A 288,358-nucleotide genomic window follows, 5' to 3' on the forward strand; every position below is an offset into this window, starting at 1 on the left:
TTGCACAATTTTACACAGTCAGTCGCTTCATCAATTTTCTTTATTTTTTAAAATTGATTTTAAAACTGCATAGAAACAGCAATACTGGGCAATGCATGCCGTCTATATAAAATTGTGTGGCACATACTTGTTATTTGCTACAATTCTGTGTTAAATAAGGGGGGGAAGCATTATTTTGGAAGTTAATTATGGGCAATTCTTCACCTCAGATATGATTTAAAAGGATGCAGTTGACTATATTGGAATAATTTAATTGTCCAGATTTAATTTTCATTATCTGCTTCTTCAAGCACACGTCTCCAACCTGCATAGTGTGCTCTGGACCTAAGAGGTTGATTTGCAGAGTCTTGAAAGGAAATCTTGCAGAGGACTCATGCATCGCAATACATCTGCAGACTAGAATGGGGGCAAGATCAGATCCAAAGAGACAGATTTCCCAAAGATAACACTGCGTCTCCAGCAACTTTGATGGCTTACACATTCTCCATGGTTAACGTGAAGGGTGACCTGGCTATGAGCAGCACATCACAACAATTTCTGTGATAACACTGAAGAACTCATAAAATATTTATTTTACTTTGCCTGCAGAGTTGGAAGCAGCCACAGTGGGAAGTGTTGAGACATTTGCAAATTCAGTGTCCAAAAAAACCCCTAAGGAGATTCCAAGTTAAAGCACCTGCTTATCTTCCATGTCATATAATCAGCTCCACAGTCTCTCTTATTGTGCTTTGCTTACAACAGAATCCCCATGCAGCCCACACTTTCCCCCCTCGGTCCTACAGACCTGATCTTCATTTTCAGCAGGGTGGGGACAATGCAAAGTTTTGAATCAGGAAGGAAGGAAGGAAGGAAGGAAGGAGAGTTTTTGGAGGACAAGTTGGTGCAGTTTGCTTTGGAGGGGACCAATACTGTTTTTTCAAACACTACAATTATATGTTTGGGTGCCTGAATGTGCCTCTAAGCTCAGGGTGTTCCTTTGTAAATTTATAATGGCATATACCAAAGAAAAAGAAGAGGGAGAAGGAGAAGGAGAAGGAGAAGGAGAAGGAGAAGGAGAAGAAGGGCTAATATGTGGCCAAAATTCTCAAGCCCCAGCAAAATATTTCAGTCCTCACTGAATTCCTGATCAGAGATGCTTGGAGTTCTGCTTCTCTGTGATCTGTCCTTGGTCCTGAAATCTTAACTCTATCTCCAATGTTCTTAATCCCTAACCTCTGGCTGATCTGCTCAGATGCACCTGGATTCCCATATTACATTAACAATGTTTAATGGCATTGGAGATCTTTGCAAATTGCCTTTTAGGATGCTTTGATTTACATTTTAAACTGCAGGTTTTTTATTGTTTCACCTTCTGTTTTAACTATTTGCTGGCATTTCTGTTTTTATTGTAAGCTGCTTTCTTGGGCTCCATGATCACTGCAGATGGTAACAGCAGTCACAAAATTAAAAGATGCCTGCTTCTTGGGAGAAAAGCAATGACAAACCTAGACAGCATCTTAAAAAGCAGAGACATCACCTTGCCAACAAAGGTCCATATAGTTAAAGCTATGGTTTTCCCAGTAGTGATGTATGGAAGTGAGAGCTGGACCATAAAGAAGGCTGATCGCCGAAGAATTGATGCTTTTGAATTATGGTGCTGGAGGAGACTCTTGAGAGTTCCATGGACTGCAAGAAGATCAAACCTATCCATTCTTAAAGAAATCAGCCCTGAGTGCTCACTGGAAGGACAGATCCTGAAGGCTCAAATACTTTGGCCACCTCATGAGAAGAGAAGACTCCCTGGAAAAGACGCTGGTGTTGGGCAAGATTGAGGGCACAAGGAGAAGGGGACAACAGAGGACGAGATGGTTGGACAGTGTTCTCGAAGCTATGAACATGAGTTTGACCAAACTGCGGGAGGCAGTGGAAGACAGGAGTGCCTGACGTGCTCTGGTCCATGGGGTCACGAAGAGTCGGACACAACTAAACAACAACAGCCTAGAGAATATATTGCAAAGGGCAGGACAGATACACCAACAGTATATAAATATGGCAGTCTTTCTATTATTTTGACTTGACTGGTATATTTCAGGCTCCTATGTTTCATTGGGTAGCAGCTTCTTGTGGGCTTCAGCTTCAAACAGGAGACTTGCTGAGTAAAACTGGGAAGGCATTTAAAATTTACTCTCCCACTTCCACCTCAGTCTATCAGCATTTCAGGGCATTTGCATCTAAACAGGCTTAATTCTATTACAGTAAAAAAAGCTATCATGTGCTAATGATCATTTACCTAAGAGCAATGCATTTGCACAGCATAGATTCACTGACTTGGCAACATGAGAACCAGCCAATGATTGCATGTCCAGATAGCAGTTCTCCATGCTCTTGAATTGGCATTTGCACATCAAGACAGTTTTATAATAATAAATTATAATAATACATTTTGTTTATACCCCGCCCTCCCCCGCCAGAACCAGGCTCAGGGCAGCTAACACCAGTAAAATTACAGTAAAAACATAATAGGGAAACAAAACCAATTTAAAATACAGGTTAAAATGCAATTTAAGGTATAGGTGCAATATATTCTGAACAAAGGGCCAAACTAATTGTTAATAATGTGGTGACGGAGGAATTTAAGATAGAGAAAGGGACACGACAAGGTTGCCCAATTTCCCCATTGCTTTTTATATCGGCCCTGGAGGTCCTTTTAAATATGATTAGAAGGGACCAATTGGTTAAGGGTATACAGGTCGGAGCCAAACAGTACAAATTGAAAGCATTTGCAGATGATCTAGTATTGACATTACAGAAGCCAGAATCTAGCACCAAAAGAGTATTGGAATTGATTCAAGAATTTGGTCAGGTTGCAGGATTTAAGTTGAATAAGCTAAAAACTAAGGTTTTAGAGAAAAATCTAACAGTGATTGAGAGAGAGAGGTTTCAGAAGGAGACAGGTTTAACATTGGTTAAGAAAGTGAAATACCTGGGGGTTAATATGACAGCTAAGAATGTGAATCTATTTAAAGATAACTATGAAAAGTGTTGGATGGAAGTCAAAAAAGATTTAGAAATATGGTCAAATTTGAAGCTTTCATTGCTAGGCCGCATTGCTGTGATAAAAATGAATGTATTTCCAAAAATGTTGTTTTTGTTTCAAACACTGCAAATTTTGGACAAAATGGATTGTTTCAAGAAGTGGCAGAGAGATATTTCAAGATTTGTCTGGCAGGGCAAGAAGCCCAGAATAAAATTTAAAATACTAACTGATGCAAAAGAAAGAGGTGGATTTGCCTTGCCAGACCTTAAACTTTACTATGAATCAGCTGCATTTTGCTGGCTGAAAGAATGGCTGCTTCTTGAGAACACAGACATTTTGGATTTAGAAGGTTTTAATAATGTATTTGGGTGGCATGCATATTTGTGGTATGATAAGGTCAAAGCACATAAAGCGTTTAAAAATCATATTGTCAGGAAAGCATTGTTCAATGTCTGGATAAGATATAAAGACCTACTTGAAAATAAAACCCCAAGGTGGTTGTCACCGATGGAAGCGAAGGCTCAGAAAAAGCTCAATATGGCGGCCAAATGGCCGAAATATTGGGAGATTTTGGAACAAGAAGGAGATAAATTGAAATTGCAGAGCTTTGAGAAACTAAAAGACAAAGTGCGAGATTGGCTTCATTACTATCAAATAAGGGAGGCTTACAATTTGGACAAGAAAATTGGCTTCCAGGTGGAAAAATCAAAATTGGAAACAGAACTGTTAGATCCCAAAACTAAGATATTATCAAGAATGTATAACTTGCTGTTGAAATGGAACACTCAGGATGAAACGGTGAAATCTGCTATGATTAAATGGGCGCAAGATGTCGGACATAACATTATGTTGGCTGACTGGGAACACTTATGGACCACAGGTATGAAATTTACGGCATGTAATGCCTTAAGAGAGAATATTATGAAAATGACATACAGGTGGTACATGACACCAGTCAAGCTTGCAAAAATATATCATTTGCCCGATAATAAATGTTGGAAATATAAAGAAAATGAAGGTACATTCTTTCACCTTTGGTGGACGTGCCCAAGGATTAAGGCTTTCTGGGAGATGATCTATAATGAAATGAAAAAGGTATTTAAATATACCTTTTTGAAGAAACCAGAGGCCTTTCTCCTGGGCATGGTCGGCCAACTGGTGCCAAAGAAGGATAGAACTTTATGTATGCAACAACAGCAGCAAGAATACTCATCGCAAAGTACTGGAAGACACAAGATTTACCCACCTGGGAAGAATGGCAGATGAAGTTGATGGACTACATGGAACTGGCGGAAATGACTGGCAGAATCCGAGACCAGGGAGAAGAGTCAGTAGAAGAAGATTGGAAGAAATTTAAAGACTATTTACAGAAACACTGTAAAATTAAGGAATGTTAGAAGGATGCTGGAATGAAGTTATGTGGTTTTAGCAGTAATGCTACAAAGGGGTATGTAAAAATGGATTGTTAACAGGTGAGAATGTAAAGTTACAATATATTAAGATAAATTATTAAGATAAAAGCAAAAATGGTAAGGATTTGCTGAAACAACTATTGAACTAGAATACAAAAAAGGGAGGTGTGAGGAGGTCAGGGAAATAAGTAAATGAAAGACAAGACATGGAAAGACTGATTTGTTTTTAATTGTTTCTATTTTTCTGTATTTTGTATTTTTTGTTTCTTTCTTTTTTCCTTTTTCATTATTTCATTTTTGTAACTCTTGTAACTTTTTTGAAACTTTAATAAATATTATTTTTTTAAAAAAATGCAATTTAAAATGCAGCCTCATTTTAAAAGTAGCCCATAGATCAAAACCGTAAGGGGAGGGAAACATAAGGGTCAGACTGAGTCCAAACCAAAGACCAGGTGGAACAGCTCTGTCTTGCAGGTCCTGCAGAAATATGTCAAGTCCCGCAGGGCCCTAGTCTCTTGTGACAGAGCATTCCACCAAGTCGGGGTCAGTACTGAAAAGGCCCTGGCCCTAGTTTATGGGCTTCCACTCACATTACAACAACAACAAAAAGCAGGTAACAGAGAACCAGCTCCACAGCATACTACTGGATTCAAACAGCATTCGGTGAAGACCTTCACTTTCAAAAACAGGAACACTGTCTGTAAATAACAATATAAATTTATTGGCAGAACTGTGTAGCCGAGGGTGCAGCAAGCAAACAAACAGGCAGCTACTTCCTACTGGGATTATAGGAGACTCCGTGTCTGGTGGTGGTTGTGGAATCCTTACCCTCTTGAGCTGCAGGCTGAAAGATGGGGACAGAACAGCAACTACATTTGAAAAAGGGCTGTTGAACTGCAAACTTTGATTCACATAACTGCAATCTGAAGTGGGGAGGGGAGAAAAAATTATGCATTTGAAGAAGCAGTACATATTATAGCTGCTCTAACACCAACCCCATGCCTCTGGGATTGCCTTGAGCGTTTTTAAAATGGGGGAAAATCAATCATGTTTTAAATTACATTTCTGCACATTATTTGAGTCAAGCTGTAACTCTGGAAAAGGAGTTTGAAGAAATGTACACACATTGCCAACAACAACAACAACAATAATAATACAAAATAATGTTTATATTTATGATTGGAGCAATGCAGAACAGTTTCTCCTATGGACTCAGATACAAAGACCTTGCGTTCTAAAAACAGCCCCGATGCTTGCAATAAAAGCACCATGGGAAGAGCTCCTTTGGACTGAAAATCATATGCATCATGCAGATTAATAGATATGCAATAAGTTACATAACATGTAGCAATAATTATATTGCAGAAATAATAATAAAAAACCCTCCAAACAATAAATAAGATGTCCTATGAGTCTACAAAGGATCCTTTCCTCGTACAGAAATATGCATTAAGATGAATGCAATTTCTAATTACCGGATTTGCATTTAGATAAATTGCTCATATATCACAGAGAGGGAAAAACATATTCAAGCCGGTTCAGTAATGATTAGTACTTAAAGAGCACCAAATAATATTGTAAAACATCCAAGGTTAAGGAAGAGCAGAAGGCAAAACATTACATTTACAGCATATTACCAGAGGGAGTTGCTCCCCAGGAGTCTGTGCTCCAATAGCCTCTTGACCTTTTGAGAGGTTCTCAAAAGGAGGTTCCTTCTCATTCCTGCTGTGTTTGACTCTACGGATATTACACACCCTGTATTCTTTGATGACAAGGTCAGATCCACTCCTGCAGAGACTCAGGTGATTACATTTACTAGAATAGTCCTTAGAATTTGTTCGGCTTGATTTTGATACAGAGGATTGACGCAAACCACAAGACCATGTTGAACAATGACTGGAGAAACTCGAAATTTCATTGAATGCTTCAATGAAGCACACTGTATTGATCTTTCTCTCCCACCTTGTACCTTGTCTCTTATTGAGACACATTAGGAGGTAACTGGTGACCGAGACTACTAGCCTTTCCAGTTCCCCAAAGAACTCTTTCTTAGTCCTTGCCCCCATCATTGCTGCTGAGCCCCTGTCCTTGCTACCTCGCTTCTTCATGCCCCAAGTTATTGTCAGCAATAAAAAAATATTGTTTTGATACCCTCACCTTCCATGAGATGTATTTTGCTTCCAAAGAACCCCATCGTTTATTCAGTTCACAATTTTACGTGTGTGCGTGTGCACATGTGCTTGGAACAGTAACTTGCTTGCAATAACCCAATGATCAGAAAAGCCGCATTAATAGAAGTGTTTCAGTTCCAAGAACCACCTTTTATTCTGAAGAATATATTGGCTTTTAAAGCAACATTTTTTGCAGAAGGGCCTCTTGACTTTTAAAGCCGGCAGTTCGGAATCGACACGAATTACAGTCTTACCTTTTCTTTCCTCTTGCCAAGTACTCTGCAGTTGGCACAATTGTATTCATTACAATCCCTCTCAGGTTTCATTCCCCGGTTCGTAGTCTCTCATTTATTCAACATTCTTGCATTTATTTCTTTGCAGTGCTGCACCTGTACTTTTAAACAGTATACATCTGTTCCACCCATAGCAACAAATAACATAGGTGCACAAGAGAGAGATAAAAAAGTCCACAAAGTGTGGTTTAAAGACCTTCATACACTCGCCCCCTCACTGTGGTTTGTAAACAGCTCCAAGGCTACTCAGAGTATCAAAGCTGCATATGGAATTGGGTTGTTGCCTTGGGAAGAGGGGCACATCTGTGCCATTAGAAAAGCACCAGAACCATACAGAATGCAGTTTGACCATTTTAGCTGCTAGCTAGCTAGTAGGAAGGGACGCGGGTGGCGCTGTGGGTTAAACCACAGAGCCTAGGACTTGCCAATCAGAAGGTCGGTGGTTCGAATCCCCACGACGGGGTGAGCTCCCGTTGCTCGGTCCCTGCTCCTGCCAACCTAGCAGTTCGAAAGCACGTCAAAGTGCAACTAGATAAATAGGTACCACTCTGGCGGGAAGGTAAACGGCATTTCCGTGCACTGCTCTGGTTCGCCAGAAGTGGCTCAGTCATGCTGGCCACATGACCTGGAAGCTGTATGCCGGCTCCCTCGGCCAATAAAGCGAGATGACCCCATAGTCGTTCACGACTGGACCTAACAGTCAGGGGTCCCTTTACCTTTACCTAGCTAGTGGGATGGAATCCTTGAGATTCCAAGTGTCTTCTGTGTGGATGAACAGTGCATAGTAAGAATGCATGTTGGCACGACCTCTTGACATTTGAATGATAATGTCTGGAGCCCTTTGGATTCTGAATGCTATTGTTAGGAGTACTTTGTGGTGACTGAAATGCCCTTAGGGTGGCATCTGGTTGATGACTGTTGATCACACGTTGAGAATCTTGCATGAGGAATGGTGATTAATAAATTTTATAAATCTATAAGAAAGCCACTTCCGCCTTGAGGAGGAGGTGGGGTTGTGGACTTCACGGTCCCGCCACGTGCACAGGGGGTGGGAGGCCAGCCCCTGCACGATTGGGGGATTCCCGCCTGCATCACCCCCTAGCCGGCCAATTGGGTGTGGTCTGCCCCCTAAGGTAGGACGCAGCCAGGGATCTCCCTTTGTCCGCCTGCCAGCTGCTCTGGTTTTAGCTGCTCCTGTTTTCTCTGGTTCGTCGGTTCAAGACCTTTCATCAGCGAAGGATCTCGTCTGTGGATTTATAGACCCGTAGGTGAACTTGCCCAAGCCTTATGAAGAACGGTTGAGGGAGTTGGGCATTTTTGGCCTGGGTAAGAGGAGATATGATAGCCATGTGGAGGGTGGAGCAATGCTTTTTTCTGCTGCTCCAGAGGGTAGGACTCGAACCAACGGCTTCAAATTACAAGAAAGGAGATTCCGACTAAACATCAGGAAGACCTTTCTGACATTTAAAGCGGTTTGACACCAGAACAGACTCCCTCAAAATGCGGTGGACTCTCCATCATTGAAGGTTTTTAAGCAGAGGTTGGGTGGCCATCTGCCAGGATGCTTCAGCTGTGTAGGATATAGCTATTAATGATAAATGGGCATGTGCCATTAAGGTAAGACGGGGAATATGCAGGAGAAATGGAGGTTGTCTGCAGAATTTGCGCTGTTAAAATGGAAAGGGGTCAAACCATCGCAAGAGGTGTTGAAGTTTTGGGAGGTTGGATAGTTACAATGGAATGGTCTCGGGGGTGGGGTGCACATTTTCATTCTTACTTATTTATGATTATTTGTTTGAAAAAAGAAAGGGAAAAAAATAAAAGTAGGAGAATTGTTTTCAAATATAAGTGGAGGCATACAAAAATAAACATTACTTTCTATCTTACAAAAAAAAAGGATGCTTCAGCTGAGATTCCTGCATAGCAGGGGGTTGGACTAGATGACCCTGGTGTCCCCTTCCAACTCTACAATGCTATTATCATGTTTCCCCTCCTCCTAAATTTGTGGTATACAACAGATTGCTGAAATGCTGTATTTGTGGTCAATAGTATCGCCCATTCTCCACACAGCTTTTGGGGGTTGTTTATGCTATAAAACATGTTCCAGCATAAAACTGGTAGTATGGTCACTATTATTCCATGGCATACATTTAATTAATGATGGAGTGAGTCATAGGCACTCCATGGGGCAGGTGTTCCTATTATGTGTGCTGGCGCATTGAATAAAGTGGCTGCATATTCCTTTCTGGTGCTTACATTGGTGTGTGGATGTTACAAGCTTTTTACAGCAAAAAAGCCTCTTAAACATTATGCCTGTCACACGGACCACATATGTGCATAATGGCAGCCTCATTACGCAGTCAAATATTTAAAGTGGCCCTCAACTTTAGACCGTTCCAATCTCCATTTATTTTTCAATTGCCTTTTTCCAAAAATGCTCAGAATACTGTAAGCGCGATGCCCACATGCACTCTGCTGCTCGGTGTGCATAAAAAACAAATGTGCAGAAAGCTGATAATCTGAAATGGCTTCCCACACAATTCCAGCAATTTCCCCCAATCCATTGCAATTCCCTCCTTTTTCTCCAGGTTGTGATTGCATGCTGGAAAAAATGATTTTAAAAAGGCCACTGACAGTAATGGCTTGCCAGGCGGGAGCAACCCCCAGGTCAGTTTTGGTTCCCAATTGCTTACTGCACCGCAGAGCGCTTGTGTGAATGGGCATCCCAAGTCACTTTTAGTTTAAAGGTCTGTAGGTTGGGGCTGTGTATGGAGATAAAATGGATGGAGTTCCGCCTTCCGCCTGTCTACAAAAGTAGGTCTATTATTGCTCCCACAGCAAATGAAGAAATGCACTTCCCCCTTAAGAAAACAGAAATGCTTCAGTTACGTGCTCAATGATCACAACAGGTTTGATAATACAGAGCAAGCCTTCTGAGAATGTACACAATCTAGCGGCAGAATCAATTTATCAGCAAGATGTTATATTTTCGGGGAAAGGAAGAAGCCACATAACAAAAGCAGCTCGAGTTGGTTGAAAAGAAAGCCTTTAATTAACACAATGCATTGCAATTAAATTTAGAAATTAACTTCCAAACAGCTTAAAGTGCAAACTCTTAAGATGCCCTGAACATTCTGCTCCCTTTGAAGTGAGGGGATTAGTCCTATTCAACTCCTTTAATTTATATCTATATGTTTATACTGGAGGTGAAGGTGTGGAGCATTGTTGCTGTCCATTGCGGCACGAATTGGAAAACGTTTCTTTACCCAAATATAATTCTTGGGTTGCACTGAATACACTCCAACCTGCTGATGTAGGCTATAACTTAGGAAAAGAGCTAGGGATAGGACGGGTAACACTGCAAGGAAGTATGCACACTGTCAGGATTTTATGCAATGCAAAGGAGCAATGATTATTTTGAAGGATAGCCTTTCAAGCGATGTCTCTTTGGAAACATCTTTCCACCTGAAAAGCAGTACGTAGTTCAGGCACCAAGTATAACTTTAAAGGCCTAGCCATTTAAATCCAGCGGCGAACAGCTGCGAGGGCCGTTCCAAAGGTCCGGAGTGCAGGATGTGTTCCTTTATATGCCATCAGGAGGCAACCCGCCTCTGCAACAAAACCTGCTCCTTGCAGCTGCTTTGCTATTTCTTCTATATCCCAGCGTCCTTCCTCTTGCTTGGCCAGCAAGTGATTAATCAGGTGAGGATAAAGGACAGTGGAGATGCAGTCTGCGACCAAGTTCTCATCCAGGAGCAAGGAAAGCAGTTCTGAGTCACAGTTGGAAGCATCAGCCTGTATGGGAGGGCAAAAGAACACAACACAAAGATAATCTTATCAAAAAGGACCAGTACAATTCTCCAGAACTTAATCATGCAAATAGGCAGTTGGCGTTCATGCATATTTACCAGTCAGCCCACCCCGAAATACAATTTTCTACCCTTGCACAAGGGTTGGGACCCTTAAGATCAATCCCACAAGCTGTTGTGTTTGCAAGACTGGCTCATGAGGTTGCGACCCTCAAGCTACCGCTGACTTCCAGATTAGTTGGTGGCAAAACTGGCTTCCAGCAGACTAAGCTAGTTTGAGTGCCAGTACAGCAAGCTTAAGTGATTTGTGAACAGCATGCCCTGTCCCTACAATTTATCCAAAACCTATTAGGTAAGGTGAATTGACAATAAAACTGGCCTCATGCTGATATGTGCATATCTGTATATCTTATTTAAAGGTTAGCTGATTTAGCAGGGTGCTTTCACAGAATGCCACACTTGTTTTAAACAGAACAAAGCACACTTTCAACCTCCAGGTAAAAACGAATGAAGAAGCCATTAGAAGATGCACATAAAAAGCCAATCCACCCTCTAAGATGCTGCATAAAACCTCACTCATCCACAAGCGCAACTCCAGCAGATTAAACACTAATTATCCAACTATGTTTAGTAAGAGCGAATACCTCTTTGTCTGGCATATGTTTTAAAAAGATATATAAACATATATTGTTGCTACTCAGTGTGTGGCCACTTTCTGTATTCTGATGACTGCCACAGCAGGAAGAATTATTCAGGTGGCAGCAGCCGAAATGTCCTGTGGTCCCCCACAGTTGCCAGAAATGCTTCAATGGTCCACGACAACTCCACAGTGAAAATTATTTAGATTTACAGCTTGCCTTATCTCAGTGGTTCAGTGTATAACACAGAGTGGTCTCCAGCCCAGCAGCCGGATGCCTGGGCAACACTTGCTCAGCAGGGAGGGCAGCCCCTGAATGGGAGGCAAGCAGCACCAGTCTCCCCCTTGAGCTACTCCAAAATGGCCTGAATCTCATCCTTCAAACCACAGTCATCACCAAATCAGATGGACCTCAAGGGCTGTCCTATGGAAGAGGGAACAAGCTTGTTTTCTCCTGCTCTGGAGCATAGGACTCTAACCAATGGCTTCAAGTTACAAGAAAGAAGATTCCGACTAAACATCAGGAAGAACTTTCTGACGGTAAGAGCTGTTGGACAGTGGAATGGTCTCCCTCGTGAAGTTGTGGACTCTCCTTCCTGGGAGGTTTTTAATAAGAAGTTGGATGGTCATCTCTCATGGATGCTTCAGCTGAGATTCTTGCAGTTCAGGGGTTGGATTAGATGACCCTGGGGATCACTTCCAACTCTACAATTCTATGATTCTACAAGTAAGTAAGGTTGGGTACTTCATTACGAATACTTTGTACAAAAGAAACAGGCTAATTCTACTTTAAGTACAGCATAGTAGCTGCATAGCTGCGCAGGTGGCGCTGTGGTCTGAACCACTGAACCTCTCAGACTTGTCCGATCAGAAGATTAGTGGTTTGAATCCCTGAGACGGAGTGAGTTCCTGTTGCTCTGTCCCAACTCGTCAACCTAGCAGTTCAAAAGCATACCAGTGCAAGCAGATAAATAGGTACTGCCATGGTGGGGAGGCAAATGGTGTTTCTGTGTGTTCTGGCACTTGTCACGGTCCTCCATGCACCAGAAGTGGTTTAGTCATGCTGGCCACATGACCCAGAAAGCTGTCTGTGGACAAACGCTGGCTCCCTCGGCCTGAAGCAAGATCAGCACTGTACCCCATAGTGGCCTTTGACTGGACTTATCCGTCCAGGGGTCATTTACCTTTTATTTAGCTTTTTAGTAGCTGCATAATGCCTACTGGTGCCATGGTGCCTGCAAAGTTCTTCATTGGCGCCCCCAGGCAGGGCCCCACACTCTGAGCTTTCATTTTTTTAAAGTCACATCAAAGCAAATCTCATTTTGTCCCCACTTATTTGTTTCTTGCAGTCTGAATGCCAAGGTTATTCCTTTGTTTCACTAACTTTTCATTCACTGAAAATCTGAAAGCTACATGATAGTGGAGGGGGCAGCGTTTCCCAGGTTTGCGAACTGTACCCACAAACGCTAACAGCACAAACCTAACTACGTCGACTCAGAAGGAAGCCCTGTTGAACGAAGTGATGATTACTCCTGAGTTAGTGGAGTTAGGAGTGCATTCTGATCCCTGAACACTGACTTTAAAAAATGAATAAATACAGACACTCTGAGAGAAGAGGAGCCAACGTATTTGCTTATTTGAAGGAATGATCCCAACAAACCCCTAATGTCGTATGGAATTATAGTTTCGTTTCAGGAAGGCAAAGAAAAGCAGATGAATGCCAATGTACTGGAATCCTGGATTCATGTGCTGTCTGGGCTCTGATGTTTGATAATTCTGAAGCCTGCACTATAGACAGGTGGAGAAAACCAGAGGAGTTCTCAATTAAACATGCAGGCAAGAGGAGTGTCTGGCCGATTCACTATTGGTTTTTGCCCATTTCTCTCCCCAGTGGATAATTTCTGCTTATCCATCTCTCAACTCCTAGGGGAAGATTAACTGCCAAGGAGAGAGCTAAACAATAACAGACCAGCCAGAAGCTCCTCTTTCTCTCTCTGTGACTGCAGTCCTCTCCAGCTTCCTCTGCTTTTTGTCAGCAGGGGAGCCTAAAAAATTCTCAGCAGGCAAGAGGCGGGCTGCTCTTGTCTGGCAAATGTGCAGCCTGCCTCTTAGTTGATGCAGCTACCAAAAGAAAAGAAGCAAATAGCCCTTTAAGACAAGGGAAAAGAAGCTGATCTGGCTGGAGGGCTGCAGCTGGAAAAGAGGGACCTAAGGACCCTTAGTGTCTTGCTTGGCACCTGTCGAATTAGGCACCTTTTTCTGTCATCCCAGAGCAACGAAAAAAAGGTGACCTATTAGAAACAAACACTGGATTCTACCAGTGGCTGGGAATGACGAATTGGGAGCAGACTTGTAGCGTGCTCATAATGCTTCCTTTACCATTTGGCTCTGCAGGTTTACCAGTCCCACGCCTGGTGTCGTATGACATCAGCTGATCAGCAGGTGGGTGTGGCTTGAGTCAACCAGGGAAAAAAATGCCCAGTTAAGCCCAAGAGCTAGAGGTTCCCCATTGCTGCAGAGGTAGGGAAGGCACGCTGAACAGAAATGCAAAATAAGGGACAAATGCGCAAAGGTATTTTGCCAACCTAGCAGTTCAAAAGCACGTCAAAGTGCAAGTAGATAAATAGGTACCACTCCGGCGGGAAGGTAAACGGTGTTTCCGTGCGCTGCTCTGGTTCGCCAGAAGTGGCTTAGTCATGCTGGCCACATGACGCAGAAAAACTGTCTGTAGACAAACGTCAGCTCCCTCGGCCAGTAAAGCGAGATGAGCGCCGCAACCCCAGAGTCATTTGCGACTGGACTTAACTGTCAGGGGTCCTTTATCTTTTTATGCAAAGGTATTAAAACATTATGAGTCACATGGTATTTCCCCAACTTCTTTTCAACAGGTGTCTTGAGGGCCAATCTTTTAATACTTAACTTTTAAGATTATTAATAGGAAAGCCGCTACTCACCTTAAGTTTGATTTTATAGACTTGCACAATGCAAACACTAAGGACTATAACAAGCTAAACAACAACAAAATCCCATGAAATGCTGAAAGCACACGACTGTGCTGGGAATCTGCAGTTTCAGGTGGCCTTGACCCAAGAGTACTGCACATATGGTGTGCCCACCGCAACACCACGCGAGGTATGTCTCTGCACAGCAGGAAGGAAATGTTTTGGGCTATAATTGATGCTCATTTATTTAGCCAGGTGAATGTGAAAAACTCACACAGAGCAAAATCTGTTTCCGAAGCAGCGAAAAGGCGAGGCTTAAGGACAAAGGCATTATTGAAAAATGGAAAAGCTTCCCAAAGAAAGAACTGGGCTAAAGCTGTTTGCTCCGAAACCACTGCCCATGCAGGAGAAAAAGAATTAAGTTGGAGAACTATGTAATTGTTATTTAGCTTATTAACATAGGATCAGTATAAGAAATCCGCAGCTAAAGCTCATTTTCATTTTCCAAATGTTCTCCTTTAGTGTTTTATATTTATAAATTTGATTGGAAAACAAGCCAACTGTGTCAAACGTAACCTTCAATACTCTGGCAATGAATATAAAATACTATGAGAAGTGGCCCATTGCCAGCAATGATTTTTTGTTTTGTTTTTTTGTTAGCTTGAGATGAAAAAGGGTGTTTAAAAGTTTTGTTTTTCTTTCAGATCTTTTGTGTAGAAACAGCACTCTGCAGAAGCTACAAAAGATGGGTGGAAGTAAGAGATAATGCTTAATAAAGACATAGGGCATGATCCAGCCTCCATTCACATCATCCCTCACCTCTCCTGTGTGCAATAGGCTCTGTGCATGGGGGTCTTCTGTTGCCAACGCTTCTGTGAGCAGAAAGCTCACCCCCATCTCCACTCCCATTGTTCAGCCTGGACACTGAGGTCCAGCTCTGAGGGCCTTCTGGTAGTTCCCTCACTGCAAGAAGTGAAGCTACAGGGACCCAGGCAGAGGGCCTTTTTGGTGGTGGCACCTGCCTTGTGGAACGCCCTCCGATCAGATGTCAAGGAAATAAACAACTAGCTGACTTTTAGAAGACATCTGAAGGCAGCCCTGTTTAGGGAAGTTTTTAATGTTTGATCATATTTTTAATATTCTATTGGAAGCCACCCAGAGTGGCTGGGGAAACCCAGCTAGATGGGCGGGGAATGAATGAATGAATGAATAAAATAATAATAATAATAATTATATCTCACGAGGTAAAGTTCAAGGTTCTCATTTTTTTGGGTCCAGGATACCATAAGGCGTGTCTGATGCTTATATCCCTGCCCAATCTGTAAGATCACTGGGGGAGTCTCTGTTAGGGGTCCCCCACAGCACAGGAGCATTGCTGGTAACTACCGGAAGCTGAGCATTTAGTATTGTGGGCCTGATTCTGTGAAACTCGCTCCCATTTGAGATTGGCTAGGCCTCCTCCCTATTAAACTGCAGGTGCTTGACGAAGTTTCTACTACAGCAGGTATTTTAGGTAAGTTGTATCATGATGTTTATTGACTGAACTAAACACTCCTATCTGTGGTTCTTGTTTGCTTTTAACATCATATTACAGTATTTTGATTGACGGATTGTTTTATTAATCGTACTGTAAACTGCCTAGCGGGACGCGGGTGGCGATGTGGGTTAAACCACAGAGCCTAAGGCTTGCCGATCAGAAGGTCGGCGGTTCGAATCCCCGCGATGGGGTGAGCTCCCGTTGCTCGGTCCCTGCTCCTGCCAACCTAGCAGTTCGAAAGCACGTCAAAGTGCAAGTAGATAAATAGGTACCGCTCCGGCGGGAAGTTAAACGGCGTTTCCGTGCACTGCTCTGGTTCGCCAGAAGCGGCTTAGTCATGCTGGCCACATGACCCGAAAGCTGTACGCTGGCTCCCTCGGCCAATAAAGCGAGATGAGCGCCGCAACCCCAGAGTCGGTCACGACTGGACCTAATGGTCAGGGGTCCCTTTACCTTTTAAAACTGCCTAGCGACCATCTATGGTGAAAATGATCTCATTTCCTATGAATATTTGAAACTGATAAATAGTAGTAGTAGTAGTAGTAGTAGTAGTATTGGGACAAAATGTGAAAGGTTATACTTGTCTGAAGGGTTAAATATGTAATTTGGAAGCCACACAGCATTACTCAAAGAAATATTATCAATCTTAAAACTTTTCCCATTCACACATCGAAGTTCAAAAAACAAAATAAAAAGGCAAAACCAGTATGCCTTTTCCTAGAGACAAACAATTCTTAAAAGCAAACATTAGATCCCACTACCACAAACCACTTAAACAGGCAACACTAGAGTTATTTCAATTATTCATTTGCAATATTCATTGTCGGAGAAGGCCTACTTATTTCTGATGAGGGGAAAAAGATGGAATTGGCAGTTTGCAGAAGTTTAGGCAACAACACAAGGATTCTGCAATTTCAGGCAAGCTTGGGAAAGGAGCTGGTCCTTTTATTGCAGGCAAAAGCTGTCGAATCCCTAGCATCAGCACTTTCCAGCATCATCCTTTTAAATGTAAACATCCATAAAGCTGTCAGCATCATGCAACGAATGGCTAAATAATACATTGGATCAGCAAGCGAGCACTGCATTTCCTCTCCCATAGCCATGTTTGTAAGATGTGCTAGCTCTGTGTCGGGGAAATCAATAGGCTCTGATTTGCCTTTCCAGATGCTACTTACGATTCTCCTGTTTAATGTAAACAGGGGTTGAGTTTGCGAAAGAAAACCACAGTACTGTGAAACACAAAAACGAACAAACGCTTAAATCGGCATAAGGAACCCTCCCACTTTCTTGCTCTGTGGGAAGCAGAGAGGGTTCAGCTCACCTTTCCCTAACAGCTGAGCTACCATCAATTCTCTTCCTTCGCCAAGGCCGTTTAGGGCAGGGAATCTGGTAAGATCTCTGCCTCGCAAGGTGGCGCAGGTGCCTTTGACACTTTGTGAGGCTGGGATCATTCCAGCCTCGCAAAGCAGCTCAGGGATGGTGTTGCTCTATCGGCATTGGTGGTGAGATGGTGTGTAGTGGGCTCTGTTCGCCCTCCAGGGCCCACCCCCAGCATGCACAAGTGTGCATCCTGGGCACCATGTAAACATACTATACCGCAGCGCTCAAGATTTGATGGATGATGACCTGTGCCACAAACTAGATATAATGGGCACTCGTATTGGAGTGCTCTGTAGACTGATATATTTGATCTTATATATACTAGCCTTTTGCACCCTTTCACTTTTGTCTGATGCTCCTAACCCTTCTTTTCGGCCTTCTTAGCTTCTTTTGGATTCTTATGGATATATATGTGTGTGTGTGTGTGTGTGTGTGTGTGTGTGTGTGTGTGTATTCTGTTTTAACTGATTTTAGTGTTTATTTTAAAAAGATTTTAATTTATTTTAAAGGATTGTACCCTTCCCTCCTTATGCTGCTCTACGACCGTAATAAAGTATTATTGTTGTTGATGATACTACTACCCTGCTGATCAAAGCCAAGTCTCTACCTGCCCCAAACTGCACGTTTCTACTTGAGAGTAAGAAAATGGCAAATATTCAGCACACCTTTAATAAAGATCTGATTATTTAAATTTCCAAGGGGTAACAATGCAGCAAACATAAACTTTTTTTTTTAAAAAAAGTGCAGTGATATTTTGCTATCTCAGAATTTTCTTTTCAGACAGCAGTAGCATTAACATTTGCATTAGCTGAATACTTCTGCCACATCCACAGGGAACAACAACAGACAAAACCACTATATATACTTCAAGGTATTCATGTTTATAGAGCGTTAATGGCTTACGCATAAAACAACCAAGCAACCGAAGCATGAAGCAGCCACGAAGGTCTTTTGTTATTTTGCTATATAACTGGTTGGGCAGATAACATAAAATAATAATGTTGATGATGGTGGTGACGATAAAAGATTGTTAGTTTTAATCACCTTGAGCACATAAAGAGAGCAGCCTAACCCTATGGTTCTGCAGATTGCAGACACAAAAGCTTTCGAAAGTCATAGTAACAGTAACAGACTCAAGGGGCCTGGTTTCCTGCATGAAGATAAAAGAGCTAATTTATTACCTGAAACGAGGAAGGATGGTTAATTCAGCTGTTCATACCTTAGCAATAGCCGTTATCTGCTCCAGTGCCACAGAGTGAAGATCTTGATCTCTGCTTTCCAGAAGCAGTTTCAGGGACGGCAGCAGAAGGGACTGGTCGAGGAGCAGCAAACAGAGATCTTTTATGCACTGAAAAAAGCAAAGGAAATCTTGCGTAGTCAGGCATCAGAAGGGACGGGAACAAAGGGACACAACTCGAACTCGAGTTCAAGGCAACCTTGCGTCAAGTGTAAAATGAAAGTCAAACATTTTAAAACAAACTTGGGGTTGGGGGGTGGGGGAAAGAAAGGAGGAACACCCTCCAGTGGAAATTAAGCCTGAGACGTTTAAAGAATAAATCGAGTAAAAGAGATTGCCTGCTGCACTGTAGATAAAAAGCGACCTGGGGATTCCTATTCTGTGATCTGCACAGAGAAGAATCAAATCACTTACACCGCCTGTGCACATCAAGAGAGGAGGCAGACAGACATTAAAGAGAGTTTCATAGTTTTACTAAGAGCTGCTTCTTCTTGACTTGAGTGAACATATATGCTACAGTCCAGCGTTGGGGAACTTTTGGCCTTCCAGATGTTGCTGAACTACAGATCTCGTTTGCCCTAACAAGCATGGCCAATGGCTAAGGATGGTGGAAGTTGTAGTTCAGAAACTACAGCTAGTCCAAAATTCCCCCAAACCTTCCGCAGCTAGCGGCTGGCCATTCTTTCGCCGCCATGTCCTCCTCCTGTTGGGAAATGAAGTACGCTGCAGCCTGAGATGTGAGGAGATTGTGCCGTTTCTATGTCAGGTAACTGGCTGCGGCATCCTCGCTTGCTCCCCTGCCCTGTCCCTCCCACTGAACGCCTCCTCCCTTTCCACTGGGAAAGACAAGATCCTGTGGCTTTGAGCCTCAGCAGCGCCTCCTCTGGACGCCTTGCACTGCTTTGTCTCCCCAACAAGCCAAGGGATGGCCACTGGGCTGTTGTTGTTGTTTAGTCGTGTCCGACTCTTCGTGACCCCATGGACCAGAGCACGCCAGGCGCCCCTGTCTTCCACTGCCTCCCGCAGTCTGGGCTGTAACATATGCCAAAGTTTAATTCTTCATTATGCTGTTGCAAAATGTCCTTTTATGGTGTTGTAAAGCTCTTTAGTGTACTTCTGTCATCTCACATCTGCAACCACAGGCAGGAATGCTAATGTATCTGAGAAAAAATTGCAAAACCACTAGGATTCAACCACGATTTACTGGGACATCCAAATGAAAGCTAACTTAAAAATAAAATTTTAGAAGCCCCATCTTGGCAATGAGGTCAGTTCTAGGACTACTTGCAGGTGGACAAGTCAAGAACGAGCTTAGGACCCTCGTACCTACGGGACCGCCTCTCCTGGTATGTCCCACGGAGGACCTTACGGTCTTCAAACAAAAACATCTTGGAGGTTCTGGGCCACAGAGAGGTTAGGCTGGCCTCAAACCAGAGCCAGGGCTTTTTTGGCTGTGGCTCCGATCTGGTGGAACGCTCTGTCACAAGAGACTAGGGCCCTGCGGGACTTGACATCTTTCCGCAGGGCCTGCAAGACAGCTGTTCCACCAGGCCTTTGGTCAGGGCACAGCCTGACCCCCTCCTTTGGTAATCCTCACAGAACTCTAGCCCAATAGTTGCCATTAATCTGATTTGAACTGATTTTATAATGAAATCATTTTAGAATGTTGTATCATTTTACTGTTTTGAGCCGCTCTGAGCCTGGCTTTGGCTGGGGAGGGCGGGATATAAATAAATAAATAAATAAATAATAGTAATAATAATTATTATCATGAACCAGAGCTGAGCAGCCCTACTTCTATCTACTACCAATACCTATTCACATTTAAATGGAAATGGACAGGAAGGCCAGAAACTAGACAGCATCTAAATACTTATTTCCTTGTGGGGTGAGACTGGAGTAAAAACAAGAAGTTGGCAGAAGCCAATACTGCTGTGTGACAGAGATCTGTTCTTTAGAACTTCCTGCACCCTCACTATACTGGCCTGGTTCACATGCCATGCTAAGTTGTTGAGTTTATTTGATTTAATATTTGTATTTGTGTTCAGAATGCAAATGTGAAAATGTTGAGCTCAAAGCGGCCCAAAAAAGCATTGAAAAACAATAACCATTGCAATCGCTATTAATTTAAAACATAATAGCATATAAAGCAAAGAGTGAATTAAATCCAAACAATTAATGCAATTCAATAAAGCCATAGTAACTCAATGGTATTGCCGGGATACTTCCTAATCACAAGGAGCAAAAAAATAAATAAATGGATTTAGCTGTTGGTTATCCAATGTACTGGGATCCACATTCACTATACATGAATTATAGACACTTACACAGAACTATACATTTAAAAATCATTTGGGGTGGCTGGGCAAGGTTGCTGAGTCACTGGTGGCTTCAGGCTTCAGGCCTAGATTCAAACCATGGCTTCCCAGGACTGCACAAACATGTGTGCTTCTGGAAAGCCTCTCACAACCACTTTGCTCCTGGCTTTTTTCAGTCCTGTGCTGCTATATCTCATGGTTAATCTCTCTCTCCTTGTTAAGCACATGTCCAGGTCTTGACAATACACTAACTTAAACCTTGGCTTAGCATAACATGGTGTGTGTGTGTTGGGGGGGGGGGGATAGGAAAAAAATAATAGGAAGAAGCAAAGTGGTTGGGACTCCTTTTCTGGGATCCCATACATTTGTGTGGTCCTGGTAAGCCATAGTTAGTATTACTGTGTTGTGTGAACAAGGCTATTGTTTTAGACACTTGAGGAAAGCTTTTTTTATTATTATTTCAGCAAGTTTACCTACTTACGCATACTTGCTTTTAAAGTTCTGCTGCTTTTATCTGTGCTTTTACTGATAATTATCTATGGACACGTCTTATGATGAAGTGGTTTCTACATTTTTCTAGATAAAATAATAAAAAAAGAAGTATTCATAATGCCGACTGTGTGCTTAGCTGGCTCCTGAAATGGGCAGCAGCTAAATAATGCAAATTTAGGATAATCACATTTCTTGGGTTAGTCTATATCACAGTTTAAGAGCAGCCCAAACAATCTCAGCAGCTCAACTATGAGTAAGCAGGAGGGGACTTTGCTCTGGGAAGGATGGTCCCATGTTTGGCTCCCTGTCCGTTAGCCACTGCTAAATGGGACACAGTGTTATGCCTCCACCAGTCCATAAGTCGCCACTGTTTTAGACGCATTGGTGAAACCGTTCTGAGTGTATTTCTTGTAGCTCTTTGCTACTGTGCTTTAGTTACCTATCCCCCCCCCCATGCTGGACAGGCTCTAGGAACTAGAATCTTCGGGGTTCTTTTGAAAGAAATTTTATTGTTCTGTCAAGCCTCTTATGATGATGCTTCCTCACTTAAGGTTTTGATGGGTTTGCAGATATAAAATGTTACTGACGCTATAAAACTGCTGCTTCACCCAGGCTTTGCATTCTAACAGCCATCAGCATTTATTTTTGCAAACATTGTGCCCATGGCAATAAATTGGACTTCCAAGACACGCAGAAATTGCAGTTCCAAGACATGCATTGTGTGAAAATACACATAATGCTCAGTGTTAGAGAAATACAATATTCACCGTTTCGTTGTTGCTTTTCACCAGAAATGAAGTGGGAAAGAGGCAACTTTGAAAAGACTAGAAAACCAAATTAAAATACTTTAAATTTGACTAGTACTTTCAGTCACCCTATTCACTTATTGTTCCAGTGCAGGTGTTCACCCGGGAGTACAGCTGGTGAATGAAAGATTTAGACCATTCACTTGATAAAGAAGCAACAAAACACTCATGGGACACAAACAGCCAAATCCCAAAATGTTGCAGCTCTGTTTTGCCTTCGCCACCTATGTTTGGCATAGGCTTGCTTAACTTGAAAATGGGTTGCTAAATACCTTCAACATCACAGTAGGAGACGCCATGAACAACTCTTCCTTCTAAATGTAAACTCAAAATCCTTGTGCTGGGGGAAATAAGAGTCAAAACGGGGCCACCAAGGAACAAGAGGGAGGTATTAGCAAGCAGAAGCGGTACAAAAAGAAAATCTTAGAAAGAAAACCCAAACAACGAAAAACCTCAATAAAGGAGGGACCTCGCTCTCTCAAACGGCCCATTGAGGGTTGAGTAGGCTCAGTAGTCACCAGGAACTATGTGATACTGATTGTCAGAAGGGGTGGGGGAAACAATGGGAAGAAAATTTAGCTTATACTTTCCCAAAAGGATGTATGGCTGGCTGGCGCGCACCCTGAAGGAGCTCCATCTGTTAGTGAGTGGGTTGTGTACGAGGAGCAAAGCCTGGTGAAAACGAATGGGTGTTAGAAAGCAAAAATGCCTGATGAACGGAGGAAATAGTGCTTTGCCTGCATGGAAGGAGTTTGCAGTTAAGGCAAACTTATTTCAGTACAGTGGTACCTCGGGTTACATACGCTTCAGGTTACATATGCTTCAGGTTACAGACTCTGCTAACCCAGGAATAGTACCTCAGGTTAAGAACTTTCCTTCAGGATGAGAACAGAAATCGTGCTCTGGCGGCAGTGGGAGGCCCCATAAGCTAAAGTGGTGCTTCAGATCAAGAACACTTTCAGGTTAAGAACGGACCTCTGGAACGAATTAAGTACTTAACCGGAGGTACTACTGTACTTGCTTACAAATACTTTCCTATGCCGATGAAGAAAAGAGCCCTGCTGGATCAGGTGTGCTCCCCACATTGGCCAATCAGATGCCTCTGTGATGTTTGCAAGCAGAACACTGACAGCAAACACAGCCACCGATGAATTTTCTACACATGCAAACAGGCTCATCTCTTGCTAGTACTCTTTTACGAAAACAAACTCACCTCTGTGGAGAGCATGTGCTTTGTCTCATATAAAGAGCGGCAGATTTTCAAAATTTCATTCCCTGCATTCTCTTTCTGGTCCTGCGGGCTTGTCGTAAGCATCATGGTTCCCAGTTTTACCCAAGGGTTATTACTAGGGCATGCTCTAAAATGCGAGAAAAAAGACATTTCTTGAAAGCAAACTGATCAAGCAAGCAAACATGTACGTACCACAGCCATCTGCTTAGCAATATAAACCGAGGAGCACAGTCTAACAGATCCAGAAGAAAAAGAATCAAGATCAAGTGGAAAGAATCCTTGCTCTACAGTCATCAATGGGGCCAGTTGCCACGAGGGGAAGTCTCTCCTTCCAATCTAGGACGGCAGACACCCAAATGGAAGAGAAATATATCTGTTTGACCCCATAGGGTACCACCATATTTATGTATCTCTCTCCCTCTTTCTCTCTAGAGCATCTGCTTTACATGCAAAATGTCCCAGGTTCGACCCCTGACATCTCCAGCAAGGGCTGGAAACGATCCCTCTCTGAAACCCTGGAAATCTGCTGCCAGGTGTAGTTTAATCACAGAATCATAGAGTTGGAAGGGACCCTGAGGATCATCTAGTCCAACCCCTGCAATTCAGGAATATGCAGCTGTCCCTTACGGGAATCAAACCTGCAACCTTGGCGTTATCAGCACCGTGCCTTAACCAACTGAGCTATCCACTGGCTCAGCAGAATGCAGCTTCCAGTGTCCCTCTGAAGGCTTAATCAAAAGCTCTGCGAGATCAGAATGAATAGCAATTACTGCTCTATTTTTCCAGCTAAAAGCAAAGTTTATAAACCGAGAACAAAGACTATGAATGAATGCACGCACGCACAGGAAGAGGAAGATCTTTATATGCCACATAAAAAGCGGTGGCATTCGTAGAGGCAGATCGCTGCATTATGAAGACTGAATCACACACATCTGCTTTCCTTACAATGGTAAGATGTGCTGGCTTTGTGTCTACCGAGCCACATACAGGTGAAATGGGTCCATGTGGGATCACAATACGAAAAATGAACAACATAGAATTGGATGGAAGGAATGACTAAGGAGGTACAGAGTTCTCCATCTCCAGCATTGAATCCATCGGCATCAATAAGCAATTTTTCCACAGGCAAATTACTGGTGAATGCACTCAACATAAAATGATTACTGAAGAGGAACACTTAAGTCCTCACAGAGATAAAACAAAAGCTTTCTAGATTAGTTAGCTCTGAGTAAGGCACTTAGCACAGTGGTGTTGTACTATCTAAGATGCCAACTGCTGCAGGAATTAGTTTCTTGGGCCATTTTAGTACTGTAATACATACTATTTTTTAAAAAAGAGGATTAATATTTAACTCATGGAAATCTGCGTGCCTGAATAGCTCAGTTGGTAAGAGCATGGTGCTGCTAATGCCAAGGTTGCAGGTTTGATCCCCATATGGGACAACTGCATATTCCTGCATTGCAAGGTGTTGGACTAGAATCAGTGGTGGCGAACCTATGGCATGTGTGCCAGAGTGGGCACGCAGAGCCCTCTCTCTGGGCGCGCGCGCCATTGCCCCATCAGTGCCATTTCTGGATGACCCATAGGACCCCTTCCAATACAGCGACTCGCGGCCTGCTGACCTGGAGACCAGCGTTCTCCTACTCGCAAGTAAAGCCCAGCAGCTGCGTGCTGAGGAAGGAGGGCCTGTCGGCAACCGGCCAGGAGCCTCTTCCCCACCCACTGCTGCAAGACGGCGGTAGGCTAGTCTTCACCGCAGCCTGGCCTACAAGGCAAGCGACGTCCATAACTCCTCCTCCTGCCCAGCTCATGCTTCTGACCTTCCGTTCTGAGGCGAGTTTTGCAAGAAGGGAGCCCAGGACTCCGTGGGGTTGGGCGGCAGGTCACCCTTGTCACCTTCCCAGCTGCAGGTCACCCTTGTCCGACCTCGGAGGGTTGGCAGTGGGGCCAACAAGCAACAACCTGAGGGTGGGATAAACCGAAAGCGAAGGGCTGGCTTGCACCTGGGAAGACCCGGGTTCAGTTCATGAAGCTCACCTGGGTGACCACTGCCTCTCAGCCTCACCTACCTCGAAGGCTTCTTGTGGGGACTAAGGTAAAGGTAAAGGGACCCCTGACCATTAGGTCCAGTCGTACCCGACTCTGGGGTTGCGGCTCTCATCTCGCTTTACTGGCCAAGGGAGCCGGCGTTTGTCCGCAGACAGCTTCTGGGTCATGTGGCCAGCATGACTAAGCCGCTTCTGGCGAACCAGAGCAGCGCACGGAAACACCGTTTACCTTCCCGCCGGAGGGGTACCTATTTATCTACTTGCACTTTGACGTGCTTTCGAACTGCTAGGTTGGCAGGAGCAGGGACCAAGCAACGGGAGCGCACCCCGTCGCGGGGATTCGAACCGCCAACCTAATAAACAACTGCTCCTTTTCCCTTATGGGGTACCCAAGAGCCCATATCATTATTATCCCATATTTAATTGCCTTGTTGGCACTTTGCGGTAAATTAGTGGGTTTTAGGTTGCAGTTTGGTCTCCAAAAGGTTTGCCTCAGGATCCCTTCCAACTATACAATTCTAAGGTTCTGTGAGCAAATACTTACACATTTGCATTTTTCATAGGTGGCCAGGCTTGCAGGAGCATGACTAAATGCTGGAATTCTCCATGATCCTTACTAGATCCCAAAAGTTTGAGGAAAAGGCTGTACCTCTTTTCTTCATTTTCAATATCAGTTATTTCCACCTAAGGAATTGAGAGAATGAAGCATGTTAAGTGTAGGGTTTGTTGGGGTTCAGATTAATGAGCCGACTATTTCCAGCAATAAATATAGTAATATTCCTATACGGCACTGAAGTCACATTTGAAACAATACAGAAGCAGTCGACGGGATTTTCCTAGGAAACATTTTATTCAGTCTCATCTGCAATTATGTATGCTGAACACACAGAAACACAGAGATAATACGAAATTACTAGGAGTTATGGTCTCCAAACAACATTAAACCCGTGCAAGCAGATTAATGGAATAGTACAAATGATTCCCCCACCTCCTTGAATTCCCTAGACAAACAAAATTTATTATACTTTACCAATGCAGATTACTGTATATGAAATGGAACATTTGTACTGTAACATTATATCTTAAAAGATCTTATGCTTTGATACTGAAGTACCATCTATCAGAATCAGAAGAATCTTTACTTGCATCAGCCACTAGCCATAGCTATAAAATAAAATAAAATGTACTGAAGACAGAGGTAAAAACTTAACTGTAGAAAATACATTTTGGGGGTTTATGTCAATAATCAAATGAACAACAAAACATTGGTGAAACAATTGAGAAGCAAGCCTTTTGCCCACAAGCTGTTTCTCCAAAAAAGAGGGCTACCAGAGGAATTTTTAAGTGTATAGATGCAGAGCTGCAAACTCAAGCCCCTTGGAATATGATATGGTGAGGGACAATCCAGAAAACTACGAATTCCTGGCTGAGCTATTGGAAATTAGCTCCAAATGAAATAGGTAGTCCTCTCCCGAGAATCAAAAAGTATACTAACACTGTTGAATGGGTTCCCACTGATAAGAGGAATGGAAGCATATATTTTTTTTAGAAGAAATTGGGTACGTGGAAAAGTGGAAGTGACAAGCACAGAGCCTTAAAGGAACTGGGGCTAAAACAGATGTCATGGAACATAGCAGGCTGGCGTTCAAAGCAGAATAATAAACAGCTGATGAACTATTTTGAGCAATTTGATATTATTCTGCTACAAGAAACATTGCAGAATAACTCTATAGTCCATCTATATAGAAACCCCCCAAAAGTCAAGTTGCACTAAATGAACATTAAAAAAAACCAACCCAACATCTTTAAAATAAATTGAAGTATATTTCAGTGCTAACTGTAAGACTCCTTAACTGAAGCAATCTTTTAAAAAGCAGTGCAGGGATGAGAAACTGGACACAAAATGAGGTAAAACAGAAGATGGGGGGAAACTAGGTTCGAGTTTTGAAGGAATGGGAGTTCAAAGACAGATTAATTATACAGTTTCATAATAAAGTGCTCTTTAAAAACTTATGCACCGTGCACTTTGAGAATAAATATTATAGGGGTGCAATGACCCCAAGTTTCAGTATGGACCTCAATTTGGCGCTTCAGTAAACAGGCCACCTTCTCTCTGAGGCACTATATGGGTTGCCAGACTAGTCTCGGGGGCTATCCAAAACCACTTTTTCTCTGTCTTCTTGCTTCCCTCTCCCCTTCTCTATTGGGGAATTTAAAAATGGTTATAACTTCACTTCCCTTTCTTTGGCAGAAGTGGATGAAATTAACAGGCATGCTAGCCCTTCTAGTGGAGATAAAGTCTGCCAAATTTGAGCCAAATAGATCCAGGGGATCTTGTCCTGGATAGCTCTAGAACACAACATTTTCAAAAACTATTTCCCTGGGGGGGGGGCAGAATTAAATGGCATTTGTAGACAAGCCTGCTCCTTCTGAGAAGAAGAAGAAGAAGAAGAAGAAGAAGAAGAAGAAGAAGAGGAAGAGGAGGAGGAGTTTGGATTTGATATCCCGCTTTATCACTACCCGAAGGAGTCTCAAAGTGGCTAACATTCTCCTTTCCCTTCCTCCCCCACAACAAACACTCTGTGAGGTGAGTGGGGCTGAGAGACTTCAGAGGAGTGTGACTAGCCCAAGGTCACCCAGCAGCTGCACATGGAGGAGCGGGGAAGTGAACCCGGTTCACCAGATCATGAGTCTATCGCTCTTAACCACTACACCATGCTGGCTTTCCACATGAGGGCATGAACTAGTTTCATGAGGATGGGTGCACTGTTTTCCCCACAAGGGAAGGTGTCATAGTTTTGAGTCGATAGAAAAGGAGCCATTTATCCTTTCCCAGTTTGTGGAGAATTAGTCTGAAAACTGTGTCCCCAGGTAAGTAACCTGCCAAACTGCAGACGAATGACTCCAGTTTTTTTTGTGTGTGTGTGCTAAGCACTGTTAAAAGTTGATTATTTAGGTGTGTTTGGAAATAACTAAATGGGATTCACAGTCTGGGTAAAATCATGAGAATTTTAGGGCAGTATATACATATTTTTAAATGAAATAAAATCAATTAGTCACGTAATCAATAGATTCCTACTCATTATTAAGATTCTAATGGGAAGAGCTAGCATATTCTCTTGGAAAGAGCTGGGGCATCAAGGTAAGTGGAGGGGATAATATCATTACAATGTAAATTAAATTTAAATTATAACCCAAAAGGACAAACAAATATCAAGACTAGTGAAATACAGCAAACTAGTTTGGTAATTAATTCAAATCAAGGAAAGACAGTGGGCTTTTAAAACAAATAAATAAACCATAAATCTAAATCATTCCTGTGCCAAGGCAAAACGCAACTGAAATGGTTCAACTTGTCAGGTATTTTATGACTACTGCATATCAATGAATATATACATAATACAAGCATAGTGATTATATTCTGCACCAGGCAGAAAGGAATAAATGCAATACAAAAATTAACATTGCAAAATATTAAATAAACAAGTAAGCTGGCAATTAACCTTCATTTGCATGTTTTCCTTCGTATGAAAATACAGTGTATATTCAGCACTATAGATTTCTTAACCCAACCCTGGTGGTTCAAGGTAGCAAATAAGCCAGTTTCCTTAAAATGCAGGCTTACTAGGTAATTCATATGATGTGACTAACTTACCTGATAATCTGAAGCCAACCTCCATGTAAGCAACTCAGTAGAAAGGAGATGATTCAGTAAAGGTTCAAGATTCCTACCCCACCAAATTTAGCCTTGTTCACTAGCTCACAACAATCCATATACAAATGGCGAAACTTTCTAAAAGAATTATTTTCATTAGAAGCACTGGCATTCTCAGGAATGGGCTGAAATGAGAGCTAAGAAATAATACCGATGTAGTCTAGGACTTGTAGGAACTGAGCATTTTCCTTCCATAGAATTACTGGATGTTTAGAGAAACTATGTTCCTTGGTCGAATGCTTGCAAAACTACCTGCCATTACTCACCCAGAAAGTCTCAGAGCAGAAGATTTACTAATGCCCTAGCAAAATCCATGTTAATACATGCGGCACTGTGTACAAGTAAGTGTCTCACAAATATTCTGAGGCCCTTGACTGCAAACGTGAATGTGAATTAATATATCATTAAATGCAGAATGGCAAAGAAGGCACCTGAGAGTAGTCCCTTATTGCGACAATACATTCTCAGTCGCGGTGAAGCGCTGCTAAAAAGAAACACCACATTCAGATTTATTTGCAGCGGAAGGGCTTTCAAAATAAATAAATAAAATTTGAAATGTGATATGCCCTTTACCTTAAGACGCTGTGCTGCAGTGACATGAAATAGGGATGTGAACTTGAATGCAATCTCCCACTGATTCAATTACACCTCAGTCTCCACTCGTGGCTTTATTGAGCCATGTAGGCAATTATGACGCGCATGGCAACATGAAGCTGTGGTGGAGGTTCCTTCCTCCAGAGGAGGTTAACTTCAAATGGAAGACGCTGATTGATAAATTATTATTCCAACTTCACTGAGAGGAAACGTGGTGTAGGTAAATTATTGGCTCGGCTCAGGTTCCTCTTTAGTATCTTAGATAAGTGCTAGATTTATGGAGAGGAATTAATTATTCCGAGTACCTCAGCTAGACCACAATCATTGCCCACTCAGAGACTTCAGCTTCTGCAGTGCACACAAAGTGACAATTTTTGTTCAGTGCCCATGGAATTACTTAGACAACATTTGGTATCTATCAGTGTCAGAGCTTGCAATACATACTAATGCGATTTTTGGATAGTGCAAAATTTTTTAGCTGAATGTTCTGATACTATCAGGGCGCTGTGTAAGTTATTCAGTTGTGGTGTCCACCCTGCCAAGTCTGCAGGTGCACCCCTTCATTCTAAAAAGCATTCACTACTGGAAATTCAATCTGGAAATTACCACGGTAAATATATATATCTGGCTATTTAGTTCAGGAAACTGGTGGAGCTCCTGGGTTCATTCAAATTTCCCTAAGGCAGTCATTTTTTTTTTTTTTTGCAGAAAGCTATAATCTGCAAACCTGAGGACAGAAGAGTTGAGGTCAAAGAATAGGAAAGTGTTCCAAAGTCACTAGGAAGTTGAACTGTTGGCTGAATTAGATGCTATATTGTTATTTCACGGTTCATATTTGCAGCACATCTGAAAAAACAGCAATATATATTCTCCAACACTTTGCAGATGAAAATAGAGGTGTTATTCTTGTTAAGTGAAAAATCATAGCCACCTTTTCCTCTTGCTACTACAACTTCTTAAGGGTTCTATTAGAAAGTGTGTTTGTTGGCAAGTTTACCATAACAAGTCTGTCTGTAGGTCTACATGCCCACATATTCTTAGGCATAAAGGTAAAGGTGTAATAAAATAACTCTGAGGAATGCTTTATCTCGGAATGGATCTGGTCCTACTTACTACAGAATGGCTACAAAGCCAGCCAGTTCCAAGATTTAAGCTCCAGATCAGGGAGTGGCCCTCCAGATGTTGCCAAATACCATCTCCTATCAATCCTGGCCAGCCTGGTCAATGATCAGAGGTGGTGGGTGCTGCAGACATTCAAGCAAGGAGCTGAAGCAGAACATGTACACACTATGAGTGTTTCCACCTTTCCCCCATTTGATCACTTCTTCTTAGTTCAATGCCTTCTTCGCAGATCAGTCTGTCTTATGCATAACCCCAACTAGTCCAGTGCCACAGTGCACCATCACAGATCAATTAGATTTGGTTGCAAAACGACATTACTGGGGGTAAGTAAATCAGAGTGAAAACAATGCTTGCTGATTAGGTATGTTGCCTGGTTTTGAAACTGTTCTCTTAAAAACTCCAGAGAAGTGAGTGAGAGGGAGTGGTTTTGCTGCTGCGGGAAGTGCTTGTGAGAAATGCCCCATTTTCGGCTGATTCACAACCTCCTCTTTAACGCCTGACCTTCCCAGAATGTAAACTTTGAGCCCGAGAGTGTGCTTTAAATCATCAAGTAGTTGGAAAAGAGCAACAGAGAAGTGCTGTGACAACGGCAGAAAAGGACCCATCGCATCCAGATATACTAAAGGAACAAAACAGCTCAGCTACATAGGTTTGTTCTGGAAAGAAAAGAGAGGAAATCTTCCAAACAGGCTATTTTTTCCCCTTTTAAGGAAAATGTCACCATTCTGAGGGACATTTTTAATGCTCCGTTTAACTAGAAAATTATAGACCCTGAAGACCTTAGATAAAACGCATCATGGGGATTACAAAACAATGCAACTCACCCTTGGACTCCCTAGTTACCCCTGTCACCAGACACCATTTCCCCAGTGGGGTGCCATTGGAATGTGCATTAAGGTCTCCCAAGCCTTTGAAAAATAGGGACATCTGGATTTCTTAATTTTGTTAACTAATCATTACAGAACTGGAAATAGCTGTGCTTCCGACTGTGAGATAGGTAGCTTCCTTCATAAAGCACATTTTTAATTCTGCACAAGCTGGCCTGCTTCCCAGCAGTACATTGATTTGTGGGACCACTAACTTATAGCACCTAAAGCATAATTAAATATTAAGTCCCACTTTGATGTATGCAAAGTCTGGCTAAGAGGATTACTTAGACACACCGAAGGTGGCTTTCACACACTTTCTGGTAATTGAACATTGCAATATCATTAAAATTATCTTTACACAATAAGAATCCACATCCATCACTGGCATTATCTAGAGTACCTTTAGGTGTTGGGAAGGAAATTGGGGAGGGGGGGAGTATACTGTTAAAAAGGAATACCAAAAGAAGGCAAAGAGAAGGATGGAATAATTATTTAAATATGTGTAACAGACAATGAGAATGTGTAATTATGTTACAGGCATTTCGCAAACTCAAAATAGAAAGTGCTGATTATAACAACACACAAAGTTTTATGTTCACCCTCAAACTCCAAAGAGGTGTGAAATATTTTAATTCACATGGCAAAGGCTTCAGTATATGGATAAGTACCCCCCCCCCATTATGATATTTTATGCTATTTATTTAATTTATATACTGCCCTATACCAGAGTTCTCAGGGCGGTTCACAGAATAAAATCAAAATATAAAACCACAAAATACATAATCAAAATAAAAACAACCCAATAGCATCCCCTCCCAATATATATAATTCTGATATCAATAGTTTGTTTGCCTTTCCACTGGTCATCTTTGTGGTTAATGATAAGGGTTAAATATTTTTCATTGTTTTAAAATCAAACAGATATGACATTCCAGTATTTCTGAAAGAAATGTCCTCTATAATGTATTTCTTCAAAACCTCATAATAATTCATTATTACCACAAGACAAAGCTATCTGCTGAATATCTAACTGTTGGATATTTCAGTAGAGCAATCCTTGTGTTTTCACTGACAATCAGTACAGAACAATGATTATCTGGGGGGGTTAAGCCATCAAATGTAAAATGAGGACATGAAAATCTCTAGGCCCATGAGGCAGACTGAGACAACCTGCAACAGATTTTGTTAGTTTATTATTACTGCCTTTTTACTGCCAGGGAGAGGGGTTTGTGAGATTTTCCTGTCTCGGGTACCAGAATTAGTTGGCTGGCCTTGACTTGAAGATTATTTGCTCCTCTGCCTCAGGTAGCAAAATGCTTTGGACTGCTCCTGAAAATACCACTCCCATAATCTTCGTAGTAGGATCAAAATAGACCCTGAAGGCAGGAGTTATACATACTTGAATATAAAGTACAAAGAAAAAGAAGCCGTGAGCTACAGAACCCCATTAGACTTGAAGGCTTCCAGCCCATACACCCCCAACTCCCACCAGTAATAATATGGGAGCCACAAATGGTTTTGAATATTACACAAAGTAGGGGGAGGGGACGTTCTAGTTTGGTTATTCTGAGACTTTTTGGATCTTGGGCTCTTCATCTAGACTTATTATGCAAAACACAATAGTAACGATCCACACCATATACACAACTTTTCATGATATATGACCCAGCTGCAGTTGTTCTTTCTAGTTTAATTCCCTCACCCCCATTTATAATGATTATGTTTCATTAAAATTACCAACAGTGCTGCTGGGGAACCCATTAGCAAATGAAAAAATCGCAACGTACATTGATATGGAGGTTGGGAACAACATTAAGAAGCCAATGTTGTGAACTGGGACCTGCAGATACAATTTTTATTTTTTAAAAATAAAATAATCTTTGACAAGAAAAGTATACTCATCCCCAGTATTCTGAAACTGATTCACTGACAGCCGAAGTTAGTGTTAATTTCTACACATTAAATTGTTTGTCCTTTCTTTAAAGGCAACCCAGAATCGTTTTAAAGCATCACCATTCAAGATGACCTACCTGTCTCTGGGGCCAACAGGCCTTGAGAACAGCTTGAGTTCTGAAGAGCACGAGCAGCTTGCTGTCTTCGTCACTAAGGTGAAAGGCTTGCTCCAAAATCTGCAGGACTTTAATGCGGGGCTTCACGGGCAAAGAATCATCTCCACAAAATGGTCTAAGCCAAGCCAAGAGATCATCTGAAGACACTAGGTTCTCACTGCAATCAGATCAACAGTCACATGTGTTAAATATTATTTTTATCCCATTTTATAACTCACGCATACGTGTTCTACAAGCAGTGCTTTTTTCCTAAAAAAATATTTAGGGATACTCTCGTATTGAAATACTGCCCCTCAATGAGGCCAAACTTAGATTCACAAAATGTTTAGAGGTGTGCGTACCCCTGTGTACCACCCCCCCCCCCAAAAAAATCACTGTCTACAAGTAAGGACCTGGTTCTTTTTATACTCCTAAGAATTACACTTTGTTACGTTGATGATGAATGTAACAGGAATATTTGTTATTAAAAATGAAGACTAGTAAAAATGAAGACATGCAAAGAAATACACGTTAAAGGGAAGAGTTGACAATCACTGACTGATACATTATTTTGTTCAAAAGTTAATCTTCTTAGACATAGGACTGGATGGCAGACAATGTTTCTGACACTCAGAACAGCTACAAAGATAATCCACAGTGGTTTGAAAGTGCTAAGCCAGGAAATTCCCAGGTATATCAAGAAATCAATCCATAAGCTCCATCATATGTGTTTCAATGTCTCCACAAAACGAGTAACCACACTCATCTGTGATAAAGGGAAGGGTTTGTTATTTTTTTAGTCGATAAGATGGTTGCACTTAGACTTCTAAGTGTAAAAAACCCCTCAGCTTTTCCATGCAGTAAATGTACAAGTTATTGAGAATGGATTCCAAATTAAATGTATTGGAACCATTCTGGGTACTTCATTACAACATTGCAAAAATGATTTGAAAACAAGGAACTGTCCAAAAGCAGTATGCAATATGATATGCGGTGTGGTGGAACCAAAGTCGTGTCTCTATACAGGTGACTCTCAACTTATGTGGGAGTTATGTTCCAGGGATGATGATGATGATACCTTGCAAGTATTTAAGTGTCCTGTTGGAGCTTTCTATGTCCAAAATAAAGGGATTTATGTGGGTTATGTTTAAGGGTCCTTGAAACCCACCTCTGACCCAGAATCTCCACAAAGATCTCTTTGGAGAGAATCTCACTGAGCACGTGCATCCTCTCATAATATCTTAATTTCTCAGCCCCTCGAGTGAATCTCAAAAGCTACATTTGTAGAAGTAGCATGCAGACAAGTGAAATTAATGTGCTTCACAGCACTTCGGGGGGGGGGGGGTTTGCGCACAGATACATGAGGCATGTCAGACAGCCACTTCTACAAAGAGACTGCAACTCAAGCTTCCATCAGCTCTCTAAAAACCAAAAAAGCCCTTTTAAGAAAGTCACTTGTGACCAACGAACATGCAGAGATCAAACACTCAAATATTTGATCCAAACACTCTAATCAGCAAGCAAAGATACTGATGTCTAATTTTAAATTCTTCTTATTTCATACTTTAGAAGTCACAAGATCAATAGACAAAGAAAAACACACCAGAACTTCAATGACATAATATTTCCTTGTCTAGAAACCAACTATAATGCCCAGGAGCAAAATAGTGGGGGGAAATGATTTTTTTTATATAAAAACATTTTCAACATTTCTCTTTTCCCATTACTACTAAAGGCATCTGCATAAAAGCTTCCTTGCTTCTGTGTTAGCTTTGGAGGCTCTTGCACAAATTCCTCTGTGGCAGCAAGTAATTTTGACTTTTTTCCTTATTTGCATGAGAATGAACTACTGATGCAAAAGGTTCCCTTTGATGCACTTCTCTACTTCCCAGGAAAGGTGCACAGGAAAAAGTGTCCCACAGCAACTAATTAGCACGGAACTTATTTTTTCTTTATAGGAAATTTTATGGCAACTTATCCGTTTCAGCACAAGTCTTTGCTCAACAACGGTCAGCAAAATTAAAACCTGGTTGGCAAAGGAAATGGACAGATTATAGGTTTTGAGTTCATGTCACAATACTTCTGCACAAAAATCAGCTACAGATCATCTAGCAGCAAAGCTATGGTGATCATGGGGCATCAGGATCCTAGCTTAAGCACTCAGCTTTCTTTCTGGTCCTACCAAAGCCTAGTAAGCTGAGCATTCCACTTCCAGATGGTCAGTGACGGGTCTCTGGGACATAATCAAGGCTTTAAGATCCTTCTAAGAATTTGCTGATTCTTAGAGGTTCTACAGAGGTTCTGTTTCATAGAACCATAGAATCATGTATATATATAGACACACACATACACACAGTGGTACCTCGGGTTACATATGCTTCAGGTTACATATGCTTCAGGTTACAGGCTCCGCTAACCCATAAATAGTACCTTGGATTAAGAACTTTGCTTCAGGATGAGAACAGAAATCATGCTCTGGCGGCACAGCGGCAGCAGGAGGCTCCATTAGCTAAAGTGGTGCTTCAGGTTAAGATCTGTTTAAGGTTAAGAACAGACTTCCAGAACAAATTAAGTACTTAACCCGAGGTACCACTGCATGTGTGTGTGTGTGTGTGTGTACACACACACACACCACTTAATCAGAAAGTATCTCTAAGCAGTTTACACCCCAATGTAAAATATTTAAAAAAAACAAAAAGGAATAAAAAGATTTTTAAAAGCAGACAATAACATTATTGTCAGGGAACTGCCATCGGGAGAACTGGAGAGGAAGAGACTCACAGAGGCTGGCAGAGACTTGTCAGCTGATGAGGGAACCAGCAGGGGGAGAGAGGCAGTTCCAAGGGATAGTGAGTCGGAAGGAGGACTCAGAGACAATTCCAGCGAGAACAGCGAGGAGGTTTCAGGACCTTCTATAGGGACACCCACTCCTCGCCGGAAATTGTCACGTAGAGAGTCCAGAAGACGTGTTTCCGTTAAGGAGCTTTTATGCTGGAAGAAATTCCGTAAACGTCCACTGTCGGATTCTGCCAGCGACTGACGGAGCCATGTTTATGGGGCTCCGTTACAGACAGTGGTTTGTGGACTTAGCCAAACACTGAGGGATTAGTAACTTTACGCACAAGCAGCTCAACATCCCATCACAGCAATCCGACAGACCCTGAAAGCAGCTTGTGCAGAGAAAGCATCATGAGCAACCCAGCCGGAACCGGAGCTGCAGGAGGAGCTGGAGCCAGTCCGAGCCTGGAAGAAAGGTACCGGGTGTTGGAGGTCCAGCTAGCGCTGCAAACGGCGAGGCTCGATGAGAGGAGGGCTCAGGATGCAGAAAGGGCAAAGGCCCCCCCACAAGGAAGAAAGATGCCAGGATTGGTGCAGAAGTTTGGGGGGGATCCCAGGAACTATCAAGCCTTTAGGACAGAGATGCAGTATGCTCTTAATCTGCAATTTGATGACTTTCCCGACGAGGAATCGCGAGTGGGGTTTGTGGTTAGCCATCTCGAAGGGGGGGCTAGAGACTGGGTTAGACCCCTGATGGCAAGGCATGATGAAGTCTTGAAAGACGCACGGAAGTTTTTTCGCGCCATGGACCTGATGTTTTCCAGCGAGATTGAACAGGGAGTGGTGCGCAGACAGTTGATGGCTTGTAAACAGGGGAGCCGATCTGTCCGTGAGTACTGGACTGAGTTTACTATGCTGATACACAAATTGGGGTGGGATCTGTCAGCGGAACCCATTCAAATGCTTTTTGAAGAGGGACTTTCTTCGGCTGTGAAAGATGAACTTTCCCGGGCGCCCAGGGCGGAGTCTATGGACCAGCTGACCAAATCAGCGCTGACCATTGGAGCACGCCAGGAGGCTAGAGCCTTGGAGAAGCGGGAAGGGAAAGGGGAGCGTTGGAGGGATTTCCGCATTCCAGAGATTCCGGAGCCAACTTTCCCGCCCGCAGAGCCGATGGAAGTTGGAACAGCGCGCGCGCGGGCAGTTTCAAATCCCAGTGAAGGGCGGAAGAAGGAGGGGAAGAGCCCCAAGAAATGTTATCTCTGCCAGCAGCCAGGTCATTTTGCCAGGGTCTGTCCACAAAGAAAGGAATGGCAAGGGATGGCAGGAGCTGTTGGGGGGAAGGGGGAGGAAGGGCAGGACCAAGTAAAAGCCAGTGCCTGACTGCCACCATCAGGGCACAGCAGTCAGGCGAAGGAGCAGTAAAAGTGCCCACGCCTGAACCTCCGAGACCAGCCCTAGTGATAGAGGTGTTGCTAGAGCTGCCAAACGGACATCCCTTAAAGATAAGGGCGCTATTGGACTCAGGCAGCTCCTGTAATTTTATGAGCAAGGAGTTTGCAGCAGAACACCAGATACAGACTATCCCTTTAAGCAACCCCTTGCAGGTGACCACGATCGATGGGAGAGAGCTGTTGGGAGGAGAAGTCAGCTTACAGACCGTCCCAATGGTAATGAGGGTAGCCAGGCACACCGAAAGAATAGCGTTCAATGTGGCCACCTTGGGAGGGGCTCCCATTATTTTGGGGATGAGCTGGCTAGCGTTGCATGATCCGCTAGTGGGTTGGCATCAGAGAGTGGTCTCCTTTGGGTCAGCACATTGCCTAGAACATTGCAAAGAGGGCAAGGCTCCAGAAGGGGCAAGAGCCTTTCTAGCAGGAACAGAAGTAACGGACAAAAGAAAGGTTCCCAAACAATACGCTGACCTGAGCCATGTCTTCAGCGAAAGGGAAGCAGACAAACTACCACCGCATAGACCCTTTGACTGCCAGATCAATCTAGTCCCTGGAGCCCAGCTCCCTGTGGGCAAGCTGTATGCCATGTCAGACAGGGAAATGCAGGAGTTGAGGGAGTTTATTGACAAAAACCTGAAGAGAGGTTTCATCAGAGAGTCCAGAGCGGTGGGGGGCAGCCCAGTGTTTTTTGTGGACAAAAAAAACACGGATAAACCGAGATTGGTCGTGGACAAACGGACCCTAAATGCCGTGTCGGAACCAGTGGCTTTCCCTATGCCCAGGATTGATGACATTTTGACCAGGGTGAGGAAGGGAAAGATTTTTACTAAACTGGACCTGAGGGGGGGCATACAACCTGATACGGATAAGGGAGGGGGATGAATGGAAGACAACAATGTTCACCCCTCTAGGGGCTTTCGAATATGTTGTTATGCCTTTTGGATTACAAGCAGGCTCAGCATGTTTTCAATCGTTCATGAACCACGTCCTGGGACCTCTGCTCTACAAGAATTGTGTGGCCTTCCTAGATGACGTATTAGTCTATTCAGAGAATGAGGAGCAGCATGTAAAGGACGTCAGAGAAGTGTTGAGCCGACTGCAAGCAAACCAACTGTGGGTGAAATTAGAGAAGTGTCAGTTTCACACCAAGGAGGTGGAATTCCTGGGGTACCGCTTGTCAGACAAGGGATTAGCCATGGATCCAGGCAAGGTCCAAGCAGTACTGGAATGGAAGACACCAAAAACGAAAAAGGATGTGCAAAGATTCTTAGGGTTTGGGAACTTTTATCGGAAGTTCATCAAGAACTTTGCCCACTTAACGGCTCGCATCACGGACTGTCTCAGCAGCAAGAAGAAGTTTGTTTGGACGGCGGAAGCGGAGCAAGCATTCGAAGAATTGAAAAAGGCCTTCGCTTCGGAAGAACAGCTCCTGCATGTGGATTTACAAAAACCCATGAGAGTGGAAACTGACGCATCAGACCGGGCGGTGGGGGCGGTGCTTCTTCAGCCGGGGAAGGATAAGTCGGAGTGGAGACCGTGTGCCTTCTTCTCGCGGAAGTTAAACAAATCCGAGAGGAACTACACGGTATATGACCGAGAACTACTCGCCATTCACGAAGCGTTCCGGAAATGGAGACACTTACTAATTGGTGCACAACACAAGGTGCAAGTATGCACAGACCACAAGAATTTAGAGTACTGGAGAACGGCAAGAGTGCTCAACCAACGGCAAGTGAGATGGGCACAGGAGTTCTCCAAATTTTATTTTGAAATTTGCTATGTGCCAGGCCCAGAAAACGTCAGGGCGGACGCTCTCTCACGCAAACCAGAGTATTTGGAGGGGGAGGGAGCACCCGAAGAGAGACATATCATCCCAGAGGACCGCTGGGTGTGTGGGGCGGCGTTGGTGGGGCAAAGGGAACTGGTAGAGGAGACGCAGAATGATGAATACGCCCAGAATAAGCTCCGAGGTCTAAGGAGGGAGGGAGAAAACTCCGGAGGTTTTGAAGAAAGAAACGGGGCATTGTATTACAAAGGGGGCACTATATATACCCGAAGGGGAATTGAGAGGGAGAGTACTCAAACAGCTGCACGACAACCCCACAGCAGGGCATTTTGGGCAACACAAAACCATGTGGTTGGTTACTAGGGAATTTTGGTGGCCCAGGGTGAGGGAAGATGTAAGGGAGTATGTAAGAGGGTGTGACCAATGCCAGCGAGCCAAGGGAGAAAGGCGGGCGCCGGCGGGGTTATTAGAACCGTTGCCCACACCGGAAAGGCCATGGGAGGCGGTATCGATAGATTTTATGACTGATCTGCCGAAATCCAAGGGGAAAACCGCCATACTGGTCGTAGTAGACCTGTTAACTAAGATGGGCCACTTTGTAGCGTGCTCACATGCAGTCACGGCGGAAGAGACAGCTAAATTGTTTGTAGAACATATTTTTAGACTGCATGGCGCCCCCTTGAGGTTGATCTCAGACCGGGGCAAACAATTCACGTCCAGGTTCTGGAGGAAGCTCATGAGCTTACTGCACGTGGAGGTCAATTTTTCGACTGCCCGGCACCCAGAAACCAACGGGCAGGCGGAAAGAGCAAACGGTATCCTCCAACAATACCTGAGGTGTTATGTCAATGACAGAGAGAACGATTGGGTGGAAAAGTTGGCGCTGGCGGAATTTGCCTACAATAATGCGGAGAATGTGTCCACCGGGATGAGCCCCTTTTTGGCTAATTATGGGTGCCACCCCAGGGCATTTCCAGGGGGAGGAGGGGAGAGATGGAGCGTCCCAGCCGCCGAACAGTTTGTAGAAGAAATGGAAGCGATCCATCGTCAACTCCAACTCAACTTAGAAAGGGCCAAGGAACAATATAAGAAGCAGGCAGACAAGAACAGAAGGGAAGGTGAAACCATAAGGGTGGGGGATCAGGTGTGGCTGTCAACCCAAGGATTGCCGTTCAAGGGGGGTTGTAAGAAATTGAGACCCAAAAGATTGGGACCATTTGAGGTCATTCAACAGGTTAACCCAGTGGCTTTCAGACTCCGGTTACCGAACCACATGAAACTGCACCCAGTATTCCACAGGTCATTGCTGTCACCGTATAGGGGGGGAAATGAAGGGGTTTTCCCACGGGGACCAGTCTTAGAAGAGAGGGAAAGCAGCAACCATGTGGCGGAAATCCTCGACTCCAGGTGGAAGGGTCATCAGGTGGAGTATTTGGTGGCGTGGGAAGGGGAACCGGAGTCAGAAAACACCTGGGTGACGGCAGAGGAAGTCAATGACGAGGTCTTGATTGAAGCGTTCCATCAAAGGTTCCCCAGGAAACCTCAGTCAGTAGCGAGGTTCCGGAGGGAGTACTTTGGCACCACCGACGAGGAGGAGGAATTGGAAGGATTCACGGGGTCTGAGTTGGAAGAAGGAGTAGATTCCGATGAGGATGAGTACTTAGAAACCCGAAACAGCAACCGGTGGAGGAAAATGTTCGAGACTTCGGAAGATGAGGGAAGTTCTTTCAGGGGTTTTGCTCCCTCGCCTCCCGCAGAGGAGGGGAAAGGAGGGGGTGAAGGGGGCCCTGGAGGGGAGGTGGATGTCAGGGAACTGCCATCGGGAGAACTGGAGAGGAAGAGACTCACAGAGGCTGGCAGAGACTTGTCAGCTGATGAGGGAACCAGCAGGGGGAGAGAGGCAGTTCCAAGGGATAGTGAGTCGGAAGGAGGACTCAGAGACAATTCCAGCGAGAACAGCGAGGAGGTTTCAGGACCTCCTATAGGGACACCCACTCCTCGCCGGAAATTGTCACGTAGAGAGTCCAGAAGACGTGTTTCCGTTAAGGAGCTTTTATGCTGGAAGAAATTCCGTAAACGCCCACTGTCGGATTCTGCCAGCGACTGACGGAGCCATGTTTATGGGGCTCCGTTACAGACAGTGGTTTGTGGACTTAGCCAAACACTGAGGGATTAGTAACTTTACGCACAAGCAGCTCAACATCCCATCACAATTATCGATACCAGCAGCTCCCCATTTACATGGGGGTTACGTTCTGAGGCACCGCACATCTAAGTGAAATCATGTATATTTACTGTTTCAAACCCACGTTTACCGTTTCAAGCCTGATGTGCTCTATCACAAACTTGGTTCAAATGGACACATCCCAGTAACTATTTGACCTTTTCAGGGAGAAGCTGATCCAAAGCAAAGCATTGGCAAAACTGCATACAGGGAAGAGAATTAGGAAGAAGGCAATTCGCAGTTACCCAGAAGGAATCACTGGTCTACATCGTTGGACATCTTTATGTCTAATACATAGTTTTCCACAAGGAGCAAACGGCTTCAGGTGCAACAGGAATCGTAGAATTGAAAGGGACCATGAGGATTGTCTAGTCCAATGCAGGAATCTTTTGCCTAACATGGAGCCTGAACCCACAGCCCTGAGATGAACAATCTCTTGCTCTACTGACTGAGCTAGGAGCAGTAAAGAGGAATCTCATCTTAGACACTCCCCCCTCCAACTCCCTATGCCTTTGTCCTTTTACGAGTTCCAAACGGCTATAAATAAATGCGTAAATAATGTTGTAGTATTCATTGGCGATATTTCAAACTGACACCGAGCTTTTCAAAGGAAAGAGGCTGCAGGTAGAATGTGATTTATATTGTAACTAACGGTTGCTATATTCATCCTAACAAGACAGATGGGAAAGTAATATAAGTCAGAAAACACCAATTCAACCTGTCTGGAAGTATTGAAATAATATGAGCTGACAGTTTAAGTTATCATTTTGCGAAAACTTCAGAAAAATTACTTGGCGCCTGCTATTCTCTTTATGCCCCATCTCTCGGAGAATTGGTTCTAAATTAGAAATGAGGCTTCAGAGTGAGCAGCATTCAAAACGTAAATTAAAAAGTGGAAAAATTAAAAAGGAAACTGTGGAGACCCTGGTTTCAAAAGTTACCCAGGCTCATTTTTCAAATGACAGCAACATCTGAAGGACGCAATTTATATTTGGTTCTCCACAACGAATGAAAGGCGGCGGAGGTAAATAACGTTTCATAAAATATCGATTTTGAGCGTTGTCTGTTGCTATGCTGATATATCAAAGTAGAGCTAAAAGCTGCAAAAATAACAGGAAACGAAAAAAACAAAAATAGGAATCTTTGAACAATGTTACAGGGTTACCGCAGAAACAGTGGTCAATGGTAGGAGACCTTAATGCTCATTTAACCAGACTTCTGAATGAGTAAACTAATAATAATAATAATAATAATAATAATAATAATAATAATAATAATTTATTATTTATACCCTGCCCATCTGGCTGCATTTCCCTAGCTACTCTGGGCAGCTCCCAGAAGAATATTATTATTAATATTAATAAGAATAAGAATAAGTGATAAAACATCAAACATTAAAAGCTTCCCTAAACAGGGCAGCCTTCAGATGTCTACTAAAAGTCAAACAGTTGTTTATTTCCTTGACATCTGGTGGGAGGGTGTTCCACAGGGCGGGCGCCAGTACCAAGAATGCCCTCTGCCTGGTTCCCTGTAACTTCGCTTCTCGCAGTGAGGGAACCACCAAAAGGCCTTCAGAGCTGGACCTCAGTGGGAGGGTACCACTACCGAAAAGGTCCTCTGCCCTTTAGGGGAACTCACATGCTTGGCATGACTTTGCAACTGGAGGAGTCAAGTGAAAGGTGTCAGAGGCATTCGTGCATTTCAGGTTGAATATGAGTAGACCTGCAGGACTGATGGATGGGTATGGGTCTCTCTCTTTATGTGTGTGTATGTGTGTTTGGGTTTTCACTCATGTCCCTATCACTATCTGCATTTTGAGCATAGTGGGGACTATACAAATTCCTCGGGGGGCGGGGGGAAATCAGCACCACAGTGCTTCCACTCTAACATCCAGGACAACTATAGTTTACAAAGGATTAACAAGTGTAGTTCTGTTTGCGATGCACCTACAAAGCTCTTACCCGTTTTCAGCACTCGCGTGGACCGCAGACACAATACTTTCTAATATCTGGAAAGGATCTTTTTTGAAAGGAGACTGGCCACCGCTTTCACTATTGAGGGAAAGAAACGAAAGCAATGTTGTAGAAACACACGCTTCAGAAAGAAACATTTCAGAATCCTTAATGCTTAAGAGTGTGTAATTCTATGCTATTTATCCAGCAGCAAATCACGGCAAATGGCACATTTTCCTACGCGGATGTTGCCTTTTATCACTGTCACAACAAATAAAAAAGGAAATATGAAGCTATAATGCCAGACCCCCAATTATGCCAAAGGGAGAAAGACTGGAATAATTTGTTGCCAGAGTTTTACTGTAGTTGCTTGCCGTAAGTCACCATAAAACTCACGGGTGAAGTCAGACTCTCATACCACTTTTGCTGAATGGCTTGTGTGTTGAGAAGCAGAATCTAGCGCATGAACTGGGGGCTTGCAAAAGGCTCATGAATGCTTGAGCCCTCACCAGAAATTTCACTCCCTTCTATTCCTTTGCCATGTTGCAAAAAACTTATCTTCAGGCTAGGGTAGGGTTGCCATACATCCAGGAAATCCCAGACATGTCCTCTTTTGGGGGGGCCAACATGCTCATCTGGTGGAATTCTCACAATTTAGAGCAATTGTCCAGGTTTTCAGAAAAAAAATTGTATGTGGCTCTGGTTCAGGTTCGGGTTCAGTCTTGGGCGGCCTGGGCTCTGGCTTGGTCTTGGGCTCAGCAGTGGCTCGGGCTCAACAACTTTTTGTGTCCCGCTTTTTACCTCATAAATATGGCAACCCTAGGCTAGGGAGAAGGTGGCAGCAGTGGAAATGGCAGGGGGTACCCAAGCGTGTTTCCACGCCCGGGACAAAACTACTGGTCTCATTATCCCTGGTGGAAAAATTGTCAGCCTGCACATCTCTCCCACATGTGGTTTTTCTTCATCAGGCTATGAAACTAGGTACTTGGATCAGGGGACGGGGGAAGCAGTGAGTGGGAAGAATCAAGATGAGCAGCACCTGGTTCACCCCTTTCCACAGCAGGCCCAGGAAATGCCTTGATACTTTTTTGTGCACATTTGAACTGGGGAACTGAAGTAATGTTGGTTGTGGTTTAGGGGAGGTCAAGATGGAGAGCCTTCTCTGTCTTTGACCCCACAGTGTCAAACCTAGAAATGACTACCATTCTCTGTGCAATACATGACAATTTAGGCAGGTGGTTGCTGATTAGTTTATAGGTGGGGTCCCCCCCCGTTTGTTGGATTAAATCCAGGAAGTATGTTTCAGAGCTTTTCATTAATGGAATGTGGGTTAGGTGGGCCTCATGTAAAAATTAAACCTAAGCATTCAATTAAATTCAAGAATACACTTTCAAGGGTCTGTGGGTATGCAAATTTAACTTACCTTAAAGCACCCACCACTTTATTTACCGCTGTCCTTACTATATCGCTAGGTGAGAGTCCCAGATCTCCAACAGCAACATCCAATAGTTTCTGTATCATATCCAGGGGCTGACCATCTATACACATAGTTACAGCTTGCTCATTGATTTTCTCTTTTTCTGACCGGGATAAATCATACTGGTGCCCATATTCTCTTAGTATATCCTGGAGAGAGAGAGGTATTTTAAATGCACATGGAGCAGTCAACTTTTCCTTTGCGGGATTTATGCTCAATAGGTCAACCTTAATTAAAACTTCCGCTGCTCACTGAAGACACAAGAAAAGACTTTCCCAAAACACTCGAAACAGAAAGCTCTAGACTGCACACCAATAAATTACAATTGGAGTTATTACTTCCATCACTGCACAAAGCAATTTTAGGAACTAATCAGATAGGACTAGAAACTCATAATGCTGTTTTAAAAATTTCCATGCTTACGTATTTCTGTGTAGGTTTTTACTGCTTTTAGTATAAGTGGGCTTACAGCACCCTGAAAATGGATTTAATGTGATAAGCTGTGTCCAAAGGATGTTACTGCTACCATAATATAATACAAGTATTAAGTGGTCGTGGGTTACACTCAGAATTGTAGAGTTGAAAGGGACCCCGAGGGTCATATAGCCCAACTTCCTGTAATGCTGGAATTCTGCCCACAGCCATCCCTGAGTGGGCTTGAACCTCCAACCATCTGGTTAACAGTCAGATGTACTGACCCACAGCACCACTGGAGGGATTGTATCCAGTGCTCCCAGTCCGCTAGTGCAAGGGCCTTTAAGGTAGTGGGGGTTCATTTCTCAAAGTTACACAGCAGAGACACTACTTTTTTTTTTTACTTTCCTATCCTCTACAAATTGAACATAGAAATGCAAAATTTCCACCTGTGGAACCTCTGGCCCAAGCGGATCTCCTTTTGCAAGATGCTAGCAATATAACCTCATCATCAATTCTTTATGACAATGCTATGCTGGATACAACCCCATAAAATATTAACTCAACACTGCCAACATTATTTAATGGGAGGTCAGGTGGGTCAAGGAACTCCATCTGCGGCTAAGTTCTCATGAAGTTTCAGGAGGTTCTCAGATAACTTCTTCCAGAAACATTCACGGAGAAAGGATTCCAGTTGTCTCCAATGGTGGCTTTGCCTTAGCAGAAAGTGCTTCCCTCACATAAGTCAAGGCACCTGATTTTCACGGAACCCCACCCTCAATTCAGCCCTCTACACCATATCCCATTCTGTTTCAGAAGACCCCATAGCCATCAGGAACAGTACAGGTGGTGTGGTGTTAAGTGGGTAGGAGAGAGGAAATCAAACCCAGTCACCATCAGATACAACCCTGTTAATCGAAAGAGCCATGTCAAAAAACATCCATTTTAAAAATGTACCTACCATTGGTATCTCATGTATTTGAAGAATGAAACTTTAAAGGTACATTGAAAGTTAAGTTTCTCATACCTGAGCTCCTGAGCTGTATTTTTGAGGAACTGTTTAAAGGGGTAAGGGAATGGGGGATCGGTTTTTTGATAAAATCCAGAAACACCAAGTCCAGTAAAACAACATGAATGAGACAGAACAGCTGGAGGTGGGAACGAAACAGCCACCAAGTGTTAAATTAAATAATAAAAATGGGAAATGGGTAACAAGTAGATACATATAATGCACATCCATCTATGACTTTTTTTTCTGGGTTTCTGGGGTTTTTCCTGTTGTTATTCTGTCTCTCACAGCTACAATAAACCTACCATTAAAATTATGGACTGGTCATTTCTTCGTCAGAGGGCAAACTTAGCAGGGGATCAAATACTTTCCCCCCTCACTGTATAGGCAGATGACTTATCAACCATGCAGGTATGTTACCAATTTATTTGGGCTGGGGAGTAGACTGCTAAACATTAAGTAGTATCAAGGTGGCTTGCAACAAGAAACATACAATATATAAGATATCTAAAAACTGTTCCCCAAAATGATACTGCCAGTGAGCCAACCCATTCTTCTGAAAAAGCCTATAGAAATGCACATGTGTGTGTGTGTGTGTTCAGCATCGCAAATAATTATTATGTGTAACTGATTTGGTCAGTTTTTTTCATTAAAAAAATCATTTACCTGGTCACTGTTTTTTAGGGAAGAAATAAAGCTATGGCTAAGTGTTTCCAGGTGTGCGAGAGATTGCTGTAGGTGACTCAAAGCATCTTCATAAGTGATTTGCCTGCCAGGCATGTCTTCTGCATGGTCTCCCTCAGAGGACCTTTTCCCAGCTTTTTCGGCGATGTGTTTCACTGACTTAATAGCCTTCCTCGTCATCTCTACCCGGGAATCAACCGACAGCTGAGAAAAGATAATGCACGTTTCATCATAAATTGTCACATGCAATGCAAGGTGTATCTGGATACAAATGAGTAGCTGAGCAAAACATAAACACTGATTAAGGTAATTGTCTTTGCTTCTAAAGGACAAGAATGTGTTAAACGTAACAGAAACTGTGAAAGAGAGCAGCTTTGTTACTTAAAAAGAGCCGTTCCTTTCAAGTTTCTAATCCCATGTTAGCTCGTTCTTTTGTCACGCCTACATCTTCTTGAGCGATTCCATTATCTAACTTTAAAAGTCTTCGTTTTTTAAAAAAGAACCAACACAAATAACTTCCTCTCCTAAAGCATTATAGTCTGTAACAATCTTGAGGCATAACTTTGTATATGCTTTAAATGGTTTCAAAAATTCATTTGAAGCTACCAGCTGGAAGTTTTCCACTCTCATTGGAAGATGATTTTAAAAAAATAAAAAATAAATATTCATGTTGAAAAGGGTGACTAAGCAGAAAGGCAGCAGAAGGCCTGTACAATTCCATTTTCTTCTTCTAATGAATCTACCTCAAAGGCGCACAGTGGTTTCCAGCCAATTACACAATGCGGCTTTCATTATATTCCTAGGATTGGATGCACCACATCACAAAACCACATTGTTTCAGGTGAGGTGATGGACTGCAGCGTGCCACAGGTACGTGTCCGTCGACTGTGAGCGAGAAATTGTTGCCCCAGAAAGGTACCAACATATTAAATAACATTTCTCAGCTACGACGTCAGTCCTGAACCATAAACTATCCTCAACAGCAGGGCAAGCTACTCTTGAGTATACCTCCTACAAGGTGAGCTATTTTTAATTCATTCGCAGTGTGTCCACTGGCCTGGAGAAAGAGAAATTGAGTTTTTTTCCCACTGGCCCATTTATCCTCAGGCTTTATAGTTCTTGAATGCCCAATATGCATGATAAATTCCAGTTCATGTACTTCATTGGGCTGTCTTCATCTTTTATGTGGTGTTTTTAGCACGCGGAGTGCTGTAACGCGCCTTCCATAAGCTAATGCATAACTATTTATTTAGCTTGCAAATAACTTGACTCGTTCCAAAGGCCAAGGCCAAGGAACTATGCTCGTATAACAAAGGGTCTGCAAAACACATGGAATGTGTTTATGTTTCATTCGTTCATCGCCTCGTACCAAAACATTATCACAGTAACTTAATTCGCAGAGCATACAGTACAAATGGAGCAGTTACATAAAAAATTAAAGCACAACTGTTACTGTATTCCTTTCGGCGTCTGCTAAAAGAATTCTTGTTTAGACAAGCTTACCCAGATGCTTCGGAAGTTGGCTTGAATTTTAATCTGTTTTAGTATTTTAAGTTTTTGTACGTTTTAACGTTCATCATTTTATCTTTTCGTAGACACTTTTGAGGGCTCCCCCCCTTCTTATAATCAAGCGGTGTATAATGGTTATAAAGTAAACAAACAAATAAAAATGATCATACATTAAATCTCCCAAATGAAGAACCACCCCCTGCCCCGCTGCGTATTCTCATAAAAACCCACCAAGCAGCAGAAAGTTAAGAATAAAATGTCTGGGAGAAGTGGGAAAATGTTACTGTCAGTTCCAGGCAAGACTCCTAAGTCAGGGTGGACACTACATAAAGGGTCCTCACTCTTATTTATACTGTCCACGCTTCTGCTGGAAATGGCACGCTTACTTGGGAGCAAGCCCCCTTTAAGCTCAGTGGGGCGCGTATGTTTTGAGTAGACACATATACAATTGCACTGCCCGTGTATGAACGCTTACAGACAAGCTCTCAAAAGTGCAGGAGCCATGGGAACACTTCTTGGGGGCATCTTCAGCATGGGTAGGCAAACTAAGGCCCGTGGGCCGGATCAGGCCCAATTGCCTTCTGGATCCGGCCCGTGGACTATCCAGGAATTGCCGTGTGGATCGCCAGCGTGCGTGTTCTTTCCCTCTCCCTCCCTCCGCCTCACACAGTGCCGGCGCCGGCGCCTCCTCCCTCCCTCCTCCTGGCTTCTCCCCGCCCTGCCTAGAGGAGGAAGGGGTCTGGGCTTTGTTGGTGCCAGCAGCAGCAGCACTTGAGCGGCCGCCATTTTAAGCAGCCCCTCTCTGGAGCCCTTTCGTGTGCCGCTCATCGTCCCTCTGCCACCGCCAGTCCCTGCTGCTTGCAAGACACAAGTAAGCAGCCCCCAAAAATATAGTCCGCCAAAACCCCCCAAAAATATAGTCCGGCCCCCACAAGGTCTGAGGGACAGTGGACTTCTGAAAAAGTTTGCTGACCCCTGATCTTCAGGATAAGGCGCACAGATGTAATCAAGAGGGCATTCTTGTTCCCTGGGTTCACACATGCACACATGCATTAAGTGGCACACATGCATTAAGTGGCACTGCTGAAAATCAAGCGTTGGGCTTAATACCACTCTGTGGAAATGTACATAGGAACCAACCCCTCGTCAATGCCCCAATTTGGATAGCAGGTGCTAGGTTGCGTGTTGCCCTTTAAAAAACCACACCAGCTGCTATTTTGTACTGAACACCATTTATGTGGAGGAGAAAACAGCTTTCCTGGAGTTCACATGACCTGCATCAGAGCATGGAGATAATGGAAAAGAGGCTTCCTTCCTTTCATGGAAGGAGCTGATCTCGAGGGGGAGCTCCTACTGTAGGAAATGGGACAGGTTGGGTTTTTTGCCAGTCTCCCTTTTCACCTGCAGCCGCCAAAGCAGCTCCCATGCTGTTCCAGTGGGTCAGCCCATCCTCTGGAAGATCTTTCAAGAGACACAAGGGGTAGAGAAAACTGTGGGGAGATCATGCTCTTTCCTTTAGTGGGAGCTCTTCAGGAGAAGAGTTCCAGTTATGGGATCTCTGGTTTCCAGCCCTAAAAATCCTTATTATACTTCAAGCATAAGAAACCAGATTTGGCGCTTACATATTATGCAAAATATATTTTATTAACATATCCATTATTTTTTAAGGAGAACCATTCCCAACCCTTCCCTTGTCTTCTCTGTGCATTAAAATGCTCAAAATCTGGGTAAAGTGATGCAGACGGCCGCATTATGCACACAGTTGGATTGTTCCGTTGGATGCTGAAGAATAGCGAAAGTGTTTGCCATGCTCTGAAGCCACAATGATCTTGAAAGCAGAGATTAGTCCATTTAAAAGAAGAATTCTAGGGCTTTAATTGTACATTCATTTCTGCCTAGTGATAATACGTTTTGATAATGCTACAGTTCATCATTGCCTGCATTTTGCAAAATAAGTGAAAAGCAATTTCCTTTTTTGAAAGGGTTTTGATTTTTTTGAGGAGCGTAAAGGATATCTGCTCCCACTATCCAAACTGAATAAAAAGGGTCATATGCAGCCTTCTTTTACATGAGCAGGAGGCAACTGATTTGAAACATAAATGAAATTTCACTCCTAAGCTTTATTATCAGGGACAAGCTACCAGCTTGCACACTCTTATCAGCTGCATTCAATCGGGTTCTATACTGTAGCTGAAAATGGTGCTCTTGCACAAAGGCTGTGTTTTAGATATCATACCAACCATAGTTTAGAATGATGAGAACAAGCCACAATGAGACTTAGGCTCATATTCTCCCCTCCCCTCCTTCAGTGTGGCCTTCTGGCAGTTCTCTCACTGCAAGAAGTTAGGTTACTAGGAACCAGGCAGAGGGCCTTCTCGCTAGTGGCGCCCGCCCTGTGGAACACCTTCCCATCAGACATCAAGGAAATAAACAACCACCTGACTTTTAGAAGACATCTGAAGGCAGCCCTGTTTAGGGAAGTTTTTAATGTTTGGTGTTTTATTGTGTTTTTAATATTCTGTTGGGAGCTGCCCAGAGTGGCTGGGGAGACCCAGCCAGGTGGGCGGGGTATAAGCAATTAAATTATTATTATTATTATTATGAAGAGAAACTCAGAAGCTTTTGCTTCCAGTTACCACCCAAACCCTAAACTTCATCTTATCTGAAGTGCGCTTTTTCTATTATTAGCAAACCAGCTTCATAAACCATGTTTTCAAACACACAATAGGTAGATTGATCACCATTAGTTAAGATAATATAACAAGCTGCTGCTAATCTAATTTGGAATCTTCTAAACTGCTTTTTGCTACTGCTCTCTAGAGGAGGAACAGGGAGCACACAAGTGAGAAGTTTATTCGAATTCTTGCTTAAAAAACAGGACAAATCCCCCTTGGCTATTTGCATAACCCTTTAGCTCCACAACTAACATAATGGGCTGTTAGGAATCCTCTGTGACTAATCCAAGATAGATGTTTCTATGTTATTCTGAAAGTCCAACTGAAAAATCATCTTTGAGGGGTCATAGCTGCATAATGAATTGAATGCTATTATTTAGGTTTTCGGAAGGGCTCCTGATCCCTCTGCTGACATAAGGGGAGTGATTTTATCCAATTCCTCCTTCTTCCTGCATCCAATGAAACTCTGCCACTGAGGACTGGGGGACCTCACTCTCACCCAACAGCATGAAAGTTAGTGTGGGGGATTCTTACATTCATGGACGGGTTCAATTGCATACAACCCAATATTCCAGGCATCCAGACTACATAGCGTATGATAAAAAATATTTAGAACCAGCAGAAATCTGCATGAACCTGGAGTTTGGGACGTGCCAATACATTACTTCTGTTTACCACACACACACACACACACACACACAGCCCTGTAATTTAAGTTATTAGCAAATATTCCAATTAAAAAGTTGAACTTCATACATATCCCAGTGAGAAGCAAAGCTTTTGAACGCTTCAGATGAAATATCTGAATTTACACAATGCAGCTGTAAACGTGTACTTACCTTGGTGACAGCCTTTGAGGAAAAAGTAATTTCATCTATGAAATTGATAATATCTCCTGGGTGGAGTCTATCAAAGTACTTGGCACAGATATCATATGAATGCAACCATTCAGCCATGGTTTCTGGAGCTCTTTTAATAAGATGGGGGTCCCCATCCCAGAAGAGTTTTTTGATCCAGATGGCATAGACAGAGCTTGCGGAAAGCATCCTTCCATCTTTTTCTGGGATTTTAGGAGCAAGCTTGGAAATGGATAAAATGTTTTGACTTGTGAGGACAGGATCCAAAGCTTCCAGGGGACTCACATTGTCTTCTGTAAGCTTTTTGTAATTGAGACCTAACAGTGGAAAGAGATGAGCAGAAGTCCTTAAGTTAGATCGTTAAATAAAAGCATCGCAACTAGCAAACTCTAATAACATAAGAACCACTATCTATGGGTGACAGAGACCTGCGAGCAGTGCAGGAAGATCCCTCCTTGCTAGCACTAACTCCCAGCATCTGGCAATGAAAACCTGTGTTATGCAAGGGCCACTTAAAGAACAAAACATGCATTAAAAAGGAGAAGGCAGGAATGCCAAAGACTCACAAGAATCAGCTTGATCGCTATCAACATTGCATGGATGCTCCCGTGATCACTTGCCATTTAGTCTGTTTTAGGTGGATCACAGCAGAAACCTACATACGTTTACACGGAAGTCCCACCATGTTCAACGGGTAAGCATGCACAGGACTGTAGCCTCAGGGTTTTGCTTTTTTGCATATGGTTTGGTTGGAGTTTACGGGGCAGGGAGCGTAAGAGAAGGCAGGGGAATGCTAGCAAAACCATCGATTTGATTCTAGAGCTAGTGAAGGGCAGGTAAGGAATATAACAACTGAATGCTACTCGGATCTAGGTCCCTTCCTACCCCTCCACACTTGCATATATGTAACATGTCCTCACACAGATATATATATATATGTGTGTGTGTGTGTAGCTTCTTCTTTTTTAATCCTGAACTTTCACAAATTCAGAAAATCCCCCAGGTTGTATCCAGAGGAGTTGCCTTAGCAGAAAGTGATTTGCTTGTGCAAAGGATAGCACACAATTTTCTCAAATGCCCCTGTACTCCTTCATGTCATATCTCATTTTGCTCCAGAAGGTCCACAACTTTCAGGAACAGATTTCTGGAGGGGACAAAGTAGGAGCAATTGGCAAAAACTGGGGGTCCTGATTTGAACGAGCAGAAACCCTCTCCTTTAAGGCAAAGCTGATACAGATTTAGTCTTTATTGGTGTTATCAATTCACAGTTTCCATCCAGGCTACCAATTTACAACTATTTTACGCGCTTCCACAAAGCAAAAGCCTAACATTGTTTTAGATAACTTCAGTTTTTGTTTTGTACTCATAGTAAGAGAAGAATCTTTGAATCTGTTTTCATATTTATTTTTTACACATATGTTGTCTAATAGCACATATATGTCAAAATATAAAGCCTAGTTTGACACAAACAATAGCAATAAATGTTTCTTGTTACAAAATTAAGTATTTAAAAAGGAGTCCATTCTCCAACTTCAAAATCTCACCAGATCTATTTCAAAACGACCAACCAGCAGGTAACATATGACGTTTTTGCCTTCATGAGCGCATATTGATACAGTTTCTTAGAATTTTATCACTCCACTGCCCCATAAATTTGATGCACATTAAAATATACAAAGGAGGCTGACACCTACTTACTAAGTATGATCCATAAACATCTTACACAAAAGCAAGGGAACGCAAATATTTTTTTCTGGGTAAGTTTGAAATTTATTCCTTTGTTTTATGTAGAGCAAAAGCAAGTCTTAATTCAAGTTTTAAGCATAATACAGATATAGCAAGTTTCATGTGTTTGCACATTCCCGAGAAATAAATGTTACAACTGCTATAAAATATCATATTTAGCATATACTAGATGCATGAACACCCATCTGAACGTCACATTTTGCTGTTGCAACAGAGCGCCCCTCCCTCTTGCAATGAGGTGAGGACCAACATCACATTTTGCGAATGAGAAAAAAGGAATGAGCCTAGCAGATACAAATGTAAAAAGGCAAAATGTCAACTTTGCGTACCTGGTGCAACTGCCTTGAATTTTTTCAGCAGGCGTATGTGTGTTTCGGGCTTGATAGCTAATTTCCCATGTTCAGGACAGGCACAATTTTCAAGGAGTGTGAAATAATACAGCAAACGTTGATGATCTCTGCCTTCAATAGTCGGGTATACATATTTGGCCATATGTTCATGAAAGGCTTCAGGAATTGTGTTCAAAGTCTCAAACAGGCCAAGACTTTGGGCTCGTTCTTCTATAGCAGTTGTGGATAAACTGTGTAGGGTAATGGAACAAATTTGGTCATTGCAAAGAACAGGGCACAAGTTCCTGTGTCTCCCACCTTAAGTCAATAGCTATCATGCAAATTCCACATTCAAACGTTGTAGTAAAGGCTGAGACATCAAGATTATGCATGGCAGGGTTTTCATGAAGGGTGTTACTTTGTACTGCCAGTAAAATTGCAGACTGTTGTCTACAAAGGAAGAGGTACTAAATTATGAACAGGTTTTCCCACTGACAGTTATAACAAGTATTAGTCTTAAGAGTATGTTTTTTAGTGACAAAAGCTCAAGTTTAAGTTGCTTGCTCATAATTACATTTTACCAAATCTCTCATCGAGGTGGGTATTCAAGTTCTTTCCCTGACATGATTTTTTAAGGGAAAAAATCAAGCTTTCAAGCTAACTCATAATTTGCTGGTGTTTTGCAGCCTTCTGAAATTATATATCACGCAAACGCATCTTTCCGCACACACCCTTTTAATAGTTACTCTGGCAAGTAAACCAATTTGGAACGAAAGCACCGGGAGAATAAGCACAAAACAGAAAGAAAAATCCAAAATGGAGCAGGAAAACATTCTTTAGAAATATGCATTACACAAAAACAGAAACAAACAAACAACAACACATTTTCTTAGGTGAATAGTTTTTTGCATCGAAGAGCTATAATTTCTCAAAATTAGCAGGGAGTTGATTCCTCCCCCCCTTAACAAATATGGGCTCAATCATCTGGATGATTTCACAGTTCTCACTCGGTTGTGTCTCCTTACTCTGCTTTCAGCTTTCCTTCCTTAAGCCCCCTCCTCCCTCTAGGCTTCATCTGCTGGCTGGCTGCTATCTGCCTCCAACCCCTAGGCCCTTGCCACCTCCATCACCATTCTGCGTGTCCCCTGCTCCCTCCTCCTCTTGCCGGGGTGATCACCTGGTACTGCTTCAGCTTCCCTTCCCTTCCTCACCAACTACTCCCATCTTTTGTTCCTTAGGTCGCCTGCTTTGCCCAATAGGGATTTTGTTTGTGCTATGGGCATAACAGGCTTCTGCTCCAAGGTTAAGCATTTAAATATCCATCCTATTGTCAATGCTTCTGGACAAAGTTTCATTACTGCTGCAAAATTCACTCTAATACCTAGTAAACACGTTGGGTGGTTGGTGTGTGTGTGTGTTTAATTAACCATGTGGTCACTGGACAATTTGTTGACTCCGCTAACTAGCCCACGTACTGCTGAAATCTTATTTAATAGGGATAGAATAGAATTGGCTGATGGTGTCAAAAAGGAAATGAAGCCTACATAGCCCAACCAGTTTGTCTGTAGCTTTCTACTCTATGGTTCAAGTGGGACAACAAGACATTTGAAGAGATTTCAGTGAGGTGTGGACCGAGGAAGGACCAATGGAACTTGTTCACGCCCCACTCCTCTGAACTTTTTGATGAGACCTCTTCTGCCTGGGCTAGCAAATAGGTTCCAGTGGAAAAAGGCAGACAGAGGTGCTGAAAAACTCACACATCTTGAACATTACATAGACAGGTGCTGGTTGATGGGTGATGAATATTTTTGCCAAAAGGCAAAATAACAATCAAGGTGGCTTGCAACAGAGGAATAAATTAATGCAACCCCATCACAATCCAAAACAAACTATAAAACAACGTCTAAGAACGCACTAAAATAGATTAGAACAACAGACTAAAACAAAGGTTGTATCAGGTGTTAATCCTTATTCAGGATATCATAATTATGGACCGCCAGTTATGCTTTAGCGAAGAGGGACACAAAACACCATCAGATACTGCTTAATACAATCAAGCCTAGCTAAACCCATGTTGATTACCACCAAGCCAATATTCCAGTTCAGGGTTTCCCAAATTTGGGTTTCCAGTTGTTTTTGGACTACAATTTCCATAATCCCTGACCACTGGTCCTGCTAGCTAGGGATGATGGGAGTTGTAGTTCAAAAACAGCTGGAGACCCAAGTTTGGGAAACCTTATCGTAGACTTTTAACCAAATGCTAAATAGCATTTTAGAATTCAACATGGAGAATGCCAGCACCCACCTTTGATGCAAATACATTGTTTTTACCAGCCACTAAATAGTACCTTCTATTCAAGCAATGGCTACAGGTGTTTATGATATTCATTGTCAACAACCAAATTGAATACTCAGCTGGCTCAAGAGTGTGACTTTGTATTGGCTTGAAGTAGAGAAAATACTTTTAAAACCCTGCATAGATGGTATCTGATGCTACAAAGATGCAATAAGATTAATGCGCAGGCCTCACTGTTAGGCTGGAGGGGTTGCAGATATATCGGGATTATGTGCCAGATATGGTGGATCTCTGGTGCTGGTTGCACCTTTTGGGCTGCAGTACTTCAGGAAATAGGTTTGATCACGAAGCAGACTGCACAATGCACTCCACAATTAGCTTTATTAATGATCTTCAAGGATGAAATAAAGAACCTTCAACACAAATAAATGATCACATTTCTGCTGGTTGCGACTTGACAACTGATTGCTCAAAACTGGAAAGGTTTGGATAATTTACACTTGACTATTTGGAAACAGAAGGTTTGGACAATTATTCTTAGGGGAAAGCTCACCAAACAAAAGCACTAAATCGATAGCGACAGAAAATGACTTTATGGAAATGTGGTACGCTTTAATAACATATGGAGCTGAAAATGATTTGGGTATTGCATCCTCGGGTAACATATGCCCAACTGTGTCAGGGTAGGTTTGGTTAGCCTCTGTATGTTATTTTCATGGTGGGAGGGAAGGATTTCTTCATGTCTGCTGTGGGCGTTTTCTATTTTGTTGCACTGTGTTATTTATTTATTTTTGAATTCTGCCTCGGCTAAATCCCGCTTGGGCTCTCAGCAATAATAGTAAGCAAAGTAGAATGAGTTGCTGGACTTACCCGCTGTCACTGAAAAGGAATTCCAGATGTGTCATGTAAACTTCCCAGAGCGGGACATTGTACCGTTGTGCCAAGGAAAGAGCTATCCTATACACATTTTCTTCAAGGGTTCTGTTAAGGAGAAACAATAGAATACATTATGGGGGGGGGGGAAACCTGTTTGATTAGGCTTCTAGGATATAATCAAAAGGAGAACTGTTTAAGGAAGAAAACTGATCACTTTTTGGCACGTCTTATTTCCCTAAGCAGGCCCAACAGCAATAATTTCACCATCTTTCATTTCTCCCCAAAGTATAATATATTAGAAAGTGATGAATTCACAGAGAGAGAGGTTTCAAAAACAATAAAAGGGGAAAAAGCAACACTCACTTTTCGTCAATTTCTTTATTAAGAGTAAAGGAGGCTGCTGTTTGGAACCATAGGGCATTATTTATGTAGTTGAGCATGAAAACTTCATCAGTTTAATACAGAAGAATCATGAAATTGCAACGTGAACTATTAACTGTTATCAAAGTCCCTCCAGGGCATAAACACTCATATTCCATTCCCCATCTCACAATTCCTCTTATTGAGCATGTGGTGTCAAGGAATGCTAAGCAACATGGAAGGTATCAGGTTTGACCAAGCCCCTAAACAGCCAAGCCTTTTTCAGTGGGTTTGGTGGCCTTGCTGCTAACCATTTTGTGAACAACTAAAGCTATAGTTCAGAACATTCCCCTGCTCAAAGCTGAAAACAACATGGGAACAGGCCTTTTCTGTAGTGGCTCCCCATTTGCGGGGTGCTCTCCCCAGGGAGGTTTGACTGGTGCCTTCATTATACACCTTTAGGCACCAGGCAAGACTGTTCCTCTTTAACCAGGCCTGTGGCTGATTATTATTCTACAGTCTTTTAAATGTATTTGTGGGAACGGGGGGTTGTTGTGTTGTTGTTTTATCTGTGCTTTATCTTTTATTTTATTCTGTCAATTGCCCTGAGATCTGTTGATGAAGGGTGGTATACATGTTTAAATAATAATAATAATAATATAATAAGAATAATAATAATCAACAACAAGGACAACTGTCTTTGGACTCTCTACAGTGGAACCTCGGCTTTCAAAAGTAACCCGTTCTGGAAGACCGTTTGACTTCTGAAATGTTCGAAAACCAAAGATCAATGGGCGGTTGGCAAAGTCCATTGAAAAAAATGGAAAAACACGCAACAAAAGATGTTCAACTTCTGAGGTGCATTCGAAAATGGAAGCAATGACTTCCGGGTTTTTGGCGTCCGGGTTCCGAATCATTCGTCAATGGGGACATTCAAGAACCGAGGTTCCAGAGTTGTGACCAGAAGTAGCTACCTATCTCTGAAAGGAAAACAAAACCTTCCTGGACCTGAGATAGCAGCACAAGAAAAATAGGTGAGAACAGGGGTAGCCGCCCAGATGTTGTGGACCTGCAACTTCCATCATCCCTGATCATTTGCCCTGTTAGTTGAGGGTAGTGGGAACTGCAGTCCTAAGCATCTAGAAGGCACCACTTTGACTAACACTGAATTTAAAAAATGCATAAGGATTCACAAGCACTGTAGGTTCTGAAACCAGAGCTTAAGGGACGTCAGGAGTTGATTCATCCAGAGCTCCTCCATCCCCCAACTCACTCTCTGTAAAAACATGTTTTTGAACACAAAGCTCCTGGATACACATGGCAATCCATGCTAAGAACAAGTCACCTACAGAAGAAGTTTTTACAGCCTCTATAAAATATATTCAGCAGATGAAGACAACACTACGCAAGGCAAGGAAGCAGGAAGCCATGGAACATGACAGCTGTTTTCTCAATATTATGTGTCTTTGGGTGGTCACCAAGCTTGGGCAATATCCAGTTTCCAACACTGTAATATATCACCAGCTGAACATCATGATATACCAATATATAATGATGTCTGAAATAAGGATGGAGCTATGTAAAGGCATTGGCTGGCTTCACAGGTTTTCCCACATCATGGCTTTTTGCTGCTGCCTGCTCTTGTGATTCACTGCCCCTGCAGGAGGCAAGGAAGATCTGAGCCAGCAGAGTTAACAGGAGCTGCAGGAATTGAGAGAAGCATTGGCTGGTTTCATGGGTTTTCCCACATTGTGATTTTTGCACAGCACGCATGCAGACACAAGCACACACACATCTCATGATTCGTGGCATATTTCCAGGTCAAAAATTGTGAAACTGGTATTACTATATGGCCTGTTGTCTTTGTCCATGGATGCTTTTGAATTATGGTGCTGGAGGAGACTCTTGAGAGTCCCATGGACTGCAAGAAGATCAAACCTATCCATTCTGAAGGAAATCAACCCTGAGTGCTCACTGGAAGGACAGATCCTGAAGCTGAGGCTCCAATACTTTGGCCACCTCATGAGAAGAGAAGACTCCCTGGAAAAGACCCTGATGTTGGGAAAGATGGAGGGCACAAGGAGAAGGGGACGACGGAGGACAAGATGGTTGGACAGAGTTCTTGAAGCTACTAGCACGAGTTTGACCAAACTACGGGAGGCAGTGGAAGACAGGAATGCCTGGCGTGCTCTGGTCCATGGGGTCACGAAGAGTCGGACATGACAAAACGACTAAACAACAACAACAACAACATTACTATATGGACTTCAACCCAGTTTTGGATGATATATTGATATATCGCCCAGCCCCAGTGGTCACCCTGCAATGAGATCTGCATAGGATTACAATTTTGACGACACAATGAGCGTGCATTTGACTATCCAGTTACCATGAGTTAAGGAAGCCCAGTTTTTGCATATTATACATGAAACAATCTCAAGGCAACCTGATGCAAGATGGAGCCAGTCACAAGATATGTTACATGCAGACCCTCAACTTAAAGTTACATTCCTAAACCCTGGCTTAATTTGAAATGCACAGACATTTCAATTCTCTATGCCTTTGAAAATACTTGACTTCTAGTTTAATAAAGAAGCTAAAACCCATGTAGGGAAAACCACAGGGGGACTGAAACAAACATGTAACAAAATAACCAATATATTCCTACGATATTTCTCTTGTGCCTTATGATTTTAAGCCTCTTGGGAGTCTCTCAATCTTCGTAAAGTGCTACATGCATAAATAACAATATATAAATAATATGAATGATAAGAGACACTCAAGTGAATCTATATTAATAAGACACAAGATACACACACATTTGAAGTGTGTGTGTGTTTGGGGGGGGGGAATCATTGTGTAGTTCAAAACGTGTTATTGGCCAAAGGGTCTCAAATAATGGAATACTGGCTACTAGAGCCCATGAAAGAGGGTAAAGAGGAACAATAGTCTGTTATTTATTGATCCACGCAGCTGGACAAAACATGACTATGGGTGTGGGGGGGTGAGGAATCCCATTACAAAACAACCTTGCAAACCGAGCGTTATGACGAATAAGGCTTTCTAAAGGTCAGAGCCGCTGAAAGTTCACTCTCCCAATTTGCAATTTAAATATGCCGCGTTAAAATAAATAAATAAATGGACGAGCAGATTGTACTTACTCAGCCAGACCTAAAATGGTCTCCCTCTTGTACTGACCATCTGCTGTAAACCTCTGCACATCCACCCCTTTGCCGAGGCCTTGAAGAATCTGAGCCTGAGTGAAGTCCAAGAGCCGCTCGTTGTAATACTGCAGGTGTTTAATCAGAGTGGCTATTTCCTCGGGCCAGTCTGCACGGCTGCGCTGGGTAACGTGTTCCGTGACCATCTGAATTAATTCTCTGGGGTCAGCCTGCGGAATCGGTTGAAACAAAACACATGCTGGTATTTGGAATTGTCAAACCAAGCTCATCAAATAAGCTTCATCCCGTGACATTTTCCAGTGGCCTGGTGAAACAATCTGGGAAATATCAGCAAGCTTTAGTTCAGGACTTAGGAATTCGTATGCACATCATTGCTACTCGCTAGCAAGGGGGTGCTCCTTTTTTTTGCTCCACTTTCCACTCCAGCAGGTAGAGATGAAAACCTCCCTCTCTCTACCAGGAATGGGGGAATTTCTGACTCTCCAGATGTTGCTGGACTACAACTACCAGAGCCGCCTCCCACTTGTTTGGTGGTATTTTAGGAGGAGGAGAAGTGTTTGGATTTGATATCCCGCTTTATCATTACCGGAAGGAGTCTCAAAGCAGCTAACATTCTCCTTTCCCTTCCTCCCCCACAACAAACACTGTGTGAGGTGAGTGAGGCTGAGAGACTTCAGAGAAGGATGACTAGCCCAAGGTCACCCAGCAGCTGCATGTGGAGGAGCGGGGAATCAAACCCGGTTCACCAGATTACAAGTCCACTGCTCTTAACCACTACACCACACTGGCTCTCCAAGGTCCAACATTCACATTACTCCACTGTGATGCAGGCAGAGGCGCGGAGTTCCACGCACCAATGGGGAGGCTCACTGCATTGCATGCGTGTTGAGAGAAGGCTGTGAGGCCCTACGGGGCCCTCCACCGCCACGGGGAGGCCTGGTGGGATCTGGACCCTCAAGATTGGAGGTCCACATACTTGGGGGGAATGGTGTATATGTGCTCAAGCCACATGTACACAGAAATGCCCTCTCTTTTTAAAGCAGTAGAACAGTAATTCCTAAACTGCGTTGCAGGGTACACTACAGTGCTTAGAAGAGGGGGAAGCAACTAAAGGCTCCTGTGAGGCAAATCTCCATGGAGAGATGATGAACTATTCCTCTGCACAATTTACTGTCTTGCCCTGCCTCTTCTCCCTCTGCCAGAAGTGGCTAATCTTGGTGCATCTGCATTGAGCATGACTGAATTTTTCATTCATTCCTAGTGCAGCTCTTCTCAGGGAGAATATAGCTCTGACTTTTACGCATGCTAAAAATTGACAAAAGGTCCTCTCCTGCTAGGGAGCTCAGTTGTGGTTGGCTGAATGGTGTGGGGCTGGTAGGTGGGTGAGACCCTTGCATGCCCTCCAACATTTCTCCGATAAAAATAAGGATGTCCTATTCAATAATAATAATAATAGTAATAATAATAATAATTTTACTATTTATACCCCAACCATCCGATTGGGTTGCCCCAGCCGCTCTGGGTGGCTTCCAACATGGATAAAAACACAATAAAACATTAAAAAACCTTCCCTATACAAGGCTGCCTTCAGGTGGCTCAGGGGCTGGATAACTCCACTCTCTCCAAAATAGGGACACCCCTATTGTGGGACATTCCGGGATCAAATTAGAAACCAGGAAGGCTTCTGTAAATCCGGGACTGTCCCTGGAACATAGGAGCACATGGAGAGTCTGCACTTGTGGGCTACAACCAAGCAACGGTCTGCCTTGGGGGCTCAGTCTAGACAGGGTAGAGCCCAGGCTTCACTGTGGAAGCCAACCTACTAGCTGCTTGGTGGCCTGGGGGCTTGGCTTGGGAGTGAGAACACCTCTTCCCTTTGGTTTGCTCTTAGGCTATAAAAGAGTGTCTTAGATTGGGCTCTAGGATTCCTTTTACATATGTTAAAAGAAGGCCCTTTTGCGTGTGTAAGCATGTCGTGTTTCCAATTTTTTAAAAGTGTGCATCAGCTAGCAGAAGGCGTGGCAAGCCCTGCAGGAGAATATTGGAAGGGTAAACATTTAATCACAAACGGCGTTGCAAGATAACAAGTTTATACAACAGAGGCTAATCAAATCAGGGCACCAATGCAATATCTACTTGCGCTGAAAGATATTTGTCAACATTAACAAAAGGCAACATATTTCTTCATTATTAGCAAAAGTAGTTTAAGTGAACATTTGCTTTGCATTGCACATTTTGATAGAAAGTAAAGAGATTAACAGATCCCCAAGGTAACTGTTAAAAATGGAGAGATTGCTAATTTGTGATCAAGTATTCCCTACTTTATATTCTAAATAGATAGGTAAGGAAGAACTCAAATATTAGTGTGCTTCCTTCCACTCCCTCTAAATAACGTCTGGAGGTGTCTTGTTTTTTCTCAGGGGCAACTTGTAACTTAATTGCTTTGAGTTTTGAAAAAATCCATTGTAGGCAATTGAAGAAAAATAAATGGCAAGGACAAGTAAGATATACATATTGCAGCAAGATGGAGAAAGGAAAGTAAATACCTAGCCGTGTACTAAAATAGTTCCTTTGGAAATAGGTGTTTTAAAAATTTACTTACTTTGCAACCATATACCTGTCTACTCAGGAGTAAGTTTCATTAGAACAAAATTGCTGTCTTACCCATGGTCTAAACCTCCTACAGGAATAGACTGTGTAGTTTTCATTTTTTTTAAGTGACTTTTTTAAAAAAGGAACTTCTTTTTGGTCTTCCTAACACTTGCTCCTATTTCTAAAAAAGTCTTTCCCAAAGCGTTTATAACAGTGCACCATAGTTCAACGTTATGCGTCCAACTTTCCTTTCAAGGGAGACAGGAAAATGGCACACACAAACCAACACAATAACTGCATTCAGATGATGATATCTAAACTTAATAAACCAAATAGGATGAAAAATGAAGCTGACTTAGACCATGGCTCATTATCCTGGCTTCTTCCAAAAGTGGCAACCGTAGTTCCCAAGTTCAGATGAAACAGGAAACAATATCTAATGGGAGACACCTTGGTTTGTTTATTAGCTCATGCTCAGCATATGCACACCTACAAGACCAAAAGGCTCATTCACATCTTGATTTATTAAGCCATGACATTATAATCTAAACTCTCCCAATCAATTTATTACATAATCTTGTCTTAACAACTGGGAGTGAGAATGCAATGGGGTTTTTTTGCAGTTGAAAGCAATCGTCAGCAGTACACATAGCGATGTGTAGCGATCATCTATTCCTCCTCCCATGTTATAGTCCTCCTAAAATGCAGGGGGCGTGTGTGATGAATCACTTGAAAGATGCTTCCCTCCCCGGTCTAGGAACAGGTGCCATCCACTAGCAGATCAACACACACTGCAGTCTACCCTGAGTCATGAACCACGGTATGTATATTTATGGTAAATTGCTGTGTTCAGTCTTCCAAAAACTCCTCCTCCCTTACATTCTAAATGGACAAGGAAAACTTTGAAATATGCCGGATGAGTTACAAACACATTTGGCATCACGAAAGCTTCTTTATTTACAGCAGATCAAAACAACAAACATAGCTAGTGTGAGCAGCAGCTTCACACGTCCTCTCTGTCCGAAAGCAGAGAACAAAGAGAGAAAGTACAAAAGCACACAGAACGGAAGTAAAGTGTCTGGTATCCGTTCCCACACTCCAAACACTATGGAATGTAAACAGTGGATCCCGAGATCCAACAGCAATGAGAGAATGAAATTACTAACAATAACATCACCTATGGCAGCAGGTGAAAGTATCACAGGCCAGCCGGGAATTATTGTCTCCAAGTGCATTACCGTCTTGTTTATCAAACCAAGGTTGTAACTCAAGGTTGTTTAACATTTTTGGGCCAAAGAGCGTCTCCATCCCCATTGTTCCGCTCGGACACTGAGGTCCGGCTCTGAAGGCCTTCTGGCGGTTCCCTCACTGCAAGAAGTAAAGTTACAGGGAAGAGGGCCTTCTCGGTGGTGGCGCCCTCCCTGTGGAACACCCTCCCATCAGATGTTGAGGAGATAAAGAACTACACAACTTTTGGAAGACATCTGCAGGCAGCCCTGTATCAGGAAGTTTTTAATGTTCGATGTTTTATTATGTTTTTATATGAGCTGGAAGCTGCCCAGAGTGGCTGGTGAAACCCAGCCAGATGGGTGGGGTATAAAGTCAAGTCAAGCCAAGTCACACTTATTGTTGGCCAACCCTCCCAAGGGTCACATGCAGGTAGTGGGGGGTGCCTAGACATTGTGCATGCATGCATGCAGATGGGCAGGTATATGACCAATTCCCCTACTGTTTTGCCAAGTTGTGCTGAACAAAACAGGATATTTTCCCTCCACATCACAGCATTGGGCTGGTAGAGGAAGCTCTGCTTCCAGCACAGTGTTGAGATGGAAAAGCATAGCACTCTCTCTGCTCTTCTCCTCTGAAAAGCAGACAGAGTGGGAGTTCCTACAGCTCTTCAGGGTTTCTTTCTCCATTGTAGCGCTGCATTAGGAAGAGGGGAACATATCTTCCTGGGGCACCGTGTGATGGGAAAGAACATCCACTGTTTACTTTGCAAAAGCACCTCTCTTCCCTCTTGCATCCTGCCACTGCTGGGAAGTTGGAGCACTTGAGAACAAGAAGGAATGCTTTTTCCTCTTTCCTGAGCATGATGACCATGGTGGCAGTGTGGGAGAGGGAGGAGAGGTGCCTTTGCAAGAGGAAGAGGCACTTTTGAGTTTGCCAGGGACTGGAGGGCAGTTTCAGAAGGCCTGAGCGCTTGCAGCCTTAAATGTTATGTCAGCAGACCCACGTTTTAGAACGCAGGTCACTAGTCACTGATCAGGTATATAAAGCAGGGGCGTATTGCAAAGTCCTTCCCCTGGCCACGCTTTCTTCTCCAAACACCCACCCCAGAGCTGCAAATTTAAATGTTATATGGGCTGTACTACATCTTTCTACAGTAATATTTTGTTAATGTATAAGGGGGCTTGTGGACGCAGAGAAAAAGGATAAGAAAGGATTATTTTCGGCATGCTGTTTAATTTGGGTGTGTTTTGTCCTGCACCTGCAGCTAGTTAAGCATGTGAGAATGAGGCAGGGAGCATGTGAGAATGACTCAGCACAATCTACAGTATAAATGCTGTTGTGTTTAAGGCAAGTTTGTTCTTGGGCCCTGACCTTGGCCAGAACATACTCTGTAAGAAGACTGCATGCTGCTGGAAAGACTGTATCTACAACTGAATGTAACTGAAACTGCATTATACAGTGGTACCTCGGTTTAAGAGCAGCCCTGTTTATGAACTGTTCAGTTTACGAACTCCGCAAAACGGAAGGAGTGTCCTGGTTTGCGAACTTTGCCTCAGTCTAAGAACGGAAGCCGAACGGTGGAAGGGCACCAGCAGCGAGAGGCCTCATTAGGAAAAGCACGTCTCGGTTTAAGAATGGTTTTGGTTTAAGAACGGACTTCAGGAACAGATTAAGTTTGTAAACCGAGGTACCACTGTACAGTCCAAGTACAGCAACTGACACTTCCTAGCACTATTTGGTGTTTCTCTGTACTTTTGGCATGCTCCGCTGTGCATGAGGATGGGCACTCTGCATATGCCCCAAAGTATTTCATTTATGGGAGTATGCTTATGTTGCAGTTCACAAAAATCCTAAGAGAGAACAAGCCAGCTCTTCTCATGAGCTCAGTATGGAATCAAGTGTTGAGCAAAACGCTTTTAGCCTTTCATTGGCAAGAAGGTGCGCCATTCCCTTAATCCAGTTTAGCTGTTCTCTTCTGTATTCTCTTGTTCTAGTTAGGGTACCATTCTGTTTTGAAATGGGGCTTTCAGAACTGCACACAGTTGCTGCATGCAATAAATGTGCTGATCCTTCGCCATCAAGGTCTGTGCTTCTACACCTGTAACAATTCCAGCTTTACTCATTTCCTACCAATTTCCAGGAAACTGGAAAGTTACTATTATTTATTAGATTTCTTTTTTTCCCAAAGGAGCCCAGGGTAGCAACAGTAGGTTGACAAGACTGCGATTTCCTGGATTGTCTCTGGTAATTTTCTGAGAATAGATACTCCGACTACATTCCAATCCACAGGTTAAAAGGTTGATTTTAAAACATTGCATAGTAAAGTAATGCATCGCTCATGATCATCCTTTTTTAAAAAATATAACTGCTAGGTAATATTAATTAAGAAGCACATAACCCATTCTGGCAAACATTGTATTAAGCAGTTCTTTGTTTATAGAACACTAGCTAAAATGGCGATAGGCAACTTGGCTGGAATAAAACAGGTCTGATCCTGATCTGGGCTTGACTTACACACCAGATTTATAGCACATTAAAAAAAATATTGTATGCTAATGGGCAAAAGAAATTCCTGAAAACTGACCCTGTAGAGGGGATGGCACTTGTCCCTGAAACATGGTGCCAAATGAGCGTAGATCTGCAGGCTGTAGTAATAACTTGCCAGCTGGAGAGATAAAGCAGAAGGAGATTGCTTTTCAAAGCACTTGTTGGCATCCACCACCTGGGAAGGAAAAAAAGGAGAGAGTTAACTTGGCTAAAACAACATCACAATGGCAAGCTCAACAAACTCTTTCGTAGTTGCTCTTCAATGCTCAGCCGGTAGAGCATGTGACTCTTAATTTCAGGGTTGTGGGTTCGAGCCACACGTTGGGCAAAAGATTCCTGCATTGCAGGGGGCTGGACTGGATGACCCTCGTGGTCCCTTCCAACTCTACCATTCTATGTTTTTATGAATGATGAGATAGAGACACCAGTGTCAAAGAAGGTACTCTGGGAAGAAGAGAAGGGGATGTGGCATGTCAAGTTGTTATTTTTTAAGCATCTATTTAGAAGACCTATATATATATATTCTTTCCCTTCAAAGAGCCCCAGGGGTTTCTCCTCATCTCCACCCCAACTTCTCCATGTCTGGGAAGGCTTCCCTGAACAAAAGCATTTTTAGCGGGTGTGGAAAAGAATATAGTGAACTGAGAGCTCTCAAGCAGAACCAACCCCAGACAGCATTGCATTTGGCACCAAGGAATAACTGGGAGTGCATTTTATGGCTCCTGATCACAACCTTTGCAGCTGTGTCTTTACTTGGTAAATGTTGAATGCGCAGTGGGTGGCAGGGCTTTGGGAAAGCTGCCTAACAGGCCAAATTGGGATCCTTGCCAGGTCTAACTGGGGGGAGGGGGGGAACCAAAGGTACTTCACCACTTTCAAAGTGTTTTATAGGGTATAAATTTTATAAGGTATAAATAAAGCAACAACAACAATAATAATAATGAAATAGGATGCCCCTAGTTTCATTGGAGAAATGTTGGAGGGTATGAACTTCTGGATTCAGACTGAAGCCAAGCAAATATGTGAAATATTAGAGCTGTCAAGTTTGACTGTAAGACTGAAGACATCTCAGCTGTGAACATACCTGAGGTAATGCAAGTAAGTATGCAAGGGATAGGGTCATGTCATTTGGCAAAGCTTCACTGGCCAGCTGCAACAGCACTGCAAGAGAGGAAATAAAAAAATAAAAGCTTTCAACTACTGATCCCACTCTGCCCTTCCCACATACCAAGAGTGGAAATTTCCTCACTTGCTATATTTCTGAAGATTCTAGATTTGTGTTTTAGTTACAGGTTGGTAGCCGTGTTGGTCTGCCATAGTCAAAACAAAATAAAAAAATTCCTTCCAGTAGTACCTTAGAGACCAACTAAGTTTGTTCTTGGTATGAGCTTTCGCGTGCATGCACACTTTTCATGTGCATGCACATTTCTTCAGATACTTCTTCGTACACACGAAGCTCATACCAAGAACAAACTTAGTTGGTCTCTAAGGTGCTACTGGAAGGATTTTTTTTATTTTGTCTAGATTCATGTGTCCTGCATGCATTCAATTAAGCACTGATCAGTGGGGCCAAAAACAGATAATGTGTAATTAAAACTGCAAGCCCGCTTTAGCTTAACTCCCAGCCAAAGTGTTTACGCGTTATCAGAACAAGATGAAATAGTGCCGTGGCAGATGTTAAAACAGAATGGCTGGAACATCTCTCATGCTGATTTACAGCACCAAAATCGGCTGGCTGTAAAACCACAGCCACAACGTAAGTTATGAACGTTTAGGAAAACAGGCAGCAGAATAGCGTGAAATATGTTGTTTCCTACAGCCTGAACATCTGTATTTCTTATCACCTGCTTTTTATGTGCCACGAGACTCAATTATTAATCAACTTTTTATCACGAGGAAGAAAGCAGCAAGCATTTTGCCGTTTTACAAATCATTACAATGGAAGAGTTATGGGTGTACCTGGAAATATATGGTTATACACAGCAGCAGGCTGGGTTGCTAAATATTCCTAAGCTAATGAAAGGAATTAAGTAGCATTGGCAATTATTCCTAAGACATGCTGATCACAGGAAGCTGACTTATACCATGCCAGATCACTGGTCCCTCTAGTTCAGGGGTGGCAATGTGAGGCCTCCGAGATGCTGTTGGACTACACCAAAGACCTCAATTCAAATATAATATTGTATCTATTCATAACCAAGAGTGCAATCTTATGCATCTCAATGCTAGTTGTCTCCAGATCAGAATTCAGTAACACAATTCAAGACTTCCATGACAGAATTATTCTGTCATGTTTCTGTGGTTATCCAAAGGCCTCCATGGATACCATAATGGTAGGGAAATGGAGTTTCTCTCTCATAAGGCTTTTGCAATACTTCATCTGCAGAACTTTTCTTAAGAATAGCCATTACATTATTTCTTCTGTACAGTACAGAATTGATTTCTGGATTGGGCCCTTTTCTGGTGAATTATTGCACTCAATGGATCACACAATGGCATCTTATACACATAAATACACCAGTTTGCTCGCGTGCTTTGTCAATGGTGATTGATTTTCCTGGAGAGCCAATGCTCTCAGAACTGCAAGTAGCATTTATCTGCACGACATCAAGTCAGTTATAAATGAGTGGCTTGTATAAATGTCCATACAGGTACAATTGTGTTTAGCAGAATTAATTGGTGTGATTTTTCTCTTTTAGTAACCATGGCGGAATAAACACCCCTTTGAAAATTGCTCGCCAGTACAACTGAAGTGAGTGTTTTTTGTTTGTTTCATTTATCTCATCATATTTCCAAGTTTTATTAGGATGTTCTGGATCTACTGAATCCTGAAGACTTTTTTCTCATACTCCTCCTAAGATCCATGGACATCTCGATCAACTTAGACAGGACTATTAAGCTGTGCAGGTATAGATGTGATCATGTCTCCTTCGATGAAGGTGCCATGGTCTGATCACTACGCTCTGAAAGCCAGGATTGACTTTCCACCCCCACCCTGCTTAGGTGCCGAGCCGATTTGGGCTCGCCCGCAGAGGCTGATGGACCCCGATAGATTCCGCCAAGCCTTGCGGGACCTTGCTCCCCCTGGCGACTCATTGACTGAGCTTGTTGAGGGCTGGAATATCCAGCTCCTGGCAGCCATCGATGAGATCGCACCGAAGCGCCCTCTGCGACCCCGCAGAAACCGGGCTCCCTGGTTTACCGAGGAGCTCCGGAAAATGAAGCGGGACCTCAGACGGCTAGAGCGAGTATGGCGGGGTGCCCGTGACGGAGCCTCAAGAACATCTTATAGGGCTTTTATGAAAACCTATGAGATGGCGGTGAAGGCTGCTAAGAAGTCTTACTTCTCGGCCTCCATTGCATCCGCTAGCTCTCGCCCGGCGCAATTATTTAGTATAATCAGGTCTTTAACGTCCCTTGAAGGACAGCCAAATTTAAATAACAATTTGACACACGGCTGTGAGGCATTTGCGAGCTTTTTTGCGGAGAAGGTCTTGTTGCTCCGCCATGACCTCCCTGCCAATTTGGATACAATAAAGGAACTGGAGGCCCCTCGACTGTCCTCGGGTCCAGTATTGGACCACTTTGACCGGATATCCCCAGCCGATGTAGACAGACTCCTCCGAGCTGGAAAGCCCACCACCTGTCCTCTCGACCCGTGCCCGTCTTGGCTGATTAGAGCGTGTCCAGACGAGGTGCGGGCCCTCCTGGGGGATATCATCAATTTGTCCCTTGGCACGGGGACATTCCCAGGGGAACTGAAGGAGGCAGTGGTGCGCCCGCTCTTAAAGAAAACATCATTAGATCATTTAGATCTATCCAATTACCGCCCGGTTTCGAATCTTCCGTTCCTGGGTAAGGTGATTGAGAGAGCGGTTGCTGAACAGCTTGGTGGGTTTCTGGATGAAACATCGGCTCTGGATCCATTCCAGTCTGGCTTCCGCGCTGGTCATGGGACCGAGACAGCTCTGGTTGCCCTAACAGATGATCTTCGTAGACAGCTGGATCGAGGCGGGTCGGGGCTGCTGATTCTTCTAGATCTGTCAGCAGCTTTCGACATGGTCGATCATGAACTTCTGGACCACCGCCTTGCCGACGTGGGGATCCAGGGCACAGTCCTTCAATGGCTGCGCTCGTTTCTCTCTGGTCGGGGACAGAGGGTGGCGCTTGGGGGGGAATTGTCATCGCGCCACTCCTTGGTGTGTGGAGTACCTCAGGGTGCGATACTCTCCCCAATGCTTTTCAACATCTTTATGCGCCCCCTCGCCCAGCTTGTCCGGAGTTTTGGGCTGGGTTGCCATCAGTATGCCGATGACACCCAACTCTATCTGTTGATGGATGGCCATCCTGACTCGGCCCCAGACACACTGACCAGATGTCTGGAAGCTGTGGCTGGATGGTTACGTGGGAGCCGGTTGAAGCTAAATCCTTCGAAGACAGAGGTCCTGTGGCTGGGACGGGACGATATGGGATTGGGGGGGCAACTCCCATCTCTTGCGGGGGCGCAGTTAGTGCCAGCACCGTCCGTTAAGAGTTTGGGTGTAATCTTCGACACCTCCCTTTCCATGGAGGCGCAGATTGCAGCTATAACAAAGGCGGCATTTTTCCATCTCCGCCAAGCTAAGCAGTTGGCTCCTTACCTCTCTCGCCCTGACCTAGCCACTGTGATCCACGCGACGGTCACCTCCAGACTGGATTATTGTAACTCGCTCTACGTGGGGCTGCCCTTAAGACTGACCCAGAAACTCCAGCGGGTGCAGAATGCTGCAGCGAGACTCCTTACGGGGTCTTCGCTACGAGATCATATTCATCCGGTGCTATATCAACTGCACTGGCTCCCGGTGGAGTACAGGATCAGGTTTAAGGTGCTGGTTTTAACCTTTAAAGCCCTATACGGCCTTGGACCCTCGTACCTACGGGACCGCCTCTCCTGGTATGCCCCACAGAGAAACTTACGGTCTTCAAATAAAAATATCTTGAAGGTCCCAGGCCACAGAGAAGTTAGGCTGGCCTCAACTAGAGCCAGGGCTTTTTCGGCTGTGGCTCCGACCTGGTGGAACACTCTGTCACAAGAGACTAGGGCCCTGCAGGACTTGACATCTTTCCGCAGGGCCTGCAAGACAGAGCTGTTCCGCCAGGCCTTTGGCCAGGGCACAGCCTGACTCCCTCCCTCGGCAATCTTCGTGGAGCTCTGGCCCAATAGTGGCCAGTGGCTTGAACTTAATTAATTTTATAATGAATGATTTTAGAGCGTTGTCTGTGTTGTACTTTTGTATTGTTTTATTGTTGTTAGCCGCCCTGAGCCCAGCTTCGGCTGGGGAGGGCGGGATATAAATAAAATTTATTATTATTATTATTATTGTTAAAAAAACTAGTTTTTGTGGGGTGGAGTTAATTTCTCATAATCAAGCTGCCCTCATTTTTCATGGCAAAACTTCCACGGCAAGTAGCATTGGAATATTTCCAATTTGGATGCACATATTTCAGCTTCTGAAGATGAGGGATGCATACCACAACTGAAGACTTCCTCGGTTAGTTGACCATAGTTTCCCTTTACAGTCAAACCAGGAAACTATGATTACCACATTGGGAATAAGCTAGGATCTAAACCCAACCTATGACTATGATTCCCTATCCCGATTTGTTCAGCTAATGGTAATCATTGTTTCCCAGTTTGGATGTAGTGAGAAATATGGAAAATGAATCCAAGAAGAGAGGAGGAGACAGGCAATATGAAGACAGAACAGGCAAACATAAGTCTCGTGCATATTTCACCTTCTTGAGACAATACGAGCATCCAAACTGAGGCATCCTTTTTCAAAGGATACTTACAAAACACAAATACTTGTAACAGTTTAATTTTCAACTGGGAAAGAAGGTCGTTAAGAGCCCCCTCTCCACTTCCTCCCTCCCACTCAATGAAGCACAAAGGAGAACAGTGTTCGTTTTATGAATCACCAAGTGCAATCTTCATATAAAATACTTACTCAATTGTAATGAAAAGATCTATGCATTAAAAAAAAAGTGTGAATGCGAGGAGTGAATCTGAAGTCAAGTCAATTATAATTTTGGCAAGAAAAAGAAAGGAATAGTCAATATGGGTAGTGATTGCAAAAGTGGACTGTTCTCTGCTGAGAGAGAGCAACAGCAAAATTACACATCACTGCTCATCAAGCTGAGGCTGTGTATCACATAACTTAAAAGAAAGCACCAAAAATATCAAGTTCCAAGCATGACTGCATTATTAGGAACGCATCTCATTCACTCAACTCTCGCTCAGTCACACATACAAAGTTGCCAAGACACATGTCAAGCTATCAAATTAATAACGGAAGTAGATTTATTTGCCCATATTACCTGTATACTGAATAAGGAGGATGCTTGGATGAGCAACCTGTATCACATAGCCACAGTTCTCCGACAAGTCAGTAAAATTAATGAACATGTGTCTTCTAACAATCAGAGCACCATCAAACATTTGGGATTCTCCCTGGGTTGCAGAACATTCTCTCCAAAAGTCCCTGATTTCTGATCTCCATTGTTAATTATTCAAAGACCACAAAGACCCATTAAAACAGACATTGCGACAAAACAGATATTGCAATGCAAGTCACGTCGGATGAAGAAGCAAGGGGGTGGAGAGGGATGTTCAATCAGCACTGACAATGAAAGCAATAATCTAGAAGAATTCCTCCCCCAGAAAACTGTGCTCTGAAGAATGCAGGGGTCCCATAGAAGCTTACAAGGGATTCCTCAAATGAGAAACTCAATAATGGTGGAGCAGCTTCTTAAAACTGCTGGCCACACCAATTTTCTCCCATAACCTTTGGGAGGGTGGTTTCTGTGTTCATCTACAATTCGAACAGCATGGGTGTGAAACTCAATGTGACTGCCCAATGCCCATCATCCTATGTGACCCCCACACTTGATTTCCTTGGCAGATATGCAAGGCTCCCTCCCTGGACCAGCTCTCAGTTTCAAGGTAGAAATTTCAAAATAAGTGATCTCGACATAAGTTAGAACACCACCCTGTGACAAATATATACCATCCACCCACCCATGAAGAAAGCAAATAAGCACACACTGTACCTTCTGTGGCAGGAAAGAGATAATGCCCTTCACTTTTAGTCTCCGCAAGCTTCCCAGTTCTCAGCAATACTTCTGCAAAACTTTCCAAAGGACTGTGCTGATACGTGGTATAAGTAACTTCATTCTACAGAACACAAATTTTAAGCACAAATTATAACCAGCGTTCGCTGCGTGTTTGATTTCTCTACTCTTTCCCATTATTGCAATTAGGTGCCGTTTACACCAACCACTCTCTCGCCCTTGATGCTAATCAGATCTGATTAACTGACTAGCCAGTAATTTATTTTTTATCCACGGGTCTCAAGTCTAAACACTCAGACTCGAAGTGTTTCATTGCCATTTGGTGAGGGAGCTTTGCATGCCCTCTCAACATGCTGGAAGAGGGTGTGAAGGGGGTTGTGCATAAATTCTGCCCTCTGCCTGTCCTCTTCTGACATTTGTGCATTCAAACTCTATCAGAAGAAGGACTTTCGTACCAATGTATCCAGCTAGGGCTTCTCCACGCAAGGTGGGAAGCTTGCTGTAACAGTCCTCTCTGCACCTCCTTTTAATACGTGGAGGGTGGGTCGTGTGGATAGGCATTTATTTATTTATTTACCAACTATTTAACAGGTCGTAAACTTACATCTGCAAGGTATGGATCATCTATCAGAGATTCATAAAATGGATGGCAGCCTTGCTTTTCTACTGCTTTATTTGCTCCAGTGCTGCCTTTTAATGCATCTCCAAACTCTTGACCCTGTTTAGGGGAGGGAAAGACGGAGAAGCCCAAATATTAAGACATCGTAAGCTCTTACCTGGAAAAGTCCTCACATTTCAACAAATGTTAAAAGACAAGATATCCTAACAGATGAGTGAACATGTTTAAGTAGTGATGATAAAAGCCTCTTACAGTCGTACCTTGGATCCTCAACGCCTTGAGACTAAAACATTTTGGCTCCCGAACGCAGCAAACCCAGAAGTGAGTGTTCCGGTTTGAGAGTGTTCTTTGGAACCCGAACGTCCGACGCGCCTTCCACGGCCTCCGATTGGCTGCAGGAGCTTACTGCAGCCAATCAGAAGCTGAGCTTTGGTTTCCGAATGTTTTGGAAGCCAAACGGACTTCCGGAACGGATTCCGTTCGACTTCCTAGGAACCACTGTATTTGCAACACTCAAATTAAAATACATGTCTAGGACCAGGGCTTTTTGCAGCTGGAACTCACTGGAATTCAGTTTTGGCACCTCTCAGGTGGGCGCCATTGCCATTCTAAGAGAATGAGGGAAGTGTTCATGGTGAGTTCTGGCACCTCTTTTTCTAGAAAAACAGCACTGTCTAGGGTCCACATGAATAACATGTCTTTGTACTTCTGATTCCTCTACCCAGGTCCCTTTAAGTAAATCAGTGTTAAGGGTTGCAGTAGAAAGCTAAACGTGAAGAACGAAGCAACAGTAAATTGCCATGGTCAAACAGCTGAAAGATAAGGGTATGGTTACTTCTTACATGTAATGGCCGAAGATAGGTCAGTGACTTCTTCCACCACTGTCGATCACTGACGGCATGCAGCATAGCTTTTGTGGTCAGAGTTGTATTAGAAAGGACCTTCATGGTTTTAGCTGTGGTCCACTGCAGTAGGTCAGCAGACTGACCAGAGGAAATGCTGGTGCCAACCTATGAGTTTATGCAACACACAATCCTTAGTACAAAGCTGCCAAACAGGTTACTTTTTTATTATAACTTGTGCAAAAACATGCATCAAAAGTCTTTCAAAGGTTGTAGCTGGGGCAATTTCAACCACCACACTCCTTGTAAGTGGCAGGATTTGATATAACACAAGCGCAGTAAACACACAGACACTGAATTTAGTACTGGAAGTATTTTTAGCACTGCATTTTCTACTCTTGAATAATAATAATAATTAATAATAATAATAATAATAATAATAGCCTTGCAGTTAATAGCCATTTATGTTTCACACTGTTATGAAAGTTTGTTCAGATTGTGCACTAGCGCTAGAAGATAGCAAACCGCTGATTACAACAGACTAATGAAACTAGCAACAGATGATATTATGGGCGCTCTGCCCAGTTACCAGTGATTGGGGAAAAGAGTGAGGACATAAAAGAGCAGATTGCTCAGAGCAGAAATGTTTCGTTCTCAACTCCTTGAGTTTGTTGCAGCTATAGCGTCCAAAGAGGTTCAGCAGTAAATCAGGTGGACTGAAGTTTCACTCAAAGGTTTATAGAAAATGGCATACTTGTCCATACAAAAGGCAATACTTTCCAGTCACTTTGAAAAAGGATATTTGAGTACTTCATGAAAGGCTGGATGCCACTCTGGAATGAGGACATTTTCCCCAATGGCAGGTTGAGTAGTACACTGAATATGTTTCTGGTTACTTAAGAATAATATATTCTGAGGAAGTAAATTAATAATAAAGAATACTACTTGTAAGTGTATGTAGAGTATGCCACTTCTTTGAGAACCCTTTGTCATTCTCCTCTTCAAACACACGCTTGCCAATGTGTGCCACTTTTTTTGGCAGAGAAACGCCTCAACAGCACCTCCAAAAGTATATCAGCCAAATCAGCACACCCTCAGCAAATAAAGATCAAGGAAAAGGCCAGTGGGGGGCTTGGCCCCTCGCCCCCCAGTGGCACCCCTGACAGAACCCACGCACCCATATTCCTCCTGCACATATTGGCCAGATTGGGATGCAAATCAAGATTATGTTGAATGGAAGATCATGTGAGGAGGAAGGAAAGTCTCTGGAAAGCACAGAAATACACCTATTGGTACCAACTAAGTATATATTAAATGACATCTCCTGGGAAGTAAATGCATGAACATCATATCACATTTCAGCTAGCATTCTATCTTTAATTCCGCTAATTTGGATGGAAAAGTTATGTGTTAAATGCTAAAATGTGTTAAATTTTAAAAAACCCATAATTGTGATGATGATTTGAAAAGCTGAAAGTATAGGGTAAAAAAAGATATCAAAAGAAGTATTGTGGCGAGGGTTTTTTTAAGGGGGGCTGGGGAGAGAATAACATTTCTATATGCAACAGAATGCCTAAGTGTGAAGCTTTCCATTATTAATAGTGGTAAAAAGATATAAAGAGGAGGCCTCCTGCCAACCACTGAATAATCAGTTGGAATTTTCGGTTCTTGCTTCTCTAACTGAAGGGACCCCATGCTGAGCAAAATATGGCAAAAATTCCACTCTGCTTAGAAAATAAATGGCAAAAGATGCACTGAGCTGTATTTAAAGACAGAACAAAGAAGCTACCCCTTGGAGCTAATTTTATATACTTTTTTAAAAAAGGGTGAGAAAATGAACAGTTGCTAAAGAGGAAATCTATGATCTTCTGCTGGACTTTAGACTGCTTGACCACCAAGTGCAAGCCAAGGCAGGGAGGGGGGCGGAATGCAAACAGTAATATCTGCTGGGTCAAAAAAGTCCTCTTTAATTCGTCATTTGGCTTTCTGTAGCCCTCTTTTTTCCAATCTAGATCAAAGAACTTTCAAGTTAGCTCTGAAAAGAGGAGGCAGAGGGCATAAGCAGTTGTCCCTTAGGGAGAGAGCTGGGCTACAAACCACGCTTGCAACTGGTGTGATATTCAGCAGGCTGCCCTTGTGAACGACCATACTGCGTAAGTTAAGCCTTTGTAGTATTCCTGCAGTTTTAGGTCTTTCTGTTTTTCTAGAGCACAGCTTTCCAAACTGTGTGTCGCGACACATTAGCATGTCAGCTGCAGCGTATAGGTGTGTCATGTGAATGCTCATCACGCTCCTCCCGGGGCTGGAAAGGGGTTAGTTTAACCTCCGGTTTGCTAGTAAAACTGCGTCACAAAATGATGCACGTCTAAAAAGTGTGCTGCCAACATGAGAAGTTTGGAAAACTCTGTTCTAGAGTGACGCTTTCCTGATTGACAAGGAGGAGTGTTCAAATTTGAGAGGAATCAAATGACTCAACTTATATATATGCATGCATCCATAAACACTTCTGATGCATATAACACAATAGTTTGGAACCAAGACTAAATTAGGTATGCTTTGTTCCCAATGAAATCAGTACTTAGTCACGAGTAACTTGTCCCACTGATTCCTGTGGAGCTTGTTGAACTAACTTACCCCGAATCCAACCTTATATTTGTGCAAAACACAATGACTCTCCTGACTTCATCTCTGAGGCATCCTGCCTGTGGATACTGGACAGGTCATCAGTAAAAAATATTTGAGAAAATGTAGTCAGATGTCCACATGGTTAAGACTGAACTCCTACCTAAACTTTTCCGGGAGTAACTTCCACTGAACTCAGGAGGCTTGCACAGGCTTGTGCTTGTTAGCCCATTGCAATTTGCTGGCTAGTTGGAAGTTTATATTAACTAAATCACTAATTTCCATTGAATTCAAAGACTCCTGCTATTATGCCTGAAGTTTGGACCACGCAACTCATAAAGCTGCAGTGAGTCCGCAAACTGCTCACAATCACTGCTTGGAGACCATGCCCAGTGTCGATTTAGATATGCGACGCTTGTATCATGAAATCTGGGGTTTGATCTTTGAAATTGGCACTGCCAAAGCATTGGCTGGGCTAAAGCAACAGCAAGCTGGGCTCATATTGAAGTTCAAAAAAGATAAGATGGGAAGACCATACAAGAGAGGGAGAGAGTGGTGTACAAACCATCTACATGCTACTTCTACGCAGGAGTTAGAAGAGACGACCCCTTTAAAGACCAAGCTTGGCTCAAAGAGTTCTAGCTAACACAAGTAATAGACTCTTACCCAGTGATCACTGCCATGCAATGCAGTTCACGGAATGCAGTGCAGCTGGGCAAGATCACCAGAACATCCCTCTCTCAACCCACCTCCAAATTCTCATCTTTCTCTCCTCCACAGCACCCATCACCACCACAGCTTCTTTCTTTTCCTTTGCCCTACCCCTCCCTCAAATGAAAATGACAAATTTTGGTGTTTGCATACAAAGGGGATTCTGGTCTTCCCGGCAGTTGTCAGGGTCAACCCGTATTAATCCAATGTCAGGGAACAGTGCCATTTATTAATGAAACAGTATTTTGCATCCTCAGTGGTGCCCTGTTTTAAGCTCAAGTAACACCTGTCTTTAGAGGGATGCGGGTGGCGCTGTGGGTTAAACCACAGAGCCTAGGACTTGTCGATCAGAAGGTCAGTGGTTCGAATTCCCACGACGGGGTGAGCTCCCGTTGCTCGATCCCTGCTCCTGCCAACCTACCAGTTCGAAAGCACGTCAAAGTGCAAGTAGATAAATAGGTACCACTCCGGCGGGAAGGTAAACGGCATTTCCGTGCACTGCTCTAGTTCGCCAGAAGTGGCTCAGTCATGCTGGCCACATGACCTGGAAGCTGTATGCCGGCTCCCTCGGCCAATAAAGCGAGATGAGCGCTGCAACCCCAGAGTTGGCCACAACTGGACCTAATGGTCAGGGGTCCCTTTACCTTTAACACCTGTCTTTATAAAGATGCACATGAGCCACTATAAACCCACGAGACTACGGACCAAAACAATAAATTTAAAAAATCCATGCATACTCCTTCTCCATCACCAACCCCCCCCCCCAAGTTATTTATCCGCACATGTGAATAATTCCATTTGTAGCTCTATCATTACAGATGAATTCCTAAAGAAAGCAAGTTGCAATTTTTACAAGTATTTGCAGTGAAGCATTTATAAAAAGCAAATAAAACGGCATTTAAGGGCTGGAGCAATACACGGCCACTTGTAAGCACCTTCCCGTGTTAATAAGACCGTGCTCAGTAATTATACTTTCATATTACCATGACATATAAATAAAATACTTGTCTCTACAAAAAGATACATTAGTATTAAGTGGCTTATGTGTAAAGTTGCCCCCCATTTACTTGTCGTGATTTACTGTAATTGTTACTTTAACCATTAATGACTAACACACACCATTTTACGGCTAAACACCATCTTTTAAATAATCCTGTAATGGTGGCTATAATATTCTAAAATACTTTTGACTAATCAAGGCCTTAAACTGCTTATAATGAGGGTTATTTTTGGGTTTGTCTGAGTACTTCTAAAGTAGACGAAGAAATTATTTCCATGTGTAACTGCAGCTGAAGGAAGAAAAGGAAGAAAAGAGGCAATTACAGAGGCGTTCTCTGTATCTTGCTGAAAGATCTCTTCAAAACGAAGTCTTAAATACATGACAAACCACACAGCAAAGACAGCATACCCATTTTCCCATTTTGCCAGTTGCGCATGGTCACACAGAAGGCTTATCTCTCTTAATTTTGTAACCCGAGTGTAATGAAATGGGTGATTTAGCCATCTCAGTCTAACTTCAGCAAATATTTGGGTAAAATCCTATCCAAACAATAATAAATCAGGTGACATTAGGTGACATAGATCCTCATGATGCAGCTCCTCTGTTCAAAGCAGAGCCATTTAGAAAATAAAAATAAAAATACATAGGCACATATAAGGATTTCAAGTTGGCTCCAACCTAAGGAAGCTGGCCTTTTCACTGCACAGGACTTAGCTGCCATTATGAAGCCAACAAGGAGCTTGTATACACAAGCACACACACACACCTGTCGGCTTCTCTTTTATCTCTCTTCCAGGACAACAGATTTGCCTCAAATTTGCCACCCCAGCCAACCGCCCCATTTGTCCTCCCGTAAATACGACTCTGGTTATAGTTACTGCGTGGTCTAAACAGAAGAAAACATGATTATATATTTTACACAGTGGCATACCCAGTCCTCACCACCCCATTTTATCCTTACAATAACCCTGTGAGGTAGCTTAGGCTGGGACACAGCAACTTGGCCCAAGGTTACCCGGTGAGATTCATGGCTGAGTGGGGATTCAAACCCTGGTCTCCCAGGTCATAGTCCAGAATTCTAACCACTACACCACGCTGGCGCTCTCAATTGAGTACCGGAATGCATTTAGTACATTTAGAATGCACTCCGATTTAGCACTGAATGCATTTTACGAACAAGCTCTTTGGCTCTTGTCTGCCCCAAAAGTTTAGTTGTGTGTCCCCCACCCACCCACATAAACACGCTAACCACTGCGAGTGGCAAACTGGCATTTTATTTTATTTATTTTTTGTCAGTTTGGATTGAATTTCTGCCTGAAGGCAGCCCTGTTTAGGGAAGTTTTAAATGTTTGATGTTTTATTATGTTTTTCATCTGTTGGGAGCCGCCCAGAGTGGCTGGGGAAACCCAGCCGGATGGGTGGGCTATAAATATTATTAATTATTATTATTATTATTATTATTATCCATCCCAATTGCAGCTGTGTGACCCCAAAGCCCCAAGTAGTGCTGAGGACAACATAGGTTGTGAGCCAAGGTGGGGAGACTCTACATAATTGTGATGCCCATTGGCTATAAACAATATTGACTGATTGACTTTGCATAAAAGGGCTTTGAAGACAGAAAAGCTAAAGAGACAGGGACTGCAGAAGGTCAATGAAATGCAGATATAAAGCTGGTAATGTGCTGAGAAGCAAAAAACTGAAAATCAAGGGAAAGAGGCAAAGGCCTGATGAAAGGGGAACAGAGGAAAGAAACCAGGAGCTTCTAAGCTCACCTTGTTTCCATCGCTAGACCAGTGATCAGGCTAAAAGATCCAAATGAATTTTAAAAATCCACAGTGCTTTAAAAAACAAACACACACACGCAATTTACCTCTACAGAAGACTCTGTTTTCATTCCACTTGCAGGTCTGGAGGTATTTATGTTTTCCCATTTTTCTGGAGGCCGGATCTGGTAGTTGACTGTGTGATAAAGAATCTAAGGAAAAGCAAATAACCTGTTAAATTGTTTATTATAATTTATAAGTTATAAAGTGTGGTGAGCCACTTCCCTTCTGAAGATTGCTTATTTAAAGCCCAGCCAGCTCTGTCTTATGTGCAGAGGGTGGTCTACCCCAGGGTTTTGTGTGTGTGCATACACAAACACAGTATCAAGTTCCAAACAAATTTTTTAAAAGAGCCAGATTTCTGATCCCGGAGGATCCACAAACCTCATCTACCTGTTCATCTAAATCTAAAGAAAGATGTAGCATTGGCTGTCCCTAAATAGATGACAAGTCAGATATCAAACAGCACTTACAATGATGAATAAATAAATGAAAGAACCTGGCTGGGATGGGTGAAGGTACACTGTTAAACGCATTTTATGTATTTCATGAGAATAGTGGCAAAGTATGACATCGTCATAGAACTAGTAATAATACACCATGAAGGATTATGATGGATGTGATTCTTGATAGCAAGAAACTTGGGGCCCCACCTGGAGGAAACATTTAAATTGGTATCATAACCACTTTATGCAGTCATGGCTTCTTGCAAAGGATCCTGGGAATTGCAGTTTGGGAACCGTGGTGGGAGTTGTTAAAGGTAAAGGTAAAGGTACCCCTGACCATTAGGTCCAGTCGTGACCGACTCTGGGGTTGCGGCACTCATCTTGTTTTACTGGCCAAGGGAGCTGGCGTACAGCTTCCGGGTCATGTGGCCAGCATGACTAAGCCGCTTCTGGCGAACCAGAGCAGCGCACGGAAACGCCGTTTACCTTCCCCCCAGAGCGGTCCCTATTTATCTACTTGCACTTTGATGTGCTTTCGAACTGCTAGGTTGGCAGGAGCAGGGACCGAGCAACAGGAGCTCACCCTGTCACAGGGATTCGAACCGCCGACCTTCTGATCAGCAAGTCCTAGGCTCTGTGGTTTAACCCACAGCGCCACCCGCGTCCCTTGGTGGGAGTTGTTAGCAGGCCCCTATTCCCCTCACAGAATGGCAGTTCCCATTCCTCTGGGAGAAGAGTGATGTGCTGTTAAACCACTCTGGCAATTGTCTAACCCTGCCAGGATGCCTCCAAGGGTCTAATGATACTTAAGCTGCTCCCCTGACGCTAACCCTTTGGGTCCCAATAAGGAGATTTCTGGTAACAAATCCCGTTGTCCCAGAGAGAAAGAATCGCCTGTGAGGGCATACCTTTCACTGACACCTGACACAACGAGAACCTAGTTACAAGACTTGTTTAATAACAGCTACGCTATAAATTAAAATGAGCTTGAAACTCCTGTTTTACATTTTTCAACCGGCGCAGGCTCACTCTGATCAGCGTTGTAACTCAAGGACTTGGGACTCTAGAACTAACAACAATTTTGAGAAAGCTGTGGAAGCCACATGTTGAAAATGGAACTTCATTCAAAAACAAAACCATATACCGTATTTTTCCATCTATAAGACACCCCCTATTTTCTGGGACTCTGATTTAAGAAAATGGGGGGAGATTTATCCGTGTATAAGAAGCCCCCAATTTTTTGACATTATTTTTTAGGAAAAAAACCTAGCCTTATACATGAAAAAATACAGTATATATAAAGAACAAGATTTCAACCCAGGTATTTGTTAAAAGCAGTATTTCAGTCCAATAGCAACAAAGCGTAGGAGATATGACTTCAGAACAGATTTATTTTTGTTTTGTTTGCATTTTAAACAAGGCTTCTAGAGAATCTAGACAGACCTCAGTTTGCAGAGCACTGCTCGCTGCCAGAAGCGGTTCAATGGCATTTGGGGGACAATGTGTCAAAGCATAGGCTATGAGCTCCTGTCGGACGGCCATGTCTTGGTAACCTTCGGCTTGTCCTAACTGGCTGCAAACCTCCCAGCTGTTAGAGTACCCTGATACGGATGAAACAAAACAAAACAATTACAAAACTGAAATTAAGATCAAAGATTGAGAAAACTCAAATTAAGGACTGAGATCACAATCAATCAATCAATAAGAAATTGAAATTACACCAGCATTTCAAATTTGAAGAGTACCACAATTCAGTTTTCAATGGAATGGTTATGAAAGCCTGACCTCATTCCATATCAGATACACTGATTCTGTACCCTGCACATGAATTTTAACAGCTCAGAAACATGATCATGTCTGTACATTAGCTATCAGAGACACCATCCTGCCTTCAATTTATTCTTTCTGTATAGAACCCAACTACATTTCATTACTACACAACTTCCATCACCCTACAGCAGACATCACCATGAAATGCTTCAAAAAATAGAAAGAGGAACCTCATGTATCCAACTTTGTGGCTGATGCATTCAAAAAACAGTAATTTGCCAGCTTGCATAAGGATAAAGAGTTTTATTCATCCAATTTATATTCTACAGTAAATGCGCTGAAATAGACTGTTTAAATTAATCGTTTCTCAAGTCCCTTGGATTCAGTGGCTCTACTCTGATAATGACTTCATCAGGCTCCTCTCAAAATATTTGCCATTTCATACAATGTCAGAAAATCCACAAGATAATTTTTTGGGGGCGGAAGGTTGGGGAGTGGGGGAGAAGAGGAAATTCATTCCCACCTGAAGCCATAAGCTCCTGGCAATGCATATTTGCTGCTTTGTAATCCTGAAATTGAAGAGCTTGTTCGACTAACAGAATCAAAACTTGTCCTTTTCTCTCCATCTGGTCATCACCTACAAAAGTTAGAAGAATTATTGTTGAACGATTAGAAAATTAACATCGGATTAGTAATAATAAATAAGTAACGAAGAATGTGACGGGCGGCCCACACAATTATGTGTGAACACAATGCAAAGGATGGGAATAGCAAGGAAGAGGAAGAGGTGCCACAAAGCAAATTGACCAAAATAGTTCATTTTAAAGCTCCAACCAGAGCCTATTTAGACCCTGAATCTCCCACTACAGTGGTACCTCGGGATGCGAACGGGATCTGTTCTGGAGCCCCGTTTGCATCCTGAAGCGAACGCAACCTGCGTCTGCGCGTGCCGCATTTCGCTGCTTCCGCACATGCGCATGGAGTCATTTTGACCCCAAAATACTTAACTTGAAGCACATTTATCCCGAGGTATGACTGTATTGTGTCTTCACAAAACCAAAAAGGTAGACGCAAGCCTTAGGCCACACTCCAAGACTGCTATATGCAAGTATAGTACATATAGTAAATATAGTACAAAACTTGGGTCTTCAAGCTGTTTTTGGACTACAACTCCCTTCATCCCTAGCTAGCAGGGCCAGTGGTCAGGGATTATGGAAACTGTAGTCCCAAAACAGCTGGAGACCCAAGTTCGGGAAACTGTTCTAGAAGGTGAGGAACCTGTGGCCTTCCATGTGTTGTTGACTTGAATGCCATCATCCCTGACCAATGGCCATGTTGGCTGGAGCTGGCAGTCCTAGGCTGCACACACAGTAGACATTTAAAGCACATTCATCCTACAAATAATCCCAGGAACTGTAGTTTGCCCCTCGCAGTGCTGCGATTCACAGCATCCTGAACAAATCACAGCTCCTGGGATTCTTTGGGGTAGGGGAATGTGCTTTAAATGTGTGGTGTACAACATCTGGTGCACCACAGGTTCCCCGTTCTAAAATAAGGGATAACTTCAAAATTAGGACTATCTAGCAATCGTGACCTTTAAAACCAATGCAGCTGAGGTGAAATGCCTGTGGCTTCCATGGGGTCCTACACTTTTCCTAATAGATTTAAAACCCAACTGGGAGAAGAGCCTCTCAACCGCCATGAGAGAATGGAAGGAGCTATAGCCCAATGTGAGTGCTTAATGTAAGTTTCTTAAATTGTTCCTCAGGTATCTGCTAAGGCAATAAATAAAGAATGATTTGTTTCTGTTTGAAAGGAATGTGGACATACTTAGATGTGGGGGAGAAATGACTTTTCCTTAATTGAGCCTGAGTGGTTTGCCGAAGCTAAGTTAGCATGAACAACAACTGTAGCCTCTTTCTTGCTCCACGTATTTTTACAAGAGTTATCAAAAACGCAGGAATTATCCTGTGACAGTCTCCTTTTCCCTGACAGTTTCCTCTCGTTTCTGCTCCTTGCTGGTACAGTGGTACATCACGTTAGACGCTTCAGGTTACAGACGCTTCAGGTTACAGACTCTGCTAACCCAGGAATAGTACCTCAGGTTAAGAACTTTGTTTCAGGATAAGAACAGAAATCGTGTGGCGGCAGGCCCCATTAGCTAAAGTGGTACATCAGGTTAAGAACAGTTTCAGGTTAAGAACAGACCTCTGAAACGAATTAAGTTCTTAACCCGAGGTACCACTGTATACTAAAAGCATCATGACTGGAGCTCCTGAAACATGCAGTTTGAATTGTTCAATTTAATTTAATGAGATTTTCCTGCAGGCTTCACAATGGCGTCGCTTGAAGCCATACCCCGCTGAAGATTTTTCAAGTATCTCCCTTTCATTCTTCCAATCAAACCAGCCCTGTGACAGCCTCATGGAATCCTGCATTGGAAAGTGTGCGTATGTACATATCGTTAAGGACTATAAAAGCAAAATTGTTTCCTAATGACAGTTTTATGCTTGAACGCCTGACAGGTACAATTTAAAAAGTCAAACTGCCACTTTAAAAGGACGCAATGAGGCCTTAACAATCTTCTCCCTCCTGAATCGCCTTTGCTGTTTAAACACTGATCAAGTGCTATGTCTTAAGACAGGGAACATCCAGAACCGGGCAGGCGGTCCTGTCTGCTGTTCTGAGGAAGACTGCATGCATCTGCAGGAAGAGTTTAAATAATTTGCAAAGGACGCACAAAGACTCTGCTCATCCTCCCTGATTTCTCAAATGCTAACATAGGAAGAACACTAAAACAGAAACAGGAGTCTAAGGGCATAATTCCCCTCTGGACCATATTTCAATGGTAGGTGAGGTGAAAGTGGATGGAGCAATGCATGCAAATTTTACCTTTTCACACACACACACACACACACACACACACATACACACATATACATACAATCTTCCATCCAGGAAAGAAAGAGGCATTATCAGAGTGTGAAGACACATGACAGCCAGGCAAAAAAACACACACTCAAGGATGGCAAGATGCAGGGCCAGCACGGTCAATGAAGAGGTGTGGCTGCAGACACTTCCAAGGGCCGGATCTCTAAGTTTGGAGGGCCACATTCCCCTCCCCTGGGCCGGCCTGTCCGTCTCTCCTTTATTAGAACTTGAACACTGCAAGACTATGCACTGGGCATCCAGAATGACATTTTAAGCACTGTTTCCCCTCAAAAAACAACAACATTCCACGTGAAGGGAAATCTGGTACGGCCAACGAATATTAAGAACATCTCCCTTCAAACAAACCATGTGGGTTTTAGTCATTTGCATGAGTAAAACAACAGTGAGTATTTCCTTTGTTGTTTACGTGATGCACCCATATGTTATAGAAAGGTAAAGGTACCCCTGCCCGTACGGGCCAGTCGTGTCTGACTCTAGGGTTGTGCGCCCATCTCACTTAAGAGGCCGGGGGCCAGCGCTGTCCGGAGACACTTCCGGGTCACGTGGCCAGCGTGACGAAGCTGCTCTGGCGAGCCGGCACCAGCGCAGCACACGGAAACACCGTTTACCTTCCCGCTATAAAGCGGTACCTATTTATCTACTTGCACTTAGGAGTGCTTTCGAACTGCTAGGTGGGCAGGAGCTGGGACCGAACGACGGGAGCTCACCCCGCCGTGGGGATTCGAACCACCGACCATGCGATCGGCAAGCCCTAGGTGCTGAGGTTTTACCCACAGCGCCACCTGCGTCCCTAATTAAGTGGGTAGGAGAAAGCATCAGCTAAATCATCTTAGAATACGCATTCCTCCTTGTGTGTGAAAGAGGAGGGATGCTTCTTAAGATGGTGATTGCCATCTGCAAGTTTACAGTATGTAATTCTATTCAAAACAATACACTTTGAAAAATTGGGTGCCCTGTGAATTTACTGCCTTAACCCCCCCCCCCACACACACTTTTGATCAGTTAATCAATCAATCTAACTGATTAAATGTTGCAGTCTGCTTGGAGCGGTTATGGGATGCGGAACTCTTGTATGGCAGGATTTGCCTGCTGAGCCAGAGGAGAGGCTAAGTAACACTGCAGATGATACGAGGGAAGGACTTCATCTCATGCTGAGCCCAGAGCTTGGAAGAGCCATAAACTATGAATGCAAAAAAGAAAAATTAAAACCCATACCGGTAAAGGTAAAGGGACCCCTGACCATTAGGTCCAGTCGTGACCGACTCTGGGGTTGCGGCACTCATCTCACTTTACTGGCCAAGGGAGCCGGCGTACAGCTTCCGGGTCATGTGGCCAGCATGACTAAGCCACTTCTGGCAAACCAGAGCAGCACACGGAAATGCTGTTTACCTTCCCGCCGGAGCGGTACCTATTTATCTACTTGCACTGTATGCTTTCGAACTGCTAGGTTGGCAGGAGGGGGGACCAAGCAACAGGAGCTCACCCCATCGCAGGGATTTGATCCGCCAACCTTCTGATAGGCAAGTCCTAGGCTCTGTGGTTTAACCCACAGCGCCACCCGCGTCCCTCTACTACTCCATAAAGGAGGCTCCAATTGATAAAATTACAACTGTGACCTGTTAAAGAACAACTACCACCATGGATAATAAGAAAAGGTTGTTCTACCACACCTGGCACGTGTGGGTTCACGCGTAATATATACAGTAGTACCTCAGGTTAAGTACTTAATTCGTTCCGGAGGTCCATACTTAACCTGAAACTGTTCTTAACCTGAAGCACCACTTTAGCTAATGGGGCCTCCAGCTGCCGCCGCGCCACCGTAGCATGATTTCTGTTCTCATCCTGAAGCAAAGTTCTTAACCTGAGGTAATATTTCTGGGTTAGCGGAGTCTGTAACCTGAAGCGTATGTAACCTGAGGTACCACTGTAATCCTAATTACTGTTTGAATAGACCACCCCACTCCCCAAACAGCTGAGAATGGATATTTATAACAGTCTTGCTTCCCACTGGTTCAAGTGAAGGACATTCTTAACTGATGATATCTGGAAAAGAGTGGAAAACATCCCTGGGACAGGATTTCTGCTAAGCTACTACCACCTGCAGAGTTCATATACCAAATGCCGAATCTGCAAGCCAGTGCAATAGGGCCTTAGGTCCAAACAAATTTCTATGTAGCAGCATGATTGATTTGCTCGGCTGAGGGACAGCTCTTGTTGGCAGTAAAAGCTCGCTGCCCTGCATTACGCATGGGCTGCAATGCCCCTCGTTGGGAACAACCTTTGCACATCTGAAATTGCTTCAGGTGGAAACACTCACTCTGAGCTAGGCCATTCTAAAGGAATTCGAGATTGACCTGTCTAGAATATTTTATTGGAGAAGTGTAGAGCTGATGCCTTTGGTGATTTTTAAAATATGAGTCTACCAACTGCTCAGCACCAGAACCAGTGGAGAACAGTGGGAGGTTCCTGCAGTCATATTCCCCATACTAACCACCGAAATGGTTGCAAGAAAAATCACTTTCCGCACAACAGAAGTGCTCAGAAGAGGCTTGGCTGTACCAAAACCAAAACCCAATCATCATCTATAAAGACTTTGGAGGGAACAGATATCTGCCTGTAATAAAGGTTGCATCTTTACTTATTGCTCAGAATGTAACAATTTCTCTTCAGATTCGGGGGCAGAAAACCTCTTTTAATCACCAGTGCCAGAGCTGGCATTAGCTTGCTAAACTAATTTCATTCCCATGAATGTCACTGTCATTTTGAAGCAAAAATTAATTAGAAAAGATTTCTGAAATTAATGACTCAAATAGCAATTCCTGCAGCTTGTGGCAGCCCTGAATAACATTTGTGCCAGGTCTTTTTAACGTTATGAGGCAATAAACAAACAGTAATTAAGAATCACTGCTGAAGATTGCTTTGTCAAAAGATAAGTGGTCCTAGATTCCTTGCACCTTTGAAATTGCCCTCCAAATGCATATGTTACAGAATTCATCTGTTTAAAGTAGATGTTTGAGGAAAATATAGGCCCCGGGAGCAGAAGGCCTCTTATGGGGGAGACTTGTATCCAGCAGAAGCTCTCAATGGATTATGCTCCTCGTGCTGTTCCAGAGGGTCCTCCAAACCACTGGAGCAGATTTTCAAGGAGCAAAGAAACTGGTGCTAAATGCTGTTTCTGTTCTGTGACACAGGGATGCCTTTAGCAGAACTCTGCTTATGGGATGCTCCCACCACATAACCTTTAACAAAGATCTAAGCCAGTGTTTTGAAAACTTGGTTCTCCAGCTGTTTTGGGACTCCAGTTCCCCATATCCCTGACTACTGGTCCTGATATCTAGGGATGACGGGAGCTGTAGTCCAAAAACAGCTGGAGATAGAGTGGCACAGAAGCTTTCTGCCTTTTGCAATACTCAAAAATAAGGATGATGAACAATATTGCTCAACCAGCTCCAAGAAAAGATCTTGGGGGTGGTTTTAGAAGGCCTCAGTTGGCGGACAGAGATGGGAAGGTAGTCACAAAGATCTCAGATATGATGTCTGAAATTCCTGGAGGGCAAGGAATGCTAAAGGGGTTCTTGCCAGAAGATCATAAGGATTCCTGATGTTTATGCTTAATGTTATGGGACATAGCAACGGCGCAAGGGACGACACAAGAGTTACCCACCCTGGAAGAGTGGCAGATGAAGGTGATGGAGAATATGGAATTGGCGGAAATGACTGGCAGAATCCGAGACCTGGGGGAAGAGTTGGTGGAAGAAGACTGGAAGAAATTTGAAGACTACCTTCAGAAACACTGTAAAATTAATGAATGTTAAAATGATGTTGGACTGAAAATAAGTGGCATTAGCAACAAAGTTAATAAGAATATTCAAAAATGAATTGATAAATGGATGAAAATATAGAGTTATAATATGTTAAGATATAGAGTTAAGATAAACGAAAGAGGGTAAGGATTTGCTGGTTTGATTATTTAAATGGGAATACAAAAAGGGGAGGTGTGAGGAGGCCAAGGAAACAAGCTAATGAGTTTAAAGTTACTAAAAACGGATTTGTTTTTTTAATTCTTTTTTATCTATTTGTTTTTTGTATTTTGTATTTTTATTCTTCTTTTTTCTCTTTTATGTATTTTTCTATGTCTTCTTTTTTGTATCTTTTTCTTTCTATGTGACTTTTTTCTATTTTGTAAACTTACGTTTCTGTAAAATCTCAATAAATATCTTTTTTTTAAAAAAGCAATGGCGCAAGGGACTGGCAGGACATTGGTGTGTGTGAACTAGGGGAAGGGGGACTGATCTGGGAGAAGGGGGCGGTGGTCTGTGGGGACCTGTACCCACCAGGAGACAAACATCAGGGGCAGGGGAAACTTCAGAGATGGAGGAAGAGGAGGAAGAGGCAGGGTAGGTAAATGCACCACTGTCTCCCGGAACCAGGAGAGAACTGAAATGGGAAAAGCAGAGGCAGCTTGCATGCAGGCATAGTCTCCGGCTACGTGAGTACAGCCTGTTTGGAGAAGGTACATAAACAGGTGGAGGGGTAGGGTTCCTCAGTTGCAGCAACTGCTCTATAGACGGCGGACCTGGGAATAGCTGCCTAAACGCTAGATTGGTGTGCGTAGGTCTCCAGAGCTGTAGAAGCAAGTGCGTTCTTTGACAACAAAAGTGTTAATTCTGCTGTGTGCTTTCCTTTGGGCTGGGAAGCACCCTTGGCAGATGGGCAGGGGAAGTCAAGGCATCCTGCCATCTGATTTAGTGCCGCAGCCAGATTTCCAATGGAGCAATTTTCATTAAGACTACAGAAGAAGAAACTCCTTCCTTCCCACTTTCTAAAATTCCAATAATTATCTTCTTTAAAAAATAATGATAATTAAATGTTACGTGAAGAGACACACTTAACATTATGCTCTGTTTGGATATCCAGTAATGCTTGGAATCGGGGAGGGTTGCATGGGATAACTTGCCCCCACCTATCAAATGTGGGATTCTTCCCCACCTATCTTCAGTGTTACGGGTGAGATAGCAGACCTAGAAACACACACTTGTATATACTGTATGGTATGTGGGTCTTGCTGTCTCTGCTGAATTTCAGTATTCTGGATCTGCCAGTAGTTATCATGGTCCCTATGTGTTAGTTGTTCCACTTTATATAGATGTTTCAGAGGGTATATTGCCTATTATCTGTGTCACTCTAAAAACTGTATTTTATACTGTATTTTTTTGCATTTTACTTTTATTTGTGATATTTTTTAGGATGTTGCTAACCATATAGAGGTACAGTCGTACCTTGGATCCTGAACGCCTTCCTACTCAGACGGTTTGGTTCCTTGACCCCGCAAACCTGGAAGTGACTGTTCCGGTTTGCAAATGTTTTTTGGAACCCGAATGTCTGACGGGGCTTCCACGACTTCCGATTGGCTGCAGGAGCTTAGGTTTACTTTAACCAGAGTTTGCTTCAGAAAACCCAAAGCAGTGTCCCAGCTCCTTGAACATCCAACTTACTAGCAACAATCACACACAATGCCAGAAATGAGGTAAGGTCAGGAAACCTTGGTTTTAAGTATGCCCAAGCCATGCTGTAATAGCTCCCTTTTGCTACTCTTATTCTTATAGCAGAGAACACTACAGGTTATATGGAACGCTCTTGGTTATATGGAACAGCACCTTACGCCCTCATATAATAAAGAACAAATAAGTGTAATCTTGATTTTTACATTTTAATTTATGGCCATGGTTTATAGGTGCCATTAAGTTTTACTGGAGGCAACATTCACATAATATAGTAAAAGCTTTGTCAGCGTTTCCATTAGAGGCCATGCACTGCAAGAGTTTATTAACCAATTTAGGGAGTTGCACTCTTGAAAGCTGAATATGGATGCTTTATATCCACCATAAGAGTATTAGAGGAAGAACAGTGCTAGTTGTATCGGTATGAAAAAGGAGGAGGAAAACCTTCTAGCATCAGCTTTAGTATTTCAGGCTATTTCTTAGGAATTTTAAAATTACCGTTTTCTGTGTATATGAGTATATTTTTTTCCTAAATTTTTGAAGTTTAAAATAAGGGGTCGCCTTATACACAGATAGTGCATAGTGCATTTTCTTAATTTTGGGTTAAAAAAAATAGGGGTCGTCATACACAGAAAAATATGGTAATCTGCTTCTTTTAAAATTAAGCTAAACCACTGTAAATCTCAAATGTTCTATGCTGTTAGAAACAAAGTGCACGTCATATATATATATATATATGCGCATGCGCTTATCCTTAGGAGTGCTTCGGATGCAATAACATTGGAGGCACATACTGCTTTACTGGACGAAGTTCTTCGAAAATAAAATTCTTCAAGTTTGTCTGATAACCAGTTTCCGACAGCAATTGTCTGAAATCGCACTGTGACAATCGCTGCTGCCACTCTTGCGATTTGTTAACACATTCTGCAGCAATTTGGCATTTTTCTTTAAGCCAAAGTACAGGAGTCAAAAAGATGAGGTTCACATTTCAGCTGTAAGCCTTTACAAGCTGTTATTCTAAAGACCCAAGACCATCGTTCATGCTTGGCTACCACAATCTGGCCGTACTGGCAATCCTGTCTTCCCTAAATCTTCTGCTGATTTTCCCGCCTGGGGAAAGGAAGAAGTGGTTAAAGTGAATTTGCTAGGCTCCCCTTTGGGTGGTGGTGGTGGTGGGGAGAACACAATCAGAAGAGCTGGTTTTGATCTATAAAACCCTTACAGTGCAATTTTATATATGTCCAGTGAGACATGTCCATCAAGCTTAATAGAACTTTTACATAGGTGTGTGTATAGGACTGCAGCCTGAAAGATTTGAGGTGGCCATTGTACCTAGCTATCAAGTTCCCCATCCGAACATGTGTAGGCCACTGAGAAAGGAATTCCTCGCAATGAATTAGGAGAGCCAAGGTTCAAACACCTGGAGGAGGCAGGTCTGTTCGCAGTTACACCTGCTGTGGTGGTCACATCCATATTCTATTTCTACAACGTGGTCGATGTGGGATTGCTCATGGAAAGCACTCAGAAGCTTTAAGGTAAAGGTAAAGAGATCCCTGACCATTAGGTCCAGTCGTGGCCAACTCTGGGGTTGCGGCGCTCATCTCGCTTTATTGGCCGTGGGAGCCGGCGTACAGCTTCCGGGTCATGTGGCCAGCATGACTAAGCCACTTCTAGCGAACCAGAGCAGCACACGGAAATGCCATTTACCTTCCCGCCGGAGTGGTACCTATTTATCTACTTGCACTTTGACGTGCTTTTGAACTGCTAGGTTGGCAGGGGCTGGGACCGAGCAACGGGAGCTCACCCCATCGTGGGAATTCGAACCGCCGACCTTCTGATCGGCAAGTCCTAGGCTCTGTGGTTTAACCCACAGCAAAATGCTGGGGCAGCTTTCCGAAGCATATTGCTCCAGCAGGCTGCAGAGCTTCCAGACAGGAGCAATTTGCATGTATTAACCCATGAATTGGGATGCGGGTGGCGGTGTGGGTTAAACCACAGAGCCTAGGACTTGCCAATCAGAAGGTCGGTGGTTCATCTCTATTTTTCATTGTATTTTTCTTTTTTCCATGTAGTGTACGTGCATAAATTGTAACATGGTAAACTGTTGTGTAAAGATGTGTTGAATGTTTAATAAAGATTTAAAAAATAATAATAAATGAATGGCTTGGAACCAGGACCAACTATTCCCCCCTTAGAGTCTGGTTTCGCCATTAATCATTGGAGGCTTTGAACATTGTCTCTTTGCCTTCATAGGAACCAAGACCTCCGAAGGTGTCAACTCCCTCATTTGGAAAGCCTGGTCTAGTTCACCTAGTTGGCTCCCTCTTTGACAGTGTTTGAAATTCACCTTGCTCTAGGCACATTTTGGGACAGGGAATTTCCTTAGCGTGAGCAGTTTCTAAGCTCTGGGCGCAATACTGCGCCTAAGATTTCAGATTACAACTGCAAAGTGGAAGGAAAAGAGGACCTTTTCCCGCCTCCCCACTTCCAGCTACTCTCCGAAGACTGGAGAAGAGACCCCCTTAAGAATATTAGGGGGTGGACGGGCAGGGGAAGGACTAGACCAGGCATAGGCAAACTCCGGCCCTCCAGATGTTTGGGACTACAATTCCCATCATCCCTGACCCTGGTCCTGTTAGCTAGGGGTGATGGGAATTGGAGTCCCAAACATCTGGAGGGCCGGAGTTTGCCTATGCCTGGACTAGACCATGTGAAAAACCAACATAAGATTTTAGCTGCAGTTCTTCCACTTTTGGCTTTGTATTCTTGTTGTAAAAAAGGCGAGTCTAGACATTCTGTTGTTGGGCCCGCAACCTAGGTTTAAGGTGCCATTTAGCTCCTGGCTTTCATATCTCAGTTTCTAACGCTGCTCTTTGAGGAACTAGTTGTTTCAATCGTTCTCCTGCTGCTGCGGTTTGTTTTGCTGTTTCTCTCATTTCTTTTAGCTATCTGTAATTAATTACATTTCACTATCCCAAATTTATTGTGCATTGGGGGCAGGGGATGTTGTAAGCTGCCTTGCTGTTAAACTGCAGGGGATAATATTTCCAAAAAAGAGAGAGAAAGAAATCATAAATGTGTTTTGGAAATACTGTTAAGACTTTTCTCTCTCTCTCTCTCTGAAAGACTGCGGAATGGTGGTGGTAGAGACCCACCCAGCAAGTGGTGGCCCTTGGCCAAGTAGCCATCTTGTGTGTTTCTCTCTCTCTCTCTCTCTCTCTCTCACACACACACACACACACACACACACACACACCATTTTAAACCAGAGGGGAGAGAGAAAAGGTGTAAGGAGTGGTTGCTGTAGCTTTGTGACTAACTAGCTGGGCAGGGCTGCACGTTCCTTCCTCAAAGTAGACCTCCAGCAGCAATAAAAGAGGGTTCAAGATGTTTTCCTCTTTGATGGTTTAAGAGGATATATTTATGCTGCTTTTATAAAAACGCTATTATTACTTCAGGAGAAAGGCAGTCTATAATTAAAATAAATGTTCTAACAAGCCACCAAGAACAGAATGCAAGGAACACCTAGGTTTTCCTGAGTATTTGCAAGCTGCTGTAGACTTTAATGTGAAGGGCAAGAACATATCCAGCATAGCATAATTTAAAGAGAAGAAGCCTAATTAAAGTCTTTGATAGTTATCTAAAGTTTGCAGTGTGCTTCAAACTAACGATCTATTACACTCTCAAGTATCCTGTGTGGGAGGTAGGAAGGTATACAAAATAGCTGGATAAGAAATTACACAGAGTTATAGCTGCCCCTCGGGGAGATGCAGTCTTCTAAATGAATTTGTGTAACAAAGAAATACAGGGATTCAAAGAATCTGAGAACTGAGGCCCACTGTGGTGCATTTTTTACTCATGTCAAAAGTGAACAGATTCAGACGCTGCTGTGATAAACATTAATGACAAAAAATGGGATTATTCCTGCTTATATTATGAAACCAGCAGGACTGATGAACAATGACTCCATGAGGATATGTTTAAAAGCAAAAACACTGCCTACTATAACCAACATAAAGTCACTAAGTGATTTTTTTCCTTTTTTCAGATACAGAATTCAACCAGGATTATTATTATTTAACTCATTCAAGTGAACCCATGGCTTAAGCTTACTCCAAATGATATTTAAAAAAAACTAAACCACCCCCTGGCATCCTTAAATCCACTTCCCAGATACCGGAGGTAAAAGACACATTTTCCCTTAGGTTTTTGAAAAGGAAATAAACAGTAAGCGTGTCTCCTAAGCACTAGGGTCAGGGCAATATCTGGTTTTCAACACTGTGATATATCACCAGCTAAACATCGTGCTATATCACGATGTCTGAAATATGGATGGAGCTATGTAGAGGCACTGGTGGGCTTCACGGTTTTCCTGCATTGTGATTTTTGCACGCACACACAGATAAGACATCATGATTGACAATATATCCCAGGCTCAAAATTATGAAACTGATATCGCAGTATGGACTTCAAACGATGCATACCACCCAGCCACACTGAGCACTGAGACTTACTCCCAATCAACACCCTGTGTTGAATTTACTCACATGACCAAGGCAGCACAGGGGCACACTGACAACCACTGGATTTAGAGACCTGATTTCCCAGGGCTGCAAAAGCAGAGGATGCTCCCCACTTCAGTAAACTGCCCTTTGACTCATGAAGGGTTGTAAGGATTGGCAAAGGAGATGTGCTGAAGTGTATTGGCAATCACACAGGCCAGTTTTCCTTGACCTGGTGCCCTCCAGATGTTTTGGACTACAACTCCCATAAGCCGCAACCAGCATGGCCAACGATGAGAAATAGCTGAAGCTGCAGTTCAGAACAGCTGGAGGTTAGGGAAGACAGCTAAAGGCTAACGGTCTGATTTGAACACTACCACCACCAACAACCGCATGGATTCTCTGGGTTACCTGTTTTAAGCAGCTGGAGTCATGCTGGCCATATGACCTGGAAAACTGTCTGTGGACAAATGCCGGTTCCCTTGGCCTGAAAGTGAGATGAGTGCCACAACCCCAGAGTCGCATTTGACTGGACTTAACCGTCCAGGGGTCCTTTACCTTTACCTTTACAGTGGTACCTCTGGCTACATACTTAATTCATTCTGGAGGTCCATTCTTAACCTGAAACTGTTCTTAACCTGAGGTACCACTTTAGCTAATGGGGCCTCCCGCTGCTGCTGCGCCACCGGCACACGATTTCTGTTCTCATCCTGGGACAAAGTTTTTAACCCAAGGCACTACTTCCAGGTTAGCGGAGTCTGTAACCCAAAGTGTTTGTAACCCAAGGTGTTTGTAACCCAAGGTACCACTGTAATCACTGCAGAGATTTGTGCCGTTTACTAGTCCAAGACAACAAACCCAGTGTGAGCTCCACTGTACAGGAACTTGTGTTTTGCTTAAATAACTTGGCAAGGCTCTGTGTACGGTGATAGCAGGGTATCAACAACATTATTACATAATAAAATAATGGCTTGGCTCTGGAGTTAAGCTGGCCCAAGCTGATTTCCCTGCTCTTTATCTTCACAGCAGCCATCCCCCTTCTCTCCTGAGCTTCACAAGCTGCAGTCTACCCACTTCAAAACGTGGCCCCAAACCTCAGGGGAACATTTTTAGGGGACTAGAAAGCTGCCATGGGAAGGAATGTATGGGACTGCTTGCTTCTGCCAGCCCTAATGCACACACTTAACTCTGGATCTGACCCATGTCATTTTTCAATTTGTATTTGATATGATGATGTGAAAGAACAGGGAAGCGAAAGATATAGTCAAATCTGCTTCATCCGATTTCTCCAAGTGAAAGTTTGATCAAATATTTACCTTTGCTAGCCAACAAAACAAAACAAAAAACGTAATTTGATTTGATCCAGCATCAGAACTACTGCACAGTGAAGTTGTGGGCAGGATTTGAAATATAAGCAGTGAATTGCTGAAAGAACTAATGAGAGTGAAGTTTACATAATAAAAACAGATGTATTGCAAAACAGCTAAAAAACAAACATCAAGAAAGGAGGGGTGGAAAGTCAAGAAGAAATAATAAAAAATTATTATTATGTTGGGGGGAAACTGTATATGATGATAAATGTTTCGGAATTGTTTTTGAGATTTAATAACAATGATTTTTATATATATATATATATATATATATATATATATATATATATATATATAATTTAAAAAGAAGCTTTACACAACATAGCATTAGTTCACTAATACGATGCAACAGGATCAAAGAATGACTGCAAGTAAAACCTACATTTTTATAGGATATAGAATACATTTTGTTTGCACAGAAAGGATATCTGTTTTTCATATTTGACACGGGTTAAACTGGGATTTAATACTAACATCTGACTAGGTGGTAACTGTACTCTCGCTGGAGTGTATTCTACTTGTGATGGAAGGGCTGTGTGTGAAATCCCAAATTATATCTAAATTGAAATCAATCAATCTGTATTTATCTAGAAAGGAAGGTTGCAATGATGCAATATATGAAGCTTCACTGAAGACAGGATCTTTGAGTAAAGTCCTTGAAGAAATCCCCCATAAAGCTGGACACCTTCAACATAAAACATGGGTAAGTTTCATTACAGCTTTTATTTTACCTGCAACCTTCAGCAAATTTGCAAGTCCCAGGAGCTTGGCAGATTGCTTGTAGCTTGTTGGCAGCTGCAGGAGACATTCCTTGATAAGGCTGAGTCGATCAGAGCACAGGCGCACTGGTAAGAAAATACATTATATTAAGTGGCAATGTCACAAAAGACAGTGCATTTTTTTATGAAGGCAGGAAAAAGTTAAGTGCACACGCAAGCTACACATGCAAACATTACGGATTTCATGGGAGGGGCAATATCTGGGTTTAAAAGTCCATTGCAACTGAATGCATTCACTCATTGGGGCGGGAGGGAGAAAAGTTTTAAACAATTATCTCTAGTGCTTTGTTTCTTCAATCAATGGATTGACAATATGAAAACGCTTGGAACTCATGAACGGACACCTTACAGACATAGGCTTTGTTTGGATAAACATGACAACATTTGGAATGTTTATACAGAATGTAGTAGGCTATTAATAGCACCTTTAATAAAAACATTTTTTTTCAAAACCTATGTATTAGGATAATAACATCATATATATTTATATAATAATGCATGGGAGTATATTACACTGCTTTTTTGTATACTGTTTCTTTCACTTTTATTCTTTTTTCTTTTCTTTTTTTCTTTGCTACACTTTATTTTATAATAGAAATTCTTTCAATAAAATATTAATACATTTTGAAAGTGCTTTGTTTCTTATGCTGCAGATCTGCCCCAAGAAATATTTTAGCGGGGAAATCTCCATTTATTTAGTTTTCATTAAGGGTGTGTGTGCGCGTGTGTGTTACAAAGCAAACAGAGAATCTCCATTTAGAGAGAGGACATCATCACTGATGTGCAAAAGTTGGTCATTTAACAAGATGGAGAACATTCAAACCTGTGCATGCCTCCACTCTGGGGTGGTACAGACACAGGTCTACCACCCCACTGAGAAAGAGGCCTCTGCTTCTGGGAAGGAAAAGCTGGTTCCTTTACCTCCCCTTAGTTCAGATGACTACAAATTCAAATGCAAGAAGAAGCACAAATTATTTTGTGCACTCTATGAAGAACAACTCATTCTTAAAAGTGGCTTTCCAAGTTAAGAAAGTTTTAGCTTAAAGCATTAGGAACCTGCAGGCAGCTTTTTCGCCCATTTTAACTTCTGCGTGGTAGTCTTTAAAGTGTCCAAAACATAATGGATGCAATTATTTGAGAATCAGACCCTGTCCCCTTTGGGGGACCCACTTCAGCCGCCATTATATAGCCATGTGCTTGTGTGCACATTCATGACATAAAAGGTACTTTTTCTGAAATAAATTGCAGCATTAGTCATTTTCAGGTGACAGAAGGATCACAAAGTAACTTGACAGTGCACTTTAATCTCTCAAGGGGGGGGGGAACAGATCGCAAAAAGCAGTACCACCACTGAAGTATTCACAGTTGACTGGCATGGTGTGGCAAAGGCAAAATGGCAGGTTGCAGGGAATGAACTGTGAAGCAGGAAAATCTAAGCTTGAAAATGGCAAAGTGGAACCAACCCTGATACATCCACAAGCAAGCATTTAGGATAGCAGTTGTCTGTAATCCATGGACAACATCCAAAATGTAATTTAGCTAATGGAAGAGGCTTGAGTTAGTTTGAAAGTTCACAGTTTTTGGATCTTATTTTTTATATATACGTCACAGAATTACCACATGCCCATTAATTGAAGATTTGCTGGTATTGTCTTTCAGAGAAAGAATTTATCAGTCCTGCTTATGAGCTTTGTCCCTGCTAACCTCATGATTTAACTGTACCTCATGCCACTGAATGGCAAACACACAGAAATACTGAAGCTTTTTGGCCGAGGTAAAACCCCAGCAATGAGAGCCAAACAAGAAACTAATAAGCCATCAACATCATTTGTATGCCACTTTCCCACAAAATTGTGCCCAAAGTGGCTCACAACATCTCATGTGATCAATTAAGTAAAACGGTTTTTTAAAAATACATATTAGAAACAATTAGAAAGAATAATATAAATCAATTAAAAGATTTAAATAATAATCCATACACGTTTTATCTGAATGCATAATTCAATTCCCCACTTTCCCTGGCTGCCCTCAGTGCTCAAGAAGCTGTATATGAGACAGGGTTGCTGTGTTCTGGCAAAATAACCCAGTACCAATGGTTTGGAAATAGCACAAACTTGCAGTGCGTCATCATCTATATATTTGATTAGGGTTAAGGCTTTTCTGTGAAGGATTAATCAGAACTGTGCGAGGAACACGTGCCTCAGGGAGAATCCAGGTTTCAAATGAAAGACCTGATCCATGAAGGCTTTTACTAAAGTGTCTTGCTGAAGGGCATCAGACCAGGGGTAAAGCTATTACAGTGGTACCTCAGGTTAAGTACTTAATTCATTCCTGAGGTCCGTTCTTAACCTGAAACTGTTCTTAACCTGAAGCACCACTTTAGCTAATGGGGCCTCCTGCTGCCGCTGCGCTGCTGGAGCACGATTTCTGTTCTCATCCTGAAGCAAAGTTCTTAACCTGAAGCACTATTTCTGGGTTAGCGGAGGCTGTAACCTGAAGCATATGTAACCTGAGGTACTACTGTTACACATAATAGCTGTCAAATTGAGCATATTATCTCACTCTGTGGTTTTACCTAGTTTTACTTATTTACTAAGGTTTACTTAGAGTAGCCGCACTGAAATTAATGCACATAACTTAGTCATGTTCATTAACTTCAATGGGTCTACTTTGTGTAAAACTTAGCTGGAGACCAACCATTGTGTACTATTTCTTATTCAAGCCCGTTTAAAATGTTTGCTTCCAGCGGGCAGAATTAAATATCTAAAAACAGGTTGACTTGATTGAAACAAATAGGTGCACATTCAAAACCGAATAAGATAAAACTTTTAAGAAACACCAGACACAAAATTCAGCACTCGATTCTAGTCCTTTACTTGCATATTCTGAACATGGTTTGAACTTTTAAAGGGTAGACGTAAAATACCACAAAAGCTTTATGTAATACATAACTGTGTTATTTTTTAAAAAATAAAATAAAATAATGTGTGGACTATTCATCCAGTTTCTAGCAGTACAAATCCATTAACACAACAGTGAAGACAGGAAGGTCACAGGAGTTGAATGCAGGATAGCACCTGTAAAATATGTCAGTTGTCATAAGGCTGTTATGATTTATAAAATAAAAATAGCGTTTTATTGGGCACTAAAGCATGGGAATAAAAGAGATCAATAAAAGCCCAAGTTCTGGAGGCACCTTCAAACAGCAGTAAAAGCCTCCTTTCAAACATAACTAAATTGTTACTGCAAAGCTGTGATGTGCAATGGACGTCTTATGGGTTATGATAACTATTTTGAGTTAATCTTCTTGGCACATGTGCTTTGACAAAATAATAAAATAGAAAGGCCCATTTGTCCACTCCCTAGGCCTAGACTCAGGATGAAGATCAATAAACCTCCCAACCTGGCTATTGCCAGAATGACCAAGCGTTTCAAAGCACTGTTGCAGAGATTACTAGTAAAGAGATTATGTTAATCATAATAGCACAACAGCAGCACAAGCAGGGGATGAGTGAAGAAACTATATATTAAGTGTGCATGTGTGTATTTAAAAGGGAAGTAATTGTGGGTGCAAGCCAACCAAAATGATTTAAACAGGAAAAATTGGTGCATAACGCTTTAGTAAAATCCAATGAGACTTTAAAAGGTTTCTCTTGAACTGGATTATACCTGATGCAAGCAATTTATTAAAAAAATGCTGTAAGGAAAATTGATGATACAAGATGATGTATATGTAGAGCTTTTTATAAGCCAGAACTTTCCGGAACTCAGTTCTGGCACCTCTCAGGTAGGTGCCATTGTGATTTTAAGAGAACAAAAGAGGTGTTCATGGTGAGTTCCGGCACCTCTTTTTCCTAGAAAAATAGAACTGTGTATATGGTACATATAAATGTGAAGATTTGAAACTATATAACTAGCATTCAAGACATTTCAACAAACCCTATCACACCCTACCTTGTAATGGCAAGATTTTCACACCAAATTCTTCAAGGTAGCTAAGAGCACGGATAAGATCCAACTCCTCTTGGACAACAGGTGGGCAGTCTGTAATAAGCTGTAAGCAGGATCTTAGAAGGAAAAAAAAATGTTTAAGGATTTCAAACAGCTTTCCTAATTAGTCAAAAAGAAGCATCTTCATTATATGAGGCCAGTGTGATAAACATGCAACACTAAACTATGGTTTGTTGCTATGCATAGAAACCTCAATAGCATGCACTGGTGAGGCATTGCAATGGGTCCAAACTGGTGGGTCTCTTATAAAGGCTTAAAAATTTACCACTTGATACAATGTGATCCCCTTTATAACCCCGTATTTCTTTGCGAATGCATTTTTTTATTGTAAATAATATCAATTTATCAGTGGTCAAAGCTAAGCACTTTACTAAGAGTTTACATGCCAAAAGAAAGAAGCTTTGTACTTAGCAAGCAATCACTTTGTACATGAATGAAGTAGGAGGAAAAATAAAATTCATTTGGTGTAGGTTCATAAATTTCCCCCCTCCAAGTGAAACTCTAGTGGAATTGCATGACAGCACAGTTCCGCAAATGTAACTCTTCTGCTATAAAGGCAAGAAACATACTAATATTAAGAAAGTGAAGGCTGCTATTAACAGTTGAACTGTAACACCTAAATTATTCAATTAAAAAAATTTAGGTGCTTTAGATTATCTTTCTGGGGTTGATGTGGGGATGTGCTAACTTTTAAAATGTTAAAAATTAATCCTTAAATTTTCTACTCCCAGATTTGATTTGATTTTTAAATACGCCTTGTAATTGTGTGCCAATCTTATCAATGAGAAGAAACCATGCTGAAATGATTTCCACTTAAATGAAAGCATCACTAGAAAATTGTTAATGATAGAGAATGAAGGAGAGCTTTCATCTCAGCTAAGGTGGTAACCGTCCCCCTAACAACAAAAAACATCAACAGTGAATAACAATTATTTCAATTATAGCAGCTTTCTCATAGAATCTATGATGGACAGTGAAGGCACATCTTGCTCCAGGAGGTACAATTGAAACCTCTGCTAAAACAAAGGGGGGGGGACGGGACTTCATTTTAGCCAAGAAAGGTTTGCACAGACACTCCAAACAGGATTCAATACGCTGCCCATCAGCTGTTCAATTGTGCTTTCATGCATCCACGTCTCGGCCAACTGCACACCTCAAAGGTGGGTATGATTTTGAGGGGAAAGTCTGTTGAGTAAAACGAGGAGGCCTGGCAGACAAAATCTGGCACACAAGCCAAAGGTCCCCGCTGCCTCCTTCAACAAAACAAATAGTCATACCTTGGAAGTAGTTACGGAATCCGTTCCGGAAGTCCATTCGACTTCCAAAACGTTCGGAAACCAAAGTGCGGCTTCTGATTGCCTGCAAGGAGCTCCTGCAGCCAATCAGAAGCTGCAGAAGCCCCATTGGACATTCGGCTTCCAAAAATAGTTCGCAAACTGGAACAGTCACTTTGGGTTTGCAGCGTTTGGGAGCCAAAACGTTTGAGCACTAAGCTGTTCGAAAACCAAGGTATGACTGTATTCATTTTCGTCCCTTTAACTTATATGGGCCTTACAGGAAACATCTTGGTTTTTCATAGCTGTAATGGTTACATACGTAGAATAATAATTTCCACTTCCAAAACCATTAGCTAGTATTTTCAGATTGGTGCTGGTGCCTGCATTTCATGATGAGCCAAGCATAATCTAGGCAAAAGACGTATTACCTCATTCTAATTGCACCAGGGACTAATTAGTAAGAACAAGTTGCCTTAGAAATGCTTGAGCATCGGAGGAAAGCACTCAAGTATGCAAAAGAGTACAAAATCATAAAAGATCTGCCTTTCTAAGCAAATACCAAAGGCTAAAAGATTTTTTTTGGCGGGGTGTGTGTGGATAAAACGTACCTGGCCAGATCCATGCATGTATCAGTTAGACTGGTTGAAGAATTGAAGTATTCTCTGCTAGCAGCCAAAACCAATTCAATGCTTTTCTCATAGCAAACTCTGTACTGTGGTTTTCCTTTAGAAGCAACACTGACAGGGGGATCTATTGACCAAACACTGCAGTGCATCATTTGCCCAGCTAAATGGATGTTCTCCAGTCGACTTGAACACAGAAGACTTTCTGTAAAGATCTTTAGAATGACAAGAGGAAATGTCATACAAGCAATTTTTTTATTTGACAAATACCTGAGTATGGCTATCTGCTTGGGGAGGGGAGGATATCTGGAACAGCATTCATCTAAATCTAGACCAATATCAATTAGATTTCGACAAACCTTGTGCTGAAATGGAAATGCAATCTAATTTGCTGCCCTCAAGAAACCCTTTCCTTTCATTTGACTACCAAGGCAGCACTAGAGAGTTGACAGTGGAATCTCTGCAGGAAACTCTGAGACTTATCTGGGGAGCCACTCTTTATGCTGGGGATTATTCAGGATGATGGGGCAAATGGGGTTGTGCAGTGAACGTACACACAGTTTAAAAGACCACACAAACATCTGAACAGAAGTATCCTTCATGAAACTTATCTATCAGTTTTGGACAAGCCAAAAAGCAATACCACCCAATAAGTCAAAATCTTCATCCTTTAGAAGCATCACGAATGCAAGAAAGGGGGACTCATCACCATCCCCCAGATGTTGATAGCCTCCAAATTCCATCAACCCCAGCCAACATGGTCAATTTTAGGGATGACAGATGCTGCAGCTCAACATCTGGAAGGCATCAAATTCCCTACCCCTATACTAATGCATTGCCAAGGTACTCTGATATTAAAGTCTATTCATCGCTCCAGTCAAATCTAGTATCTTGAAGTAAGAGCTATAATTATATCACATTTTCCCTGACATCATGTATGTATGTATTGCTATTCATTTTTTTTTTAAGCAGCACATTTCAAAGTTAGATTTAAATCCCAGATGCCATTTTCTTTTTGCAATTTATTCAGAAGTGTACTGATTTGCTCTCAAAATCTCTCAGGAGTCATAGAAATTAGCAGCCATAAGCAATAAAGTCTACACGCTATAACAAAAGAAGACTGACAATAATTTGAAATGTTTAAAAGATGTCAAATTTTTGAAGGTAAATTATACAACATGAAGGCTCACTCAAGTACTACACTATGAAACACAAAAGTGCACTTTCAAGTAAACTGCACATATTCAAACACACAGAGCTTCATTGTAATTCACGAATCTTAATAACTAGGTTGCCTCGAATGCAGATTATTTTCTGCAGAAACCGAACTTTGCATTTCACTTTAAATGCAAACAGGAAAACATCTATCAAAGTTCTATATGCATCCTGAGTGACGTTATTAAAAATGAACTTTCAGCTCAGTGAACCATTTAATAAACATAACAGTGAAGCGGCGAGCCATTTGTCTTCCCAATGTTTAGTTAGCAATTTTATGTCAAGAGTTTCTGTGCATTAAGAAAGTCAAGCTTCCCATCTATACATCTCATGTCTTCTGTAATTCTGCCATAGTTCATAACAGCTCTGTTTGAATGCACGGAATTCTGAGTGTTTTAAAAAAAAGTGTAACAGAACAAACCCTAGGAATTTGCTTCCCACCGCTCCTGATCTTCAGTGAGCAATAAGATAAGCAGGACCTTTGCCATTGTTTCCAGCCCCACTGGCAATCCTATATCTTGAAGTTGGCTAGGGAGAGGGGCCAGAGTAGGTCATCTTTGTCTTCCCTGACCAATCTGGCTGGGAACGTTTGATTAATGTGACATATTCCCTCCCTCCCGACAACAGCATCCCTGAGTGCGGTTAGAGGATCTATGCCTTCCCTTCTTGACAACAGCACCCCAGTTGCATAACACCCTTCTTCCTGGCACCCATTCTTGTTATATTTTTACATTATTTGAGTATTTCCCCCATCCTGCCTTATGCAAGGAAATCCCCCCTGGCTTCTAAGGATTTTATGTACACAGCTGCCTAATCACAGGGGACAGCTGAATAGGTTGTGCTGGTTTGCATTAGGTAATTTTAGCGGTATATTTTCAGTCTTTGTGTTTTTCCTGAATGAGGCCAGCATATAAATCTGATAAATAATGTCATTTAATGTCATTAATAATGTCATTAAAAAAAACAACAGCAACAAATCACCAAAGCAATTTACAACAGTTATATAGGTAAAGGTAAAGGGACCCCTGACCATTAGGTCCAGTAGTGACTGACTCTGGGGTTGCAGCGTCATCTTGCTTTATTGGCCGAGGGAGCCGGCGTACAGCTTCCAGATCATGCGGCCAGCATGACTAAGCCGCTTCTGGTGAACCAGAGCAGCGCACGGAAACGCTGTTTACCTTCCCGCCAGAGCGGTACTTATTGATCTACTTGCACTTTGATGTGCTTTCGAACTGCTAGGTTGGCAGGAGCAGGGACTGAGCAACGGGAGCTCACCCTGTTGCGGGGATTTGAACCGCCGACCTTCTGATCGGCAAGTCCTAGGCTCTGTGGCTTAACCCACAGCGCCACCCGCGTCCCTTACAACAGTTATATACTTTGGGTCATATTCAACTAATCTCATAAAATGTCCTCACAGGGATTCCCACTAGTGCAAGAGGGGTTTTTTTCCCCTCTCAGCCACCTGTGCACACCCTAAGTCATCTCTGAATCTGGCTTGGACAGTTGAGAGGATCCCCAGAACAGATTTATTGTGCACGTGGGGGTAGGAGAGAAGAGAAGTTTCCTTTGCGCAAGGAAAATCCCTGAGATGATGGAACCTTAGAGTTATGCTGAATATAAGCCATTATTATTATTATTATTATTATTATTATTATTATTATTATTAATCACCAGTTAATTATTACAGAAATATTTCTACTTAATTTCCTGCATAGCCCTGGCACCATAAATAAGTTTTTGGCAAACATTTAAAAATTACAACATAAGATACCTGTCCCCCCCCCCCCCTGAGATGGCCTCTACTCTCTACACTAGGAGTAGCAGGAACTGGTCATTGGTTTGGCTGCAATTAATGTGGTACCCCAAAGTTCCTTTTCTTCAAAGGAGTAAAGTTGGTAACCTGAGTTTTATTCTTATCCAGATGTGAGCACCAGTCCCCAAGTATGAAGGACTAGAGAGAATTATTTCTATGAAACCCTAGCTATGGAAATCCTTAGAATTTAGGTGTCTTGAAACAAAAGCAGGCTACTCACCATCAATGGGATTTCTGGATCTCGTAGAAACTACCACTATTGTCAAGAAAGCTTGATACCAGCATGATTTGCATGTTCAAGGACAGGAAAACTCAGCATATATTTAAACACTTAAATTGGATTGTACATCTGCTGGCATAGATTCTGAATAAAGCAAAATGCTGGTATGAAACTGAACTACCTAGAATTCCACCAACTGTAAATGTATTCAAAAACATCCTGGGGGACTTCCGGGTTAGCGCGATCGACTAATGGCGGATTCCCTCCGAGCTCCGGAGGGAATCTGCTCAGTAGGGGACGGGTCCTGCCGTGGCGGCGATGCGGGGACCCTCAGAAACCACAGGCGCTGAAGCCTGTGGACTTGGTAACTCGGTGGGCACCATTTGCACCCCCCCAACCCGCGAAGGAGCCTTTTTAAAGGCTTCGGAACGGGGGACAGGGAGCGGCGCGGTGCTGTGAGTCGACTGCTTCCCCTACGGAGTGAAGCCGCATGCCATGGTCGGAGAGCGCTGACTTCTTCATTTGAACATTTGGACTAAAAGTAACAACCCGTGAGTAATACGGAAATTGGACTTAAAATTTCTTTTTTGGATTTGGCACGAGCGGGGAAGGCGCAAAGAGGAAGTCCGTCTCCCCGTCTTGTAAACATCTTAAAGCAAGGACTAGATAACTAAGGTTGAGAGAACACCTTCTTTTTGAGAGGATAAAAGTATTTAATTTCACGTTTTGGCAGTATAAGTGAATTTGCTGGAGGATAAGAGTTAATTTTGAGAGTGGAACCGTCACCCCCCCCCCAGGACCCGGGAGCGATCCGTGAGAGAGCCTGTTGAAGAGACATAGAAGATTTTGACAGCTGTCGAACTAGCTGTCAAAGCTGGGGAAAAAAGAGAACTTTGTTTCTGTTGCCTTTGCTGGTTATATTTGTTACATTCAGGTAATAAATTGTTGAAAAGAAAGAGAAAAAGTTAATTTGACTTTTGGATTGGATTTGGAAGGAATACTAAGTAACCAGAACTCCTCTAGAGGGGGCTCTGGGACATTACAAGAATGGCTGCAAGTGGAAAAATACTGACTGAACTGGAGAGGGCTTTCCTTCTCTTGGGAAAGTTACAAGAACAAAGCAATGTTTTGGCTACAAATGTCACAACATTGAATGAAACAGTAAATAAACTTGCTGAATCTGGAAGGGACTTGACTCAAGTCTTTGTATCTGAACAAAAAGTTTTTGTAGCTGAACTAAAAATCTTTGCAGCTGAACAAGAAAAGAAATCTGAGAAATTTGAGAAAGTGGGGAAAGAGATATATGATGATTTGGAGGGAAAGAAAGGAGGAGCTATAATGCCGCAGATGATTAAGGAGAGCCAGAGGCCTGCTAAGATGGATATAAAGGAAAATAAGAATGAGATTATGAAAATCTGGTTTGAATGGAAGAATGAGGAATGGAGAGATCTCCTCATGTGGAGATCTGAAGACTTATGGATTACAAACTTGACTAAAGTGGAAGCTGGAGTTTCTGGGACATTTGGACTTAAAAGAAGTAAGAAACAAGATTTGGACTACACTTTTAAATATGGAGGTCTGGCTGGAAGAAACATGGACCTTATTGGGACAGAGCTTCTCCGAGATTTGGTGTTTAATATAAAGGACTATCAAAAAAACCGGCAGAGAGGAATTGAGAGAGAATTAAGAGCCTCGGACGTGAGGTCACCAGGCTGACAGCAGATAGACTGATGGACATTTGTTGGAGTTCGAAACCGGGAAAGGCGGGGAGTGGGGCTTTGGGAATCCAAAGGGTGTACAATTATACTTTCTTTCTTTGTATTTTGTTTTGCTACTTATATCAAAATGGGGAACTCGTGAAAGGGAATTGGGGTCGACCTTAGAAAAAGATATTAAGAATAAGTACTGACGTATAAAGACTGAGGTTTATGTTAAAATTGGTTAACTAAAATGAATTAAATATAATAAGGTAAAATTTGGGGATAAGAACTTGCTGAACTAAAAATTGAACTGGAATACAAGAAGGGGAGGTGTGGGGAAGTCAGGGAAATATGTTATTGAAAGTAAGGAATGTAAATTATATGTGTGTTTTTTTGTGTGTGTTTTTTTGTTTTTTCTCTATTTTTTGAAAATTTCAATAAATATCTTTAAAAAAAAAAAACATCCTGAAAAGCAGCAAGATTCACCTCATAGCAAGTGTCCGGTTGTATGCATGTGTAGACATTCTGCTGCATTTCCAGGATATCTTGCAACAATCCCATCCAGTGTGTCTCATTAACAGGGGGCTGCCTGTAAGACACAAAGAAGCGAACATTTACAAGCAGGTTCCGAGAAGTGTGATTACCAGAATTAAATGTTTCCATCTTAAAACTCTTAAAATATCACCCCAAAGGTTAAGAGTACATTCACGAGTAGAAAAACAACACTGGTGCTTATAACATCTAGACACACAGTAGCTCAGCAGTCCTTATAACATTCTGGGAAGATAGAGAAGAATTATTATCCCCATTTGAAAGATGGAGAACTGAGCTTGAGAGAGTAGGTTGCTTAGTGAGTCCATGACCAAAGGGAGATTTCATCCAGCAACTTAGTGGCTCACAGTTACATCTCCTATCCAACAGTTTTGCACACCTTCCCCCCAGCCCCAAAGCTTTCAGACCAAACCCTCCAGTCACACATACTGGGCGGGATTCAGCTAACTTGTTGCATGCATGGAACAAGGTCCACTAACACAACAGGACTTGCCCCCCTCAAGAAAATAAAATAAAAATAAAAATCTGCTCTGCAAGGTTAGGAGAACCCCAGAACCAGGGGCAATGACTTGCTCCCACATTGAAGGGGCATGGCCATGCGACATGTCACGTGACACCACCGGCGTGCACCGGACTGGGACAAACAAGCACAGAGATCGCCCTCTGCGCTTGTCTCAGACGCTGCCTGGCTCCTGAATTGCCGGGTGGAAGTTGGGGCTGGGGTGCCAGGCGGTGGCAGGGGGTGGTAGCCCCCTCAACACTGGGGGGCTGCCTCCTGCTAAAAAATATTGGGGGATCTGAAGTCGCCTCCAGCCCATATACCTGGCGCCACTGCCCAGAACAGGTTGGGTGGCATGGGGGAGGAAAGAAAGGTCATGTTTTACAAGCAGACATTTTCCCGTGCACATATTCCACTTAGCGCTACCCGTTGGGAGATCATCTAACCCAAGGCCTACATTCCGAAAGGTTTAAATTGCTCTGCCATGCCTCCATCAAGAGAGTGGTACCATTCTGCTCTGCACACCATGGGCAATGGATCCTTGACAATGGGGCAAGATTTGTGTTTTGATGAACCATGGAGCCAAAGGAGAAGACGTGCTGGAATCTGCCACTTTTGCTTGTGTCATGAGCAATTATTTTATGTTCGACAAAGGGCATCCAAGAGAATTTTACCACCACTAAACCATCTTCCTTGTGAAGCAAACAACTGAGTTGCCTCCTGAGGAGCTAAAGACATGTTTACAAAGAAATCTGTCCTTTGAATTGTTTGTCTTTCCTGCTTGAGACCACAGCTTCAGCTGTTCATGTTCTGACCTGGAAAAGCCACGCACAACATTTCATCTGCGAAGGTACCAAACAACCATTAAAGCTCATAATTTCGTGTGCCACCATCCATTACTCACTTGCGGCCTGTGTGCCTGGTCAATCGAATCATCAGCTTCCGTGCTTCTTCTGGGCTGTCCTGTGTGTCTTTTACAAAGGATACAGGCTTTTGGAGTCCATGCTTCTCCAAGATTTCTGATACGCTGAAATAACAGTAGTCATAAAAGCATCATCAGCCATTCAGCCAAATCTTAAATCCTGCCTGTGGCCATTATTGCAAATTATTGTTTATGTGTAAAATTTGAATAAATATATATTTGAGACTGAAACCGAAACCAAGAGGGATGGTGATGTTTATCTACTGAACAATGATGACTTGAAGTTATACAAAAAATACACACCCAGACACGCATACCATTTAAGAAGTCATTTTGTTCTAAATATTTAGCACCATATCATTATATTCCATAAAACAATATAAAACTTGATCCATGCCCCCCCCCCAAACCTTATAGGGAGATGCTCCGGGAGGTGGGGGAGTACAATGAAACAGCCTATATAGCTAAGCCTTTTAAAGAAATTAGATGAAGGGCCTTTTTTCCCATTCTTCGTGTTAACTATATTGTCACAATGCTACATTACCCTTCACAATGTTACAGGTTGGTAGGGGGGAACCCCTTTGGATATAAACATGTGTTTATGGAAAGGTCAAGGTCCAAAAAGTAATTTCCACTAAGCCTGCAGTAATATTTGACCTACAAGCTCTCTTTTGTAATAATCCTGGCATTTTGAACTGTAAAACCTAGCGCTAGGTTAATAAAGAAAACGTACTGGAAGAGATGAATGAAGAAAGGCGCATTTCTTACCTAAGAATTTGTTCCAGTTCATCAACTTTGTCGTGAAGGTTATTTGTAATGTCTGTTTCAGGACTGAAAGGATATATCAAAACAAAAAACAAATTTGTATATTCTGCATACTATGAAAAAAATGTAATACAAACCACCACTGAGTAATATCCCAAATACTGTGTTTTTCCGTGTATAACATGCCCCCTGTATATAAGACGCCCCCTTTTTTGGGGGACTAAAAATCGAGAAAATGGGGGGGGGGGGAGATTGCCCTTGTATAAGCCAATTCCAATTATTTTATATTATTTTGTCATTAAAAAAAACCTAGTCTTACACACGGAAAAGTATGTTAAGTCATATTCACAGCAGATCTGCTGAAATCAATGAACATTCACTGATTTCAATTAGTCTTTTCTGAGTATGACTTATGTGGAGATCACCCATTACAGTGGTACCTCGGGTTACATACGCTTCAGGTTACAGACTCCGCTAATCCAGAAATCGTACCTAAGGTTAAGAACTTTGCTTCAGGATGAGAACAGAAATCGTGCTCCCGCAGCACAGCAGCAGCAGGCGGCCCCATTAGCTAAAGTGGTGCTTCAGGTTAAGAACAGTTTCAGGTTAAGAACGGACCTCTGGAACGAATTAAGTACTTATCCCGAGGTACCGCTGTACACCCTTCCAATCTTCCCACAGTGAAGGTGGGAGTGATCCTCAGATTGCATGCTTCCTCCTCACCCAATTCCATTAGTCCATTAGTTCCATGACCAGTGGATGGGGCTACAGAGACAGGCTGCGTAGCCAAGATTTCTTCTTCCCACAAGGGAGGAGTAGCCCAGTTATGAGGGGCAATACAACTTGCCTAAACTTTGATGGCACCCAGAGGGAACTTGACACATGAAAAGTTCAGCAGGATGGAGTGACCAAGGTGCCAAACTGTTAAAAAAAGGATATGGCATTGCATTCCCTGTTTTCTCAACCTGACTGAAATTTAAGTTCTTATCCAGGCTTTCTACATGTGGGGAGCATTGCAGCACATAGTAATCCCAGCTGCAGACTCAAGAAGAAGAAGAAGAGTTTGGATTTGATATCCCGCTTTATCACTACCCGAAGGAGTCTCAAAGCGGCTAACATTCTCCTTTCCCTTCCTCCCCCACAACAAACACTATGTGAGGTGAGTGGGGCTGAGAGACTTCAGAGAAGTGTGACTGGCACAAGGTCACCCAGCAGCTGCATGTGGAGGAGCGGAGAGGCGAACCCGGTTCACCAGATTACGAGTCTACTGCTCTTAACCACTACACCACACTGGCTCTCTGAAGCATGAGGGTTTGGTGGGGGGTGGTCAGCAATTGCCACTAGATTGTACGGATTGTATAAATTAGTGCACATCATTCTTTGAATACTGATTGGCATTTTAATTGTTTAAAAGCAGCATTTGTAAAGGATTTCTATTAGCTCAACATTTTTTATTTTTTTAAAAAATGGGACATGTCAATACTCACCCATAACCTCTCTGGGGGAGACATTCTAAGATATCATAGCAATGAGAAAGCTGGTCATCACGTTGGCAGCTGTAGATGCAGTCTAACGCAATTGTCATCAACAAGTCTTGATCCGAAATTATTTTTTGCTGACACTGGGAGAACAAGAAAACGCTATATTCATTGCTGTACAGTAGTGTACGGTCTGTGAGTATGTATGTGTCCCCCAGCCCAAAATTTGGAGTTGTTTTATTCCATATCTCTGTGTGACAGACAACCGGCTCTTGAACAGCACAATTACAACCATAAAGGCAATTTAGTGATTTCTGTTAATTGCAGAGGCCTTCCTGGTTCTTTAATAAATCTCCGTTGAATATCTTTCATAATTACAGAACTGGCAATGGAAGCTCATTTGAAACCAGTGATCACAGCAGCTGGTTGGAACAGCAAGGTATTTCTAGTTTCGTTTAAAAACACGCACCCACACACAAATCACAATATTTTTCATCAGACAATTTATTAAAATAAAAATGTAATTCTAAAGCTGCTCCCCGCCCCCTCAGCTGCATTATGCTATTTCCTTCATTTGCACATAAATAACTTCAATATGCACCAGAACGCTAGCTTCCCATGACTCGTTGTTTACAGCCAATCTACTTCTGTACACAGCCGGAAAAGTAAAGAATTAATGAACATCCTATCAAGATGCTATTAGGATGCTGGAATGTGAATTTAGTCTGGATCCGTGGCTATAATACAATGCCCCCGAGAAGATGAAAGTTACTACAAATTTATGTAAAGACCAAGTTAATCTCCCTCAAAAAAGCTCCGTCCCCTCTGCCTTTCAACGATGACATCAAGAGCAAATGGCTTGCGTAAAATAAATGAGACAATCCAACTCTATACATGTCGACTCAGAAGTAAGCCCCAGTGAGCTCAACAGGGCTTACTCTCGGGTAAATGGAACGTGACTGCAGCCTGACTTTCTCAACAGATTCCATTGTGCTCTTTAAGAATCAACCGCGAGTTCCCAGTTAACACCAACTGCTGGACCAAGACACAGACATAGGCAAAAAACAACATTCTTGGTGGGATCCCAGAACTGTGGAATCCTGTGCCCCTGGAGATCTACCAAACCCTAATGCCTTAGAGCGACCTTGGAAGCATTTTGGCTGGTTTTTGATTACTTGGACTGAAGTTAGTTGTCAAGAAATATTTGACAGTTGTCAGGAAGTTAGTTGTCAGGAAGGTGGTAGAATGAATCGCACTACTTTATCCTGCAGATCAATTTTTTGAATGTTTCACAGCATAGCAATAAAACCAACGGTACATTCCCACAGGTAGGAAACTAGCACAGCAGGGGACAGGCTGGTACTGAATCTCTCTCCTTTTACATGCTAGGGGTTTGTTTTAGGTAAGGGATTCAAAAGTAGCAACCTCACACAGTTCTGCTCTGAAATAGCCCACTCTAGCTAATGGGGCTTCCTGTTGCTGCCGCGCCGCCAGAGCACGATTTCTGTTCTCATCCTGAAGCAAAGTTCTTAACCTGAGATACTATTTCTGGGTTAGCGGAGTCTGTAACCTGAAGCGTATGTAACCTGAAGCGTATGTAACCCGAGCTACCACTGTACTCAATTTCCCAAATATGTGAAAGGGAAATCAGGCACCTTCAGCTCTTCATTCTCATTTGCGCCTCAGTTTGTTCTTCCCCCAAGTGCTACCCCCAGGTGTGAAGTTCAGGGGTTGTTTTTTTTTGGGGGGGGGATTTACGAATGATTTAAAAAGGGACCGCAGGACACTTAGGTTGTATCCACACAAACAATGTCCACTGCATCTCATTTCAGTTCTCTCTCTCTTCAGGTTATTATTGTTCCCCTGCTGCTCGACACAAAAGAGATGAACAGGGATGCATTGAGTAGCCCCAGCCAGCAGAATACACAGCACTATCTGCAGTGATGGGAGCCAATCACGCAGGGTTCCAGGGTGGAACGGAAGCCTCTGCATTTATGGCTGTATGTATGGGCACTGGGGAGCAGGCCCACATGGCAGGTCCCCACTCCCTGCTCCTGTGTTGCACAACATGGGAGCAACAAAAAGGTAAAGGTAAACGGCGTTTCCGTGTGCTGCTCTGGTTTCACCAGAAGCAGCTTAGTCATGCTGGCCACATGACCCATAAAAAACTGTCTGCGGACAAACGGCGGCTCCCTCGGCAGTAAAGCAAGATGAGAGCCGCAACCCCAGAGTCTTTCGCGACTGGACTGAACTGTCAGGGGTCATTTTTTTTAAGGTAAAGGACCCCTGGATAGTTAAGTCCAGTCAAAGACGACTATGGGGTTGCGGCACTCATCTCACTTTCAGGCTGAGGGAGCCAGCGTTTGTCCACAGACAGCTTTCCAGGTCATGTGGCCAGCATGACAAAACCACTACTGGAGCACGGAGGACTGTGATGAGTGCCAGAGTGCACAGAAATGCCATTCACCTTCCCGCTGCAGTGGTACCTATTTATCTACTTCCACTGGCATGCTTTTGAACTGCTAGGTTGGCAGGAGCTAGGGCAGAGCAACGGGAGCTCACTCTGTCGCGAGGATTTGAACCGCCAACCTCCCAATCAGCAAGCTCAAGAGGCTCAGTGGTTTAGACCACAGCGCCACCCGCGTCCCTACAGGAGCAATAATGCCTTAAAGAGAGCTTGTGACTCTTCCAGTGTCAGGTTTTGCATGTGTCCTGAGCAAAGGCGCTTCCTTCTACAGAACGATAGGGCCAGATTAAACTAATGAATCCTGCTAGCAGAAGCCTGTGCAACACGGCTCTCCCCCTCTCTCCCTAGTGCCACTCCACTGTAGAGGCAGGCTCATTCCCTCTAGCAAGCTGAAACGCTTGCACTGGGGGAACAATTGCCATAATGCTACACTGAATTCCTCCCACAGGCCCCCAATAAAATTTACGGATCTCCCCCACCACAATGCAAGACAGGAAAAAGCTCATAGAGATGCTTAGCAGGGACTTATTAAGGGATGCAGTGCAGGCTAAAACACAGAGATGCTGCATGGTTGGGCAAAGGTATGGAAGATATATTTAGATTTCACAACAGAGAAGAACAGTGGCTTTCAGTGGAGAGTCTCCCCCTGCTAAAATACCCACTCTGCTGGATAAATGCAGAAATGATTAATGATTAAAGCTACATTCTGACATCCCAATACAGATTAGCCGTGTATTAGAAATTCCACTTTAACCTTGTCTGGAGAACAAATGTTTGTATCGACAAGACAAATGTTCAGTTCTGCCAAGCTGTACAGTGACAGCCATCTCCCAAACTGATCAGCGAAACAAGGTGCACTATTAAGTATACTTGCAAATGCAATTCAGGCGGGGTGGAGGAGAGATAAACTTTCAGGTACATGCGAATATACAACTAATCATCTGAATTTACCGCTGGCTTTGAATGTTCAAAGATCTTCAGAGGAAACGCCAGGTCTTCTTTCGCCAGTGTTACCAAATACTCTTTCAAAAGCTCATTAGCGATGCCTGGAGATTCATTTTCACAGCGGTGTAGAAATGGGACCATCCACTGATAGGCATTCTTCACATACCTTTCTCCCGATGACTGAAATGGCAAAGGTTTTAAATTAAAGAAAAATATGAACGCACGTTAAGAGAAGAGCCAAATGCAAACTAAAATTGCAAAGCAGTTAAAGGAATAGCAATATATTTTTCCTCTGATCTCCCCAATGCTTTTCAAAAGGTTGGTATCATAAATAGCGAGCATAAAGTTATGAACTGTGCTAATGCAAATTTCTCTATGAAAAGCAAACTAACAAACAGGCTCATCAGTGTGAACCAGTTTCAATCTATTTTATCCAGAAAGGGCTGTCAGGCCACAATCCCACACAAGAATTAAGGCACACTTAAGCTCACCAAAATAAATTAAGATAAAGGCACTTAATGCATTGTAACATTGTGGCACCTTGAACCAGCATCTGGGGGCTTTTTTTTGGAGTGCAGACAGGTGCAAATCCAAGCAAGACTGAGCTATTTATTGAAGACACATTGTAAACAAATTAAAACATTAGTGGGACTGATATAAACATGTGCAGCAAAAGACAAGGGGAAGATAAGGGAAAAATTGTAAATATATTTGAATCAGATATGCAGTAATTAAAAGATACGAAATAAATAACTGCAGAAAGGAGGGGAGGGGAGTTAAGGGGAAAGTAAATTAGATTTGTAAAGATTCGGCTTTTCTTGTCAAAATATTTGTAAAAGCTGAAAATGAAAAATAAAATTATTATTTTTAAAAAAGAGAAGAGAAAAAGCTGAGCAGAAGGACGTTGGGTAAACAGCTTCATCCTGCTCAGGATGAGATTTTATGCAGCAGAAAAGCCCCCTTCCCAATCCATCCCATCCCACTGTGACATAAAAAAGAGCACATACATTTAACATCAAGAGTCTTAGTTTCTCAATATCCTTCATCTGCTGCAGCTCTTTCAAGTTCAGAGTGATGTCACATCCAGTCTCATAAACCAACGTCTCCAGTGTAACCAGATTGTCACAAAGTGAGTGCAGACCAGGAATATTCCTCTCCATGCCCAGTCGAACCAGAGACAAAGCACAATCCACCTATTATTATTTTTTAAGAGAGAAAAGAAAAATGCACAGCTTGTAACCATTTGCAATTGGTTTTATTCTGGTTAAACTTGAAAGGAGAAGAGATATGGTTTGACCACCAGCTCAGCGACTTATAACTGGTCCAAATACATTTTATACAGAATGACTAATACAGAATCTTATAACTGCAGCATAACTTCTTTAAAATGAACACATGGTATTTATTTTGACAGATATATATATACTGTATATATATTTAGCATGCAATTTGCATTAAGTAATGCCCCTGTCTCCAGAACCCCGTCAGCCATATATGACAAATGAACGGACAGAATTATTTTTAGACCCCAGTTATCCTTTCTACATCAACTAGCATAGCAGGAACTTAATTTTAGCTCATTGGAGATATTTCTATATTTTTTGTCTCTCCTCGCAGTGAACAGCAGGAAGTATGAATGCAAATATATATATAATCTGTGATGGAACCACATGGTTACCCCATATATCAGAGAGGGTGTTCCAGACCTATCCAGAATATGCTGGATCCAGAATGAAGCGTAACTCCACCAAATGGTCCACCAAGGAACAGGGACCACTGCTGAAAGAGGTAGGCACACCCCAAATTAAGTGGAGCCAACTTCAATGAAAAGAGATCCTGCTCACACAGATTGCTTTCTGGGGGAGATTGCTTTCCTCCTCAACCTCCCTTGGCATTCAACCACAAATCTCAGCAGAGCATTTTGGAAGGCAGCAAGGAGGCCACCCTCCTCCAACACTGTGACAAGTCTTCAATTCTGGATCTAACTCACAGATCATCAACCGCCTTGTCCTATGTGTAAGAAAGGTAAAAGGTAAAGGACCCCTGGGGGACGCGGGTGGCGCTGTGGGTTAAACCACAGAGCCTAGCACTTGCCGATCAGAAGGTTGGAGGTTCGAATCCCCACGACGGGGTGGGCTCCTGTTGCATGGTCCCTGCTCCTGCCAACCTACCAGTTCGAAAGCACGTCAAAGTGCAAGTAGATCAATAGGTACCACTCTGGGGGGAAGGTAAACGGCATTTCCGTGCGCTGCTCTGGTTTGCCAGAAGCGGCTTAGTCATGCTGGCCACATGACCCAGAAGCTGTACACTGGCTCCCTCGGCCAATAAAGTGAGATGAGCGCCACAACCCCAGAGTCGGACACGACTGGACCTAATGGTCAGGGGTCCCTTTACCTTTACCTTTTAAAGGACCCCTGGATGGTTAAGTCCAGTCAAAGGCGACAATGGGGTGCGGCACTCATATCGCTTTGCAGGCCGAGGGAGCTGGTGTTTGTCTGCAGACAGCTTTCTGGGTCATGTGGCCAGCATGACTAAGCCGCTTCTCGAGCAACAGGACATCGTGATGGAAGCCAGAGCGCATGGAAACGCCATTTACCTAGGTGTACCTAGCTGCCATTTACTGTTGAACTTCCAAGTTCTCATAGAACTGTATTATAAAATGATGAAAACGCCTTCTTCCTGTGAGGAAAATCTTAAGTGCTTGAGGATTTTCAGAAGAAAAAGGTGACAAAGGGGGAGTGGTAACAGAGAGTCATAAAGGTACATGAGGAAATGGGGGTTTCTTTCTTCTTCTACTCAGTACTAGAAGGGAGGACACCCACTGAGTTGATGACTGACAAAAGAAAATACTTCTTCATACATTAATTAGCTAACAGGCACCTAGGATGTGGTGCTGCCCACTACTTTAAATTGGCTTTTAAAAAGGTTTAGATCTACTCACAACGCAAAACAGGAGATAGACACTTTTCCTGTTGTAATCTTTCTTCTGAGTACCTAAAAGTGTTTGACTCAAAGATGATGGGACACAGAAAGCTGAACTTGACAGACTTGGGTCTTCTCTAGCATCCCAGTTCTTAAGTCCTTATTTTCACTTTCACTGAGATAAGGTTCCTTGATAAAAGAATCCAGGGAAGAAATGATGTGCTTTTGGATCTCCCTTTGGCCAAATGTCTCACTTTCCATAACTCAGAACCTTCTGAGGAACACTTCAAAGTCATACAGTCGTACCGCGGAAGTCGAACACCTTGCGAGACAAATGTTTTGGCTCCCGAATGCCGCAAACCCAGAAGTGATTGTTCCAGTTTGCAAATGTTCTTTGGAACCTGAACATCTGCCACAGCTTCCGATTGGCTGCAGGAGCTTCCTGTAGCCAATCAGAAGCCACACCTTGGTTCCCAAACGTTTTGGAAGCCGAACGGACTTCTGGAACAAATTCCATTCGACTTCCAAGGTGACAGTAATTTGAATTAGCTAGTTTTGGGCAGAAAAAAGTAAGTCGCTGTGGATTATATGCAACTCCCAGGCCTTTATTCCTTTGAAAGAAACAGTTTGTAGGGGATGAGGCATAAAATAAATGCTGGAAACTAGAATGTTGCCAATGCCAGAACACTTTCTCCTGCTTCTCCATCCTCCACTCCAATGGTTATCTGGGGGGAAATAGCCTCTCTAAGATTGAAGGAGATAGAAAAAAGAGCTTCTGCTTACTGAAGCATGCATTCTTATTCAGTTCCTCATTTGTGTATTTGGAGTTTGATTCTATTTCAAGGATTAAAAAAAAACCACACAGTACATGCTTCAGTAAGCAACTTGGGGAAAAATAATGGATTTCTCTCTCCCTGTCCTCCAATCTCTTCCAAGTTCTGGTTCAACTAAGCAGATTTCTTGCAACCACCTTTTGGGTTAAGGTTCAATTTGATTTCCTGCTCGATACCAAATGTCCATAGCACCAACATCAATTTTAGGCAGTCAACCAACTCAGTGCCTGGGATTTTCCAACTAGTTATCCACAATTTTAATGGTAGACACAACAGATAGTAGGAGCCTGTTTCATATGTAATGCTATGTCATGGCTTAGTTCAGGCACAGGCAAACTCGGCCCTCCAGATGTTTTGGGACTACAACTCCCACCATCCCTGACCACTGGTCCTGTTGGCTAGGGATGATGGGAGTTGTAGTCCCAAAACATCTGGAGGGCCGAGTTTGGAGATGCCTGGCTTAGTTAACCACAGTTAGCTGGCCATCCAAATGCCTGTGACTTAACTATGGTTTATAAACCATGGTTAAAATTAATTTGTTAACCTAGTTTTGTTTGGGGTTTATAAACTTAAGTTAACATTAACCATAGCTTAGTGTTATCTTCAAACCCAGACCTCCTCCTCCACTGTGGTTAAGGAGCCGTGGAAGAGATCTGTTATTGTTCCATGAAAAATGAGGGGAAATAATGCTGTGCCTCTTCTTTTATAAAAGAAAAGAGAACATCACGTTTGCCCCACTATAATTAACAGTCAAATTAAGGCTGTCTCCTGATTAAAGAAATCTTAGTCAATTAATCACAGTTTTATTCAATTAAATTTGCATGCATCTGCATAATAAAGCAATTTCCCTTTTCTTTTGTTTTTTTGCTTTAGATGGTGTATGCGTGCCCTGCAGCAGGTGTCATCTTGGATGTGGCAATTCTTCCTGTGTGAGGGAGTAGGGGGGAAATCACTTTTTAAAAAGAGGATGCTTTTACATATACACTTGAATTGAAAACATATGTTCTTTAAAATTACTGCCTAATTAATTACGGCACCCTCTGAGCCGTTCAATTTTTTAAAATTAAAAAAATAGGTTAATATAAAGGACTGCATTTTGCAGCCTTAGTGTAAGTGCCTCACAAGCAGCAAATTAATTTTTATCCACATGTCAAGGTTCTAAATTCATTTGTGCAAGCAAACAGATGTAGGCAAATACTAATTCTGCCCTTCTCAGCTACCTCCTGGTGACAGTGCAAAGGTAGAGTGAAACAACATGAATGAAGCTCAAAAGTAAAACCAGCGATAGCAGAGGATGTTGAAGAAAGAACAGGAAGTGTGGGATATTAGAGAGGAGTATGAATATAGAGGAAAGGCAAAAACAGCAGGCCCAGTATCTGCTCTGTAGGAAACAATCTTAATAAAGCGCACTATTTATATTAAGTCGCGAGTTGCTCCTTTGATTACACAGCATCACATGAAACACAGAGTACCTTTATAATCAATATTATGTAGGAGTAGAAGCCCTGGCTGTGAGTGAACATATTTATACAATACAGTCGTCGTACTGTAAGGCAAAAACACTAAATAAATAAATAAATCCTTTACAGAGCTTCTATATGCTCCTGGCAGTCTCTCCACCAGAGGTTGTCAGCTCTGCCACTAAGAGAAGACCTTACATTGCATACAGTTATTTTTGTCTAAACTAGCATCAGAAGATGAAATGTCCGGTCACATTAGTCCACTTAAGCACGATAAGGCACGATATAAGATCCCTCCAGAACTCGTTTCTGACTCTCAAGTTGCAACTGCATGACTTGACATTTAACGACATTCGGCGAGGCCAGCTAACAGACACATTCTGAATTCTAATCAACTCAACTTCAGAATTTTAGATGCAGGTAGGTGGCAGTTTGTTCCTGTATCTGAAGAAGTGTGCATGCACACAAAAGCTTATACCAAGAACAAACTTAGTTGGTCTCTAAGGTAGTAAAAGTAAAGGGACCCCTGACCATTAGGTCCAGTCGTGGCCAACTCTGGGGTTGCGGCGCTCATCTCGCTTTATTGGCCGAGGGAGCTGGCGTACCGTTTACGGGTCTTGTGGCCAGCATGATTAAGCCGCTTCTGGTGAACCAGAGCAGCGCACGGAAACGCCGTTTACCTTCCCGCCGGAGCGGTACCTATTTATCTACTTGCACTTTGACGTGCTTTTGAACTGCTAGGTTGGCAGGAGCAGGGACCGAGCAACGGGAGCTCACCCCGTCGCGGGGATTCGAACCGCCGACCTTCTGTTCAGCAAGTTCTAGGCTCTGTGGTTTAACCCACAGCGCCACCCATGTCCCTGGTCTCTAAGGTGCTACTGGACAATTTTTTATTTTTTTTATATATTCAGAATTTTAGGTTAGGTTAGGCCTACTCAACTTGTGACACACATGCACAACCACCCATCAAGCTCAATGCACAAAACCAGTCATGTGATACGGTGGTGGTCCTTCATAAAGCTTGTGGAATTCTATTCTGCATCTTGCTTCAAAGGTGGCCCACTAAGCACCAAGATGAGTTCAGTTTAGCAAACCACAATTTTTGCACACCTCGTTTTGATGGAGATTTAGAAGAGGGAGCATGAAAAGCTGTGAAAATCTACAGAAGAAACTGTCTGTATAGACCTCTTTCTGAGGAAACATACATGTTCCCAAATGCAAGGGGTGCATTACCCAACCGGTGAACTTTACATCAATATCAAGATCCCAGAACAGATAACTAAGCAGTTGGCCTGTAAGCACTTAGAAAAGGATGCTGTGATTACTAAGACCCAACATGGGTTTCTCAAAAATAAGTCATGCCAGACAAATCTCGCTTCTTTTTTTCTTTTTTGCTTGGTGGATCACAGGAACGCTGTAGACATAGAGTTACAACATTGGTGGACGTAGTGTATCTTGACTTCAGTAAGGCTTTTGACAAAGTCCTCCATGACATTCTTGTGGAGAAGCTGGTAAAATATGGGCTGGATGAGATAACTTGTGATGGCCTGGGATTCGGACTCAGATGCTGAACCTGAGGAATCCCAGCCTGCACAGGAGTCCCCGCCTCCAGAACCAGCTGAGCCGGGGCTGGGGCAAGAGCCCAAAGGGTCCTCACCTGTGCTGGATCCTCAGGTACAGGCACCAGCTGAGTCTGCCCTGGCTCCTGAGGTGAGGGAGGACCCATTGCCTGCAGATGCTCCACTCTCAGCCCCGTCAGAGGAAGCTGAGATTGCCTCTGGGTCCAGTAACCCTCCAGCCTCTCCTGAGCTGCAGAGGCTCAGGGCAGAGAGGCGGAGGGAACTAAGTTCCTGCAGGAGAAGTGCTCGCCTCCAGGCCAGGAGAGGTGAGTCACCTGAGGATCGGGGCTGCCCTATGCCTCGGGGCAGATAAAAGCCAGTCACACCCCCCCAGTCCCAGGTTACTTGGTAGGTTGCCAATTCCTGCCTGAACCCTGTCCTGCGTTCCCGCCTGCACTCCTGACCTCACCTGACTCCCTGCCCTGCCCTGCCCTGCCCCGCCCCGCGGCCAGCTTCAGCTTCTATGGACTGCCTCCATACTGCACCTTCGACCACGGACTGGACTCGGACCTCGCCTCTCGGTTAACCCACGGGACCAGCACATAACTGTTAGGTGGTTGTTAATGGCTGGTTGACAGACCAAACCCAAAGAGTCCTCACTAACGGTTCTTCATTATCCTGGGGGAAAAGTGACAAGTGGGATGCCACAGGTTTCTGTCCTGGGCCCACTATTGTTCAACATTTTTATAAACGACTTGGACAAAGGAATTGATGCGATGGTCACCAAATTTGCAGATGACACCAAAATGGGAGGGGTAGCCAACGCTGCTGAAGACAGAATCGGGATTCAAGATGACCATAACAGGTTGGAGAACTGTCAATATTAATGAAATGAATTTCCGTTGGGACAAATGTAAGGTTCTGTGCCTAGGCGGAAAGAATCAGCTTCACAAACATTAGATGGGGAATACCTAGCTTGCCTGTAGTACACGTGAAAAGGATCTAGGAGTCTTTGTAGACCACAAGTTGAACATGAGTCAACAGCGTGATGCAGCAGCAGCAGCAAAAAAAAAAAAAAAAAGAGCTAATGCTATTCTAGGCTGCATTAACAGAAGTACAGTGTCCCGATCAAGCGAAGTAATATTTCCACTCTAGTTTGCCTTAGTCAGATCACACCTGGAGTACAGTGTCCAGTTCTGCGCACCATAATTTAAAAGGATATTGACAAGCTGGGATGTGTGCAGAGGAGGGTGACCATGATGATCAAGGGTCTGGAAACCAAGTCTTATAAGAAACAGTTGAGGGAACTGGGTACGTTTAGCCTGGTAAAGAGGAGACAGAGAGGAGATATGATAGCCATCTTCTGTTTCCTCCTGCTCCAGAGGCTAGGACCCACAACAATGGCTTCAAGTGACAAGAAAGGAGGTTCTAACTAAACATCAGGAAGAACCTTCTAACAGTAAGAGCTGTATGACAGTAGAACAGTCCCCCTCAGGAGGTTGTGGACTCTCCTTCATTGGAGATTTTTAAGCAGAGTTTGGGTGGCGGCCTGTCATGGTTGATCTAGCTGAGATTCCTGCATTGCAAAAGGTTGGACTAGATGACCCTCAGGGTCCCTTCCAACTCTATGATTCTACGATTATTTCAGCAGGGCTGTTCGAATAACTGAACTTGATCCATTGCCAACAGAAATAGAAATACCATGGTAACAGAAACAGCTGGAGACAGCCAGAATAGAGTACCTGAAAGGTAACTTCAAGCGTGGATAATGAAAAGCCAGCTCAAGAGATGCCTCATTATAGGCTTGGATTTCCAACCCTAATGATATTAGGAAGTAATTCACATAGATTAAAAAAGAGTATGTATGCTTAAAATGAAAGACAGGTCACATGACAAATATGCAATACCTTTATCACAGAGCTACCAACACAGAGCAGTTCAATTATTTCAGAGAATATCAATAAAGTAATGTCACAAAACCTCAGCAGCATATTCTATTCCTATTCCATAAGAACAACTTATCACAGTACAATAAAGGTAAAGGTAAAGGGACCCCTGACGGACGACTCTGGGGTTGTGGCGCTCATCTCGCTTTATTGGCCAAGGGAGCTGGTGTACAGCTTCCAGGTCATGTGGCCAGCATGATGAAGCCGTTTCTAGCGAAACCAGAGCAGCGAACGGAAACGCCGTTTACCTTCCCGCTGGAGCGGTACCTATTTATCTACTTGCACCGGCATGCTTTTGAACTGCAAGGTTGGCAGGAGCAGGGACTGAGCAACGGGAGCTCATCCCGTCGTGGGGATTCGAACCGCTGACCTTCTGGTCGGCAAGCCCTAGGCTCTGTGGTTTAACCCACAGCGCCACCCGCGTACCTCAATATAGGATAATTAATGGTGGAGAAACTGACTGTCCAAAACCAATCAAAATTTGTGTTTGTTCTTTCATAGGACAACTATGATATCATTTAACCAATTTTCAGTGATATTACGCACAGAGTAGCTTGAAATAGCCAAAGTAAAGAACAACTGAGTCCTGTCCCTCCATTAATTATTTTTATATTCAAGTCTGAGAGCTTCAGAATGGCCAATTCAGCTCTAAAGAAACTCTGTTATTAGGTCTTAAAAATTAATGGAGTTTGATTTCAACCATCCATTGACTCTTTATTTCTAGTCCCTTATTTTTTCTCTCTCTGTGTACTTCTCTGCAAAACTCAGCACTAGAACTTTACACACACACACACAAAGACCCCTAATTATTTCTGAATTTGGATATCATTTATGGTGCCAATTTTGCCTGCCTGAATTTTGCCTGCCTGAATTTACATGATTACAAAGCAACAAAAATTGAATCCAATCATATTCTGACATGATGCTTACTTCCAAGTTAAATGTACCCCTAATAATTACCTAAGGAATTAAAAATAGCCTGTAAATTAAGTTTACAATGATGATAAAGCTTCAGTAAGCTGGAGAGTTATTTTCATATAAGATTGATTTGCCTGATTGTTAAACATAAGAATGTTGGAAATAAGTAATTAACACACCTGGCCAAATACTAGTCAACAAATATTTCAGAAAATCTTTTAATAATTCTGTTACATTAGCTGAAAGGTCATCTGGAAAAAAAAATCCAATTATATTAGAAACATTTAATGGCAAGTCTACTAATGGCAGCAGAAGTTATGACAACATGCCACTGGGAAAAGTACTACACAAAAACCAGAAGTACACATTCCCAGTTGGCTCCTAATTTTTACCAGGCTCGGATAAGCCTAAGCATTAGTGAACGTAATTGTTTCTGTCACTCAAAGTGGCAATCCTGCTGAATCTCTGGTTAACATCTGGAATCAGGAAATGACTAGGCAGTTGATGCAATGGCTCTTGAACGCCAGCTGCCCACATGCGGAGCAAAGCTAAGTCACTGGTGGTCCCAAGAGTTGGCAGCACTGAAAATGAAAAGGCTGCTGACTAGATTGATGGAGGTGGAAGAATCGTGACAATAGCTTCCTCTTCCTCTTACCATACCCATCCCACGATGGACGGCCTTGTTCCTCCAATCAAAACCAACACATTTACTCCTCCCATTTCACATCCCATAATGAAATTCGCTCTTGTTTTCTCTCTGTCTCTCTTTTGAATCATAACCGCTTTTTTCAAAGCTGTTGGCACTCCATCTTCTCCTTGTTATGGTTGTATCTGAATACATGCCTATAATCACGTGGTTTATTTTGTACACTTCAACAGTAGCCTGGCAAGCAGGCACCATCCCAAAACTGGAGCCATCTAGCAGCAAGAGAACATCAACTGACAAAAGAACAATAACTCAGACATAACTTTACACAGAAATGTATTCTTCTACATATCGCATGCAACTAAAACCCAGCGCAGAATATACAATGCACCAGCCTTCTCCAACTTGGTGCCCTTTGAATGTTTTGGACTACAACTAACAGCAGTCCCAGGCAGCTGTCAGGGCTGGCTCAGATGCAGGTCAGCATTCAAACCCAGAGACGAGCAAGAAGCTTAGTTCTTGATTCAAGAAAGCAGCAAACAATGCAGAGAAGCCTCAAGGCAGGACCAGCTTCCATAGCACAGTTGCCAGGACTGACAGTTCCTGCTTCCCCCTAAGACATCTTCTTCTTCTAGAGGCTGTCCACAAAGACATAAACTACAGTGGGAGGGATCTCTTGCTTGTTGTTCAGCCATATATGCATAGCTCTTTGTGTCCTTGGAGACAAGGGGGAGCGGAACTTAACACAGTAGGACAGGCAAGCTCCTTGGAAGCTGCATGGGCTGAGTCTGAACTGCTTTCTGCCCTTGGCTCTTCTCTCTCACTCACACCTGTTGCCTCCCCACCACCTTCATCTTCTGACCTGTTCTCAGTGTCCCACCACCATTCCCCGTGCTCTGAACCTTCATTCTCTGAGGCTTCCTTCCTTAGCTGGTGCCTCCCACCACTCCTTGTCATCTAGCCAGTTCCTGACAGCAGCACAGCCAATGATCAGTGATTATGGAACCCATAGAATTGCAGAGTTGGGACTGTGAAGGTCATCTAATCCAATCCCTGCAATGCAGGAATCTTTCACCCAACGCGAGACTTGAACCCATGACCCTAAGATTAAGAATCTCGTGCTCTACCGACTGAGCTATATCATCATCCAACAAAATCTAGAGGATACCAGGTTGTGGAAGGCTGGGCATACACACACTCAAATAGATCTGCATAACCGATTCACTTTATAGGACATATATTTGAAGTCATGGCAGTACACATATGGTAGAATATTGCATTTACCTGCATAGAGTAGTTTTCTATCTCTTCTGCTCGTTTCCAATACCAGTCCGTGACCAGTTTTATGGAAAGCTCAGTGGTTCTGTACTTCAGCAACTCAGGTTGAGACTCATATAAAAATTCGCCTTCATCTTGAAGAGCTGGTTCAACCATCAGCCTGAGCATCACAGATAAACGACCATTAAATGTAGAAACCTAGGACTTTAAAATGATGCTAACCTGGGAACTGTAGTTTGTTAAATGTGCTGAGAACTGGAGGAGACCCCTCACAGAGCTACAATTCCTAGGATTCTTAAACTACAGGTCCCAGAATTCTCTGTGGGAAGCCATGGCTGTTGAAGTAGTATAAGAATTATCTCAATGTATGGCATGGATGTTAACCTATGTCTTAGGCAGATTCATTAGGATTATCTTTTGAAAAATCATGTTAAATGATAACTAGTTCTGTTCTGAAAAACTAGTGCCTATAAATAAATATTTTTTTTAAAAAAAAATCTAATTTTGGAGGTCACCACTGTTATTTACATAATGGGCATTTGACCTTTATGCAAAAGCCTACACAAAGAAAACTTATTTACCCCTACTGAATTTCTATCTATTCCTGGTAATTAACCTTATCACTACATCAACAGGTGTTTACATAATAGAGGCAATTTACTACAGTGCTCCAAATGAGTTGACAAGCTTGCCTATTTAAGCAGAAGCAATACTTTAATGTGCAAAAGCTGTTGCAGGCATGAAAACCTGCTGCCACATACAGAAAGGGCACTGTTAACACGCTGAGCCTGTAAGTTATTACTTGGCTGTCAGGATTTTACCCAAGCAAGAACAGGGGCCACGCAGTTCAGCTGTTCACTTCTACTCATGGTGATGGGAGCAGGAGAAAGATCCTGTGTGCTTGAGGCCCAATTCTGATCTCACTGTGATTAAAATCCTGTGGCTCAAGTGAGGAGGCTTGCTAAGTAAAGAATCATTCAAATCACTGCAAAGGCCATAAAGGGAAGCGTGCATCACTCCACGGCGCCATGCACATAGCAATTCTTCTGTGTACTTATACAGGTTTCACCTCATACAGCATGATCAAAGCTTGGGAATGTATCACGGGACCACAGCCCAGAGCTCTGTGCATTTTGGGACTTTATGTTTCCTCCAGAAAAAAAGGGAGGAAGTAATCCACATGTGTTTTCCTCTCCAATAAGGAAACAGGGTAGCTCCTACACTTGAGTCTTCAAAGATAGTAAGGCTAGGTGGGATAGTTGCTTAATTGCAACTGACTGGTGCTAATGTAAAAATGGATTGATATATTGAACACACACACACACACACACACACACACACACACACACACACAAAAATTTCATACACCTACTTGCACGGCGCCCTCTCGCACCAGTCTTCCTCCCTGTGCTTCTGTTCATTCCAGGGAAGAATTTTCAGTGCTCCATCTCTGCGGCTGTTAGAAAACAAAGCAAAAATATCAATGGTGTGTTGAAAACCAGTCTACTAATTAAATGCACAGTAACAGGTATTGGGGGTGGGAATAAATACTGTGAAAGGCAGAAACAGCACTTTATGCTACATTAATACTAACCAATGTGTCCTTTTATTTAAAATGCATCTCTGGGTTATTTGTGGGGCATAGGAATTCGTTCATCCCAGACTATATACAAAATATATAGTCTGGCCCCCCACAAGGTCTGAGGGACAGTGAACCAGCCCCCTGCTGAAAAAGTTTGCTGACCCCTGCTGTAAACTGTTGTTATTGTTATCATCTTTATCGTTATTATTATCATTGTTATCATTATTGTTGTTGTTGTTGTTATCCTATTGTATAGGAAGTTCTTTTTTTAAATGTTTGATGCTTCGTTGTGTTTTTAAATATCCTGTAAGCTGTCCAGAGTGGCTGGGGAAACCCAGCCAGATTGGCGGGATATAAATATTATTATTAGCATTAAAATACAGCACACACAAAGATGGCACTGTATATGGTTTTCTCAGCTTGAAGCTCAAGCACAGGCAATTTACACCACCAAACCCATCTTTAAAATGGCCAGCAGGGGCACTAAGAAATAGTTCCAACTGAATGAATAGAAAGACGGCAGGTTTGTGAGGACGCAGAGACCGCTGTCAGTTGCCCGTCCTTGTTCTTTGCCACAAGTGAACGGCAAATTGCATGGCTGTACCAGAGCTATTTTGACATGTGTTGCATCACATGTTTCTTACATGTATACAACCTCTTCATTAGAAATAGATGGCTTTCTCTTGCTTCCACAGCAGGGTCTCAACCTCACTACTGCAAATCTTTTAAATTAATAGCGAGAGAGAAAATGACATCTGTGGATTCTTTGAAGTAATAGGATTTTGTACCAACTTCTGAGCAAATTATTCTCCTGAGCCAAGATATCCCTGCTGTATTGATTTTCTCAATTAAGTCAGATGTGGCTCTCTTGCTATAGGCATCTAGGGTGAAATATTTCCTGTGGTAATAAAAAACATCTACAAACAGAATGGGTGCTTGCCAACAAAGATAAAGATTAACAACAAAAAGAGTTATTACCAGACCGATCCGTTATGGTTTTAAAAGCATCATTGCCGTGGCATTTCCAGGACTCTCAAAAAGCCATAAAAACAACTTGTTAAGAGACAAAACGTAATGAAAAAGACAAAACGTAATGAAAGGGAAACAGAAAACAAAGCTCCACCATTTTAGCAAGTCTTCGTTTGAGCAATGGCCATTCTGTTTCTCATTAGCCCAACCATTCTGCTATACTATTGATTCTGCCACATATTCCAGAAAGAAAAAATTGTGCCACACGGAAGCCATGATATATCCTACAACTTAAGCAGAGCTTGTCAGACATCAGGGAGGCGTGCAGAAGGATTTAACCCGTTACTCCCCTTATTGCAGTCCTGATTTTCTCTGGTTTGGAAGGAAATCCTCCATTGGAAATTCCCCCACCCACTTTGCTCTCCTGCCATCAATTGCCACCACAATCCAGCTAATGCAATTTGCATTTTAAAAAACAACAACAACTACATGCTAAATACAAAGACACATGTACTTTTGCTCTGACAAGAGGAACTTTTTTAAAATAACTTTTTTCTATTGGATTTACAATATTTTATAAATTTTAACTTTAACCATTTCAAACATTAAAATAAAAGGTTCTATTGAACCTTCAGACCTACTTCCCTCCCTCCATGGGTTGCATATTCAAGATAAAATTTTCTGCATATTTTTCCTTTATCCATCTGTTAAATATCTATAGTTACCATAGTTAATTGACAAGAGGAACTTTCAACTCAGCAAGTGCAGCTTCCAGAGAGATCTGATCATTGCCGCTATCCCAACAGCAGTCCAGAACGCTTGCTCCACATTTTAATCCAACAAATATAACTTGCATTTAAAATGTGTCTCAACTTCCTCTGCAGCACGGCACACAGTTAGCTGCGACTAGACCCATTCAAATCAAAAGGGATCTAAATCTGTTCAGCTTTTTATACCCTTGATTTATACTGTTTATTCTCGGGGCTTTGGAATCCTTCTGTGCTTATTATGCACAAGATGCCTGCAGAGCTGTAGTCTGTTCTCAATTATTTATTGTTGGGCTTTTCAGCCGCTCTTTCGCCAAAGCTGCTACACACTGCTGACGGTACTTGAAAACAGAACAATTAAAAAGAACAGCTATTCTCCCATTTGGAGAAGTCCGAGACAAATCTCTAGGTCGTGTATGATCTAATGATGCCTTGATGAATTTTGGTTGAATGGCACAGCTATTTCAGAGCAGTACATAAACTTCATGTTGCCAACTGAACTCGTTTCTGCAACTGATGAATTCCAACATAAATATGTAATACCGTCCGCCCAGTTAATCCTAGCCATGCAGTCGTAGGAAGAGTTTTAATCCCTTCTGCAAATTTGTTGTTTAGCACTTATTTTTGGACAGCACTGCCTGACTACAAGAGATAGCAGCAGGCAGTACTTTTAATATCAGCCAGCTAAAAGAATAGTGTTAAGTGCTTGTCGAAGACTATTATAGAACTGCTCAAGCTGAACAAATCCACTTTGGCTTTTAGAAATTTAAGTTGGCACATCTTCTTTCACTCTTAATATACAAACAAATGAGCAGACCTAAGGCTGCTTTCTCAGTGTGAACCTTCACAGTAGGCATAAGAGAAATCAATCTAGTCCCAAGCATGTATCATTACAGTTTTAAAATGTCAATGGATACTTGCTGGCAAAGTTCCTTTCTTCTAATATTGTGGGAAGTCTAACAAATCCATGCATGCCGACACAAAGGCGTGCCAATATGCAAGGATGCACGCTGTTTCAATACAGAAAAATCATTAAAGAGAACTCAATATTGTCACCTTGTGGCTGGATGCTGCACCACCCCACCTCCCACTGCGAAAAGGAAAAACAAACAAAAGCAAAATTATTTTTCTCTTGCACATTGCTATCCTAAAAATGAAAGTTGGCTCACTGTAGGAAGAGTCAAGCAAAGCAAACCTACTAGAAACTAGACATGGAGACACGTCACAGCTACCACAGTAGAGATTTCAAAGGGGCATCAATGGGAGACACACTCAAGCATATGGCACTACTGGCTACCATCCACTGTAGGTTAAGATCCACTGCGTTTTAGGAATATGAGCTCTTCTTGATGTCCAATGACTAGATTGTGTTGCTGCTTCAACAGCAACAGTGCCACACAGCAGGCCTTTTGACAGGAAGGCCTTGGTTGCTTCTTAAGTTGAAAATTCAGACTGCTGCTACGTTTTAAGTGTTATTATAACATCACTCTTTAGAATAATTGGTCGGTGCTTTGTTCTTCTCATCGGTTACTGCTTATTTACTGTTTGTTTACTGATGGGGCTCATCAACCTTGGAAGATAGGCCATCTAGGAGAAGGAAAACTCTGGTCCTAAACCTCCACTGCCTTGCAGGACATCTTCGGGAGAAGAAAAAGGTGTAAAGAAGAAGAGAAGAGGAGTTTGGATTTGATATCCCGCTTTATCACTACCCGAAGGAGTCTCAAAGCCGCTAGCATTCTCCTTTCCCTTCCTCCCCCACAACAAACACTCTGTGAGGTGAGTGGGGCTGAGAGACTTCAGAGAAGTGTGACTGGCCCAAGGTCACCCAGCAGCTGCATGTGGAGGAGCGGAGACGCGAACCCGGTTCCCCAGATTACGAGTCTACCACTCTTAACCACTATACCACAATGGCTCTCTAAAGGAGTAAACCCTACACAAATCCAGAGTAGAGTCCCTAAGGCGGTTGGATGGCGCCTTCTGGCAACCCCTGCAGCCAAGCTGGTGCCAAACGAATTGCTCTGCTTTCCTTCGAACCACATCAACGAGGCTGAGAAAGGGGTCTTGTCAACTGGGCAGCCCAGGACCTCCGTACACACTGCCCAGGCTTGCACCCCAGGTGTTCCTAACGCAACAGTTTAACTCACTCCCAGAGGCGCACTCCATTGTCTCTCAAAGCAAAAGGAACTGTATCTTTATGGTTTTGCCATCAAGCCATCTTGAGTGTTTTATGATAGAAGGGGATGAGAGATCAATGACAATGAACAAAGTGGGACGGCCAAATCACAAGTATCGACTTGCATTCTAATTTTCCTTCAACAGTTCATGGAGGGGAAGAGACAAGGGGGGGGGTAGGTTCCCATATCCTTTTCCCCACTGCTGCTCCCTCTGCCCCAGGGGCTGAGGGACCCTTGGTAATGGCAATGGCAATGGCAATGGCAAAGTGTTCCATAGGTCCACATAGGTACTGTAGGCCTGAAGACAGCAGCTGCTCACCAGCAGCCCATATCTTCCGGCCAATGTCAGAAATTCAGATATGTAAGTTAGGTGCCAAGTGGCTCGTTAAACAGGGTTGCTGTCACCAAAACAGAATGCCACATTGCCATTTTGGGGCCAGACAACTCGAAAGTCGTCTCTTTCTTTTTTTATACATTTTTACTGGTGTTTTTTACATATCATTTTCAACAATCATTTAACATAGCTTCTTATCTTATACAGTATTTTAGACTTCTGTCAACAACCTCTGATGATTTTCCGTTCTTTATCACTTATTCTGCATTTCTTAATTTCTCTATTACTCTTAATTATCATTAACGAATAAGTCCCTTCATAGTCTTTCTTGCAATATTTCAAATAGTTCTCCTTACAGAACTCCTTGCAGTCCTACTAGCGTAATCTGTTCATTACAATTGCTTTTCAAACAGTTCATATATTTTTTCCAGTCTTCTAAGAATCTCTGGTCCCACAGGTTTCAAATCCTTCCTGTTAATTTATCTAATTCTGCATAGTCCATTAATTTCATCCACCATTCTTCTTTCAAAAGTCGCCTTTTTCGATACGACTTTTTGGTTCCTGAAATTCATTCTGATTGTGCAGATAAAATATAATGGGTAGAATTCTACAGGATGTGTTGCTGGTGTGTGAAAACAGTCAAAATCCAAGGATCCCCAGGCATACACCTACAGGCGGTGGAAACGTCAGACACTATCCTGGCACCCGGACATCTTCACTTGGTCGCAAGCGGCCAATAGTCAGGAAGAAAATGCACCTGGCGAATTTCGAACGCTGATCTTCCCTAAAGGGGAAAGGATGGGGGAGGGGAGGGGCAAAGCCTTTCAAATTGCCTTGGAAGCCAATGGCTTTAAAAATGTTGCATTTTCCATACAGGAAAGCATGGGAGACAAAGCAGCTGCTGTAACCCAGGAAATCTCACCAAAAGCCCCTGCTGGGTTAGACAGGGTTCCCCTGCTGATGTGGAGCTGGCACTTAAGGTCATAACAAAAGGTTTATTTTTACCAAAAAGAAATAAAAGGACAGAGCAAAACCAAATAAAATTGTTTAATTGATGTAGCCAAAAGAAATAGTTGGCTTGTACGTTTTCCTGAGGTTGCAATGCCTAATTGAAAGTTGAGGAAGTCATTAGCCTTCGCAATTATAATCTCAACCTTCTGAATGTTTCAAGGAAACTAGAAAGTCTAACTCATTTCTGAGCCCACTTGAACAATGTACATTATCCCTTTTAAGTTCCTAGCTAGTTGCCCTTTCTGTGGTCTTTAGAATGAAGCTGTTAAAGAGTTAGCTTATCTTTTAATGAAGGCAAGGAACCACCAAGCCAAACTGCACCCATAACGTAACAGCATATCACATTTATAAGCCATCGAAGGCCTGGCTCCTGTCTCAACACCAGTAACCCAAGTTCTTTAAAAATGAGCCATTTATAACATTTCTCCTTGTAAATAGATTATTTTATCGTCTGTCCTTGAGGGGTTTGAAGCTTCAAATCACCAAGGATTCATATCAGTGCTCTGCTAGAAAAAAGAAAATTATGCTGCCTAAAATTAAGCACAATATTCCAAAGTGCCAGCTAGGGAGCATATCAAAGTGTAGATTAAATGCACCTCAGGCACTTGAAAGCCAGAAAAAGTCTGTCAAACAGCAAAACATCCTTCATCATGACTATTTATTTATTGTTTCCATTAGGTGCTTTGCAAGTCAAAGAAAAATGGCACTGCTGCGCTACTAAACTCGCAGGCATTGGGTATCAAATGTTTATAAAGCTGGCTCCCAGGAACTGAAAATATTTTCACCCTAGTGTGCAGACTTCCAAGATGAAATGGTAGCACTGGGGTATGTGCAATGATTTTTGAGCCCTGAACACACCAGACAAAGCAGTTCTACTATGATTATCAGTTTATACAGAGATCTTTCTTTTTTAAAAACAAAACAAAACCAGGCACCACAATTTTCAAATTCGGTGTTCTGTACCTATGCATGAAATGACATGCACACACGTTTTCCATACACCTCGTCACAGATATGGAATGGACAATTCCTTCCACACACATTTTTTCCTTTGTGTAACCTGGCAAGTGGCTTTGTAAACTACCCAGTTGGAAATCAAAGAAACCCACCTCCAACAGATCTGTTCTTATTCCAACAGCAAATCAAAATGCACCCTGCCTCTCTGCGGATATTTTAGTAAACAAACAAATAATTTAAATAAGTAAATTACTGAGGATGGTAGCTTATGGCTCACAATTTTAATTCAAAACAACAATATCTTGCAGAGGTAATGGCTTGGATCCAAACAACCTTGAGCGTTCGGAGAAAAACATGCCAATTCACTTTAGGTTGTGTCAAAAAGACAAAATGCTTCCACCTCTGTGTGTGACACGAAGATAACAGCAATTGTCCACATACATAAAAGAGGTTTTCCAATATTAGTACACAAGTCGAGCTGCATATTTTGAAAAGCCGGGGTGGGGGTGGGGACACCCTGAAACGCTCACGACAAAGTTCCCCTTCTCCCTACGTTTGATCTTTGCATTGCAGTACTGATATGAAAATTAAATTATGGTGCTCTGCAAAATAAATGCCGGGGTAAACTGAACCGTCATGGCCGAGCATACCCATTTTTCTCTCTACAGCAGGCATGGCCAAACTTGGTCCTCTAGCTGTTTTGGGACTACAATTCCCATCATCCCTGACCACTGGTCCTGTTAGCTAGGGGTGATGGGAGTTGTAGTCCCCAAACAGCTGGAGGGCCATGTTTGGCCATGCCTGCTCTACAGGCACCCCACCACAAACACTTATGTGCATCCCACTTGCATGTGACGTGGGTCAGCATGAAATACATAAATAAATAGATTGGCCATCCCTCGCATGGGGTTGCTGCCCGAGCAAGGAAAGGTGGCCTTCAATCGACCAGCGGCATGGAGGGCACCTTCTCCCTGCCTCCACAACTCTGCCGTGTGATCACAACCCCATTCTGGCACTAGTTCTGCTGGATGCCCTTCTCAGTCCTCACCCTCCGAGGCCAGTTTCTGCACATACTTCTTCCCAAATTCCACATAGACAGATGTTTCAAGATCCTATATCATTTCTATGATATGCTGCAGTAACTGAGTCAACTTGTTTGCTATGGAACCCTGAACATTATGGTTCTATGGAGAAGGAGACTGGGGATTTCTATTAGAGAATTCCTGGCCTTCCCACCAAACGAATTCCCGGCTCTGATAGAAGCCATGGCCTCCCAACAATGACCTGGTTTGCACATATATGGTAAGGTAAAGGGACCCCTGACCATTAGTTCCAGTTGTGGCTGACTCTGGGGTTGCGGCGCTCATCTCGCTTTATTGGCCGAGGGAGCCGGCATACAGCTTCCGGGTCATGTGGCCAGCATGACTAAGCCGCTTCTGGCGAACCAGAGCAGTGCACGGAAACGCCGTTTACCTTACCGCTGGAGTGGTACCTATTTATCTACTTGAACTTTGACGTGCTTTCGAACTGCTAGGTTGGCAGGAGCAGGGACCGAGCAATGGGAGCTCACCCTGTCGCGGGGATTCGAACCATAGCGTCTCTGATCAGGCTAGGGGCTGGGACATTGGTAGAGCTTCTGTTGTGCATGTCCAATGTCCTAGGTTCAATCCCAGGAGTCTTTAGGCAGAGCTGGGAAGAATTCCCTGCCTGAAATCCCAGACAGCTGCTTCCAGTCAGTGTAAATAACACTGACTTAGATCAGGCTTCCTCAAACTCAGCCATCCAGATGTTTTGAGACTACAGTTCCCATCATCCCTGACCACTGGTCCTGCTAGCTAGGGATCATGGGAATTGTAGGCCAAAAACATCTGGAGGGCCGAGGCTGAGGAAGCCTGACTTAGATAGACCAATGGTATAAGGTAGATTCCTGTGATAAGCATCCCAAATCTGCCCAGTGATGAAGCTATGGGTTGCTCCTTGCTGTTGACTAAAGAGCCTTGGTTTGTTTTAACTATGGCTTCATATTACATGGAAAGCCAAACCTTTCTTTAAGTACTGCTTCGTTGGCCAGTCCACCCCAGATATCCTAATGCAGGTATCCCCAACCTTTTGCCCTCCAGATGTTTTGGCCTACAACTCCCATGATCCCTAGCTAACAGGACCCAGCGGTCAGGGATGATGGGAATTGTAGTCCAAAACACCTGGAGAGCAAAAGGTTGGGGATGCCTGTCCAAAAGCATGAAACAAGAGCTGGAAAACAAACCCAGCTTTGGAGAGACAAGCCATGGTTTGTTTCATCACCTGTGGAATGTGCATAAGCCTGTTAAAGAAACCATGGCTTACCCCACCCCTGAACTAAACAGAGCCATGTCCAATGTTGTCAGTACTGTTGGAATCCCATGGTAGCGCAGGAGTTTCTAATATTAAGTAACCCTTCTGACAAAACCACAGCAGTTTGTCTCGGTTAACAGGAAGCTCAGCGTATTCCTACCCACCCGTGACACAAATCAATAGCAAACTGGGGCGGTTGTGGGGGGAGGACAAGCCACAATCAATTGAACAGGATAGGATTCTAGCCACAAAGCTTTAGAATTTCTGTTTACTTGGACAAATATGTAAAACTAAGCAGAAAAATTCTCTGTTTGTGGTTAATTTCCAGCAAGCCCATTTCAAATTGTGGTTTCTGAAGCTGGCTTGCTAGATATAGCGTTAACCACAGTTCCTAGATCTGGATGAGATGGTTAACAAAAAGAAAGAAGTCCAAACTCTCCCCAGCCACACAGGAGGAAGAGTGTGAGCCTAAAGCTTGCTGCAGGGCGTCCACATGATGCTAAAAGCATGCTAAACAATGGTTTACTGTGGCATGCAAATTCAGCACCTATCTTCCAAAACACCTAGGTCATTTTCAAGAGAAATATCAGGTGTGTGCAAGTACCTGGGCCATTCCGTAACATTTGTTTTCAGGCTTTTTTCCAGCCTGCTCTAGGGTTAATGCATTATTTAACTCAACTGAAAATAAAAATTACATATTTCCTTTCATTTTTTTTAGAAAAAGCAAAGACTTGCAGCTGTCAACTTTGGCAGCTGCTTTCCAAAAAGCCCCGCTATGCAAAACTTTCAAGGCAGGCCCTTTCCGCTTTCAGGGAAAGATATATACAAAAGCAAATATACAGCCAAATGTGGCATTTAAGAAGAAAGGCATCTTTTAATTATAGGGCTGAAGAACTGAACACTTAGAACACCGACGGAGTGGGGGAGTAACAAACACACTCAGCTGAACAGAATGGGATTCTGATCACAGGATTTAGAATTTCATTTCATTTGCTCTAACTGGACTTAACAGAACCAAGTCACTGTAAAGATAAAGAGATATGAAAATGTGAAAGAGTGGCTTGCGACATTCATCTCCAGTGGGTTTCATGCAGATTTAACAAAGCAAACACTATTAGGACTGAGATGAAGGCAGTGGAGGCTGGTCTATTTGGCGAACTGGGACAATGCCCCACCAAGGTGCTTTGATTCCCCCAACCCCAGCTGCCCTACTTACAACCTTGGCATGGCCTTGGCTATCCCTTGTAGAACCCAGCAGGAGGAGGGTGGGGACAATTCCAGAATTAGTTAGCCCCGCCTGTCATCTGTTCGATATCCTGCATTCCACCCAATGGGCACCAGCCACCATTGGACAAAACATGAAATGGTTCAGCCTAAGAGGAAAATCTGATAAAGTTTCACTGAAGACAAAGGACCACGTGCATGGATTTCTGCTTTAAAGTAGCGTTCCTTCCTTTTTTTTTCTTTTTTTACTGCAGCCATAATATGCTCTTCAGCAAAGTTACAGCTGTTAAGGGAGTCGTTTATTTGAATTTCCTGACTTTGGTGATACTAATATGTTGACTATAGCACAGCAATATTGTAGTCTAATGCATTACAAACAAAAACAGGAAATTGCAAGGCTTTGGCTATGTGCATTTATAATGCTGGGGAAGGCCATTATTTTCCAGACGGATTACCTCTTAAATTCAAATGGCAATGATTCTCACAATAAACCAAGACTTCCAACTGTCTAATTTTAAAGGAAAATTGGAAAAAAGAATGTCTCTCCTGTCTATGCAGCTAAACATACACCAATTTTGCCAGCAGATAGATAGACAGACAGACAGACAGACAGACAGACAGACAGACTATCATCTAACAAAACAAATTTAAATCCTCATAGCAAAATGTTTCAACTTCTGCCTTCATTAATTGTTCTGATAAAAATGAAGCCGTTTCCGTGGTGACAGGTACAGAGCTTTGAGGATAGAGAGTTTGGATTTGATATCCCGCCTTTCACTCCCTTTAAGGAGTCTCAAAGCGGCTAACATTCTCCTTTCCCTTCCTCCTTTCCCTTCCTCCCCCACAACAAACACTCTGTGAGGTGAGTGGGGCTGAGAGACTTCAGAGAAGTGTGACTGGCCCAAGGTCACCCAGCAGCTGCATGTGGAGGAGCGGAGACGCGAACCCGGTTCCCCAGATTATGAGACTACCGCTCTTAACCACTACACCACACTGGCTCTCAAAGTTCTATATCTACCACCTCCGAAACAGCACCATTTTTATCATAGCAACTGAAGGCGGAAGCCGAATCATTTTGCTATAATAATTTAAAATTTCTGTTTTGTTAGTCATGGTAATAAATTTATGCTTTCAGTGATCAGCTGCATCCCACCAAGATTGAAAACAAACTTGTCTGAAGTTGATGCTTTCATTATTCTGTCTCCTCGGGTCTGTGTGCATTTAGAGGAGGGAAGGGAGAAGGGAGAAGAGGGAGGGGGGATAAAGAGTTTTAGGGGGAAGGAAGAAATATTGCCATATAGCTAGATAACAAATTCTGCCTTCTGGCAATGCCAAATAGCTCACAAATATGACTATTATCAGGATGAAAGTGAAGAGGGAGAGAAGGTGACAACAGTCTGACAGCCAAGAATATAGCTGGACGAGATGTTGCTGGAAATATAGGCTGACCCTGAACTCACATTAAGAGGAAAATACATTTTCAAAATGTTAGTGCTTCATCCACTGTCGGCCCTTTTTTCCTGTCCTCCCACTCTCACCTTTGTGATTCCGCCGTGCTGCTCTGTATTATCAGGAAGAAACTTGTCCTCTGTCAAACCTCCTCGTAAAACACATTCTTTAAAGGTACTTTTGCCAAACTGGTGAAAACCTCCAGAAATTTTGGGCTACAACTCCCATCAGGCCCAGCCAGCAGTGGTTGGAGGTGATGAGTAGGGCTTGCTAACCTTTTTTGAACCAGTGGACACATTTCAAACTTTGCTGGGGCCACCAGTCACAAAATCGTTGGATACTTTCTCTCTCTGTATGAGAATCATTTGTTCCAGAAACAAGGAAGAAGTTTCAGGAAGCAGTAGAAGGCTTAGATTGTGTTGTCTATGCAAGGACGTTTTCTGTGGGAAGTGGTTTTTGGACATGCACAGTGTGACAGGAAGTACCAATAACAGTTCTGTGAAACTCGTTGTAACTTGTGAGTCTCTTGCTTGTGCCTTGCTTTTAGAGAAGCAGAGAGAGAGACTTGGACTCTTGTTGGACTCTAAGCATACCTTGACCATGGCAGCAGTGAATGTCTGTATATATTCGCTACCAATTTGCTTTTATGCCTGTCAAGTAAACTTCTACACTTGACTGAATCTTTATGGTGTCCATGAGTGTCTGTTGCCTACTGTGTGTACCTTCAACCCCGAAGACGCTTCCAAAGAAGGAGCTGTGTTGAGATGTAACTCTGCTGAGTATGGATCGTGCACACATGATCAGCAAAAGTGATGCCGGACCCAATCCTTCTAAATCATCCATCAGAGGTCGATGGATTGATCCAACAAAAATGGCTGCAATGGTGCCTGCCATAATACAAAATGGCTGGCATGGAAAGCGCAGCCTAACATATAATCAGAGAGACAACCACCCCTAACAGCTTTATGCTTACCATAGGAAGCCAGCAATGTTCAGCTGGTCCTGACTGCAAAGGTAACACAATATTGATTACACATACATGCTGATGCTGTCTAATAACAACAGTACCAGGAAAAATATACAAGTTGGCCACATCAAACTCGCTCTCATTGTTTAGAAGGTACCTGCACACTTTACTCCATGACTTACTTTCTAGAAGGGCTGGAGTAGGGTGATATATCACCGAAAGTCCATATCATGATATTGGTTTCAAAGTTTTTGAGCTGGCAATATATCGCGTATCATGATGTGTGTGTGCGCTATGCAAAAATCACCATTGTAGGGAAAAATGTGAAGCCAGCCAATGCCTCTACATATCTCCATCCTTATTTCAGACATTGTGATATCGCAGTATACTGTGATGTTTAGCTAGTGATATATCACAATGTTGAAACCCAGATATCGCCCAGCATTAGGCTGGAGACTGACTTTTCGTTTGGTTTTATTCAATGATTTGCAAGCAAAAGGCAGCTTTAAAACCATCTCAAAGGAATGCCACACAGGTGTGGCTGAAATGAGGAATTGTCTAAATTCAAATGGAGGGTTTTTGTGCTGCAATGTCCGCAAATTCTCCTCTCCCACTACAACCCCATAAGAGTTCCGTAGGTCGCCCCGATCCTCCAGAGAGATTTTTAGGGTGAAATGCAAAAACTGCGGGTGTTGGGGGGAAGGAAGTGGAAACATGCAGCTGAGCAAGTTGCCTTCTGCTTGGCAATATTGAATATATAGCAGGAGCACTTCACCACCACAGATCAAAGTTTGGGGGTGGCGTCATTAAAAGAAAATGCAGTAAAAGAGAGAACAAAACTGCCACCGAAGTACAAAGCCAAGTGTGTTTTATCTCTGGTGCTACTTTGAAAGCTTCTGAGGAGCAAACCACACATTCGTGAGTTAGATTTTGATTAGGTTGTCTAATCGGCTTTTCACTTTTATAGGGAAAAAAGGAAATCACATTATGCGTTTCGCAAGAGTGACAAAGCCGGATGTAGCGCTGTAATCTTATTTCTCTATCCACTATGCAGCACCCCAGTGCTCTCACATGTGACAATCCTGTCTGCGAGATCTAAAAATACGCTGTTAAAAAGTCCCATAAACTTACTTTAAAAGACTCCAACACAATAGAAGGAAGAAGCTATCATGGCCTGAATTAGGTAATATAAAATCTAATAAAAATCCTATAATTTAGACTAGCAAATGCCATTTTCCCCAGAAGGTTAATAATCCTTTAAAGTGTGTTACCTTTTAAAGACTTCACATTCTTTTGAGGAACTGAGCAAGGAAGTGAGTAGGGGAATAAAGGTTTGGAAGTCAGGGTTTTATTTTGAGCTATCAAATGCAATAGAATTATAACACATTCTATCTACACCAGATATATCATTATGAGTGCATTCTTCTGGTTTAAGAAAGACAGACTGCTTAAGACAGCGTCTAAACTTAGAGCGAATCTAAAAAATCATTTTTGTCTTTTTCATTCAATCTGAGTTTTGCTCTCAGTTACGAAAATGTGAACTGTTGTTTTCAAGGAACTTCCCGAACTAGTTTGTTAAGGCCTATTTAGAGACTCTATGGCCCCAAACAAAAAATTATCAAAATTTTCAAGGGAGCAAGGGGAGGAAACCAGTGGGATTTCATAAAATAAAATAAAAAGAGGGGACAAATACATAGCAAAGAACACAGATTAAGCTGTGAAAGCAGTTTTGGCTCAGCTCCATTGTGAACAGTAGGGATGGTTGGGTTTGTGCCAATTCTGGATGTGTTCATTCATAAGTCCACATGGGGTGAACTAGGTCCATTCAACATTAAAATGAAGAAGAAATGAAGTCTTCCTCCATCCTTGCTCCCAGGTACTCTCACCTAGAGCTGTGCTCATTACCTTATTTTAACGTTACAAGATAGCCAAGAATTTCTCCCTTCTTTTTTTTTTTTTGCTTGAGGAAGAAGCAGCAGCTGTAGGCCATTCAAAGCAGTGGATGACTCTCTTCTCCAACCTATCCTCTTTCACTCCTGACCAATAGGATCTCATTGCCATTAAGCCCTGAACTGAAACCGCCTTGAGACCTCCGGGTATAGGGAGGTATAAAAACACAATTAAAAAAAAACAACTGGGATGGGATGGGACGGTGAGGTCCCCCTATTCCAAACACCAATCATATCTCTGCCAAGAACAACTCGTATCACACCATGTACCTCCTTGCCCCATGGGAAAACTTAAGAATACTCACTTTCCCAAATGCTTATAGGGTTTGCTCAACTCAAGATTCTTGCCCTCTGTTACAGCAAGTAGAGTAGGGTGGCATTCCCATCTTGGCTTAGCTGACCTCTTATTTATACTGCTGGTAGGTTCTGCAAAACCACTAAACAGTAATGCTTTTATGGGGGGGAGCAGTGTCCAAAAAGTACACAAATCAAGATAACTGAGCAGTTATCACCATTCTCAAGAGGTTCCCAAACCCATAAAAAGTTCCTTGGCTCCTTTTGGAGGAAGGATGGGACAAAATACACAGATGCCTCTTTCTCAGTGAGAAGAGTACATTTATTTTTCATACAAAAGGTCTTGGGTTCCAGGTAGGGTCAGGAAAATGTCCTGTCTGAGAACCTTAAATCCCACCTCCAATCAATGTAGACTAAGAATGGAGAACCTGTGGTCTTCTAGATGTTGATGACCTCCAGCCAACATGGCCCATGATCAGAGATTATGGGAGTTGTAGTACAACAACATTTGGGAGGCCACAGTTTATGTATCCACAATATTGCAAATACTAAGCTAGGTGGACTAAGGCATGGGTAGGCAAACTAAGGCCCAGAGGCCGAATCCGGCCCAATCGCCTTCTCAATCCGGCCCGTGGACAGTCTGGGAATCAGCGTGTTTTTACATGAGTAGAATGTGTCCTTTTATTTAAAATGCATCTCTGGGTTATTTGTGGGACACAGGAATTCGCTCATTTTTATTTATTTATTTCAAAATATAGTCCGGCCCCCCACAAGGTCTGAGGGACAGTGGACCGGCCCCCTGCTGGAAAAGTTTGCTGACCTCTGGACTAAGGGCTTGACTCAGTATCAAGCAGTTTCTTATGTTCCTATACCATAGCCAATGGGGTGTCCTCTAGGTGTTGTTGAACTACAAAGCCTATCGTCTCTGACCATTGACCATACTGGCTGGGGCTGACAGGAGTTGCAGATGAACAGCAACTGCAGGGCAGCACGACAGCTATCTCAGTCCTATAGATAGATAGATAGAGATATAGGTACATAGATATATATAGATAATATAGATATAGATATAGACACACACACACACATATACGTGTAACTAAAGATGTATGGGATGCATGAAGTGCTCCCAAACCTTTAAAAAAACACAGAGCGGCCCCTGCTTGTATAGAACCATGAACACACTTAAGAGTCCCATGGTGTTTTCGGCTGCGTCTCCTGCCTTTTAGTTTAGGTTCCAGGAAATGTTATCTACCCAACATGTCATTTGCTTTCAGTGGAACACATTGTACTAGTAAAATAATTAGGCACTGCCAGGTGTTGAATTTGGGACTACTGAACCAGGTCACATTGAGAGGTGACCCTTCTCATTAGAGATATCTCCCATAGCTACTGTTGTGTAGTCTGATAGTGCATTATGCTTTCGTGTCAGACACCGCAAGAATATTAGTTCTTCGCACTAATCTACAATTAGAAGTGGTCCATGCAATAACAAGCCTTCTTTCAACCAAACTGTGCTAATGCAGCCTTAATCTTTTTGTTTTTAAAAGAAAGGAAGTGGGAAGGGAATCACTTTGGGGAATCTACAAGTATCACATTAGTGTTGCACCTCCAGATCATGATGGATACCAAATTGTGACAGGTGGAAAAATAAGGCCAATCAGTGCATTATTCCACCAAAAGAACCCCAAAAGCAGACAAAAACTACCATCTCAGAAGTCTATTGAGGAAGGGCTGTAATCTAGTAGTTGAGAACATGCTCTGCAAGCAGCAAATCCCGGTTCCTGGCATCTCCAGAAAAGTTTCAGAAAACCCTTGAGCCCCTCTGCCAATCTAGTCAATGCCAAATGAGATGGGCTAATGGCCTGATTTGGTCTGAATCAGACTCCTACAGCCCATTTGTCTGGTTCAGACACATACAGTGGTACCTTGGTTTAAGAACAGCTTAGTTTATGAACAACTTGGATTAAGAACGCTGCAAACCCGGAAGAAGGTGTTTTGGTTTGTGAACTTTGCCTTGGAAGCAGAACATGTTTCGCTTCCTGTTGAGTGTGTTCCATTTGTAAACTGAGTCCCCCGCTGCTATGGGAAAGCACGCCTTGGTTTAAGAACACACTTCTGGAATGGATTAAGTTCGTAAACCAAGGTACCACTGTACTTGGAAGGCAACAGGCTTTGCATGGTGAAGTAGGGGGCCATGCCTTGTTCCCTCAAGGAAGAAGGAAGTGAATGAACAAGTCATTTGGGTGGAGCTGCTACATCACACACTTTCATAAGAAAGGGGAGGACACCATGCCTGCTCCTTTAGCCACTCCCCAGCATAGTAGCTGAAGCAGGCCACTTTCATGAGAACATGTAGTTCTTCACACTATGCATAATTAGTTTATTCAATTGTCTTCCACAAGATATAGCTTAGAGGTGTAGAAGTACATTATGGCTACTAGTCAGAATGGCTGCAGAGAAGCCCAAGGTGCAGAGCCACAATATGACTCTGCTTGTGGCCAGTTGCTTGCTTGAAAGCAGCAAGGAATATGGCTGTTGCTTTTTTGTGCCCAGGCCTGCCTGGAAGCATGTGGTTCGCTACTTTGGGATGCTGGCATAGATGGACCTCTGATGCGATCCAGAAAGGCTCTTCTTTTAATAACTGAATGCATAGCTGGAAATGTTTCTGAAGGTTCTACTTCAGCAACTCAGCATGGCTAAACAAGGAAGTCCTTTTTCAGTTTAGAAATCTGCTTTCTTGATAAACTGCAACAATGGTGCAGCAGAAACTTCAGAGACCTGGGCTGGTCCTTCACAAACCCCCTCCTTAAATTTCTAGACCACCTGCCCAACAGTCCTAGGCTGCCTGTACGTTTTCATCCTTCACAGAACTCCCAATGAACCATCAAAGAATTTTCACCTTCCATTTAAAGAAGGCAGAAACTCTTGTGGGGAAAATGATCTCAGAAAAAAGGAACATTTCTAAATTGTTGCTATAATATGGTTGGAAACACAGAAATAACTCTAAATAATTAGTTTGGATGGGGGAAGGATTGCTTGTTGCCATAACAGTCTTGCCTCTGGTGGGATCTTTGCCAATATCAAGCCAACTTTAATTAGAGACGCACTCCAAGAGCTCTTGCCTTCCTTGGCTCCGTTTCAACCAATTCAAGCATGTTAAGCCTGCTCAACACTTCAAATCCTTCAGCGTAATGCATGAAATGCTTTCACAGCACTGGATAACCTTTAAGGGCATAGCCATCCCTTGACTGGCAGGTGTTTTAATCCATCCTAGGGTGGCTGACTCTTGAATCAGCTACTGCAGCTCTTATGAAAACCTCTGCCTACTGATTTCCACTTATCAAACCTATGTTTTCCTGCATTTTTCGTCTAGTCAGTTGACAACCCTTACTCACTTTCCCTAGGATTGCTTCACTGACCAAACAAAATGCAAATTAAAGGCAGGTGCTTATGTAACACATGATAATTTAGGGCTTGCTTAGATAAAAGGCCCTCATCTTAGAAGACAAGCTTCCTAGTCTATGCTCTGTCACTCTCATGGGGGAACCATCTGAGGCTGAGGAGTGGAAAAGGAAAGGGCAGTGTTTTTCTTTCACATCCCTGAACGGCACCCACCTTCTGACAGGTGACTGCTGTTTCTCATTATGGCCTGGCCATAAGTACTTCCTGGTCAGACCTTTGCCTGAGCTACAGCCAGACACTGGCCTTTTTGTGTAGCTCCAAACAGGAGACTTCAACCTCCCTGGGACGATCAGCGCATTTGCAAACTGGATCAATCACTGTGGGCACCACACATAACAACCAAGCGCACACCACAATCTATTCTATTAGCGACAAGAGAATGTTTCTTTCAAATCTAATTTCAGCAGGGGATGAACACAAAAAAGGCCTTTGTAGACTCATAGGTGGCTGTGGCACAAAGCAGAAAGTACTATAATTCAGCTTCAATACAAAAGCTACCAAGGTTGGAAGGGTGTTTTTTCATCTAAAAGATGCAGAACTACAAGAGGACTTCACATTTGCCTCATTACCATTTTTAAAAGGATAAGAATATCACATTTAGTGATAAGGCAGAAATCTTTGCAATCTATTCAGTTCTGATTCTCACACTTCCAGCAATGTGTGTCAAGTCTACTTCTATTAACTAATATGTCAAACAGGAAACAGCTTCAGATAAAAAGATAGGGTAATTATAGATCATTTCATGGAAGGAATTCTGTAAATTCTTGAGTTACCTGGGAGTAAGTCGCAATGAACTCAACAGTGGCTGAACTTATGAATACACAATAACCTTAACTTCTGAGGATAGCATTTTGCTATAAATATTGCAAAGGAGTATTTCAGACTGTACAGTGGTACCTCGGGTTAAGAACTTAATCTGTTCTGGAGGTCTGTTCTTAACCTGAAACTGTTCTTAACCTGAAGCACCACTTTAGCTAATGGGGCCTCCCGCTGCCACCGCGCTGCCAGAGCACGATTTCTGTCCTCATCTTGTAGCAAAGTTCTTAATCCGAGGTACTATTTCTGGGCTAGTGGAGTCTGTAACCTGAAGCGTATGTAACCTGAAGCATATATAACCCGAGGTACCACTGTAGTTCAAAAGGCAGATTTGCCAAGAGATTTATTATTTTATCTTCTTGCTAAGTTAACAAGGTCTACCAGACAGCACTGGCAAGTGCCAAAGTCATTATAGCATTTCATAAGAATACATCATCACCAAACAAACAGGAAATAGAAATTATCAGGAGACAAATGAGATCTGAACCTATGCACTTCAAAGATACACATGGAAGACAGATCTAAAATATACAATGTGTGGGTAATGCAGAAAGGGGATATGACACAAACTACCATTCAAACACTCACTGGAAGGACAGATCCTGAAGCTTAGGCTCCAATAATTTGGCTACCTCATGAGAAGAGAAGACTCCCTGGAAAAGACCCTGATTTAGGAAAGATTGAGGGCAAAAGGAGAAGGGGACGACAGAGGACGAGATGGTTGGATAGTGTTCTCGAAGCTACTAACATGAGTTTGACCAAGCTGTGGGAGGCAGTGGAAGACAGGAGTGCCTGGTGTGCTCTGGTCCATGGGGTCACGAAGAGTCGGACATGACTAAACAACAACAACCACCATTCAAATGCATTTCAGCCTTCACACAAGAGAATGGGTAAAATGTAGCTCATCAATGGCATTTGCAAGCATTAAAGCTTCACAGGATTAACAAACTCTTTATTACTTAAGTGCTGGAGAGGTTGCAAGAAACAGGGTTGACAGGCTACTATATATCTGCTGGACAGCTGAATGATATTAGGAACTAATTTGTGAAAGTGCCATCAAAAGCAATCCTGCCTTAAATGCTCCAAAACTAAGTTTATATCCTATTTTTAAGGGCAACCTATCCTGCAGTCCCACAGAAATCTTGTAAGCGCTCACCATGCTAGCTGCAAGGAAGAGTCACAGTATGGCAGACATCAATCAATGGTGTCAAAGGCAGTGGAAGTTAGTTTTAACAGACTAGCTTACAGAACAAATTGACTGGGCAAATGAGGGCAGATACCGTATTTTTTGCTCTATAAGACTCACTTTTTCCCCTCCTAAAAAGTATGGGGAAATGTGTGTGCGTCTTATGGAGCGAATGCAGGCTGCGCAGCTATCCCAGAAGCCAGAACAGCAAGAGGGATTGCTGCTTTCACTGCGCAGCGATCCCTCTTGCTGTTCTGGCTTCTGAGATTCAGAATATTTTTTTTCTTGTTTTCCTCCTCCAAAAACTAGGTGCGTCTTGTGGTCTGGTGCGTCTTATAGAGCGAAAAATATGGTAATTTCACTGAAAACTGGTATCCATTCTAAGCTTATGTCATGAAGTAGCCAAGGTTGCTATTTAATGAGGATTTGAACCCAACATTAAACAACAATTTCATGCCCTGGCTAATGCACAATGTATCTGTTAGCTGCTATTAAGGTGTGGGGAGGGAAAAATAAAGTGGTACCTCGGGTTAAGTACTTAATTTGTTCCGGAGGTCTGTTCTTAACCTGAAACTGTTCTTAACCTGAACCACCACTTTAGCTAATGGGGCCTCCTACTGCTGCCACACCGCTAGAGCACAATTTCTGTTCTCACCCTGAAGCAAAGTTCTTAACCCGAGGTACTATTTCTGGGTTAGCAAGTCTGTAACCTGAAGCATATGTAACCTGAAGTGCATGCAACCTGAGGTACCACTGTATGTTCTTAAGAGAAGAAGGGGTTGAGGGAAGGAGCATGAAGCCTTGAGACTGCTGTCCAATTCCGGGAGATAGCAACAAACAGAGCATGTTTGGCTGAAAATATATTCATTGGGTTTCCCTCTCTCTTCTCAGCTGCATATGCAGCTTTTAGCATAACTTTTAAAATAAGGAATACTAATTGTTGTTTTCAATATTAAATAAATAAAGGTGCAGCTTTGCATTGATATTCAGCACATATGCACTTACCAAGCTTCAGGTAGCAAAAAGGAATATTCATGCGGAGAGGTGGTCTCTGGAAAATTAGAGAGAATTGCCAGCCGATGCGGAAGGAGGTCTGACCCATGGTATGTGAACAAAATCTCCAGGGCTCTTACATTGCTTTCCTGCACCAATAATTCAGTTTTAATATTCATGAGACAGCTTATTGACCAGTCTGTTTAAGAAGTAACCACACACACACACACACACACACACACACACACACACCTCAAATTATGGCAGATGGCATAATTCTCATATAAAAAACCCACAGGCCAGCGTATTAGCTATCCATTCCCTTCTGCTCTGTTCATTTTCTTGTGCTGTTCAGAAACTAAACATATTTCATGAATGCTCTGAACGAAAAAAAATATGCCATTGGTGGTTTTATTGGACCAAGGACACACCTACCATATAGTGGCTGAGGACAGGAAATTTACCAATGTTGAGGAAGGAGGCATTGCTTTTTTGGGGAGGGGGGGATTACAGGAGAAGACAGCAACCGAGCGGACTGAGCGGGAAATCTAGGACAGATGAAAAGAAAACAAACAGCTGGGACAGGGGCAGCCAGACTGCCAGAATGAGGGGAAAGCAGGAGTGGGGTAAATACAAAAGGGACTCTTATTTTATTTTTTACTCCCAGGGGCAAGAAGAGACGACTGGATAAACGAAGATAAAGAAGGAGATGGAAGAAAACACTAATGAAGCGCTCAAAGAAAAAACAGAGAGCAGCTACACCAGAGGTATCTATCTCGGACAAGGATAGGAAATGGACTGAGGCCAATGGTATTTGAAGCAACTGCTACTTCTGCAGTTTTGGTGAATTCCTTTTCCTCAGCCACTAGATGACAGATGTCTCCCACTTGGTTCCCTCGCTGCAAGAAGCCAAGTTACAGGGAACCAGGCAGAGGGCCTTCCTGGTAGTGGCACCCACCCTGTGGAACGCCCTCCCACCAGATGTCAAAGAGAAAAACAACTACTAGACTTTTAGAAGACATCTGAAGGCAGCCCTGTTTAGGGAAGCTTTTAATGTTTCATAGACTATTGTATTTTAATATTCTGTTGGAAGCCGCCCAGAGTGTATATTATTATTATTATTATTATTATTATTATTATTATTATTATTATTATTATTATTATTTGATGGCCTTTCATCCAAGGAATACATCCATTACTCAAAGGTGGGCAGGGGGACTAATCCCAATCCCTGCTCCAAAGTGCTGTGTTCCGAGTCAGTCCTACTGCATCAGTTGATGTCACTGGGCCCAACAGCTGGACACAATAACTATGCCAGTTCCATGCTAGTGTAGCCTGAGGTGGCTTTTTCCAGCCCCCACCCACAGCAGCAGAGCTGCGGATATAGCTCCACTTGGTGACCAGCTAAGACCGGATTGCTTTGCCCATTACCTAAAGAGTCTCATATATTACCACAGGCGACAGGTATGGGTGCAAATGGCCTCACTGACAACTTTCCCATATTTCTTCAGACATGACATCTGTCGCCTGGGATAAAATCGTGGGAATAGTAACCTAAAGAGGCCCTATAATTCCCTCTCATCAGAGATAAACTACAAATACCTCTATTAATTACGGTGTGTCCTAAATGCAACCCATTTTTTTCTATTGTATAAATAGAAAGGCAAGTCACATCTCAAAATTTTGCTTTATGCAAAATACTTTATGAGCAAGCTGTGAAATAATTTATACCCGAGCATATGTTCTTGCAGAAAGAACAATATTCTGATTCCGGAACTTCTTGAAGAACTCTGCATCATATCTCTGTTCGGCAACGTGTTGCCCACCAAGAATTTCCTGAAGGAAAAATCATCGGAAACATTTTACAAGGCTGATTGGTTCCTCAACAGAACATGACACAGTGAACTTCCCGAAACTTTGTTGGCACATGTGGTCCTCAGGAAAGCGAGAAAGATTTACTAGAAACAGGAGGGGAACACTGGGCTTGGGTTGGAGGAGAGCTCCAGGCTCCCATTATACATGCCCCTGCCCTCTGCTGGTTATCTGCGATTTTAACAACCCAAAGGTTGACTGTCCTGCTGCACTCTTAAGCAATGATGCAGTGGTCTGCGCAACTGGGTGCACCACAGGCCGATAAGTTGGTTGCATATTTTCACTACAGCTTTCACACACATGCAATGCGCTAAAAACATAAGGACAGGTTTTAAATACCAGGGGCTTAAGTATAGTTTGCTAGGAGAAAGAAGACAGGATGGGGAGAAGAGAGAGAAAGAGAGACAGAATGTGCTGCAATGCAAATTAAGCAACATAACGTATGAGAAGAACATGTTGGAGTGCAATAATGGTCTTGCTTGCCTCGTTATTTATAACCACTGAAAATCAGAGCTGAAAGCTAAACTATCAGAGTGAAAGGTCCTGAAGGCGCTATATAGTGAGTTGTACATAACAAATGCAATCCACAATTTTCCAAACCTCGTATGTTGCTAGCCGATCCAAATACGTTAGCAGTTTCAATCTGCTCCGGCAAAGTTCTTTTTGTTCCAATGTTAACCTGTTTTAAAAGGGAGGGGGGGAGAGAGAAAGGCAATATATAAAGAAATACAGAATCGGCAGCACTGAGTATTTGGGGTTGGTTTTTTTGGGGGGGGGTGTACAATGCTGGCCATATGACCCGGAAGCTGTACGCCGGCTCCCTAGGCCAATAAAGCGAGATGAGCGCCGGGACCCCGGAGTCGGCCATGACTGGATCTAATGGTCAGGGGTCCCTTTACCTTTTTTACGGTTTTATACAAGCAAACCTCTACTTGTAAAAAAAATCTTGATCATTTACTGTGGCAGCACCTACAATTTGAAACTCTGCCTTTTGCTGCCGAGCAGGTACTTCCACTGTACTCTTTTTGGTGCCTGGTAAAAACATAATTGTTTGGCCAAGTCTGTGAATTTTAATTTTAACTTTTTGTATCCTTTGATGCATTGCACATTTTTCCTGATCTTACTGTTTCATCTCTTTGTAAATTGCTTTGAGGTTTTTCACCATCAAGCGATGGATAAATTTTATGATGAATGAATGTACATACAATGCATTCAGATTCAATTGGTTCAGAGATGCCCTCAAAGGCATAAGCAGGAATGCACACAGAGTTGTGTATTCATATGTCAGTATCGTCTGTCTGCACTGCCATGACTTGCCAATGGATGTGAATTCAGACACTCATCTGAATCCAGAGCAACCAGCTGCAATGAGGGCTGGATCAGGCCCTTTGCCTGCATGCAATTAGAGCTGCATAGTGGAATCCTTCTCCAAATTTTAAATGTGAATGGGAAATTCAGAAAGCTGAGCTATTTTCAAAATACACTGCCAACTAAAAATTTATAGCTTGATCCAATTAGAAGTGAAATGTATTTTAAAATATCCTCCCTTTGGGGGGATTATTGCATATATAAACCTAGCAATATAGCAAGAGGACACCCAGCCTGACATTTACGTGGAGAAGTTTACTGATTGAAGAAGTTCTTGACGCTTCATGACTTCTCGCTCCTTCCTACTCTCTGCTTCTTCCTCTGGAGTTAAAAACTCTTCAAAAAGCAGTTCATCAATGTCCACATCACCTGGCAAGATAAACCTAGGAGGAGAACAAAAATCAATGAATGGGGAACTGGTTATTTGATCAAGAAAAGTTTGGGGTTTTTTAAAGAGCTTTCTATCTTCTAGATTACAATTGATTTTTTTATATATTAAAAAATAAATAAATCCTGAAATAGCACCCAACTAAAAAAAGGACAGCTCTCACAAGTCAAAATGTACAAGTCTTTTCATCCTTTCAAAACAAGCAAGCAAAAGGAAACATCTACAAATATGAAACATCCCCCCAAAAAAGTATGAAAGGAAATAAGAATTTGTGGTGTTTGTGAATGGGAACTTAGCTATGACAGTCAGGCCTGCACCCCTAGCGATTTTGTTCCCAATCTTATCAGATCTAAGAAGATTTAGAGATGCTGGGAGGGGCTTGTGTATGCACCGTAAAATAACTAATATGACCTCTCATCATTAGGACTTGACCCGTGGCACATTGATCAAGAGTAGCCAGATTTAATTTAAAAGCTCCATGAACTCCCTGTGACATTTACTTAGGTTCCAAAGAGAGTGTCCCTATGGAATTTTTCACACTTAGAATAGTACTTCTGGGAGGGGGGTGGAATCACTTTGCATTCATCCAACTCTTCCCCCAACCTATCAATTTACTAATTTGGAAGTTTACAGGTTTGTAAAGAGACAGACAGACATACATGCCAACCTTGTTTTCACAGGAGATTCTGGCATGCAAAAAAAGGGGAAGTTTCATTTAATATTGATCCATCACAGTTTATCGTTTAATAAAACAATAATTTAATAAACAATAAACAACCATTGTTACGCTCTTTGCTGAATCTGGTTAGCGACCCAAGTGAGCAGAGCTGACAATCTGCTTCCACAAACCTGCCGCCATCTTCTCCTTTCCCAATGGCTATGAGCGCCTCCAGGTCTGTTCCTTTTAAGCCGTATTGAAACAACTCTTTAGCAGCATCCACATTCTCAGGAACTCTTTCTAAGCACTCATGAAGGACCCAAGAACGCTTATTGATTTTGCTCTGACACCACCAAAGACAAACAAACCAAAAAACCGAGGGGGGGGGAGACACAAATGATTCATTAGAGTAGACTGATAGCAAGGGTGTATACGATCACGAGAGCACGTTGAATAAAGCAGCTTTCTGTGCTTAACAGATACAAACTCTTCAGTCTATCTAGCTGAATATAATCTTCAATGGCTGACAACAGCTCTCTGGGTTTTCAGAGAGGGTCTCACCTAACCCTACACACCAGGGTTCAAACCTGGGATTTTCTACATTCAAAGTATTTGCTCTACCATTTAGCCCTTCCTGCAGATGTCACACCAGTGTTTCCCAAACTTGGGTCTCCAGCTGTTTTCAGACTACAATTCCCATCATCCCTGACCACTGGTCTTGTTGCTAGGGATGATGGGAGTTATAGTCCAAAAACAGCTGGAGACCCACGTTTGGGAAAAGCTGTGTTACACTAACAATTGCCTTTTTTTAACCTCCCATTCACCCCTAATTGTGATTTGGAGATCAAATCAACTGGACTACAGAGAACACATCAGTAGACATTTTTAAAGGATATTATTATTATTATTATTATTATTATTATTATTATTATTAATTTCTTAAATTTGTAGATCTCACGGCAGCTCACAACATAAAATTACAGTGGTACCTCGGGTTAAGTACTTATTTCGTTCTGGAGGTCCGTTCTTAACTTGAAACTGTTCTTAACCTGAGGTACAACTTTAGCTAATGGGGCCTGCTGCTGCTACTGCGACGCCAGAGCATGATTTCTGTTCTCATCCTGAAGCAAAGTTCTTAACCCGAGGTCCTATTTCTGGGTTAGCGTCTGTAACCCGAGGTACCACTGTACAATATAAAACCCACCAGAAAGCCATAATAAAAATAAGAACAAAAACAAATAATCCCCCTTCCCACAACACATTTAAAAGGACATTGGAAATCAGTCAGCCCAAGGCCTGGTTGAATAGGAACATTTTCACCTGGCGCCTAACGGTCTCTAATGAAGGTGCCAGGCAAACCTCTCTGAGGAGAACATTCCACAAATGGGGAGCCACTGCAGAAAAGGCCCATTCTCATGTTGTCACCCTTCGGACTTCTTGTAGAGGAAGCACATGAAGAAGGGCCTCTGAATCCAGCAAAGGCACATCAGGAGGCTACCCAATGGGCATCAATGGGCATTCAATGGGTCTTTTCTGAGTATGACTAATGTTGCAAAGTACAAAATAAAAATAAAAATGCTTAACCCTGTTTATTCTGCATAGTAAAGAATTGTTTTGGGGGTTTTTTCAAATCCAGTTTTAGACCCAATAACACTGGAAATTTGACATGCTTTGTAAAAGCATGGCGGCCGGCAGATGTTTTGGACTGGAACACACATGAGCCCTGAAGTCATTTGGTGGAATTCATTGTCGAGTTATTATGAACATTCCACCTGTACAAGCACTGACGCTTGTCAGAAGGAACAATTGCCCCTCACTCTCCATCCCCTCCGCTGTCCTGGGGGAATCGCACAACCCTTCAGAGTCAATTTTGGTGTTGCGGGTTGGGGCACACGGCTGGGGGAGGGGGAAGTCCTGTTGCACAAGTGGAAGTTTCCGCTGACAAAGGCATGTTAGGTGAATCCCACCCAATGAGCATTGTAGTCCAAAACATCTGCAGTGCAAGGCATGAGCTTCAGAAAGGCTAACATAAAAACTACCTTCCCCTAAGAGAACATACCAGATAATCCTGAATAGAAGCAATGCTAACAGCCGATTTCCTCCACTGCCTCTGATAAACAAGGTCAGAATCAAGGTCGTATGTTTGAGCCAGCGACAAAGCTTCTCCGTATTCTTCATTATCAATCTACAAACAAAGCATAATGAAATCAAAGCCATCGCTGCGGGCTCCATTACAACTTTCTATAAGAAAAGCAGCATGTACAACAGGTTTAGCATTATTCAGAGAATCAGGAAGATCATTTCCCAACCCAGAATACCCTTTTGCCAGTCAAAAACAATTGTGCAGTGTCTGATCCACTAGACAATGGGTTTCATCACAATCCATATATAGCAGGTGCCCGTGACCCTTCTTTTTACACAGCAGTCTCAAATCAAAGGCTGAACAGTCTTAACAGGAAGGGATTCATTTCATCCAGGAACAATATAATATGCTTCAAATGCTCAGGGGAAGAAATGTAAGATCCCCATAGCAGAAATTGTATCTTGAGGAAAAAGCATTTGCAACAAATGAGTAACACCTGCACATTTATTGATTGGGAAGGAAAAAATGCACGAGGAACTATGCTGCTTCAGCATCATGACTAGAAAATACCTCCAGCTTTTCACTGTACGTTATTAAAGGTAAAGGTAAAGGGACCGCTGACCATTAGGTCCAGTCGTGACCGACTCTGGGGTTGCGGCGCTCATCTCGCTTTATTGGCCAAAGGAGCCGGCGTACAGCTTCCGGGTCATGTGGCCAGCATGACTAAGCCGCTTCTGGCGAACCAGAGCAGCGCACGGAAACGCTGTTTACCTTACCGCCGGAGTGGTACCTATTTATCTACTTGCACTTTGACATGCTTTTGAACTGCTAGGTTGGCAGGAGCAGGGACTGAGCAACGGGAGCTCACCCCGTCGTGGGGATTCGAACCGCCAACCTTCTGATCGGCAAGTCCTAGGCTCTGTGGTTTAACCCACAGCGCCACCAAGGTTCAAATCCTCACTCAGTCATGAAGCTTGCTGGCTGTCCTTGGGTCAGTCACTGACTCTCAGCCTAACCTGCCTCACATGGATGTTGTGGGGATTAAATGAAACACAGGAGAATGATGTGCACCACCTTAAGTTCCTTGGAGGAAAGGTGGAATATAAAATGCAATAAGCAGACAAACAACCCCAGTACTCTTCGAAATACGAGTGCAATGACAAACTAATTAAGACACATCAAAATAACTCGGAAGATAGTTCTGTTTGAACCAATGTTACCCAATCTTGGGTCTCCAGCTGTTTTCAGACTACAATTCCTATCATCCCTGACCCTTGCTAGCTAGGGATGATGGGAGTTGTAGTCCCAAAACACCTGGAGACCCAAGTTTGGGAAACCCTGGTTTAAACCAATGCTACTGAAACATGTCCAGCTGACCTAAGACCCAAGTGCCCTGTTGTGAGAAAATTAATGATCACGTGAGAAAAGGGAGGGCAGAATGTCTCACTCTCACCTTTCTTTGGTACAGCTCCTCAGGAGTCGTAGACCTCAGGTTTACGAGGCGGTAATTCTTTATGATAGTGCGCGGACGTTTCCGCGGAGGAGCGAAGCGCTCCATTTCGGTCACAAAGTACAAGCCTTGCTTAAGGTAGCCAAAATACCGGGCCTTGGCAGAAGTTTCGTCGTCCGAATCGGAGTCATCTTCTCCTTCGTCTTCATCACCGGGCCTGCTATCCAGGCGCGATCTCTTTGGAGCCAGCTTCACCTCGCACTATGAGGAAAGCAATTCTTACTAAACAGCGCAATGCATCACACTTAAGTCTGTCAGGCTTCAGCACACAGAGAGGCAATAAGCCACCACCACAATTCTCAAAGCTTCTGGGACCAAAAAGAAACCGGCTCCAGAAAATGAATTTCCTTCTCAAGCATCCAGCAGTGGCTACATGCAGAGCAAAGTTATTAGAAGGAAGGGCCATTAGCACAACCCCAGTGCTAAGTACATTCATAAGGACTAGGACATGCTTAATAAATACATTTTGTAAGAATTAGTAGGGTCTCCTTGGAATGCCCTATGCCTTTGGTATTGAAAGTAAGACAAGCACTGTCATTGCATTATTTTTGGTACCAGGTTTTCATTTGCCCAGACCTTTTTTTTTTTTTTTTTTTTTTTGAAGAAAAAAAGAGAAATCTGTATTGTATTAGTTGGCTGAATAGTAGTTGTGTTTTCTAGTTTATTATTTCTTAGGCTATGGTTTTGTTTTGTTTTTTACTGGCTGCTTTAATAGTGTATTTATAATTTTTTATGTAAACTGCCGTAAAATTCACGTTTTGGGTTAGGGTTTAGACATTCTGAAAGGAAAGAAGTTCCCTTTCTTGTTATAAATATATAGATATCACTATATCATCTAATCTCAAGGTCACATAGGAAGCATATGATACTGAAATATCTGAAACTGAATACAAGTTTTAAGACAAGATTATGAAGCGGAAAGATCTATCATTACATGAAATTTAGTTGCAGCAGTATATCTGAATGAACAACAATGAAAGAGGCACGTGAAGCTTTGCACTTTTGCCTCAAACCTTGCTTCAAAACTACACAGTGCGGACTTCCGGGTTGGCGCCATCGCCGAATGGCGGACTCCCTCCGAGCTCCGGAGGGAGCCGGCTCGGCAGGGGCTGGGTTTTACCGCACCGGCGATGCGGGGACCCTTAGAAACCACGGCCACGGGGGCCGTGGACTTGGAGACTCGGCTAGCACCGCTAGCGCCCTCCCGACTCGTGAAGGAGCCTTTTTAAAGGCTACGGATCGGGTGCCGGGGAGAAGCGTGGTGCTTTGAGTCCTCTGCCACCCCTGCCGAGCGAAGCCGCATGCCATCCGGCGGAGAGCGCTGACTTCTTCCATTGAGAATTTGGACCTTTAACAACAACCCGTGAGTAAATTGGAAATCGGGTTTAAAAGAAGAAAAATTTTTTGGATTTGAGACGAGCGGGGGGGGATCTAAAAAGGAAGTCAGTCCCCCTCCCTATTGTAGACATTTTAAAACAAGGATTGGGAAGCCAAGGCCCAAAAAGAACGGTATCTTTGCTAAAATCAAGAATTCCATGATGGGAAAGTACAAGAATTGTGCTGGAGGAAGAATTGAAGGAGAAGGAAAATGCACCCCCCTCCCTGGGAACCGGGGCGATTGAGGAGTGAGCCTGGTGAAAAGAGCCGGTGATTTTGACAGCTGTCAAAGTAGCTGTCAAAGTCGGAATTTTAAAGAGGATTTTATTACAAGGACCTTGCTGGTCAAATTTGTTACAATTTGATATAATTTGTTAAGACTTGAATACAAAATGGCGAAAATACGGAGAACAATCGGATTTTTGGACACAAAGTTACAACAACCCCCCTAGAGGAGCTTCGGGACATTACAAAGATGGGCGTAAGCCGGGAAAAATACAACACTTCGGAATTTCACAGAACTGGTTATCTCCTGGGAAAGCTGCAAAACTGAAACTGAATCTCGTCTACAGGGTGTTTAGACTAAAAGGAGACAACAGAATACTTTACTGAAGAAGGAAGGGACTGAACGCAAGTTTTTGTTCCTGAATAACAACAACCCATGTAGAGTTACTAAACTTCTGAATAAGAAAGTTTTAGCAGCGGAACAAGAGGAAGCTGGACTATAACCTTGAAAGAACAATGGGGGGAATTTTATAATTTGACATTTTTAAAGATTTAGGAATTAATTTTTAAAAAGTAATCCTAAAAATGGGAAATAATTCTGCAAGGAGTTGGGGGAAAAATGGGATTGATGGACTTAAGACTTCCAGGCTGGAAACATAGATTGGAGGATAAGGGAAATTAAACCGGGGAAGGGGAGGGAGAATTAGAATCCAAAGGCTTGCAACTATTTTCTGAATTGGTTTTCTTTTTTCTAATATATTTCTTATTTTTTTATACTTTTATTCTGTGTGCTTTTACTTTAATGGGAAAAAAGGGGGACATTGTGGAAAGAAAAGGGGGCGGGCTATGGGGAGAGATCTTTTGCTTTTTTTTTATCAAGGGTGTTGCATAAGGTTTGTATAAATTTAAATTTGAACAATGGGGTATATAAATTGTGCTTTAAATCAGAAACAGAACTTGTGGAAACAACAATATGAAAGGGGAATACGGTAGGGGTGGGGGAAGGGGGGAGTCCCAGAAAGTGGATGTTTGAAAATAAGGTTCTGAATGTATCTTCATAATTTCTTCTCTTCTCTTTCTGTATTTTGGAAACTTCAATAAATATTATTTAAAAAAAAAAAAAAAAAAAACAAAACTACACAGTGCCATGTATGATTATAGCTTCAACAATGCAGGTAGCCAGAGGTTGCCCAGCAGTTTTACATTCTAATGGGGGAGGGAGGACTAAAAATACACAAAAATAGGATAACACTAAAAACAACTGAGCATAGACTACCTCAGACAAATGAACCTTCAAGCATTTGAGGGAAAGGGAGAGAGAGAATGAGAACAAGTACATTTAAATAGGCTGCTAAAGAGTTCATGAAGAAAAAAGCCCCGAGAGATAGAGAATAGAAGCAAGGACGAATGAGAATACTAGAACGAAATCAAATGAATAATAAGGAAATGCTAGAGATAGCAGGTGGGCAGCAGAACACAAAATAGGAGCAAGTGTCTTAGGCAGAAAGGGGATGGCTAAGAGAACATTCCTATATGTCAATTCAAAAGTAAGCCTCAGTGAGCTTAATGGTACCTACTCCCAGGTAAGAGAGTACAAAATTGCAACCCCCAAAAAACCCCACAACAATACAGTGGTACCTCAGGTTAAGTACTTAATTCGTTCCAGAGGTCCGTTCTTAACCTGAAACTGTTCTTAACCTGAAGCACCACTTTAGCTAATAGGGCCTCCTGCTGCTGCTGTGCCACCGGAGCATGATTTCTGTTCTCATCCTGAAGCAAAGTTCTTAACCTGAAGCACTATTTTTGGGTTAGCGGAGTCTGTAACCTGAAGCATATGTAACCTGAAGTGTATGTAACCCGAGGTACCACTGTAATTAAGACATTGTTTAATAAGGGAATGGAGCATGGGCAGAAAAAAAGGGAATTTAGCATTATCTGACAACTTGAAAACGAGTCTTAGATCATCGTGAAAAGGATGGCACCAAGATCTTTAGTTTTAAGAGAAATAGTGGCACTACTAATACACAAAAGAAACATAAGAAACAGGAATAAAAGAACTAGAGGGGAAATAATTTTCAAAAAAAAACACCTCAGTATTTGAAAGGCAGACAGCCCTGAGGAAATTGCAAGATGACAAGGTAAAGGATTAACAAAAGGAGACACATCAGATGCATACAAACGTCATATGCACAGACATGTTTAATACAAAGGGAAGAAAAGTCTCGCTCAATAACGGCAACTATTCAGAAGAAGAAACGCTTGCTAATTGAAGGCATTTTTAAAATATCCACTAAATCGCTGAGTGAAAGATGTGACACTACTGACTCTTGATTTAACCCTCCAATGCTCAGCTGGTGCTAAAAAGGAGGATTAAAAATTATGTTGGATTTGCTCCTTAAACTGTGCTACTTCACATTCCCAGTGTTCTCCTGATTTGAAGATTCTATGGCGTTTCATAAATTTCCTATGACATATGCTTCATTTTTGATGTTCCAGAAGTATATAAATATAGGGGTGTTAGGATAGAACTCTACTACAAGTCCAAAGATGGGGGGGGGGAGCTATATTAAACAAATTAATTTAGTCTCATTGGCTGGGGTGGAGGGCGGGAAGAGCTCCTAAAAGTTGATACAGTAGATGAGATTTATTAACTATGGATAACTTAGTGCTTGTTACTCATACCATCAGAAGTTTTGAGTTCAACAAAAAGAACCCACAATATGTAATCATATTTAAATTTTCCATAGTTGTGCGTCCCTTTACTATAGATGAAATTAATTTATTTTTTGCCAGTAAATTAAAGTCACCCAGCTACTTTGGAATGTCACAATAAACCATGGTTTATCCTAACAGGGATAAGTCACAGTTAGCCTTGATCTCACACACTCCCCAACTCCCCAGCATAGCTGTGAGGAGATTGGAATGTCCTGTGTCTGTTTTTTATTAAGGGCAGTTTGCCATTTCATCGAAACCCAACAGAATGCAGTAAATCTTATATATGGCTTGTTAAGAACAAGCTAACCACAGTCAAGTTAAAGTGATCGTTTGTCAGTTTAACAAGTTAACAAATGATCCTTGTAGTTCCCATCACAGATGCTTTGTTTGTCCCTTTTCGTGATCTGGAAAACACCAGACTAACTACAGTTTCCTGTTGAGTCTTAATTGTGAAATTATGATTTACATCCTCAGAATAAGCCAGGGTGTTAAGCCAACTTCAAAGCATGGCTTGTTCCAAAGCCATTAGCTATAGTTCCTGGGCAGGTATTCAACTAAGTTTCACTCGGAGTGGAGCCACTGGAATTAACAGACTTAATTTATCCATGTTCATTAATTCCAATGAGTTACTGAGTGAAACTTGATTGAGTACCCACCTGGTTCAGATGTAGCTTGCTAGCTTGCTTGCTCACTCACTCATGTGTGTGGAGGCACATATGTAGCAGAGATAGGATTATTTTAACGTGGTTCACAGATTATGAAGCTGGCTTGTTTCAGACAGAGCATAGGTAAGATTTACAAGAGTTTGCCAGGTTTCAACATAACGAGTCCAAGTCAGGAATATTCGGTGTTATGCTGGAGGGGATGCCAGAAAACAGGGCATTATGTTCACATGTAGTGGAGGTATAAATATGTACGAATTTTTTGGCAAAGGGTGTTTAAGGAGATAACAGAAATCACTGGGTTAAAGCTGACCAAAAGTCCAGAGGTAGCATAATTATCAATTTACGATGGGGTGGAAGGTTCACAGGCTATGAAGGACTTACTCACAAATTTATTGACAGCTGCACGAATTATGAAAGCTAGGAAGTGGAAGGGGCAAGCAGAATATAAAATGGCAGAATGGTATAAAGAGGTGTGGGATAGAGCTATTAATAATGAGTTGACATGTGCCATTAAGGTAAAACAGGGAATACAGAGGAGAAATGATTTTGAGGAGATATGGAAAGTGTTTGTAGAATTTGTACTATTAAAACAGAAAGGAGTCAAACCATCTCAAGAGGTGTTGAAGTTTTGGGAGGTTGGATAGTTACAATGGAATGGTCTCGGTGGTGGGGGTGCACATTTTTATTCTTATTTATTTATGATTATTACTTTGTCAAAATAAAAGTTATTTTTAAAAAAATAAAGCGTCCAGGTCAACTTCTTGCAGCCACACCAGAGAAGGCTGGAGGCTCTCTGCAGCTACTTCACCTTGGAAAAAGCCATGGTTCACTGTGACATCCCAGTCAGAACTACCCCGTCTGTATTTATATTGGATTTGAAATTGGTTTTACATATGAAATTGTTTAAATTGTTTGTACACATGGAATTGTTTTTATTCTCAATGTTGCCACTGTGAAATTGCTTTGAGATAATATTACAGAAAAAAACATTTCATAAACGCAATGAAATAATAAAGAAATAATTTGAATAGGGACACTGTCAAATGCATCTCACTCTTCTATTTTAATAATTGAAGTCCATCTAAAATGCTTTACACACACACACACACACACACACACACACACACGTGTATAGGAGGCTTACACATGAAGGAGATGACATTCCACACATAGAAATATGGCATTTCTGCCAGTGTTCCCTACCTCCAAACTTAGAAATCCACCATCATGAGCAGAGGTGACCTGAGGGGAACTTTCAAACCATTCACAGGATTTGCCCAACAGATTTTTCAAGGTCTTCACTGATGACACTGTCAAAGCACCCGAACAGCGAGCCAGGATGACCGCATTCTCTGACCACCAGTTGATGTCTATCATTGGGTAAAAAGATTCCTTGTCTTGGAGGTGGGGGGAAGTAGAAAAAAAAGCTTTAAAACAGGAACTAGAACAGCTTCAATTATTTAATTAAAAAATCATCTGAGAGAGTCTAAATTTAACGACAATATACTGTATCAGCATTGCGTAGAGCTTCGCTTCGCTACGTTTTTACGGTAGTATTTTAATTAAAGTTATCTCTGGATTAACTAAAGCAAAACTGAATAATTAAAGATTCTGACAGACTTCTTCATGTAATATTTTAAAAATAATGCAGCTAAGCGTGTTAGGCAGATCCGCTCACACAAAGCAGGGCGAAACTTTAAAAATTAATAGACAGATATGGACTTATGGCTCCTCAGGCCAACTGTGCAACAATCTCTCTGGCAAATGCTCAGAACATTATTCATGGAATCTCGATGAAGCTATATCAAGCAGAAACCATCTGGGAAAGGTGTCACAACCAAGGGAGGAAGGGAGGAGGGAGAATCTATATGGCTTCTCCCAAAGGGAATGAAATATCCATAAAGGGGCTGAGTTAAAGAGATTTCTACTTTGTTATGCTGCTTATTATGTAGAATTACGCTGCTTGAAAAATATTTGCCAGTGTGAAGACTCACCTTCTTCTGGGTCCTAAATACTAGCTCTGACATAATATCTTAGGGTAGATTGTGTTTTTCACATGAACCAATCTATTTTATTTTTATTTTATTTTTGGTGTTGGCATTCAGATACACAGATAGACTGGAAGGAGAGTCTCCACCCCCATCATCCTGCCCGGAAACTGAGCTCCAGCCCCAAGGGCCTTCTGGTGGTGCCCTCACTGTGAGATGTGAGGTTACAGGGAACCAGGCAGGGGCCTTCTCGGTCGTGGTCCCCACCCTGTGGAACGTTCTCCCATCAGTTGTCAAGGAGATGCATAACTATATAACCATTAGAAGACATCTGAAGGCAGCCCTGTAGAGGGAAGCCTTTTAAAGTTTAATGTTTTATGATGTTTTTATAGACGTTGGAAGCTGCCCAGAGTGGCTGGGGCAACCCAGTCAGATGGGCCGGGTACAAATAATAAAATGGTTTGTGCATTTTATTTTGTTTTTATTATTGTTGTTGTTATTATTATTGTGTCTCACCTGAGGCCTGGTTGTTAGTTACAAGTGTCAGGGCCTTTCAAGTAGCTGCATTATCAGATACTTTGCCCTAGGATGAATGTACATAGCCTATCCATCTTTTGCTGGCTGGTAAAACACATTTTTATTGCAGCAGATTTTCCCCCCTGCTAAGGATCTGCTTTTTCATTTCAAGGTTATATTTTATTTTGTTTTCTGCCTTTAATTTATTTTGCAGTATTTATGATTACACAGGAGTTCTTAATTTATAAGATGCTAAATTTAAATTGCTATGAGCCACCCTACATAGGCAAATGAAGAATGGGAGAGACACTTAATATCAGTTTGGAAGTGAAATGGGATCGTCCACAAAAAATTGCAGCTTGTACACTCTTGAAGGCACCCTTTGTAAACAAAACATTGTGAATTAAACTGGCATCGGAAATAGACAACAACGACACATGCAAAACTGCACTATTTCTGAGATTATTTACACTCCACTTTTCAAGATATAAAACCTTCCAACGCGGGCTAAAAGTAACAGTAAAGTTCATCTTAGAAATACACAAAACACAATTTCACATAATGAGAAGCCATCAAGATAGTGACAGAATGTGCATAGAGTGGTGGTGTGGGGCAAAACTGTCTTGTTGGAGCTGTCCTCTGGGGATCCCTGTTGGGGGCAAGGGGGGGAAATGCAGCTGGGACAGAACCTAGTAAGAATGATGAAAGCTGTTGATCCTTTTGAAAGAAAGGTGTTGGGTCTAGAACACAAGCAGTACAGTGGTACCTCGGGTTAAGAACTTAATTCGTTTTGGAGGTCCATTCTTAACCTGAAACTGTTTTTAACCTGAAGGACCACTTTAGCTAATGGGGCCTCCTGCTGCCTCCGCGCCGCCGGAGCACGATTTCTGTTCTCATCCTGAAGCAAAGTTCTTAACCCGAGGTACTATTTCTGGGTTAGCGGAGTCTGTAACCTGAAGTGTCTGTAACCCGAGGTACCACTGTACATAAATCCTATTCCAGGCTGCCTGGCACCATGGACAGCTCCTCACAGATTCCAACCTGGGTGAAGAATATCTTCACATTTTACACATGGCTCATGGAAATGGAAAAAAATGGAAAGAGGATGTGCCCATCACTCACACATTCTCAAATACTGCTTCCTCAGAAGGGACATGTAATCTTCTAGCATTTTGGATGGCAGCATTGTAACGTTAGCCCTTATGATATCTTAAACACACAATGATGGATTAACATCCTCCTGCTCACTCAGGTCTTGGTCTCTCTCTCTCTCTCTCTCTCTCTCTCTCTCTCTCTCTCTCTCTCTCTCTCTCACACACACACACACACACACACACACACACGAAACTACACTATGGCTCCAACCTTTGATTTTCTTCCGTTTCTCAAGAGAGAGTCGCCATTCCGGTTTGATTTCATCATAGCCCGGCTAAAAGAAAAAGAAAATCTCCAATTAAGTTTTATACATATCCATATGTACACTATAAACAAAACTATCAACAAGCAGTGTCTTATGACTTATGAACAAGTGGAGCCATCTTTTTGAAAACTTTCCTTATATTGGATTGAACATTAAGAAGGTGCCGCGGAAGCAAGTGGGGAGGTAAGGGAGAAAGACAGAACGGAATATCACTCAAGCTAGCAAGGGAATCAGGCCCCATTTTTTAATTATTACTTCTGCACGATTAGAACACATGAAAATTTCCAGGCACAATAAGCCCTAAACCGATCTCAAGCAATTCACACTGTCAGAAAGATGGCCAAATATGAATTGGGATCCAATTTCATGGAAATTAAAAGCCAGGATTCTTCTATTACTTTAAATAGTCAGTCCTGGATCCCACAAACTGCTTGTTATTTTTTTTAAAAAAAATTATTTATGATTTTCAATTTTATACATTTCAATAATTTTACAATCATTTTAATATTTTGAAACTCTACTTCCTTCCCCCTCTTTCTGTGGTTCCTTAAACGTATTTTTTATATTTTCTGCATATTCCAAATTAACTTAACTTACTCATTTATTCATCTACAGTGGTACCTCGGGTTACATATGCCTCAGGTTACAGACTCCGCTAACCCAGAAATATTACCTCAGGTTAAGCACTTTGCTTCAGGATGAGAACAGAAATCGTGCTCCGGTGGCGCGGCGGCAGCAGAAGGCCCCATTAGCTAAAGTGGTGCTTCAGGTTAAGAACAGTTTCAGGTTAAGAACAGACCTCCAGAACTAATTAAGTATGTAACCAGAGGTACCACTGTACTTTAAATATATACTCCTATAAAACTGCAGGTTATTACAATAATTCTGTCAATGTTCTTATCTGTTTACAGTTTGTTTCTAAACCATTTCCATTCTTTTATAAAAAGTTGGTTATTTTGATTTCTTATTTTTCCAGTAAGTTCCGCCATTTCTGCATATTCCATAAGTTTTTGTATCCATTCTTCTTGCATTGGGATGACTTCTTCATTCCATTTTTTGGCAAGTAACAATCTTGCCGCTGTAGTCGCATACATGAATAAATTTCTATACAGTTTGGGTAGCTCTGTCCCCATAATTCCCAAAACTGTTTGTTCTTGAACCACCATTTCAATCAAAACACTTGTACAATGCAATAAATATATACAATGAAGGAAGCCTTTAAAAAATGAAGGAAGCTACTACCACTGCCAACAAAATTTCTACTGTAGTCTGAATCATCTATTACAACAACGCATGATATGAAATAGCGCTCCCTTTTTACTTCAGCTAGGATTCCCACCCAACCCAGTCACTTCACAAGAAGATGCCATCTAATTTTTTTTTAGTTGCAATATGCATTCAGCAGTCTGTGTACAGTGGTACCTCTGGTTACATACTTAATTCGTTCTGCAGGCCCGTTCTTAACCTGAAACTGTTCTTAACCTGAAGCACCACTTTAGCTAATGGGGCCTCCCACTGCTGTCGTGCGGCCGGAGCACGATTCCTGTTCTCATCCTGAAGCAAAGTTCTTAACCCGAGGTACTATTTCTGGGTTAGCGGAGTCTGTCACCTGAAGCGTATGTAACCCGAGGTACCATTGTATTATTGGGAACCAATTCCAAAGCTTTAATGACTGCAAATGTCTATCTTGCTATGACAAGATAGATATGAAAGGACAGGGGTCAGCAAACTTTTTCAGCAGGGGGCCGGTTCACTGTCCCTTAGGCCTTGGTGGGGCGGACTATTATCTTTTGGCGGGAGGATAAACGAATTCCTATGCCCCGCAAATAACCCAGAGATGCATTTTAAATAAAAGGACATGTTCTACTCATGTAAAAACACGCTGATTCCAGGACTGCCCAAAGGGCCGGACTGAGAGGGCAATTGGGCCGCATCCGGCCCCCGAACCTTAGTTTGCCTACCCATGTGAAAAAAAACCTAATCCCACATACAGACACAAACACAGAGAGGGAAGTACTGCTGAGCTGAGCACAAAGGCAGAAAACACTTCCTCCAAACAGTGTGGGTGTGCACATGTTAATATTAAAACTATATCTCTATAAATCAGATTAAATTATTTCAATTTTAAAATGTTATATAGAGTATATGGGACACAACTGAGCATTGGGGGGGTTTTTTTTGGGGGGGGGGAACAATAAACCATGAAGTAACGAGAAGCAAAACAAAGAATGAAACATATGTTCTGGTACTCCAAGAAGTGTTTCTGGGGAAGAAGTGATTAAATAATACTGATTCGAACCTTGGTGTCAGGGAACTGCCATCTGAGACTAAGGAGGTGAAAGGGCTCATGGAGGGTGAGAGAGACCACTCAGCGGAGGAGGGGACCTGCAGGGGGAGAAGTGGAGTTCCAAGGGAAAGTGAGTCGGAGGGAGAGCTCAGAGATACTTCAAGCGAGAACAGTGGGGGGGTTTTAGGACCTCCCGTAGGAACACCCACTCCTCGGCGGAAACTGTCACGCCGAGAGTCCAGAAGACGTGTTTCCGTTAAGGAGCTTTTATGCTGGAAGAAGTTCCGTAAACGCCCACTGTCCGATTCAACGAGCGATTGATGGAGCCACGCTTAAGGAGCTCCATCACAGACAGAGGTTTGGGAACTTAGCCAAACTCTGAGGGATCAGGATTTTACGCACAAGCAGCTCATCATCCCATCACAGCAATCGGACAGTCCCTGAAAGCAGCTTGTGCAGAGAGGCATCATGAGTGACCCAGCCGGAGCCGGAGGAGCAGGAGGAGCTGGAGAAGGTCCAACTCTGGAAGAAAGGTACAGAATGTTGGAACTCCAGCTAGCAATGCAAACGGCGAGGCTAGAAGAAAGGAGGGCGCAGGATGCAGAAAAGGCAAAAGGCGCTACACTAGCAAGAAAGATGCCAGGAATGGTGCAGAAGTTTGGGGGGGACCCCAGGAACTACCAAGCCTTTAGGACAGAGATGCAGTATGCTCTTGAACTGCAGTTTAATGACTTTCCCGATGAGGCGTCGCGAGTGGCGTTTGTGATTGGCCATCTCGAAGGAGGGGCGAGAGACTGGGTCAGGCCCCTGATGGCAGGGAATAGTGACATGCTGAAGGACGCGAGGAAGTTTTTTCGCGCCATGGATTTGATGTTTTCCAGCGAGATTGAACAGGGACTGGTACGCAGACAATTGATGGCTTGCAAACAGGGGAGCCGATCGGTTCGTGAGTACTGGACTGAGTTTACAATGTTGATACATAGATTGGGGTGGGACCTATCGGCGGAACCCATTCAAATGCTATTTGAAGAGGGGCTTTCTTCGGCGGTGAAAGACGAACTTTCCCGGGCGCCCAGGGCGGAGTCTATGGACCAGCTGACCAAATCAGCGCTGACCATTGGAGCGCGCCAGGAGGCAAGAGCCTTGGAGAAGCGGGAGGGGAAAGGAGAGCGTTGGAGGGATTTCCGCATTCCAGAGATTCCAGAGCCAAGTTTCCCGCCCGGAGAGCCGATGGAAGTTGGAACAGCGCGCGCGCACGCAGTTTCAAATCCCAGTGAAGGGAGGAAGAAGGAGGGAAAGAGCGCCAAGAAATGTTACCTCTGCCAGCAGCCAGGTCACTTTGCCAGAGTCTGCCCGCAAAGAAAGGAATGGCAAGGGATGGCGGGGGCTGTTGGGGGAAAGGAGGAGGAAGTCCAGGAGCCAGTAAAAGCCAACGCCTGTCTGCCTCTGTCAGGGCACTGCAGACAGGCCAAGGAGCAGTAAAAGTGCCCACTCCGGAACCTCCAAGACCAGCCCTAGTAATAGAGGTGTTGCTAGAGCTGGCAAACGGATACCCACTAAAGACCAAGGCGCTGTTAGACTCAGGCAGCTCCTGTAATTTTATGAGCAAGGAGTTTGCAGCGGAACACCAGATACAGACACTCCCTTTAAGCAACCCCCTGCAGGTCACCACGATCGATGGGAGGGAGCTGTTGGGGGGAGAAGTTAGCCTACAGACCGTCCCAATGGTTATGAGGGTGGCAAGGCACACCGAAAGGATAGCGTTCAATGTAGCCACCCTGGGAGGGGCGCCAGTCATTTTGGGAATGAGCTGGCTAGCGTTGCATGACCCGCTAGTGGGCTGGCATCAGAGAGTGGTGTCCTTTGGGTCAGGACATTGCCTGGAACACTGCAAAGAGGGAAAGGTGCCAGAAGGGGCAAAAGCCTCCATAGCAGGGACGGAAGTGGCGAACAAAGGGAAGGTGCCCAAACAATACGCTGACCTGAGCAAGGTCTTCAGCGAAAGGGAAGCAGATAAACTACCACCGCATAGAGACTTTGACTGCCAGATTAACCTGGTCCCTGGGGCCCAGCTACCCGTGGGCAAGCTGTACGCCATGTCAGACAGGGAAATGCAGGAGTTGAGGGAGTTTATTGACAAAAACCTGAAGAGAGGTTTCATCAGAGAGTCCAGAGCGGTGGGGGGCAGTCCAGTGTTTTTTGTGGACAAAAAAAACACGGATAAACCGAGATTGGTCGTGGACTACCGGGCCCTGAATGCCGTGTCAGAACCAGTGACTTTCCCCATGCCCAGGATTGATGACATTTTGACCAGGGTGAGGAAGGGAAAGATATTCACGAAACTGGACTTGAGAGGAGCGTACAACCTGATACGAATAAAGAAGGGGGATGAATGGAAGACAACGATGTTCACCCCCCTAGGGGCTTTCGAATATCGCGTTATGCCATTCGGATTGCAATCAGGCTCCGCCTGTTTTCAATCGCTCATGAACCATGTACTGGGACCTTTGCTCTACAAGAATTGCGTGGCATTCCTCGATGACGTGCTGATATATTCGGAGAATGAGGAGCAGCATGTGAAGGATGTCAGGGAAGTGCTGAGCCAGCTGCAAGCAAACCAGTTGTGGGTGAAATTGGAGAAGTGTCAGTTCCACACCAAGGAGGTGGAATTCCTGGGGTACCGCTTATCAGACAAGGGATTAGCCATGGATCCAGGCAAGGTCCAGGCGGTGCTGGAATGGAAGACACCGAAAACCAAAAAAGATGTGCAAAGGTTCTTAGGGTTTGGGAACTTTTACCGTAAATTCATCAAGAACTTTGCCCACTTAACGGCTCCCATCACGGACTGTCTAAGCAGCAAGAAGAAATTCGTTTGGACGGCAGAGGCGGAGCACGCTTTTGAGGAATTGAAAAAGGCATTCGCTTCGGAAGAACAGCTCCTGCATGTGGATTTACAAAAACCCATGAGAGTGGAAACTGATGCCTCAGACCGGGCGGTGGGGGCAGTGCTGCTTCAGCCAGGGAGCAATAAGTCGGAATGGAGACCGTGTGCCTTCTTTTCGCGTAAGCTGAACAAATCCGAGAGGAACTACACGGTATATGACCGAGAACTACTCGCCATTCACGAAGCGTTCCGGAGATGGAGACACTTACTAATTGGCGCACAGCATAAGGTGCAAGTGTGTACGGACCACAAGAATTTGGAGTATTGGAGAACAGCACGAGTGCTCAACCAACGACAAGTGAGATGGGCCCAGGAGTTCTCCAAATTCCATTTTGAAATCTGCTACGTGCCAGGTCCAGAAAACATCAGAGCGGACGCTCTCTCTCGCAAACCTGAATATTTGGAGGGGGAGGGAGCGCCAGAAGAGAGACATATTATCCCAGAGGACCACTGGGTGTGTGGTGCGGCCTGGGTGGGGCAAAGAGAACTGGTAGAGGGGACGGTCAATGATGAGTACGCCCAGGATAAGCTCAGAGGTTTAAGGAGAGAGGGAGAAGACCCCGGAGGTTTTGAAGAAAGAAACGGGGCATTGTATTACAAAGGGGCACTATATATACCCGAAGGGGAATTGAGGGGGAGAGTACTCAAACAGTTGCACGACAATCCCACAGCGGGGCATTTTGGGCAACACAAGACCATGTGGTTGGTGACCAGGGAGTTTTGGTGGCCCAAGGTGAGGGAGGATGTACGGGAGTATGTGAGAAGGTGTGACCAATGCCAGAGAGCCAAAGGAGAAAGGCGGGCACCAGCGGGTTTATTAGAACCGTTACCCACACCAGAACGACCGTGGGAGGCGGTGTCGATAGATTTTATGACTGATCTGCCCAAATCCCAGGGGAAAACCGCCATACTAGTCGTAGTAGACCAGTTAACTAAGATGGGTCACTTTGTAGCTTGCTCACATGCAGTCACGGCGGAAGAGACAGCGAAATTGTTTGTAGAACATATTTTTAGGCTGCATGGCGCCCCCTTGAGGCTGGTGTCCGACAGAGGGAAACAGTTCACGTCCAGATTCTGGAGGAAGCTTATGAGCTTGTTGCACGTAGAGGTCAACTTTTCGACTGCCAGGCACCCTGAGACCAATGGGCAGGCGGAGAGGGCAAACGGTATCCTTCAACAATACCTGAGGTGCTATGTCAATGACAGAGAAAACGATTGGGTCGAAAAGTTGGCACTAGCGGAATTTGCTTACAATAATGCAGAGAATGTGTCCACCGGGATGAGCCCATTTTTGGCTAATTATGGGTGCCACCCCAGGGCGTTTCCAGGGGAAGGAGGAGAGAGATGGAGTGTTCCGGCCGCTGAACTTTTTGTAGAAGAAATGGAAGCGATCCATCGTCAACTCCAACACCACTTAGAAAGGGCCAAAGAAGAATATAAGAGGCAGGCAGACAAGAGCAGAAGGGAAGGTGAAACAATTAGGGTGGGGAGTCGGGTCTGGCTATCAACCCAAGGGTTGCCGTACAAGGGGGGTTGCAAGAAATTGAGACCCAAAAGATTGGGACCATTTGAGGTCATCCAACAGATCAACCCAGTGGCTTTCAGACTCCGGTTACCGAACCACATGAAACTGCACCCAGTATTCCACAGGTCATTACTGTCACCATACCGGGGGGAAGGTGAAGGGGTATCCACACGGGGGCCAGCCATAGAAGAAAGGGAAAGCCGCAACTATGTGGCGGAAATCATCGACTCCAGGTGGAAGGGGAATCAGGTGGAGTATTTGGTCGCGTGGGAAGGGGAACCAGAGTCAGAAAACACCTGGGTGAAGGCAGAGGAGGTCCATGACGAGGTCTTGATCGAAACGTTCCACCAAAGGTTCCCCAGGAAACCTCAGCCAGTAGCGAGGTTCCGAAGGGAGTACTTTGGCACCACCGACGATGAGGAGGAACTGGAGGGATTCAGGGAATCGGAGTTGGAAGGAGGTACCGACTCCGAGGAGGAGGAGTACTTGGAAACCGGGAACAGCAAAAGGTGGAGGGAAGTGTTCGAAACTTCGGAAGATGAGGGAGGTTCCTTCAGGGGTTTCGCTCCCTCGCCTCCCGCAGAGGAGGGGAGGGAAGGGGGTGAAGGGGGCCCTGGAGAGGAGGTGGATGTCAGGGAACTGCCATCTGAGACTAAGGAGGTGAAAGGGCTCATGGAGGGTGAGAGAGACCACTCAGCGGAGGAGGGGACCTGCAGGGGGAGAAGTGGAGTTCCAAGGGAAAGTGAGTCGGAGGGAGAGCTCAGAGATACTTCAAGCGAGAACAGTGGGGGGGTTTTAGGACCTCCCGTAGGAACACCCACTCCTCGGCGGAAACTGTCACGCCGAGAGTCCAGAAGACGTGTTTCCGTTAAGGAGCTTTTATGCTGGAAGAAGTTCCGTAAACGCCCACTGTCCGATTCAACGAGCGATTGATGGAGCCACGCTTAAGGAGCTCCATCACAGACAGAGGTTTGGGAACTTAGCCAAACTCTGAGGGATCAGGATTTTACGCACAAGCAGCTCATCATCCCATCACACTTGGTCTACATTCCTGTGTGCATCTCTCTTTTGTCTTTCCAGGTATACAACAAATGGATTTGAATACAATCATCTTAGGATTAATGATGTTACCATGTTGTAAGATATAAATTCAGCTCAGCTGCAAATATTTTTTGCCAATATTAATCTTTACGCATTGTAGCACATTGCTCAAATGACCCTAGCAGCTGCATAATGTAGATAGATGATTATAAAAAATAGCAACTGTAGTGGGTATGTTACCCAATTAAAGAAATTTTAGTTAATTGATCAAGTGAGTTTTAAGCGAAACCTAGACACATTTAGCTGTGAGTAATGGGTCTTATTCCAGAGTAGACATGTGTAGGATTGTCTACAATTGATTCAGTTTCCATATGGATAACCATTGCAATGGCTAAAACGCTCCATTTCTTGATCATGAACAAACATGTTGTGCATATAAAAAGGCATATGCCGTATGTCTTTTAGCATTTTGGACATGCTAAAAAAATAAATACCACCATTTAAAAAGCAGAAAAAAGGAGGTGACAAGAAATGTCATACAAGTTTCATTTAAGCTATCTATAGCTACAAATACATTCCAGTATTTACAAACTGTTAATCATCACATACCTGGTCGCTCTGCTCCCATTCTCCTTGTTGTCTTAGAGAAGGGATTCCCCAGATAGTCAATTTTCCACTAAAGTGAATAGCTGCTAGGCGAGTCCCATCTGGAGAAAGGCTCATCTTGAAAACACCATCCTGCGCAAGATTTTGATCAGTGATTAAAAGCAAAGGCATTTCGAAGAAGCATTAAGCTCATAGGCCTCATCCCCCCCCCCAATTTTCAATGTATCTTCCCTTTGCACACCTCCCGGATCTTATAAAACATGAAGTGCTCCTTAGAATTTGTACAACGGATACACAGAAGCATCAAGTGAGAACCACAATTCCTGAAACTAGTAGGGCAGTTCTATGAATGGGTTTTACTTCCAGGTAAGTGTGTACAACAAGTGTAGCTAACTCCTAGTTTGAGGGCCTGATTTGACATCCCAAGATCCCACCATTTTTGAGTGTGGGAGTCCTTAAAGGGTTGGCCATGGATGAATGCAGTCCTTGAGCCAAAAAGTGTTAGACTCCCCAGGTGTAAAGGACCTTCAAGATGTAGCCCAGCCTTTGCCAACCTTATGCTCTCCAGATATTTTGGACCACAAACCATGGTCCCAGAAACCATGGTCAATGGTTTGGGGTCCTGGGAGTTGTAGCCCAAAACATTTAGAGGATGACAAATTTGGGGGTTATAAACTGTGATGCAGTTAAGTGGATAAAAGAGTGGCACTTGAATCCTTGGAAGTTCCATTCAATCACCCATCAGCTAGGACAGGATAGACGCGAAGTAGCAGAACACTCAGGGGAATGTCAGGTTGTTGGCTAAGGGGGGGGGGGAATCTGTGGGGAACACGTCAAATCTGTGTCATGCAAGCAATGGACAAAATATAAACCATTCAGAACTCACAGTGGCTTTTAATGATAAGTCATGTCTTCTTAATTCTAGAAACTACTTACATGAAATACTGAGAGGGAAAGATCCACATAATTTTAAAAACTAGGCTATAAGACATTTTAAAAATAATATAAAAGAGTTGCAAATGTTGTCAAATGTATTTATGAGTAAGAAATGGGAAAGAGATGAGTGAATCATTCCAAAGAGTAATGGACTCCTGCCATTAATTTCTAGAATATAAAATACTAGACTGACTAAAATGTAAGAAACTGAGGGTGTTTTAGCACGGTGCCAAATGTTTTCAGGCAAACATTTTTAGCACACAGTGAAGCTATTCACCCACTATTCCCTGCCCCATTTGGCTGCTGTTTCAGCACTGTTTTTTGTTTTCCACTAGGCTTCTTCCTCACAATACAGCCAATAAGGAAGAAATGTGTTGCAGGAATACAGCTCCCATCATTCCTGATTGTTGGCCAAGTTGGCTAGAGCTGATGGGAGCTGGAGTCCAAAGGCCACAGGTTCCCTGCCCCTGCAATGGAGGATCTCATGACATCATGTTGCCTAATATCCAATCAGATTTGACACTGTGACATCACTGAGAGAAACACACAGCCAATTCGGAGCAAGGGCAATGCTTCCTGTATTGAACTGACCTCACTCTGGATGGTCACAGGAAGGAATTCAGCTGCCACCATGAGCAGCTATCACCACACAGTCAAACAAGTTGGGAGAGAAAGGAGAGCATTGTCACCACACACCTTATGATAGGTGCTTCCAAAAGGAGATGCTGTATCACAAGTGAGTCTTTCAGATCATTTTTTTCTATGTACACATTTGGCACGTGATGTTCTTCACATTCCCATTTTTTTTCATTTTGGGTATGCGCACAGGAATTTCTGTACCTGAGTTCACACATATACACTTTTTTTAAAAAGCTGAGGAAGTCTGCAAGAGTACAAGCCTTACCCAGCCACAAGGAGCAAAGTGGGGGATGGGGAGGAAATAGCCATTTTCATTTGCAATTCTTTTGAAAATGTGGGTTTTGTGCAAAAGGGCAAAGGCAACAAAATCTTCTGTTATTACTGTTATTTATGAATGTCCAATATATGTACTGTAATTACAACCTCCCAAGGAATCCCCTACAATTACTGTGTGGAGATCTGGAGAGAACGGATCATGTTTAATTAAATTTTAAGTCAGAGCAGAGCCACTGAAATGAAGTTCAGTTTGCCACGACCATTAATTTCAATCGGTCTACTCTGAGTAGGACTCTGTTGGCTTCAATCCAGCACCTCCACCAAACCAGGCATGTGACAATCAGTGGAAACAGCTTTCTTTTCTGTCACTGGGGGCTGCTAGAAACAGAATTATTAGGTTGTACTCAGATATGGAACAAACAGAGTTAGAGGTGCAGATTTTAGAGGTCACCACCACAGACAAACCACATACTGACAAATAAATAATGGCCATTGGCCATGCTGGCTGGGAGCTGGGAGTCCCAATAAAATCTTGAGTGCCGCAGAACTGCCACCCTGACGCAAAAGTTGCCCTTGACACGTGTCTCACAAAAGCATAAGGTATTGATATATATATACATCCTCTGTTACCTGTTCTCTTCCTTGTCTACTGTAAAAGTTGAGAGACCTAATCTTGAACAATGACCTTCTCTTGGCCTGTTAAAAAAAAAGGAACCATATCAAATTAACCTCATCTATGTATGTATGTATGTGTGTGTGTGTTTATAACACACACACGTGTGTGCGCAAGTGTTTTCTTTGTCAGAAGCTAAAGCAAATCATGGAAGCAACAAATAATACAGTAACATTCCTCTAAAATAGGGGGAAACGAGTCTTTTTTCAGCCAGAACTCAGTTCCACCACCTCTCAGGTGGGCACCATTGCCATTATAAGAGAACAAGGGAAGCGTTCATGGTTAGGGGTTCAGCACCTCTTTTTCTAGAAAAGTAGCTCTGGGTGCAAATATTTCAAAAAGATTCTGAATGATATAAGCTAGAACAGGGGTTCTGGGTATTTGTTGCCTAGAGTGTTTTAACCAACCAGTTGTCAAGAATAAACCTGAGATCAGGAAGGCAGCGAAAACCACAGCTTCACATTTGACCACCAGGTACACAAGGTTATTTATGCCACATAAATGGGGGTGGGGGGACGTTTTTTCCAGCCACAGAAGGGGCAAGGTGGGCAACAGAAACAGAAATTCTCCCAGCAACACAATTCTGTGCATGCTTCCTGAGAAGTAAATACCCTTTGTGTTCAGTAGAGCTTACCACTAGATGTGTGTATACAAGGCTGTAGCCCAATGTACAAAATATACAATATACAAAAGCAATAGGGCCATACATTGAAACCAGTCTCTTGTGCAGACTGTTGGTGGGTGTGGAATTTGAAGGCTAGCTCTTTCCCCTAAGTTTGATAAAAATAGGTGAGGAGGAAGAATTCAGAAATTCAGTTCCCAGTGCAGTAACAGCAACATCCTATGAGCTTGCTGATGATACATTTCAGCTTTTTCAACATCTGGAAATGTTAGAACAAGGAAGAAGCATTGTCTGGTCTGCCTTTATACTAAAACGGAAGATGACACATGTGAAACCTTTGCTAATATAAAGAATAAAAATGAGATCTGCGGCTTTAGGGCCAATAGACGTATGCTCAAACGATCCTATGAGATGATAGCAGCGCTACTCACAGTCCCGATATCATCTTCGTAACTCGTAACCGGCTTGTAATAGGGGGATCCCGAAAGAACTCTCCACGCCGACAGACCACAGCTACTTGCTTTGGACGCGCCGGATCCCTCGCCATCCATTTCGCAGCCACCGACGATCAAAAGCCTATCGCAAGCAAGAGGAATCGATTTTTGAGTTTGGCATACTCCAACTCTGTTCTGAGCAACGAGCAATCGCAGCAAGTTTCTCTTTTTTTTAAGATTGCCATGTCTATTGTATTATACAATATGGGCAGGTAGCGCTAAGGGGATTTTTTAGGGCTGCCATATTTCAAAAAGTAAAAACCAAGAAGACCCCAAAATTGTTGAGCTTTTCTTAAGGAAACCACCAAAATTGTTGTGTTTTTTTTACACCCCATGATTTTTTGATTGATTTGTCCAAAGATGCAGGACGAAGCGACGCCTTTTGCTAATTTACCCTGTACGTCAATTGTGCCTTTAAAATCCAGGTACTGTCTGGGACATATGACAGCCCTAGGATTGTTCAAACAGCGCAAGGATTTCTCCTTGACCACCAGAGGGAATCTCCCCTCTCTTGGGCCCCCTTGCTGTTCTTTGGGTTTTTCCTCTACCCTCCAGGGTGGATTTGGGGAAGGCACAAAGGAGAAGGGGAAGTTCCATTGCACTAGAGGGAGTCATGGGGTCATAGAATCATAGAACTGGAAGGATCCCTCAGGATCAAAGCTCCTGCAATACAGGAATATGCAGCAGCCACAAACAGGGACCGAACCCGCAACCTTGACGTTATCAGCACCACGCTCTAACCCACTGAGCTATCTAGCCCTTGTGTTAACTTTCCACTAGCAGAGCAGGGAAGTTGTATTCGACCATATATATATTTGTTGGGAAGCAGTTTGCAATTTCTGAAATAAATAAATAAAAACAGGCACTTGCCATCTGCGATGACTTGACAACTGCTGAAATATTTATAGCAATAATTCCACACTTGGGCGTATCAGTTATAACATTTACTACTTCAAACCGCTACTCAAAGCAAGGGGAAGAAAAATCATGTGGATTTAAAAAATATTTTTAAACCTCCAAGGCCGCAATCCTGTAAACACCTACCTGGGAGTAAGTCTCTGTGAACTAACACTATGGGACTTACACCATGCACAGGATTGCACTGTGAATTCACCTAGCGGGATATATTTCAAAGTAATTGCCTGCTTTAATTCTTTTCCCGCCCAGAAATCCTCTTCAGATAAAAACAAATGTGAAATAGGGGTGTAAGAGCATTATTTTACCCAAGTAAAATCATTAAATAAAAAACCAGATTACGTATATTTGATTTCAGTTGGCAAAATATCACCATCTAGTGGTTAAATTATATATAGAAGTTTGTAAATAAATGGTTTTAACCCTCCCCCAAAATACTCAAAACTATTATAGATCAACAACAACAAAAATGGATTCAGTAATTGCAAAGTGTCATGCTTTGTTTTAGAAGCTCAAGTTTCTGCGCCAGACACTGCCATAAAAAGAAACTAAATTATTTTGGGGAACAAATAACTATTCAAGGAAAAAGCTAAGAGGTGTTAAATGAATCCTTTTGTTAGAGAAGAAATGGGCAACAAGCTGGTCTTGAGAGATTTCATTTGCCGTGTGAAAGCAACACATGCACGTGATGCTAACCTGTATTTATCTACATCTTATTGGAAAGATGTGAGAGAAGCAATTTATAGCTGATTTTATTCTACTCTTAGATCCTTTGGTGTTTCTTTTATGCTACTGAGTAAAAGTCATAACAGGTTCACAAAAACGGTAGTTAACTTAATGGCAATGGTTAAGAAGAAAAACAGTCCAAACCAAAATTGGTAGGGGAACTAATAAAGAGAAATGAATAGTGTAATATGAACATCATTTCCTACATTTAGTAGGGTTTAAAGTTTTACTCTTCTTGCTGATTATACTAGGAGATCCTGTGAACTCAACTCCTCTAATGGGCAGTCTGCACTGGTGGAAAGGGAGCGGATGCAATTTTCACTAATTCCTCTTTCGCTCTACAGTTCCCTGCTCCCAGATTCCACCAGCCCCAGTCAATATGGCCCATCATCAGGGGTGGCAATAGTCCAGCAAGACCTAGAGGACCGCCTATTCTCAATTTAAGCATGCCACGAATGGTCAAGGGCAAACTCTAGCAAGAGGACAAAGTCCAACAGTTAAAGAGCCAGTGTGAACTTACTCCCATTAGCAATAAATGGTGACAGCAAACCATTCAACCCTGCCACAAGTTCTGCCTCCCTTGAGATAGCCCCAAATCACCATCGCCACAAATCTTCTCCTAGACACTTAGGAATATTCGATGCATATGTCAGTGGTTCCCAAACTGTAAGGCACTGGGGATTAGCGCAAGGCTTTTGACGAGAGCGAGAGATCCTGGAGAGGTGTTGTCCTTCTAGCAGCAAAGATTTGACATCTGGAGGCTTTACATGGGCCGGAAACTGAAAGCAACACCTCCAACCAGTAGGAGCGCTATTCCATACTTCCAGCGCTTAGTTAGGTTTCAGTGCCATGTCTTAGAGGAAGTTCCTGAGAAAGGTCAAATCTACTTCAGAAGCCTGTGCTGTTGGTTTAACTTGCAAAGTTCCTTCTGCCAACTTGTGGCAGCAGCTCTAAGTTGGAAAAAGCCTTACTGATGGAGAAGAAATTGACCATGACAATGAGCATATGGGGCTTTTCCCCCTTCTGCCTTCCCTTCCCATCTGGCAGGCTTCAGCAGGGAGTCCAAGATGCTATCTCCTTGTTCTTTTCTAACCCCAGGTGTTGGTTTAGCTCTCCAATCCACACACAGCGGCCATATGGAAGCGTCCTGTGCATTTCCCTGCTGCTGCTGGGTTGAGGAGCTCAGGTGGGTAAAGATTAGAAAAAGACCCAAGCTGAATTCATTCGAGTTCATAACGCTAGCAGACACCACAATATCATTTATAATTTAAGCGTCTCATCTCAGGATGGGAGAGATTTAATGAAAGCTGGAGTAAAGCTGCCATATCAGGTTAGACAAAAACCCTGTTCCCGCAGAACAAAAGAAGACATATGTATCATTCCAGCACATGCTTAAAATTTTAAACAACTCTTCACAGAGCTGGCGAAGTGCAGCACAAAGCAGGCGGGAGCTATATTAAGAGACCAAGACGCAGAGCTTTCAAATGAATCTTAGAGCTCCATTGAGGGCCACAAAAGGAGGTCTGAGCTCACTTATGAATTATTAACTTTTTAAAGGACTGGACAAGAGAGTCAATGATGCCAAAAAAAGAATAACCAAAACAAGTTGACAGATAGCCTGAGGCCATCAAGTGTCCAGATACTTCCAGCTGGTTGAGCTTGAATTCCTGCACCATGAATGACCTTTAATTTAGTAGTCAATGGAACCGAGGGAATGAAAGGATCATGGATGCAACACCTACTTGCTCTCTCCCTCTTTCTTTTGTGGAGAGCAGGCAAGCAACTTTTATACTCAAACAGCTGTTCAAGCTCTACTTTTCCTTACTGAACTTCTAAGACAGGCTAGCCAAGTTTGTCCCCTTGATACGTTTCAGGCTCCAAAAGTAGCTCCAGGCAGCATGCTCAATAGTAAGGGGTGATGGGATATCTGGAGGGCACCATGTTGGCTACCCCTATATTGAGAGATGAGAATAATATCAAGTTGGAGAAACAGTATTAGAGACCCCGTTCTGGTGTAAGTTAATAATTGTGCTGGTAAGACAAGCCAGGATCTTAAACTAACTTCATACCTTGGTTTAAGATCCTGGTTTGTCCATTACAGCCGTACAGTGGTACCTTGGTTTACAACCATAATCTGTTCCAGAGGTCCGGTTGTAAACCAAAACGGGTTGTAACCCAAGGCACGCTTTCGCCAATGGGGCCTCCCCCCCCCAATTGGTTGTAATCCAAAAAAAGGGACACGCACTTCCGGGTTTGACATGGTTGTAATCCAAAACGGTTGTAATCCAAAGCAGTTGCAAACCAAGGCACCACTTTACCTTGGTTCTTGAACACCTTGGTATGCACACGTTTTGGCTCCCAAACGCCACAAACCCGGAAGTAAGTGTTCCGGTTTGCAAACATTCTTTGGAAGCTGAACATTCGACGCAGCTTCTGCGGCTTCCAATTGAGTGCAGGAAGCTACTGCAGCCAATCGGAAGCTGTGCCTTGGTTTCTGAACGTTTTTGGAAGCCGAACGGACTTCAGGAATGGATTCCTTCAAGAACCAAGGTACAACTGTACTGGTAAACATAGTTTTACACATTGGGTTTATGGAAAACACTGTTTTAAGCTAAATATTTCCTGAGTTAAACATGGCAGGCAAGGGAGGTAATTGACCACACAGAGGATGCAGGTGGAAGGTTCATGCATACCTCATCTTATGAACTCATGGCATCTTCATCCAAATGGGGCCATTTTAAGTTATTGAGATATATACAGTGATATCCCTCAATTCACAGAAGAGTCTTTGACCTAGTGGTCAAAGTTACGGATCTCGTGCCACAATAGTTTGAGAAAGAAGATGGGGGAGAAGTTTCATTGCGGAGGTGAAATGACTTCTATTCGCACAAGGACTTTGCTGGACACAAACTAGTGTCCTGGATAAAAGCGAAGAATATTCTAATACTGAAATGTGACAAAAATGTCTCAGCAATAGACTCACACAGGAATACAGCACTGATGAATACCAATTATAAAATGTTAACAATTCTAGCAGCAAGATTTAATCTAACGTTAGATTATTATAGTCAGGGAGAGTGTTCTCAGGTTTTTAAAAAGAAAACAATTGAGAGAGCGTAGAAGGGAAATGATCCATATCAATTACAGAGCAAAAACACCTGCAGTGCTGTTCTTTGCTGGGACCAGAAAGGCATTTGGACACATACAATGAACGCTCTTTTATGAAAATGGCACTAAAAGCAATGAGATTTTAGGTAAACGTTTTAAGACATTCAAATTTCTCATTTGGTTCATCAACTACAAAGAAAGAAAATCATCATCAATGGGCATATCTCAAAATCTCTTGTACCATGGGGAGGGATGTCAGGCAAGGTTGCTGCCTTTCAACACTGATCTTCAATTTTGGGTACAAAAATGTTAGCAACTGCAATAAGGGAAGAAAATACCATAGCAAGTATTTTCCCACAAAATATAGTGGCATAGGAGAGCTGAAAATAATGCCAAAATATCTCACATCTGGCAACCAATGCACCCGTTTTCAGATAGTACACGGGTAGATGAGTCTAAGAAGCCCAGGACACAAACTTTCACAGTCCTCTAGCAGCTATGATGGCTCATTTACCAGTTGTAATGTATTTAGCATTAACTCTGGAAGTGTATCTGACCAAACTAAGCCTCCGAGAGCAAAATATAACTCAGGAGGCTTTGCTTTGTCAGAATCGAGTACAGTCATACCTTGGATCTCGAACAACTTGTGAGTCAAACGTTTTGAGTCCCAAACGCCGCAAACCCAGAAGTGATTGTTCTGGTTTGCAAATGTTACAGTATTTGGAACCCGAATGTCTGCCACAACTTCTGATTGGCTGCCGGAGCTTCCTAAAGCCAATCGGAAGCCGCACCTTGGTTCCCAAACCATTTTGGAAGTCAAACAGACTTCTGGAACGGATTCCATTCGACTTCCAAGGTACAACTGTACACATTCCTAGTTAACGTGAAATACATCACTTCTGGAAAAGGAGCTACCATAGTCACTAGAGGATCATGAAAATTTGTGTCCCAGGTTTTTTAGACTCATCTACAGAGCCTAGGACTTGCCAATCAGAAGGTCAGCGGTTTGAATCCCCGCGACGGGGTGAGCTCCCGTCGCTCGGTCCCTGCTCCTGCCAACCTAGCAGTTCGAAAGCACATCAAACTGCAAGTAGATAAATAGGTACCGCTCCGGCGGGAAGGTAAAAGGCGTTTCTGTGTGCTGCTCTGGTTCACCAGAAGCGGCTTAGTCATGCTGGCCACATGCCGACCATTAGGTCTGGGGTCCCTTTACCTTTACCCATGTGCTATCTGAAACCAAAGGGGGCACAGTGGTTGCCAGATGTGATTTGTTTTTCAGCTCTCCTACCCCAGTCATAATGCTGCAATCCTAAACCCCCACTTACTTGGGTGTCAGTCCCATGGAACTCAACAGGATTTTACTTCTGAGTACATATATGTGATGGGATGATGAGCTGCTTGTGCGTGAAGTTCCTAGTCCCTCAGTGTTTGGCTAAGTCCACAAACCACTGTCTGTAACGGAGCTCCATAAGCATGGCTCCGTCAGTCGCTGGCAGAATCCGACAGTGGGCGTTTACGGAATTTCTTCCAGCATAAAAGCTCCTTAACGGAAACACGCCTTCTGGACTCTCTGCGTGACAGTTTCCGGCGAGGAGTGGGTGTCCCTATAGGAGGTCCTGAAACCTCCCCACTGTTCTCGCTGGAATTGTCTCTGAGCCATCCTTCCGACTCACTTTCCCTTGGAGCTCTTTCTCTCCCCCTGCTGGTTCCCTCCTCCGCTGATAAGTCTCTCCCAACCTCTGGGAGCCCCTGCACCACCGGTTCTTCCGATGACAGTTCCCTGACAATATACTCTGATGATGATCACATCTTACACACATTTAACTTGAGCGATTTCAACCAAACGCCGCTGAAGGTGTGCCAGAGTGTGACTTACCTCAGGGGTTTTTTGTATGTCCTCATTCTCCGTTGAGAGACATATAAAAAACGAGGCCACGAAATGCACAACAGCCTCAGACAGCATGAAAAAGAATTTGACTGCAAAATTGTGAATCGCAGCTCAAATCCCCACAGCTGCCGTACTCCTTTTCACACTTTACTGGGGAAGGTAGGTGTCTTCTCTGGGGGACTTTAAAGATTATTGCAACACACGAGGGAAGGGGGCGGAACAGAACAATATCAATTCTGCAAGATGAAGAAATAATCTGCACTCCCTGGGAAAATAGATTAAGCTGTCAATCTGCTGTCAGCTGCCATCATCACAGAAATCTATGGGGAAAGGAAGTCTTGGTGAAAAGGAATTGAATGAGGGTAATATTTGTAAGCATAAGGTAAGAAGAGCCTGCTGGATAGGCCCAGCAGCCTGTTTTCACAGCAGAAAACCAGATGCAGGGGGGAAACCCAGAAGGGCCTGAGCACACAAGCAATCTGCCCTCCCTAGATTTCCAGCAACCCATGTTCAGAAGCATCACTGCCTCCAACCACAGAGGCAGAGCATAGCCACTGACGCTAGTTATCGGAAGCAGAGTTCCAAACATACGGAAACAAAGGAGGACGGCGAAAGGCAGATTACGTCCCACCACTGAGCAGTACAGTCGTAATGAGCTTGTCTTTCATATTCACTATCTTAGCTAGACATATTACAAAGAAAAGAAGAAGAGCAGAAAGCTCTGGTTATCGAAGTCAGGCAGCTCTGTTTGCACAATGGGGGAAATTCCAAAATCCACAACCAAGCTGGGCTGAAAAATAAATCTGTGTCGAAACCAGACAGAAACACACTGGTGATATTCAAATCTGTAAATGCAGTTGCAAAAACTTTGAAGACCAGACAGACAAACAACCAAAGGGGGAGCGCATGACGATTCTGGGCTCAGGGGGAAAAAAGCTATCATTTGGAGGCTGGGGATTTCTGCCAGCAGCTCTTGTAGGTATTCAAAAGTCATTTTTATCCATTTTAGCAGCATGGATTATCTCGCTAGTAAGAAATGTTTTTAGTGAGAAGGACTAACGTTTCTGCATCCTTTGGAGGCTCTTCTGTTATCTTTGCAACAACAGCCCTTCTATTTGTTTGAGAAGGCCCATAACTCAGTGGTAGAGCATCTGCTTTGCATCTAGAAAGTCCAGTTTCAATCTCTGACATCTCCAGGGCGGCCCATTAGATGGGCCAATAGCTTAACACAGTATAGAGTAGCTTCCTGTATCCTATATTCCAGCTTCAATTATTGTAGCCAGCAAGTGAGTTAACTGTATTCTGCTACACAGGAACTATAATGTAAGGGTAGAGGAAAGGGGATTGATACTGTGGAGTGGACTGTACTGCCAAGCTTAGCTATGTTCCCCTCACCTTGAAGGAACCAGGCAATCAAGCCTTTGTTCTCCCCCAGACTATCTGAAAAGCTCAACCACATAGCTGTCACAAGTCACTCTTCCAAACTTGGGTCTTCAGCTGTTTTTGGACTACACTTCCCATCATCCCTGACCACTGGTCCTGCTAGCTAGGGATGATAAGAGTTGTAGTCCAACAACAGCTGGCGACCCAAGTCCTATACCAATAATCTAGGAACTTTCACCATTTTGAAACGAAGCTAAATTTTACTGCCTGTCCAGCGATTCTGAAGCACATGAATCTGACCTCCAGAGAGTTTGTAAGTAAACCATATTTATACTTACCAAACATGTGGTCTTTTTCCTAGGGAAAACTTTGGGACTCACTTTAAAGGGCACATTTTAAAGGGCTAACAGCCTATACAGTGGTGCCTCGCAAGACGAAATTAATTCGTTCCGCAAGTTTTTTCTTCTTGCGAGTTTTTCGTCTTGCGAAGCACGGTTTCCCATTGAAAATCAATTAATACGTTCCTATGGAGACCACTTGCCAGGCTGGCGGTGCGGAGAAGGGCTTTTCTCCCCACCGCAAGCCTTCAGGACAGGTCCGGGAACAGAGGGGAAGGCGCGCAGCGCTTCTCCTCTGTTCCCGGGGCTTGCGGTGGGAGGAGGGTTTTTGCTCCCCACCGCCAACATTCAGAACAGCATTCTGAATGTTGGCGGTGGGGAGGAAAACCCTCCTCCCACCGCAAGTCTTCAGGACAGCCATCCGAAGGCTGGCGCGGGGAGAAGGTCTCTCCGCCCCACGGCAGCCTTCGGAGGAGCCTTCCGAAGGCTGGCGGCGGGAGGAGGTCTCTCTGCCCCACCGCCAGCCTTCAGAGGAGGTCCGAGGACAGTGGGGAAGACGCGCTGCGCTTCCCCGCTGTCCTGGAGATTTCCCTATGGGCTTTCGTCTTGCGAAGGAAGCCCATAGGGAAATTCGTCTTGCGAAGCGCATCGAAAAACAGAAAACCCTTTCGTCTAGCGGGTTTTTCGTCTTGCGAGGCGTTCGTCTTGCGGGGCACCACTGTATTTCCACATCTACGTTGCTTAAATCTCTGCTAGGGTTGTCTCACCAAAGAGTACTTGCCCCCAACTTGGCACCAACCAAATAAGGCTAACATCTGCCAATGATAGGGTGCAAAACAATGGATTTGAACATTAAGAGAAGAGATCCATACAGAAATGGAACAACTTGTCTTGTGGAGCATCACCTCCTTGAAGGTTTTGAAATAAGTCAAACAGATCTTTCTGAAATACCTCAGTTTTTAGACTCTGCCATTTCAGAATAGCAATCAGACGTAAATGACTAACAGTTGCTGCCTATGCCTGTTTACTCAGAAGGAACAATGTATTCAGTTATGCCTGCTCTCAGGTAAGTGTAGAATGGGATTGTGGCCTAGGCTGCATTTCTCCTTGATTTTAAAATAGCTGTAGGAATTGGAAGGCAAATCGAAAGGACCCTGAAGCTTTATCAGCACACCTGATGGGACAAACAAATACCTTCCGCTGGTCTGCCCACACAGACCCAACAATTTCTGGAGGATCAGTTTTCTAGGCATTTCTAGGTCCCCTGGCATGCCTAGAACAAACTGCAACTATGCTAATCTTTCCACCACCCAAACAAAAAATGAAACAGAATTTCACCACTTTCTGAAAATGCCAGCAAACTCTTATCTTCCACCAGCAAACCATTTGCAACTTATAAGATGTGGGGTGGTGGAATTTATGGCCTTTTCTAAAATGCAACCGAATCACATAAACTACATCACAACACTCTAACTCACTCTCTCTCTCTTTATATATATATAATAGACTAACATACTTACCGGTGTGCAGGATGATAAATTACTGCAGTTATTCCATGGACATAATGGCTGCTGAAGCTGAAACTGTGGCTTTCTTGGAAGCTCTGATTCGTTCCAACACTGGACAAAAGTAAAGGCATTTATTTACTTATTTGTTGCATTTATATATTGCCCATCCACAGTTAAGTCCTCCGGGCAGTTTGCAAAATAGTTAAAAATGAAACAAATATAACTATTTGTTATAAAAATAGTTAAAATAACAATATGTGGTGGAAATCATCATTTAAGAAGGCCTTCTTATAGACAGCATGGAGGCAGCAACAAGAAATCATTTCAAGACCAGCATTAAACCAGGAAGGGTAAAAGAAATTGGTGCAAGAATTTTAAGAGCAAAAGTGACTGTACGTACTTGTTGGAAAATAAATGGCCTGGGGCTGGGGATAGATCTTTGCCTATTTTTTGGCAGGTGCAAATCAACAATGTGAGAATGAGGCATTGCAGAATTGAGGAGCCAGTGCCAAAAAGTCCCTCTCCCTGGTAACCACTTGCCTCCCTTCATTAGGTGAATAAACCTAAATAAGGACCTCTGAGGGGGATCTCAAGGATCAAGCAAAGAGAAGACAATCCCTTTGGTCAACCTGGTCTCATTCCCAAGCCATTTAGGGCTTTAAATGTTGAAACCAGCAGTTTGAGTTGGGCCCATAAACAGACTGCAAGCCAGTGCAGATAACAAAGAGCAGCATGATGTGATCACAATTGCAACTCCCCTGCTAAATGCCCTATTCTGGACTGGGGGGCGGGGACGCGGGTGGCATTCTGGTCTAAACCACTGAGCCTCTTGGGCTTGCTGATCAGAAGGTTGGCGGTTCGAGTCCCTGCAATGGAGTGAGCTCCCGTTTCTCTGTCCCAGCTCCTGCCAACCTAGCAGTTCGAAAGCACACCAGTGCAAGTAGATAAAAAGGTACTGCTGTGGCGGGAAGGTAAACAGCGTTTCTGTGTGCTCTGGCTTCCGTCATGGCATCCCGTTGCGCCAGAAGCAGTTTAGTCATGCTGGCCACATGACCCAGGAAGCTGTCTGTGGACAAATGCTGGCTCCCTCAGCCTGAAAGCGAGATGAGCACCGCAACCTCACAGTCGCCTTTGACTGGACTTAACCACCCAAGGGTCCTTTACCTATTCTGGACCAGCTGAAATTCCCAGACCATTCCCAAAGGCAGCCTCGCAAATAATTTATTTTTTTATATTCCACTTATGAATCACTTCCCAAAATGTATCACAAAGTGATTTTAAAGCAGAAAATATAATGCACTGCAATAACGCATTCGATGTGTGGTTTGTTTCACTAAAATAAGTTAATCCCAGTTAATACTGTTGGCTGCTGCAGAGGCATCAACCGAGCGCTTACCTGACAAGGTAGCTCTTCAGTTCGCCACGGTAATTGATGACCAGCAGCTCAGCTGACCACTGGGCGCTCGCTTTGTATTCCAGAAAAATCAATCCAGCAATGGCATAGGTCAAGTCTCCCGGGAAGCTAGTGCCCTGTACCAAAATAAAGCATTTCTTAAAAACAAATTTCAAAAGAATTTTATTTGGCAAGGGAGTTAAAAAACAATTCCAGGAATGAGAAAATTGTTTCTACACTAACCAAAAAAATAAAAATGAACGCCATTGTTGTTTGGTGGAAACACTGGGAATGTTAGGGTTCAAATCACCTCCTGGGTGACCTGGCACCAGTTGCTTTCTGTCACCTTAACTACCTCACAAGATTGTTGTGAAGATAAAATAGTGAGGGGAGAAACCAGGTAGGCCACTGGAAGCTGCTTGGAGGCAAATTGGGTCATAAATATAGAAACGATGGCAGCTAGAATATTATATGCACAGAAATGGAAAGAGGAGCAGGTCCCAATGAAGGAAGAGTGGCTTTGAAATGGCACAGAAATGGCAAAGAGAAATTAAGAGATCCGAATTATGAACTTTTCATAGAAGAATGGAGGCCTTTGTGGAACATTTTTTAAAAATACTACAGTCGAATGAAATTGTTGGCAGGATTTGAAATAAAAGCAGTAAAAGAAATATGATAAAGTAACTGTAATAGAGAAACTTTTTTCTAATATATAAAGATATAACAAAGTGGAAAAGGTTTGAGTAAAAATACTGCAGAAATGAGGTTGGGAAGTCAATTCATGAAACAATGTAACTATTCAATATGATGGAAACCATTAAAATGTTTGAAAAAATTCATAGAAAAATGTGTTACACAAAAAGTATATAGAAAATAAAATAAATGTGCTAGCGCTATTTGCGCTAGAACCAAGCTTAGGACTAGTGCGATGGGATTTTTGCCTCCTCTTCTCCCCCTATCCGTGCCCTGTGATGCCCTCAAATCTGCTCTGAAAGGTTATGGGGGAATGCCAAACAGGTTTAGGGGGTGCATATGGGGGCATGTTCTGTTGTGCAAGGAGAAAGATCCATGATCATGAGAGCTGGAGTCCAATAACATCTGGAAGACCACACATTTCCCAACCCATTTTAGAACATATCCCTTCTTAAAGCTTTCAAGAGGTTACAATGCTGCAATCACCTGCCTATTAGAAAGCCTAAATAATAGGTTTAGGATTAAGTAAATAAAAGGATGAAAGCTGCCACAGCAAGCGATATTTTCGACAATACAGGAAGCAGCATACTAGTTCAGATGTTAAACCGCATCCCCTTGGAACAGCTATTTTCGGAGGGTCACAACAAAAGCAATTCCACCCTAAAGCACCGACAGCTTTGCTGTCACAAATAAAAATTAATGTACTTCTGTTTGGCTACGTGAAAGGCTGAATGGAAATTCACCAATAAACATGCAAAGCGACCATTCAACAAAATGAGCCATAAAGCGCTCACAATGCAAGCTCTCTCCGCATAAGTACGTCACATTAAAACCGTAATAGCTAAAAAGCTTCCATTTGCATGCAAACTGGACTTGTAAAATCCAGAAAAGAAAAGTAAATACCGGTGAAATGACCAAGAGTTCACTGCCGACCAAATCAAACACTCGCACGGTCCCTGTGCTTTCGCCGTAGGCGAGCAAAGTGCAATCGTGACTCCATGCTACACGTCTCCATTGCGGGTTGGGATCCTTCGGGACTATGGGGGCAGAAAGAGACATGTTAATAAATGCAGAACAAAAGGTGTATATGGTCAGTGGTGCTACTTTTACTTGCAGTAGGCTGTGAAGGGGGCAGTCTCAGCTGCAATATGAACTGATCCACACAAATAGGGCTGCCAACAATTTTAGGGTCTTCCGAAAGAAAGCTCAATAACTTTTGGGGTGTCCTGGCTTTTACTTTTTGAAAAATGGCAACCCTACACACAAACAGCACAAAAAAAGCTACCACACGGCAGCCATATCATCACTATCACAAACCCTAATAAAATATCCGTTCACCGAAAAAGGTATAGGCAGGCTTTGGGTAACCCTGAGGTTTGCAGAAGTAAATAAATAAGATTAAATCTAATGCAATTGTGTATATGAAAAACAGCCCAATGACAGCAGGCATGTTATGTGGTCACAATATGCTGGAATAAAAACTGAGGATTGGGACAAGTGTGGCTGGGGCTGGAGGGTAAGAGAATGGAATTTTGTTAAAGGTCTCACTTGTTAATTGCTACTTTCTGTAGTTTACTTGTGTATGAAAAGCTACATACCTTGACATTTCCCAATGACAGATCCAAACTCATCCTTCGCAGACCTGCAGGATTTGAATTTCATATATAAAACTTGATGCAATGTACATTTGTCAGGATTTACGGCTGTGTCGCTAATTCTCTTGTCTAAAACAGAAATGGGGCTCCTGCGACCCTCAAAATGTCGTTGGACTCGAACTCCCATGAGCCCTAAGAGTCAAGGATGATGGGAGATGTAGTCCAACATGTTCCCCATCCCTGGCTTTAAGAATATGAACATGCACAAACAGATTCTGGTGCATTAATAGCAAACTGAATTGTGCCAAGTATATATGGATTATGACCAAACTGTGGGAGGCAGTGGAAGACAGGCGTGCCTGGCGTGCTCTGGTCCATGGGGCCACAAAGAGTCGGACACGACTAAACGACTAAACAACAACAACAACATATATGGATACTCCAGTTGCCATCGGTTCGAGGAAGTGTGCTCAACAGTCAGGGACAATAAGAGTGCTAGTCCAACAAAATTTAAAGGGCACCACATTGGCCACCTCTGCTGCAAACACAACACAAACTTCACAATGAATCTGACATAAATAAGCTGTTTCTATAATAATAAGGTAACTTCCTTGTGATTTTAGCACCTTATTTCACGTGCAGGGGATATCTAATTCAATAACATGTATCAGATATTAAAGCTCTTTAGATTAAATATCAAAACTAAAGGACAGACAGACCAGTTTTTTCCCCATTTTCTGACTTGGAATTTAACTAAATACTGGCTGTCTTCCAATGATCAGATGTAGCCGTTTCGTTGCTTCCTTGACACAAGCAGCAAAAGGAACCAGGAACCAACAGCGAGCTCTCTATTACTTCCATACTGGAAAACTATGCTTAAGACTTCCAAACAAACCAGGATATGAAGGCACAAATTAAAGTTGGCTTCCAAGTCCTGGCATGTTTGGAAGCCATTATCCATAGTTCCCAGTTTGGACATAACTTGAAGCTATGATTCCATGTGATTTTAGTGCTAAACACCCAGGGAAGAACAAGGATGCACAAAGTTTGTGTGTGTCACAAGATTTGTTTACGTGAAACCTCCAGACTAGCAATATGACTACTGTGTCATATGACCTCGCACACTCCAACTGGCAAGACAAAATTACTAAAATAGGTATGCACATTCTGTTATACTTATACAGTGATCCTATTCATTTCCTGGGAGCAAGCCAGACTGAACTCAATGGGGTCACTTCTGAATAGACATCCATATGATTCTACTTATTCATCTTACCTTATTTCTATGCACTGGTCTTGAACAGCTGCTAACAATTTTCCATTGCTAAAAGAGAAAAGCTTTGAATGAAAAAAATCCCACATAATAATTACTGCTTTCAAAAGATGTCAGGAATAATTTTATATCCTCCAAGTCTTAAACCTAAAGGGTAAGCTACTGTTCCTTTGGAACCTGAATTGGATCATATAAAGTATAAGAATTCCCTATTCCAAATGCCATCGCTCTCCAATAACCAGCATACGTCAAAGATCAGACAGTGGTCTGGTTTGAATGTCATGTTAAGCCAAACCATGGCTTAGCACAAATGCACAAGCTCTGAGAAGGGAGTTCATGGCTGCTTCACGCCTCCCAACTGTTTTGCTGCTGCGCTGCGCTGAGCTAAACCATAGATTAATGTGGCTCCCTCAGAAGACCGTGAGGGCTCCCCACAAAATAACTCCACCATTTGCTACACCACTTTCAGTCACAGTGCATTAAGGTCCTATATAGCATAAATTAAATCCTTATTCCCTTTTTCCAACCAATTAACTCCTTGCAATTATCTTTTTCTGAAGTCATCCCTGTGCAGCAGGCAGGGGAATGGGGCATGAGAAAAGCTCTGAAGCAGAACACTCTCTGTATCCCAGCATTTGTCTTCAAAATTACAATGATTACAACAAACCAAGTGGCTTTTGGAAATAGATTATCACACAAAATGAAAGGAAACTCGAGGCAAAACGGCCTCCTGGATATGTTTTGAGTTCTTTTCATTAAATGGTTTTTGACAAGTTTTCCGGAATATTCTTCCCTGTAGGCCTGCCCAATACCAACTGTCATTACTCCGTTTGAATCCCAAGCCTATGGGAAATAAAAGCCTCCAACATACACTCACACAGAGATTTAGTGATGGAAACCTTTAAACCAATTCATACTCCCATTTCAGTTGCCTCAAAGGACAAACCCCCACCAAAAGTCATTTCGTCGTAACTTGACTTGAATGACAGAACTTGCCTTCCGCTTCAGAGCAGTAAATTCCAATGAAATATTGTTTAGGAGGAAACTTGTTATTTCCCTGCCAAGATGCACACAGCTACTTTGAAACTATTAAATACATCTCCAGAATAAAGAACTGTGGGTGTTTATTAAAATAATGTATGCTGTGACATCTATGCAGACAAGCCTTCACAGAGTAATGTTAAGGAAAAAAGGGCCTTGAGGAAAATGTACTTCTGTACAGGATACACAATAGTAATAGATATATTATATGAGCAATAGTTTATAAATAAAACACAGAACAAAGGACTTCTGAACAAATTAGGCCATATCCACACCATACATTAAAAGCCCTTTTATGCCACTTTAATGGTCATGGCTTTCCACTAAGAATAATGGAAAGTGTCTGTTAAGGCTGCTGGGAACTGTAGTTCTGTGAGGGGTTTTCTGAAAACTCCCAGCACCCTTCGCAAACTAGTAGAGATGTGAAGCAGAGTCAACACAGCAAGTCTTCTTCTTCTTTGGCGATCGTTCGTGGCTGAGTAAGATTGTCTTCCATGAACACGGTCTTAACGGTGAGTCCGTAAGTGACATTGGAGACCCATTCTGGATCCACGTGTCCTTCCACAGTGGAGGCATAGATTTCCAGTTGATCACAGTGCAGGTTTGCCAAACGTGCCTTCCTCTTGGGATGTTTCTCACTTTCAAGCTGAGTTCAAGCATTTTCAAAGTCCATGATGCCTTTGGTAAAGGCTGTTCTCCAGTTGGAGCACTCGCAGGCCAGTGTTTCCCAGTTGTTGTTGTTGTTGTTGTTGTTGTTTGTACTACATTTTTTTAGATTTGCCTTCAGAGAGTCTTTAAACCTCTTTTGTTGACCACCAGCATTACTCTTTCCATTTTTAAGTTTGGAATAGAGTAGTTGCTTTGGAAGACGATAATCAAGCATCCGAACAACATGACCAGTCCAATGAAGTTGATGTTGAAGAATCATTGCTTCGACACTGGTGACCTTTGCTTCTTCCAATACACTGGCATTAGTTTGCCTGTCAGCAAGTCAATTACTCTAGCCACAACCCTATGCTGCCTCTCACTAGCTTATGCTGCTTTGGGTCCGATGTAAAATTATACTAACATATTTAACAAGCTCAACTACACTAGCATAAGTCACAGTTAGAATAAGTGATTTTTCCCAGTATTAAGATATCTTAAGAATATTGAATGGTTTATATAATAGATGTGTTGCATTATATGATATGCTTACAAATGTCTGTGCAGACATTTAGTTTGCATGGCAACTGTAATGTCTATTCATTTATATATTTATATTTTAAAAAGCCACCGTAAAATGGAAATTGCCTTCTGATAATATCACCTGAGTATAATCTCCCATCAGCAGTTTTGAGTGACACCACAGACACCCCCCCCCCAGTCACACACTTGCAAAGGAAAAGCAAAGCCACTTACCTTGCGAGGACTAAGTGCCAATTGATCTGTTTACTGACCAGGCGGACAAGTCCAACAGGGAGAGAAAATTTTGCAGGGCTGGAAATAGATACATGCTAATGTTGGAGTGTGCAAAGCTCAAACATACAAAAACACTGTCAGCATCGTATAACTTCCCAGATCAGAACTATATTCCCAAAGAGATATTATATAAAACACCCTAAAAACTGGCAGCAATCCCGTATCCCTGGGATACATGCACAATATACATCCATGCCCTTCCTATTCAGCAAAAGTTATTTGCAAATATTAATGCTTCGGGAAAAGATGTTCACTACAGCAACCAACTACTTTATGCTCACCAAGTGGGCAGCACAATACTTTGCAGATGTCCTGCAGTAAGCTCACAACTTACGTGCATCTAACTTGTGCACATTCAGCTTTATGAACTTGACAAAAAAAATGTTTTAAGGGGGTGGAAAAGGAAAAAAAGATGTCCAGAGGAAAAGACTTTGGAAATCCCACCCACCATTGCACCCGATGTGTTTTGACTATACACAATTTTAGCTTCAGGCACTATCCCCAGAAAGTAAGCCGTGCGTAAATTGTGGTCTTACCCTGTGCATCCTTTCGAACTAACTTAACACAGGGTTTGGGTTAGCTTCTGTCTAATAAAGGACAAAGAAACTTACCTGTACCACAAATATCGGAGCAAAAATAAGGCAGGGCCTATAAAAGAAGAAAAAGTTTGAATTCAGAAGGCCCTGTTCAAATCTTTGAAAGAGAGAGAGACTGGCAAAAAAGGCTACTTTTCTATAGCTTTTTGTACATTTCTTATACATTCTTCAAGGTCAACTCAGACATATTGAATGGGACTCCTTATCTCACCATCCTTTATCTACTCCAGCCCAAGGAGGCGTTGCTTACCTTCTTCCTCTTACTCCCGAATCCCATCTCTTACTCTGCCAATCTTACCTTTCAACACTTATTTCCATTACGCATTCTGACGCTTAAGCAAATACAAAAGTGTTTTATCACCTTAAACAATAATATTCCTTGTTTTGATTCATTGCAACACACGTTGCTGATGTGTAACAGTTTATCCTTGGGCAGTTTAACACTGGACAGCTACAGTCTTAAGGCCTGGCTCCAACAAAGCAAACCCTGTGCAGATCTACGCTGAAGTAAGCCCCACTGAACACACGGGAGCTTGGTGTCAGGTGTATCGATGACTGTATAAGGAGCAACCTTAAAAGCCTCTTTCTCACTACTCCATTTGCAACACTGACAAGAGCTGGGTTCTCATGCTGGCAAATGCTAGAACTCCAGGCATTCTATCATAGATCCAGAGAAGTGAAAACAACAGGTGCCTCTTACTGCAATAGATACCAATAAGTAACTGAATCAATGCCCACTTATATTAATTGCAGCTGGAGTTGGGTACAGTAGGCAGGAGGAGAAGCTTTGACAAGAAAGATGACTTTACCTCTTCAGTACCAGAGGAGTCTATAATGTCACATAGCTCTGCTGCTGCAAAACACTACTTTTAGCTGCCTTGCGGACCCAGTGGGCTATCAATGCAAAATACAAGCATCAAAGGCAATTACATGATGAATCCAGCTATCAGTGATTAAACAGAATCAGACTATCAGTTTTTGATAATGTACACCGGCCATGGTTTGGATGTCACATCAAACCATAGTTTAGCACGAGAACACAACGTTCAGCAAGCCTCAGGGTAGTTGGAAGGTTTTCTTCCTGATTTCCATTAAACGGGCCATCCGAATGCTGAACTGCACGTAACTGTAATGGCAGTTTCTTTAAACAAGGCAGCAGCATCACCCATTACTTGAAGTCAACTATGGTTTGTCTAAAACAAGGTAAGGTTAACCATGGTTTGCAAGGCTTCACCAACATGACAGGCTGGGGCTGAACTCTCCCTTGTAGCTGTGCTAGAGGAGGAGGAGGACAGAGCACATGGTTAACTGGAATATCCAAATAGGGATTAAGTGTTTGCGTAAAACCTTTTCTAAGAAATCTCAAAAGATCTGACTTATGCCTATACAGTCGTACCTTGTGAGTCGAATGGAATCCGTTCCAGAAGTCCATTCGGCTTCCAAAATGTTTGGAATCCAAAGTGTGGCTTCTGATTGGCTACAGGAAGCCGCAGAAGCCCCAATGTTTTGGGTTCCAAAGAACGTTCGCAAACTGGAACACTCACTTCCGGGTTTGCGATGTTCGGGAGCCAAAACGTTGGAGTACCAAAGCGTTCGGGATCCAAGGTACAACTGTATGTGTATAAATGAATGCCAATGAGACACAATCATTGCAGAAAAGGCAAGCAGCGGGCAGTTGGGAGAGGGAAGAGAGAAAAGAAACGAAGGGCATTAAGAGGAAGAATACTTTCCCCAATAATTGTTATGCAATACATGTTGCCCAAAACAATAGGTATACGGCAATATCAGATAACAAACTTTATAAACAAATCCAATGAATTCACACCCCATTCATTTCCTCCACATAAGATTCACTAAACAATCCATCAGGGCAAGCCATGCATATTTACCTGTAATTGCTCTAGTGATGATAAATGAAGCGCCATGCTTCCGGTTGCCTCTTGGCTGAAATTACAAGAAAAGAATTAGTCTACAACAACTGAACCCTTTATTCACCAACCTACTAAGAAAATGAAGTTTATGAATCACCTGCTGGGCTGCGTAACTATTTAAAATTCTTTTTCGGCTCCAAGGGCACTTTGCTGGCAAGCCATTCAACATGCTTGTCACTCCCAAGTCACCTGAGATTGCTACCTTTGCGGATGGCCACCAGTCCAAAACAAGTGGAAGGATAGACACAATTAGGTAATAATATAAATGTGCAGGTAACATAATGCACCCCTGCTTTAGCAGTTAGAACCTCTTCCTTGGGATACTGCCCCCACCCCAATTTTGAGCTACAGTCACTGGAATCTCAATACTCTCTTTAATGGCACAGGCCAGAGACAAAGTCCTCAGTATGAAGATAAATATAAATTAAAAAAGAATTATTTGGGCTGGCCCCTGTTTAGAAAGCAGCCGCGGTGCTGGTGTACTAGATTACACTGACAAAACAGCTGCTGGAGTTTATTACAGTGACTAATATACAAATATACTTATATGACAATCCCAGCCCGACTGCACCAGCTGCCAGTTAGTTTCCAGGCCTAAGTCAAAATGCTGTTTTTGACCTATCAGGACCGCAATACCTCAAGGTCCACCTCTCTCCATATGAACTGACCTGGACCCTGTGATCATCATCTGAGGCCCTTCTTTGTGTGTCTCCTCCATGAGAGGTCCAGAGGGTGGCAACACAAGAATGGCTCCCTGTTTGTGGAATGCCCCTCCCAAGGGGGCTCATTGGACGCTATCATTATATACCTTTAGGCGCCAGGCGGAAATTTTCCTCTATAACCAGGTCTTTGGCCTTTAACTATCAGTGGCCTTTTAGAAGTGAGTGGGATGTTTTTAATGTGTTTCTCTTTCCTCTTGATTTTAATGTATCTATGTGTGGTTTATTGTCTATTTGTTTGGTTATACAGTAATTCGTTTTGGGTTATCCCTGGCAGGATAAAGCAACTAACAAATTTAATAAAATAAAGAAAGAAAGATTATTAAAGATCCACTCGGCTATGCACTCCCTCCTACCTAAGGTCATTGCAAATAAACTCTGTTGCAATTATTGGTTTGTTTGTTTATGTGCCAAAGCCTAAGTTGTCCTATGGAAATAGTATTTTGAACAAGGATAATAATATTTTTGAACAAGGAGGATACAACACATGTTGTTTATCACCCTATAGAATTGCTTCTATAGAATTGTTTTAGTAGACACATTTGGGGAATTACAAAATAAAATGAAACAAAGCAGTTCTTTCTCTTTAAGTCTTAGACCTGATCAAAGAGAAGAAGGAACCGTTCAGTGGATTTTCTCCCAGATAAACGGGAATAGGATTGAGACTTACTGTGCAATCCAATGCTACCTGGGAACAAGTCTCAATGAACACAGATGGGCCTACTTCTTAGTAAAAATGTAGAAGACTGCATTGTAAAGCTGTAGTCCTGAGTGCCATTAAATTCATTCAACTGCCTGGTTCCTACAACACACCAAGCTGAACTTTGGCTTAGTGATACTCTGTGTGCCCCCAGAAAGAAGTGCTCCCACCGAGTCGTTTTTGCTGCTACATTTGGCTTAGTGTTGTCTGAACTGGGGGCTGATGGTTCAGCTCTCGCCTCACCAACTTCAAATTGTAGCTAAGGTTTGTCCTCAACCAGGAGCCCCAGTTTGGGTGGAATTTGGCTTAGCTCTGCATGGTGTGGCAGCAAAAAGGACCAGGGAGGAGCAAAGCAGCAGCATCGTAAACCTCACTATGTTCAAATTAGAGCAACTAGCTTTAACAGAATATAGGACTCCTCTAAAAACAAAGAAACGCACGTCATCTAGATACAAATCCTGTACAGATGCTCAATTAAATGTAAAAGAGAATGCACAGAGGTGAGACCACTAGCCCCAGCAACCTTTAAAATTCCATTTGCACAGGTGCATATCCTAAAGACTCTCTATGCACACATTTTGCTGTTTATTGATCTGTTTGAGGTTTTTTACCAACCAGCTTGTTTTACATACTGCTTTGTCATTTATATGGCTGTTTGATGCTATATTTTATTTTACTTGTTGTTATGCACCTTGGGCATCTTTGTGAGAAGAGGGGGGGTATTAATTCAAATAATAAAGAAATCATAGTGCTGCATATTAAAATAGTTTTGATAAAATTTGGTATGTATCTTCCAAGTGGTGGTCTATGCTTCAAGTTCCAAACCTAGCTTGACTCTTACAGCACACTTCAGCAGGAACCAGGAAAAGCAGAAATACACAATGCAATGTGAGTATCTCCTTAGAAGACCAAAACATCAGAATGATGGCTAGTGTCCATATTCAAGAAAACAGTCTATATTTCACATTCACATCCTCAGGATGCTTGCTGACCACGCATCCTTTTGCAAGAAGCCAGGAACAAGCAAATCAACACAGATGTGAGACTCACACCAGTCTTGAAAATGGAAAGCACTTTCCAGTGGTAGGTAGCAACCACAAGACGTAATAATCCCAGCAGAGGCTGGGAATTCAAAATTATAATTAATATAATTTAGTTTTGCTTGATAAGTGGGAATGCATAGAAATCGTTAAAAACAATGGCCAAGTACTTGTGGTTATATTATATTAATTATTAAGCATTTCCTGCCATTTTCAGAAAGTAAAATTGAAATCCTTCAATTTTCCTAAAGCAGTTTATGCACTTCTTCATGAAAAGTGGACTTACCAAGTTCTCGTAAATAATAATAACAATAACAGTATTTTTTTATTTATACCCTGCCCATCTGACTAGGTTGCCCCTGCTACTCTGGACGGCTTACAAAGCACATAAAAACAACATCCAATGCTAATAGCAACCATATATTAAAAAGTCTCCATTAACTTTAAAACAAACCACTTATATCAAATAAAACAATATTCCACAATCCATTAGTATCTAATAGCAAACAGTAATCTTAATAGTAAATGTTGCCCAATCTCAAAAGCAACAGATGATTTGAATGCCTCACCCCCAGAAACATATGGTTAAAACCCATAGCTGAAGCAATTTGCAAAAATTAAGCTTAAAAAATAAGAAAAACAACAATTTATTATTTATACCCCGCCCATCTGGCTGGGCTTCCCCAGCCACTCTGGGCAGCTTACAGCATATCTAAAAACTAGTTTCTGCTAGTGGTCCCCATTGGTTTCAGATGCATGGCTCATATCGGGCTACGCATTTAGCACTGTGAGTCCACTTCTGTAGAACTCCCTCCCTGCTGACTTCAGATAGGCCCTGCTTATATATATATATATTATAAAATCTATGCAACAGTTGATTGCAAAAAAAATAACAATAACAACAAAACAAAAACAAGCCACCAGTACTTTTAGCAAGCGTGTTAAGTAAGCTTTTCTATTGTTGTGTTTCATTTTATCTTTATTGTATCTTTTGTAACCTTATTGTATGCCATTTGCAGATGACAGTATTAGCTAGCCAGAAACACATGTTTAATCATAGCTGTCAACTTTTCCCTTTTCTTGCGAGGAATAATAATTCGGAATAATTTTTTAAAAAGGGAAACGTTGACAGCTATGTGTTTAATACCCATAGCTGAAGAAACCTGCAAAAATTAAGCTTCAAAACAGAATGACTCCTTTTGAATTGATGTGTTCCTGAGTAACTCTTTGCAAAGCAATACGATACAATTCAAAACAAAACAAAACAAAGACGAATAGGAAATGTTTACCCTCTGAAAATAAATGGTAAAAAGCTAATTAAATAATAATAATAAGACGATAATAAGAATTAATAAGAAGAAAAGGCCATGCCCCGAAGGACACGTCTGCTCAGGAGTAGGAGCCCCACTGGTTTGATAGGCAGCTTGGCGCCCGCCCCGCGTCCCTTCTCCTACGTGGCTGGGCAGCGGAGCCCCGGGGGCCGCCGGGCAGGTACCTGCCTGCCTGCCTGCCTGCTTGGGGGGGGGACTGGGAGACCCACCTGCACCTCCGTCTCCGGCGGCCACTCGGTGTTGACCAGCAAGTCGTAGAGGATGTTCTCCTCTTCGCTTTCTTCTGCATCTATTGCCGCCTCCGAGCTGCCTCTGCCCGTCTCCGCTTCGCCTCTTCGCGCAGCAGCCATGATCATCGGCTGCCCCGGCTGCAGCTGCTACGGCGGCTCGCAGCGGACAAAACTCTCTCTCTCGATAGAGGCGTTCGGTTTTTAACCCTTTACGATCCCTCCGCGAAGCGCTTCTAGGTAACGCGAGCCAGGGGTGTGTGTAGTGGTGGAGGCTGCAGACGTCCTGTGCTATCTGACATACGAATAAATCCCGCTGAGCGGGATCGTATCAACTCGCATTGTTATTATACAATATATTATATATTAACATATTATGCGTGAATAAATCCTGCTGAGCTCATATACATACACTGTTTTAATCTCTTATTATATCAGCATATCATATGTTGTTATAATACCATCTATATTAATAGATTATGTGTGAATAAATCCCACTGAGTTTATATACATACACTATTTTAATATATTATATTGTATTATATTGTTATACAATATATTATATATTAACATATTAAATAATGTGTGAATGAATCCCGCTAAGCCTATATACACACACACACACACATACATACACACATATCTAAATACATATATAGATTTAAGTCTATAATAATATATATATATTTATACACTTTTAAAATCTTAAAACAGTGCAATGATATATTTTTAAAATGTATCATCAAAACACATATAATCACATATTTGATCTACAATATATATTATCAAATATATGATTATGAAAGGTGTTTTTCATAGAATGATATAATTGATATGATCAATATATTGATATAATCAAGTCCAACCCCCTGCAATGCAGGAATCTCTGCGAAAACCTCCCTGTCAGAGAGCCATCCAAGCTGCTTGAAAACCTCCTTTCCCACAATTTGAATCCAAGTTACAAGTTATGTTACTGGTGGTTTGGACAGGTCAGAAATTGGCCTTGCGCAGCCAACCCTTGCTCTCTTTCCCAAATGGGTTCTGGGCATGAAAAGGCCAGCAGAAGTGTAACATCGGCTTGTTAAGGCATTATTCTCAAGCATCCAGTAGTCTGGGACTCAGCTGCACAGCTGCAAACAAAACATTTTAAATGTGTTGCAAAGTGCAATATACAAACGTGACACCATATGACAGTAGGGAGCTATGCAAAACCCATTGTATTTTTCAAAACGTAAAAAAAAACACCAATTTCACATATGTGTGGAATCTGTCCTGGGATTCATTTCATTTATAAGTCCCTAAAAGGCACATCCAGTGGGCGATGCACTGGTTCCTTCCAAATGCCATCCAGTTTCCTCCTTGTCATTCCTCCAAGGGGAAGCAAAAGAAAGCACGCTGGCGAACAGGCCAGTTACCGAGGAAGCAGGGCAGGCAAAACGGCTTTGGCCACCTTCATCTTAAAAACAAACAGCGCCCGCTCCTCAGTAAACGGGTTTTGTAATGAAGGCGTTTGTAGGCGCAGCTCCCAGGGCCTGCTGCCTCGAGCAGAACCTCGGCTGAGCGGTCGGCGTTGCGGACCGGAGGACTAAAGCGGTGGGCACGGGGATGGGGAGTGCGCAAGCGCCGTGAGCCCAGTGACGCGTCCTGCCCTTTACCGCTGCCCAGGCGTTGCCGGCAGACACGCGAACATGGCGGCCTTCTCAGGTACGTGGAGAAGCTTGGGGGGAATGGGGAGGCGGGAGGAAGAACGGCAGCGGGGGGGGCCGAGTTGCCTGCCTCTGGGTTCCGCTTGGACTCCAAAGCTCCAGCTCCCCCCCCCCCGGATTCCGGGGAGCCCCTTCATTCCTGTAAGAGCCAGGCCTCTTTCGACCCAGAAAGGTTGGGATCCAGCTAGATCCCAAATGGAAAGGAACACCTGTCTTGGCCTGGGTGGAGAGGATCCAGGGGTCTTTGTAGACACTGCAAGCTGACCGTGAGCAAAACTGTGATGATGCTGCTGCAGCAAAATAAAATAAAAGTTAAGGCATATATATATATATATATATATATATTACATTTTCTATTTTACAATTTAATATATAATTTTTTAATTTTCCATTTAATATTGACATCATCAATATCCACTTTACCACTTTGGCTCTTTAGAGCCTATCGACTTCCTTCCCTCCTGCCTCATGGCTTTCAAAATTAACCTTTATGTCATTGCATTTTGAACGTTTTCCAATTCTAATTACACTCATTACACATTAGCTCAAAATTTAAATAAAAATAGAAAGATATAAAATTTCTCATGACAAGTCTTCAGACGACCCTGCTAGTGAAGTTAATTGCTTAAATCATCTTTCATATAAATTTACTCCAGTCCTTTTGGAATACTTGATCATGCTGGTTTCGGATTTTACAATTTAAAGTACTCGTTTATATATCCTTAAGATATCAGTGACTTCCCTGCTTCTCTTTCCATGGTTCATTTTACATATAATAAATCCCTGCATATTTTACAAAAACTATACCGTTCAGTATTCCATTATTACATCCATCAACACTTATTTACACTGTTGAATTTATCTTAATGCTGCCAGCATGAAAACACTGAGAAGGCTAAGGCTATTCTAGGCAGCATCAACAGAAGTGTAGTGCCCAGGTCTAAGAAAAGGAATAGTCTGCTGGATTCTGCCTTGGCCAGACCACACCTGGAATACTGTGTCCAAAAGAGTACCATCCCTGTCAAGTCTGATTCAGCCCAAATTTTAAAGCACACAATAAAATATGCAGACCGCATCGGCAGTGTGATGCAGCAGCAAACGAATCTAAGGCTGCATCTACAGAACTCTAGTGTCCTGGTCAAAGGGAAGTAATAGTCCAGCTCGATTCTGCCTTGGCCAGACCATACCTGGAGTGTCGTGTCCAGTTCCGGGCACCACAGTTTAAGAAGGGTGTTGACAAGCTGGAATGTGTGCAGAGGAGGGCGACCAAGAGGATCAAGGGTCTGGACACCAAGCCTTATGAGGAACAGTTGAGGGAGCTGGGTATATTTAGCATGGAAAAGAGGAGATATGATAGCCATTGTCAAACATCTCAAAGGCTGTCACATGAAAGACTGAGCAAGCTTATTTTCTCCTGCACCGGAGGGTGGGACCCAAAGCAATGAATTCAGGTTACAAGGAAATAGTTCTGCCTGGTGTTTAGTCAGAATCTTTCTGGCTATAAGAGCTGCGCAACAGTGAGAGGTGGGGGACTCTCCTGCCTTAGAGGTTTTTAAGCGGAGGTTGGGTGACCATCTGTCATGAGTGCTTTAGTGGAGATTGCTGCATGGCAGGGGGTTGGCCTAGGCAAGCCTCAGGGTTCCTTACAACTCTATGATTCTATGCATGTTTACATAGGAGTAAGTCTCACTGCATATAATTCTTTCTTTTCAGTATACATACTTAGGATTTGCTGTGTTTCTTCTTCTTTTGGTTATTGCATTTATATAGTGTGACTTTTCCTTCAAGAAGCTCAAGGTGGCATACATGGTTCTCCTACCCGTTTTCCCCCTCATAACACAGACTGCTAACACATGTTTGTTTAATTTTCTTGCAGAGATGGGTGTGATGCCAGAAATTGCTCAAGCCGTGGAAGAGATGGACTGGTTGTAAGTATCTCACACACACACACACACACACACACACACACACACACATATTTATGTGTAGCCTTCCAGAGTTGTAATCAATAATACCGCAAATGGTGCTTCTGGAAATTTTGCCATGTTTCAATGGAAATTACTTGGGATAGTGAAGTTACCGTGCTTGTGTGGTGAATACCTGTGAATAACTTCCGCTGAAAAACTGATGTTTGAATCAAGCACCCACTAAAAATCTGATTCAGATTGTAAAATGCTTGTACAAAGCTAATTTTAGTATTGCAGACAGAATTCTTGTATCGCAGCACTGTGCAAACCAAGTTTTCTTTTATAAACACCCTGATAAATGCCACATTGTTACAGCTTGGGCTTTGTTACCTTTTTCTTGTAGACTTCCTACAGATATCCAAGCAGAGTCCATCCCGTTAATTTTAGGAGGTGGTGATGTACTTATGGTATGTATATTTGTAAACCCAGAAGCCATTCTGACTTGCAAGCAGTATATAAATTAAAATAAAATAATATTGCCACAGTCTGTCTTATAGATAGTATTGTTCTGTCTTATAGATAATATTGTTCCCTATGACCCTCATTATTTGTGCAGCACTATGATAATCATGCTTACTCAGAAGTAATGAGCACATGAAGAAGGAAGGTTGCTAGAAGATAGTGCATAAAATCAAATCCCCTTTGAAATTACTGCTCTTCATTCTGTATGTATGTGACACATTATGCCTTAGCTGCTACTCTTGATACCCACATAGAACAGAATGTATGTTTGAGTATTATTTTATTATTCAATAAATATGGGGGAGAGTTCTCCCAGTATTTTAATAACACAAAGGGTTTAAACTTGTGATTTAATTGCTGTACATGTAACCATTGTATCTTAATTTTCTTATCAAATCTCATTTCTACACAGGCTGCAGAAACTGGGAGTGGAAAAACTGGTGTAAGTGAAATTTACGTTCTGAACTATAAAACAATTTTTGGGTATACATTCAGGTTGTGGACAGTTTTATCTTAAGTTTAAAGTACTCCATTAAACAGCAATAGATCCTGAAAGTTTTGTTAGCATGGTAACATAGAGTACTCAGAAACTGAACATTTGTTTTTCCTTTGTTTAATCATAAGCACTTTGAAACCAGAGTCTAGAAGAAAACAATTGGTTCAGATTGTATAATTTAAATAAGCAACTTCATATTTCAGGCATTCAGCATCCCAGTTATTCAGATTGTTTATGAAACTCTTAAGGACCAACAGGAAGGCAAAAAGGGGAAAACCACTATAAAAACTGGTGGAGGAGGTAAGCCTTTTTCTAAAACATTCACTGTCCCAATATCTGAAACCTGATGCAAGTTGAATTTTACAAACATCATATGTTCAGTCCCTGCTCCTGCCAACCTACCTCTGTAGTATGTAAATCCCAATGGTTTGAATCTAGGGATGTTTTATATGAAGACACCTGCCACACATGCTATAATCGTTCAACAAATAGACTTGTGGTACTTCATAGTACTGTATGGTATAGCTGTTTTTTCTTCTTCTTCTCAACAGTGCTCAACAAATGGCAAATGAATCCATACGACAGAGGATCTGCTTTTGGTAAGTTTGATAGTAACTTTTCTAGCAATGAAACAATAATTAGCTGAAAATCAAGCCCAAAATTTAGGTACGTTTCACCACTATGGCTTGGGTCTGAGGTAAGATGATCCGAAAATCCTCTGTTTGCCTTTCTGATCTTTAGAGGAATGACAGCACATATAACCAAATTAAATTTTCCCCATTGATGTCACTAGAGAAACTCAACTATTGTTTATTATTATTATTATTTGAATTCCAACAGTATGTATAAGCATAGCAGATTGGACATGGGGTACATATTCCTATAGGTCTTAGCGCTTACACAAAAAAGAGGAGATCTTCATGTGATATGAAGATGCCATTGCAGATTTTAAAACTGTTCAAAGATCATGAGAGGGTGATAGGTTAAGTCTTTGGAGTTGTAATTTGCTTAATGTCTACAAAATGTTACCATGTGAGTTGTTTGAGGGGGGTTGAAAGTGGGTGTACAGTCATACCTTGGGTTACAGACGCTTCAGGTTGCGTTTTTCCAGGTTGCAGACTGCCAAAACCCGGAAGTACCAGAACGGGCTACTTACGGGTTTTGATGGTCGTGCATGCGCAAAAGCAGTAATTGTGCTTTGGCATGTGCAGAAGCGCCGAATCGCATGCCACGCGTGCGCAGATGCGGGTTGCGAACGTGCATCCCGCACTGATCACGTTCGCAACCCGAGCGTCCACTGTAGTAGTAGTTGCTGTTTTTAAACTTGTTTGCTACAGTTTTAACTTCTGAGCTACTTTCAGTGGAATCAAAACATTTGATAGAACAGCTTTGAAGGATGTATTTGATTCTTGTCAGATGATGCTTTAACTTCGTCAACACAAGGACATAATTACACATATCCATAGCTTCGTTGTTTTTCTTACGAGAGTTTGTACACAGCTATTTTTTGCAAAGTTTGCTGTCTTTACATAAAGCTGGTATTTTGTATCTGCGACTGTAAGAGGTCTTTGGGGTTTTCAGATGTGTCTTTTCTGTTGTTCAGCTATTGGGTCTGATGGTCTGTGCTGCCAAAGCAGGGAGATCAAAGAATGGCATGGATGCCGATCAACAAAAGGCGTGACTAAAGGTACCAAAAACTACATTAGTGTTTGTGTGCATATGTAAAGTTCGTTTTTGAAATAAGAATGCCCCGAATAAACATTTACTTTCTTGTCTGCCTTCAGAATACTGACTACAGATTTAGGCAAACAGGCATTTTTACATGGTAGCCAACATCACTCAGATGGCTACTTCATTTTGAGAATAAAAGAACTTTTTGTTTGTGCCAGTTGAAATGGTTATTTTTAATATTAAGTCAAATATATCTATTCTTAATTGAAAAGTTAGCAAAGCTGAAATTAGTTACATGTAAATGTTTCTAAAATGTTCTAGGGAAATATTATTACGAAGTATCCTGTCGTGACCAGGGTTTATGCAGAGTCGGGTGGTCCTCTATGCAAGCGTCATTAGATTTGGGTGAGTATTTACATAAGGAACTATGCTGAAATCTAGGTTACCTGCTAGCAGTCACTGATTCTTCTTGCTCATTAAGGGCATCCCTTCTTATTGCAACGAAATAACTACAATGCTGGGGTGTGGGATTCTCTGCTCAAGCTTAGAAATCAGGCTAAAGGACATAAGATTTCATTAAAAAATATTGTTATGTTCATTCCATAAAATAATCTAAAACTGATCATCTGCAGAGCTGCACCAAATTTTGACATTCAAATATTTAGGGGACACGGAATATGCTTTCCTATGCAGGCATACTACCTTAATAATATTGCCTGCCATTTTTGCAGATCTGATATGTGGCTGCTTTAGTACCATTCTCAGCCTTTGTTTTACTTATGTGACCATCCGATCAGGGATCAGTAATAACTGTGGCAACATCACAGCAACTTCAGTCAGATTTTAATACCTGATCTAACAGAGTAAGCAAAGCCTGCTCATCGTTCTTAGTCTGAATTGCGGTTTTTCTTGTCTCCCAGCACTTCATAGCAAGATTTTTTGCTTTGCATTTCTTATGCATCACTAGTTGTGGCAGAATGTGGGTGTGCATCCCCATCCACACTCTTCTGCAAGTAATCAACTGTGTAGCACTGGACCGGTGAGAGACTGGCAGCCTTGTTGCCCTTTTGCCAGGGATCTGTTCCTCACTTCTCTCCAGCAGAAGAGGTGCAGAATATTACTGGGGAAAGAGGCTGCTTTCATGGAGGGTTCAGAAACCTCTCCCAGTTTCAGTGTGATGCTCATCAGTAGTGCACAGTTTAAAGAACTTTTGCTGTCCTTTTCTCAAAGGGTTTTTTTTTTTTTAAGAGGGCAGCAAATTTCTAGTGTGACAGCAATCCAAAAAGTATATGGTCTGCTGCATTATAGCATGATCGCTGCTGTGCTATGAACCCTCCAAAAAAAATTATTTTAATTTTTTTGCTTATCTTCCAAAAGTATAGTTAGGAGATAGTGGAGAACTGTTTGATTCTAATATTTAAAGAAATAATTTATATTGTTTTATGATTTGTTGTTGTTGTTGTTAGGTACTGACAAGTTTGGCTTTGGCTATGGTGGAACTGGAAAGAAATCTCATAACAAACAGTTTGATAGTTATGGGGAGGTATGTTTTTCTTTTTCCATTTTACCAAAGAATAGAATGATTAAATGTTGTAGTGAACCAACAATGAAATACGTAAATGTAGGTTAAATTCATGTAGCTCTCAAAGGGAGGAAAGTACACATGCTTTTAACAGAAATGTGCATGGTGATGTTTGGTTCAATGAGCATTAATTTTCTGTGGAGTATAACTGTTGGACTTTAGCTAACTTGGACAGGGCATGTGGTAGTCATGAGAATAGCCTACCCATTGTAATTGTTAGCGACAACACCCTGAATTGGGTTGGTTGTATGCATTCAGTTCTGACATTCCAGTGGAAATGTTGCATTTGGAGTGTTTGCAGTGGTAAGCTGAAATGGAAATCCTTGCTATGGCATCATATGCTCATGTTTGTTTCATTGGAGAAGCCACTGAGTGTCAGCTGCTGCAGTGAGACTTTTCTGGTAGCTACCAGTTGACCAAATAGTCGTGTGTGGTTTTGCTACCCCTGAAAATCCATAATTCCCAGCTAATTTACACAAACTATCTAGAGATCTTCAGCAGTTGCGTTATCCATCTTAAACCTCCATGGTGTGGGTTAGAAGCTGGCGGGTACTGGTATTCTGCAAGTTTATTTTACATCTCCAACAAAATTCAGTATTGATAGTTAGAGATACTTTATTTCACTTTATATCCACCTTCTAAAATGATAAGGTGGCCAACAATAATTAAAACAAGCATGCCTGAGGATGGAGTAGTTTTAAAGGCAGTAGCAGTTCTGTCTTCATTACAAGATAACTGATAAAATTTGTTCTATTGAGTTGATTTTTTAATATTTATGTATAATACTTTTGTGTGATCCATAACTCTTTACAAAAGGCTTGGATCCAGTGAAGTGCTGTTGGAAGGGAGTTGGTGGAAGGAGACTTTCCTGTCCATCTTACCCAGGAGCACACACACCCCCAAACAAAAACACTTCTCCTGAGAATTGGGGGACCATCCTGAATGGGATGAGCTGTGGTGATGCAGAATGAGGACTGCTGAAAATAGGGCAGAGGCACCTTCAGTGCGCAGAGGGGAGCTCCTGCTCACAGAATGTGCCTGCACTCAGTTTTCAGTGATCTTCACCTCTTCTGGGCACAGCCTTCCTTTTCAGGGTATACTTACAGGGAGGAGGCTGGCCGAGGGACCAGAAGCAGGAAAATCTCCTACCAATGCACTCCTGCACTTTCCAGTATCCGAGCCAAAACTATTTAAGCCATTGTGATAAGTAATGTGCTCCATACAACTGCTGATGCTTTATATTCCTGTAAAACAAACAATCAACCTCCTTAATTTTATTATCATTATTATTTCTTTTGGTAGGAATTCACTATGCATGACACAATAGGCTGTTATGTAGATGTTGATAAAGGGCAAATCATGTTCTCCAAAAATGGTAAGCGGTCTACTTCCCTCCCCCCCATTTAAGTAATGGGTTAAATTCATAAAAAAACAAGTCAACATAATGCTTTATTTCCCCCCAGGCAAGGACCTTGGACTTGCGTTTGAAATCCCACAGCACTTAAAGAACCAAGCACTCTTTGCAGCCTGTGTCCTCAAGGTAATTTCTGACTTTTTCCAAAGCACACGAGACTCATTTTAACCAATTAAAAAAAGATGCATACTCTGCTTCTATCATGCTGGACCCTCCTTCCATTTTACCAAGCGTTGCTTGTGGAACTTCAAGAAGTTCCATGTGGCACAATGAGAAAGGTGCTGCTGGAAAGTTCAGGTCCTAAGCTTCCATGGAACTAGCGACAGGGCTTTTTTGGATCCAAGGCCTTGGGTAATGTCAGCGTGCTGGCAAAAAATACCTTTCTATTTCAAGTAGGCTGTCAGTGTTTAAAGATGAAACCTGCCTTACTGATGCTCTAAACAGGTGAACCGCTTCTCCTTAAAGGGCTAGTTTTAACACCTGACCTCTAACTTGCAGCAAACATCATGTGACTTTTCCATAAATTCTTATTGGCAATCTTTATGCAAGCTTTTATGTTGTGTGTATTCTTTTAGAATGCTGAATTGAAATTCAACTTTGGCGAAGAAGACTTTAAATTTCCACCCAAAGATGGCTTCGTTGCTCTTGATAAGGCTCCCGAGGGTAACTCTGTGAAATCCCAGCATGCAGGTACGCTTGGGGGATGCTCAGGTGTAGGAGCCGCCATAAGAAAAATGTCATATCACATAAAGTTAAAAGCTAAAAAATATGTCCAGTCGTCAACTCAGTATTAAGGGAACTTTCTCAACATTTCCTATTTCAGGAAGTGCGCAAGTAGCACAAACAAAGAATCAGCCGAATGCTCCCAAAGCCTTGATTGTGGAACCTTCCAGGGAACTGGCAGAGCAAACTCTGAACAACGTGAAACAATTCAAAAAATACGTGGATAATCCTAAATTAAGGTACAATGAAACTGGGACTGAGGGAGTCATAGGGTGCCGCTGAAATCCCCATGATTCCATACACAATCATGCTCTTCTCTTGCTCTGGTTGGATAAGATGATTTCACAGCACGAGATGTAATCTAATGTATGTTGCTTTCAGGGAGCTCCTAATTATTGGTGGAGTTGCTGCAAGAGAACAACTTTCCGTATTGGAGCAAGGGGTAAGTTTTAATTGCTCTTAGTTTGCATTATATCTACAAACGTATCTATCTCTTTAAAAAAAGAGAAGGTGCACAGATGAATTCTAGTGAGTGTGTATATTTTTTTTAAAAAAAGTATGACCCCCTTGCCTTTCCATTGCACAATGTCTATGGAAACACAAAAGCTAGTGTTTTGGTATTATTTTAAATAGTGGATTGTTTATTGTAGTGGAAAGTACTTTGTGACTGTGTGTGGTGCAAAGCAGTGTATAATTTTTGGGAATAAATAAAAGCAACATAAAACTGCATTAAAGCAGTTAAGAGTCTGGAAGGCAGATGAGGAGGAATATAGCTGTTGGTTGAGAAATCAGTAGTTTAGCTGATGGTGGCTTTTTAAGTATGAATGAGATAGAGTTGTAAAGCACTATGTACAGTTAATGCCTCTCTTGCAATATTTGTACAGACCTTTAAAAAGACCATTAAAGTTTTATCAAAGCAATAATTTCTGTGTGTACACAGTGTGTTTCAGACATAATCTAAAATGCTTGAAAGAGAAATACTTCCTTAGGCTACGTTCCAAATGTTAGTGTTTTCATATTATTTTGACATGGACACAGTGTACTATTGCACTATTTACATTTTACAGGTAGACATAGTTGTGGGAACTCCTGGAAGACTAGACGATCTCGTGTCAACCGGAAAACTGACTTTATCGCAAGTTAGGTTCCTGGTTCTTGATGAGGCTGTAAGTGTATAGAACATCTTTTTTGAATAGCATATTTTAAAAAGTTATATACAACACACCCCATGCACTGATGAATTACCCCTCTTTCTGGGAGCCTTCTCCCCCCAAAATATGTGAGGCTTGTTGGACCTTCCTGGGAACAGCAGTGTTGAGGAATTGTTGAAAATTCCTTCCCTGACAGAAGGGAAGAGACATCAGCTGGATGCCAACCCTCAGCCAGTGCTGTGGCTTATAATTGGGACTCTGGTCTAAGTGCGAATGCAGGGGGCAGACAAGCACTTGAAAGTTGGGACCCTGCATGTCCTGGCAAGATCCCGTGACTCAAAATAGCCTAGTATGCCTCCAACTACCTTTGGTTTTCTGAGCCCCGTCTAATCTGACTCTCAAAATAAAAAAATTCCTTCCAGTAGCACCTTGAAAACCAACTAAGTTTGTTATTGGTATGAGCTTTCATGTGCATGCACACTTCTTCAGATACCTTGGTGTGCATGTACACTTCTTCACATTCTTGGTATCTGAAGAAGTGTGCATGCACACAAAAGCTCATACCAATAACAAACTTAGTTGGTCTTTAAGGTGCTACTGGAAGGATTTTTTTTATTTTGTTTCAACTGCCGCTGACCAACACAGCTACCTACCTGTAACTGACTCTCAAAGTGAGTGCAGAACAAATAAGAGAATTGCAACTGGTCAGCGGATGACTTCCATCTGCCCCTGTTCACATTTTCATCTGTCAAAATACCTTCATAGCCATTCCAACCAGAGGAGTGATGGGTTTATCGAACCCCTGTAATTAGTCAGGAGGACTGTTTGTTGAATAGTTGGATCTACTACATACTTTTATTTCAGCTTTAAAACATATGGGTAAAATACCTTAATGAGACTGTGTAATACTCTTTTTGTACAGGATGGCCTTCTCAGCCAGGGGTATTCCGATTTCATAAACAGAATTCATTCTCAGATTCCTCAGATAACTTCAGATGGGAAGAGGCTGCAGGTAAGAGGATCACTTTAAGGTTTCCTAGTTGACCTTTCCCCAAAACTTAGCATACCTGTTGTATGTACCAAATGTTGTTTGCTCAAGCTTCATCGTCTCTAAGGAAACTTAAATACTGTGCACAATGTTTTCTGAGCCACTGTGAACTAGGAACTTGCACAATTTAGTTTCTATTGCTCTAGCTGAAATAATATATTTCATAATAAAATAGCGTGGGAGTAAACAAAAACTGAGAACACTTCCAAGTGTCTACTCAAATTGATGGTGTCCTCAGGTTCCTGCTGTTTGGCAGTGCATGAAAAGCGAAAGCAAGGGAAGTAACACTAGCAAGAAATTGATCCATACTTCCAGGGGAAAAGAGGATTGTTGAGAAGCCTTGCTGGCTTCTTCTTTCTCCTTTTCTTTCAGTCTCTTACTCAGGCGCCACAAGGCTAACCTTTATGGAGGGAAGACTTTATACACACAGTATGCAGTAACAAGATTTTGCATTTACTCATTTATTTGTCTGCATTTCAGTGGAGCGTAATACATCAATGTCCCAGTGTTGTGCTTAAGCATCCATGTACCTTACAATGACTTGCCTAGGCATTCTGCCAAATGCCTCAGTTCTTAATGTGAAGATTTCCCATACATCACTCCCAGTTCACCAGATATAAGTGGCTGAGCAGCTGATGCTTCTGCCAGCACTTGTCTTGACTAAAAGAGGTTTATTTTGTAAATTTTACAGATTGACAGAAGTCGAGAACTGTAATTGCAGAGGGGCTTGTGACATGTGCAAGCAACAGTAAAGGTCTTTACCCTTTTCAACTCTGCTTGTTTGTTGTTGTTTCTAGGTTATTGTGTGTTCTGCAACTCTGCATTCGTTTGATGTGAAGAAATTATCTGAAAAGATCATGCACTTCCCCACTTGGGTAGATTTGAAAGGAGAGGATTCTGTCCCAGATACAGTGCACCATGTTGTTGTCCCTGTAAATCCCAAAAATGACAAATACTGGGAAAAGATTGGTAAAAATCACATCAGGGTAAGTAGTACAAAATATATTGGAATAGACAGAATTTTTAAAAATTCCGGATTATAGTTTCAAGATGTACACAAACATTTAAGTTGGAATTGTGGAATAAAGGACAAAAGAAATGGGATTCCATAACTCAGATTATGAATGTTAAGAACATTGTTGTGAAACGCCTGTTTCAGCTTGAAATGTAGTTCAGGAACTCAAAACTCGTCGGACATATTGTAGGATGTGTGGTGGGCCTTGCAACCTTTCTATTTTACTGTAATAATGTCCTATTTCCTTACTGAGGTTGGGAGGTTTGGTGTGGACTCCTCTCACATCCAGATCTCCCTGTGGCTGATTGACATCCGTTCCTCAAATAAAATGTGTTGGAGGGGATTATTGGGTTGCTCTTGTTTTTATTATGTGTTTTGTGTTTTTTTGCTGTGAACAGCTCTGAGACCTGGATGCCTGTGTTTGGCTGCATCATTTCAATCTCAGCCTTAAGATTGGGCTACAAAGCCATGTGGCTGCAGATAACTATTTTTAAAGGATTACTAAACAATGAAATATAAATGACTGTGTGCTTTCTTGCAGCCCTGCATTCTTTTGCATTAGCTCTGAATGCCTTTGGTCACTTTTAACATTTCTAATTTTACTTTTCAGACTGATGAGGTGCATGCAAAGGACAATACAAGACCTGGTACTAACTCTGCAGGTAACCAATCATTTGGTACACACATAGCTCAGTTAGTTAGAGTGTGATGCTGATAACACCAAGGTTGCAGGTTCGATCCCCATAAGGGAAAGCTGCATATTCCTGCTTTGCAGGGGGTTGGACTAGATGATCATCAGGGTTCCTTCCAGCTCTGATGCTTTTGTATTTGTAGAAGCCAATGGCTTTAGCAAAGTTCTTCAGTAAAGGATAAGCTGCATGAATCAATAAAGCAACATCACTTTATTTCAGTACTAAGATCTTATTGCAGTTAACCAAGGCAGGGGGCTGAATATTTGTATAGTAAAATAATAAAAAAAATCTCACAAGATAAGGCACCCCCAGCGGAAAATGTTAATACCTTTTAACTAGCATTTCTTAGTTAAGTTTTAGAACATAGTTGAAATCTATGGCTATCATTCTAGAAGGATGAGTTGCCTCAATTCAATGTTGTACATGGTGTCAGAATAAACTGTCATTTTTCAGTGTATGCATGCTTAATACGCTGTGTAGGAATAATTTATCTTCTTCCTTAGAAATGTGGTCAGAAGCGATTAAGATTTTAAAAGGAGAATACACTGTCCGGGCCATTAAGGAACACAAGATGGATCAAGCAATAATCTTCTGCAGGACCAAGATAGATTGTGATAACATGGAGCAATACTTCATGCAGCAAGGAGGAGGTAGTAATTTCATGCCTGTTAGTCTTCATTTTGTCTATTTGCAAGATGATACCAGTTTGCAGATCTTTCCTCCAGGTTTGATTGATTGGTTCCAAATGGTAGTTTTTCATCCTGGATATTTTCCATAATGGTTAGATTTCCTCCTGCTTCTGCTATGTACATGTAACGCCTTCTCAAAGAACTAGAGGTGGTGGTATAGCTCAGTTACAGCCCTCTAAAAAAACATCCCTCACAGCAATTAATTACCCTGGAGATACTTTTTAAAAGTTTTCCTTAATTAAACTAACTTGCCCAGAAAATCTTCATATGTGGTTACTCTCCTCTGTTAATTTGCATGGCAGTGGAGGAAGTCTGCAATTAGAATTGGATGGCCGCTTAGTTTGGTCAGCATATTTATAAATTTGTTCGGTTTTCTATTTTCTGTTTTTCTATTTTATTTCATATTGCCCACTTCACACAACACAGTGTGCCAAACTTTGACTTGCAGATGCGCTGCCTTTCTGATCCTTTATGCTGCCAAGTTTGGCTTAGTGTTTGGCTTAGTGTGTCATGCAAACCATCATGAAAACTGCCATCTAATACAAAGGTTGTATAAAGATTTTTTTGTAAGACTAAAACAAAGAAAGAAATTCCATCTTTCCCCCAGGACAAGCTGTGTTTTAAATCTGGTGCCACATCACGTTTGCTTTAGGATAAAGCTCTCTTTCATACTTCTTCATAACTAGCAATGAGAGTCCTAATATACTGCTTTTGTTTGGTTTTAAGGTCCAGATAGGAAAGGACATCAGTTCTCCTGTGTCTGCCTGCATGGTGACAGAAAACCTCATGAAAGAAAACAGAATTTGGAGCGCTTTAAGGTAATGGTCAGAGCTGTGCTGTTGAATAGGCTAACCCAGTAAAGCATTATTTGTTCAAGGGGGGATTTTAAATGGTGAGGCTATGAGATACAGCTTTTTATTAGGGAAAAGAAAGGAAAGATATCCTTCAAAGCACTAATAGTAGAATCATAGAGTTGGAAGAGACCACAAGGGCCATCGAGTCCAACCCCCTGCCAAGCAGGAAACACCATCAGAGCACTCCTGACATATGGTTGTCAAGCCTCTGCTTAAAGACCTCCAAAGAAGGAGACTCCACCACACTCCTTGGCAGCAAATTCCACTGTCGAACAACTCTTACTGTCAGGAAGTTCTTCCTAATGTTTAGGTGGAATCTTCTTTCTTGTAGTTTGGATCCATTGCTCCGTGTCCGCTTCTCTGGAGCAGCAGAAAACAACCTTTCTCCCTCCTCTATGTGACATCCTTTTATATATTTGAACATGGCTATCATATCACCCCTTAACCTCCTCTTCTCCAGGCTAAACATGCCCAGCTCCCTTAGCCGTTCCTCATAAGGCATCGTTTCCAGGCCTTTGACCATTTTGGTTGCCCTCCTCTGGACACGTTCCAGTTTGTCAGTGTCCTTCTTGAACTGTGGTGCCCAGAACTGGACACAGTACTCCAGGTGAGGTCTGACCAGAGCAGAATACAGTGGCACTATTACTTCCCTTGATCTAGATGCTATACTCCTATTGATGCAGCCCAGAATTGCATTGGCTTTTTTAGTAGTTGTGTTTCTTCCTATTAAATTGTAACTTGAACTTCTTTCAGTCATTATTATTATTATTATTATTCAGTCTTTTAAAATGGCTTCTATATTTAAGGGTTATTTAATATGCCAATCTATTTCAGTTCATTTGGTAAAAAGGAAGTAATCAGCTAGAAAAAGGGTGAACAGGTCTAGTAATTACATGTAACCTTAGATCATTATTTATTTATTTTATACAGCAGTATAAAGAATACAGTCATCGTAATTGGGAAAATACAAAAATCTCAATAATGCATGGTTCATTCATTCTTAGTTTGTTTAGCTTCAGAGCTAGTGAAAAGAGAGGAAAAACAGACAGCAAATGATACGAATCAATCATCATTATTAGGAAAGCCAAAAATCAATAATCTTGCATAATTAGTTCTGGAGATCCTTAAAGAAAAGAGGGAGCCAAAACCAGAGACAGGAGATGTAAAGATAAATCAAGAGGAGAGAACAAATAGATTACTGTTCAAATTGTTCCTAGTATTACATGTGAGCTGTTACCTAAGATTTTATACCCTATTTTTCATTTCCTCTTTCCCTTTTGGTAAAACTGCAGCAAAGTTTTGACCTTCATTCAAAACCCATATGCACTGACACATTCACTCAATAATACTCGTATACTTTACAATCAGTGCAGACAGTGAAGCCCCATTGAATCCTAAGCAGTGAGCCTGAAACATCTGTGTATTACCTACCAAGACTACTGTGGTTGGTCTGAGCAGTCACCATAACTTCTGTTCAGGAACTGCAAACCCAAGGGGGCCCATATTGCTCCCATATCTGGTCATAGTCCGGTGGCAGCTTCTGCAGTAGGCTAAACATTAGGATTCCAGGTACAAAAAGATAAGGACAGTGTTGTCAGTAGTGTGGTTTGGGGAGAGTGGTTTATATTCTATGATTCCATGAGCAGAACTCTACACAGGGAAAGGGTGGTCCTGGTACTGTCAACAGGAGGAAAATTTTACTTCTTTTCACTAGTTCGCCATCTCCCTGCTCCCCAACCCCCCAAAGAAATCTCCAGAGGGCAAGGGGACACTCGGGAATTGGATTGGAAGTGGTGTGTGTGTGTGTGTGTGTGTGTGTGAGAGAGAGAGAGAGAGAGAGAGAGAGAGAGAGAGACCAACCAACCCATCCATCCATCCAACAAACAAACAAACAAACAAACAAACAAACAAACCAGCTGCCCTGTTAACAATTCCAATTGGTCAAAGGCCCTTCCATTCATAGAAGCACTAAATTCGTGCACAGACAGGCACCTTTTTCTCCGACCGCATGTCTTTCATTTGAATGTGTCTTTTAGTTGTAGGTGATGCCTTGCCTTTAAACTGAAATAGTTATATGTGAATGAACTTAAAATACATGGCTGTTTAACGAACTTCTCTGTTTAGAAAGGAGATGTCAGATTCTTGATCTGCACTGACGTTGCCGCTAGAGGAATTGATATCTCTGGTGTTCCTTATGGTAAGAACTGAAAAGACTCACTAGCAAGTAGCTGTCTGTTGATGGCAAATCTGAACACCTATTTAATCCTCTCTCTTTGATGTCATTTTAAAAAAAAATGGGCTCAAACTCATTTTCAGGTAAACATTCAAAAATCCCATAGAATTCAGTGGGAGAGTTGGGCACAGGCTAATTCTCTCATGTTAAAATCAGCAAAACTTAAAAATGCTTAACTTGGAAGAAGGGCTGTATTTCAGTGGTAGAGCACCTGTTTTTACTGAAAAAGGTACTAGGTTTAATCACAGGATCTCTACGTAGAGCTGGAGAAAACTTTTCTAAAGTCCTGGGGAGCTGCTTCCAGTCAACATAGATGTAGAGGAATTTGCTGTCTGATGCTCTTAGCCCAGCCTGGGTTACATTACACATCTAAGGAAAAAGCCAAACAGGTGGGATAGGTGATAGAAAAACGTAAAAATGGGAAATGTATGGGGTTTTCCGTAATTTATCATTTCACATAGGGACGCGGGTGGCGCTGTGGGTTAAACCACAGAGCCTAGGACTTGCTGATCAGAAGGTCGGCGGTTCGAATCCCCGCGATGGGGTGAGCTCCCTTTGCTCGGTCCCTGCTCCTGCCAACCTAGCAGTTCGAAAGCACGTCAAAGTGCAAGTAGATAAATAGGTACCGCTTCGGCGGGAAGGTAAACGGCGTTTCCGTGCGCTGCTCTGGTTCGCCAGAAGCGGCTTAGTCATGCTGGCCACATGACCCGGAAGCTGTATGCCGGCTCCCTCAGCCAATAAAGCAAGATGAGCGCCGCAACCCCAGAGTCAGCTACGACTAGACCTAATGGTCAGGGGTCCCTTTACCTTTACCTTTATCATTTCACCTGAATAAATTGTGTACAAAATGTTTTTTAACAACTCAGCGTCTACTCTTTCTCTTTGATCAGTTATCAACGTCACACTTCCAGATGAAAAACAGAACTACGTTCATCGGATTGGCAGAGTAGGAAGAGCTGAACGGTATGCTTTCAAACCTTTCTTATCCCATTTTGTTCCTTTTATACTTGAGTCTATTAACTAAAATATATGTGTGTTTCAGGATGGGTCTGGCTATTTCTCTTGTGGCAACAGAAAAAGAAAAGGTAAGTTCTACTTTCCTGAGAGGGAAATAGGGAATATATAGAGGGAATATACAGCAGATAAGATCTTTGCGTCTTTTTACTGTCTTAATTTTGTGCACCTATATGCAGTGTATATATCTAACCTTTCAGATCCAAAGTTGCCCCACAGTGGCTGATAAAAATCACAAAGAACAGTCCGCATAGCCATTAAGAGTTTAGACTTTCCATAGTACTTAACTCAAAGTCAAGTGAGAAATTTTGATACCGCTACAATTTTATTGGATGTTTTAAGGGGGGTTCCTTAATAATGCTTAAACGCTCATGGGTTTTGCCTCCTAACATGTTGTTCAAACTTCTTACCTAGGTTTGGTATCACTCATGCCCCAGTCGAGGAAAAGGTTGCTATAATACTCGACTGAAGGATGAGGGTGGTTGCACCATTTGGTACAATGAGATGCAGGTAATTTTTTTCACTAGTACTGTTAAAAGCCCTTTGCATTTCGAAAATCAGGCCAACTTGATGCTCAGACCCTTGAATGAGTTCATGGTAGATCTTTAAACTCCGGCCATCAGAATACTAGGGTCCCCAAGCTGTTTTAAGGTTTAAATGCTAGTACTAACACCCGTGTGGTGGCACTGTGGGTTAAACCACAGAGCCTAGGACTTGCCAATCAGAAGATCAGTGGTTCAAATCCCCGCGACGGGGTGAGCTCCTGTTGCTCGGTCCCAGCTCCTGCCAACCTAGCAGTTCGAAAGCACGTCAAAGTGCAAGTAGATAAATAGGTACCGCTCCAGGCAGGAAGGTAAACGGCGTTTCCGTGTGCTGTTCTGGTTCACCAGAAGCGGCTTAGTCATGCTGGCCACATGACCCGGAAGCTGTCTGTGGACAAACGGCGGCTCCCTCGGCCAATAAAGCGAGATGAGCGCCGCAACCCCAGAGTCGGTCACAACTGGACCTAATGGTCAGGGGTCCCTTTACCTTACCTTTACTAACACCTGTGTACAACTTTTGCTAGCCTTTAATATTGCATGCAGTGGCAGAAGGTTAAGACTATGTTTTTATTTGAGTGCGCCATCATTAACTCCTAAAAGCTGGGGGTGACCTTGCTTAAGTTTGAATTTCTTTATTATTATTTTTATTTGGTTTTACAAATTCATTCACACTCAAAATCACAAATAATAAAAAAATAAAAAACACAAGATTCTTTTGAATCTCTGGATTTCCCTCCTCCCCTCCATGGGTTCTTTAGTTAACCTTTTCAACAGCATACTATGTCCTCCTAATTTTTCAGTTTACCATCATATTCAAAGTCTGCGTAACGCTACAAGGGTTATTTAAGACCTGCTAAAGAATTCAAATGATTCCAGTGGTCTGTAAGATATTGTGTGAATTTCTCCCATTCTTTACTGAAGTTTTGATCCTCCTGGTTTCTGAATTTCCCAGTCGTTCTCACCATCTCTGCATAGTCTTAATAGTTTAGTCTTCCAGTCCACCTTAAGTTTTTATTCCCATTGGGTAGCATCCAATTGTGTCACACAGCGAGTTTTCTCCTTCCCACTGCAGTCTCTCCCCTGTGCCCCCACCCCTTACCCCATTCTGCTGCAGAAGGAGTGGGCAGAATTTCCCTCGTGCATCATTATTATTATTAGTTATTGAATTTATATACTGCCTTATACCCGGAAGACATTGGATATCGCCCATTGATTTCAGCAGAGCTTACATTCTTAGCTTCTTGACCGGATCATGCTTGGCATGAGTAAAATGGTGTGCATCACCCAACCATCTTAATCATATGGCCAGGTTTCTTAATGGAATTACATTTCAGTAGCATTGGTTTTAGAGGCTAACATTGGATCATTAGTGGACTTCATATGTGTGTTTGCTGCCATGAAGAATCAAGAACCATCTTTGTGTTTTCTTTTTCTTTGTATTCTCTTCCCTTAGCTGCTGGGCGAGGTAGAAGAGCATCTGAATTGTACAATTTCGCAGGTTGAGCCAGATATAAAAGTCCCAGTAGATGATTTTGATGGTAAAGTCACCTATGGGAAAAGGAGAGCTGCTGGAGGTAAGTGAAGAATTATTGAATAGAAATCTTGCTGCATTTTGGAATAGGGAACTGGGTTTTCTGGTCAGTTGGAATCTATTCTTGCTTTTTTATTTTTCCATTTTCTGTGGGTTATTATTCTGTGCGTCCAGAATACTGCACACCCAGTGGAGCAGCAAGCTTGTTTTGAAACTTCAGATCTCCTAATGTGATTTGATAGCAGCATGTGGGTTTACTATTTCAGAAACATTGCTGACCACCACACAATTCTAAATCAGTTCTCTAGATTACATCCATCAGGGGGCAAAGGGTCTTTTTTAACAAATAGGTATGGTGGGAATAATCAATATTCTCAGCTCTTGTAGCTCAACTGCAAGTAGGCAGGACAAGTGTAATTTAGACTTTGGTTCTTTTGGCAGGTGGATCCTATAAAGGCCATGTGGATATTTTGGCACCTACAGTACAAGAGTTGGCATCCCTTGAAAAGGAGGCACAGACATCTTTCTTGCACCTTGGGTACCTTCCCAATCAACTGTTTAGAACATTTTGATTTGGCTCCGAGGTGAGAGTTGGGTGTTAGGCTTCTAGCCTGGAAATGCAAAAATCCCTGTAGCAGTAGGACTCCGTTTGCATATACAAATCTTGCATGCCGAGCAGTCTTTGAAAAATGTAAACCCTGATGAATTAGCTATTAGTATTGATCTAATAAAAACGGAACTGCTTAGAACTATAGATTTGTGTGTTAATTGTTGTTGTTTTTCCTACCCTACCAAGCTTAGAATACCTGACATAAATGCAAGATCGCTATTGATATATGTCAGATTTTGGACTGCAACTTCCAGCATTCTTGACCACTGGTCATGCTGAAGGCAGCTGCATTCCAACCATGTCTGAAGAGCATCAGGTCCTCCACCCTGATGTGTCTATATAGTTGTCAGGGAATCAGGAGCAGGAGCACTGGGGAGACAGGATTGGGAGAGCGAAGGGGAAGAATCCGAGGGCAGCGTAGGGGAGTATGACAGTGGCCCGAGAGATTCCATGAGCTTCTCCAGCGAATCAGAAGATTCCCAGAAGGGGGCGCCGATGGTCAGGGCAAGGGGGGTCCCAGGGGGGACGCACCAGAAACAAGGAGCCAGAGGGGAACCCCAAAGCAGCAGTGGAGGATCAGGACCAGTTTCCCCACCAGAGCGTAGTGGGGGGGAGGAGTCACATGTGTCAGGAGCAGTGTCTCCTCCAGAGAGGGAGTCAGGGCTGACCACGCCTCCAACGGAGGGGAGGTCAGTTGCAGCTAGCCCCCCCGATGGGGGAAGCAGTGACAGCAGCAGTGGAACGGTCAGGAGGAAAGTTGCTGGCTGGGCGCGCGCGCCAAGTTCAAATGTGCAGGCGCGCGGAACAGCAGGAGACCCGGATGGGGAACCAGCTCCTAAAGCCCGCCGGAGGGAGGGAGAAGGCTCAGGGGAATCAGCGGGAGAAGAGGCTAGAAAGGGCGGAACCCCGGCGGGCAGGCGGACCCAGAGGAGGAAGGAGCAGCGGAGAAGGTGGAGCAAGGCTAGACTCTTAAATTGGTGTCAAGGGGGAGGAGACTCAGACGGAGCATCAGTGGTCTGACACTTTAGACGTGGGGCTGCGCGCTGCGGCTCTGGAAGTGAAACTGAACTTCAATAAAGGCTTTTATACTTAACAACGAAGCAGCGTTGGTCCTTTGTGAGCTGGGACCTAGGGTAGCCCTGACAGTATGCTCCGTCTCTCATAAAAAGCCTCGCAGCGTGAGTTGGTGCAGCGAGGGGCAAGACTTCGTGTTTTGCGAGCTCACGAAGATAGGCAAAGATGACTACAGAGAGCCAGGTGAAAGAACTGCAAGAAGCAGTCACGACGCTTTACGCGGAAGTAGCAGCATCCAGGAAAAGAGAAGAAGAAGCAGTAGCGCTCTGCCGGGATCTGCAAGCCAGGTGGGACCGTTGGGGGAAAGAGGGGCTGCCAGGACCCAAACCGGAGGGAGTTGGCCTCGGGAAGAGGGGGGGCAGCCTGGTGGCGCACTTTGATGGGAACCTGCAGCAATACCCTAACTTCAGAGCTGACGTGGTTTACGCGCTCAATTTGCTTCGGAAAGACTTTAGAGATGAGGAAGAGAAGGTGGGCTTCATAATCACTCATTTGCATGGGGAAGCAAAAGCGTGGCTGCGGAATTTGTGGCGCGAAAAAGACCCTGCCCTCAAAGATTCCGATGCATTTATCAAAGCTATGGACGCTTGCTTTAAATCTACGGTAGATGTAGATATTGCTCGGAGGGAAATGCATGGACTACAGCAAGGGAAAGCGACGGTGAGGCAGTATCACTCGCGCTTTTTTGCCTTACTGAACGTGCTGGGCTGGGAGAAGGACTCCATTGCTGTCAGAGACCTGTTCTGGGAGGGGCTAAGTGGAGAGGTGAAAGATGAACTGGCAAGAGGAGAAAGACCCCAAAATACCCAAGAAGTTGCCCAAAGAGCGTTGGCAATTGGTGTGCGCCTGGAAGGACGTAAGGGAAGCACCCCAGCCAGGACAACCCCTTTCTTTCCCAGAGAGGCGGGGCGGGGGCTGTCCATGCCTCCTTTGGGAAGGGGAGAAGAGCCGATGGAGATTGGTGGTGCAAGGGCTCAGACTGCCAGCAGAGCCCAAACACCGGGAGCAGTCAAGGGGAAGGCTCCTAGAGGGACCAGGAAGTGTTACATCTGCGACAGTGCACAGCACATGGCCAAAGAGTGTCCCCAGAGGCTCCAGAAGCACACTGCAGCCTCAGCAACAGTAAAGGGAACAGGTGAGCAGCTGAAACAGCTGCAGGGGGAAGAAGAAGCCTGGTTGGAAACAGAGCCACTGGGGCCCAACCAGGCAAGTCAGTGAAGCAGTCCCCAGAGATTTTACAGCCCACAGACCCCCTCCCACCCAAACCAGTGGTGCAACTCACCGCATCGCTCCAGTTGCCCAATGGGCACACCATGCAAGTACCAATAACCATTGACTCTGGGAGCAACGCAGACTTTATTGGAGTGGACTTTATCAAGCAACATCGCATAGCACTCATGCCAGCCACGATGCCCCTAAACGTCGTCACGGTCGATGGCAGGAAGCTACTGGGAGGAGAGGTGGTACAGCAAACACCACCGATGGTGATGCAAATTGGAAACCACCGCGAAGTCATCAGCTTCAACGTCACCCACCTGTCGGACACGCCCATAGTGTTGGGTATGAGTTGGCTGGATAGGCACAGCCCGGCATTGGCATGGTACCAGCGGCAGTTGACCTTCTGTTCCTCCTACTGCGCAGAACACTGCATCCAGACCCGCCAGGAGGAGGAGGGGCAAGAGGATGAACCGCAGCTACACCTAGGCATGGTGCAAGCGGTACCCAACAAGTACAAGGAGTTTTTGGAGGTCTTCTGCGAGAGGGAAGCGGATAAGCTGCCTCCCCACAGGCCTTACGACTGCAAGATTGACCTCCTGCCGGGAGCGACGCTGCCGACTGGGAAACTGTATTCCATGTCTGAAGATGAACTGCAAGAACTCAGGGAGTTCATAGATCACAACTTGAAGCGGGGGTTCATCCAAGAATCTAAAGCAGTGGGGGGCAGTCCCGTGTTTTTCGTGAAGAAGAAGGACACGCCCCAACGGAGACTCATAGTTGATTTTAGGACCATAAATTCCAAAACAAAGCCCGCAGCATTCCCCATGCCCAAGATCGACGACCTGCTCGCGACGGTGAGGAAGGGACGGATCTTCACCAAGTTGGATCTACGAGGGGCGTACAACCTTATACGCATGCGGGAGGGCGATGAGTGGAAGACAGCCATGTTTACACCTTTAGGCACCTATGAATATCGCGTAATGCCTTTTGGTCTGCAAAATGGCTCCCATACCTTCCAAGCTTTCATGCATCACGTGTTAGCGGGACTCCTCTACAAGAAGTGCGTCTGCTTCCTGGACGATATCCTGATCTTCTCGGAATCGCAGGAGGCTCACGAGAGGGACGTCAAGGAGGTCCTGCAGAGGCTACGGGAGCACAGACTTTACGCCAAATTAGAGAAGTGCCAGTTCGACATGACGGAGGTGGATTTTCTGGGCTACAAGCTGTCCGACAAGGGACTCGCCATGGACAGCGCCAAGGTCCGCGCGGTGTTGGACTGGAAGAGCCCGCGCAATCGGAAGGAGGTCCAGAGGTTCGTCGGCTTCGCCAACTTTTATCGCAAGTTCATCAAAGGGTTCGCGAAGGAGACGGCGGCCATCACGGACACCCTCAGCTCCAAGAAGAAGAAGTTCACCTGGACGGACCAGGCGGAGCAGTCCTTTCGGAGACTCAAGCGTCTCTTCGCGTCCGAAGAACAGCTGCTACATGTAAACCCCAGCAGACCAATGAGGGTTGAGACGGACGCCTCAGACAGAGCAGTGGGGGCCGTCCTGTTGCAGCAAGATCCGCAAGGGGAATGGAGGCCGTGCGCATTCTACTCCAGGAAACTCAGCAAGGCGGAACAGAACTACACCATCTGGGACAGGGAGTTGCTGGCCATTCATGCAGCTTTCAGGGCGTGGCGGCACTTCCTCGTTGGAGCCAGACACACAGTGCAAGTCCGCACGGACCATAAGAACCTGGAGTACTGGCGCACGGCGCGGTTCCTGAACCAGAGACACATCCGCTGGGCGGAGTTCTTTGCGGATTTCGATTTCCGGATAGAATACATCCCGGGAGACAACAACGTCATGGCGGATGCACTATCCAGGAAGCCGCAGTATCTCGAGGAAGCGGCGCCGGTGGCGGCCAAGCACATTTTCGCACCGAAAGCGTGGGCGTGCGCTTCAGCTGCCGTGGACCTGGACGCGGTGCGTCGAGCGCTGCAGACGGATTCGTTCGCACAATCCAAGATGGAGGAGGTGCGAAGAGGCACAGCGAAGGACGACGAGTTCCAGATACGAGACGGACTGCTCATCCGCAAAGGGGCTCTCTACGTGCCCGGAGACGACCTCCGCGCGAAAGTCTTGCAGCAGCTACACGACGCGCCCAGCGCTGGGCACTTCGGCAAGGACAAAACGGCGGAATTAGTAACCAGAGACTTTTGGTGGCCCAAGGTGAGGGGAGAAGTCGCGGATTACGTCTCCAGGTGTGACACCTGCCAAAGGGCCAAGCCAGTACACAGGAAGCCAGCGGGTCTACTAGAACCCCTACAGACGCCGCTCGAACCGTGGGAGAGAGTGGCCCTGGACTTTGTCACAGATCTGCCCAGCTCGCGAGGCAAAACAGCGGTGCTCGTGGTCGTAGACATGTTCACCAAGATGGCACACTTTATTCCGTGCGCGAAGGTGGCCACAGCGGAACAGACCGCCAAGCTGTTCATAGACCACGTGTTCAAAGCTCACGGCTTGCCGCGGTCCATCCTGTCCGACCGGGGTCGCCAATTCGTCTCGAGCTTCTGGCAGAAGCTGCTGGGCATCCTGAACGTCAAGATCAACTTAGCGTCGGCACGACACCCGCAGACCAACGGACAAGCGGAGAGGGTCAACGCCATCATGCAGCAGTACCTGCGATGCTACGCCAATCAACAACCCTCGACCTGGGTGGACTACCTACTGCTGGCCGAGTTTGCCTACAACAACACGAAGCACGGGTCTACGGGAGTGACACCGTTCTTCGCCAATAATGGGCGGCATCCCAGAACTTTCCCAGGGTTAGAGACGAAGGGGGAGGGGGAGCCAAGGGGAGCAGAGCACTTAGCAGCAGAGTTACAGGAGGTCCACGAGCAACTCCGCAGGCAATTGGAACTGGCGAAACACGCCTACAAAATGCAGGCAGACAAGCACAGGAGGGTCGGGGAGGACATCCAGGTGGGGGACTGGGTCTGGTTAGCAGCCCAGGCAGTGCCGGCCAGGACGCTAGCTAAGAGGAAGCTCAAGCACAAGCAGCTGGGACCTTACCAGGTCGCGGCGCAAATCAATCCAGTGGCCTTCCGGTTGACACTCCCGGAGGGCTCCAGAATGCACCCAGTCTTTCATAGGTCAGTGCTCACACCCTACAGGGAACCCCACAGGTTTCAGGCGACAGGGAACGCGCCAGACACACTTAGTGAATCTCCGAAGAGGGAGGGGTCACGGAGGGCGACGCCACTCAACGAGGTCACGGAGATTTTGGACTCGAGGTGGGGGGAAGAGGGGGTGGAATACCTCCTCGCCAGGGAAGGTACCCCAGCCAGTGCCAACAGGTGGGTACCGTGCTATGCCGTGGAGGAGCACTATCTTAAAGACGAGTTCCATGCACTCTTCCCACACAGACCTATGCCGGCAGAGTATTTCGACGACTGGCTCTTCACGCCCACACTGTCAGCCAGTACGTTCCAGGGTTTTTCATCAGCTGAAGAGACGACGCCAGACACTAGCTCCTCGGAGGGGTCTCTCTCGGGGTTTGCCACAGACCGCTCCTATTGGTGGGACACTCAACCGGAGGTGGGGTGGCGCAGGGAGCTGCTGCGGGGACCTTTGCAAGCTGTCTCACCAGAGGTACCCGGGGGAGGGGAGGACATGGACGTGTTGGGGGAGGATCCTGGATTCGAGCACATCAGCAGAGAGATGGAAGCAGAGGAAATCGATGTCGACGAGCCCGTTGCGGTTGGGCCGGATCCAGTGGACCGGCTACACACCAGGGGGGAAGAATGGTATCCCGCACTCACACCCACTGGACTGGAGCACCCGGAACCCACACCCGAAGAGGGGGAGGGGGGAAGGGGGGGCTTCGAGGGGGGGATGGATGTCAGGGAATCAGGAGCAGGAGCACTGGGGAGAGAGGATTGGGAGAGCGAAGGGGAAGAATCCGAGGGCAGCGTAGGGGAGTATGACAGTGGCCCGAGAGATTCCATGAGCTTCTCCAGCGAATCAGAAGATTCCCAGAAGGGGGCGCCGATGGTCAGGGCAAGGGGGGTCCCAGGGGGGACGCACCAGAAACAAGGAGCCAGAGGGGAACCCCAAAGCAGCAGTGGAGGATCAGGACCAGTTTCCCCACCAGAGCGTAGTGGGGGGGAGGAGTCACATGTGTCAGGAGCAGTGTCTCCTCCAGAGAGGGAGTCAGGGCTGACCACGCCTCCAACGGAGGGGAGGTCAGTTGCAGCTAGCCCCCCCGATGGGGGAAGCAGTGACAGCAGCAGTGGAACGGTCAGGAGGAAAGTTGCTGGCTGGGCGCGCGCGCCAAGTTCAAATGTGCAGGCGCGCGGAACAGCAGGAGACCCGGATGGGGAACCAGCTCCTAAAGCCCGCCGGAGGGAGGGAGAAGGCTCAGGGGAATCAGCGGGAGAAGAGGCTAGAAAGGGCGGAACCCCGGCGGGCAGGCGGACCCAGAGGAGGAAGGAGCAGCGGAGAAGGTGGAGCAAGGCTAGACTCTTAAATTGGTGTCAAGGGGGAGGAGACTCAGACGGAGCATCAGTGGTCTGACACTTTAGACGTGGGGCTGCGCGCTGCGGCTCTGGAAGTGAAACTGAACTTCAATAAAGGCTTTTATACTTAACAACGAAGCAGCGTTGGTCCTTTGTGAGCTGGGACCTAGGGTAGCCCTGACAATAGTGATTCTGTAAATCTTGAGATTTAAAAATGTCGACTGTAGCCCTTATTTTGTTTCCATAAATTTGCTGAAATCTTAAATCCTGCCATCTTGTAAATGGCTTTTTTTTTTTTTTTTTTTTTTTTTTTTTTGCCCAGCAAAAGTGCTGTGAATTATCAGATGCACTGATGTGGAAGTGGCTGCTTTCCTTTAAAAATCTATCTCAAAGGATTTCATTGAAATGCCATTGCTAGCTTAAGCTGAGAGCAGGGATGCCAAAAAGGAGACTCTTAATGGAGGCACACGCTGAAATTCAATTTTGAACAGTGCTCTTCAGATAAATAAGAGAAGTGAATGGAGAAAGTTGTGGCTACAATGAATCTATCATTTTAAGTGTTTCTCCAATGAGAACTTCAAGCAATATCTAACTTAGCTCACTGGGAGCCAATGTCTGGACTGTACCTCTTTAAACCTTAGGTAGGGTTCTCAGAACTTTCTGCTTCACAACTTCTTCCACATAAATGCAAAGAAGTGTGAGCCTCAGCACTGACTTGTATGTGAAGCACTTCAAGATAAAGATAGACTGCACCCGTGTTTCATTTTGTTGTTGCAAGTGAATATGCCATTTTTTCTGAGAGAAGCCTCGTTTCGCCCTCTGCTGCACATGACTTAAGTTCTACACTTGTGCTAAATGCATTTCTTTTAATCTGGCCCAAAAGCTGCACCAAGAATTGATCCCTCTTAAAGTTGTACTTGGCTGGGCCTAAAATGGGACTCCAAAACAATCTTCTTCTACAGATTGAAAACTAAGCCTGTGAGAAACCGTGTGGCCCTTACAGAAGTGGATCTTGAACTCCAGTCTTTCCCAGGCCAAAGTTAAGGCTTCTGTTTAAACCATAGGTGGGAAAACTCTGGCCCAACAGGCCCAACAGCATTGCCAGTGGTCAGGAAAGATGGGAGTTGTAGTCCAATCACTTGGGGATTCCCCAGCCTGATCTAGACTCTAGGGGACCATCCAGAAACAAAAGAATGATTCAAACTTAAAGACTTCATTCTGGTCGCCAAATCAGGGTTTTGTGATTTATTTATTTTAATGACCTTTTAGTACCTACATTAAGACGCTTCAGCCTGAAAGAATGGTATTCGACTAAGTTTTACTTAGAGAAGTTCCAGTGAAATTAATGAACGTGACAAAGTTAGGTCCAATAATTTCAATGGGTCCAGTCTTGGTAAAATTTAATTGAATACCACACCAGAAGTCTATTTAAAGTAACTTCTCTGAATTCCCCCTTGAACCCTCCCAAAACCATTCCAGTGGTTTGGAAGGCCCTTCAGAACAGAATGGGAGGTGGTCTGGGGGCTGCAGGGGAGTGGGAGAATATGAACAACTTGTCTTCCCCTCCCTTTCAGCCACCAGGATCTTTCTGCTGGATCCTAAACTTTTGATGGACAGAAGGAGCCATTCTGTTCATGGATGATGAGTTATAAGGGTGGGGGGGACAACAGGAATGGAAATGTCATTTAAAGAAGCATGGTCAGTTGTAGAATAAGTGTACACTTCAGTTGAACTTCAGAAAGAAAGATGGCGGAGAGTCATATTAGCAAAAAGAAAATCCATGCAAAGCCCCCCAACTGCACTGCTTTAAAACAAAAACCATAATTTCTTAGAATGCAGTTCATCTGTCATTTTTTTGCTGGTTCCTACAGTAGAATTGGACTTTATAAATATATAAAGAGATCCAGGCATTCCGGCTTGTTGATTGGAGCCTGTTTTCCAGGGCTACCTAATTTTTTTCATTTCCTTCTCTCTTGCAATCTGTCAGCTGCCTCTTGATGGCACTAATGTTTCATTTTTTCCTCAGAGTAAGAACACAGCCTCAGATAGTTTACTCATGCTTAGTAACAGTTCTACATTTCATGCTAACGCGTATAATAAAATCGGTAGCTCCGAGCTATTTTCTTAATTAAAGAGCTTGTATGTATGGAGCGAAGATCTGCAATGTTAAGAATAAAATTCTGGCTTAATAACTGACTTGTTGAATCATGTTGTAGCTGCTTGCAATTTAATCTAGTAAACTGTTTTATCTACCTCCCTCAAACACTGCTTAAGCTGCTAACTGAGAAAACCTGCACCTTAATTTGTTGCCTTTCTGATGTTTTCGTAGCTACATTTACATACTTGCATTTGCCAGCTGCTAAGAATTAGGCCTGAGCATGTTCAGAGGGTCCACAAGCCATGGAATGTTGAGTCATTTGGGGGGAAAGCTAAATGCGAGGAAAAGAATCGGCATTCTTCAGTGCCTAACTCCGGTATTCTGATGGAAGACAGGAGTGTTGGCAGGAGCCCTGGACTGCAGCCCTCCTACTGGGTGTTGCACTGCCACACATTGTCGTATGTCCTGCTGGTTTTTTTCCAACATGATCCTAAGTTTTTGGGCCAGTTATCTACCATAATTGTCAATTTTCCCATAGGGGTTGGTTTGCATCAGTCTGAGCTTATTCAAGAAATGGCAGCCTGTTTTGGACTATTGGAATGAGTACATTTGCAAGGGGCCTCCCTTGAGCAGAGCGGGACAAACCTCTGAGTAAAGTCAGGAGCACAGTGGTCTCTTGGTTCTCGAACTTAATCCGTTCCAGGAATCCGTTCAACTCCCGAAAACGTTCGAAAACTAAGGTGCGGGTTCCGATTGGCTGCAGGAGTTTTCTGCACTCAATCGGAAGCTGCAGAAGCCACGTCGGAAGTTCAGCTTCCGAAAAACGTTTGCAAACCAGAACACTCACTTCTGGGTTTGCGGTGTTCGGGAGCAGATTTGTTCGGGAGCAAAGCCGTTTGAGTACCAAGGTACCACTGTATGCTGTCACTGTACTTACCATTAGAACCACAGGGCTAAGAAGAAGTGGAAAGGTCCTTGTTTTCCTCTCCCAGAACAGATTCCAGCAGTGGCTATTCCACCTTGCTGCTGCCAGAAACACAGGGAAAGACTTCGGTACAATTTCCACCAGCCTTTTTGGAGCAGTATCCCCTTCAGATCCTGGTCCCACTTAGTTTACAGCTATAAAATACTTTCCATGTCAAAAACTCGGTTGTGTATGTTCTCTGGAGACGTTCTTCTGGCAAAAGGCTGCCAGAAAAAAAGGACTTCAGACGGAGCGTTCTCCCCAAGTCAGCTAAACAACTTGGGAGTACTGCAGTTCAAGGTGATGGACCTCATACCTGTGTATTGACTAGCACTGCTTTTGGGTCATCCTGTGGGAATGTTGAGAAAGGTAGGAGAAGGGTATATTGAGTAAATATTATCTCTCTGCACTCACGCTAGTGAAAAAGCAGCAGAGCACATTCCCTTGCAGATTGCTGGAAGCAAGTTGATGGATTTGTTAGAAGCCTTAAGCAATGCAGTCTGGATTGTCCTGGTGAGTTTCCCTTTTATTTCCCTCTTTGAATAATAGTAACACAACAGTCTTCTTTAAAAGTAAGAATAAAGTTTACTGACATTCAATTCACAGCAGTAATCTGAAGGTGGGCTTTATCTTGTGGTTACCGTTAACATTTGTAGGGAAAAGAAGTTCTACCTCGTGGCTTCCATCCTCTGTAAGGATGAGCCATGTGCTGGCTCAGAGCCAGAAGAGGAGGTCCAAGAGAGAAGTCTGAAAAGAGAAAAGGGGGAAGATGACTGCATGACTAGCCCCTTTACAGGGTCTGTTGGTCACACCCATCTACCTGGTAACACACAAGGGGAGGAGGCTCCAGAACAATGACAGGAAGCCCTCCCTGTCTGGAGCCACATTCCCCTGTGTGTCCACTCTAGGCAACAGGAAAACGTACTTGACTGCTTCAGTGAGGATATATCCCACACATCCTAGCAACCAGAGTAGCCAATCTGGTGCCCTCCAAATGCGGACCACAGCTCCCATTATCCCAGACCATTTGCTGATATAGGGTGGACTCCCAACACATTGGCTACCCCTGTCCTAACAGATGTGAAGAGTCTATCTTTGCCAGACTTATCCGCACTCCTGCTTTCCCACTGCTCAGCTGGAGCAAATGGCAATTCGGGTTTCCCCCGAATTGCCATTGGTTCTGATCGATCACTAAAGAATGGGTTTTCCCTTGGGAAGGAGTGGGGCAATGGGGAAACAGCATGGCACAGATGAACATGCGGCCGAGCCCCTAGTGTGGCTGTGGGGTAAGAAAAGTTGCTGTGCCGAGAGCAGAGAAGCAGAGCAAGCGAGAACTTGTTGGAGACACTGCAGTTCCCCTTGCCACAAACTTCCTGGTGTGCACAGCCTGTTACCCAAGCTCCCGTCCTTACGGTAACTCCCAACTCCCATGAACCCCAACTAGCATGGTAAAATGATAGGTGTTTGAGGGCTACAAGTATCTAAAAGAGACAAACTCATATCACCTGCTGAGAGAGGGAAGGATGTGTGTGTTGCAACACGCTGTAGCAACTGGGGAATAAGCAGGGCAGAATATCACTGGTCTTTAGGAAAATTGGAGGGAGAGGCGGCAAAAGTGATTAGAGAGCTTCATTTGTTCCTCCCCCCCCCCCCCACCTCCCATCCACTTAGATTTCCAGCATTCAAGGTTGTTAGGGAGTAAAACTTCCTAGCGTCATTAATCTTGTTTATACTGTAAGCTCCCTACCTAGGTGGAAGAGGCAGGCTCTCTAAATGATTATATAAATGAACTGAAATTTCACCGATCTAAATAAGAGAATATACCTGGCATATCAGAAAGGGAACAGAACAGAACACGACCTGTGAGCTATGTGTGCGATGCCGACCACATCCTTTAAGCTGAATTTCATAGGTCTCCATACCTGTCTCAACTGTTTACCTATCCTCATCCTGTTTCAAGTAAAATGAATGGAAAACAATTCTGCGTTTTTTGCTTTTTCCCTTTCCTTTTCCTTTTTATATTGTGTCTTTCTTTTATATCTACAAACCATTCTGGTAAGGATGTCTGTTTGTCCGTAAGCGTCCTAAGCGGGGTTTTATTACAATTGATGGTGATTATAATGGTGATAAATACAACAAAGAAATGTGCAGGGCTCTTTCCGCTGAAGTCAAGGGAAAGAGAAAAGAAGAGAAACGAATATGGTAAAGATCTCAGCCAATTAACAGAGCAGAACTGTTCCGATTGGTGATGAACTGCCCAGTCGGGTAGTTAGACAACTACCAGTAGCTTTTCCCTTTTTTAAGTGGAAAACAAAGGCTGCCTTTATGAACGGGAAGAGGATACAGATGGTGCTTGTGACTCAGTATCCAAAAGTGGGAGGGGGGGTTGCTTTTAGCAACTCCCAGAGTAAGAGTTCAGTGCTCTCTTTCCCACTTTCAAGTATGGTTTGTTTTACTACTATGAAAAAAAAGAGAGAGGAGGAATTGAGGTTTTGCTTCTGGCAATACCGCACATTGCTTCGATGTTCTCATGTTCGTGGAATCTTAACATGCAAATAGATGTGCCGGCTGAACTTCAAACTGCAATCTTAGTTCAGGCTGCTTCCCTAGTCTGTGGATTTATTTCCGGGAAAAGGGCTCTCTAGCTGGCCTAACTCTGCTTGCATGTCTCAAGGCCCATCGTCGAAAGAAGTTGCAATTCATACCTGTGCAACTTAAACAGGACAGGAAATAATGCTGCGTTGACAACCAGAATAGTTTGCAGTCTGTGCAGTGCCAAATTTATGTATAAGGTAAATAAGCTGTAGCTTAGGGGGGTGGGCAAAAACATAAAGGAAAAAAACTGGATGTACATCCCCAAAATATAAGATAAAAAACAAATAAAATAAGACCTACATACAGGAACAGTGTTTTGTGTTGTGTAGGCTCCTATGATGCAAGTAATGGGCCCCGCCTGCTAGCCTGCTCCCTAAAATATCGCTTGTTTGCTCATTAAAGGTCCGTATAGTTAAAGCTATGGTTTTCCCAGTAGTGAAGAATGGAAGTGAGAGCTGGACCATAAAGAAGGCTGATCGTCGAAGAATTGATGCTTTTGAATTATGGTGCTGGAGGAGACTCTTGAGAGTCCCATGGACTGCAAGAAGATCAAACCTATCCATTCTTAAGGAAATCAGCCCTGAGTGCTCACTGGAAGGACAGATCCTGAAGCTGAGGCTCCAATACTTTGGCCACCTCATGAGAAGAGAAGACTCCCTGGAAAAGACCCTGATGCTGGGAAAGATGGAGGACACAAGGAGAAGGGGACGACAGAGGACGAGATGGTTGGACAGTGTTCTCGAAGCTACTAACATGAGTTTGACCAAACTGTGGGAGGCAGTGGAAGACAGTAGTGCCTGGTGTGCTCTGGTCCATGGGGTCACGAAGAGTTGGACACGACTAAACAACTAAACAACAACAACAATATATAGGGTGCCTACATTCTGCATGGACTGGTTGCATGGCAACATGTAGCATGCAGCTGCAGACTGCAGTGCAGCACAGTTGAATGTAGGTCAAGCTGTTGTACCTGTTATCTAATATTAAAGAGTGCTTGTAGACTGATGATCAGGCAGCATAGACTAAGGATATGAGTCTTATGCCTACTGATTGATTTCATGTAATACACAATTTATTTATTTTGATCCCATTATGGCTTTAGATACCTATTAGGTCCATAAATTACCATATGGCATATATTCAACACAAAAAACAGTGACAATTTGTTGTTGACAAAGGACAGCTGGACATATAAAGGGCCCCATTACCTTCAGTAGCCTAGGGCCTCATCAAACCTAAATCCAGCCCTGACTCTGTGCGGAAACAATGTACGGACTCTAAAAGAAAGACTCACTTTTCCTCATGCCCCCGCTTTCTTTCTTTTTTTTAAAAAATGGATAGAAAGCGGGTGATGGTGCTGTTTGTTTTTGTTTTGAAACCCATGTTGTTTCATGTGTGACAGCACCCCCTTAGGAATGCACGATTAGCCCTCTGCGTTCGCCGGAAAGGTCAGCACTCAAGGAAGAAGGAAGAAGCCAGGGAAGGTTTCGATGAATGATTAATAACAATTGTGTTGGCAGCAGAGGCAGCATTTTCATGCAATCCTTTCAGGAGGATTCCATTAAGAAATAGAAATGTTGCCGCAAAGGTTAGGGAGAAGGGAAACCCTGTCAGGCAGGGACCTGGCTTATGCTACCAATGTGTGCATCACTTGGGCTCAGACTATATGATATGTGGAGTTTGTGATTTATTAACTTTTGTTTGAAATCATTTTTATTTGCTTTTCACAAATTGAAATTACAGCAGATTCAATCACATATCCATATAAAGAGATTCCTCCGAATCTCAGGACTTCCCCCACCCACCCCTTCCCTGGAGACCCATTTTACTCATTTAAAACAGCATCTTCTCCAAACTCTAGGTATTATATCAATCCATATTTTCCATGATAATTGTTACGCTACAAGTGAACTCAAAATCCTGCCAGTGTTTCCATCTGCTCACAGCGGTCTCTTAGATAACTTTAAAAAAAAATCCCATTCTTTTATAAAGTCTTTGTCCTCTTGGCTCCTGAGTTTCCCAGTCAGCTTTGCCATTTCAGCATAGTCCATCAGCTTGATTTGCCATTCTTCTCTGGTAGGGACTATACCATCCTTCCAACTCTAGGCTAGAAGCATGCAGACGGCTGTTGTTCCATACATGAAAAGTCTTTTCTGGTCTTTTGGAATCTCTGTACCTGTAATTCCTAATAAGAAAGCTTCTGGTTTCTTTCTTACATTTATTTGTTTCATTATATATCATCTCCCAGAACTGTTTTAAATGTGGAGTTTGTGACTGATCCTTTGGCTGGTTTTTAACTCCGTGCATACTGGACAGGCTACATACCTGGATGGAGGAAAAACACAACGAGAGAGATTGCTAGACCCTTTTCCTCCCTTCCCTTTAAAACTCAAAATCACTTTTCCCCAAATTCTTTTTCTTTTCTTTTCCACTGGGGTTGTTTGGAACTGGGGTCCAGCGCCACATCAGCCACTCCTGCTCTAACAGAAGGAAGAAAATAACTGGGAAACTAAATACTTCCAATGTTCAGAAGTTAAATATTTTATAATGTGTACAGACTGATTTCTTGGCAAATAAGATTGTTTCTATATGTTTCTATGTGCCTGTTGCAAAGTAGTAAGTCAAACAGGCACGAAATTTCATAGTTGCACTCAAATGACTGAGCCTAACATTAGACGGTTCTGGAGGATGAGAGTGATTTGGATTTCCTCTTGGCTCTTCACCGTAAGATCCTAGGACGAGTTACAACAATGCATTATTAAAATCTGTTACAGCAATTTACAATCAGAGGAATATGACTAGTCCTATAAGATATATCTTGGGTGTTGGCACTTCTCTGAAGATGCCTCACAATCTTTGGTCTATGGATTTACAGTTCGAAAAAATAATTGATAGTAACACTGTAGGGTTCTGCACTCAATATCCCTGGATTCTTCACAATACACTACTTCTAACATGATCCATCCCCACCTATATGCAAAGCTTTATAAACTGTGTGCCTAGAAAGAGAATCTCCTACGACTCAGTTGGTCCTTTTTACTCCACTCTCACCAAGATGTATTTGCCTATCATTTCCAGAGATAAAACTGACCTATGAGACGATTCATGCTTTCTTGATACCCCCCCAAAAAAACTGTATCTCAAATAACTGCAGCATTTGTAGAGTTGGAAGGGATCCTGTGGATCACCAAGTCTAACCCCTTGCAAAAAAAGGTAAAGGTAAAGGAGCCCTGGACGGTTAAGTCCAGTCAAAGGCGATTATGGGGTGTGGCGCTCATCTCCGCTTTCAGGCCGAGGGAGCCACAGACAGCTTTCCAGGTCATTTGGCCAGTGTGACAAAACCACTTCTGGTGCAACAGAACACTGTGATGGAAACCAGAGTGCACGGAAATGCTGTTTACCTTCCCGCCACAGTGGTACCTATGTATCTACTTGCACTGGCATGTTTTCGAACTGCTAGGTTGGCAGGAACTGGGACAGAGCAACAGGAGCTCACCCTGTTGTGGGGATTCAAACCACTGACCTTCTGACCACAGCTGTCCCATATGGGGATTGAATCTGCAATCTTGGCATTATCAGCATCACACTCTAACCAACTATGCTTGCAATTAAGTCTTCCATTTCTCTGTGGTTGTTCTCCATTTGATAAACAAAAAGGCACCAGGAAACAAATCTTTGGACAAAGATCCATCCCTTTGGGCTGTGCGTGTGAGAGAGAGAGACAGAGAGAGAAAAGTTGCCCACATTGAGCCTATAGGGTTAAGAGTGGCTGCTTTTAATGTGTAGGCCGACAAATTCCCAACACTGGAAACAATGCGCTATAAAATGTACTTTTGCGTCAGTCACAGAATATTAGCCCAGCTCCTAAAACCTATTAACAGCTCAAAAGAACAAGGTCATGAGCAACTGTGCTCCAATCCAGAGGAAAGAAACCCGATCGGTCTGAATTTTGTTCTTGAGAGCATTACAGCTTGGGTAAACCTATCCCTGCCACTTACTGGCTGCTGGTTTTCTTCTTTTCTTTTCACACTCTGTGTTGGTCCTGAGCTCAAAGCAAACAGCTGAGGGTGGAATGCACCGAGGGGTTTTTTGTTTTATGGATGAGGTGCAAGAAGAACAGTCCCCATTGGGCTGCGCTAGGGTCACGCTTCACGCCGAATAAAAACCTCCCAGACGTTTTATAAGGGGTGAAATTGAAAGAATGTTGATCTTAATTAACTCAAATGCATACTGATATGTCCTTAAAGGGCATGGGGTGGGAGGTGTCTGTTTGTACGGCCACCCAGGCCCTCAGGTAGATTATGGGGTTGACTGTTACCAGATGCTCAGCTGAGGATGACATTACAGCCTAGCCAAGCTGGGCCTGAGAAACAGAACAACAATTTGTTCTAAATAACATTGTCTGGGGAGATCATTATACAAAGAGGCGCGGTCAGAGGCAGCATGTGCTCATATGGGTTGCTAAATAAACATTAAATACAAAGAAAAGCCGTTTTTCTTATGTGCATAAAAAAAAATTAATCCATGAATGTTGAAATAAAGTCAATACATTTCCTAACTGATAAATAAATAGCATTTTAGCAGCATCACTGTGGCAAACCAATATTTATGATGGACGGGCAGTTGACGGGCATGATTAAGAATGCATAACACATTGATATACAAGGTCAGCAGACAGGAAGTGGGCAACCTGTGGCCCTCCAGATGTTGATGGACTCCAACTCCCATCATTCCTGACCACTGTCCATGTTGGCAGGGCTGATGGGAGTTGGAGTCCAGCAATGCTTAGATGGACACAGTCTCCCCAGCCCTGACATAGGCAATGCCAAGAGGATATGGATCTGATCAGCTGCAACCAAGCTGTTCCAAACTTACTAATAAAGAGAAAACGTGGGATGTGTTCACCTATCTCATGCCACATTTCAGCATGATCAGGAACCCAGGATGGGAATATCCAGAAGGCTTGATTCTTCATAGCTCAGATCACCACTGAAAATAGGGACGTCTTATTCCATTGTTGTTGTTGTTTCCCCAGACACTCTGGGTGGCTTCCAACATATATGAAAACATAATAAAACATTAAACATTTTTTTTAAAAAAAAACCCTTCCCTATACAGGGCTGCCTTTGAATGTCTTCTAAAGGTTGTCTAGTTACTTATCTCCTTGGCTCAGGGGTTGCATAACTCTATAACCTCCAACTTTTCTCCAGTTAAAATAGGGACATCCTAAGGAAAAGGGACATGGGTGGTGCTGTGGGTTAAACCACAGAGCCTAGGACTTGCCAATCAGAAGGTTGGCGGTTCGAATCCCCATGACGGGGTGAGCTCCCGTTGCTTGGTCCCTGCTCCTGCCAACCTAGCAGTTCGAAAGCACATCAAAGTGCAAATAGATAAATAGGTACCGCTCCGGCGGGAAGGTAAACGGCATTTCTGTGCACTGCCCTAGTTCACCAGAAGCAGCTTAGTCATGCTGGCCACAAGACCCAGAAGCTGTACGCCGGCTCCCTCGGCCAATAAAGCGAGATGAGCGCCGCAACCCCAGAGTCGGTCACGACTGGACCTAATGCTCAGGGGTCCCTTTACCTTAAGGAAAAGCAGGACATTCCGGGATCAAATCGGAAAAAGGGACTGCTTCTGTAACTCAGGAACTGTCCCTGGTAAATGGGGTCACTTGCAGAGTCTGGATTAAGGATCCATTAGCTATTTTAGCTCTTTTTTTTACTAGGTCCCAAATTACATGTTACTTGCAAGTCAGTGTCAACAGCTACTCAGCAGATGCTTTGGATAAGGAAAAGTCATTTCTTGCCTGCTGTTTTCCCACTCCACAACATCTTTTTTTTATACTACTGGGTTTTAAATGCCAGAAATAAGCAGGTATACCCTAACTTGGGTTGAAAACTGCTTGGGGCTTATGTGTGATTTGGAGCAAGGAAAGGGCAGCCAGGGTGAAGGGGTTAAATGCCTCACTTTCCTCCCACCCCCAAATATCCCCACTCCTACTTTTGTGGCACTTTTTACATTTAAAGTGTCTGTTACACTCATCTGCAGGGGCTGGCCCTGAGACACTGTCTTGAGTTGTGAATGAGGAAGTTCCTGGTCCGAATTTTGCTTCTGGCCATGAGCTCCCACAATATCTCAGGTAAGCCAGTCTGAGCTACCCATCTGAAATATGGGGATAAAACAATCACTTAACCTTATAGAGCAGGGGTGGCGAACTCCCAAGAGATTGCGATCTACTCACAGAGTTAAAAACTGGCAGTGATCTACCCCCCTTTGGGGGGTTCAGGTCAAAGTTTTTGAGGTTTTTTTAGGGAAGAGGAAAGCCCCATTTGAGGGGGGTGCAGGGCAAAAATGTTGAGTTTTTAGGGGAGCCAATGTTGTTGAGCTTCTTTGGGGGATCCAGTGATCTACCATAGATGTCCATTGATCTACCAGTAGATTACGATCTACCTGTTGGACGTGCCTGTTATAGAGCATTTGTTGTGAGAGTTAGGGAGACATGCACAGAAAGAGCCGTATAGATGGCAATAACGTTAAAGGAGAGCCCAAAATGCTTCAAGTCCAAATTAAAGATGCTTCCTTTTCCCGGTTAAGCCCATATTAAATCAGCTTTAGAACGACATGAAACATAACTTCCCGAAATGACATTTAAAACAAGCTCCTTGATTTAAATAGTGCAAAGTGCACAGGTCTTTTAGCTGCTGAATGAATCACCCTTTGATGATCTTCCTCTCAACCTTTAACAGCAAGAGGTGACTCAAGGACCACACAGAACTCTTGTTTACTTATCAGGCTCCTGAGTTGTTGATAATGGTTGAAGTATTTTCCCTCCCTATAAATCTAGTGGAATTCTCTCCCCCCCCCCATGCAAAATGTATGCACCCCAGAGCACTCAAGACCCTTCCAATTCATAAATATTAATCTCCTTGTATGCCTAGCGGGCTATTACTTTCATACGCCTCTAATTTTCCTCTTATTATTAGATAATGGTTCCATATATATTTAATGCTGAAATATTTTATAGCTGCCATCAGAACTGTGTTTGAGTAAAGTTAATGCCCTGACTTATATGCATAAGCAAAACACACACAAACTACCTTGTTAGCAAATTCTAGCATTATACTCATAGGATATCGAACGCTTGTCAGTGACTGGACTGAGGAAGAATGGTGGGGGCCGCCCCCCTTCTCCTGGACCTTCCCAAGAAAAGGAGGACAGTATAGATTTAGAACAGTGGTTTGCAGAAGGATGTAGTTCAGAGGCGGAAAGCTGGGAAATATTGGAAGAGGAACAGCAGGAGGAAGAAGGACCGGGGCAGAGTCAGCTGACAGACTCAGTGCCTTTGGAGAGCATTCCTGAACCCCCCTCTCCCAGAACTAGGTGGGCATTGAGAGTGGTAGAACAGAAAATTCAGAGGCAGAAAGCTCAGATCAGCTGGCGCAGGGTTGATGTAGAATAAGGGAGATGGAGGCGGTTGGGCTTTACTCAGAGCAAAGCCATTACAGTGGTACCTCGGGTTAAGAACTTAATTCATTCTGGAGGTCCGCTCTTAACCTGAAACTGTTCTTAACCTGAGGTACCACTTTAGCTAATGGGGCCTCCCGCTGCCTCCACGCCGCCGCCACGCAATTTCTGTTCTCATCCTGAAGCAAAGTTCTTAACCCGAGGTACTATTTCTGGGTTAGCGTCTATAACCTGAAGCGTCTGTAACCCGAGGTACCACTGTATTCAATAGAGACTGCATTCCTTTCTCTCTGTGTGTGAATACTGAATAAATTACATGGTGGGAACTCTTTTTGGTTATCTGCTTTATGACTGTCACCAGGGGAGGGGTCAGTTTCCCTGAAGCCTTGACAACGCCCTCCCAGCAGATGTCAAACAGATAAACAGCCATGTGATTTTTAAAAGACATCTGAAGGCAGCCCTGTTCAGGGAAGTTTTTAGTGTGTGATGTTGTATGATGATGATGACGACAAGGGGGGGGAAAGGCTAGAATAACACACCAACCTCCCTTCTTGTTCTCAGCTGAAAGTTGTCATTTGAATCGTGGTGAAGATGTGGTGAAGATGTGGTGAAGATGTGGCAATATAGCAACACATTCTGACTCTGGGGGGATGGACTACTTTCCTGGCATTGGTCACCACCCAAACAGCACATTCAAATGGAACTCAGAAGTTCTGGTCAAACTGGACAGGGACTGAGGCCCTTTGGGTACCCTCCTTTTTAACTGTTACATTGCAGAGCCACTGGTTTATTTAGAACAGGGGTTGTTGACCTGTGTTCTCCAGATGTTGCCTGATGGATGAGGACGATGGAAGTTGTAACAAAATTTTTTTTTTTCTTTCCAGTAGCACCTTAAAGACCAACTAAGTTAGTTCTTAACTTAGTTGGTCTTTAAGGTGCTACTGGAAAGAAAAAAAATTTTTTTGTTTTGACTATGGCAGACCAACACGGCTAGCTATCTGTAGATGGAAGTTGTAGTTCAGCAACATCTGAAGGGCCAAATATTAGCCACCCCTGGACAGCTGTTATAGGATAATAGCTTCTGAGTAGTGCCCAACACTTTTAGGTTAACCTGTTGAATAGAATAGACTGAAATCCAATGGCTTAATAGACATTCAAGTACTTGAAGAATGTTTTGAAACTTATTAGTTGTTGTTTTTTAAAAAAATATAATATAATGGCTTGCATTTAGGGTTGCCACATTTTGAAGTGCAAAAAAGGACACTATGATGACTCTCATTTTAGATACCTCTACTATATGTGCTCAACCCTGAGTGCTCACTGGAAGGGCAGATCCTGAAGCTGAGGCTCCAATACTTTGGCCACCTCATGAGAAGACTCCCTGAAAAGACCCTGATGTTGGGAAAGATTGAGGGCACAAGGAGAAGGGGACGACAGAGGACGAGATGGTTGGACAGTGTTCTCAAAGCTACCAGCAAAGTTTGACCAAACTGTGCGGAGGCAGTGGAAGACAGGAGTGCCTGGCGTGCTCTGGTTCATGGGGGTCACGAAGAGTCGGACACGACTAAACAACAACAACTATATGTAGTCTATAGAAGCTGTGATATATTGCTGAGGGTGGCAGGAGAAGAGAAGAGGATAGCAAGTCTTTAACCACCAAGTTATGTCTATGTCACATCCAGAAAATATAGCCGGAGACACTTTGGCAAATTTAAAAAATCCACCCAGACAGAAAAAACCTGGAACAAACATGGAGGAGACAAACAGCAACATATGGATGAAATAAAAAGACTGTCCACCATGGAAGTCAACATAAGATAATCATTGCAACAGACAAAAACACTGCTTCATCAACTTCCTAACACAGCCAAGTGAATATTACCTTGTCATTTTCTAATGTTAATATGACTTCTCAGGATGTATTTTAGATTACGTTCCCAGTGTTGGACATAATACAGAAGTGGAATTCTTCAACAGTAAGATGCATATCATTAGAAAGAGGGGGGCAGCAAACTCGCAGATCTAGTTGCATGCAAATGACTTAATTTGAATACATTTTGAAGAAAATTGTGGCTATAAAACCACAGCTGGAGTTTACAACGTGTATCTGCTTCTGCAATAATTGTTACTGTGCAACTGGTCAAGCCAAGCACCACACACAGAAACCCCAAGCCCCATTTTCATACTTTTCTAGCATTTGAAACATCCTGAATACATGTTGGCTTTGTATATGTTGTGTAACGATTTTGATATTTCAAGAGCAAGTGGGCCACTGAGGCACAAAAGTCTTTTCATATACAGTGGTACCTCGGGTTAAGTACTTAATTCGTTCCGGAGGTCCGTTCTTAACCTGAAACTGTTCTTAACCTGAAGCACCACTTTAGCTAATGGGGCCTGCTGCTGCTGCCGTGCCACCAGAGCACGATTTCTGTTCACATCCTGAAGCAAAGTTCCTAACATGAAGTACTATTTCTGGGTTAGCGGAGTCTGTAAACTGAAGCGTCTGTAACCTGAAGTGTATGTAACCTGAGGTACCACTGTATGAAGATAAGCCACCTTGGGCTTCACTTGCTTTTCTTAATCTTCTGTCGCTTCTCCTTCACTGCATTCCTAATTATGAATTTGACCTCCTAAATTTAACGGAAAATGCATTTATTTATTTATTTATTTGAAAACTGATAATCTTCTCTTCCATAAAACATAACAAGGCAGCTTACAGCATATGGAATACAATAAAACCAAACAACAAATATCTATAAAATGTGGGCAAAAGCATCTATAAAATGTGGGCAAAACCAGTAGATACTGGTTGGTTTAAAGAAAAAATTGTATTGTCAAGGTCTGTATAAAAAGTGCAGTTCTCACAAGACATCTGAAATAAGGCAAGGTGGTTTCTCTCATAGCGCTACAGGTAGGGAGTTCCACAGTAATAGTCATAATATATGTTTAGACAGATACAGCAAAGATTTTTTGGGGAGAGGGTGTTTTTAAGTTCATAAAGTAAGGACCATCTAGACTGTGAATCCTGGATGTTTTGCTCCCTGCCTTGCAGCATACCCTCCAACATTTCTCTGATGAAAATAGAAATAGAGATGTCTAATTCTAATAGTGGCAGTAGTAGTAGTAGTAGTAGTAGTAGTAGTAGTAGTAGTACTCTGCCTATCAGACTTGGTTGCCCCAGTCACCCTGGGCACCTTCCAGCATATAAAAAACCCCGTAATAAAACATTAAAGAACATCCATATACAGGGCTGCCTTCACGTGCCTTCCAAAGGTTGTATAGTTAGGTATCTCCTTGGCTCAGGGGTTGCATAACTCCATACCTTCCAACATTTTTCTGATGAAAATAGGGACATCCGAAGGAAAAGCAAAACATTCCGGGTTCAAATCAGAAACCGGAACAGCTTCTGTAAATCCAGGACTGTCCCTGGAAAATAGGGATACTCGGAGGGTTTGCTTGCAGGCGTTTTTCAACCTAGTCTGGGAGGGTTGGGCCCTGACAGACTCCAGCTACAGAAGCCGAGAGACTCTTGGGCTGGGTTATTCCTTAGGGGGTTGTTGCTGTTGGTTTTTTATATCTTTATTTTAGATCTTACGGTTTATGTGGGAATGTGTTCAATTTGGTTGTGTACTTTTTGATGTATTCTAACTGGCTACATCAGCAAATAAATGTGGACCCTCCCTTGCCATCTGACTCCCTTTTGTGACCCTGGGTATTCCAGCTGCCTGAAAGCAGGCAGTGTCGATGATATGAGGCAAGCTGTTAATTGCCTGAAATAGAAAAGGGATATGATCCAGGTTGGCGCAATGCATATTGTGGATAGCCAGCCGTGAAATGTGGAAGCAGCCAGTGGAAGTCTTGAAAAGCTATATAGCTCTCCTACCTAAATTGGTATTTTTCCTTCAAGCACTCCTGCTCCTCTACCAAAACCTTTGGGTTCAAGGGTCATGGTTGGACACAGATTTCTCATACAAGTCAAAAGCAGCATAGAGCCAGGGCAGTGTGCTGTCCTCATTGTGGTAATCTCCTGTTGAGCAGATGTTAAACAGAGATCCATTCATTCATTCTCTGGCAGTATTTTAAAAGTGTAGTGATAACCTCAGCGTGCAGCTGGTCTGCATTCCCCATTACAATAAAATGTGTTCTACCAGCCACAACGGTGCAAGACGCCAGGAGATGCTTAGCTGCTGCAGAGTTGGTCTGCCGGACCTTACGTGGTCGCTATGGTTGAAATTAGAACATTTTAAACAGGTTTGGGTGCCATATTTACGAACACTGGGAAGGAACATGCTCTTACTTCCAAGTTATACCCAACAAATTCGAGTGAACAACAGGGTTTCCCTTTGGGTACTGCTGGCGTATTTTGCCTGAAGTAGAAAACCGTGACACTTGTTAACATCTTTTCCCCTCTCCCCACTTTTGAAGCACACCCATTAGACATCCCCAAACAGGAGTCAAAACAGGTTAACTTGAGAGGCTGTGAAGACCCTCCCTAATGTACTCAACCCTCAAGAGATCAAACAGGAAGTTGACAGAGCAGAGCAGGTTACACTTGATGGATGTGCGTACATAAATCACTTCCTCAAAGAGAAATTGTTCCAATTCACTCATTGGCAACCAAGTGCAAAGGTTCTCACAGATATACAACACCACATCCCCCAAAGGTTCCCCAATGAGAATCGTAGATTAAGGTCTGAGAACTGCTGGGGGGTGGGGACAGGCAATGTGCTAGTAAAATGGGGAACAAGCTAAAAAGGAAACAACTAAGCAAAATAAATCAAACATTCTCCATAGCTTCATTCCAAACAACTGTGACTAAGGCTCAGTCTATGCACACAAAAGATACCGTAAGTATTTTCTCAGGGCAAGGGTGTTCAACCTACCAATTGGGATTCTAACTACGGATGGAGGAGAAATTGAATTCAGTTCTCATTTAAAGTTGAATTTATCACATTTGTACATTTCGAAACAATTTGAAAATCATCCTTTGAAATTCACACTTGTCCCAAATTTACCATGCAGTTCTCCACAATTGTACGCGTTAAGGGAGAGTGTGCATAAAAAGGAATAGACAGCATAACAGACAAAAACACATTAGGAGAAATTGCTTGCAAAATGTGTTTATGAGGAGAAATTAGCACTAAAATGCCGAAGAAAGCTCATGACGATTTAAAAAAAGAAAATCTGGAAATTTCCACAGAATTTGGAGAACTGAATTTAAGATTGGAAGAATGAGAAACCAAGAAAACTGAAATCAGAAGGTCATTCCATCCCTATTTCTGATGAGAAAATAAGTGCACTATAGTTTCTTAATCCCATCACGACTTCTCCCCATCCCCCATCCCCAGTTGTCCAGGTTCTGTTCCATCTCCCTTGTAACCAAAGACGGCCTTTCCATTTCTACCACCTCCCATCTAGAAACTTTTCACAGGGGCACATTCAATAAATAACATTGATGGTGATACATTTGCAGGCACTGGGTGTTAACTCTTGAGGGAGGAATAAAAGATATTTTCTTTTGCCTAGAGAGGAAAGGGAGGAGGAATCTATTTTTGTTGAGCCTAAGAGCTGATTCATGCATTACTGCTGTGATGTAGACGTCACCTGAACGTCCTTCAGCTGCAGCACATATAATGTGTGGGGACCTTCAAGTTCAGGTGAGGAGCCCAAACCACATTTTTTTCTCTCTTTAAGTGTTTGCTAAAACAGGAAGTGGGGCTTTATGAACTGGACAAATACACCTGTGGTCAACTTTATATATCCCATGCATTTGTGTCGCAAGCATCAGCAGCTACACTGTCCAGTGATCACTTATCCACTAGCATGATCCCCCTAGTACGAATATTTCATTGATAATTATTTGGTATGTACCTCTTTATATATTTTGTTCTACTATATAACTTACATGCAGGTTGCTCAGTTTTGTTGTCATTCATTGCTTGCATTTCCATTTCCAGCTGATGAAGACTTTATTCCAAAACAGTTGAACTATTCCGGATATACTGTCCTTTTGAGACTTTTGTGAGACGTCTTCCTTTGAGAGACGGCTTGGCGTTCCTCGCTATTCATTGATTTGTTTGATTCTTTGTTTGACTCTGATACATATAGCAACTTGTAGTTACTTGTACGTATATTTTGTGAGATGTGTTGCATGATATATACATCATTTTGAAGCGGCTTACTTGTATATTTTGAATGACATCATAACCGATTATATATGCACTAGCAGTTATTAGCCAGCGTGTTGCATTTGCATTTTTGTAGGTCATGAAATATGAGACAGCTGTTATTACTTTACAGTGGCAAATCGGGTTACAGATGCTTCAGGTTACAGACGCTTCAGGTTACAGACTCTGCTAACCCAGAAATAGTACCTTGGGTTAAGAACTTTGCTTCAGGATGAGAACAGAAATAGCACAGTGACAGTGCGGCGGCAGCGGGAGGCCCCATTAGCTAAAGTGGTACCTCAGGTTAATAACAGTTTCAATTTAAGAACGGACCTCCAGAACAAATTAAGTTCTTAACCCGAGGTACCACTGTACTTATTAAAAGGAAAATCGCACGGGTGTTAGCCTTTCGTATTGTCACTTGCCCATGCTAACACCACAATCTGTCCCTGGATAAGATGCGCATCAGCTCAAGCACTTGTGAGCACTTCCCATATTTCCTTTGGCTGCCTCCTGCTCTACTGCTGCTCTTCTTAATTTTAAATAACATACCGGTACATCTCTGAAAATACTGAAACCACAGTTGGGTGTTTGTTCTACAAGAAGCATGCCCAAGCTAGCAAGCCCAACGTGAGCTCCATTCCTTGCCACACATATTCCATTTGGAACAGCTGTATCTCCCCCAATCACTGCACACACAACCTATAATGGAAATGCTGACAGATCCCTCCTTGCAGCAGCATTAGCAAAGGCTGTTCCAATAAACGGTATGCTTCAGTGTGGATGTACACAATAAATTGCTATTCAAGGTCCAAGCCATGTCATTTCCTTCCCTAAACTGTAGAGAACATAAGAGCGCCTTTGTGCTCCAGACAAGCAGTGATTTGGCTCAGTTCATTGTGTGGGTAAGTCCAAAATCTTTAATCATACTCCTGCCCTAGCCTTTCCTACTTAGCATTAATGCCAACAGTTGCTGCAGCTTTGAAGATTTCATTCCAGAGGTTCAGACAAGTCAATCCAGAGTGCTACATTTTTCTCACACTTGATCAACTGGGGGCTTCTAGATTTTTAAGAAAAAATATATAACAATTGTGCTAAATAATTGCATAAATGTGTGTGAGAGAGCGCACACACGCATGCGCAAGCACAACCGTATTTTGTTGAAATAGCTATTCCCTCGAAAGGCTACCATTGCAAAACCAGAAATACATTTAGAAGCAATGTAATGTTTAGCTGGAGGCCAGCTTGGTATGTTTCTGATTATGTGAGTGACCCTCACCCCGAAATCCTTTTGTAGAAGCGCCTTTATTCTAGACAACCTACTGACTAGCAAATGATCTAACAGATTTCACAGCACATAAATTAATAGCGCATACAAGTATTCTTGAATTCAGGCTCTGTAATTAAAAAATCAGTTAAACATTCCATTTGCAGTAGTGGCTATCAAAACATTAATAAATGCAATTAGAACTAGGTTGTATGGATTTTTTTTTATTTTTAAAAAAATTACCTCGCTGGGCAGGATTGCTTGAAATGTTGAAACTGGTGGCTATTTAAATCTTTTTTGTAGCTACCCTAAAATATAAGCTATGAATATTTCATTCTTGGCCTTTTTGCCTGGAAATAAATATAGCCAATTAACAACAACAACAATATCCTGGGATAACTAATATATTTCTATAGCTTTTTCCATTGTGTAGTATCTTCACATATGCCACAACTACCGGTAACTTATTCCACACAGCAGCCATTAACTTGAGTAGGACCATCTCTTGAATACAAAGTTCATTGTTGTTGTTTAGTCGCTTAGTCGTGTCCGACTCTTTGTGACCCCATGGACCAGAGCACGCCAGGCACTTCTGTCTTCCACTGCCTCCCGCAGTTTGGTCAAACTCATGCTGGTAGCTTCGAGAACACTATCCAACCATCTCATCCTCTGTCATCCCCTTCTCCTTGTGCCCTCCATCCTTCCCAACATCAGGGTCTTTTCCAGGGAGTCTTCTCTTCTCATGAGGTGGCCAAAGTATTGGAGCCTCAGCTTCAGGATCTGTCCTTCCAGTGAGCACTCAGGGCTGATTTCCTTAAGAATGGAGAGGTTTGATCTTCTTGCAGTCCATGGGACTCTCAAGAGTCTCCTCCAACACCGTAATTCAAAAGCATCAATTCTTCGGTGATCAGCCTTCTTTATGGTCCAGCTCTCACTTCCATACATCACTAGTGGGAAAACCATAGCTTTAACTATACAGACCTTTGTATACGGCAAGGTGATGTCTCTGCTTTTTAAGATGCTGTCTAGGTTTGTCATCATTTTTCTCCCAAGAAGCAGGCGTCTTTTAATTTTGTGACTGCTGTCACCATCTGCAGTGATCATGGAGCCCAAGAAAGTAAAATCTCTCACTGCCTCCATTTCTTCCCCTTCTGTTTGCCAGGAGGTGATGGGCCCAGTTGCTTCCTATATTTAACTATTTAACCAGGGGGGTCATGTTAGAGGAAGGATTGTAAGTCCAGTGGTAGAGGATTGGCATTGCATGCAGAAGATCCCAAGTTCAATCTCCAACATATCAATGTATGACTGGGAGAAGCTCTCTTGAGCACCAAAAGCTCAAGAGGAAGATTAGGGTCCACATTCAGTGTTGTCTGACAGCCAGCGCGAAGGTTGCTGTACTTGCTTAAGGGTGAGAATATTGTTTTGTGCATTGTGGAATCCAGCGCAGCAGTTGTGCAAGAGGAAGCTTCTTGTGCAGCAGGTTGTACGACAGGTAGTATTGAGGCTACAGCAACCAGTTGCACAACCAGCCGCAATAACCATCGTGGCTTCCTCTCCTTCTCTTGTGCAAGCAGTTTTGCCAGCACAATGTTTCCCAAAACTTTGGTCTCCGGCTGGTTTTGGTCAGGGATGATAGGAGTTGTAGTCCCAAAACAGCTGGAGACCAGCGTTTGAAAAACACTGCGCTATCCCAACTAGTACACCACTGAGCCACTTTAACTTAGCACAATGTTGAATTACTCCCTAGATCCACTGATTTGCCAGTGGACATGCCCATTTCTCGTGTAACTCAGGGCACTACTGCCTTTTCGGTGGCAAGTTTGGGATTCGCAACCCTGTGCTTGCCCTCAACATACAAAGTATTGAGGCAGAGAGCAGTAGAACTGGCAAGGGAGCCTACTTTTCCTCTGCAACCCTTCCCTGGCTGCACCTTTCCACCTTTCCCCCAACAAACATGATTCAAAACTTGCGGCTATGGGGAAAGAGGTGAAGGTATGAGATGAAGAGGCAGATCAGTGGATGCAGGAAGGTTTATAAATCCTTGACTGCTCCCCATTTCCCTTCTGCAGTCTCCTACCCCAATGGGGCTGGAAATCCAACTTCCTGTGAATGCGAAGTTCTTTTCTTGGCACCCTGGCACTTTAAGCAGGACTTTATACTATTTGATACCCTTGAACACCCTATGTGATGCTGTCCATTAGCATTACTTAGGGCAGCCATGTGTCCAGGATTCCCCAGATATATCTAGGATTCATCCTTTGGAAATAGCGTCCAGGCGGAATTTCTGGAAATCAGCTAAAATGTCTGGGGAAACCCAGGTGTATGGCAACCCATGTTGGAAGTGTTGATTTTTTGGGATGAATTTCCTTTAAAATTGCTCAAAAACTTTGGAGATTTTGGCTGGATTTTCACTTTTAGAAATTTGGCAACCCTAGCATTACTAATTGTAAGATCGAGAGAGGGCACCTTCTATTGATTAGGTACTGCTGCTCATCATAGATATTTTTGGTAGGCCTATACATTTCCCACACAAAATCTATACATTAGCTCAATTAATAATTATACTAAAGGTGCCAGACGGGTTGGGAAGCTGAATTCCTCATCGTTGCAGCACAAATAACCTTCATCGGTCCATTCTTTTGGTTCTTGTGCACAGAGCCTATTCAATGTTTCATGTCATGCCAAGAAAGCAACTATAACTCAAAGATAAGGGCCTGGATATCATACTTGGAAGATTTGTTAGATTTCATTTGCCTAGGAATTCAATTCATTTTGCTAGATACGAGCGTAACGGCTAGCACTCCTATATGTCTGCTTTGTTTTTAACCACTGGCAATGGATCAGCAACACACGTAGATAACTAGTTTGCACAAAGACACAGTGTGCTCTCATGGTATCACATTCCATGTCCCTGTGGAAATGACATTTGAAGTAATGTTCTGCATCATAAAGTTGCAACATCCTAATTCCCATAAGTCTTCAGCTCATTAAATGCAGTTGCTGAATCCAGTGGTTAAAACAGATTGTTTGAGACAGACAAATGGAAGCTCTCCTGGGGCCAACCAAAGAAGGGGGGATTTGTGAAGTAGGTATTGGTTCTCCAGTAGCCAAGAAGACAAGGGAGGGTTCCTGGTGCTTTTATCAGAAAAGCTGTGGCGAAACAGCGTTTCTCCCCTCAACAAACTGGACAGCAGTCCTAACCCCACTTACCTGGAAGTAAACCCTGTTGAATTCAGTGTAGACATGGAGGGCTGTCTTAATAAATTAAAATCCTGTGAAATTCACACTGTTTCAAATTTCACAATGCAGTTGTCCAGCAAAGTGATAAGTGCAAAAAATGTGTATGTTAGACTAAAGTCTGCAAAAAAATAAATATATTAGTGAAAATTACAAACAAAAAGGCTTTGCATTGGGGAGATTGACTGCCCAAATGTGTACATTTGGCAAAACTGCATACAAAAATGCGCATGAGGAGAAATTTGCCTGAAAATGCAAATGAATTTTACCGTGACCTTTTTTTGTTTTGAATTGCAAATGTGTGGAAATGTGGAGATCTGAAGTTAAGATTGGAACAATGAAAAATGGAGAGAAATCAATAATAGCAGATTCACTCATCCCGGAATATGCATGGTTGATAATGTCAGAATTCATAAATTGCAACCATAATCTGGAGTGGGAGGATGTTGTTTTGTGTTTTAAGTATCTCTATATGCTTCTTGATGTAATAAAGTATTTGTAGCCTGTGTTTAGCTGCTTCATAAGGTTAGACCTATAGTATTATTGGCTCAAATGTCACAGTATTGTTGTCCTACCCTAGTGCTTCATGGAAAGTCAGGTGGAACAAAAACTCACATATAATTTCATCACTTTATAATTTTCTTGCTTCTATTCAAATTGAGGAAAGAATTCTACTTCAGGAGTGACCTGTGTGCATCTTTGGATAATCTCACTGATATTTGATAACCTATATTTTCTGTTTATAGAAGAGGAATGTACAATTACTTTCTGTAGAATAACAAAAGCATTCTGGTGCTGCTTAGCTCATTCCAGAAATTATTTCTATAGCTTGCACCCTCACCCCAAGGAAAGCAACTTCGGGCTAAATATTGTTGGCTGACATAGGCAATGTCAACATGTCAGTCCGATGTCTGAATTTGTAAAATTGAGGCTGTAGACTTCAGACCAGTGTTAATCACACTAGAAGAGATGCCATTGATAACAATCTAGAACAGGCTAAGCACTTCTTTTAAAAACCCACTGTTTTTATTTTGGGAGATTTAAGCATTATGGGAAAAGGTTCTAACCCTTCCTCACTCCACCGATTGGCCACCCAGCAAGAGCTTTCTCTTCTCTCTCTTATATTACACATTCTGCCACTGATCGAGGCAAGTGCAAGCTTCTCACTCCCTCTTTTTAAAAGTACTTGTGCCATGAGACCCTAACACCACTAGACTTTGCAGTTTTAATGTTTGTACTGTGAGTGCTGCACTAAACTTTCCCTTGTTTCCACAAAACCACCCACAGGAATGTTTGTATCATCATTAACAGGAAGTATGTGGGAGTGGCTGCATCATTCCTGCTCTGGCGGGCATCACCTGAACCAATGGTGAAGTTCAGATAAGAAATTGAAATAATAATTCATCATCATCAAAATCATCATCATCATCATCATGAGGAATGGTTGAAGGAGCTGAGTATGTTTCATCTGGAAAAGAGGAGACTGAACAGAGATATGATAAAAAGTAAAGGTAAAGGGACCCCTGACCATTAGGTCCAGTCGTGACTGACTCTGGGGTTGCAGCCCTCATCTCGCTCTATGGGCCGAGGGAGCTGGTGTACAGCTTCCAGGTCATGTGGCCAGCATGACTAAGCCACTTCTGGCGAACCAGAGCAGCACACAGAAACGCTGTTTACCTTCCCGCTGGAGCTGTACTTATTTATCTACTTTCACTTTGATGTGCTTTTGAACTGCTAGGTTGGCAGGAGCAGGGACTGAGCAACAGGAGCTCACCCCGTCATGGGGATTCAAACCGCCGACCTTCTGATCGGCAAGCCCTAGGCTCAGTGGTTTAACCCACAGCGCCACCCGCATCCCTTAGAGATATGATAGCCATCTTCAAATATCTCAAGGGCATGGAAGATGGAGCGTGCTTATTTTCACCTGATCTGGAGGGTAGAACTTGAACCAATGACTTCAAGTTACAAGAAAGGAGGTTCCGAGTAAACATCAGGAAAAACTTTCTGACAGTAAGAGCTGTTCAACAGTGGAACAGTCTCCCTCTGGCGGTAGTGGACTCTCCTTCACTGGAGGTTTTTACACAGAGGTTGGGTGGTCATCTGCCATAGATGCTTTAGTTCAGATTCCTGCATTGCAGAAGGGTTGTGCTAGATGACTCTTGCAGTACCTTCCAGCTCTACAAATCATATGTTTCTATGATTTATTTGGCATACAGCCAGGGCACCCTAGTATTATAGCGCAAAAAAGGAAAATCAGAATCGTTGTGCCATTAAAAGTTATGGGATTTCAACAGGAAGATGCAGGTTATGCACAGATTACGAATGATGCCAGGTGACCACCTCAAAAGTTCTGAGGTCACAAATCATCTTGAAAGGGAGTGCATATGACACACATTTTGTGTTAGGAGCGCAAATAATCCTGAATGCTCATTAAAGAACCCTGGATATTCCCTAATTCTATTTTGGAACTGTGACTCTAGTCAAGTCAACATATCCCCACAATAATATATTTTGTTATAGGTTCACTAGAATGAAGCAGATGGTGAAATCCAATGTTGCATGTATGGGCTTCTCATTGCGCAATGTGGCTTCTACTTTCTCTTCTCCTCGTCCCTTTTGCAGACTCACATTCCCACCTTCCACAAATGTGGATCTCCCACGGGGGCACTGCAGGGATCCACTCAGAAACACCACAATGAAATATCAATATGAGAGTCTACGGTTTGGCCAACTACCGCAACCGACCACTGTAACAACAAAAGGTTGTTTTATTTTCTCTTAGCTAAATGCTTCCTGTAGTCTTCTGTTTTCCACAACAGATTGCAAGACTCTGTGTCATGCAGAGACTGGTTTGCACACTTGCAAAAACAAAAAAAAACAAAACGGAAAGGTTTGCTAGACTTTACAAACATTCTGGGATTATCCTTCAAAGTTTAGGTGACCCAGTCCAAGACTGAGGCAGCAACCAGAATTTTCTTCAAAGACCATCTAGTATAAAATAGATGTTTTTTAAGAAGTGAAAAATACACCTCAAGCTTCCAGTTCATTGAACTAGTGTACTTAAGGGCAGTTCTTATGGCCTGTGATTAATGGACTATGGTTAATGATCTGTGGGTCTTCAGGCTGTTATTAAGCACAGTTTTATGGTCCATAGCACACAAGTCAGAGGTGTGGCCAGCACCATATTTTACTGCCTTTTCTTTGTCTAACCATTTGGATCTAGGTACTGCTTGTAGTTGGGTCAGAATTCTTACAACCTTGATCATTGCTGGATAGCTGAACCTACACAGACTTAGACATATTTAAGCCCACTGATTTCAATAGGATCAGGGAAGCCTATACTCCAAATAGGATCAGACAGTACAATAACAATTGTTTGGGCCATTTATCTGTTATTCTACTCCTTTTGCTCAGGTAAGTGATCCAACTAATACCATTGACATTAACAGGTGACAGACAAAGCCATTTCTGTCAAGTATTACCTTTTAAAAAGCATAGTTCAGTGTTTTGTTTCCATATCCCTTGATGGGGAAATTGCCCTGAGAACTTAATGCAGCTCCCGTTTGATTTCCATAAAGGGTTTCCCCCCCTTCTGCTTTCCAATTCTTGGGTTTACTAAAATGTATTTTCTTTATGTAGGACGGCCATATGTCTGGATTTTTCAAGACATTACTGGGATTTCAAAGGTGGAAGTGTCATCCAGCAAGTAACTTGTTCTTTTGGCATTTTCGTAAAAAGAAGAAGATCAACAACTTGTGGTTCTTCCTAAAAAAGCTTAGGGGTGTTCTGTTTTTCCCTTTTTGAAATATAGCAGCCCTACTATAACACCCACACTTTTGTCTCTTGCATCCCTGCCTCCAGGTACTGATTCCAGCTCCACCAGTTGTGAAGTCCGCACCATGTCCCATTCCCCATCTTACTTCCTGTTGCTCTGTTTCCATGGCAACTCACTGCCAAGCCAGTCCCCAGTACTTCCTGGATATTCCTAGTTCCCTCAAATATATTCCTGCCCAAAACATACACTACTTCTGCTCCCATTTTAGATGTAGCAGTTTCTAATGGGTCGGTAATAAGAAGCAGCCACGGGGGTGGGGAAACAGCTCCGATTTTATCTGTGGAAAACTGGTTCTGCAACCCCAGGTGCTCCAATACATCAGCTTGGCTGCGTGTATGAAAGCATTCTGATATATCTCCCACTGCTGGAGCCACCAGCAAATATATACCAAGGGAAGGGCAGTCTTAAACAAGTCACATAACATATGGAAGCCTTTTTTTTAACGTGCCGAGAAAGGGCCGAGCAAAAGTGTTTGTTTGAAGAGCCATCCAGTTTCATAGATTCCAAATGTTCAATACTGACAAGTGAAAAATGTTTGCGATTTTTTTTTTAAGAGTCACACCACCAACCTTAAAAAGAGAGAGAGAAAGAAACACTTTCAGTATTTACTTAACCTAGTAACTAGGTTTATTGGGGAGCTCCCATTCTTTGTAGTTTAGGTAATGGATTCACCACATGTTTATGCTTTTAAAGGACTTGGATAAGATGCCTAACACCTCCTGCCTCAGAGGTTAAGACCCTGATGCATTGCCAGTTTACTGCTGTGGTCCTTTCCCTGTGTACAATTACAGTGTCCCCTAGAGTGAAGGAAATCCCTGGGTTTTTTCCCCTCCCCCTCTCTCTCTCTTTTGCACTAACTAGCTGCACTATTCCACTACCAAAATAAAATTGACTTATTTAAAAGAAGAAAAAGTAATAAAACTTCCACATTATTAACTCCCCCCCCCCTTTTAATAGAAGACTGGGGAAGAAATGCCATTGTACCACATTAAAGGCCTTCTCATAAGACTCACCATAGGCTAATGAGCCTTGTTGTGCGCCCTATTACCACATGCAACTGCCTTCAAGTGCTGCTTTTAACTTAACCTTGATGTAGTGCCAGGAATGTGTAAAGGATATACTTTGATAGTAGCAGGGGGATGCTAATTTTGCGAACATGCTTTGAAAATATGTGTGAGATTGATATTTTAATGTTAATTAATTGAATCAAGTGCCTTCCATAGGGACAAGAAGCCATATCATCTGTTCTTAATAAGGGCTACATTACTCATACTTTCCCCCTTTCGCGCTGCCCCGCTTCCACGGGCTGCAGGATGGACAGTCTCAACCTCATTGAGCCAATGGCTTGGGTGGACACTGTGGGAGGGGCTGTGATTTAGGGGCCGAGCACACGTTTATATACAGAAGGTGCTAAGTTCAATGCCGGATGGGACCAGGAACCCTGGCAAGTCAATGCCACTCAATGCTCCTCCTCAATGTTCTAATGCAGTCCTTGGCTCACACATATCAAAATACCTTTTAGAGAAAATATGTTTAGAGGGGATTGTTTTTAGAGAACTTGTGCTTAGAGAATATACATCCAGAAATACGTATCTTGAGAGCGCATATGCTTAAAAATGATGAATTTAAATATGTACAGAAATTCAAATGTTTGTGTAGGTAAAAGGGATGGAACAGACTTATGGGTGAACACTGAAAAAGTGAGATGAGCCAGAAATGGGTGGATTTGCCAGTCCCTAATAATATGGTGGTAGCTCTAACAGGAAGAGAGTTGTACATGCTCTCTTAAGAGCGCTACAATTAGAATCATTTTCTCACATTGCTTTCAAAGGAATGGACACATAGTGCACCTTCAACCAGTTTACACCCTTGTCTGAAGGTATCTGTCAATGTAAGAAAGAAGTAAATAAGTACATTTCTATTGGAATGGCGGCTGTCGAACGGAAAGATGACAGTAATGGCTCCAGTGAGCATGGGTCTTCTATCAGAGAAAGACACGCACATTGTGGTTTCCACATTATGGAAGACGTCTAGACTACTTGTCTAGACTAGAACATACCACCCCCCCTTTCCCTTCATAATTATTGCACTTATTTAGATATGTTACCAGCAGTTGGCCACGATCCAAGGGTCTGTGCAGCATCTACTGCACACATACGGGTTCATTTAAGCTCAGCTTCCGCCAGCAGGCTTCCCCTACTCTGTGAAAAGCCACCCCTTGAAGACCTGAGAGCCTCCCAGAGCAGCATTCCATCACTCTGCTAGAAGAGAAATTGTTGGGGGTGAGGAAAAAGGAGGCAATATTGCATGCATATACAGTGGTTCCTTGGTTCTCAAACGCCTTGGTACTCAAACAACTTGGAACCCAAACACTGCAAATCCAGAAGTAAGAGTTCCAGTTTGCGAACTTTTGTGGAAGCCGAACGTACTCTGTTTTGAGTGCCACTCTTCCTTTTTGAGTGTTACACTGAGGTCTGTCTGTTTTTGCTATTTATTTTGTGTTTTTGTTTTTGTGGCTCTCTTTTTCTGTGTGTGTGACTGTGTGGAATCCAGTTCAGCTCCTGATCGATTGATTGTGTGACTGCAGTACATTGTTGATTGCCTTCATTTTATGGATCAATGGTCTCGTTAGAGAGTAAAATTCATGTTAAATTGCTGTTTTTGGGGGTTGTTTTTAAAAGTCTGGAATGGATTAATCCATTTTGCATTACTTTCTATGGGAAAGTGTGCCTTGGTTTTAGAACGCTTTGGTTTTGGAATGGACTTCCGGAACAGATTAAGTTTGAGAACCAAGGTACCACTGTACCTCTTTGGATTGTCACCATTATGGAGGACAAGGAAGAAAGGAAGGGAGGAAGGAAGAAAAGAAGGAAGGAAGGAAGGAAGGAAGGAAGGAAGGAAGGAAGGAAGGAAAAGAGATAATTCCATGTAATGGCTACATCACAAATCTTAAATAAATAGCAATGCACTTGGGAGTTTTGATGCCTTTGGAGAGGGAATATCATGCTACCATCATCAGTGGTGCAGCATATGCTATGGGTGTAGAAGATCCCAGGTTCAATACCTGGCACTTCTAATTTTAGAAGATAGATAACAGGTGATGGGAATGTAGGAGCATAAGACACTGCCTTATGCCAAGTTAGACTGTTGCTCCATCTACCTCAGTATTGGTCCCTCTAGCAGTGGCTTTCAGGGGTTTCAGGTAGGAGCCTTGCTCAGCCCGACTTGGAAATGCTAGGGATTGAACTGCTGGAGGTGTGGGATGCAACTCAGCTTGCACTGTAGGCTGATATACTTGTATGGAAAGGGTAGATAGAGAGGAACTTCCAAACTTCCTAAACCATCCTTGTGTCTAACTATTCATTTTCCTACAGTGTTAGACTGATGCTCTCAGGATTGCTGACTTCCTACACGCAAAACAAATGCAGCAGTTCCCTGGTGCAAGTTCAGACCTTGTTTCTCCCTAAGTTTCTGGAGAGCCATCGCCAGTCATCACAGACAATACTGGGCTGGGTAGAGAAGTATAGTCAGACCTGCTATAAGGCAAGCTTCCTATGTTACTACACTCCCACAGTCTTGGATTTGGACTCCTGTATATGTCATACTGAAAAAATAAAAGACCTGGCAAGGCAAGTGTAAGGTGTGAGAACTGTGAAGGATTCCCAAAGCAAAGAAATAATGTTGAGAAGAAGAATATCCATAATTTCCACGGATCTGCAGCTCCAAAACACTGCAGTTTATAGGACTTCTTATATTGTATATTGGCTGGAATCCTGCACACAGACTTTCCCCACAAGGGGAAACCAGGGGTTCAGAATTGCAGTTGCTCTTTTTCTGTGTTAGCTTTCCCTCCATCTGCCCTTACTCATAACAACAGCTGGAATGTGAAACCTTAAAACCTTCGTGACGTGTGCCTCTCCTATTGATATCAAAAAGCACTCACAACATGCTTTACAGCCATCCTCTCAGCTGCTCACTGAACTGTGTGTTGCTCAGTCAAATTGTATCTGTGTTGAACTATGAAGTGTTAAATAATGTACACAGGACGGGTGCAAGTGTTGAGTGCCTGGAGGCCCAGGAGAGGAGTGAATAATTAATACCACCATTTCTTCCTTTGTTAGTTGATACTCACTGAATTTCATCATGCTGAGGCTATAGAAAGGGAACTGGGACCACAATGATTTAAATAATAATAATAATAATAATAATAATAATAATAATAAACCTAGCAATGATAGGATCAGTTTACAAATTCTGCCTGAGAAGTAGCTTGGTTTCTGCTCTTTTTCGTTTCATTTTCCATCTTAGAGTTTGAATTTGCACACTTTTTAAACGGAATTAGTGAGTATGATTTATGGAATTAGCAAGTATGATGGCCAAAATAAGGAACTGGGATAAAAAGAAGACAAGAAGTACATGGGATTGAAATTTGTTCTTAAAGCAAAGTGTTCCAAAACCAAGGCACGCTTTCCCATAGAAAGGAATGCAAAATGGATTAATCCATTCCAGACTTTTAAAAACAACCCCTAAATGAGCAATTTAACATGAATTTTACTATCTAACAAGACCATTGATCCATAAAATGAAAGCAATGATCAATGTACTGTACTATAAAATACATAAAACAGTATTGTAGATGATAAAAATGAAAAATATATTTTTTTTCTTACTTGCACTGATGATGGTCATTGTTTGGATGGGGGGAATTGTGCGCCTGCAATCCAGCCGGCTGGTGGATGCACAGCTTCCCTCCCACATGGCTGCGGGAAATGCCGTGACGACCCCCTTCTCCACTGCCGGACAACAGAAGTGTGGCACTCAAAACAGAAGTGCACCCTTGAACGGAGTATGTTCGGATTCCAAAAAAAGTTCGCTAACCGGAACACCTTCTTCCCATTTTAAGTGTTTGTGTTCCAAATAGTTCATAGACTGAGGTACCACTGTATTAAGTTTAACCTACAAGCGAGGATGAAACTGTGATCAGCAGTAGACAAAATAAGCAAAAGGAACAAATGAAAGAGGTTGGAGAAAACAATGGAGATGCAGCGAATTAAAAAGTATGAACTGGGATGTTGATGAAAGGTAGGTTGGGGTGTCTGTGTAGGAATATGATAAGATAAATGTATGTAAAACACAGACTGGAAAATGCATAAACAAGATTTTTTAAAATGAATTTTTACACGCCTTCTCCATTTTACTCCTTTCCAAGCTTGCCATAGTAGATTGTCCAAACGTTGTTTGTGACCCGTAGAGACTGCAACGTAACTGGGAGAATCTAGCCATCATAGTCACGATGTGGAAGCTTCTCTGCAAATTCTCATTTGTGATGACAGCTGCTATAAGATACTATAGTTGCTTGCCCTACAGATAGTCCTGAGTGCATGGAAAGTTTCTACCCAAGTGTTCAATCTGTGATCCATGTGGGTGGGTAGCTCTTCCATATTACGGCCACTGCATGGAGCCACTGTCACATGAAACCATGCCCAAATGTAGCTCAGTGACAGAGCCTATGCTTCAAAGGCAGAAGACCTTAGGTTCAGCCTCCAGCCTCTCCAAAGAAGGATAGGAAGGACTCAATCAAAAACCCTGGAGAGTCCCTGCCAATCACTGTAGACCAGCAATTTTTTTTAGCAAGGGCCAGTCCACTGTCCCTCAGACCTTGTGGGGGGCGGACTATATTTTGAAAAAGAAAATGAACGAATTCCTGTGCCCCATAAACAACCCAGACATACATTTTTAATAAAAGCACACATTCTACACGTGTAAAAACACCAGGCAGGCCCCACAAATAACCCAGAGATGCATTTTAAATAAAAGGACACATTATACTCATGTAAAAACGCTGATTCCAGGACCGTCCGAAGGGCCGGATTGAGAAGGCGATTGGGCCAGATCCGGCCCCCCGGGCCTTAGTTTGCCTACCCATGCTGTAGACAATACTGAGCTTAGACCAACTGCAGGTCTGGTTTGGTACAAGGCAGGTTGCTCTGTAAAGGAACATCTCATCTATAAGTGGTGCATTGTTTCGTTTGTTGCTTTTCTCACAGAGAGCCCTAGAGCAGCTTATATTAAGAGCAACCAAGTAAAGACCTAGAAAACACAGCGATACAGAGAAAAGGCAGGACTTACAGACCTTGCCCCACTAAGAGAGGCCACAATCAGTGGCGTAGCGTGGGTTGTCAGCACCCGGGGCAAGGCAAGTAATTTGCGCCCCCTAACCCATGGATTTGCGCCCCCTAACCCGTGGATTTGCGCCCCCTAACCCTAACTCCCAGATGTTGCGCCCGGTGCGGCCGGCCCCCCTGCACCCCCACGCTACACCACTGGCCACAATGCCCACCCTTCAAATTAAGGGCCAAAAGCCTGAGGAAAAAGAAAGTCTTTTAGCCTCGCACCTAAAATAGGAAATGATGGCGCCAGGCATGCCTTCCTAGGGAGAACATTTCACACCAATGGGCATTTCACACCAATGAAAAGTCCCATTCTTGTGTTGCCACCCTCTGACCCTCCCGTGGAAGAGGCACATGAAGAGGCACACCTTTGGTGATTATTGCAGGATCCAGATGAGTTCATGTGGGAGAAGGCAGTTCTTAGGGCCAAGGGCGTAGTGGGGTGTGTGTGTGCTGCTAGAACGATTCCCCCTTGGGGGGGAGGGAAAGATGCTCACACCGCTCTCCCTGAATCAGCCCTGCGGTGCTTTGAGAGGCTTGGATCTGATCATGGCATGTGTGTGGTCTCCAAGGAATTTTGAGGGGGCCTAGCCGTCTCCTGGAAAATTGGGGGGGGCATCGCCATCGTCCCCGGTCACCCAGATGTCACCTCTGCATCCTATCAAGGACCTCCCACAATGGTACCTATGGAAAACGCTAAAAAATAGATGATTGCAGGCCAATCGTACACACAGATAAAGAAAAGATGGAGCTGAACAGACAGCTTGTGTTACCCAATGACTAGACTAATGGCACTTTCATACACCCAGTGGAGGCTGCGGTCCATTTGTGGAAGTGGATCACTGCCTCACCAGGATCAGTCTACCCTCAGCCATGGCCCACCTGCCTGCCTCCTAACTTCTCATGCCTTTCAGCTATCCTACCTATGGAGTTCTTTAACCTAAGCATCTCTCCCAATGACCTCCTTCCACCGGGCATTCCTGTCTTCAGTCTCCCAACTTGCCCACAACACACTTCCTATGTCTCACAGCCTGTGTGAGGTTTGGTTTTTCTCCCTCAGCCGCCGACCTTTCACAAAGCTGGGATTCCATGAATGTTCAAATGGTGACAACATTGCTCAGCAGATGGCATATCTGTAAATATTTCATGAAATCACTTGTTTTCAACCCCGTTGGTCAAGGGGCTTCATCAGAGCTTTAGACAGAGGTTTTCATAACAGCTACTAGCAAAAGAGATTCCTTATTACACTGTACTATATGCTGCACACCTTCCAGTTGCCTGGGTTGCCTGTTTGAATGTGATGGATAGCGACAGTAATAGGTTCTTTCATTCCATTAGTGTTCATACAAGCCCTACACACACACACCCAGAGAGAGAGAGAGAGAGAGAGACAGACAGACAGACAGACAGACAGACAGACAGACAGATAGACAGACAGAGACAGAGAGTGTGTTCAGGGATATTTTTTTAAAATAGTTTTATGAATTGTGTGTCTTTGTTTCTCAATCTGATCCTTTTACATAGTTTTGTACATATTGTGGTATTTCATGCATTGTGACTTGCAGTTGTTTTTTATTGATCACAAAATTAGTTGGTCTCTAAAGTGCTACTGGACAATATTTTTGTTTTTATTTCGACTGCGTCAGACCAACATGGCTACCTACCTGAGTTTATTGATCACAGTTCAGTAATAGTTTACTGTAATTGTTAAGAATGAATTTCTGTTTAATTATTATATGCTGATATTTGTGAGTTCATTCTGTTGTATACTATTATATTCTAATAGATGCCTGAATTTGAAACAAGTCGTTCTGTTTTAAAGTTATGTTTTATTATGACTTTTTGTATCGGATCAGATTATCATAAGGTGTGTGTTATTTATTGTATATTTTGTTGCTGTAAACTGCCTTGTGCCTAGTAATGTTGAAAGGCGGCATACAAATTAAAAGTGAGATGAAAATTAAATGAAGAGAGAGAGAGAATTATTTCTGCAGTTGGGCAACGAAAACGCTTGCCTATGTTTCCCATTTTAAAAAAGAAGGAACTGTGAAAAGATATGTAAATGGAGCCATGTAAAAGGGAAACAAATTTACTTTAAATTACAAGGTGCTACAGATTATTGGTGTCCTTTTGTGTGCTGTTTTCTCCACTTTGAAAAAGAATTAACAGTCTTAACAAAGGATCAACAGGATACTTATGAGGAGATGTTAATGCCTGCTAAAACTAGAGGATACAGGTATAAGTACAAATGGACCGGTGGGATTAGTTACTTTTGAAGTCCCTTCCAGGTGTATATTTAAGATTGTCCAGAAAATGAAGCTTTGCCTTTAACAAAGTTAGTTTTGAATGGGGCCAAGGGACCCATCCTGTGAGGAGGTTTCCAGCTCCGTGTTTCTGTGATATCTGTAAGTCTTGCTCGGGACTAACAAGCGAGCTGTTGGCACCGATACCAAATCTGCATGCTTGTTATAGAGATCTATAGCAGAAATCTTTGCAATTTTGCAGAACCAATTGACATCCATTCTAGTTCAAATAGATCTAGGAGACATTTCCCTGGCTGGATTCAGTTTTGAAAATTTTTCATCCTCTCCACTGACAGGCAGAACTTCAAGGTTTACATGGCCTCCCAAAGGAAAAGGAGAAGGAGAAGGAGAGTGTGTATCACCAAAAAGTTTGTGTATGACCTCATCCAATGGTTTCATGTAGATGTTGAAGAAGAAGAAGAAGAGGAGGAGGAGGAGGACGAGGAGGAGGAGGAGGAGGAGTTTGGATTTGCTATCCCTTTTTATCACTACCCTAAGGAGTCTCAAAGTGGCTAACATTCTCCTTTCCCTTCCTCCCCCACAACAAACACTCTGTGAGGTGAGTGGGGCTGAGAGACTTCAAAGAAGTGTGACTAGCCCAAGGTCACCCAGCAGCTGCATGTGGAGGAGCGGAGACGCGAGCCTGGTTCACCAGATTACGAGTCTACTGCTCTTAACCACTACACCACACTGGTTGAGAAACATGAGGGCATAGTATGACCCTTCAGAGCTCCATAAGCCAAGTCAGCAGTCTTCCAGCATCACCTTCTGGGACCAATCCAGAGAGGCTCATTGGGTGCCTTTGTCAGATATCTTTAGGTGTCAGGCAAAACCATTGCTCTTCTCCCAGGCCTTTGGCTAATTAAACTTGTTGTTGTTGTTTAGTCGTTTAGTCGTGTCCGACTCTTCGTGACCCCATGGACCAGAGCACGCCAGGCACTCCTGTCTTCCACTGCCTCCCGCAGTTTGGTCAGACTCATGTTTGTAGCTTCGAGAACACTGTCCAACCATCTCGTCCTCTGTCGTCCCCTTCTCCTTGTGTCCTCCATCTTTCCCAGCATCAGGGTCTTTTCCAGGGATTATTCTCTTCTCATGAGGTGGCCAAAGTATTGGAGCCTCAGCTTCAGGATCTGTCCTTCCAGTGAGCACTCAGGGTTGATTTCCTTAAGAATGGATACGTTTGATCTTCTTGCTGTCCATGGGACTCTCAAGAGTCTCCTCCAGCACCATAATTCAAAAGCATCAATTCTTCGGTGATCAGCCTTCTTTATGGTCCAGCGCTCACTTCCATACATCACTACTGGGAAAACCATGGCTTTAACTATACGGACCTTTGTTGGTAAGGTGATGTCTCTACTTTTTAAGATGTTGTCTAGATTTGCCATCGCCTTTCTCCCAAGGAGCAGGCGTCTTTTAATTTCGTGACTACTGTCACCATCTGCAGTGATCATGGAGCCCAAGAAAGTAAAATCTCTCACTGCCTCCATTTCTTCCCCTTCTATTTGCCAGGAGGTGATGGGACCAGTGGCCATGATCTTCGTTTTTTTGATGTTGAGCTTCAGACCATATTTTGTGCTCTCCTCTTTCACCCTCATTAAAAGGTTCTTTAATTCCTCCTCACTTTCTGCCATCAAGGTTGTGTCATCTGCATATCTGAGGTTGTTGATATTTCTTCCGGCGATCTTAATTCCAGCTTGGGATTCATCCAGCCCAGCCTTTCGCATGATGAATTCTGCATATAAGTTAAATAAGCAAGGGGACAATATACAGCCTTGCCGTACTCCTTTCCCAATTTTGAACCAATCAGTTGTTCCATTAAACTATCTATGGTCTTTTAAAGGTTGGGGTGTCTTGTTTTTGTTTGTTATTATGTTACATATTTTTGTGTTTTTACAGTGTGAAATAGTAGCACAGAGGATTTTGACAAGCCAGCTGTAGGAAACCAATTGCCATTACAGTGGTACCTCGGGTTACAGATGCTTCAGGTTACAGATTCCGCTAACCCAGAAATAGTACCTCAGGTTAAGAACTTTGCTTCAGGATGAGAACAGAAATCGCATGGTGGCGGCATGGCGGCAGCGGGAGGCCCCATTAGCTAAATTGGTACCTCAGGTTAAGAACAGTTTCAGGTTAAGAACCTCCAGAACAAATTAAGTTCTTACCCCAAGGTACCATTGTATATGCTCCTTGTTACATATTGTCAGATTTTGATTACTGAGTTTCTAATGCTACTGAATGTTTAATAGCTGTCAAATATTGCTGGAATACAACTGTTTCCTTTTCATATACTGTCAAATGTCCACTATTGCAACATTCTGGTTGTTAACTCACATCAAATATTCACCACAGATAGAGTGCAAATATTGACTGCTACGTGTTGGGCAATATCAATTGCTCACCGCTGCTGAATGTCAACTTTTTTTTAGGAGCTGCAAAATGATGGCTGCTATATGTCACACACTGCCAAATACTATGTGCTATTGCATGCCAATTATCAATGTTGTTAGATGTGAGATACTGTCAAACACTGACTGGCAGCGCATACTAGTTGTCAGATACTGTCAAATGCTGGTTGCATAATATTTGCTGAATATTCACTCAGCCCGTGAACTTTTGAAGTGTATTCACCAGCAAAACATTCAAGGATTTTGTTTTTTAAAAATCTCATTTTGAAGGCAAACTTCTTGCATTTCTATGCACTTGCATTTCTATGCACCTGTGTTAAAAGGCTGTAAATACTACAGTCTGTGAAGTCCTGATCAAGAACTTTTTTTTTTTTGTGGGGAGGGGGTTAAATAGTAATTGTCCTTTTCTTTTCTCTTTTTAAATAATGTTTGCTTTTGCTGTCTGGAACTGTCATGTTCTCTTTCTGCATATGGCTACAATGAAGAATGTAGGCTGCACAAAATCTGGCTTCATAGCTGTAGTGGGAAAGAGTTCTGTTGAAATTTTAAGTGAAGCATCTGTTGAAAATTAGATAACAGTATCATCACTAGCTGTTTGGTGAAGATAAAACAAGGCTGAAATGCAAGATGTTCATTGCTTCAGTTTTTTAGACTAGTGCTTGCAACCTGGAGATTCTATGCCTGTTCCCTAGTAAATCTTGTTGGAATCTAATTTGTACCAAAGAAATGTGACTGTCTAATGCAATAATGGTCTTTTTTTTAATCTAGTACCTTGCAATACTGAGGAATTTATAATGTATGCAACTCTACTCCTATAAAAGCCACCTAGGCTGCAATCCAATACAGACATACCTGGGAGAAAGTCCCATTGTACTCAGTAGGGCTTACTTCTGAGTAGACATGTATAGGAGTACACAATTAGGGATATTAAACTGAAACTTCAGAAGCGTCTGTTGCACTAACTAAAGAAGTATTTAAGAAAAGAATAAAGGAAGGTCATCCTTAGAGGTTCCTAAGTTCCTCCTCTTCAAGAGGTCTGGAGGGTGGCAACACGAGAACGGGCCTTTTCTGCTGTGGCTCCCCATTTGTGGAAAGCTATCCCCAGGGAAGTTTGACTGGTGCCTTCATTAAGCACCTTTAGGCACCAGGCAAAAATGTTCCTTTCAAAGCAGGCCTTTGGTTGATTTGATTGACATCCTATGCCCTTTCAAAATGTTTTTTTTTGGGGGGGGGGAGATATTGGGTTGTTGTTTGTATTGTTTTTATTTTGATTGTGCACCCCCCTTGAGACCTGTGGGTATAGTAAGGTAAAGGTAAAGGGACCCCTGACCACTAGGTCCAGTCGTGGCCAACTCTGGGGTTGTGGCACTCATCTCGCTTTATTGGCCGAAGGAGCCGGTGTACAGCTTCCAGGTCATGTGGCCAGCATGACTAAGCCACTTCTGGCGAACCAGAGCAGTGCATGGAAACGCCGTTTACCTTCCCGCTGGAGTGGTACCTATTTATCTACTTGCACTTTGACCTGCTTTCAAACTGCTAGGTTGGCAGGAGCAGGGACCGAGCAATGGGAGCTCACCCTGTCACAGGGATTCGAACCGCCGACCTTCTGATCAGCAAGTACTAGGCTCTGTGTATAAATTCAATAAATAAAATAAAACAATACAGTGGTACCTTGGTTCTCGAACTTAATTTGTTCCAGGAGTCTGTTCAACTCCCAAAACCATTCAAAAACCAAGGCATGGCTTCCAATTGGCTGCAGGAGCTTCCTGCACTCAATTGGAAGCAGCGTCAGACGTTTGGCTTCCAAAAAATGTTCGCAAACCAGAACACATACTTCTGGGTTTTTGGTGTTCGGGAGCCGATTTGTTCGACAACTAAGCCGTTCAGGAACCAAGGTACCCCTTTATCAGGGCAGGGAGACCTGTATCTATGGAAAAGCCTCACCTTACATTGGCTTCATTGCCCCAAACAGAGTAACAAGTGCTGCTGTATGGATGGAATAAACACTTTGAAACATTTCTCACAGTAGAAATGTTGTCATGGCAGTAAATCACTGACTTTACAAACTGGAAAATCTGTGATCATTTTCAGCAAAGGGCTTTCAACAGCAACATTTTTAAAAAAAACTTCCAGCATGGTGAAGATCTTTGCTAGAGATATGCCAAAAAATCCCTGAGCATATTCAGACAAAATCTAGTTTAAGTTCAACCTTTCAGCATCTGTACATCTTGACTTGATTTAAGACAGTACCACTGTGGGTTGAAATATATATATACAAAACCCTCTTTTCAGATGGGGTGATGAGGAGCGATGAACGATGGGTCCACGGATATAATACCGAAATCATCATCATAATCAAAAGAGCATTTCTATAGGAAATCTGAAAGCATACATTGCAAATCAGGGAGCTGAGATTGAGAGGGATGTTGCTTCCTAAGGCCACCAAGAGAGTTTATTAAAAAAGAAAAGGGGAAAAAAAGATGAGATTTGAACCAATGAGTTCCTGGCTCACTGCTCAGTCTCAGCCACTAAATTACACTCTCTATTACTTGAGACTTAGGCTGTGCACACACCATAAATTTAAAGCACATTTCCTAAATGAAAAATAAAAAAGGGAACTGTAGTTTATTAAAAATGCTGGGAATGATAGCTCTGTGAAGAGTTAAAGTAGAGTTCACAGGATTCTTTGGGGAGGTGTTTTAAATGGACGGTGTGTACAGAGTTGTTGTGAAGATAAAATGGGTTTGTGACCATGTCCAATGTATGCCAGTCCTTGAGTTCTTTTCTGAGCAGAACAATCTATATTATCCCTCTCTACCAAGGCAAATTATTTGCATGTGCATATGGAAGCTGGCTTCCTGTTAATTACCTTCTTGTCGGTGAGTTCAGCTTCCTCGAGAAGAAATGCCTATTTGCCTTTAATAGAGGAACCTGCAGTCCTTCCTCGGGACTTTCATTTAAAAGGAGTCATTAATTTCCATCCCACTTTCTCTTTAAACCTAATAAGCCTATAGCATTAATGCTTAGACTTCCAAATCCCTCACGCTGCCAGATGCCTAAGAAGGAGCGGAGCTACGGATTATAAGACATATGGATTTATTTACAATAGGTAACTTCTTCATTAAAACATCTTAACACAGTCATTACACGGCTTCTTTCCCAGGCCCCCGCTGTCACACATTCAGCCTTGTTCAGGTACAATCTTCACATCTGCTATTCACATCTGCATTCCAGCTCTTAGACCACCTATTACACAGGTCGCAGGAAGAGGAATACATCTTGCTACACAAACACACATCGTGGGCACCACTTTGCAATGCATACTTCAGATTAACATGGTGATTTGCCACGGGAGGGCCAACAGTCACATTGGGCTATTGCCCAAGCAATGGTACTTAGTGGCCAGACGTGGCCTGAGATATTTTGTTGGCCATGGTGGTAAAAATACCATAATAAATATCTGAAAACATGCTAACCTTTAGCTGTACCTAGGGATGGAGGAGAAATCAAATGTAATAACATGCCTAGCTAGCTTGGACTTTCCAAAACAATACCCAAACTGAAACACGGCCTTCGAAATCTGTAAGTCTCCCCAATTTTGTAGTATATTTCTCCAGCCAAATCATATACTAGGGTAAAGTGTGCATTAAAGTACATATATCAGTGAAAATAACATACAACATTGCATTCAGGGAAATTGCTTTTGGAAAACAGGACTTCATTGGGCAAAATTGCACAAGGATATTATTTATCACAGCAGTCAAGCATAGGACCTCTTGGAAGACCATGGACGAAGCATGAAGCCAACAGCCCTCTCTTGCTACCCAGTATCTTGTAAGAACACAGGAAGCTGCCTTTTACCATATCAGACCACGGGTCTGTCTAGCTCAATATTGCCCACCAATAATGGTTCTCAGGATTTCAATTGACATTTTTCTCTCAAGCCTACCTGGTGGTGCCATTTTTTTTATAATCAACAACACATCACCTTTCCGCATCTTACATTTGGAGACTGCTGCCTCTGATTCTGGGGCAGTAATGGGGAACCTTCCAGAAGATGTTGGACTCCTATAAACATGACCAAAGCTCAGGGATGATAGCAATTGTAGTCTGGCAACATCTGGAAGACCGTGGATTCCTCATCTCTGTTCTTCTAGAGGGTTCATTTTGCCATGATTTTTAAAAAAATCATTAATATATTTATATGCAACCTTTCAGTGAAAGTCTCAAGGTGATGGCTCTTGCCTAATATGTAGAAATGGTCAACAGCCACAGATAGGCCTATCTTCTGCAATGAATTTGTGGGCCTTCTGAGGGCCTTCTGGCGGTTCCCTCGCTGTGAGAAGTGAAGTTACAGGAAACCAGGCAGAGGGGCCTTCTCAGTAGTGGCACCTGCCCTGTGGAACGCCCTACCACCAGATGTCAAAGAAATAAACAACTATCTGACTTTTAGAAGACATCTGATGGCAACCCTGTATTGGGAAATTTTTAATGTCTAATGTTTTACCATTTTTTTATGTGCTGTAAGCTGCCCAGAGTGGCTGGGGTATTAATAATAATAATAATATCTTCATTATATCCTATGCCAACAAATTCTATAAAGTAATTGTTGTACTTTTTTTATTCCATCCTAAATCTACTGCTAATCTGTTTCACTGGATGAGTGTAATTGAGTTCTATTATTATTGGAACTTGTGCTCTCATATTATGAGAGGGAGGGGGAATTGCTCTACCCACTTTTCCCACACCATGAATAATATTATAAACCTCCATCATGTCATCCCCCTCCTTAGCTGTCTTTTTTTTTTCTAAGCTAAAAAACCCCTCAAACATGCTCTCCAAACACAGCTGTTACCATTAAGAATGCATAAGTTTCTGTGCATCATGTGTTTTTACCCACAAAATGGGGGGAGGGACTGCTGCTAAGGTTCCCAGATGAATATGCAGACCCAGCCTAAAATGAAGCCCAAAGACAAATGACTTAATTGGCTTTTCTTGTAAGGCATTCACAATACAGTGGGGAGATGTGCAGAGCGGCTCGGTCCAATGAAAGTCTAATCTGGAGCATTTTGTTATGACTCAAAGCCTAAGTAAGGAAAGTGTGCCCGCCTCATTGTCCCTTCAAGGTCACTGTTGTACATCACTGCCTCAGAATCAGCTAAGCTGGTAGATTTTGCAATCTTCAGAGAATCCAGCTGTTTCCGGTGTTATGATAGTTAGTGATTTTTGCTACAGGTAAATGTTGTAGGTACCAGGTCAGGGGCACAAGAATTGTTGTCATTCAGTTTGGTTGTAAGAGGTTCTCCACTCAGTTCAGTAGAGTGCATGCACAGAGTTGAACTGAATGCAGTGAATTGTTCTCACTGGAATGAGGTGAGCTCTGTGTTTGTTTGTTTGTTTGTTTGTTGTGTGTGTGCGTGCGCGCGTGTGCGTGTGTGCATATACACATCTCCTGGGCTTTTTTGTCCAGGGGAAACTACCTCTCAGGTGGGCACCATTTCCATTCTAAGAGATGAGGGAGGTGTTTGTGGCAAGTTCTGGCACCTCTTTTTCTGGAAAAATGGCGCTGCACATCCCATTCATTTATTTGGCTGGAGTGGGCATCTATCAGGGATGCTGTAACAAGGGGGATATCTTGCATTGACAGAGATTGGACCAGGTGATCTTTTGGATCACTTCCAACTCTATGGCTGCATGAAGTATTCAGATCACTTTGCATTCCCTTTTCAAGATATGTTAGCAATATTCTGGTCAAAATTATAACAGTTCCAGGTGTTGCTGGTCTCTAACTCCCATCATTCACCATGCTGGCAGGGGCTGATGGGACTTGTAGTCCTACAACACCTGAAGAGCACCATATTGGCTTTCCTTATAATAGCAGGTTAATCTGCATGTTCATCCATTCCTCAGATATATGAACCGTGTTCTTCCCTTGTCAAATGCAAACAATACAAGAAACATAGCTATCTACAGAGACCTCCAATATTCATCCCAGACCATTTAGATAAATTAAACAGAAATGAATGTATATAATATTAAATTTAGGCTGCAGATCTTTAAGTGCAATATATAACATTTCTGATTTTTTTTAAAAAAGAGTGAGATGTTTTTGTCATGGGTAGGCAAAATAAAATGTCACTCAACACATATTAAGAGTTCCCAGTGAATAATATTTTGTCACATACATATCTATTTATTAGAATAATATTTCAGCTTTCACACTCTCCCATAACCATTTTATTGGAAATGGAAAAAAGAGCAGCCCTCAGAAATATATGTATATATATTAAAAATACATGATTTTTCTCATATATATATATATATATATATATATATGAGAAAAAATCATGTATTTTTAAAAATATGAAACAAAAAGGATTCTTTTGAAGTAATGAATGTTTAAACAATTGCCATGGTTCAGTAAAAATTATTAAAGCTGTAGTGTACATTCATCAATGCTTTCTCCAGTTGTTTCTGTTTGCGACTGGTTATGGTTTTAAGCAAGCTATCATTGCTCTAGTGCCATGTTTCTCAAACCTGAATCTCCAGCTGTTTTGGGACTACAGGATGATGGGGACTGTAGTCCAAAAACCGCTGGAGACCCACGTTTGGGAGACATCAGGTCCCCTTGGTGTCTATTAATTTATGGTTGTATTGTAACTGTACTGCCTTGCTCTGCTTTCAAGAGATGTTGAACAGTGGACAGAATAAGTTAGGCTAAATAATGATGCAGGGGGTCTTCAGGCAGCTCACACAAAGCTTCCAGAAAAGTCAAAGAGATAACTGGCTTAAGGTAAATACATCTTTTGTGGTGAAGTACCTGCTACTCCTCAACACCCTTGCATATGGCTTCTTCATATTCGTATCCATGGGGGAAGGTTTGCTTAACTAATTTTTAAATTCACCAGTAGGGACATTGTCTTAAACACTTTCCAAATGTAAACTTATGTATTCATTAGCATCGAACCTTGCATATGGTGCTAGGAATTCATTATGCATGTTCTTATTGTTCATGCAGATGTTATTAAATATGTAAACTCGACACCGATGCTTCCCCCCTTTTTTTGCAAAATAAAGCACCGCAGATCGCTTGAGTAATATTGGTAAGTTGCCAGTACTTGCCGTATCTGTATAAATAGGAGCCCAAGTGTTAGTGTCTAACACAGGCCAGATGTCTGTCTGCAAAAGGACGGGCGAGCTGCACATTGATGGTTTTCCGAACCCAATAGTAACCATTTTTCATTAACAACAAAGCGACCTGTCACTGAGCTGGTCTTGTGGTGCTAACTGATACTTCCAAATGCGAGCTTCCCTATGTGAGGTTCTGTATGTATGTTAAGGCGGAGATTGCGGGTGTGACAGTTTTTCTAAGGCGATTAAGTCAAACAGTTTATGGTGTGCTACATTATGTTTAGAATGTGGTCACTCAGCTGACGCTGGAAGGAAGGATCCATGTAGGTTTGGCTGATCTCCGAGTTTAAACGAAAGGGAGTAAAGAAAAATAAAAAAATGAAAACTGAGAACGTCCCCCCACCCTGTTCAATATGTAAACATATTATTTTTCTCTAATGGTCTGCTGGACAAAGGCACTGTTGTATTTTTAAAGCCTGACAACCGCCGGATCAAATCACAGTGTGAGGAAATCAGTTTGTAGGATCGTAAAAGTTTGATCTTTTATGCCCCCCGTCTCTTCTGCTGAAACAGATAGCATAATGACTTTGCTGCTGAGCTCCCCATGTACGTGGAATTATTGTTGTTTTTAATTCCCCACATACTATCTCCTCCATAGTATCACCCCCAATTCTATATTAAGATCTTCAGAGGCGAGTCTATTACTATCCCATTGTCAGGTGAAGTTTGTTATGTGACAAGTGATAGAGCCTTTTCTGTGGTGGCACCCTCTCTGTGGAATGCCCACCCTGTAGACTGATGCCAAAGTTACAATTGTTTCAGCACCAGATTAAAATACCTTTACTTGCTTAGGCATTTTAACATGTTTCTTTGTTGGCTGAGTGGAGAACACAAATGAAACGGAAACAGAAAAGCAGAGCAAAGGAAAGTCCAAGGAATGCAGTCTAACTCAACTTTCTAAGATTTAACTCTTCAAGCTCATGTTAATAATAATAATTATAACAATAATTTTATTATTTATGCCCCCTCCATCTTGGCCAGGTTTCCCCAGCCACTCTGGGAGGCTTACAGCATATATAAAAAATGTTGCTATAGAGGTTGTTTTTTCCTCAAGGTCACTTAGTTATAAGGTGATTGTGATCATGAAAATCCAGCCTCAACCAGGGAAAGTCTTAAGTGAGCAGACTTTTGGAGGTCCTTCCAGATGATGTTTTGGGTGTGCACTCACTCTGCTTTTTTCATTGAATTTTTTCAAAGGGTCCTATTCCTAAAACGCTTCTTCTCTTCAAAGAAGCTGTCGCTCTTTATAGAGACTGTCGCTGACTGTCATGTCACAAATTAAAGAGATAAGACCGCCCCTGAAAAAAATATTCCTAGGGGGCCAAAGCAAAGCAAAGTTCAGATTGGAGGGCAGGGCACCCATTTGCCACACCCTGGCTACAGGGCCACCACACTGGTCTTACTGCAACAGAGGTGGATTTAAGGCAGCACGACCAGTTCCACCATACTGGGTGCTGAGCCTAGGGGTACTGCAGGGCACCACAACTTTGATATAGTGACTTGAGCAGAATAGAAGGCAAGAGGGGTGTGTGTGTGCTGAATTTTGGCTTTGCCCAGGGCACTACTGAAATCTGAAAGACCAAAGTCTGCCCTGCCCTGCAGTATACTAAGCCTGGTCATGTGTACCAGAAATCGGCAACTTCTATTTCCTAGACAGCATCTTAAAAAGCAGAGGCATCACCTTGCCAACAAAGGTCCATATAGTTAAAGCTATGGTTTTCCCAGTAGTGATGTATGGAAGTGAGAGCTGAACCATAAAGAAGGCTGATCGCCGAAGAATTGATGCTTTTGAATTATGGTGCTGGAGGAGACTCTTGAGAGTCCCATGGACTGCAAGAAGATCAAGCCTATCCATTCTGAAGGAAATCAGCCCTGAGTGCTCACTGGAAGGACAGATCCTGAAGCTGAGGCTCCAATACTTTGGCCACCTCATGAGAAGAGAAGACTCCCTGGAAAAGACCCTGATGTTGGGAAAGATTGAGGGCACAAGGAGGACGAGATGGTTAGACAGTGTTCTTGAAACTACCAGCATGAGTTTGACCAAACTGTGGGAGGCAGTGGAAGACAGGAGTCCCTGGCATGCTCTGGTCCATGTGGTCATGAAGAGTTGGACACAACTAAACGACTAAACAACAACAACAATTTCCAGAGGAGTTAGTCCAATTTGCAGCAGAGTCAACCTCAAAGCAGTTGTTGGGAACCTTTGGCCTTTGAGATGTTGCTGAACTCCTGTCCTCCCTGGCCTTTGGGCTGATGGGATTTGTAGTTTAGCAATATGCAGAGTGCCAAAGGTTCCAGCATAAGCTTTTGTGAGCTCAAGTCCACAACAACTGATACAGTGGAATCTAGTCCACTAAACCTTATGTTGTGATAAATACCTTACCTATTTCTAAGGTGCTATAAGATTCTTTATTGTGATTAACATTTATTTTTATTTTTTAAAAAACAAGACTATGTTTAGGGAAGAGCAGTTAACATTTATAGTGAAGACACCACACTGTGAATATAACGGCAGCCTTGTCTTTTCAGAGGCCAACACCCTGCGAACTTTCAGGAAGACCTCATTTAAGCTCAAATTGAAGGATCCGGGGGGAAAGCTATTGTATATCACTATGAAAACAATTAGAATGCTAGAATGCTGCACCGAGCCCAACTTCCACCTGAAATTTACACTTTACATATTTTCACTTGGTTGTCATCCCTTATGAAAGAAATCCAAAGATAAGTCACAGAGGCACGATTTTAAAGAAAAAAAAAGGGGGGGAGAGAGAACAAGGACAAAGAAGGTAAACAAAAGTACAATCTGCATACTTTGAAAGCATAGAAGCGGGGGAATACAAGAACTGGGAGCTTGGAGTCCTGCCCTACGAGAAAACATTATCAGAAAACATTAGTGGGATCCCTATAATAGGGGAAGGTTAGAATTTATTCTTGCACAGGGGAAGAAAAAACTACAACAACCCTGACCCAATCTTGTTCATTCATTCTTTGTTTAATTGAGTCCCCAACACAAAAGGTGTTGAAAAACAGCACTGGAAAGATACCAGAGATTCATTTGGAAAAGAAAAGGAATAGAAAAACAGCTTCTCAATAGCTGCAGCATGTGTTCCGGCTGTTCGTGGAACAAAACCACACAGCTTCTCAGCTGCTGCCCTGAAAAGTTTGCGTGTGCCGTTTTTGGCCACAGCACAAACGCAGCCTTCCCCAATCACCGCTCCGACTCTCTAAGCTTCATTGTGCATCAGGACCTGGCTCTCCCATTGGTGGAGGGACAGTTTCACTCCCAAGAAAGGGGTCTTTCTCCTTCGGTCCAGAAATGGCTCCCATTCAGTTCCTGCCTCTATTCATGACAGTTCAGCTCACTTTTATATCCTGCAAGGGGCAGCAGAACTGCTTCTTAGGCCAAAGGGATGCCAGAGCTATTTGTTAAGCTAAAGGCGAAGAGAGATGATGTTTTAGAGCAGCAGAGGTGTTTGGGAAGCAACAGTCTAATGATACTTTTCCAAGAATGAATATTTGGGGCCCAGGACAGAGGGTTGGGGGGAGGGGGAGTGAGGAGCAGAGAAATACAGTTCTGCACATTTGCCTCAAAGGCTGGCTGTTGATACCACTAATGGGCTGGTGCCTGTGAAGTGACAAAGAAGCTACACATAGAGAAATTGTGCACATTCTGACCCATCACTGCATATTTTGTACTTCACTTAGTCAGTTATGGTTACAGGTTTTTGTTTTTGTTTTTTAAAAAAACTTTTGATTGATTTGTATATCTTATTGACGTTTTACAGCTATAACCCCAAAAATCCACATAAACACACACAATATGCTTTTTTATTAATAAGGCAAAAAATTGAACCAATCAAACAATAAATGTATGTGTTGCAAGGTAACTTTTTAAGGTTGTTCACACACCATACATTTAAAGTTCTCTCCCCTCCAAAGAATCCAGGGAATCCGAGTTTACCCATCACAGAGCTACATTTCCAAAAAACCTTAACTGGTGCTATTAACAATAATCCTTCTATTTGGTTGATTGATATGGCAATTTCCATGCACATGACTTCTGATGCTAATCCCCCCCCCCCAAAAAAAGAGTTAAATGATAACTCCTCAGAGGCAGCTACAGTTGCAAATGGAAACAAAATATCTGTGAAAGGAAGAGGAACAGGTTTGCTCAAGTGTGTTGCAGGTATAAATACTGTTTGTAATGAAGTGAGAGCAGTAGTAGCTCGAATTAACAAATAAGAAAGTTTTGAGAATTTACATGCTAGATTAAAATTGATTAATTCTTTGAGAAGGGGATTGTAAGAAAAACACTGGGGCCTAATTTGAATAATAGAGTGCCTGGTGGGAAATCTCCTCCTTTATTTCCACACTGCGGCTGCAGATCAAATCACCTGTCAGGAGAGCTGTGAGATTCAGGTGAGGGTCAGATGCCTTGTCAATCCCAGCAGGTATATAACAGGAAGACCTGGCCTGCCCAGGCGCCTTATTTTAAGAATAACATCACAGCTTCATTTTCCTAAGAAATAATGCTTATTTCACAAAATGTTTACAAAGTTCAGCTACTGCAAAAGTTTTTCAGTGTTAATTTCATGTGTTTTTTGAAATCACCAGGGTATTTTACAATAACATATTATGTCCTTTAGAGAAGAAATTGTGAATTGCAGAATTTTAAATACCTGTCATCATCCTTGGCTTCACTCAATCTTGTTTCTAACATTTTTCCATTTTCTTCTAGTAATGAGGATGGGGAATGGGGAGGGGCCTCACAAGGGGAGTAGCCTAGGGCATCTCTTCATCTAAATTCGGCCCTGCCCTGAGCCATCTGAAGGCAGCCCTGTATAGGGAAGATTGTTTAAAATGTTTACTGGTTTATTATGTTTCTATATATGTTGGTAGCTGCCCAGAGTAGTTGGGGCAACCCAGTCAAATGGTTGGGGGTATAAATATGATAATAACAACAACAACAACAACAACAACAACAACAACAACAATAATAATAATAGAATAAGGTAAAGGTAAAGGTACCCCTGACCATTAGGTCCAGTTGTGACTGACTCTGGGGTTGCGGCGCTCATCACGCTTTATTGGCTGGCGTACAGTTTCTGGGTCATGTGGCCAGCATGACTAAGCCGCTTCTGGCGAACCAGAGCAGCGCACAGAAACGCCGTTTACCTTCCTGCCGGAGTGGTACCTATTTATCTATTTGCACTTTGATGTGCTTTCGAACTGCTAGGTTAGCAGGAGCAGGGACCGAGCAATGGGAGCTCACCCTGTCGCAGGGATTTGAACTGCCAACCTTCTGATCAGCAAGTTCTAGGCTCTGTGGTTTAACCCACAGCGCCACCTGTGTCCCTTAATAATTGAACAGGACACCCCTATTTTCATCAGAGAAATGTTGGAGCATATGGAGTCACAGCTAATCCTAGGTTTCTGATCAGTTTGCCAGTACAATTAATACACGTGTATTTTTAAACACCTCTTGGTCACATTCACATTTTATATTTGTTAAATCATAGCAGCCTTAAAATAAAGAAAGAAATAACATGTGGAGAATTTCTGACATGAAAAGCAAACTTCAAAAGCGCAGGATTTCCAAAGGCACAGAGTCGTCAAATCTCTTGTTTTTTCTGCTTCATTACATCACAACTCCTTTCATGCAAATTCCCAAGGGGGAATCTTAGAAGGAGGGTGGTGAAAGAGAGATTATATGCCATGGGGGAATCTTGCAGCCCCCAAAATTCTGTCAGCGTTGTGGCAGGAAAATGCCGGCGTGGTCAGGCACTGCAGAGCAAAACAGACATCAATGCTTTTTATTTCCCACTTTCCCTTTAAAATAATAGTAATAATACAGAAATCATTGTATGAGCTGAGGAGGATGTGCTGACTCTTCTGCGTAATCTTTCGTACCTCAAAGAATGGCTGCCAATGGGTGACAAGGCTCCGTTCAACTGTAATATTATCGTTTTAGGCATCAGCTGAGGGAAGAGCTGGCTGCCGGCCCGAGTGACAGGCAGTGATAGGATATCGCCCTTCCCCCACTGTCAGCACAAACCGTCATTGACTTCAGATCTGATGACAAGAAGACTGAAATGATGCTTGAGGAAATGAGGACTGGCCAATTAAGACAGCTGGGGGGGGGGGGGAGAAAAAGAGAAGGAATGCTATATGATTGAAGGGGGCGGGAAGAGTTTATAAAGTACAGCTGAGAATCTCAATAGTTTTCCTTGTCCTTCACTTCTGCTTTAAGACTAAACTGAGGGAGCATTAAGCAAGGCCATGGGGATAATAGGTTGAAGAAGAGAGTACAGTGGTACCTCTGGTTACGTACTTAATTCGTTCCGGAGGTCCGTTCTTAACCTGAAACTGTTCTTAACCTGAGGTACCGCTTTAGCTAATGGGGCCTGCCGCACCGCCGCCACGGGATTTCTGTTCTCATCCTGAAGCAAAGTTCTTAACCCGAGGTACTATTTCTGGGTTAGCGGAGTCTGTAACCTGAAGCGTATGTAACCTGAAGCGTCTGTAACCCGAGGTACCACTGTAATTGGTGTCAAGCAGAAAATAGTAAAGGATCAGCTGGTGTTTGCAAACACACTGGCTGCAGGAAACATTTTATAGTTGCCTTTCCCATTGAAAGCAGAGCATTGTAGTTCTCCATTCTACTGCTTCCCCCCACCCCAAGCGTCTGTACATAGGTTTTGCAAAGTTTTTAGCTGGCGGTTGGGATGGGAGTGGTGGTAGAATGGATCACTGATGTTCTATTTAGGTGTCTGCAGAGCCAGAGACTGGAATCCTAAACGACAAAATGCAAAATGTGTATTGCTCGAAATGCTTCATCATGTTTCTTTTATCCAAAGAAAAGGGGGGGGGGGTGAATGGGTGAGAGAGAGGAAGGCTTTTACAATGGAGAAAAGGGAGGGAGAAAGAGAAAGAATTCAAACCCCAAACTTTGCTTTTAGCCCAACATCTGTTTTTGATATGTGAAACTAATCCCTACTCTACTCGACAACAAACTTCTAAAACAGGGGAGATAAAAGTACTTCTGCACATGTTCTAGCAAGTATCAGGTGTCACACTGAGCCTGTGCCACAAAGGTTCGGAACTGGGGCGTATGAGCAATCCTAGCAATCAAACCTAGCCTACTTCCTCTCAGAACAAGGTTTTATGCAAGGATGTAAGGTTACATCTTACAGGACTCTTTGATTCGGGGGTTCCCAAACTTTTTATGTACCAATGAAAACTTGCCCGTCATCACTAAGGAAACAACCCAGCAAGCATGCCCAATGTCCAGGAATGGTGGTAGTCCTCGTCCAAAAAGTATCCGGAAGGCCATAGGTTTTCCATCTCCGTGAGAGAACACCAGGCAGTTTAAGGTTATATTCAGAATTGGGCTGGCAGGAATCCCATACCTTCCAAGTGTCCCAATTTTCCAGGGACAGCCCCAGAATGATGAAAGCCAACCCAGCTTCTGATTTGATCCTGGAATGCCCCTATTTCCCCTGTCGGTGCCACTGGTGCTGAGCTCGGGGAGGAGGATAAGCTGGCACTTGTCCCAAACGATGGCAGTGGTGGTATACATCCTTCATTATACACCTTTAGGCGCCAGGCAAAAACATTCCCTTTTCACTAGGCCTTTGTTTGATTTGATTGTTATCCTATGCCAGGCTTCCTCTACCTCGGCCCTCCAGATGTTTTGAGACTACAATTCCCATCATCCCTGACAATTGGTCCTGCTAGCTAGGGATCATGGGAGTTGTAGGCCAAAAACATCTGGAGAGCCAAGGCTGAGGAAGCCTGTCCTATGCACTTTTAAAATGTGTTGGGGGGGCAGGTTATTGGGTCGTTGTTTTTATTTTGATTATGTACTTTGTGGTTTTATATTCTGATTTTATTCTGTGAACCACCCTGAGACCTGTTGGTAAAGGGCGGTATATAAATTAAATTAGTAGTAGTAGTAAAGGTAAAGGTAAAGGGACCCCTGAACATTAGGTCCAGTCGTGACCGACTCTGGGGTTGCAGCGCTCATCTCACTTTATTGGCTGAGGGAGTTGGCTTACAGCTTCTGGGTCATGTGGCCAGCATGACCAAGCCGCTTCTGGCGAACCACAGCAGTGCACGGAAACGCCGTTTACCTTCCTGCCGGAGCGGTACCTATTTATCTACTTGCACTTTGACATCCTTTCGAACTGCTAGGTTGGCAGGAGCTGGGACCGAGCAACGGGAGCTCACCCTGTCATGGGGATTCGAACTGCCGACCTTCTGATTGGCAAGTCTTATGCTCTGTGGTTTAACCCACAGCGCCACCCTTGTCCCTAGTAGTGGTGGTAATAATAATAATAATAATAGTGACAGCTTGAACTTGTGTTCAATGTAATGTGTGAAAAAGCCTTACCCTTTGTCACTGAAATACTACTTAGTAATAGAATAAAAGTGGAAACTAGAATTTTGTCAGCCAAATTAGGCAATGTACACATACTCTTTTTGCATCATGTAATAGTCTAAGTTTGGGTGTTTATTCAGGTCAAGAATCCAGGTCCTGTGCTGGAGGAGCAAGCAGCTTCATAATGAAAAAAGGCATGACATGATTGCTCCATACAGGTGTTTGCAGAAGACAGCATAGCACAGCCTTCTTTTCTTTGGGAAGAATCTAATACATGACCATATGGAGTTCAGGTGTCAAATGATGAATGATGAACATGTTGCTGGCAGGCTGTTGCACCCAATTGTCTGCCACAGGATGATGATCTTTAGCCTATGTAAACTTCTCAACTGAGCCACCCTTGACTATCTAATGTAGCATTTCAACACTGACTGAATTGTCAGCCATAACATTTTCCCCAACAGCTGAAAAGCCCCCAGCAGATGCTGTGTTTGCAAAGGAAGAGTCTTCAGCCCACTGTGAATCATATTCTAAGTATATAGCTTGTTGCATATGATTGTCTTCAGTCATTAGTGACAGCTAGATACTTCATATAGTTCCTACAAAAGGCATGGGTGCAAGGACAGAGAAAAATACCTCTAAAATTCTATCACTATCACCTTGGTTTTGATAGCATCTATCCTCTTTTAAGGCATATTTCAAAGCTGAGCTCAATTCCTCCGACGTTTGAAGAGGGCTCAAAAAGTCAAAGGTTGGGAGGGCAACTGAGGTTTTTTTCTTTTCTTACCCCACTGTTTGTTTTTATCTGGCAGTTGTTCATCAGGAAAATTAGGTGAATTGTAGGGATTCCTAGTACACTTGTGGAATAATCACTTTTTGAAATATTGGCATGTGTGCCTGGAGTGTCTGGGCAGGAGATTCCTCCTTATCTTGCCTCCTTTGTGTTTGTTCAGTGAAAATAAACAAATGCAAATAAAATTGTAGCCATGGTGGCTGGTTGTGTAAAATATACAACTCTCAATGAATCTGCAGGATCCAGATTGTGCTAGTGTTTAAAGCAAGCTTCATGATGTCTAGACAAGCAAAAAATGTATCTACACCTTTCCTTTTTCCTGCCTTAATACCCATGTTTGGAAAGGGACATCCTGAGACCTGTGTTTTTTTCCCACCA

The 288,358-nt window shown here is 42.9% G+C and overlaps 2 protein-coding genes across 3 annotated transcripts; one reads left to right on the forward strand and one right to left on the reverse strand.

The window, feature by feature from the left end:
- Positions 1 to 9,921: 9,921 nt before the first annotated feature.
- Positions 9,922 to 205,235, reverse strand: NBAS (NBAS subunit of NRZ tethering complex). Of its 2 annotated transcripts, XM_083606885.1 has the most exons (52): positions 204,898 to 205,235; positions 200,857 to 200,911; positions 198,983 to 199,019; positions 198,312 to 198,389; positions 195,873 to 195,920; positions 194,600 to 194,643; positions 193,905 to 194,038; positions 192,312 to 192,445; positions 190,928 to 191,026; positions 180,987 to 181,131; positions 179,891 to 179,956; positions 177,413 to 177,541; positions 168,952 to 169,015; positions 166,286 to 166,479; positions 160,044 to 160,301; positions 158,567 to 158,692; positions 156,699 to 156,850; positions 155,707 to 155,844; positions 154,694 to 154,772; positions 153,953 to 154,057; positions 152,234 to 152,370; positions 131,126 to 131,209; positions 129,760 to 129,913; positions 119,199 to 119,384; positions 118,198 to 118,371; positions 114,789 to 114,922; positions 113,305 to 113,367; positions 112,519 to 112,641; positions 111,050 to 111,152; positions 105,601 to 105,830; positions 103,659 to 103,771; positions 99,657 to 99,770; positions 85,124 to 85,237; positions 84,274 to 84,431; positions 82,432 to 82,536; positions 76,226 to 76,393; positions 75,369 to 75,482; positions 74,744 to 74,867; positions 68,739 to 68,815; positions 67,692 to 67,829; positions 61,265 to 61,494; positions 57,738 to 57,848; positions 54,572 to 54,822; positions 52,479 to 52,813; positions 47,438 to 47,659; positions 45,295 to 45,497; positions 43,881 to 43,970; positions 33,660 to 33,855; positions 25,874 to 26,013; positions 23,264 to 23,408; positions 18,417 to 18,545; positions 9,922 to 10,687 (listed from the first exon to the last, which is right to left on the reverse strand). In XM_083606885.1, the coding sequence occupies exons 1-52, from the start codon at positions 205,042 to 205,044 to the stop codon at positions 10,412 to 10,414; spliced, it is 7,173 nt and encodes a 2,390-aa protein (XP_083463011.1). In that variant the 5' UTR covers positions 205,045 to 205,235; the 3' UTR covers positions 9,922 to 10,411. The 2 variants fall into 2 exon arrangements, with proteins under 2 accessions (XP_083463011.1, XP_083463012.1); XM_083606886.1 differs by lacking the exon at positions 76,226 to 76,393.
- A 1,286-nt stretch (positions 205,236 to 206,521) lies between these two features.
- On the forward strand, positions 206,522 to 226,459 carry DDX1 (DEAD-box helicase 1). The gene is made up of 26 exons (XM_083607251.1): positions 206,522 to 206,619; positions 208,498 to 208,549; positions 208,932 to 208,995; positions 209,463 to 209,492; positions 209,750 to 209,846; positions 210,098 to 210,145; positions 211,150 to 211,233; positions 211,539 to 211,622; positions 212,684 to 212,760; positions 214,102 to 214,174; positions 214,263 to 214,339; positions 214,789 to 214,903; positions 215,037 to 215,175; positions 215,318 to 215,378; positions 216,004 to 216,102; positions 217,010 to 217,099; positions 217,933 to 218,121; positions 218,761 to 218,812; positions 219,346 to 219,492; positions 220,258 to 220,349; positions 222,510 to 222,582; positions 223,509 to 223,581; positions 223,661 to 223,703; positions 224,047 to 224,142; positions 225,628 to 225,748; positions 226,147 to 226,459. Exons 1-26 carry the CDS (start codon positions 206,604 to 206,606, stop codon positions 226,275 to 226,277), a joined length of 2,223 nt encoding a protein of 740 aa, XP_083463377.1. The 5' UTR covers positions 206,522 to 206,603; the 3' UTR covers positions 226,278 to 226,459.
- Positions 226,460 to 288,358: the final 61,899 nt, after the last annotated feature.

This window comes from Podarcis filfolensis, assembly GCF_964270895.1.
Source record: "Podarcis filfolensis genome assembly, chromosome: 3".
Classification (NCBI taxonomy): Eukaryota; Metazoa; Chordata; class Lepidosauria; order Squamata; family Lacertidae; genus Podarcis; species Podarcis filfolensis.

Excerpts from the sequence above, each read along its gene's own strand:
- NBAS (XM_083606885.1), bottom strand. The coding sequence starts at position 205,044 with ATGATCATGGCTGCTGCGCGAAGAGGCGAAGCGGAGACGGGCAGAGGC. Across the intron at positions 156,851-158,566 it reads CTTCTATTCAGGATTATCTG|AGCAAAATCAATAAGCGTTC; the intron begins GTATGTTCTCTT and ends TGGTGGTGTCAG. Across the intron at positions 76,394-82,431 it reads AAACAGAGTCTTCTGTAGAG|GTTGGCACCAGCATTTCCTC; the intron begins GTAAATTGCGTG and ends ATAAACTCATAG.
- DDX1 (XM_083607251.1), top strand. Across the intron at positions 209,847-210,097 it reads TATAAAAACTGGTGGAGGAG|TGCTCAACAAATGGCAAATG; the intron begins GTAAGCCTTTTT and ends TCTTCTCAACAG. Across the intron at positions 216,103-217,009 it reads TCCTGGTTCTTGATGAGGCT|GATGGCCTTCTCAGCCAGGG; the intron begins GTAAGTGTATAG and ends CTTTTTGTACAG.